This window comes from Cuculus canorus, chromosome 18 (genome assembly GCF_017976375.1).
Source record: "Cuculus canorus isolate bCucCan1 chromosome 18, bCucCan1.pri, whole genome shotgun sequence".
Taxonomy (NCBI): domain Eukaryota; kingdom Metazoa; phylum Chordata; class Aves; order Cuculiformes; family Cuculidae; genus Cuculus; species Cuculus canorus.
Window position 1 is genome coordinate 4325093 of NC_071418.1, and position 278399 is coordinate 4603491.

General features: G+C 41.5%; 3 protein-coding genes across 9 annotated transcripts; all 3 read left to right on the forward strand.

The window, feature by feature from the left end:
* The first annotated feature begins 5519 nt into the window (after positions 1–5519).
* Positions 5520–13141, forward strand: APOH (apolipoprotein H). 2 transcript variants are annotated; one of them, XM_009563991.2, is made up of 8 exons: positions 5520–5673; positions 7109–7285; positions 7873–7969; positions 9325–9401; positions 9977–10165; positions 10775–10954; positions 11428–11625; positions 12467–13141. In XM_009563991.2, the coding sequence occupies exons 1-8, from the start codon at positions 5556–5558 to the stop codon at positions 12535–12537; spliced, it is 1107 nt and encodes a 368-aa protein (XP_009562286.2). In that variant the 5' UTR covers positions 5520–5555; the 3' UTR covers positions 12538–13141. The 2 variants fall into 2 exon arrangements, with proteins under 2 accessions (XP_009562286.2, XP_053939691.1); XM_054083716.1 differs by lacking the exon at positions 7109–7285 and having other exon boundaries at positions 5523–5673.
* A 4651-nt stretch (positions 13142–17792) lies between these two features.
* Positions 17793–185159, forward strand: CEP112 (centrosomal protein 112). 3 transcript variants are annotated; one of them, XM_054082932.1, is made up of 28 exons: positions 17793–17899; positions 19554–19674; positions 20597–20787; positions 21466–21605; positions 27640–27733; positions 30066–30140; positions 33880–33921; positions 37039–37086; positions 37226–37303; positions 50400–50486; positions 52370–52469; positions 53667–53785; positions 55810–55953; positions 59086–59240; positions 59568–59697; positions 60693–60776; positions 61864–61923; positions 65437–65516; positions 81240–81375; positions 84647–84754; positions 97023–97205; positions 124763–124993; positions 141776–141838; positions 145876–146025; positions 167477–167566; positions 180665–180766; positions 183327–183391; positions 184727–185159. In XM_054082932.1, the coding sequence occupies exons 2-28, from the start codon at positions 19575–19577 to the stop codon at positions 184728–184730; spliced, it is 2859 nt and encodes a 952-aa protein (XP_053938907.1). In that variant the 5' UTR covers positions 17793–17899; positions 19554–19574; the 3' UTR covers positions 184731–185159. The 3 variants fall into 3 exon arrangements, with proteins under 3 accessions (XP_053938907.1, XP_053938908.1, XP_053938909.1); XM_054082933.1 differs by lacking the exon at positions 33880–33921; XM_054082934.1 differs by lacking the exon at positions 17793–17899 and having other exon boundaries at positions 19554–19669.
* A 29576-nt stretch (positions 185160–214735) lies between these two features.
* Positions 214736–240130, forward strand: AXIN2 (axin 2). 4 transcript variants are annotated; one of them, XM_054083554.1, is made up of 11 exons: positions 214736–214935; positions 215949–216878; positions 222794–222934; positions 228442–228544; positions 230442–230582; positions 230783–231279; positions 231419–231601; positions 231886–232104; positions 232695–232790; positions 233991–234158; positions 238307–240130. In XM_054083554.1, the coding sequence occupies exons 2-11, from the start codon at positions 216055–216057 to the stop codon at positions 238431–238433; spliced, it is 2499 nt and encodes an 832-aa protein (XP_053939529.1). In that variant the 5' UTR covers positions 214736–214935; positions 215949–216054; the 3' UTR covers positions 238434–240130. The 4 variants fall into 4 exon arrangements, with proteins under 4 accessions (XP_053939529.1, XP_053939532.1, XP_053939531.1 ...); XM_054083557.1 differs by having other exon boundaries at positions 231422–231601; XM_054083556.1 differs by lacking the exon at positions 214736–214935 and adding an exon at positions 215123–215175.
* Positions 240131–278399: the final 38269 nt, after the last annotated feature.

Genomic DNA, 278399 nt, shown 5'->3' on the forward strand with positions numbered 1-278399 from the left:
CCAATGTTTCATGAAATTTTCAGTTCCGAGGCGACATTTTTCGCTTTTCAGACTTGCCAGCCAACAGCAAAGCTGAGAAATTCCAGTTTTTGGAGTAAATTTTTAAGGATACCAGATTAAAAATACATAAGGAAAAAATTATAGTCAACTATTTGTGTTGATTAATAAAGACTTGGAAAAACCTTAACATTGTAATTTTGTTAGTTGCATATAAATTGAATCCAATCACATATAAAACGTTGATAAAGTCCCATGAAAAAAAGCCCCAAATGAAGCCAATGACAAGAGCCCACCTGACTTGTGAAGATTTTGGTTTAGAACACAAGTGGGATCAGTATCCGCCTTTTTATTACACTGTACAGGACTTGAATCACAAAGAAAGTAGATTTATTAAGCTGGAACACCCTGGAGTTCTGCCCAGAAAGAATTTAACAGATGAAAGCCATGGGCTTATAGAAATCATAGGATCTATTCAGATTGAAGCTGTTGATTTATTATGATACCAACGGACGCCTCCGACACGGCCAAAGAGCATCGATTCCAGGCTGCTCTTAGACACACGCACTTTTCAATGAAGTTTTTAATGTGGATGACTATACTAAACAGCTTCTTGATTATTGATCCTCTTATCTGTCATTTGGGAAAAGCAAAAAAACGGCAGTAAGTGAATCTGGTGGTAGCTGAGCTTTCTGATAGTACTATGGCCATGGGCCAAGGGAGGAACAGGGAACCTGAGAGCGTTCTCATTTACCCAGAGAAATCCTTTATTGGAAGGGATGGAGTCATCCTAGGATGACAACTAGCAAGGATTGCTCTGCTGGATCACAGGGTGGTAAAATGTTAATGACATTTTCGATGTGCTAAAAGTGTAAAGTGCATTCCTGCAGCACTGTTCTTTCCTCGGAGAACTTGCATCAGATCCTGACCAGGTCTGAGCTCTCTCCAGGCTGTAAACAAGATGACAACCTGAGGCACTGCACACACATATATAAATAAAAATCCAAGGCCAGTTGCTGCGCTAGAGGAAATTTGCAACATCTGGCTCAGAAAACCAGAAGAATAATGGTTAAAGCAATCTTGAAAACTTTGTTCCAAGCTTGATTGGAGAAGAGAAAGAGTTTGGCTCTGGCTTGGAAAACACCCTGTCTTTGCTGACCTCTCCCTTTCTTCCTTAAATGCATTCTCTGTAGCTTCCTTGAAAGGATCTATGTTTATACCCAGGGAAAAGGCAAAAAGGTGGAACAAGGCACAAAATGCAAGAAAGGCTGTGTCTCCGTACTGTGCTTTTATGTTGACATCTCAAAAATAGCCCCGTGGACATTTGAACTCTCATAGAGAATAATTGGCCCCCAAGGCTTCATAATTTAACATTCCTGGTGAAGTAATTCAACACAGGGTTTTTTAGACAGCGTTTTGATGAGTTTATCAGAGGAACAAACTGTTTCGCAATATTTGGGTCACAGTAGAACTGTGAGAGACATTCTCTGGATTTTCTGTGCAGGAAATGAGAAAGCGGAGAGGAGGAAGTAGATTTAAAATGCTCTCTGGTTTTGTACACTGTGAGTTTAATGTATGTGAGAACTGGAACCTCCTCGTGCATCTCAAGAGCATATAGCCTGCTGTCACCTGGAAAATTTGTCAGCGTCAGCTCTCTGACATCTCAGATTAATACAGGGTTGAGTGTTTTAATAGCAAACTTCCAGAAAACTGGTGGGTCCTTAAAGTGATTTAAAGGTCCAGGACTAAAATGATAACATCTCTCTAACTGGACAAAACCCATTCTTGAAACATCAATGGTAACTGCGACTGCAGTTCACCCCTGAAAGATGCTACTAAGTGAAAATAACCTTTTAAAAAGAATTATATAGATATTGTTCACTTCTTATGTCACCGAGACATTCTTTCAGGGCACTGTTACTGTCTGTCTACTTCCAACATCTCCAAACATATTAAATATAAATTTTAACTAGAAAATAATACACTGCAAATAGATCTTCTGGCTGGCTGAATATTTTGCCAATAATGAATACATACACCCAAACTACCTATACATTAAATATTAAATGCAACTGATAAACAGGAAGTCAGGTTGGTCTCAACTTGTCCAGAACTGAAAGCAATTACGTATTTTTAAGGATGAAAATGACTCAGTTTACCTTCTTACTTTTTATTTCTTATCTCTTCACTGCAATGGAGCACTCATTTTAATATTGGATGCATTGAGTAGAGGTGATAAAAATGTTTGTGCAGTGCATAAATGAACTTTGAACAAATATTAATAGAGCTATCTTGGCAACGTGAGGGGAATGGTTGGACCTGCGGCTTTAGCACCTGCTCCCACAGAGGAATACAAATCCACCCATCAGCACCTTCATCCTTCTGAGAGAGGAATGGGTGTATATGTGAAAACCCAGTGAGTGACACATGAAACAAAAGGAGCACTGCAAAGGAAACTGGCATCTGAATATCTTATCCTTGCAAGAAAAGGATGAGATCGTTGGTCCACATATAGTCCCAAAGACAGCTTTCATGCCAGAAAAAGTGCTTCAGCAAGCAGATGCGGGCACATAAGGGAGGATCGCATTCAGACCTCTTCAATATTCTACCTCAGGGGTCCTAATCAATACATTCCTGTTGATTTGAGAAACTTCTGCATCATGAATTGCCTGTGTCATGCATTTTCTGCTTGAAGAATAGTCACAAAATCTTGAGAATGGTGGGTAATGCAGACCCAACGCTCATTGTCCAGAAGGACAGGCTGCCAGGAAGCCTGTGGCAAGATCAGAGGTGTGACATATCCTACAACATCAGGAAAATAACAGCATCAACTAGAGAAGCAGACAGACAGATTAGAGGAAGACCATAAGGTCTGGCTCTTTAACTGGGGAACCGTTACTTTGTGTTGACCTTCAGTCTCTCTAGTTCTTGCAAACTGTCTGTATAATATCTCTAGGAGAGTTCAATTCCTGTCCGAAAGCCTTTGCCTGCCTTCTTATTATCTTGTGTCCTGATTATGACAATATCTTTTCCTATTGTCACGGCAGCTCCAGTTGACCCCTGATAACAATGAAGAATGCTGCCGCATAGACTGTTTTTCATCATCATTTTTCTTTCAGCATAACTCTATTTTTTTTCCCTCCTTCTCTCCCATATGACACATTTTCACCTTCACTTCTCAGGCCTTTGCTGCTTATTATCCTCTTCCTCTCTCATTTCTTACTGAAATCACTCTGATCAGCCAGTGATACCAGTCTCTGTCATCTAATTGCTATCTTTTCCAACACGCACTCTCCATCTTTGCTACGCTACCTTTCATGTTTTTTGCTGGGTAACAGCGCTTCTGCAAAGCCAGTTTGTTTACATCCCTCCTGCATATTCTCCCTTTCAGCTAGGCTAGCACAAAACCAGGTAACGATGAGACCGCTGTGATACTGATGCTCCATGCATCGTGCTCGCCGATATCACCTCCGGGTGTTCTCACACTGCTTTCTCTTTTTGCAGCTACCATTTCTTTCCTTAGAGTACTTGTACAATACTATTTGTAGTAGACACCATTCGTCTACCCTGTATTTATGTGGTCATTAATGCAACAAAGTTCTCCTTCATGATTAGGTTTACAGGAGCTATAATAATAAATACCACGTGATAAAGGAGTACGTAGGATTTGATGGAAAATCAGATGCGATATATAATCGCGTACTATCACCAAATACAGAAAAAAACAGGTTGATTTGCTCATGCTCGGCCAAGAGGAGCCCCTGCAGTAATTATCAGGTCTTCCCTAGTTATGGGAAAAGACAGTTATTCATAAAATACATTCTTAAATGTTTCTTATGGCAGAGAAGTAACTTTTCAAAAAGAACCGCAATATTGGCAGTTATTATGCAGCTCTGTGAAATGTGTACTTAAATATTCATTCCTCTTTCAGTTTCACATGCAATCATTCAGTTTTACTTTCAATTTTAAAAGCGGTAAAGTTATTACACACAAAACCTATGGAAAAATTAATGTGCACGTAATTTAAGCCCTTTTCCCCCCCTCTCTTTTTAAAGTCATATAGAAAACTTTTCAGTTCAAGCTTGTATCTGTATGGGATATGGTATAGCACACTCTGCCATCTGCTGAGCACGGCCAGAAATGCTCAGATGCTCAACTTCGAAATGGGTAAAATTGTGCCCATCTATTCCCGTGCTATTTTAAACACAGAAAAGAATGTAATCAAAATAGAAGGCAGATCTAAGGAAGGATTTAAACCAGGGGCAGAAAGTTAACTACAGCATCACAGTCTGTTGGGAAAGGAAAAGATACTTGTGAGATTTTTGTAGAGAAAGAGAAGAGGAAAAATCAGGCTGTGATAAACGGAAAAATAATCAGATGTAAATACAGAAAATGAAGTAAACTTTTTTCTGTTTATTTAGCAGTGGTACTTTGCCCTTTGGCACTGCATATGTGGTAAACATTTTGAGCAGGACATTCACAGCATTTTCTTTCTGAGAAGACTAGCGTGTTCCTAATTGTTGAACATTGTGGCTACAATTCGTCTTTTTAAATGCTAACAGAGAAAGTTTATAAAACAAAAATAAACAAACTATTTAAGATCACAGCATTACGAGTTTGACATAACCTAGCTTCTTGTTAGAGCTTCAAATGTCCCTCACTCCCCCTCACAGGCTGTGAGTCAGCAGGGAAGGAGGATACTTAGATTAGAAACACCAAACTGTGGAACAATGATCACACAAATGTTATTTTGGTTGCACTTCAGATGCTCCTGCAGTTAAAATCTGCTAAATTAGGAGAACTGCAGTGATCAGAACCTCAGCTGATAGCTGTGGAGTTTTGACTTGATGACCCCAAATCGCAGGGCCCAAACAAGTTTTTATAACACTCCAAAATGTGATTAAAGTTTGACCCCAGCTTGTCACAAAAAAGCAGAGCCCAGAATCGTTATTTCACTTTTCCTGCAGTGCCGGCAGTGTGAACCCTCTCTCTGCTGCTTTTAGTTATCTGGTAATTGAAAGGTGCTTATTGACAACAGGAATCCGATCAAATAGGCCCCTGAACCAGAGGTTTTGGGCCACATCATCATCCAGTGTAAATTGGCACGAGGTTGGTATCATCACTGGAGGTGTAGGACCATACCGGTGTCACTCCAGCACTAATCGTTTTGCCTTAAAAATATTGTACTCTAACTTTCAGGAGCCTTTGGTACATACAGACGTACACAGTGGAGTGATAAAAGCTTCTTAGTGACAGTTCTATTATTTGATCCAATAGCATATCCCAAACATCCTCATCCTCTAAAGATGCTGAGACGACAATGTTGTTTTTTCAAAAGCATCCCAACAGGAGATGCTCTGCAGAAACAACTGGAGAGGAGACGATTTCAGCAGCGATCGCTCTTTGAATTCCTGCATTATGTACAAATGCAACATGTGATGGTGGTTTCATCCTTTATTACAAGGAACACAAGGAACCTTTTATCTTCTGTTTACTGGGATGGGAATAAATACAAAGAGTTAATATGTAACCATCCTTTTGTGGATGTCTTTATTTTTATGGGAAGAAACACTGGACGGAGGGTCATTCGGAAAGCCCGTGGACTGGCAGCCATGTACTCCCTGGCACTGGTTGCGTGTGCGGTGGCTCTGAGCCACTGTGCTCTCGCAGCGAAAGGTAAGTGCCTTCAACTTTCAAAGGGCAATATTATCCTGAAATGCGAATGAGGGAAGCTGGAGAAAGCACCGGGATTTTACTCTTTAGACTATTCTGGTCAAATGTTTTGAAAGGGGAATTTTCTCTGAAAGCTATTTGCTCTCTTTTTCCTTTCCATCCCTTCCTCTGTCTCTTCCTACGGTCAGGTGAACTGCTATATACAAATGTATAAAATAGAGGAAAATAGAAAAAAGGATTGACAGAAGTCATGGAAACCAGGTTGCCTGCATGCCGGGGGGTAACTGCAAGTGCCAGGAATTAACCTTGCTCTGTCCCTCTGCCCAGCTCCCTGCTCATCTCGCTTTCCCCTCCGCCGCAGGGGCTGCCTGGCATGGCTCCTGCCTCGCTTTTCTCCTCCTTTCCCCCATGCCAAGGGCTCTGGGCACTGTTTCATACACCCTCTTCCCACTGTTTGCTATGCATTTCTACAGCACGAGCTTTGTGTTCCTCTGTTCTCTCCCCACAATCTCAGCAGGAACCTCTCTCCATGTCCTTCACAGGAGTGCAGTCTGCATCCTCCGTTTCTCCCTCACTGTTCCCCTCTCATTTCCACTCCCTGGGTAATGAGTTGTTCATGCTATCACCACGTTAAAGCCGCTTTGGAATCCAAAAGGTCTAATGTAATAGAGCATTTACCCCACTGGACAGAAAAACTGGGCAAACCAAAGACGAAGAAATATAATCTAAAAAAGAGATCATAGAATCACAGAATAGTTTGGGTTGGAAGGGACCTTAAAGATTATCCAGTTCCACTCCCCCTGCCATGGGCAGGGACACCTCCCACTGGACCAGGTTGCTCAAAAACCTCATCCGACCTGGCCTTGAACACCTCCAGGGATGGGGCAGCCACAGTGTCTCTGGGCAACCTGGGCCAGAGCTTCACCACTCTCATAGTGAAGAAATTCCTCCTTATGTCTAGGCTGAATCTGCCCCTCTCCGGTCTACAGCCATTGCCCCTTGTCCTATCATCTCATTTCAAGCCGACGTCACCAAATTAATTTGGATTAAGAGTTAAATGCGTTGGTTTGCTTCTAAGTCCTTCTCACCCTCTTTTGTCCAAAATAATTTATCACAATTGACTCATTTTGCAGAATACCTTCATCAATCCATTTTGAAGCAAAAGTAAATTTTAGTAAAAAAAAAGTGACACAAAACCTAAGAGAGGCCACTGAAAGAGCTGCTGAGGAGAAGAGGAAGAATACATCTTTTTTCTGGCTGACACTGATAGCAGCCATCAGTTGCCTCGTGAAGTTCCATACTTATAGATAGCAGATTTAGCTCCGTGCAGGAATATTCTATAGTCGATAGTGATACAGAAACCTGTGCTTCCAGCTGAGAAACGAAAGCCACTCCAACTTTCTGCCCAATATCTTGTCAAGTGTCTCCTCTCCTCCAGTCTGTCCCAGGCCACCAGAGGTGATGTTTGCCACAATTGATGTAAACAAAAGCGTGTATGACGTGGGTGAGGAAATAGAATATACCTGTAGGCCTGGGTTCATCCCCAACTCCGGGCAGAGGAAATACACCTGCCTCCCGACTGGCAAGTGGCCTATCAACACCCTGTTATGTCTACGTAAGTAAATCCTGCTCCTAGACCTGAAAAGGATGTGTTATAGTCCCTGCGACCAACCTGCTACATTTAAAACTATTTATTTATATTCTCTGATCATTCTTCCCTCACTTGGAAGACAACTGGGTGTGGGGGAGGCGAGCGGAATGCAACAAGGGAAGGATATTCCCATACATGTCCCACGCTTTCCCTTAAGCCTCTGATCTGGGATGGTGATGGAGATTGGGTCCGGACAAGGTGAACCTCGATCTCACTCAGTCCAGATGCGCTTATGCTCTAATGATGTATACAGCTTGATAACACCCGCGTTTATTGTACCCCTCATACTGTACCCCTCATTGCTCATTTTTCATCATTTCACTGCATAGAAGTTATTTTTCCCAGACAAATAAATGTTAAAAATTATTTAATCACAAAAAACCTTTGAAACTAGTACAGTTTGATAGACATTTAGACTGGCTAGAGTTATGAAATGTAGTACATGGGAATAAAGAACCATGAAAAACACTAGGAGGCCTTTATGATCAACTTGTTTCCATTATCCTAACCTCATGAAATAATAGTTTCCCTTTCTTATCTTTAATTAACAGCCCAGAGATGTCCCACTCCTGGACCCTTGCCACATGGAAAAATTGATTTTATAGACTTCCACTATCAGAGTTCTATAAGTTTTTCATGTGAACCAGGGTAAGCATTCCCTACCTCATGCTGTTAAATAAATAATCTAAACCACGGTGCTACATTCTAGCATCACCCGCTACCGTATTGCACACTAGAGAACTTAGAAAGCCACACATAGAAACCCACCTCCACGTCAGAGACTCAAAACAAAGAAGCAGATCTGGTGGTCCTCCTCTGTTCAGTCTTGGCTATAACACTCTGGAGCTTTCCTACTCCAAAGCAATGTCTTACAGACATGGAAACCATCAAAATAGCAGAGATTTTATGCAAAGATTTATTCCAGACTGCTTTCCTCTGGTTTTTAAATCCTCTTATTACATCATGAGATGAAATCCTGCAGTAGAGAGAAGATAATCTCCATCTAAGTTGTTATTCTATTGGGCTCTGGAGACTGAAAATTCTGTTTCTATGCCTTTCCGAGTTCAGTAAATGAAAACATGAGGTTAATCCTAATCTAGTCCCTGGAGAAACTGCACTTTCACTCAAGGCTACTTGCCAGTTTTAGAAATGAGAATACATTTAAAGAAAAATAATTATGGCAAACAGAGGGAAATATTTCATAGCAGTATGCGGTTCATTTTGTTTGGGTAACAAACAAACAAACAGTACTTACCTGGGAAAGTCATAAGTAAGACATAGCCTAGAATTTACTGAAGAGTATCAATAGCTTCAACTACCTCCTTATGCCACAAAACAGGAGCAAGATAATAAATAAACACCAAATGTAGCAATGGGACTTGCTTCAATTTTGCTGATTGTAATTTACTGGTTTTCAGCTGTGTGATACTGAAATGATAGGTACACAATGAATATTTCTTCAAAACTCAGAGTAAGTGTTAATAATATAAGCATAGAGGATGGGAGAGAAGCATTGAGAGAGCACATGGAAATTAAATTGAGCTATCTAGCATTAAAATAATGCACCTTAGTGACTTTAGTTAAGAATGCTGAGTTCTTTGCAACAGTTTGATCCTAATTAGCCCTAATTAGCTAAGAACTCCTCCCGAGAAACCAGAACATTTATATTAGCAATCACAGATTAATACTCACTGTTTATATATATTCACAGTATTAATCAGTTGTAGCAACTAATATATAAGATAGGATATGTAGTTGAAAAGACGAAACATGTTTTTGCATCATGCCTTTTGCCTCGATACATGCAATACCCAAACACCAACAATCTTTCATATTTGAATCTAAACTTCCTTTGAGGTCAGTAAGTGCTAGAACTAAAGAAGAACTTCAGAAGTGGATTCCCAAGTGTGTTTATGAGAAATAGTAACCTCTCTTGCAAAGAAGAACTTAATTCTTCTCTATGTTCATTAAGCTTTCAGATAACCAGGTCTGTTTGTTTTCAGTTACAACCTCGTTGGGGCAAGAACGAGTCAATGCATGGCAGACGGAAAGTGGAGTGGAACTTTTCCACAGTGTCAACGTATGTGTTTAAATACTAAAGAACTACTCTATCCTTATTCTTACTACAGAAAGATGCATTTAAGTTACTCTGAATTTTATACTCTTATTCGGAGGCCTCCAGTAATGCCATGCAAAAAATGGTTAAGAAAAATTGAGAAGCATATTGTATGTTTGATTTTAGGTGTGTGGATTCTAGTTTTAAAGAAATATAGTTTAAAGGTCTGTACAAAAGCCCAGGATCAGGGTTGCTACTTACAGCTGAACTCAAGATGTTATCCATTCAAATTCATTCTCCCTGTGCATATAAGAGAATATTGTTATGCCTTTGCGACTGTTAGATGTGGTTTTGCTATGACCTGTCCTTCATAAACAGTTTACTGAAAAACCACTATACTATATAATATTTCCTGAAGTGCGTAGAAAACCTAATTAATTACGTATTCTAGTGCTCCTGGGACTTTAATCCGAACTTTTTGTTTTGTTAGCCACACTTCCATGAAGATGGTGGGGGTTAATTTGGTTATAAGCATGTTGTTCCTGTAGGAATAATTTGATCTTTAAGCTTTAATTTCTATGAATGCTGCGCTTTTCTAGCGGTGACTTGTGCTCCTCCCTCACTTCCTGAATTTGGAGTCCTTTCTTACCGTCTCTCAAAACCTGGAAACATTTCAAGGTTCCTGGACACAATTACTTTTGAATGCGTACCCCCTCTTGCCCTCATCGGGAATGAGACAGCTACTTGCATGGCCGCTGGGAACTGGAGCAGCATCCCGGAGTGCAAGGGTAAGGAACTCAGTTTTATCAACACCTAAAAATATTGCCTAGAATTGTATCTATAAAACTATATGGATTGTATCTATAAAACTACATGAACAACCTTGCTAGTTCTGTTTCCAATTGTTATTGCAAGCATACAGTAGAATTGGCCTGAAAGTTAGACTCTTGATCGCCAACAAGATTGCGTGAAACATAGGACTGACAAAATATTTGCTGCAGGTAGAAAGGTTATACAAATAGAACCCACTAAACGTAGCTCAGAGGGGAGAATCAGAGCCTGGCCTCCACAGTGCAGTGAATATTTTATTCTGCTGTATGCTAGGATTAATCTAAGGAATAGACAACCTACCTTTAGCCCTAAGAACTTGATTGGTTTCAGGGAAACTATGCCACATTTAAGTAGGTTTTGGCAATAATCACAGATTGTAATAGATGTGTATTTAAAACAAGTAATATTTATTTACAGGGGTGGGTTGGTTTTTTTTTGGTAATAATCTTTCCTGTGCAAGAGGCTGAAATGAGCCACCCTGAAAGTTTTATGTATTTTTCAAAGTATATATTGTGTGTTTATAACCGCAACATTGATATAGCTTTGTTTTTATTTTTGTACCGCAGTTGTCACATGTCCAACTCCAACAGGAATAGAAAATGGATTCATAGAGTTTGCTGTTCGTAGAACGTATCACTATAATGAAAGCGTTAGCTTCGGCTGCCAGTCCAGCTATGTGATGGATGGACCTAAGCATTCCCGATGTGAAAAGAGTGGCAACTGGTCCACAAAGCCAACCTGTAAAGGTATACACACGATATCTGTTAGAAACTATGTCTCAAATTGAAAGACCACCACCCTGATTGTTAGTGAGCTATCTATCACACCTTTGTGTCCTCAGGAAAATCAAACAGTAATTTCAAGGTTTGGACAATCTAAGACCACTCCCACACTGAATGTTGCATAACATGGTGTATTTGAATTGACTTCAATAATTAGCCATGTAACTTTATTTTGCCTGTGTTTTCTCTTCTCTTCCTATTTAATATAATCAACAATTTTAGTTGGGCTGGATTTTTACTGGAAACTTTTGACCCTATACTCAGGGGTCTGACTTTCTTCAGTAATACCATCAGAAGTGCCATATACCTGTGGAAATCCTTATTTTTCATTCCCAAATGTCACTTGTACAGATTTCTGACAGGCTTTAATGTACCCACTTTTGAAAACAGAGTTCTAATTATCCTTACATGTCACTTATAGCTGGGTTGTTTTACAGGACCATGTAAAATACCAGTTAAGAAAGCTGTCGTATTATACAACGGCGAGAAGAAAAGAGTTCAGAATGACCTTAAGGAAGGCATTCAGCATGGTGAAACCGTATCCTTCTTCTGCAAGAATAAAGAAAAATCCTGTGCTTACACTGTAGCTGCTGCATGTGAGGATGGCAACCTTACTCTCCCCGCCTGTTTCAAAGGTACAAGCTGGGCTAACCATAAAATAGCGTCCGTTGGTGGAATAACAAATACATTGTTGTGGGGAGCAATGCCAGAATTCATCTTTGAGCCCTATTTGCTTGGCTAATCCATCTGCCTCATGCTAGAGTTATCGGGTATTCAGGAACGAATGGCTTGAGATACGGAGAGAATGCACAGCAAGAGTTTGCTCAGATACATCAGAGCGCTGATTTAATCCTGGTTCTGCTCTTAGGAGGCAGTATTTACAGCTGATCTAGCCCAAACAAAACACCATATGTAAAATATTCCAGGATTTCATGAATCCTTGGGTTGTCTACAGGGGTAAAGAGCCTGAACACTGCTGCAGCCATTCACTCACATTCTGGTGAATAATTCCCATGTGATGCTGACCGGTAACACATTGGTTCTGACTTTGGACCAAGTGTTAAAAAGCAGCTGACAGTTGTAGTAAGGAATTGATGCTGCAGGAGCTGGCTCACAGGCACACAGGTTTCTGGAATCAACAAACTAGATACTGAAGTTTGTTAGCAAGAGGAAGTGCTTTGAATTTGTTTTATCAACATTCCTTGCACTGAATATTCCTTGTCAGTTTTATTTTCATTTGTAAGTGAAGGAAAAAAATGCCTATGCATGATGAAGACATCTTTCCTCACTTTTCGGCTTGGCTTCTGATGGGTGTAGCTTAGCTTTCACCAAAACAGAAATTAAAGTAGTGTATTTCTTTTAGCGGCTTACTATGATGCAAAGATTGATTACTTTCCTAACCGGGTCCATGAGACACATTTGCAGCTATCACGTTTCAAGAATTTAATCTCAGTCTTAACTTCTTGTTTGCAACAGAACGTGGCTTTTTTTCAAGTCTTGTGAAGAAGGACCCGTCAGACATGAAACCATGTGAAGATGAAGCATGAATCAGAGAAGTAATGTAGTACTACTCTGCCTTACTGAGAGAAAACATTATCTACGAGAGGAAAACTTAGGTCCTGCAAGTATGAATTTCCAGGCCAACTCTGGGCTCACTCAGCTGTTTTCCCTACCACTATCCCTCTCAGCCTCTTCCACAAGCTATGACACATTATTTTAGCCAGTAACTTTCATCCTTTTTTCTCTGCCTTGTTCAGAACCCCTGCAATACTACTTCTCTTTCCATATTTCCAACATTTATGCAATTGCAAATTACTTTCTCAATAGAAGTCCCTTTACAATAAAGTAATTTTCATCCAAGTGTGTTCTCATTTAACGTTACCTAATCATCAATCAAATCCTTTAGCTCTTAACTGATTTATAGAGCATGGCCTTTCTCATTAATAATTAGCTGGGTTCTGATTCCATTACTGCTCCCCTGTGATAGGGAATGGACCTTTAATTATAGATAGAGGGTCATCAGCATAGGATTTTCCAGAATCTACGTAAGGAGAAAGACTGAGATTTCCAAATGCCTTTAGAAGCCAAGTATCAAACCATAGTTTAAACGTCAATAGCATGAAATAAAGCGTTATTTTACACTTCCAAAAACATGTGCTAAATTTAATAAAAGTATTTATGTTTTCAGCTTCACCTGAAACTTTTGTTTTAAACAACAGTTAATTTTTACCACTGTTTCAATATTATGCAATGTAACTGATTCCTTTTATTTAAAAAAAAAAAAAGGGTTGTGCACTATTGAGCAACAGTAATGATTTCTGGTCATTAAGTAGCTTTGAAGTAAACTATGCTTTTAATTTGATTTATGATAGAGGAAATTCACTGGTATGATCCAGTCCAGCAGGTTTTGTGCTTACGTCAGTACTTCCCATCAGAAAAAATAATTATAATTTCAACATACTAGAAAGTGATAGAGAAATATTTGTTGCATATTTATAATAAATTGTCCTGAGTCATATGTGGTTCCCTCTGAAGTCTAAAAGCCTTCTCTGTGATTAAAAGCAGAAATATGGCTACACACTAAGGAAGCTACTGTAGAACGTTTTAAAAGGACCATTTAGCATTAAGATCAAACTACTTGTAAGATGCTACAGCTACCATTAAAAAACACTGAACGTACTCTAATTATCTTTTTTAATGAATATTTTAATAGTATGACGGATATAATTAATTCTTATACTTCCTATTTTTTCAGGAGAGACCGAGGCAGCTGTTATTAAGTATTTAATACTTGATGCTCAGCAATTTTGTCCTGTAATGTAGAGACAGACAAGCAAACTCCCGCTAGCAACTGAAGAGGGTATTTTGTGCACACTGTGTTTTGGTTCCTGACATGTTTAGGTGGGATCCTTGGGTGACATTTGAGTTACAGGCTAAGATATTCATAACTACTTTTAACACATACATAGATCAGCTGGCAGGAAGCCATCTGCTCAGAAATCTAGCCTAAACGTTGTGTGGATATATCTTTGGGATCACGATGTTCAGGACAGCAGGTGAGATATCAAACAGAGTTTAATATTAACTTGTCTTTCATAGCAAATCGCTGTGAGGTTGGCGTAAGTAAAGTTAGCGTTCACCGCCGCAGTAATGCTACTTTGCCCTGAAATAATTTGTATTTTCCACAAAGACAGTTGCCCTAGGAACATCCAGATTTTTTCGAAGCAAATTTCCCCTGATCCCCATGCAGCAGGATGACAACTCCTCACGTCAGCTGGCCCTGCTTCCTAGCTGGATATGCAGTATTTGCATATCTTAAAGAATCACCCTTAGGAGCCAATGCTCATATGCTGAATTTATTATCTCGGCTCCTGAAGGAGAAACAAATCTGTGACCTGCTAAGTCTTTGAAGCAGTAAGGTGTTTGTGAATCACAACTTTTCAGACATTAAAGGTTTGCTTAGAAAGTCTGAAAAAGAACGTATTGCAACTAGAAGCGTTCCAAAGGCTGGTTGGAGTGAGAGAAACCTGTCTTCCTTTTTTTTTTTTAGATATTTAAAAGAATGCCTTAAGCTGTGCTCATGTTACTGGTGGCAACCTGCTGAGACAGTTAGAGACAAGAGAACATGGTGAAATGAGATGAAAAAAGACAAAAAAAAAATAGAAGAGTACTGAATATATTTTACTTAAGTATTTTACAATTCAAATTGGGAATTTTTTCTGTATTCTGGTAGTGATATGTGTGTTCTGCAATCATGTATCTATAGTGACTTCCTCCAGAGGGTCAGTGCACGGCAGTACTCATCATGCCCACGCTGCTGCTTTGGCTGGAGACCACACCTCAGTAATTTCTTGAATATCTTGTTTTTCTTTCTTGTTTTTGGGCAGAAGTTAGGCAAGTGTCAAATCAGCGCAAGTAGGCTTCAACCCCTCTGGCCACCATGCTCTGCTTGGTAATCAGACCCAGAAAGCAGATCAGTTCTCGCAGGAGATTTGTCCTGGAGTACTGCTTCCAATTTCATTGGTTCTGCTCCATCTCGTCTTCTTTTTCACAATAAACCAGCAAATTCAGATTTTTCAAAGTATTTTGTGACGAGCAAAAAGAGATGTGCTCAAATCTGGAGGCAATGTTCAGATACAGATCAATGAACAACATTAAAAAAAGTTGGCTTAGAAATTCCAACCCTTTTTAACTGCAAAAAGCAGATTTGCAAAGCCGGGCAGAAAGGCAAACCTCACTGTACCACCCGGCCAACATGCTGCCCTTCAAAAATCTGCCTGGAAAGAGTCATGTTGTTAAGTCCATTCCTCCTTCCACATTCTACTGACTGACAAACCCCTCATTTCCTGTGATCTGAACTTACTTGGGCAAATTGATTTCATAATAATTACAAAATCCCCATGACAAATCTGGGTATCTGAAGCACCGATCAGAGGTGGAAAGTTGGGCAAGTGCAGCTCTTTGAGCACGTCAACCACCCACTAGTCTTACTGTGTGGCAAGAACCTTCCACTACTTTAAAACAGATCAAAAGATGCCATATCTTCAAAAAATTTATTAAATGACAGTTATTATGAATTTGGAATTTAAAGATAATAAATAATCTTCGTAATCTACTCAGGAGAATCTGCCATGGATTAAATACCCCATCACTGATTTTTTCACTGCTTCTATGCAAATGCTGATTTAAGAACCTATGTGCAGTCTGGGTAGGCAACTAGTGTAGCTGTCATCGCTATCACCGAACGAGCCCTAACACAGAAACATTTCTGCGGAAGATTAGCTGAGAAATCAAAGAAAACAGCCAATTTTCTACCATATATCGAAGAAATTCTTGTTTGATCTGTATGTGCATGTGAATCAAGCTTAGAAGAGCTGAAGAGTTTACTCATTCAAGATAAAAGCATTTTAGATGCTATAAGCACAGCAAGGCCAATGACAGATTTTAGGGAAAGAGAAATAAATGAATCAAAGAGGTCAGATGTTTTATTTGGGATCATACATATGTGCAATCATCTCATTGATTCAGGAAGAGACTGAAGAGCTAAAAGGACTGGGAGATTTCTCTAATTCTTTTGGATTAATCAATGGTTTTATTGGCATGGCTGCAAAAAAACAAGTGTAACCTGTGTCTTTTGTGTAGAAATGTCAAAGCATGCACTTCTATATTTTTTTTATTCTACAATACCCCCTCAAATTCTCTGACCTTGGGATAGGACACAAACAACCCATGAAACATGAGCAATACTGAGCATATTTAATGTTTTACAGTGAACTCAAACCCACTCAAGGATATACTTGAACAAATTTTACTTATAAATACTCAGAAACTGTGGATAAAATTGGCTCTGCAATTATTCAGCCTGCACCTGCAACTTTGGTCTCATTTTATCCGCTCATGATTCCGCTGCCCGCTACGGAGCTACAAAAGCATTGCTCAGACTCAAGAGCTACTTTGGCTTTATCAGCCTTTAATTTCAGACCAGCAAATATTCATCACTAAGCTTTGAATGGAAGCATTGTTTTCCCAATTATTGATCATAATGAAGATATGTCTAATGAAGATATGTCTTCATATCTTCATTATGGTAAGTCTGTATCCAACCAGCAGCACATGAACCAAAGAAGCAGAGCCCAAACAACCCAGTTATCTCCTGCTTCTTCTGCACCCTCACTTTCCCAGTCCAGGCTCTCATGCAGTGCTGAAGCACCAGTCTGTCCTCTGCATAATGATGACCCAAGCCAACCTCACCGGGTTTCTGGCACGTCCCATGCCTCCCTTGGTGCTCTGCTGGGCCCTCTTGAGGTTCATAATGTGCATTCATGACTAAGAATGTAAATAGAATATTAGAATCTTAGAATACTTTGGGTTGGAAGGGACCTTAAAGATCATCTAGTTCCAACCCCCCTTATTATTTATATTATTTATAGTTATTAGTTAAGGAGCTCCCTGAGTTCAGGAGATCCCCAAGCTTGGTAGCTCCCCCTGCACCCCCCGAAACTCCCCCAGCTCAGCAGCTCCCTGTGCTCAGCTGCCCCCCGGGAGTTCAGCAGATCCCCAGCTCAGCTGCTCCCCAAGTTCAGCTGCTCCCCAGTCCAGCAGCTCCCCCCACATCCCTCACACTCTCGAAGCTCAGGAGGTCCCTGAGGTCAGGAGCTCCACCAGCTCAGCATCTCCCCTGCACCCCAGATCTCCCCCAGCTCCGCAGTTCCCCCACCCCCCAAAGCTCCTCGAGCTCAGCTTCTCCCCCAGCTCAGGAGCTCCCTGAGTTCAGCATCTCCCCCATCCTCCCAGAGAATTATAGAATCACCAGGTTGGAAAGGACCCACTGGATCATCGAGTCCAACCGTTCCTAACACTCCCTTAAACCATATCCCTCAGCACTTCATTGACCCATTCCTTAAACACCTCCAGGGAAGGTGACTCCCGCCCCTCCCTGAGCAGCTGTTCCAGTGCCCAGTGACACTTTCCATGAAAAATTTTTCCCTGATATCCAGCCTGACCCTTCCCTGGCGGAGCTTGAGGCCATTCCCCTTTGTCCTGTCCCCTGTCACTTGGGAGAAGAGCCCAGCTCCCTCCTCTCCACAACCTCCTTTCAGGCAGTTGTAGAGAGCAATCAGGCCTCCCCTCAGCCTCCTCTTCTCCAGGATAAACGAGCTCCTCCCCCTCAGCGCTCCCCTCAACCCAACCCCTCCCAACTCAGCACCCCCCGCCCCCTCCCCGCCCCCTCAGCCCCGCCCCCTCAGCCCCGCCCCCTCAACCCCGCCCCCTCAACCCCGCCCCCTCAACCCCGCCCCTCCCCTCCCGCGGAACCGGAAGCGCGGTGGGGGGCGGGGCCCGTTCGAACCGTTGGCCGCGGGGGGGCCCTTCCCCGGCCCGGCGGGGGCCGCGCTGCCCCGCTACAGCGAGGTACGGCCGGAGGGGAGCGGGGAGACGGGGGCAGGTCCGGGTGGGGAACGGAGAGGCGGTGCTGCGGGAAGGGCTGAGCTGGGTCAGGGCTCCAGAGTCACATACTGCTCTGACGGTGTGTGTTGGGTCTGGCAGTTGCAGCTCATCGCGCTGTTTGCTGTTTTCCCCTCCTTTCCCCCCCTCTTCTTTGAAAGAAACACTGATTCTAAGGAAGTGAGACAAACAGCTGCAGCCAGGTGTTCCAAACACGTTCATAGAAATCACAGGATGCTTTGAGTTGAAGGGACCTTAAAGATCATCCGGTTCCACCCTCTGCCATGGGCAGGGACACCTCCCACTGGATCAGGTTCCTCAAAAACCTCATCCAACCTGGCCTTGAACCCCTCCAGGGATGGGGCAGCCACAGCTTCTCTGGGCAACCTGGGCCAGGGCCTCACCACTCTTATAGCGAAGAAATTCCTCCTTATGTCCAGTCTAAATCTGCTCCTTTCCAGTTTATCCCCATTCCCCCGCATCCTATCCCCACAAGCCTTTGTGAACAGCCCCTCTCCAGCTTTCCTGTAGCCCCTTCAGGCACTGGAAGGTCACTATAAGATCTCGGAGCCTTCTCCTCTCCAGGCTGAACAACCCCAACTCTCTCAGCCTGTCATCGGGTGGAAGGTGATCATCCTTGTAGCCCTTCTCTAGATATGCTCCAACAGTCGTAATAGAAGCATGTCTTTGCACGGGAGGCTGAGAAGAGGTGCTGCAGGAAGGGCTGAGCTGTGTCAATGCTCCTTAGTTATAAATAAATCTGACAATATTTGTTGGTTTTGCCACTTCCAGCTCATCGCTCTGTTTACATTTTCCATATTTTTCCTCTTTGAAAACAAACAAACTAATTTTAAAGAAGGAAAACCCATGAATGTGGCTGTGGCAAATTCGTTCAGGTGTTTCATACAACTCATGCATAATCAAATAACTTTTTGTGTGTTGACTGTTTTCAAATCTAAACAAGCACATTCTTGCAGATTACATTGGGTATCAATTGTTTTCAAAGAATCACTCTTATTTGTCTTTATTTTAGCATAATAAACTATTTAGTTTCATTTTTTTTATAGTTGCCAAGCATGTCTTGGATGTACAGAGTTTAATGTATAGTGCTTTATTTGATCTTTTCTATTTCGTAGAATGGTGTGGGTTGGAAGGGACCTTAAAGCCCATCCAGTTCCACCCTCTGCCATGGGCAGGGACACCTCCCACTGGACCAGGTTGCTCCAAGCCCGATCCAACCTGGCATTGAGCACCTCCAGGGATGGGGCAGCCACCACTGTTCTGGGCAATCTGTTCCAGTACCTCCCCACCCTCACAGGAAAACATTTCTTCCTAAGATCTCATCTGAATCTCCCTCTTTCACCTGAAAACTATTACCCCTCATCCTATCCCTGCACTCCCTGATAAAAAGCCCCTCCCCAGCTTTCCTGTAGGCCCTTTTAAGTTCTGGAGGGCTGGTGTAAGGTCTCCTTAGAGCCTTCTCTTCTCTAGGCTGAACAATCCTGACTCAGCTATACCCAATGTGTAGTTGCTAAGAATGTCTTTGGATAGTCTAGGATGTACAGAGACTAATGTGTAGTGCTGTGTTTGATTTCTCTCTTCAATGTGGGCTATTTTGCAGGTTACATTGTGTTCTTTCAAAATGACCAGTGAAGAGGACGTATGGCAAAAACTAGATGATGAATTTGACCACTGTGTTGTGGATATGAAGCCTCATGTTCTAAAACTGCAGTATAGGTCAGGTAAATAAGGTAAAATGTGTGTATAGAGAAACACCAGTAACAAAAATCCAGGCAACTGGTAATTGTGTGCTTCCGTTGCTTTCTTTAACCAAGCACCTACTGTCTGATGTTACAAGGTGCTGTTTTGAGGTGAGGGTTGTATTATACAACCTCTAAAGTCGTTTTTTCTTAGCTACCTGTTGCTATTGTTTGAGACCATCTGTAACTTCTCTTTTTTTAGGCAATTAATTCAGTAGAGACTAAATGTTTCCAAGAGGCTTTGTTCTTGAGATTGTGCTTATAAAATTGCAAATATTTTTTAGAGATAAGATGCATTTTAAAGATATTAGGAGTATGTGGCAACGTAAGCATCAATTAATAAATGATACTTTATAAATCTAATGATTAGAACAAGCTGGTGACTGTTAAAGGCACGAACCTTACAAACTGAGGCCTTGCTTTGTAAACATTTGATCAAATGAGTAGCATTTTAATCATCTGGTAGCAAAGCTTGTGTAAACAGATTTTTAAAGTTAAGATTTATTGTGTATTTAAAGCATTAATGCTCATGGAAGCTGTGCGCTGTAGTTTGAGGCAGTTCTTGCAGTGAATTCAGAATTCCTTGTGACTCTGGTGTTCTGTATTTCATAGGGATTGGTTCTGAATGTGCTATTTTTAGAAGTTATGTAAAAATCTGGTAGACAGGAATTTGGAGGAAATATTTTTGGATGGCACAAATCTGAACTATTATTAAAGACTTTTTAGTCAGGTATTTAACCATTTTTTCCTTTGGTTTGATCATTTGGGGTTTTTTTTGTTTGTTTTGCTTGAAAGTTTTGGGTAGAAGGGAAATATCTACAAAACTGTGACCAGTAATGGCTTCTCTTATTTCTCTGTGTTTAATTTGCTCTGAAACATATGGGGGTTACATTTGTATTTTCAGAACGACAAAGATGTGCGCTCTGGATTAAAAAACTATGTGAGCCCTCAGGAGCAGGCACAGGAACAGCGGGAAGGAAGAATCGGAATCTACATGCAAAACTTCTGCTCCACATGCTAAAGCGAGGGGTGCTGGAAGGTCCTTTTACACATAAACCAGAACCAGGAACACTGAAACCTCTGCCTTCATACATGGTGAGTGTAACTACTCTGCCAGACAAATTTGCTTGAGTATATTCTGAAAATACTTCTAAGTCTTTGATTTGGCATAAATATGAAAAACAATTTTGAATGAATTGAGTTGAATTGCACGTGGCAAATAGGGATATTGGTGATGCATATCTTCAAACTGGTGTTGAAAAAAATCCTTCAGTGTGCAAAACCTTTTATGTGAACTGTTTCTTCTTCAAAATTTAGGTTCTAAGAAGGCTTATAAAAGTAGATGTTCTGAGAGAACAGGAAATTTTTGTCTAATTCTTTGAAAGGATGTAATAGAAGACCCTTGAGGCTATAGTTTGCCTTAATCAGGAGGCAGTCCTCATGAAAGGAAGAACATCCTTAAAGGAGGTGTCTTTGTTAGTTTCCCATTCTGGCTTTTGCTGCATGCTCCAACTGTTTAAATGTTGAAAGAAAAGACAAATATTTCACATAGAAACTGTTAAGCTTGCAGTTTGTTTTCTGAGGACCTGAATATATGTGTGTACCTCCTGCACTAAATTCCATGGGGTAATATTTGCACATTTCACTGACTTCATTGGGAAACCACTCTTTATACCTCACATATTGCTGCAAGAAGTGACACTAGAAGTGTAAAGAATATATTTGTGTAAGTATATTCTAGTGTTAATTTTGCATTTTTTTTTAAAATTATAGTCTATTTATTTTGATGAACCAAATTCAACAAGTGTTCGGAGTGAAAGCCCAGACTGCTTACCTGACTGGGTAATGGGAGAACTAGGAAATGGTGAATCTAAGCAAGAGGAATCATCTTTGTCAACTTCATTTACATATGGGTGAGACTTATGTATTTGTTTTATTCAGTGTTTGATTCATATTTAATTGAAATTTGATTTGATAGCTCGGTCTGTGTGTTTGAGTTCGTATGTACGCTTTTATTACGCTCCCTCATAGACTCATCTTGAAGACAGTGTTTGTATACAGAGACTCTGGTAATAGCTTTGAATTTTAAGATAACTTTTCTACTTTTTCTGTTATTACATTGCTTCGTTATGCCTTCTCTGGCTCTTGTAAGTCTTTTGTGTCCCCCTCCTCTATCTGTTTTTTCTTCCTCTTGTTCTCCTTCCCCTTTCCGTTACTGCATGGAAAATCAGTGGTACAAACTGACAGTTTAAGAAATGTAGCAGCAACTGAAGAGAGGGCCTTATGGAGATCTGAACTGGTGGTTACCTTGGAGTACTCAAGAATGTCTTTGCTAATGCAGAAGTAATCACGGTCCGTCCGCTTTTTTGCACTATTATCTCTTTGGGTTAATACTCTCTGTGGACTTGGTAATATCTTCTGCAGACTTCAAAAGCAGACAAGTCCCTGTTCTGATATTCTAAATATCTATCAAATGAGCTGGTACTCTGGTGATGCTTTTCAGACCTCAGATATGGTGGCAAAGCACAGTGGTCACAAGGGAAAAGAAAGAATTAATATAAAATTACTTAGCTAGCATGGATACATGTGGGCAGGTGGTAAGGAAGAAGTGATGTGGTGAAAAACTATATAAAGGCAGAAGGCTTTTGGGCCAAGTTTTTCTTCAAATGGATCAAAACAGTTGCTGGCCCTTGGAGTTGTTGTACATTTCTGTTTTCTGCATGCTGATGTATGGAAAGTGGACAGCGGTATTAACTAATGAAGCTGCGGTGGATTAATCTTTGCTATTTCTAGATAGCTGAAAATAAAAGGAGCATAAGGTAAGAGTGACAAAAAATGTGGGGAGAGTAAATGTATAATATTAAAAAAAAGTTCTAGTCTCAAGTCATAAACTGACAGGAGCTTTTATATCAAATAGTTCTTAATATTTTTTACTTGTTAGAGAACAGAAGCGTAAACAGGCTTACAGATCTTAGATTTAAAAGATGTTCTGTCCTTGTTGATCACAGTTTTTTTAAAGGAAATGGAATAGTGACTCCCTGCAGATAAACAAGTTGTGCTGTTCTGTGTCAAAGGAAGAAAAGTTACAGGCATACAAAGGAAGAGGGGTTTGGTCCATTTTTGCAAGTGTGTTAGTCCTTATTCACCTGTCTGTCTTGTTTTATCATGGCTTCTTTATGAAATAGCGAGTTTCCTTTGTTTCCCATAAGCTTCGTGAGTCTTGGATTACAGATGGTCTGACTGGACCAGCTATCCCTGGGTTAGCCTCATAAGTTTCAAATCAGAGCTGCTGTCTGTGGGATACTCTGCCATGTGGTTTTGTTCTCCTGTGTAGGGAGGAGTGTTTGTGGTGACTCTATCCTTGTCTGAACAGTCACTTTCTGAGTTTGATTTGAAATGTTTTGATTTATATCCTGCAGTCTACTACAAATACATCCGCTTTGCTAGTGACTAGCACTCCCTGTGCCTAGATCCTGTGTGTTTGTCATTAGGATAACACAAACATTGAAATATTGCTTATTTGCAGCTGTACAGCAGCGTCCTGAGTGTCTGCAGCAGCATCTTGCAATGGTAATCCATTGGACAGTCTCTTTTTGTACTTTTCCAGGAGCCAGTAAGCTTAAGTTGCTTCCTTAGTTCCAGTCAGCTGGATGTAAAGCTGTTTACAAAGCAGGTAAAGGGATAAAATGTATTGGGTTATTAAGGCTTGTTTCTCTGTCGGCTTAGAATGTTGCTGCAATATTGACGGTATGCCAAACTGGTCACCTGGACGCTGTTGAAAACTTTATGCTTTTCTGTCCTATTTTTGGGGAATCTTGGGTAAATTTTAGTTTAATCTACATTCTCTTCTTAAACATTTACTTTTGTTTCTGTTTATCAAGATCTGTGTTGCACTTTTTTGCAACAGTCCTGGACGGAATTGCCTCTTGTTTGCTTGTTTGAAGTTTAGTTAATGTTTAGACTTTCTAGAATCCTTGGTGGAAAAAGCACTTTTAGAGGCAGAGTATGAATATTATTTGAAACTCAGTAGACTTTGTAGATCCGGAAGTGTTTGCTTCTGTATGAAACTTCTGGGTTGGTTTCATAACATTCTGAATATGTGCTTAGGTTGTTTCAGAAGCCTAATGCTTTTTTTTATGGGTTCACTTATCTGTTTCATAAGTGATTATCATTAGCTGTTCTTTGTTTCAGGCACACTGATGTTTATGCTGTGTATCACAGTGCTGAGCCTTGCATTTTTGAACTTTTCAGCTGTGGTTTGGGTAGATGATGGATAGGACTCTGCAAGTTGCATCATATTGATATTGAGCAAGCTTTTCCTCTTGTGTATCCATTAACTATGTGCAATTATGAGACTTGTTTATGAAGTTGCTTTTAGGACTGATGCATCCTCTTTAAGTCCTGCAATGTTAAAACTGAAGGGGTCTTATGGTTGCTTACACTCAAATGCTCCAATATAAACCTGTAGTTTTGATAGTGGACTTGTGGCTTAAGAAACAAAGGTGGAAAAGGGAGAAATTGCTATCTGTGCATTACTTCTTTAGGCTTGATAATAGAATTGTTGGGAAGAGCAGTCCGAATCCTCTCCATTAGAAAAGTAAGGTTTGACATTATGGAAACAAGGAATCTATTATGCTTTAGAAATGCCTTCTGAGACCTCTCCTAAATCTGTCTTGAATACTGTTGTGCCAGCATGGATCTGATTGGATTGTTTTGGTCACTTGGAGCAGCACCATCTCAATAAAGTGTCGCTCTGAGCATAAGAAGCAATAAAGCAATATCATCAGCACAGCTCTCCCCTATTAGGCCCAGTCTAGGATATCAATATCTCTACCAGGCCATGTTTGCTGCACAAAAGTGCACCTAATTCCTCTCAATTCCTTACTTCTACTGTTAGCTGGAGTGTTAATTAAATAGGATCCTCTCTTTGCATCTGACTGGTGCTTGTCTCTGTTTTAGGAAGCCGGAGGTGTGGTTCTGCCTACTCTCTCCCTTGTATTCTTCATCATATTCCTTCTCTCTCTGCCACCTGCATAGTAGTGGAGTATTGGAAATCTGAGCCTTTTCCCATTCAGTGCCTGAATCCAAGATTCACCTTGGTCTGGAAAAGTGCCCTAGGATGTGAGTGGGGCATTAAGGCTTTATTTCATTTACTTTTTTGTCCTTTGGGACTGTGGCAATACCTACATTGGTGATCCGCAGGGGATTGCTGGGGATCTAGTGAGTTCTCGGGAGACCCGTATTACAGATTATTTCATGCCAGGAGAAGCAAGTAAACGTGATGGAATAAGTTAGTGATTTAAAGAAATCTGGAAGTGAGACTGAGCTAAATGGGTACGGCTCTGCTAATGGGTACTCACGCTGAAATGAAGCTGTCTGAGGAAATCTGAAGTTGTGTTGGCAGTTGGAAATGTTCATAGCTCTGTGGGTTACATAAGTTTCTCATTGCTATGAAGATTAATTTGCTAAATGTGTAAGTTATGCAGAGAGAAATCCTTAAGGTAAATGTTTCGGCTGTTAGGTTTTGTAGAAATAGCATATTTGATATTATTTGTGTCTATGTTAAGATATTGGCTATCTTCACTCTGTAATTACAGTTTTGAATGAGCTCTCAGTGCAAGTAAAGATGTAAAATATGTAATATTTCTGGCATCTGCAGTTTGTAGAGCGAGCCAGCAGATGGTGGTATTGTTACGTTAGACTTTACTCGGTGTGCGTTAGGAAATCTCTGTCCATAGGCATGTGATACATGTATTTGGAAGAAAATTTTGCATTCTAACCATGACTCAGTTCCTACAGACAGACACTTTCTCAGGGCAAAATAGATAGTGTCAGTGAGAAATGTTTGAGTCGTTTTTCAATGTTTATTTATCTCAAGAGTCTCTCCTTTAAAAGAAGCAAACAAATGGCAAAGTTCTTTTCATATTTATGTTTATCTTTCAGTACACACTTCTACCTGTGAAGATTTTGGCTTCTCTGTAAGACGCTGTTTATCTGGGTATATAAAAAGTAGATAGACAAACCTTACATGCAGACTAGGGTGTAAATAAGACTGAACCAGCTGGTTCTGGAAAGGTGCATCTTTATTTAGAGGCATGAGAGAATCAGTTTTAGGAACATGTAGTTTGGTTTGAACAGAAGCCTGGTCTTCTGACCCCATAGGAAAATTCTACTGTGTGTTTATAGATTATGCCTGAAAAACATTGTTATAGGTTAGCGTGTAGCTGTGCTGTACCAGGAGGAACCAGTGAGTTTCCCTTACTTTGTTCCTTGTAGGAAATCATTTACTAATCTCCTTTATTAGCAGCAAATTGCTTCCTTCTCCCAAGCTAGCTCACTGTTTTGGCTGAAGCAGGAGGTCACACGGCTGGTGTCCAGACTCCACACCTTCTCGGCTCACCTGCCGTGGGAGGAAAAAGAAATAATCTTGTGCTTTCTGGAGCCTGACTTGTGTTATCAGAGGGCTGGAAAACCTATGAATGGATAGTATGTACTTGATGTGAGCGAGGTCGTGGTTCCTACTTAATGGTCTCTTCAAATTCTGTTTATAGAATCAAGTAAAATAATTTTCTTTCCAGTTCTTCTTCAAAATAGCAAATATAGCACTAAGAATATATCTAAACTTTCCCCCATTTTGTCAATTAAAAAATATTAGTGGTAACTTTGATTTGAATATTTATTGATATTCCTTTAATGCCTTAACGATAGGGGCATAAGTTCTGTTTTCTCTCATTTTAAACAATTACAACTTTGTTGAATGGTTAGATTACCTGAGTATCATTCAGAAGTCCGATACAAGTGCAGATTTACTGGCAGGCAAAGTTTTTTTTTTCTCCTTTTCATGAAAGATACCAAGATTTCAATTGACAAAGTTAAGAAATGCGTGATTTGGAATGCTGGGGACAGACAGTCATTGTGTTAAGTTTCCTTTGATCTTTTTCACCTCTAAGACCTTGCTTATCTAAACTATTTACTGCTTTATAACTGTTGTTTTTGCATCTGTGCGTGTTGTTGGTATCTGTTGGTGCTGGAAGGGAAGGTGTGCTCCCAGGTGTTGTATTTCACTGGTTTCTGCCGTTTTGGTGACGGCTGGGGTGGTGTCGTGCACTTCATGAATTTGTCCGTGTTTGTCCTCTCGTAAGTGATTGCTTTACGTTTGTACATCCAACAGTTGTCTTTCTGTTCATAAACACTTAATTTGTCTCAGTGTCTTTTTGGCATAACTTACTAATTTGATGCCGGGTGAAAAGAATGAAAGGTATTTCAATGGTCTGACTTGATACTTTAATACAATATAGCTATTCTTAAGGTGAATGGGCTAACAGGAGTTTTTAGTTGCTTTAATACGTGTGGATTTGACATTGGAGTATATGCTGAAGGGTGTTTTGCTACTGTTTTGGATCTTTTGCTACATCAACCTATATAATAATAATAAACTCTAATCTATATATTTTTTTTTTTGGTCTTTCCAATGTGTTCTCCCCTGTAATGCAGCCAACCATCACTTCCATTCCTTTTTCTACGAGTTACTGGTCTTTATCCTATGCTGTCTCATATGTTTAACAATTTTGTTTCAAAAACATTCATGTGGATCCATTGGCTTAGATTTGTTCTAAAATCTGGGAGATGTTGGGTCACGTAGAAACTGAAAAATGCAAAGAGCACCTTTTAATATACTGTGACGTACATATCTCTGGTGTTTTTGTTGGTGTGGATTATGTTGGCTCTTTTTTTTTTAGTGGAACGCGGAAGGCTTTTGTTTGCCGTTAGCATGTCTGTAATAAGAGTTCTTTCTTTTTTTATTCTATTATGTTTGATCTTTGTCTTGACAATTATTTTCTGTTGTATATTTTAAAGGATTTTATTTTAAGATTAGCATTCTTTGTGTGCCATAAGATGCTGAAAATGAATTCTTCTCTTTCTGCTTTCTCTTTTTGTTAATAACAGGGAAACACTCAAGTACAATGAGAAGCCAGCATTAAGATCACATTCTGAGAGCCCTCACCGGACAAATGAAGATAACCTAGCCACACCGCTGTCTGTAAGATACTTCTCCTTTTTGTCATAAAACTTGCTCAAGTTTCAATGCATTATTTTTGCATGTTCCTGTAAAGCTGTTATTTCTAATTGCATGAGTTGTGATCCCTATGTACAAGTGCAGGCGTTTGGGAAGGAGTGGTAGGAAAGACTAAAGCTTATCAAAACCTGCCCTCCGCAAGTGCAGCGGTAAAGAATTTCTTGTAGTATGCTCTTAATTCATCCTAATGGTTGACCTCTGTTTAGTGTAGTGTGTTTAATGTCTGCTGCATTGTTTTTCCGAGGCTTGGCAAACCGACTGTATTGACATCATCCTGTATTTTGCAATAGCAGATTAAAGAAAGCTGCATAGATGTCTTTGGCTCTGTTTAATGATGGTTGACCTCTGAAAAAGCAAATCTTGGACAGTTCGTTTTATCAAACTTTCCACAACTCTCATTATGGCTGATGGAAGGACGCTAAACGGGCATCATGTAAAAACCCTTTTAGTCCAAAATATTTAATGATATTTTATATGCAATTGCAAGTATTTAAACTGAAAATGACTCCTGACAAATATGTTATCAACAAGTATACTGTTTTCTTTCATGAGTGTGTTCTGCAGCCTTGTGTCCAGTCTTTAGTACTGGAGAGGTCCATCTCCTAGCGTTCCTTCACCATTGCTGCTGCATCTGTAACAGTCATGAAACACTGAATTTGCTGTATGTATGTTGAAGGTCTGCCCAGACTTATTTTTTTGTTGTATTAGAGGAACAGGTTAGAAAAATGGCAGCTGTTGACACCTGAGCAATTGAGAGATCCTTCTTGCTCTTCTTTACTGGGCACAATGAAGAACTTATGAAGTGCAAGTGAGATAAACTGGAAGCTTGCTTCTGGGGTCTTTCTGCTATGCATTTGTAGTAGAGGACTAGCAAGGAGATGCTTATCAGGGCATGCTGCAAATGGTCTGTAGACAAAAATTGAATGTCTCTACTCCGGGCTCTGGCTGGTATGAATGTACTTCCGTGTGTATTGATTGTATATACACAAATGTATTTTTTTTTTAAAAGTACAATAACTAAAAATAAAAAAATAAAACCATATGCTGGGTTTACAAAATTTCTCCTTTGTTTTACTTGACATAAAGAAATATTTCTTGTGGAAGTCTTATTGTAAAGACAAAGATTTCCTTCAGTTGAAATCTGGATTTGGGGCTTTCAAGATTTTTTTTTCTTTGCTTTTTTTTTTTTTTAATTGTTGATGCTTTGGTTTCCAGGGCAGTGTTAGACAAAATCGCTGCACTTCGTTGTTCTTCAGCACCATATACTGAATTCTACTGTGATTACAGCATTAAAGGGCCTTTAAGTGAAATAATCCTCTCTTGCTTTGCCAAACAGTTTGATAACGTTTGGCTGGCTGGAACAAATAGTGTCTTGTTGCGTTGTCAGTGACGCACAGATGTTCTGGCATAGCTCAGGCCCAGGTAGAGGAACAGGGAGTCTTTACAGAAACATTAAAAACTGCCTCAACCAGGTGTTGATTGACTAAAGTCAAAGCTCTGTTTACTGAACCTTCCTAACGAATGAGCAGATTTGAGAGGCAGGCGCTTGCTTGCCAACACACAAATCCCTTGCTAACAAAACTTAATGAAACAAAGTAATTCATGCTTTAATGTTGTGTTTTTCTAAACAGTGTTATATCTCAGGTAAAGAAAATTTACTGTGCCTGTTCCTCTATTTGATACATTAAATACGATCTAGTTACTGTTATCCTACAGGAGAAACTTTCTTCTGAAACATAGCCTTGAGCAACAATTGCTGCAGTCCTTCCTGAATGCTGGAAATCCTTTCTGCCAAGAGGAGCCCTGGCCTGGAGCTGGGCAGCAGCTGCTCTGTCCTCTGCTCTGGCAGCTTTGCCCACTGCAAATATCCCTGCCTCGCTGCCCTTTCCTTTATTTTTTTTCTTTATTTGGAGGCTGATCAGGTGATCTCTGAATTCTGGATTAGCCCAACAAAAGGTACTGCAGAGATGGTTCATTTCCAGAACAAATTTGTTGCCTGAAAAATGGAGTATTTTGTTTTTTGTTTAGTAAACTCGCCCTTTGAAGGAAGCCCTTGCTTTGGAAATAAGTAAAAGAGAACAATATGAAAGAGAGGAGGCAGGCTAATTTGTCCTCGGTATTCCTTTTTTTTCGCGCAGTATCCTAATGGTAACAGAGCTGTGTCGGTCAAAGCTGTCAAAGGTACCATGATCCTAATGGGAAGTGCAGCGTAGGCATGGGCGAGTCAATGAGAAGCTTTTTTCTAGCCTATATCTGCCTGCACTTCTGATATATTGTCTGACTTTTTATGTTCCAGGGCCATTGTCATAAAAAACCCATTTCTTCAGATGACAGTGACATCGAAGCACGTCTCAACAGTTGGAATCTTGGGGTAAAATAAACACAGTACATTACTTATTTATTGACTTGCAGTCAAAACTCCGTACTAATATAGTCTGTACCGCTGGATTTAGTCAACAGAACTTTATGCAGGAATCGGTCTTTTAGAAATGAAGTGGTAGTTTGGAAGGGTTAATTATGAATACGTGTCATCTTGAGAAGAATGTGTTAATAATGCCTCATTTTAAGCAATAATAATAATAATAATAATCTGTTTTATATAGTTACTGATAAATCAGGCAAAATAATATACTATGGTCAAAACCAAGTGTCTTACTTGAGTAGAAATTCAGACTCTTTCTTAATAGCTCAATAGCATTATTTTGAATTTATGCTTGTATAAATGAAGAAGGTTTGGTTTTTTCTGTTTTTGGGGGGAAGAGGGCAGCTGAAGATAGGACGGATTAGAGCTGGTTTCTAATGAAATACTTCAGCTTTGTCTTTTTTAAAATAATGTGTTTTCATGTTGTCATTGTAATCCGTTACCAAATAATCCTTATTCTACTGTCAGCCCAGAGAGTTATGACAGCATTTAAAAATCTTGGCTGTTACACCCAATGTTTTGTGTTGATGGCTAAATTCTCTTCAGTAAAAACATAAATAAGAGAGAATGTTAACTTTTGTCCTTCTTGGTGTTTCTCTTGTGGTTTTGGTGCCTGTTAGCATTCTAAATGCCAATTGCTTGCACGCTTTCCTTTTGAGAGAGAAGGAAGCTTTGACCTTGATACAATCCAGGAGCTGCCTGACGGTCTCCTCCAAACTGAAGGTGGTGATTGGAAGAGAAGTTAGTCTGGCTGGGTGGTGTTGCTCCTTGGGGCACCTAGTCTTTTCTAGAGTAACGCAAGACCAATTTCTAGCACTTCCAGGCTTGGATAAATAAAATTTTCAGGAATTGTAGTTTTGTAAAGTGGGGAGAGTGGATCCTCAGAAAGGTTTTTCAACAGCAGCCAACTCCAGTTTGCAAAAGCGCTCTGCAGGTGTCTGAAACGTGCAAGCAGTCACTTGTAGATTTTGGATATCTGGTTATATAAATTCCTGGACTATATGAACAGATAATTGTAATACCTTGAGCTTCTAAAGCTGCTTCAAGGGGGAAACTTGCTCATGGCCATTTTACAAATTGTTCCAATTGATGCCGACAAAGAATTTCTTTATATCCAGCGTTTTTATATCAGTGTTGATCTGCCTGCTTGGTTATCTCTTTAATTTTATTTGGTTTTTTATTTCTTTTCCTGATTGAAATTCCAGTTTGCAATCATGTTGTGTTGATAATGGATGGTTATTAAACTATGATGATCCTCCACTGATACGGGACCTCTCTTGGATGAGTTGGCTACTGTGACACATAAATCAGTTTTTCAGGTCTCCTCTCCAGGGATGGTAATTAAACAAGGCGCTAGTGAGAGACTTTGGTTGCCTGATAAGACTTGTTGGGAGCTAACCTGACAAAGGGGATTTGAGGTTGTAAAGGAGAGGTCTGTGAGTGGTTGCTGTTGAACAGCGTTTCCCTGCTGTGGATCACAGCCTCTATTGAGCTCTTAAAGGGTGAGGAAAGTTTAAGTGAAGTTTCATATTGAAAGAAGAATATGTAATTATTAAAAATAATTTTAAAGAGTGCTTCCTAAATGATGACACCACTTCAGAAGCTGTGAGGTTTGAGCGTAAGTTGACTGCTAGTATTTGTAAGCACTTACGCTGCCCTAGGAGCATCTGGCTATCTTTTAATTGTGAGCCTTATTGCAGACCATTTGGGAAACTTTGATTTACAAGTGATCCCACCTCAGATGCAGAAGACCCTTGACCCAAAAGTATACTTTATTTTGGGAAATAATTTTTATTTCTCTAGTAAGCAGAGAGATCAAAGCTTTACACACTAATATGGAGGCTTTGGATATATTTGTTATTAGTAGCAATAACATTTCCTGCACTAGAAACAAGGCTGTTGCATTACTTTTGCTAATATTGATGCTTCTCATGAGTAATAAAAGAATTTTTCCATTTGCCTTGCAGCATTTCCGATTATCTCTATCAAACGTTTTATTTTTCAGGTTCTTTAGATTCTAGTTGTTATGGGTAAATGTTTAAAAAAAAAAGTGTTGAATTTTGATTAATTGGCTTTCATACATGGAATAGTAATATACGCTAATTTAAAATATTATAAAATGTGGTTTTATTAGCCTCTATTGACTTTATCTAAAAAGGTGATTGGATCCACGCCTTTAAGTTGCATTTGCAATGTAGAACAGAAGAAATCCTTTTGTATTGCTATTTGAAGGGGGAAGTTTCAGAGCCAAGAGCTGAGACAAACACAAGTAATCTTTAGTCATGATGTTACTTTGAACTTTCTTGGCAGTTCTTTTAGCTCTTTTAGCTGAGGGATTTTTATTATCCTTTATTTTATTAACAGCTGTCAATGAACTTGTCCATGTTGTTGCAGTATTGGTACACTTCCTAAACAGGACATCCTCACCTTTTCTTTAGTTATGTCTCAAAAAGTAATTAGATATTGTGAAATATATGTGGTGTCAGGAAAAGCTTGCTGGATAACAGAATTAAACTGGGTTTGGGTTTTTTTTCCCCTCTTATTTTTTCCTCTTGTAGCTGTTAAGCCTTTCAGATTATAGATGAACTGAGTGTTTGGATAGCAAAATTAACTTATGTAAAGGAACAACAATGGATTAGACCCTGTATTCGTACCTGATCTGCCTATATTTAATTTTCTTTTCATGATGCATCTGATACAGTTTAATTTTTCACTGAATTGTAGCCAATTTTAGATGTGACAAAGCAACTCTTTTAAATATCCCAGGAAATTCAACACTTCGTTTTAGGTAGAAAGCGTACAAAGAGGTTGTACCCTGGGGAGACAAAGGGTTTGTTTAATCAGGGAGAACATAATTTTTCATCATTGGAATTCAGCCAGGACAACAATTAACTCCTTAGCATTTACCAGAAGCGGTGTGGGATCTTCAGTATAAAGAACCTGGACACTCAGGTCTTGCCCAGAAGAATTTATCACGGGAAATGTTATTGCCCATTAAAAGTTTAAGACAACTTAGACCAAAGGACTTCTGTGGTCGGAGGCTTGCCTTGTGTTCTCCTTTCTTGGAGAAATTGTATTTAACACAGGGTTAAATTAATGGAAGCGTAAAGAATTCTTGGGTGGCTACAGCAACAGTGTATGTTATGCGTGTTTTGTGTACTTGGCTCACATCTGCCTCTGTCTTTCCAGTCTAGTTAAGCTCAGCCATTTCTGTACAAACCATTTGATTATCTCTTGTTTGGTTTCTTAGTCCGTCTGCTTACTATAAACATACCTACTGTATATGTTGTGGCGTTGGAGGGCAGAAACACTGTAAAAACTTTCCCACAGTGAACTCCAAGTGGTGTTGTGACTTCAAAAAATAAATTCAACTTCCATGCTGACAAACAATCTTCATGCGCTTTAATGTCCTTCCACTAAGACTGCAGAAGCAGCATTAAAGTGAACTTCCCTACAAATTATGATGTTAGATAAGAATGTCCTTACTCAAATTTCCTGGAGCTACTCAGCAGTTATTAATATTTCTGTAGGGAACATGCTGGCTGGCTGGGTTTGTTAGATTAAAGTAAGAACTCAGGGCAAGGTTCAGTTTAATTGTTTACCATTTCAAAATCTTAAGTGTTCTTAACTCTTTCATGTGTGTTTTTTCCATCGTTGTTTTGAAAACAATCGCGTTTTGTCTTTGAAGAAGCTTAAGGGGGAATGTGCAACCAGCCTGCTGATCAAAATGGTGGGTTTTTTTCCCTTGAATCTTAATATATACAACAAACCTTCTGACTCCTCTTGCTGAGCTGTAATAAGCTATGAAGATCAGTATAACTTGATAAACATCTTCCAAAGAACAAAATTTGACTTCAGAAGGGGTAGAAGGAAAGCATAACATGAACGTTGTCGTTGTTGTGGTACTTATTGTGTCAAGAGAGCAGGAATTTTGATATCAGTTCACTGATTCACTGCCCTTGCTTTTAGGGGAAACTATTTCAGCTTTGTTTACTTCTCCTACCAGTGCTTTGTTCACTGCTTGCATTGGTACCTTTAAAATTGTGTACTTCAGAAATGTTTGGTGTTGGCCATATAAAGTGTATAGAAATGGAAAATATTAAAATGAAAAATTATGGTTAATTTACCTCAAATTCAGTTTTGAAATCTGTGTCTTTATGCAGATTTCTGCTATACATTATTCAACTTGGAGAATGTTGTGGATGCCACATAAACTGGAAGCGTCCAAGGCCAGGTTCAATGAGGTTTTTGAGCAACTTGATCCGGTGGGGGGTGTCCCAGGGAAGTTGGAACTGGATGGGCTTTAAGATCTCTTCCAACCCAAACCATTCCATGATTCTGTAAATAAGTATATTTTCAAAAGGAGGAGTATTTCTGTTAAGTAATGGGGGATCTCCTACCGGAGATCTGATCATCCGAAGCCTTCCCAGCTCTGGTTTCTGAGGATTCAAGTACCGCAAGATGACTGTGCCAGTCCTCACAAATTGAAACATGATTTGTTGTCTGTTTGACTGCCCAATAGAACAGGAGAATCCGGAATCTCTCATACAAAGAAATTCAAAATGCCATTTTTGTTAAGAAGTGGTATTTACAAATTAAAGTTCAATTCTAGTTCAAATAAGGATATCTTTCATGATGACATTTATTTGGTTCGTACTCTTAGAAAAAGCATGTGATTTACTGTTCTTCTCATGGCAGTCCCTCAGTTTCATACATATGCATTTTGGTTTGTCTTTGACCTTTTGCTTATTATTTTTAAATTTGCATGTTTCTCATAAATACAAGCTTTTTTTTCTCTTTTTTTGGGGCATTCTTTATTGTGATATTCCTTCTTTAATGTGGTATAGTTTTGAGAACAAGAAGTTTTGCAGAAGACCAGCATGAAAAGAATGAAGGCTGAGACATTAAATGTTTACAGATCAGTTTAAGTGGATATAATCCACAACAAGTAACAAAGTGGGAACATTTAACTTCAAAGCACATATGGCCGCTGTTACAAAATCAAAAAATGCAAGGCTTAGGCTGTACAAAGTATTAGAGACACATTTTCCTTACTTCTCCTAAACAAGTAGGATATACCTTAGCTTTTTAGATTGGTTTTGAAATGAAGACTGTAAACAGCTTAATGTCACAGTCAGATAAAGTATTCAAATCAATTGTAAATATTTACAATAATTTTAGCTTTCAAAAAGCAAACGTTCAGAGTGATTTTCTTCATTCTGCATGAGCAAACGAGCTTTTGGAATATAATTAAACCTTTGAAATTCAGTTCTGCAGCCGTCACCTTCTCAAAATTCCACCAGATATTGGTGAAGGCTTTCAGAGTTCTGTGCTGCTTGGTTTTCTGGAGACCCGGGTCAGGGGTCTTCCTTGAACTTGTGGCAAGCTGCCTTCAGTCCGAGGTGTCTGCACAGGAGATGATTAGGTGTAGTAAAATTAGATATTTTTAGCTAGAAGATACTACTGCAAGTACAAATGTGTAGGACAAAGAAAATCCTAAATTTTCCTGGTTTAGAATTTCTGTACTTTTAATTTCTGTCTCTTGATTTCTTTTTTTCTCTGTTATGTGTCTGCTGTGGTTAATGCCCCATGATGTTCTCACTCCTGTTTTATTAAACTCATCGATAATAAAGAGATATAAGTTATTTGTTAAATTATTGTCCAGCTGTGGTATTTAAATGTTTGATGATACTGTTCATTGAATGCATATATTAAAAATGCTAATATCTACAGCTACTTCTTGGTGAAATATGACAACTTCTCAACAGTGCATAGAGATCCTACGTAACCTCTTTGGACAAGAAATAAATAATACTGCATTAAATTGAGATTTCAGAGGGATTAAACCTCTCTTTTGCTCGCAAATTCAACACACAAATTTATTTAATAATACTGGAGAAAGCACAAGCATTTGATGTATTTGCCATGCTCCACAGATCAATTTAATCTATTTTGAGGGGTGGGGTGGGGAGAATCTTACTGTTGTAAGATGTGTATTGCAATCACATTCGTATTCCAAATCTCACTGCCACATTTTACAAGATTATACCCTTGAAAGCTTTTCTTGGGTGTTATGCATTCCTTGTGATGTGGTGTTTGAGGCTCATCGTCTGAGAAAATTAAAAAGATCTAGCTGTCTGATAGAGGAAGTGGATTGTGAACGATGTTTTGTATTCAATTCTTAAAAACAGTGATTAGAAGAGCTGCTTTAATTATACACTGCAGTTAATGAATTATTTCCTTATGTTTTGTCTCTATGACTTACATATGTGGATATAGTTTCAATGCACTCAACTGTAGTTTTTCGAAAACACGAGATTAAAATCATTGTAATCTGTAAATTTATTCTAGCTTTGCACCAATTTAAATAAAAGTTTGTCCAACAAAGTTGGAAATTTTTTGTGCGAGTTATGTATTCAGCTACCGAATTCTTCTAAAAGATGCGTTTATACAACTAGAAGGGTTTGGGAAAAAGAAAGTGGAGTTTTGGACCTACTTGCACTAGGAAACACTTAAAATTTTAAAACTTGCCGAGTAGATCATGTCCAATAATCTACTCTGGCGGTTTTGTATTTCTGTAGCTTGTAGAGGATGGCAGTACATTATTGGGTCTTTGCGTTCCTGTGAGTGCTTCTCTTCACGATCCTCGAGAGGTGCTAAAAGGGAAGGAATTATGCATGGGAAAACTAATTTCTGCATTGCTTCTAGGTTACAGCCATGTATCTCGACTTGTTACTTGCAAACCTTTTTGAATATTTAGACAAATAAAAATATTTATTTTTTCTTTGCAAGAAATAATAAGACATTGCTGACATGATTACTTTTTCTCTAATATGTTGTTTTCCAGTTAGAAAATCCAAGGTATTTGCGGGAAAAACCGATGCCGTTGTCTTTGGTAGGTATTTGTATCCCCTTGATATTTTATGTGGGCAAACAAACATGCTCGATATGTTTCATTTCTTGTTAACATTCATTTTACTTGGAGTTACTGCTTTGAGTTTTAAGTTGTTTTTGAACTTTTTCTCATTCAATAGATGATACCCAAAACTTGTCTAGGAAAAAGTGGCACTTTTAGTGATGGACAGACACTGCTTCAAATGCATGAAAAAGAGGTAAGATTCTTTTTAGAAAGAAAAGATTACACCCAAATTGGTAAGTTAGGGCATTTTTTTTGTCTAATTGTGTATTCACAAAGAAGTTTATAGCAGAAAATCTCATGTATGAGAGTTTTTGCTGATGTGATAGGGCTGTTATTTAAATCCTTAATGTACTTCCCAATAACTTAAGGAATAAAAAAAAGACTTTTTGAACACATTTACTGTTGCACTGAAGGAACTTCTAGTGTAGAAGAGTTTGAATTCTAGGAATTTTCCAAACTACCTGTTAAGAGAAGCAATGGAACCCTTAGTTTAGTGAGGACTTTTGGTTGCTTTCTATAAAGCTTTAGAAATCTGCACATCTACAACTTATTTCTATTATGACCTACAGTATTTTTATATTTGCCTCATCTAGCTCTAATCTGCTTTTATTCATATGGTGGTTTGTGTTATTTCATTTGAATATTGTTAGTTGGTGAGGTTACTGTCAAAGCTTGCTTATTTAATACTATCTTACCATGTTATTTTGTTTTGAACAAGTACAAAAATAGTTTGGTGGCAATTTTCACCGTTTTCACAGTTTAAGGAAGTTGTATGCCTATGATATTTTTGTCATAAACTGCCCAGTTAATTTAAAACATCAGTCATGAGACTATGTTTAGCACATAGATATTTCAGATTCTTCTGAAGCCACGTAAGCATTGCATGTTTTCTGGAAAGCCAGTGAATCGGTGGTCTGGTGGACCAGACTTCAGGAAAGGAGATACAAAACATGAATAAAAATGGTTTTAGAATCCCCCAACGCTCTTCTCTTTGCCCTTCAAATTTGTGTTTTCAGCCATATGCTCTTGGAAAATCAAGGCATATGTATGCAGTTCCTTAGCTGTCTACGAGTACTTAGACCTACATAGGGCTCCAAAAATTTATGAGTTGGAAGGAGAGGGCTTCATCTGCAAACCATGAAATCATCCCTCGTTTTAGAACCATAGAATCACTAGGTTGGAAAAGACCTCTTAGATCATTGAGTCCAACCATTCCTATCTGCCACTAAACCATGTCCCTGAGCACCTCGTCCACCCATCGTGGTACGTGCTAAGGTCGCATGAATTGAAACTATCCTGAAGTTATTTCCAGGGACCCTTCGGAAGACGACTTTAACTGACGTACGGGGGAGAGGAGATGTGGGTTGCAGATACTTCCATGGTTAATAAAGTAACATATATGAAAGTCTGCTTTGATAGCTGGCAGGTTGAATTTGAGCCTTAAACAAGCACCTCGATTTGGCGGTTGTGCAATACGTGCGTCTTTCACTTTCTCTGCTCTAGTCTAATATTGACTGTTCTTTTGTATTGACAATAGTCAAACCACCATTGCCTCAGGGTGAGGGAAGGCAAGGTTTTATAAGATGTGAAAATAGGCCAAAAAATAAATAAATTAAAAGCACAATGTTGTCATTTAAATAATATTTTCAAATTAAATAAACAGCAATTCATGCCAAGTAGCTGCATAAAATACTCAGTGAATGCTTCTCTAGTTCAGTGGAAAAATTCTCTCAACCGCACAGTAAAAATCCGGGTACTCGACTGTGGGCTAGTTTTAACTGGAAGAGTTATAGACAGTATTTCACAATCACCATGTGTGTGCTATTAAGTAGAAAACTTAAATGTGTTTTCATCTTATTTTGTTTGTGAAGCTCAATTAAGAAGAAAGCCTTTTCATTTCTAGAATGTAAATTTATTAGCAGAAAAACTGTGCTCTACAGAAGAGATTTGGTAAACCTTTAACTGTTTTGAACCTCTTTGTAGTAGAACAGGAGAACATAAAATAGGATAACTGTGGTTTTTTGCTTTTAACCTTTAGACCTTTGTTCATAAACCATTCCTGCACCTGTTTTGACTCTGTAATGCTAAACACATGGTCAGTTTCAATGATAACCACATCACAGATTTAGGAAAATGTGAGTGTCATCAGGCAGTGGGTTTTAGTCATATTTTCCCCAAATACTTCTGAGATGGATTAAATCATTTGGGAAACTGTCATTACCAAAAAATCATGGCTTCAAACAAGGAAGATGCAACAAAACAGGAACAGAGCAGTTTTCAGCAGTGCAGCAGAACAGAACAGATGGCGTGCCTGGGTTATCTTGATAAACAGGGAAAAGCGTCCCTTTGAACTTCACCTTCAGCCATCCCAAGTGCCACCCAGAGCAGAAGAGGGAGGACAAAAAAGTTCTTATTTGCCATTTTTCGGAAGAATAGAACCACTACCACTGCTAAGATACGTTTGAAATTCTGCTTGAATTAAAAGACAAATTTAGCAATGTTAATAAATACAGTATTTCATAATTCTTTCTTGAACAACTAGTTTATCTGATGTATCCTTTAAAGGAGATCTGGCGTTTTTTAAACAAGTTTAATTTCTTTCTGTTTCATTTTGTCAGTCTTAGCATTTTTCTTAATTTCTTTCTGGTTTATTTCTGTAAGCAAATATATTTATTTATTTAGACTGGGCAAATGAAACCTAAGCAGATCTGAGGCAAGAACATTGGAAATATTTTTCTCTTTTCTTTTAAATTGAGAGTTTTAATTAACACCAGTTAATGTGTAGTGAGCTGTGTACCAACTCTTAAATAATTTGTTTTAGGCAAACTGGCAAGCTTGATTCCTTGTGCAATAACTGTATTATGAAGTTTCATCTATCTGGGTTAACAGAGAACATCGAGTGTTTCCAATATTTTTGTTGACTTTATCACTCTGCTCCTGTTGCTTTTCTGTTTAGATTTTTGGGAATCCAGGGATAATGTCTTTGGACACTGGAGCATCCTGGAGCAGTCCAGCAGAAATGGTTGTGTTTCCTGCCATCAATCGGAGCAGGGATTGGTTCAGGGCAACTGGAAGGAGGAGTGGTTTGGGGGAGGGCGATGGGTGTATCTTCAAGAGGATACAGAAAACCTGCGGGGTGATTTCAACCAATTTGTCGCGTGGAACAGGTCTGAGGGAGAGTACACACCCAGGGAAAAGGAGGAATTAGCTGGGTAGTGAAAAGACAGCTTAAGAGTGAAAAGACATTTTTCCCCTGAAAATATTTTTTCATGGAACTTGAGGAACCCAAGAAAAAGGAAGAGACACTTTTCTTTTTAATATGTTCAACAATTATATCTTTTAAGATGCATCCTTTTTAAAAGAGCTGTTTAGAACCATTATCTTCGTAATCATTATTTATTTTCCTCCCTTTTTCTTTATGAATGAGTGCTCCCATTTGTTGCATGGTGCAAATTTTGTTTATAAAGATTGTCAAGCCGTGTCTATGGTTTTACTGCAGAGAAAGTGTTGGGCTCTGGTGATATGTTTACATTAAGATAAAATCAGCATGCTGCAGTAGTGATGTTATAGTTAAATTTTGGTCTGGCTCACAGTGTTCTGAATTTAAGGTGTTGAAAGCAGCAGATTTACTGCGCTTCTTACTCAGCTGGCAGGATTCTAACTTGAAATGGAGAGAATTGCATAAGGGTTGTGATATAGATGTTCTCCAAAAAGGACATCCATAGGACGTAGAGGAAAGAATGCAGGAAGGAAAGTAAGCTGTGGAACTTGAGATGAGAGGGAGAGTGAATACAGTTGGTGTTATCATAGAGATGTGAGATTTTAGGAAAAAAAAAAAAAAACAAACAAAACCCCCAAAACCTCACAAAGATAAGAATATGTTAGAATGAGATAGTAATCAGTGAACATTGTCCTTTTGGTTTGTATTTCTTCCTCTTAATTGCTCTGTTCTATGGCAAAGTATTTAAATACATTAATTAAATGTTTAACGTAGGCCAAATTAAAAGCAATTTATAAAACTAATATGGAGACGGCATCCAAGCAAGACTATTGTAGTTAAACTGAGCTTTTACCAATGTAAAATTAACATTCTGGTTCTAGCTTTATCGTGGATTTGATACTTTTTCCTCATTGGAAACGAGTATTTTTGTTTGTATCTTCCAAGTATGATAACAAAATAAATCAGTATTGTTCTCTTGTGTATTATAGTAGATAATATGTGTGTGTGCCCACGCATGTATATATCTTGAGTTTAAATCTCCTTGGTAGAAGATATAGATACATTTGTGGATGGAATTGGGAGGGCTAAATGCAGCTCAAGGAACCTCCTTAGGCAGGAAATGGGGTTAGTGATCCGGTTTGTGCTTTTTAAGCTTAAAGGTATCTACAAATCATACGGGGAGAGGTTTTTTGATGGGCTTCCTGAAAGCATTTGAGATGCAAAGACGTCTGTGGGTAGGCCCAAAACTTGAATCTCTCAATAACTGGAGACTTCCTGTGTTGGGAATTTTTTTGCTTCCAATTCCTCTGTTCTTTACATCCACTTCTCTTCCTTTACAGTTCCCCTAATCTCATTATCCTCTTCATCCAGAACTGTCCAAGTCCTACGTCTGCTTATAAACTTCTTGCTGTTTTCCAGTGGGTAAAAATTGTTTGGTTTCGGTTGTGGTAAATATCCTTGTTAAAAAGTAGGAATGCTTGCTGGATTCTGTCCACATGACTGTGGCTCATGAGAGGACAAGAAAATGCAGAAAGGCAGATAAGACTCATTATTGCTTTCATCTTGATTTTTTTTTTTTTTTACTTTTCCATAATTTTTTTTTTAGTGACAATTTGGGTCTGAAAATACTGACTTATTCCTCTTAAAATTATTCCAAGCAGTGTGTATCACGCCTTTGAATATTCTGTGGTTCATTTGAATCCACAAACTCGATGTCTCGTTTGAATGCGATGCTTGATTTATATTGATAATTCAGTTGTAAACTGATTCTCACCCCAAGTTATCATTCTGAATAATAATCTGTTAGTTCATGTTGAAAAACACAGCAATCTTGACTTCTGTTAACATGGTTCCTGCCTGATTAATGTCCTGTTCCTAAGAACATAGGCAAGTTGTCCATTGCCTTCCGTGTGAGGAAATCGCATCCTTTCTTGCTTTGATAACTCTTCAGAATGTAATGTAATAAACCTCAAACCTTATTTTATTGTGAGACTGGTGTGAGACATAGTGTATGTCAAGATGAATGTGTCTTCATAAACTGGCTTGTGATTTATAATTCCTGATCCTAATTGGTCTGGTCATGGAGATAGACATGTACAGTTGGGGTTTTTGCAATAGTTTGTGAACTATGTCTTTAATTATTGCACATATGTGCTGGAGACATTGAGAAAGATCAAAGAGGTAGGTTAGCAATTCAAACTAGTGTTTTAACCAGTAGAATGTCCAGATGGTTGCCAAGCAGCTGGGAATTAATCTTTTGCTGCATGATTAATCTCTACCTCAAAGTGTCCCTCTTTAAAAGAAAAAAAAAAAGTTTGCATTTTTTTTTATTGCATTTATAGATCCTGGTTTTTAAGGGAGAAAAGATGTTCAGTAGGAAAAGTAGGTACTGTACGTTGTTCTTGTTACATGTTGCAGTTGTGAAATAAAGGCAGAATTACAGTTTACATGACTGAAATGAGTGTAAAAAGTTTAGCAGCTGCTGTAATACAACGTATTAAAGATAAGGACTAACACTGGGGAAAATAAGTAACCGATGTTGACTCAGAGTATATGGACTCATTTACTTCACTCGAGTTAGCACTGTGCAGAACTATATGAAATTTTCAAGTAGTAGCTACTGTTTTATTCAGATTTTACTAAATCTCTTTGGAATCAGTATGATATTGGAGCGTTCACAGGATCAGCTCGGTTCAGTTTTCAGTGTTTGCTCTCTTTTATGAAATCTAAGAAGTTTATTACCCTATTTAAGGTAAATATAAAGGGATAATAATCACTCCTTTCATGATTCCAAAACATATTTTGAATGGTTTTCATACTCATTGATGTTAGTCTCTGCAACAAGTGGCAGACATGGATATTAGGTTTGGGAGTGGGATGCTTGCCACTCCAAATTATGCTGTTAAGTAATATGATGTGCTGTAGTGCTAATATTCATGTTATGTTTATTAGCTATATAGACCATCCCTTAGAGTAAAAATATCATTTCCGAGTTATTACAGTTGTTGAGATACAAAGCTGTATCCTTTTTCCCTATTCCCACCGCCCCCAACTTGGAATTCTGTGAAAAATACATTGATCTCTTTAAGGAGACTATTGACGTTTACATATGAATGAGAACAACTGTCAATTCCATTATTTTTCTGTATACAGCAAATATGTAATAATGTTCAGTGTCATTTCAAAAGTCAGACTTTTCTTGCTGGGGAAAAGCTGGTGTGGTTTGATTTAGGACAAAGCCTTGCACTTCCAGTGTCTATAAAAACGAGACTATGTCACATTAATTTTTTACTCAATCCAATATGTAGTTTCTCTCTAAAGAGTTTTCTGTTATAACTGGAAGTAGGAGTTGTAGTGTCATTAACCAGTAAAGATACAAAGGAGGATAGATGCGTGGAGAGAAATGTAAATGTTTGTTAGGTCAAATAATAGAGTCCAGATTATAAACATAGGCTTTTGTGGAAGGACCTTTGAATCTGGGAAAAATGCCATGTTTGTAACGGGTCTTTCTACATTCTGATTTCTGGCTTGCACATATCACTTGCTTGATACTGCTTTTCTTTCAGTCTGTCTCTGGCTTGTTCAGACTGTAAGCTCTTTGCAACAGAGACTTCATGAGACATGTATTTCACCTTAAACATTGCACCAGACAAAAATATTGATGATATTCAATGCAGAACTTGGAGTGGATAATGATCTTGTGTTACACTTGGAGAATGAGCACAGACATCAGTGAAAAAAGACTCAGTGTTGATGTGAATCCCAGATGGAAAACCTGCTTCTATTGTCTGTAATGTTCCACTAGGAAAAATATTATTTATGACTTCCTGTAATTTATAGGATTTGCTCTTGAAGTCTGATAGAGTCTCGGAAGTTTTAATCAAATAAAACTAGCTAGAAAGCAAAAGTGCACACCGCCATCCCCAGCCCACGGCCCTCCTAGGACAGTTTGGGGAAATGTCTGCCTCTGAACCAGTGCGAAACAATGACCTTTGATACTTAAAAGAATCTCCTTTGCGTATCGTAAAAAAATCAAAGACTCAAAATAGTCCCCTTTACTTTATAGAATCTCATTTATCAAGGGAACCAAGCTGAACCTTGGGGTGATGGAGGAGGTACTGTTTCTGTACCCAGAACGCCTTTGGAAACCGTAACCTGTGAAGAAAAGCAAACTTCTCAATAATTCATTTTATTTTCTTTTTCTCAACAAAGTGTTCGTCTTTGTATCTTGCTTATTTGTTTGTAAGGACTTTTGGTAGGACTGCGAGCTTGTCTGTAGGCTTTTCTCCAGATTTTTAGCCTTCCTGGAATTTTGTGGTGAACAGTTAAGGTCATCCACATCAGGTCTGTCTTGTTTTTTGTTCAAATCTTGAGACTTTTTCACCTCTTGTCCCTCAAAAAGGTTTATTCTAAGTAGTTTAAGCGATCAACATAGGTTTGAGAGTGTTAGTTAACTCTTCCAGAAAATAACTTTTCAGCTTGCCTGTCTTTTAGACTTTGAGGAAACATTACTAAACTCTCCCGTACAATATGCTTCTCGGGTATCATCCGCACTTACAAGCAGAAACAGGTTTGACTTGTTTATAAGACCTGTGTCTGTAGTTGATATTTTCATCATGATGTGCACATTTCACTGTACTATAGACCCAGAATATCAAGGAGTCTTCTTTCCTAATGTGCTTTGCCTGTTCTAATTGCGAAGATTTTCCAGCTCTTGGCTGTTGTGGGAAGGGAATACGATCACCACATTCATCACCGTGTGAAAGATGAGGTGTATTTGTATGCATTTTACACCTTTTACCCTTCCCACTTTCTTTTCGTACTATAATGCATTTCTCTCTTTGTTAAAAACACTTGAGGGGTAGATGCAGATCTTCAAAATTGTTTGAGCGAGTAGGTAGAAGCTGCTTATTAAATATAAAATGTGATAATAATTTATGTATCGTGTCACAAGTGTACTGGTTACAGACATCTGAATGTAATGAAGCTGGAAATGAACAGTATTTTTTCCATGCACTGTAAACTTGGCGCAAGTTTTTCACCAGTTCACTTTTCAAAATGGAAGATTTGTTCCAATATGATTAGATATTAGATCTTATATTTTATGCAGAAGTTTCCTTTCAAATAAATGGCTACAGAGTATGAATTATTTCCCTTTTTTCTGATTTTTAGGTATTTGGCTGGTTATTCTGCCTCTGAAATTGCTCTAAATCTTAGAAGTATTAACACACCTCAAAGCTAATCTTAAAACGTTTTTGAGGATACAATATGAGATACAGAAATAATACAATTAAAACCATAGCCTGTTATTTATGATGTGAGATACACTATTCAAAATTACTTTTGTCCGAAGTCAGCACGTATAACGAATCTCAGTTGTTTCACAAGTACAGTATCTGCTGCCTATATAGTTTAAATCGCTGTGTAAATTATCAATATTTATTTTTTTTTTGGCCCTGGAAGTGAAAATTGAGTAAACTCTATTCAGTGGAAAGTTTTAGTTGATTGTTGTTTGTTTTTTTTTTTTAAGAAACCTTTTTCTTCCATGAAAATATCAAAGCTTCGCATTGTACACCGACTTCTTTTAGCAGCTGAATAACACCAAGACAAATAAGTTTTGTCATATATTGCAAGATACACAAGGCATTGTTCTACATTGTTAGTTCTTACTTTGAAGTTCTCATTTATTGTTGACATCCTTCTCCTCCTTCCTTGTTTCCTCCCTCCCTCCCCCATATATTTATAGACTTGGAAAAAAAAATCTGGCAAGCAACAAGTACTGTTTTTTCCGATATAAAAAAAAATATCTCTGGTGGATGTTAAACTTTCAAGATGCCACTTCTTGCCCAAGGGTGGTCCCTGTAATGAATTTGAACAGTGATCAGCAGCTCGATCTCTCATTAATATTGTTAGTCTGCTTATTGATTTAATTTTAAAACAGGTATTTGCGTATTTCGACGCAGTTTAGTAAATGGTGACAAGATGAATGTTTGTCTCCCGTCATGAAAAACTGAGATATCGCCTTTCCTTTTGCCAGAGATTTATGACAGTTTGCAGATTAGACTGCAAGTTTGACACTTATTATTTCCATTTTGATAGCACTTAACCTATGCTATGAAAATATAGAACAGTGATATGATGAAAACCTGCTCTCGGGTAACTATTTGCTGGGTTTGGTGGTGTTTTGTTGCTGTGGTTTTTTTTTTAAATTAGGAAGAAAGTGTGACTGGGGACATGAAAGCAGTTCTGTTGATTCCATCCTCCATGGCTTTAAATAACAGGGACAGCACAGATGTTTGACATCAGTAATGTTTACATGGCCTTAGGGTTTAATTGCCTCATACTCTTTGTAAGGAGAATAAACAATGACAGAAATCCGAAGGAATGATGTTCAGGCAACAGCAACGGCTGCATTTCATACATAGTTGCAAACTTCTCAACTATAGCTAAATATCTACGCTTGGGTTTTTTTGTCTGAGTGATAACACACCATAAATTTCATGTTCTCTGCTGCTAATAAAAGCTATTAAAACCGATGAGCATCAACACAGTTCATTGCTCCTACCAAGGTGAATGACTTTTCTCAGTTATCTTTATCTGTTTTCTCCAAAACTTATGAAGGTCTTTGATACTGTTGTAGGTTATTTTGTTTTTCATTATGTGTTTAATAAGTAAATTAAAGCTGAAGTGCAGAGGGCGCTTTATAGAAGAGCGGCACATGAACTTCCAAAGCACTATTCCCCAGGAAATTGAGGCAAACTTAGCAAATGAGCTTTGACGTTTGGTGACTACGGATACACCGTTGACGCAGTTTGGTATGGTTTTAATTTGAAAGATGCTTCTTTATTGAAATTAGTATTGAATAACATGTTTAAACTTTGTAACGGAAGGGGTGAAGTTTCACTCCCAGTTGTGATGAGTCCATTTGCTTCAACCTCAGCCTTAATGAGATCACTTTTTAAAGTGTGTTTACATGACTTAATTTTTTTTATCTACATATGCAGTGGGATTGGGAGTCTGTCTGATGCAAAGGGTGGATCCAAACACAGATTTATAAATGAAACCAGCACTCCAAGCTTTGCTCTAGGACACTGTTTTGTTTTCCTTATATTTTCTGGCTGTTCCATCAGTTTTTTCCACAGAAGAAATTGTAAATGTAGGGGTTTTAAACCAACATAGTTTTATTTTTACAGCAAATACTCAAATTAACACTTAAAGAAGTGGTGATGAAGATCTATGTGTGTCTTGAAACTATGAACCATTATGAAATTTATATTGTTGGAGATTTTTTAATTTAATTTTATGTTTTACGAGTTACTCATTACAAATGCACCCACCTGTCCTCTTAAGACTACCAGAAAACTCCACGTGCACATCAACTGTTGAATTTCAAACACTTTAATATGGTGCTCCTCCCATTTATTTATGTAGTAGATCCTGAAGGGCCAAAATTCTGTAAGTTGTGGGCAAAGCAGAAACGGCAAGAAAATGTCTCGGGTGCTGAAGCTTCAGAATTTCTTTATGTTTATAGAAGTTGAGGACCTTAAGTGCTTTGGAAGGTGTCACCCTTTCAGCCCTTAGCATGAGGAGTTGGTCTTTGGGATTTTTTTCAAATCAGAGATATTTTTTTTTAATTATAGTATTTAAAGAAAAATTAATTGGTTTTGTTGTTATAATGTTTACCCTCATTAAAAGCAGACTTTTGTGTCTTGGGCAGATACAGTTCTCAAATTTGTTTGGTTGCAACTCGGTCTCTTGAGCTGACGCTGCCAATCCTTTTTGGACAGTAATCCCAAAATCTGTGACATTTGAAGGGAAGTCTGTTCTTCTGGAAGTAGTGTAATGAATTAATGAACCAAAAGGGATGAGAACTAGTGCAAGAACGGTGTTAAGTGGAAGATTAATGATAAGGAATGGGAGCCAACTTCAAGTACAGGGATTTCTGCCGCCAACCTGTGGGAAAACAGCCATGTGGCTGAGAACAGTCACCGTCACTTGGAAATATATGTCCATGTTTAATACAGGACAAATTTTAGAGTTTGATTTATTTTTATGTTGTTTCATCCTACAGAATAATAAAATGTAGACCAGCTCTCAGCTGATGCAAACTGCCAAGGATTAATTTACATCAGCCGAGACATTCTCCCTTTACTAATGAGTTTTGAACGTAATGTGTTTGTGTCGATTTAATAGCTATGTGAGTGCAATAGCTGTACATCAGTGGTTCATAAGCTTTTAATGTAATTCAAGTCGATTGGAGTCTCTTTCATGTTTAGTTTTTAGTATTTGTGTTTTTACAAGGCCTTCATATTTATTTATGGAATGTTCACAAACTATCGGGGAGTGGATTACTCGGCTCTTTTTTAAAATCAGCACTTATTTATCACCCGCTATTTCGTCTATAATGTCAACTTTGTTGGAAGGATATATGCATATATTTCTTTTTCATATATACATATGCGTATATTTCATGAATATAACATGCATTTTTATTGTGATGCTTATTTTTGGATGATAAAAGAAATGTCTGACAGCTCAGAATGCCATCTATTTTCTCTGGATTAATTGTCAATCTAACTTTTTTTGCCCCGGTAATTTGCATAAGATTATGTACCTATTTAGTCTTGGGAGATATGTAGCCTCTTAATATGCAATGTAATAAGCAGGCATATACTTTGGGTATCATTGGTTGTGGGGCCTGGAAATTTAAAGAATTTGCTGCTCTGGCTTCTTCTATTTTCATTTCTTGAGTCTTCCATGTTTACTGCAAAGCATTTTAGAGTTGGCTGGGGTTTTTGTAGCTCACACTTTCAAGTCACAATAAAAAAAGACAAAGTAATCGTATAAAACAAATTAATTTTTAGTGTGCTTATTGATTTTATACATTAGATAAACATTCATGCTTGAATGAATACTTTTGATAAGTCAAAAGAATAAAAATAAAGGCAGAATGAATAATGCTTGTTGATTTCCGTAGATTTGGTCAGTTGTGAGTATTATAAGTGAGGTTGTTACTTGAGCAAAACAAAAATTCGAGACTTGAAGATAGCTGGATGGCGATGGAAGTCCAGCTCCAAGGTGGGTTAACCTCAGCACCAGGGGTTCTTGTGGCATCCAAAAGGCAAATATAGGTTTTCTGTTGGTCACAGCGCCTAAAGATGTCTTCTGGTGAGATGTTGGTACTTGCCTTCTTGTGATTTTGGTGTACCCTTTCTAAAGTGAGAGAGTTTGTTGGTATTTGTCACTCTGGGAAGCTTTTCCGTCCAGTTTGCATTCTGAACAGTAGAAATTATTAAATGTAGAAGTGGGGTTGCCTGAATCTGAACTTGAGGTGTCACTTTCCATTTCTGGGAAAGTCTGAGGAACACAAAATACTGATCATATTTGCAGAGCACTGAAGACAGTCCTTAATGGTATAGTGAAAATATGCCAGAAACTTGAAAATGAAAACTTAAGACTATAAGCAAGGCAATGCGCTATTGTGTCAGAGGAGTTCAAGTGCATTACTTTGAACAAACACGAGCAGAAGCAGGAAATGTATTTTAGCAATCGAATTCAGCAGTAATGTCCTTGATCCCATTATAAGTAAGCTTAAAAAGGAAATGTTTGTAATGTGAACTCTATGAATAATAGAAAACAAACAAAAATAAACATGCATCTGGGCTAAAGGACATTCTTTGTGTAAATGTAACACCTGCCTAAAGAATAGAAGCCAGTTTACCATACTTGGTATATTAACAGAAATATTAAAAGTTTAGTTCTTAAGTGTTTGTTTAAATAAAGGATGAAGGCTTTTTCTGGGCAGTAGCAGTTATTTTTATTGCCAACTCAAACATCTTGCAAATTCATTTTCTAAATAAATATTTTATGTTGAGATCTTTTGTAACTCTTATTAAATACGAAAGTACTGAGAAACTGAATATAGATTTTTTTTTAATAACAATTACTTGTTAGTGATTTCCCATTGCCTTCTCAAAGGCATCAATGAATATTTCAAAAGTTATGCAGAGGTCATTAGTATAATTTAATTTTCGTAAACTTTTATATCTTTTCTTTTTTCCTTTTAAAGCTGAACATAAAAATGAAAATAGTGGAAGGTAAATGTCATGAAGAAAAGCTTAAATTACAGCAGAAGCATGACAGTGTTATTCAAAAGGTAAGAAGCTTTCGTATTTCTTTTTCCCATGACAGTATATTAAACAAAATAATAAAGAATCTGATCATAATAGACAATTAGCAGTTGTTTTTTAAGGTAACATTAATTGCAATTGAGAAGAAGTTCAAGTAAGATTGTAGGTAACAGTTTGCATAAGCTGATAGGAATGCAGAGTATTCTATGGTAACATAAACTTCGGAAGGGAAAAAGGCTTGCAGAAAGCAGATGAAAATACAAGTGATTGGTTTGTTTGTTTGAACAAGAAAACCTCTTTTAGAAACCTAACGGCGTCTGTAAACTTGTGTGCTGATGAAATCATAAGCTCATGATTTTTATTTTAAAGACAAGACACTTGTATTATAGGAAAAAAACGAACAAACATACTTAATTTTTTATGGACAAAATGCAAAAAGTATCTGTAGGAAAATCCACGGGTGCATCCCTACTGTTCCTACTCGTGCAGCAGTAGAGCCCGTGGTCATGTCTCCATTTTGACACCGTATCTTAAAGCACGGGCTGTCAATAAACTTCGTTATTTGTGTTATTGCATTGTTAAAGCTTTTTTTTTGACTTAATTCTTCCCAGCAATAAAATGACACCAGATATACTTCCATTGGGTTAAGTTGGATTTGTCTTTATTGTGTTGTATAACACCACTTTTAGGAAGATTACAAAAAGACTGCCCGAGACCATAGCGTTACTTTTCATACCATGTTTTAAACATGTGGGTTAAAATCTGCGACGTCCTAAGTGCCTTTTGAAGCCCTCTGATCCCAGGAACTTAATGGGAATTAAATGCTCAGCGTCGGGATCGCGATGACTTATCCTTCTCTAAGCTTTGCATTACCGAGAACCTGTTTTGTTTCTTACTACTGAGTCACAGACTTGGAGGAAGTCAGTTGACACAACACCATGACACATCAAAGCTTCCTGAAAGGATGTTAATATTTGGTCAGGTGCATATTTGGCTCATCTGTTCTCAAAGTCTGCAAGCCGAAGTAGCTGGCAAAGCTGAGAGCCTAAAGGAAACAGCTTTGTGAGACTAAGAAATAGTTTAAATGCTTTCTCATCCCTTGAGTTGTCATCCTTTTCTAACTGATGTTAGAATTCTGTCTTTTGAAGTTGTTTAATAATGTTGGCTATTTTAGAGAAGGTTAAATAGTGTCGTATTAATCTTTAAAGGCACAAAACATTTAATGCAGATGGAGTAATATTGTTTTAAGATGAAAGCTTCTGTTTGATGAGAGATTTGGGGCACTGTTATAAAATTTCTGTGACTTTCATGTTTATCTTAAACACGAAGTTTAAATTAAAATACTATCTCAAAGGGTGCAAGTATTTGAACTTTATTTTTCCAAAATCAGCGTGTACAGAAACGTGAATGTAGTTTTACCTCATCTACTTGCTCTGCTCCAACCCATTGTTTCTTGGAATACATGTGAAGGATTTCTGTTGGTGAAGTGCAAAAGAGTGTAAAGAACTTCACCAATTATTTATTTCTTAAATCTGCTGAGAATTTTAGATGTTTTTAAGTAACATTAAGCAACGTAAATATGAAAAGACAAACAAAATGTTTCTATTTGCAATAGTAGCACCGTGAAACTTCTCCGAACTCAACAAAAGCAATGCTGAACCTGCCCAATTTTAAAAGAAAACAAACAACCCCCCCCCCAAAACATGCAACTCCTCTTTAATCTACTCTATTGCCTACATTTACCTAATCAATCTGCTGTTAATTACGTGGCAGTGCTAGCTGTGAAACTGGATTTAATTACTTCTTGAAGGCAGCTCCTTTGACAGAGATCAGTGCATTTTATTCTGGGCACTGGTTGTAGTTTTGTTGTTTTGGACTTTTGTTAAAGTATTGTGAATTCTCCCAACAGATTTTGGATAGAAAGAATGATGAAATAGAGGTATTGAAGTCCTCCTACAAAACCAAACAAAATGAAGCGGAGGAGACGATTAGAAAACTGGAGAAAAAAGGTGACTTTTATATCCACAGTTGTTGTTTTCTGCGTGGTGGTATTGTACTGCGTCTTTCTGGTGGCTGTAGCCCTATGTGTTCTTTCTAGATACAGATGTCTTTCCTCTTCATTTGCACGTCTTGCCCTAAATTTTCCTTTAGATTTTTAGAGGCTTGTCTGGTTGCCTTTGCTGTCCAGTTTCCAGACCAAATTTTCCAAGAGGCAGTGTGATCTTGTCATACTTAATATTTAACATATAACATATCTTGTTATAGTTAATACTTACAGGAGAGTAACCAAAAAAAGGTTTCTTTGATGATACCGAAGTATTTTGACCTTTTTGGAATCTCTAGCTCAAGTTTAACTTATTTTTACCTTCACTGCATTTTAATCAAACCGCGGTGTATTATTTATTTAGGACTGTTGTGGCAAGAGATTTCCAACATGAGCAGTAGTCTTGAGTATGTCCTAAATACAGAACTTATAATAGTTCTAATAATACAGAATATTATTAGAATACAGAACTTATAATAGTTCTATAATAGAAATACCGCAGTGTAAAATAACACACAAGTTTGGTAATCTACATACAGAAAGAGAGAGAGGTGCATGTGTATTATTTCCTTGGCAAAGTAAATTGTCTGGCAAGGGATCTGGGGCTTCCGTTGGTGTGCTGATGGTTGTGCTCACCTCTAGTGGGTTGTGGTCAAGCCATCGTGACTTGATAGTGAAAATCATCAGTCAGTTTTCAAAAGTGAATGTGTACCTGCTTAGTTTCCCACAAAATTTGTCAAGCTGTCAATTGTTCATGCTATCACTTGCAATTTAACTCGGGGAACTTAATTTTCTTGTCTATTTTGGGCATTCAACCTTCAAGGGAACCTTTTCTCCTAAGGATGCATGTAAAATCAGGTTAAAAATGCCTATTTTGTTTAGGTTATAGACAATTTTATTCATATATAATTTTCTCCGTGAGTAAGGGAAGCTCACTGTGAAATATTTTGTAAATAAAGTAGAGAGAACACCTTGAAATATTTTAGGGACACAGAATGTAAATGCTAAATTTTAAAGTGCATTAAGTATTTTTAAGAGCCAAAACCTATCAGAAAGCTGAGTCAATTGGAAGACTGATGTGGTCTGATCCAATCTGTTGCGAACACTGAAAAATCCCGAAGGTATCTCTTGAACAGTTGTTTATTTTCCCATTTTTTGACAGTTCAGACCCTTGTTCGTGAGGCACAAGTCGTCAGAGAAGCAAAAGAGAAGCAGATTATGGAGTTAAAGAAGATGTGTGAGCAAAGCACTGAATCTTTGAACAATGAGTGGGAGAAAAGGGTAATGAATAATGTTTGTTTTGCGAGACTCCTACAGTGCGTATGTGGGATAATACATTTTGTCACTTACAATACTATAATGAACATATTACTCTCAGTGATATTTTCTTACGCTGATTTTATTTTTTTCTGGGGTTATCTTTCAAGATTCTTTTTGCTGACGCTTGCGCCCACACACCCGCCCCAGCGGGTCACTGTTCCTGGGGTTCATCTGCCCCTCTTGCGAGCCTCTGGATGTCTTAGGGAAGTGTTTATTTCTGACCTGACATGGAATTTTAATCTCTGTAAACCTGCTGCTACCTGCTGCTATGGTGACGCCTTTGAACTCTTCTTTTTGCATTGGGTCATGAATTCTTCAATGTATTTTTATTTATTGTTAAATTCAAGACAGCAGCTACGCAGAGACAAGCATGTTTATTGCAAGACGGCTTCACCTTTGCCCAGATTATTGTCGGTATTTGTTTCGCTTACCCCTCTGAGGAGAGGGAGGGTCACAAGAAGGGCAAACCCACCTCCCTTCGTAGATGAAGTATGCTGTTTAATTTAAGTTTTTTTGCAGCCCTGCATCTGGAAGCGATGTTGGTTTTAATTCTTGTCTTGTAAGAGATAAATCATAAATCTTTTCCTTTGTGCTCATAGACCTTGAGGCTTCAGTGCTAGGTGGGTTGTTTGTGTTTTATAGAAGCGTTATTTTCAGCCTGAGGTCATCCCCCTATTTACAGTTACCTGGCAAGTGCTGCTTCTGCAGCTGTAACTATCATCAGTGATGCCAGCAGGCAAACAAGAAGGCAAATTAAAATGCCAACATTAATTTTAACTTAATGAAACTATAGAAATTAGATTATAGCATCTATCTTATAGAAAAACATGGATAGTAGGAAGTATGATGGAGATATTACGAAAGTTAATAGTACGATATTGTTATGACTGTATATGTTTCTTCCTTCTTTCTTCCTTCTTTATTTTTTTCTTTGAATAGATGCTGGGTGTTTGAATAAACGTTGCTGACAATAATGCAAATATTACCACAGCCTGTTGTACAGGACGTAGAGACACTCCCAGAATTTTGGGGTTTATTTATATTGTATGCATACGAGGATTAAGTAAATAAATTAATAATAACTAACTAACTAAATATATTTATTTATCCAGATTATTTTTAGAAGGATCTCAAATTCAGCAAATCTTCTGAACACCACGATATATGCATGAGACTTACTAAAATCATTTATTAGCATTTTTGGCTGAAAAATTTTACGTTCAGTTACTTCACAGTGTTGAAGTCTGCTAAATAATGATCCAGCTTCAGAGACACTGCCATGATTTTGCAGGTCTATATAAGAGAGAAAAATCTATACTCGTGCAAATCAATCAGATTTTAGCAGTGTGTTTAGAATGATGCTTTTAATTTGTTTTATTGCAGCTTTCTTCCTTAGCCATGAAATGGATTTGTTAGAAGCGTGAGAAGTATATAATAGCTGTTTTACAACCAATACACCATACAAATGGCATTATTCTTTATTATTGTATAGATAGAAAATTCAGATTTGAGGCTGCTTAACTAGAAAGGGAGGCCACTGGTGTTTGGAATATAAATCAAGGGTTAGTAATGGCACCAATAATCCTTTTATTAGACAAGTAGATACTCAAGATAAACTGGCAGTATAAGTATCTGCAGAGGATATTAGTGTTTCTCTAGTAGGAGTTCATTAATTTTGTGCAACAATCATTGGTGTTTAGTTTAAATACGTGAACAAATAGAATGGCTGAGAATGGCAAAAATATGTGTATAGTTTGGTATTCTGTACAGATAAGTTATGCCCTCTATACATTATTAGGTGACTTCTAAGTTGCGTCTTTTTAGAGTCACAGTAGACGTGTTTAGTGAGGCAATGATCTGATTTTGGTATAGAAGACAGAAATGTGGCCTGTGCTTCTCAGTTATTCTATTTATATGCTATCATAATACTTCCAAATGCTAGTTTTATATGTCGTTTATTATTTTGTAATATTTTTGTGATGCAGCTTCACAATGCTGTGGCTGAAATGGAAAAAGAGAAGTTTGATATTCGGAAGAAGCTCACAGAAGATATGCAGGAACTGTTTGAGGACACTAATGCTCGTCTTGGCAAAATGGAGGAAGATTATTTGGAACAGATAAAATCAACTGTACGTTTTTTGTGACAGCAGACGTCGCAATATTCAGATGTCATACATTAGTGCAAAAGTGTGCACAAATACGGTTGGGCTGAGAGAGTTGGGGTTGTTCAGCCTGGAGCAGAAAGGCTTGGAGGAGATCTTAGAGTGACCTTCCAGTACCTGAAGGGCGTACTGGAAAGCTGGGGAGGGGCTGTTTACAGGGGCTGTGGTGATAGGATGAGGGGGAATGAGTATAAACTGAAGAGGGGCAGATTTAGACTGGACATGAGGAAGAATTCCTTCGCTATGAGGGCGGTGAGGCCCTGGCCCAGGCTGCCCAGGGAAGCTGTGGCTGCCCCATCCCTGGAGGTGTTCCAGGCCAGGTTGGATGGGGCTTGGAGCAACCTGGTCCAGAGGGAGATGTCCCTGCCCATGGCAGGAGGTTGGAACTGGGTGATCTTTAAGGTCCCTTCCAACCCAAACCATTCTATGATTCTATGTTTTTGGTAGTGCAATGCAGTTGTTCTGTCTTGGTGGAGAGCAGTGTCCTGGCAGCCAGTCTGATCAAGGACTTCTTCCCTGGATGAAATCCATTGAAGTACGGCCCTTCAATGAATATTACACAGACATATATTTGTATTGATAAACTGTTTCTAGCATTTCTCTCTGGTTTTGATTCAAATTAGAACAACTTTTGTAGATTTGCAGACTATAAGACAGGATTTGTATAATACATCTCTTTTTATAGACACGTAATTTCTTCCATTTCCTCCATAAACCATCAAATGCTTCTGTTAGATTAAAGATAAAAAGAAAAGGATTTTAAAAATAATTATAGTATTATTTGAATGTATTTAATTTCTTTCCTAGAATAATTAGAAACATATAAGCAGGTGTAATTTGCATTTTGTGCCCCCTATGTAAATGATGTAAAAAGCCTCAAAATTAACAAGTATCAAGAAAGCATCCTTTACTTTTTATCAGTGTGAGGCATGAAGCAAATTGAATGAGTGAAAGGACAATGTCAAATAAAATTTATTCCTTTATTAATGACTGTTGAATTTGAAAATTAGCATTCAGATCATGTCATAGGTAACAGTAAATACAGAGAAAAATGGACACAGTCTGTCAGCAAGATTGAATTTAAGAACCATCAAAACTAGACAGATCTTGCTGAGCAGCTTCTGATTTAATAATTAAACAAGGTAGAGTTCAAGGGAGGGCTTAAGATGAAAGACTAGACTGTCACTGGAAATTAGTTTTCTTTTTTTCTCTCTCTCTTTCTTTCTCCTGTTTTTTGGTGTGTTTTTTTTTTTTGGTTGGTGTTTCAGAGTTTTCTTGTTCAGAGTTTTTCACACTGGCAGGAAGGCCATTGCTGTTGTTGAGTGAGATTGGCTGAGTGATTGAACTGATACCATGGAGCCCATAGGCACGGGTTTGTGCGTTGAGCAAATATCAACGTCCTGAGAGGTGAGGGGCAGGGAGGAAGGATGATATTTGCCGATGTTAAACACAAATCTTTTTTTTTTGTGTGCATTATCATTCTTTTTTTTAAAAACAAAAGAAAACAAACCAACTCTAAACACTGCCGTCCCCCAACCCATGCAGTGCAGCTGGCTTTTTTTGCCGGAAAACTTTGCTGTACTGTGTTCCTGAGAGATCTTAAGCCACTCAATGAAGTTTGATCGACCATTCTGGCTGCGTGCGGTCCTTGTGTTGCTGCAGGCTCATTGAACTGTGCCAGTTGGGACATGGACTTGGGATGGCAGATGGTTGCACTTCTATTTTATGTTAACAGAGGGTGAAAATGCTCATCTATTTCCCTCATCTTTAGGCTTTTGTTAAAATAAAAATAATCATGATGCATACATCCTGGAAGGACAGATGTGTCTTATTTTTTGACTCTGGCTTCTTGAGGGATTCTTCCCTCATTTCCTTGCATATTAACATAAATTTAGGGAAGAATGGGAAGTAGAGTAGTGTCGTGTTACCTGCCTCTGCTCATTTTTATATGTGTTTATATTAGGAGTTGAAGTTGTTGGGAAAAGATTGAACTTTTGATAGGTATTTTAAATTTCTTTTGAAGAAATCACTGTAATCAAGGAAATTATATGGAGAAGTGGATTAGGGAAAGGTTATACCAGCAGAGGAAAGTGCTCTCAGTCCTGATCTGGATTTGCCATATTCCGGTGCACAACACTTTCCTTCTCTATGCGCCTCCATTGCCAGTAATAAAATGGAGATGATACACTTCCCTTAGTAGATGACTGGTGAATTCTTTTGTTGATATTGGTAGATTGATTTGAAATACAACTACTTCATATTCACGCTGTTAGTGTAGCATTTGTATTATTACTGTTCCTCTTACATCCTCCAAATCCATAGCAAATATTACTGTAGCTTGTTTACATCCTTGGATGTAGTTTTTGCCGAAGTGCCACATAGAAGTCAGTTGTTTAAGATCTATGATTCTGTAGCAACCAAAGTGCGTTTCTCCTTGTTTTAGTTTAGAAATTTCACATATATATTATATATATATATGTGCGTGCGTGTATATGTGTGTATATATATGTGATGGTCATAAAAGTACTGGGAAGAATATTTCAACATGAGAAAGCTACGGATTTCGCTGTATGCTATATAGTTTAATATGTTTTCTAGCTGGCTTTTATAGCTGCTTCTCACCATAATAATTGGTAAAAAATTTTTAAATATATGTATAGGGGTTTTTTTTTCCCCCAAAATACTCTTTCCCATATGAAATTGCACATATTGCTAGTGATAAGCCACATGTTGGTTAATGGAAGGCCCAAAAATATTTTATATCCGTTATCATCTGTTACAGTTTTACATTGAAATATCAATGTTCTCTCCCATTTTAAAAGATTTGTGGTTTAGAAATCAGCTGCACATATTGTTTTGCTTAGGGGAGAAGACACATTACTTTGGCGGGGGTGGGGGACTGTAATAGATATCCATATTTTGAAGATTTATTTTTTTATACACAACATAGAATTTACTGTCATGATTGATGACAGCTTTGCTGTTGTAACTCTTGTGTCCCTGGACCACCAAAGAACCTTGTTGCTCTAGGCTACTGAATAACAACAGGAGGATACTCTAATTTACTCTGTTTTTCTCTACAATGATCTATTCTTTTAGAACCAGACGGTCAAAAAACTGGAGGCTCGTGTCCAGCAGTTGACTGTGGAAGCTGAAAACGGTAATTTACTGCGTCAAAAATTATCTCAAGAGAAGACCGATGCAGAACAACGTTACCAGGTGGTGTGTGCTGAACTTCAGGAAATGAAAGCAAGGTAATTAAATAGTAGTTGTCTTCTTTAAGTCTGAAGAATATGGAATTTCCCAAAGCAATTATTATTAGTTGGATTTCATGAGCTTAGTGAATGGTAGTTGGCGTTAGAAAATGGGCGTGAAGATGTATTAATTGGTGTAAAACTCCTTTCGGCACTGACCCAGTTGACCATCGTAGGCGGTCTGTTATCGTTCCGTTATTTATAAGCATTTCATTGTTACGATGAGCACGTGGTACAGACTTGCACACTCTGCAGAATTGATACTGAGCGGATAAGATGCCAAAATATGAAAGCAATTTCCATATTCTTTTTGCTCACTGCTTGTAGGCACAGCTCACTTCAGAAAGACAAGGACCGTGTTATACAGGAATACGAGGAGAACATTCAGCAACTACAAAGTAAATATGATGTTAATATAAATTTTATGAAGCAGGAACATGCTGCCTCTGCTGCTAAGGTATGCTTCCATGTATAATAGGCATTAAAATGTTGTTTATTTGTAAAATGGTCTCCATATAAATGTAATGTTTATGAATAAATCTAAGCAACTGTCCGGTTGCATAAGTTATATATGTGTGTGAGTTTAAAAAAGGTCATGATTTAATTTTTTTCTTCCCAAATTTGACTGAAAAATCATCTGAAGCTGGCTGATAATTCTGAGGGCGGATGTGTATATGTGCATACAAGTGGTTATTTCCATAGCTACGTCAGATAGGGTAAAATTAATATGCTGAATTCATTTGTGCTTCTGTAAAAATTCCAGATATCGGAGAACCTTAGCACAGTGAAAGACTTAATGTCTTCATGAGGCCTCTTCAGTGGGGGAAAATATTCTTTCCAGAAATAGTCTTGTAGGCCTCTTAATTTGGAGCATTGTGTTAAATATTTTTGTGTTTAAGAAATTATTTTAAAGATCTACAAGTGTGCGTTCCACCCAAAAATACAATAATTCTAATTTGCTTCTGTAAAAACACCTATCAGGGCAATACCCACCAATACGCATTGGTAGGTGTATATATAGTAGTATGTATATAATACAGTTTTCAAGTTGAATAATAGTGGAAAAGGCTCATGTTTAAAATACCATCTGCTAATCCTTAGAGCCGTGGGACAAAGGGGATCTTTCGTGTTTACTTACAGGAATTCGGGGAGCTTTGGTTGCACTACTCTGTTTAATGTACAAGATATTTTTCTTTCTGTCAATTATTAGTGCTAAGGGGGTTTTAGTATTAGTTTTTTTTTTTGTGGTTTTCTTCATATTTCTAAGTTCACCGAATGGACAGAAGTGACATTTCCAGAGCTATAAACTCATTTGGGTTTTTTTTTCTCAATTTAATGTTTTTTCCAGTTTCCAGGCACCTATGAGAAATAAATTAAAAAACACAAAATGTATCTATAGAGCTAATGAGGGATGCAACACAAAAATTCCTTTTTTCTCTTCAATCCTTACAGGCATCTGAGGTGATTGAAGAGTTACAGCACGATGTCTCTCTGTTAAAACAACAGTTACAAGATCAAAGGCAGCAACAGCTGAGGGTGAGCCCTGAATTTCTTACTCGGGAATGACCAGCCCTTTTTAATTTGTCCAGCAATTTAGAATCATAGAATAGTTTGGGTTGGAAGGGACCTTAAAGATCATCCAGTTTCAATCCCACCGGCTCAGGCTGCCCAAGGCTCGTCCAACCTGACCTTAAACACCTCCAGGGATGGGGCAGCCACAGCTTCCCTGGGCAACCTGGGCCAGTGTCTCACCAGCCTCCTGGTGAAGAAATTCCTCCTTACGTCCAGTCTAAATCTGCCCCTCTCTGTAGTTTATACCCATTCCCCCTCATCCTATCACTACAAGCTGTTGTAAACAGTCCCTCTCCAGCCTTCTTTTTGGATGTTTCGATAGCCATACTAAAGTCTACTTATCTATAATGTGCTTATTTATGTGTGTTTATTTACAGAAATATGCAAAGCATCACCTAATGCCTAAAGGTTGATTTAAATACTGTGACTGAAAAAGATATCACTTTATGGGTATAAGGAGAATTTTCATGGAAACTTTTTGGCTATTGATTTTAATTCACCTGTTAAAACAGTGTGAATTTGTATCAGTGGATTATAGCAAAGCGTGTCAAAGAATTACAAATGTCTTTTCTTTTTCCTTAACTGTAAACATTTTATAAGTTTCAGAATTGTTTTTATTTAACAATTCAGTTCAATATTCCGTCCTCCTATAGACATTTAAATGAATCCTTCCTATCTTGGTATGAATTCCACATCTGTATCATGTATCAACCCTGTCTGAGTTTTGGCATCTACTTTTCCTCCTATGTCTTTCATTTCACAGTTGATATAGTACAGAAAGGCATTTTAATAGCTCAGGAGAACAAGTTGCTGTTTCTCTTTAGAAAACATGAATCTTGACTTTTTTGGATAGTTTTATATGTGGATATTTTTACTGTTGGTTGAATTTTGGTTTGTGTCAAGGAACTTTTTAATGAAGATGTAGAGTGGATTTTTATTTTTTATGGGCTATTCTATATAACAGCAAATGTGCGTGTGTTTAATGACTGTTTTATGAAATGAAAGAACAATGTGATTTGTTTATTTAAAATACACATCTGTTCCTTTGCAGGATCAAGAATACAAGCTTCAACAGGAAAAACTTCACTTGGAGCGCGTATATGAAAAACAGGTAATGTTTTCATTTGCAACGTGAATCGTAGTGAGTTTGTTGTTTGGTTTGTTGTTTGCTAGTGCCTTCTGCTGACTTGATGTCGAATACTTTTCCATTCCAAGGTATGGTTTTGTCTGACCCTAGCCTACGTTAGTCGTCTTAGACAAACCACGGTTTTCATGAATGTCGGCCTCAAGAAAAACCTGGGATTGGAATACTGTTGCAAGTCAGCTGAAAATATATTAGCATAATTTGAATAGCTGCTGGCTATTAAAGTATAGAGGACATTGGCTTATTGCAATACATCACTTCTCTGCAAATAAATACAGATTCAGTGTGGCTGGTAGTGTTTCCAGATAGCAAATCCAAATGCCATCAATTGGCTCACATCTACCCTATTAAGCTTCACACTTCTGGTTGGTAATGCATCCATATTCCCTTTCTGTAGTGGTGTCTGTCCTGTGTGAATCCTGAATGAGGTCTGCAGATCAGTAGAGAGAATGCATCTTAGCTTTTATTTTTAAAAGATAACTTTACAGCAGTTTGGCTGTTGGTAAATTTTGATCTAACTGTATTTTCCAAATGAAATCATTGAGAAAGGAGGAGAAAAACATACGTGTAAACAATCCATGGATATAAATCCATGAAGTCATGTAGATTGGCCCATAAAACACTAAAACAAGCTTGCCTTCAAGTGAAGGAATCATCAGGTCTCTGGTGCAATCTGTTCGCTTAAGAACCTACCCATTATCTAATAATCTTTATTAGTCTACAGTGGCTGTTGCCTGCTAGCGTATTTAAACATCAAACAAATAATAGGTAGTAACCCTAAATGTCACTGTTTGATTAAATGTGCTTGTCTGCTGAATCAGGAACCAGTTAGGCTAAATGGTTTTACAAGCAAAGGAAACACCTGCTTTTTATAAATAATCTACTGCTTGTTTTCCAAACATTCAGCTGAGTGTAAGAACAGTGACAGATTATTCCTGAGAGCCATTCTCGAGCCAATTGTTAAATAAATATAATTTTCCCAGGTTTGGCAATACTTTCTTTACTCTCTGATAGACAGCTCATCGCTTTGGAAGCTCTTCCACAGCAACTACGTGTTCAGACTTCCGTGTAGTAAATACCTACATGGAACTGCTTACAGTAGAGCATCTTTAAATTTGTTTTTTTTAATTGGACTGGACTCTTATGCTTCTGACTATACACTTATTAAAACATCTTTTTCTTCATGGTAGGGGCTTAATAGCACGTAACATTGCGTATGATTGTAGGTAGCAGGTCCAGAGAGGTTATTCTCCCTCTGTACTCAGCACTGGTGAGACCGCACCTTGAATACTGTGTTCAGTTCTGGACCCCTCACCACAAGAAGGATGTTGAGGCTCTGGAGTGTGTCCAGAGAAGAGCAACGAAGCTGGTGAGGGGCTGGAGAACGTCTGACGAGGAGCGGCTGAGAGAGCTGGGGTTGTTTAGCCTGGAGAAGAGGAGACTGAGGGGAGACCTTATTACTCTCTACAACTACCTGAAAGGAGGTTGTGGAGAGGAGGGAGCTGGGCTCTTCTCCCAAGTGACAGGGGACAGGACAAGAGGGAATGGCCTGAAGCTCCGTCAGGGGAGGTTCAGGTTGGATATCAGAAAAAAATTCTTCACAGACAGAGTCATGGGGCACTGGAACAGCTGCCCAGGGAGGGGGTTGAGTCGCCTTCCCTGGAGGTGTTTAAGGAACGGGTGGATGAAGTGCGGAGGGACATGGTTTAGGGAGTGTTAGGAATGGTTGGACTCGATGGTCCAATGGGTCCTTTCCAACCTTGTGATTCTGTGATTCTGTGATTTCCTGTGCTCCCCATCCGATAAAGAAAATCATGCTTAGTCCATCGCATCACCATGTTGTTTCTTGAGCAGGCTAAAAACAAAACAAGCTCTTGTGCTTAACCTGCTTTTGGCAAAAAGTATTGTGAAAATCCATGGTTTGCACGATGCCTGGAGGACAGAAGCTCCCTCTCTTCATCCGAGAGTACCAGAGAAAGAATTCTTCATAAAAAAATGTCTAGTCCTGGTTAGGGAATTCAGGAAGTGGGAGTCAGGTTTCATTTAGTGTTATTTTGCACCTATATTGCTGTACAGGGAAAGAAGCGATTTCTCAGGTTGCTCAGATGTGTTCCTTGTGGGGTCTTGAAAGTGGCCGTATTCATTCAGCATTGAGTAAATACTAGCAGGATTTAAAGTCGTATTTCATATTTAAGTGGTGACTAAAATATAATGGGAAGATTACAAACATTTAGATGAGAATTCAAGGGCCTCAGCATTTTCTGTAACTGAGGATCTTCAGGATGTTTACACAAGAGGCCTATTTGTCTCACTTATGTGTAATATTGCCTGGTGTAACAGTAATCGCATGGAAGGCAAGATTTGCCTGGAAATGTGCATTTTGCTTGGGGAAATGGAAAGGAGGAGGGATGAGCAGCATGGCCAAGGAAAGGAAAATACAGAGAAGTGAGAGACCCCACGATGTTAGGCAGTGCTGATGCTCTGCTGTCTACAGAGGGCACGAGAAGCGGGTGTTTGTATGAGAAGATATTGAAGATGAGGACGTATGATAATGCTGGGCTTGGTAAGGGGTGATTGGGAAAAGACAGGTCGAGGAGGGGGGTGGCTTCTTCCTGCCGTGCAAGGATGCAGAGGCTTTTGGATTGCGCTGGGATGGATTTCTTGCCACACCCATTGGAGCGAGAGCTGACTTATTCTTCTGGCTTCACACTGTATTATAAGCAGCCTGTGGTCACAGTTTACTGTGGAATAATAACTATTAGGGAAGATGCTCTCTGGTTTTAGAGGCGACTGTGTGGGTTTTGTGGACTTATTATTGTACGATTCTACAAGACTGCCCTGCCCCTGCATTTCCAAATGGATGCAAAATCAAAGAATGAGAAGTTTTAGAGGGTGATTCAAGCACTCTGCTTTGATTTACCAGGTCAGGAGTTCATTCGCAGTAAACTGCTTTTCCTCAAAGTTTTACTTTTCGTTGGAGTATCTGCCCTCAGCTAGTCAATGTTTGAGTATTATTCTGAAGTAAGGTGACTTACTGTCATTATTTGGTGTTTTTACTGTTGTAAGAATTGATAAAAAGTATTTGATAAAAAGTAATTTGATTTGGGTATTTGCAAATTGATAAGTAGGAAGTTTGCACCATAGAGAATACACCACTAATTTACGTGGATTTCTATATGCTTTCCTGTGTTTATCTAAAGAAAACGTAGTTCCTTTTTATTTAATTACTGATATTTATTCTTTCTTGAGAATAATATTAATTTTGAGAAGAAACCCAGCCCTATTGACTGTATTCCCATGCTTGAAGTCTGTTAATCCTTATTCTTGCATTTTGTGTAATTTTAGAAATATATAGATGGTTGTCTACATCAGTGCCAAAGAAATATGCAAAATAAATAAATAGTTTCTATAATTTAAAATAACTTTTTTAAACTCCGATTGTTTTAGCTAAAATACTGTATTTTTTCATTCAAATGGTAGATTCTTGCTGTCCGGAATGATATAGATAAAGAAAGAGGGGATGCAGAAAAGAAAATACGCAAACTGGAGGAGTCTTTGAAGTAAGTGAATATGGAATAATTGTTGAATCACTCCCACTTTTTAGTCAAATTTATTTAATCCACTTATGCTTTGTCTCATCTGACTGCTTCCTGTAATTTGTCTGGGTTATCTTCCCATGGTAAAGCCACATTTTCAGGGTTCGAGTCAGCCATGAGAGTTAAAAAAACTAAAGGAAAATCCAGGCCACCCAAATTTGTTAGCTTTCATGTGATAGGAGTAAAACAGAATCGATGCTAGTGATGCTAGCTGGTCATGCCTTGTTGGATAAATTGGCTTCAATTTAGAATGGATACATAGTAGGCAAATATTCCAAACTAAAGCCTAATTGCTTTGGACTATTTTAGTGGAAGGGATCAATTTGAAAACTGTATTTATTTAAATTCTATTTTAACTTGATTTAGTATATATTTCTGATTTTAATATCTGTAAATTACAACTTTCATGTGGAATTTTCCCCTTAGATACTACACTTTTTTGTGTATACTTGATTTTTGAAATGTAGATGAGGTTTGGAGAAATGCTCTACAGCAAACAGAAAAGCTGTTTCATTATCTAACTTGTAACAGCTTTTTTGCTGACCGTGTACATTTAAAAATAATTGGGATGCAACCAGTTTGATTTTTTTTCTGCGCAGAGGAGTGGCTTAATATGTACAGCAAATGCACGTATGACAAGATCGACTCTTGTTATGCTGCTCCCATTTTTGATTATGGAAAATATTATTTCCATGTATGTTTATGCAATTTAAATTTAAAGTTATGGAGATAATTTCTGGGGAAAACAGATTATTCTGAAACAAACCAGAAGTTATTTGCTAGAACTGCTGGGTTAAATGTTACAATGCACGTTATCTGGGCTGATGAAGGCATTGTGAAGAGACTACTAGTCAATAAAAGTCTGTATTCCTTTATAATCTCTTAGGTATTTGGCATGAATAAAGACTATCTTAAATCACTACAGACATTAATAAAAACTCTAGCTATTAATCTTTATGCTATTATTTATATTTTAGGGAGATTGAATGTTTCTCAACTACATTTAATCTTCTAGTATTTTAATGTCTGATTCGTTGATAATGCAGTTTCATTAGTTGTCTTCGTGGCTTTCAAATAACATGTCATTTTGCACTTACTTATGTTATAAAATAAGTCAGGCTGTACAGCCCGATGGCTGCTCAGACGTTGTTCCCCACGTGGGTGCTCTCATCGCAGAGCAGACGGGGCAACGCTCGGCTCCAGGCGAGGGTTTGTGGATTCTGAACTTGCTTTTTAGTTAACGATGCTGCACCACGCAGCCCCTCTAGATAGTTGAGGAGGTCCTCATTTCCTTCAGTTATTCCCTCGCTCTAATTAAGCTTAGGTTTAATGTTTTGGTTAGAGTAGGGATTTAAAAGACTAAACTTTCAAGTACCCGGTTTCCTGATGGATGCTTGAGCGCCTACAGGTTAAGGTGGTGTTGCCAGAGGCCAGTCCCAACCTTGTGCTTTGTGTGAGTGGGTCCTTCGGCCAAACCTGAGGGTGGTTCAGCCTCTGGGGTCGAAGAGCCCTAGAGAATGCATGATGGGTTAACAGTGAGTCCAGACTGTTTCCCCTACACCAAGGATTCACACCTATTCCCGATATTCAAAGAATCTTCTAGTATAAGCTACTTCCACTCATATTGTATTTTTCCCAGGTTGCTTCCATGTCCTATGGCACTCTGTTATACTTTTTTTTTCTACTTGATTTTTTCATTGAAACTAGTGTAGCGATTTTATAATATTAATGATCTATCACTCTCCTCATCCTAAATGGAAGATCTTTTAATTTTGGAGGTGGCTTACTCTGCATGAATCCATACTACTGTTCTTTTGATTGTTTTATAGCAGTGATTTGAGATTAATTTTAAGATTGATAATGAAATTAGTAATGCTAATAAGGAATTATTTTGTAGTTGAATAGAAATAAAAATTAGCTTTTGTCCTTGTTTTGTCTGTTGGAGGAATCATCAGGGTAGACTTGTGCTCCTAAAGATTAAAAAATATTGTATTTACAGAAATACAGTGCCCTAGTGTAAACCTGGGGTATATTCTGCTCACCGGTTCTTTCATATTTCAGCTCCGGTACAAAACCTGTGTGTCTTCCATCTGTGCTTTTCTGACCACAGGTGTGTTGGTGCACACGACTGCTAAGCAGACTTGTGCTCAGTGTAGAGGGATTACTAATCCTGCAGGCTGGCTTTCTGCGAGCTAAACTGTTAACTTAGCACAAATGTTTCTGAACAGTATTAAGAGTTTACATGTATGCCCTTATATATGATATATACATAACTATTAAATAACAAGCAATAATATTTTTGTGCCAGAAATTGATGGCTCCCTTATGGCTTTTTTTTTTCCAGTGCTGCAAAAATTACTCTATTTAATTAATGTGAATTCTCAAGATCTCATGTCTTATGTGAAAATGCTTTATTTTATTGTATTTCTTCGACTGCTTGCAGAACTGAATTAATTACAAGCTAAGATAGACACAGTAAGCTTTGAGAAAACAATCTTGCCTTCCTGGAGATGGGTGAAAACATAGTTCACCATCTTCAATAGAAACGATGCCTTGTGGAATTGCAGCTCAGAACCCAGTAGGTGCAGCAATAATTCCTCATAAACTGCTTTGATCTGAATGCACTTTGATTCTGAAATGGCCACAGGTTTATATCTTGAGTAGCTGCAACCACATAGAAGGGGAAGTGGCAGGAATTTTAGTGGGTGTTTTTTATCATGATTCTTATTTTTCCAGTGGTGTGACAGCAAACGGTGCTACTGCAGTTTCAAACGTATCCACATAGATGCATAATGAAAGCGATTTGAGACATTGTGTGGAATAGTAAAATGCACGTTTCTAAAACTATTTTTCACTTCAAATAAATAGTGTTGCCAGAGTTTTAATACTGGATAGGGTTATGCGTAGTTTATTGAAGGTTTTTTTTTTCTTCTGAAGTTATGATTCTATGAAATATCTGTCAAAACCAAATCTTTTGCAAAAGAAATGCTCTAATACACGTGCCTGTTGGTGGTGACTTGTAGGCAGATACATTTTATATTTACTTTAGCAGTGCATTTCCTGATAGCAAAAGTAACTGTAGGAAGTGCTCCAAGGATTTTTCTAGAATGCTGTTTAAACTGCATTTATATAATAACTAATTACTCTTAAAAAGCTTCTGTGTAATTACTTTGTAACTACAGACAACCATCTGCTCAGTCATTGTGAAAATTGCACTAATTATTATGGTAGTAACTTCATGACACACCAGTGAGTGTGCATGTCCAATAAGGATTTTGGAGATATATGTTCCACTCACAATTTAAATATTCAGAATTTAATGTTGATATGGTAGTCATGGCAGTAAAAGCATTTTTATGACCCAAAGAAAGAGCAGAACAGCCATATGCGTTATGATATGTACTGCATCACTCTACAAGGTGTAACTGCCAGCTTGACCTACGGCAAGGAGGATATCGGGTGTACAGGCAAAAACATTTGTCTTGCAGCATTTAGTTTGATGTCCATTGATACGTTGTTAGTAATAATATATAAAGACTAAAGCTAAAACAGTAAAGAAGGGAAGATTTCATTGTATAAGTAAATAGTTATAGTCACAGGTTTTGAAGTGTCAATACAATGTATATTCAGGCCACCTCCAAATGTGGTTTGGTTTTTGCCACTTCCATCCTGGAGTCCATAATCCCTTTATGACTGCATAGAGGTATATGACTGCATATTTGTCTCTCTGGAGATGGAGATTTTGGACTAAGCTATAAACATACCAAAGAGCGGAGGCTGTTCTCATCTGTCACCTGCATGGAAGCGCAGACCACCTCGCTGCTGCTGATTTCTCAGGATAATGGTTATGATGGTTCTCTTATACTAGAAATAATTATGGGATCTGGTTTAATGCTTCCTGGTTTGAGTATCTCATAGGCAAATTAGTATTTCATTATGCTACCGAAATAGGGCTTTCCTGAGTTGTTATTCTTCTATCCTGCAGTGTGATTGAAGGAAACAAGTTTTTAAAAGTCGTATTAGGAGAAATGAACTGTTTCCTCTACAGGTGCAGGCATGGTAACTGCTCCAGGAATGTGTGCACACTCTCTACAGTTCAATGCTTCATAACATTCTTCCTCTCAGTCTTTGCTTTCTTTTTTTTAAAGCCTATGAAGCCAAATCTCAGCGCTTTGCAAGTGGTGATGATACAGAGCAAATGTTTAGCAGCTGGTTTATTGAAAGTCACTTAATAAAATTGTTTGCTTACATAAGAAACTAGCAACACCTCTTTTCTCTATTGCTTCTCTACCCCTCATCTGAACTTGTTTAAAACTCTTCTGGGGCAGAAAGAGGGGCTAAACTTTCCAGAAACCAACTAAGCTGCTCCTGTCTATGAACAGATTTGTATTTTTACAACAGATTCTGAAGTGCACGTACAGTGCTCACAGTATTTTGTGATTTGGTTTAGATTGGTTGAAAAGACTGAACTGTTTTGGTCTGCAGGGGCGTGTTATGACAGTGGTGTATGTAGATGCTCAGTAAAATGCAGAAATAAAAATGATTTACCTTTCTTTTCCCATACGTTCCCATACTTGTGTACATGCATGTGTTTTCTCTAGGTATCCTTGACATGAGAATCAAGGAGAAGTTTATTTCTCTTCAGGAATGGTGCCATGCAGGTTACTCACTGTAGACTTAAAAAGACTTATTTAATTGCTTTTTTGTTATTCCCAGTGTGATAGCTCTGCCAGTCCTTTATACCTGTGCTGCCGATGCCTGACTACCGTTTCTAGGGATTTTGTCAAGTGTAGTTCAGTGATACTGAGATATATCTTAAATTTCAGCTTTTGTGTGTAGTACAGTTATTACAAGCTTTTGTCTCGAAGAAAGCATCTGATAAAAATGCATTTTCACTTGTACTTACTAAAACAAGTTGGAAAAATGCTGTTTTGGGAAAGAAATAACAATGTTTTTTCATACAGTTATTCTTCTTGAAATCATCAGCGTTTCTCTACTCAAAGACCTTCTACTGTCACCTCTTAATGTGGTTTGCCATTCATTTGGTTATTCCCTCCTGAATCATCTGTTCTCTGTGTGGCTTCATCACAAAGCGAGTGGAGCAGTGGAGCTAGAGCTCTTCTCAGGCTTGTCCTGATGTTTTCAACTTAGTCCTGATAATTGTAGTGGCTTTTATATCACAGATACTCTAAAGGAGAAGCTAGCGTCAGCACATTCTGCAAGAATAAATCCAATTAAAATTATTCTGCACCTTCAGCTGGAATTCCTGACAAAAGGGATACCTGGTTTGTAGCTATGCGAATCATAGAATCATAGAATAGTTTGGGTTGGAAGGGACCTTAAAGATCATCCAGTTCCGACCCCCCCTGCCATGGGCAGAGGGACACCCCACTAGATCAGATCGCTCAAAGCCTCATCCAACCTGGCCTGGAACACCTCCAGGGATGGGGCAGCCACAGCTTCCCTGGGCAACCTGGGACAGGGCCTCATGACTCTCATGGTGAAAAAATTCTTCCTAATATCCAGTCTAAATCTGCCCCTCTCCAGTTTGTACCCATTCCCCCTCATCCTATCTGCACAAGCCTTTATGAACAGCCCTCCTCCAGCTTTCCTGTAGCCCCTTTCAGGTACTGGAAGGTCACTATGAGATCTCCTCTGAGCCTTCTCCTCTGCAGGCTGAACAACCCCAACTCTCTCAGCCTGTCTTCATAGGGAAGGTGCTCCAGCCTCCTGATCATCTTTGTAGCCTCCTCTGGGCCCATTCCCACAGCTCCATCTCTTCCTTAGGCTGAGGATTCCAGAACTGGACACAGTATTCCAGCTGAGGTCTCACAAGAGAGGAATAGAGGATCAAAATCCCTTCCCTTCCTGCTGGCCACGCTGCTTTTGATGCAGCCCAGGACACGGTTGGATTCTGGGCTGCGAGCGCACGTTGCCGGCTCATGTCGAGCTTCTCATTGACCAACACCCCAAGTCCTTCTCCTCAGGGCTGCTCTCCATCACATCATCCCCCATTGTGTACTGAAAATGGGGATTGCCCCGACCCAGGTGTAGGACCTTACACTTGGCCTTGTTGAACGCCATGAGGTTCTCACAGCCCCTCTTCTCCACTCTGTCCAGGTCCCTCTGGATGACATCCCATCCTTCCGGTGTGACAACTACACCGTCAGCTTGGTGTCATCTGCAAACTTGCTGAGGGTGCACTGAATCTCACTGTCAATATCATTGATAAAGATATTGAACAGCACCGGTCCCAGTACGGACCCTTGAGGGACACCTCAGTATATGTTCAGTATATTCCTGTCTCCTCTCAATTTTACCTCCCACGGGGCTTTGCTCTGGTTTGGCCTCTGATGCAGTGGAATGAGTTTGCATGATGCTGTTATCTTACTGCCCTCAATATTTTTTGTTGTTCTAAACTCCTTGCCCGCTGTTTCCTACCCTTCTCCTGTGGCGGTGAAATGGGGACAGGACAAAACCAGGAAGAGGGCAAGCAGGTCCCTTGCAGAACCTCTGTTCTAGGTTTCCCTGCAGTGATGGCTGTGTCGTGACTCTTCATTGTGTATGTTTTTTTGATATACAGAGAGAAGGCCTCGATTCGTTTGGTCTGAAAGGCTCTTTTTGATTTGTTCAGAATATGTAAAAATGTATCGAATTTTAGCACCAGAGGTTTTATATAAGGTTTTATTTGAAATTACCAATCTCTTGCAAAATTTCCGTGGTGTTTAGATAATTTTTCTTTTCTCTTTGTTATCATAAAAGGGACAATGTAAAAGAAATGAGGGTACATAAATCTAAGAAATAAATGGTACGCATAATGCTTCTGAGCTAATAAAGAGGGAAACAGATGAAGGCAAGGATGAATAAAAACGGGAAGACAGATGGCAGAAGGAGATAGACTACATAGCAGTGAATACAATTGCATAGTATTTTGCAGGTTACAGTTGCATAATTTTGCATTTGCTTTTATGTTGGATCCCAACACTTTAAAAGAAGTTAAATTTGGGCTTTCAAAATGCACAGAAATTCTGTTTTGAAAAACCTGTGAGGTACAGTGGATTTTGAGAAGTGAATGATACCAAACCCTTGGAGAACTTTATTTTTAATCAGCGTGCGCTTCAGAATGCTATTGCATGGGTTGTATTGTATGGACCTCCTGTAGTGGGGGACATCGTAATCGCCATTGCACACGTAAAAACACAACCACACGATAATCATCAATACAGTGATAAATAAATAAACAGTGATAAATAAATAAATGAAGTGATAGTTTTAACCACAACTTGATGTTTTTTCCTTTCTTGCTCCTCCCAGATTCCGAATAATTGTTTGTTGTTGCTAATGTTTTTAGTATAATTGCCTAAGTGTGGTTGTTTTCTTGTAGTTAATCTCAGTTTTCCTTGAAAAATAAGTATTTGTGTGTGGAGGAATTCTTGTAGAAATGGAAAAGCTATTACTATTTAAAGCCGGTAATAATTAAAGAAATATGAGAAGGCATTGTCTTTAATTCCAAATGTTGCAATAAAGAACACTGTTAAGAGTTTATACTTGTGTTCATTGTGTTCATCGTTCTCTTTAATTAAAACGTTTAGTGTTGTCGTGTTTCAACAGTTGCAATACGATGAAAAAAAGCAAACTTTAATTTAAAACCAATGAAAATGTTAAGTGGCCGAAGAGTTCGGATATAATTTTACTCTTTAAAACAGGGCTGTGTGTTTTTGGTAGTTTTTTTTCCTTTCTCCTCTAAGAATCAGTGGAAAAACAGCCAGCTGTTCTCCACTTGGTGCTCTGTTGGAGCATCTGAAACCTTTTAGAGCAAAACCAGTCAAAGTTTCCAGCATATTGTAAACATTCCTTTGCCTAGTGAACATGCTGACATAACCCTCGCTCTAGGGGGCATAGTGTAAAGTACGAACAGAGGTCCAAAAAATGTGGTAGCTTTATTTAATAGTCTCACTTAAAAGAAAAAAAAAAAATTAAAGTGTTCTATTAACTATTTACAACCTTTCATTTTCTCTCACCAGTTTCTCTGGAGACCTACTGGCAATAATGAAATATGTATTTAAAGGCAAGTTCCAGCTGTACGAAAAGTAACAGTTGATTTTTAATCCTTGTCTGTGGGACCGTTGTGTCCCTCAAGGTGGTTATACAGATGTTATATGACATCTTTTTAATGACATCAGCTATGAAAATGGTTCAATATAATAGATGAAATCCAATGAAATCCAAATGTTGCTTGTGAGATGAACAGCATCAGTGTATCATGCTATAGCACTTAGGTTGAATGAATATGCAGATAATTAATGTCAGAATTGTTTCCTTATTATTTCAGAAGGTTTCCCTTTCACATTAATGCATCTTTTAGATTCTGAAACTCTATTTCAAGTCTCTGTGGTGCCCAAAACTTTGAGGAAATGGGAAGAACCTCTAGCTGCCTAAAGAAAGTCTTACAGATGATTGAATTCAATCACTTTGTAATAATTCAGTTGCTTTGTAATAAGCATGGAATGTTTCAGGGTGTCAGCTTTTGGGGATTCACTTAAAATCTATCTACAAAAATAGCATAAGGAATAACTTTGTTCCTTTTGTTGTTGTTGCTAGATAATTGTGATCGCTAGACTTGAGTTATGCTTGATAATCTTAAGTTTACCTTTACTTTTTATGTACTTTGTACAACTTTCCTCCAGCTTCCCACAGCCAGCCTTCATTGAGGAATTAAAGTCAACATTTCAAACAGTACCTTTGTAGAGAAAAATAACGTGTAAATCCATGTCCATCTCTCTCCACCAGCCTCTTATAAGGAAGAAACCAATGAGCTCAGTGGGCACTCATCGTTCCTTGGTGTGTTGAGTTACTATATTGCCCATTACCACATGGATGTTATTATTCTGAATCTTAGACTGTAACAGTGTAATTATTTTAGCCATAAAAGTAGTTACCTTAAATATGCAGAATGACGGCGTGAAGGCAATATCCTTGTACCTCCTTGTACCGGTGAGTGATTTGGTACTGTTTGGATTGTTTATTTATTCAGAACTGACGTTTAGTGGTGGAGCCATTATTGTCCAAAAGTAAAAGAGAAACAGAATTGTTGGGAATTTTTTTTTTTTTTATTAAAGGCTTTTTGACCCAGGATGTTTTTATCAGCACATCTTTGAAATAATAACCCTAGCGTGATTTAAGCTGAAGTAATTAGTTAGATGTTTCATTTAGAATTCTGTGTCGGAAAAATTGGAGACAGTCTTAATACTGTTATTTCATCTTCGTTGTCTTTGATTTGCCGGGCTGTGTTGGCTCTGTCACTCCTAACACATCTTGGGTTGTTCTTTGTTAGTGTTAAGTGATTCTTCTTGCCTGGCTCTCCTCCGCTGCTCGAAGATCTCTCCCACAGTTTCTCCTTCAGATGGTTTATCTTATTCACCTTCCAGCTTTCTGTGCCACAGCACTGTTCTCTGATCCCTATCTTTTCCTTCTTTGCACTTCTTTGGGTATCTCATGACTCTATTTACTATGTGTGTTGCTGACTTTGTGGTCCACCTTTTAATTACAGTCTTGTCTCCTTTTATCTAAGCCATTATCTACACCTGTCTCTCTAATTCTCCTCTCCGTGCTCTCCTTGTTGAGGTTTAGCTGTCATCTCAGCCTGTAAAAGCCATGACAATTAATCTCTGTTTTAATCCTCCTTTCTCAATAACTGAGCCTCTCTGGCCTTTCATATATGTGGTGTATCTAAATCTTGGAGACAGTTTCTGCAGTGTTGAGCAAAATTATGACATTTTTCTTTCCAGCCACATTTACGACACTTGCTCAGCCTTTTAAGCCACTTCTCATTCATCATTTTGCAGTTGCTGTTTTTATTCTGTTTGCATAGCACCTAGCACAACAGTACCCTGTCATTATTATAATGAGAAATAGTTATAATAATTATTAGTGTGTTTAACCAATGTCTAGGTAATTTGCGAGCCATTAATTTTGAGTGTAATGCATTATTCTTATTTCACAGAAGTGTGATACTGCACACATGGAATATTATTTACTCTAAATTCATTAATGGCTTTAAGTAGTGGTTTAGTTTGTTAATGTTATCTCATGATTTATTTAAAACACAAGTATATAGTTTAAAATAATAATTGCGTTGTAAATATCATTCATTGTTATAGCTTACTTGAAGGAATGCAGACCAGCTTTTTGATGTTAACATCTCAAATTATGCAAACTGTAAACAATTTCTAAGTGGATTCATGCTTTTTCTCATGAAGACAAGCTCATCTTATACTTAAAATCAGGGAATGAAAGACTAAATTGTTCTTTACTTTATATTTTTGGCTTTATTTCTTTGAAATGATGAAACAAGTTCGAATGCTTTCTAACAACTTCGAAATATTAAAGTGCCCAGGGACAGGATAGGGATGATGTTTTGAAGGCAATAAATATTTCAGCTTCACATTTCAGTCTTTCTTCTTTGTTCCTTTGATCTGGCTTTGGTTTAGTTATCATTCCGCTTGAATGACTTCACACTGTCTTTCTTCCTCTCCACACCAAAAAGAAGTGTTCTGCACATATTCCATATGTTTGGGCGTTTGTGTTGTAGGAGAGCCTTCCTTGTTGCTCGTTCTTTGTTGGTAATAGCTGCCTCTACAGTGAGATACCCCAACCACAGCCAAGATGGGTGCATTTAGGTCCAATTTGTAATTTACACTGAAAGCTGCTACTTAATTATCACTATTTGTTAAAAATCGTAGAGTAGGAAAAGTGAAATTGCACGTTTCAGAGAATTAGTATTACTACTGAAGCGATTTTTCTTTAATACACTAAACCAACCCCCCTGTATTTCTACAAATACACGGTACTTCAGGCTTTAACACATTGTTCATGTAGTTGAAGTAGTCTGCATTCTGGAAATTAAGTTGGAGGGGCTGTTGCATGGAGTGTTTTGTAATGGTTTTTGCACCCAGCTGAAAAGTGATGCTGTGGATCTTGCATTTGGCTAAAAAAAAAATCACTAAAATACTGCGTTCCTGAGGAGACCTGCCGGTATCCAGGCACCTCCCTGCGAGAGTCAGCCAGAGATTGGGTTCGCTTATATTTCTGGATACAAAATCTTACTATATGTGTCAGTAGCTTATGCACAAAAGATGCTAAAGTAAATTTCCTAAACTCTGCTTTTGTGTGGAAAGATTATCTTTAAGGTCCCTTCCAACCCAAACTATTCTATGATTATGTATGTTTTGATGAAGGTTATGTTTTTGACTCTTTGTTATACCATCTATTATATTTTCTAGCAAGTTTTGTTCACCTTTGGGAGCATGTGTTTATATAGTTCTTTTATAATCTAAATGGACTATATAAATGGTGATAACTGATTTTGTTTCAACACAGAGTCGTAAAAAGAGTATGTTTTCCTTCTTGCGTCAATAAATAAAAAGGCAAGCTGTTTAGAAACAAGTCCAGCAATATCCTTCTTCCGGCAAGGGAATGGTTTGTAGTTTGGTGAGTGATGAAGCAATTTTCCCTCAGGAGTAGCAATATCTGGGGAGGAGGGGAAGGAATGGCCAAAGACTTGTTTCAGTACAGGAAATATTAATACATGGAATCAGCACATATATGGAATGTGGGATCATCAGGGTAATCGGCAGGAGGAGAGCCTGGCCTTTCGGAGTAGATCACCATTTGAAGATCTCTGCTGCATCAGTGTGACTGAAGGCTCAGCATTTACTCTTCTTTCCCCATACATCAGCCTTACAGAACAAGATTCGTTTTTATCTAAATGCAGAGTCCTGCTAATCTGTGATAGACAAGAGATGGAGCCTCTCTTTCGTGTGGAGTCCATCAGAATCTAAGTTTCAGAAGCTTATTCGCTGGCAAAATGTATCCTTACCCTCCAGTACTGTCAGGAAACAATGGTTTGTACACGAGCAGGTTTTCACTGCTGCCAACGGTATTTGAAAACACGGCAAAGAGTTTGTGTATTCTCAGATTGAAGCCTGATACCATTTTTATAAGAAACCGTCAGCATTTTCATTATCTGATTATTTGTCATATCACTTAAGAGCTCTCTAAACTGCGCATGCGGCACTTGTGTGCAGATTTACTGATGGAATGTGCAACTTGCTGTCCACACAAGTTGTCCACATGTAGCTCTTGGAGGTACACGTTTTGTACATGTGTAGGCTTATGTGCGGTTGAAAATGTTTTAGTTTGTTGAAAAGGCTGAGACCTAGACAAGTGCATCTGTTCTTGTTTGCTGTTGGTCAGCCCTTGCTTTCATACGGAGAATGGCGAGAAGCCTGGGAGCGAAAATACTGGTTCATACTATGTTTTCTGGGACATCTTAAGTTTATATAACCTCTTGTGTAAATCACTGGATTGCCCTGTATTTCATTAACTTGGCTTGCAATGCTGTAACATCTTACTCTGTTCAGTTGTTACCTCTTGGAAGACTTTTTATGAAGCAAGGAAAATAGTTATGATTAAGCATGAAGAGGAAGTATGTAAGATGTTTATATTTTCCATTTATCAGTACACTTCAGAGTGCTGCTTTCTGAAATTGCAATTCTGGACTTCATAGTCAACTCGCACTGAGATAGTTTGTGCTGTGTAAGATTACTAATTCTGTTCCCATATCCTTTATACGCTGAAACAAGAGGAATATGCTGGTTTTTAAATTGGGGCCAAAGAGTAAATTCACCCTGTTTTTATATTCAAGCCGGCTCAGCTTTAGGGGATTTAAATGATGTAATTGTATTGTATTCAGCCCCAGAACTAGACCAACTGAAAAAAATAATCTTCAAAGTGAATATTTTAGTGTTTCATGCAAGGCACATTGCTCAGTGCCTTGGGAAAAAAAAAAAGTAAAGCTTTTCTTATATTTGTGAACTGGGGTCCATTGTTGTACAGGTTTTCTAAGCTTCTGTACAAATCTTAACTGCACAAAAAGTAGAGAGCGCTAGCTCCCACATCCTTGAAAATTCCTGGTTATAATGAGATGTTGCATCTATTCATGGGATTAAGTCCTTAAAAGAAAGGAAGGTGCATAAAACCGCATTCCTAAAAGTTTACATCATAATATTTCAAAATCAAAATATATTCCTCAGGAAGAAGATACGAACTCATTAACAGCACAGGGACTGAGGCTTGTCCTTTTACCTTTGGAGTTGTTGCATTTCCATCTGACTGAAGTAAAAATGTTGTTCTGGTATCTCTTGACACCAGTACGTATGTGTTTGGATAAGATTTGAGTTTTGGTTTTGTTTCCAGCGTGGAGTAGAAGAGTTCAATGTATTTTGCAGGGAGGGACATTTGTTATCCAGGGCTTCTAGTGGAATTAGGGCTCTTTGGAAGAAGAAGTTGAGGCTTTTCCCCCCCTCAATGTTTCCTCCAAGGGAATAGTGCTCCACTGGTGAACTGTGCTGCTGCCCAGCTCTCATCTTCTCTTCAGGCTCTCTTGAGCCATACATAGGTCTTGGAAGACATCCTTTTACGTATTCTTTCCTGTGAACTGCCGGTACATTTTGTCGTGGGAGAGGGGAACAACGCGCTGACCATAATTCAGTATCAAACAACTGTTAGCATAAACGTTTCTCTATTCCGCAGCTTCCTTGTACATATGTTTCAGGGGGATAATTGAGCCAAATGCCTTTGCAGCTGGAGCTGGTGGATAACTAACTCATCAGACAGCTCACATGTTTTTTAGCGCTGGAGGCATCACTGATGTGCCCATTCTGAGCAAAGTCTGAGGATTTTTGTACTTGCAATTACGATCTTTTGGGTCTTCTGGAGAAGAAATTTAAATCCTAGATCTTTTTTGCTAGTTTAGTTTAGATGGGGGAGAAACTGTTGATTTTGCTGGTGGGTCTTTTGCTGTGTAATTTTCTTGTCTGATAAATAAATGGAGATCATGGTAACTTAGATTAATAGTCAGATATGCTTCCTCCTCAAAGGAATTTAGAAATGGAATTGCTGTGGCAGTGGCAATAAGCGTATCTGCGTGGGCGTGGTGGTTGCTTTCGAGCAAATTTGAAGAGAACTTGCACGCGCTCTTCTGTGAATGCAGAATGAAAACCCCTGAACAATTCTCCCCAAAACCATGCTGCAGGAGTTTGTTCTGTTTTGCTAGAGTTTCTGCTGGGTGAGGAAGTTTTTTTCCTTTTTTTTCTGTGAGTAAAATATTAATAAGAAGTCTCCTTAGGTTTCAGTTATTCCTTCAGCTGTAAGGAAGGTACCGAAGTCAAATATTTATTTTTCTAAATATGCATAATGGAAAAAAAACCTATGAAAGTAAACAATCACATACTTACTCAGGGCTTGTGGCATTTCTTTGATGTCTTTGCGGATAGAATCACCCTGCTCTCCTGCGCTGCAAACGGACACTTTGTGAAGATGTCGGATTATGTTCTTTGTCCCATTGTCAAAGTCTGGTATGAAAACCACAGAAGAGGATGTGAATGCCGTAACTTTGGGATTGGCAGCTTCCTGACCTTTATAAAAAGCTTGCTCGGTGCTGTAATAGCTAGTTCAGTGCTGGCAAGGTGACAGACTAGATGAATTAGCCGGTCTTTTCCGTCTCTTATGTGTCAGAGTCTTTGTTTTATATGGAAATAATTTCTGTCAAAATGGGAAATTCATCATGAGGTACTTCCTCTGCCTGTAAAATGAAAATGTCAACCACAGGTCTGTTTGAATGTGTCTTCTGTTACAAGCCACTGGTGGAGCCAGCTTTGTCCATTGATACCATTGTGTTCCCCTGGGTTTTAACATGAAGTCAGGCAACTCCGCTGACCTGCAGTAATAGAAACGTGTAATAGGAAGTTAACAACGCTATCTGATTGTCTCGTGTGAAGAATTACATCAAATTTTCTTAAATATTTAGAGGTTATCAGTTGTTCTGTGGGGTGTCAACATGGTGGATATGCCTCTTTTTTTAGGGAGGTATGTGTGTATATATATATGTGTGTGTGCATCTATATACACAAAATATTATACATGCATTGCTATTGATATGCTATATATATATATGACATATATATGATATATCTCAAGAAACCGCAGCCTATTTCTATACAAGTATCGACATTAACATGTCAAATAGCATAAGCTGTTACTATGAGATATCTTTGCATAAAGATTTAACATCTATCGTTACTTTAAAGGCTGAATAGATATTACGGCATTATGGGTTTCTAATAGATTAAGAAGGTACTGTGTGTCATGCATTATCCTGCTTTGCATTTTGATATGTCAAGCAGTGAATAATCCTGTATCTTGTCTAAGCAAAGATGGCACTGGGATAAATTTGTTTGTTTTTAATGGAAGAAGGCGATCGTGCTGGAAGGAATTAATTTGAATATTGGGGGGTAATGTCCTTTAAAAGGTGAGATTAATAAAAGGGGTTATACTTCAGGTAGAGAAGCATTCAAGTCAATGCAGGCTTTGAAGCTGGAGGTATTGTCGTAAGCGACAAACGCCGTGTTTAGGTGTGCGGAATTCAGTAAGAGAAAGCGAAAATAACTCCAGCCTTCTGTTCCCTTCTTCAAAGTATTGCTAAGGGAAGTTTGGCAGAAGCGGGGACAGGAAATTGAAATCTGAATACTATTTTAAACTGATCGGGTTAAAGGCCTCTCTTTTACACTAGCACACTTGTTCTTTTATTTGATACTTGAACTCTGAAAATTTTCTGTGACTTTCTAGGGAGAAGGAGGAGCAGCTGACTCGGGTGACAGAGGTACAGAGGCTGCAGGCCCAGCAGGCAGATGCTGCCCTGGAGGAGTTTAAGCGGCAGGTGGAGCTGAACTCAGAAAAAGTCTATGCTGAAATGAAACAGCAGGTGAGAAGGTCACAATGCCAGCCTTTCTGAAACTCTGTCTCAGTAGGATAGCATATTCTGATCTTATAATGCCAGAAACATGCTTCGCTTGAGAGTGCCACATCAAAATCTTTCTCAATGTAGTGTCTTTGCTAGCAAGTCAAAAAGGGATGTTAGCGGTTGTTTCATCTTTCTAACAAAGCCAGAATTGTCATTGTTATAAAGATATCTGCAGTTATGATACTGATTAGGGATTTTTCCGGAGTGAGAGTATAAAGTGTTAGTTTATACACCCCTATGGAACAACGTTTGTAATTTTCCACTTAAATCTGTGTCTCTTCCTACTCTTTTCGGAACAACTCTGTCTTCTGTTAATGAGGTCTCATAATCAATTTGAGCCTAAACAGAGGCAGAGCCATTGTGACTGCCGGCAGTCATGGGCAGAGGACAGAAAAATCCATTTTTCTGTCCGTAAAACTTAATAGCAGGAATTTATGTGAAAAGATTTTGATATCTTAAATTCCTTATGAAGAAAACTGTAGTTAAATGATTGCCTTTGGGATTTTACAAATGCCGCACGTTGAGTGAAATAAGGAATGAGCGACAGGTGATCAAAAAGAAGGGAAGGGAGTATTTCCTTGACGTGCTCCTGTGGTTGAAATCTCAATACATAACTGAAGCTTGTAGTTCTACCTGACCATATACTCAGTTTTCCAACCTCACCTATCATAACCAAACCTCAGTATTGACAGTAGGATTCTATGATCTTATATTGCAGTGGATTTCTAAGGATGCTGTCTCGTAACTTAACAAATTCCCTTTCTGTTCTTGTGAAGTTTTTATTTCTGAAAATCTTCAGCAAAAGTGAGAAATTAAGGAAGGCATTGCTGATATTTTTAAGACCCGTGCAGACAGCAAATAATAGGAAATAATTAAAAAATGAAAAAGCAAGAATAAACTTATAAAAGAAAGATTTGTTCTCCAAATTAGACCCATGAGAGCAATATGACAAATCTTGTCCAACATTTTCTGTACTGCGAGACCGTCCTTCAACCTCTTCATGATGACTTAAAATAATATCTTATTTCTGCTCCGAAAGGGATACAGTCTAATTTTAGAAGACTAATAATAGTTTCATTCACATTAAAAAAAACAATAGCAAACCAATCCAAAACAAAAAAAAAATATTCAGAAGAATTTGGAAACCTTAGTCGACTGTCATTTAAAAACTACTGCAAATTTCTTTTATAATATTGCTGTGTTCTGGGACATTTTGAAAATAAAAGCTGCTGTAATCTGGGAGTCAGCCACGGGGTTATTCTGTCCCTGCTTGCATAGAAATATAGAAATAGTAAATGATATTATACAATTGAGTGCTACTGTTCTGCAGTAACCAAGGTTCAAGGAAATACATCAAAGATACACTACTGAAGCTGTCTCCATAGCTTTGTCCTTTCTCATTCTTCTGCACACACATACTCTTCAGATAAATCACTCGTTAGATTGTAACATAGTGGAAAATTCTGGGGTTTTTTTGTGGTTAGATGGAATGTATTACTTATAAAGCAAAAACTGTAGTAGCTATAGCAACGCTGCTTTTAACTACACTAGAAATATTGGGCTTCTAAAACCTTTTGGTGTGTGTGGTAAAGTTAATTATGGGGAAAAGTAGAATAAGGTCTGGCATTTTCAGTTCTTGTAATCAATATTTTATTCATTAGTTTGGCTCTGTTTTTTTTTTTTACCATCTGCTTCCTATTTTGTCAAGCTTGTGATTATTAAGAGTCACCTGATGCTGATTGATGGACAAGTGGTACATTTTGAATTGTAAGATCTGCATTTTTTCTAATAATAACTAGCAAAAGGAGAAAAAATATATAGACTGTGTCACGGTGCTTTATATATAGTGTTTCTTGGGTTTGGCAACTAAGATCAAGAGCTCTCATTGTGCTTGTGGGAAATATATGAATGTGACCTAACGAGTACAGCACAAAAGCCAGGAGAGTTAAAGCATCTTTGCATATGTTTTTACTATTTCACGTTTCAGAATATTTTCTTTCTCTAAAAAAAGAATCAAACAAAAATCCTTTAATAAAGTAACAAAATCTTGTATTTTACTGGATTTTATTGAGCTGAGTAAAAGATGGCTATGAACGTGCACCTTGAGTAAGGTTGGAGGTGGAAGAAATGATTCCCAAATTATTCATTGGAGTCCCTTTCCTTAATAGCAGACAGTAGCAGTGAGGCTTAAGAACTACTGGAAGGATAACTTGTTCCTTTCTGTTCTATTTTTCCACTTGCTATCTGGCCAACAATACCTAGTCTTATATCTTTCTCTCTTGCAGCAGTGTTTTCCAATAAAATGTTTTCCCTCTCGGAGTGCTGCCTTTTCTCCTCTTTCCCTGGCTTAGAAGTGATGTCCAGGCCGATTGGCAAGGACATCTGTTGAAGATAGAGCACTCCCTCGGGCCAAACAGGATTTTGGCTTGTGGTTCAGGAATTCATGTGTTTCTTTTGGTAGATCAGATGGACTTGCGGCAGCACTGGTCCTCCTGACAGCTATGCCCCTTTTCTCCCTTTTTTTTAGGGAAGTGGTTTGTTGTCTGCTTGTGTTGGGACCTGGATCTAAAAGTCATCGATGAGTATGCACTGCAGCGTAGAACTGCATATATGAATATATATATATTCCCCTGAAAAAATGCCCGATGTACCACTAACAGTTGTGCTTTTGATACAAAAGCCTTTGTTAATTGGGTTGTGAAATTCCTTTCTTGATGCTGTGTGCTGGAATCTGTGGGACTCATTATTCATAAGCGATGACTATCTTCAAGAGGGCTTTACTTGCAGCCAAATAATTCTCTTTTAAGTTGTTTTACTGATTTAATGTAAACTCACTTTAAATGTGTACTTTGTGCACTGGCTCACACACGATTTTCCTTGAATTTCCACAGGCAATATATTTTTAAGTGAAATGTGTTTGAGTCTTAAATAAGTCTAGAAAAAATATTCATTTGATTTTGATGGGATGGTCTCCGCTGTCAAGTGAAAAACAGAACCAATACTTTCTAACTGGGGATTGGCCCAGTCTGTGTGATCACTATGTCTTTAAGTAACTGATAATCTGGTATTGACCAAATATTCACTTTCTCTCTGTACAAATAGTAGTATTATCATTTTCAGCAAGTTATATTCTTGTCTTTGTTGGTTTGCAAGCAACTGTAGAAACGCTGGAATGTTTCAAGCTGTACTTTTTTTTAAAACCATGAAATATTCCCTTTCTTTTACCATGTAGATGGAAAAGGTTGAAGCAGATCTAAGCAGATCAAAATCACTCCGGGAAAAGCAGTCCAAAGAATTCTCCTGGCAATTGGAAGATCTCAAGCAAAGATATGAGCAACAGGTCAGTTGGTTTCCTCCTTCAGGCGCAGGCGAGGAGGGACATCTTTTCATGCAAGTGTAGGTCAGGTCCTGTGGCAGACTTCATCCTGTTCTCACTGTGCGTCACTGTTCTTTGAATAAAGACAAATTTATAGGTGTGCAGAGTTTATGCGATGGGGGATGGAGGAGGAAGAGTCCACATAGAAAATATTTTTCTTTCCTCTTTGCCATCATTTGTACCTCTGACTCTTTCAAATTGTTTCCCAGGCTTACAGGTGGCAACACCTATTTTCATAATGGCCAGATGAAATTATTTCATGTGTTATCTGTTTTTCTTCTTGTCAAGAAACAGTGTTTTTTTTTCTTTTTATCATTTTTGACATGGGGAGTGTTCCTATGTGTGCTTGTTTTGGCCCACTGGCAGCGATTTCCTTTATTGTAATGTAATTTCAGGGTTGGGAAATATTCAGAGAACATTTGGGTGGGGACAAGAAAGTCGAGTTCAGTAGTGGTTGCGAAATGTAAAGGGAAAAAACAAAAATAGAAGCCGACTAATTATTGCATTATATAGAGAGCTGTGCAGCTGAAACAGCCCATCAAACACTTGTGTAAGGTGGTACTTTGTTATGAAACTGAAGTGGTGTCTGTTGGGTAACACCTGCTAAAGGATTAAAAAAAAAATTATAAGCAATGATACAATTAATCCATAAGCTTGAAGTTCTCTTATCACTGTTTTTACGTAGATATAAGTTGACATTCCCAGCAGGGAAATGTCATTTCATTTTTGTTTGTCTTCTGTGCGGGTAAGAGGATGAAATACTGCAGATGGCTTGTGATACACCACGTGTTCTGGTCTGTCTGGAAGGGGTTTTTTCAGCTAATTAAGGAACAGGATCACTTTAGTGGGTGTTGAGAGAGACCTTCACCTGTGCTTGGGAGTAACAATGGTGTGGTTTGTGCATGACTCTCAACTTTGATTTGAATTGAAGAGTTTGTTAGCTCGGATCAAAGTTTTTTCCTTATCCTCACTCCAAATTGTTGACATTACTAACTGTGTTGTCACCTGACAAGGAGTGAGAAGCTGTCCCATGTAATACATTCATCTCCACAGGCATTTTGTTTTACTGGGTGATATTATGATTTTTCTATCTAAAGGTTCAGGAATAGTCCAGGTTGCAGAGATACCACAGGCAGGGAGGGAGAGTTGTTTTGTGGGTTTTGTCTTGCAGATGACCTCTTTTGCAAAAGAAGAGTAAGAATTCTGCCTCTCTATTGTGATTTAGTGTCATCTCTGGAATAAAGGTTAGAAATCACAAATGCACTCACTGCTATGTAGTCGTGACACTAGATTTTCTTCAAATTATTTATTCAAGTGAAAGCCATTGCAATAATTGCTTGCATTAAAGGTGAGGAGGTTTGAGGCATCAGTCAAAGGACATACTGAAGGGAGAATGATGGGAAGTGTTGGGGTTACTTGGGTGTCCAACTTCTGGGAATTTTTGTGTTGAATCTTAAGTTCACTTTTTAGCAATGTGGTTGGTCCACTTTTCTCCTTACAGTTCTTGTAATTCGCGGTGCATCTTTGAAGTTTCAAGTAAGCATTTATTCAAGCATTTTCTTCCCACATTTAGGAACCTGATCTATGGAGATAAATACTAATCTGCAGTTTGTCAAATGTTATAACGTTCCTGTTCTTAACTACAAGTGGTAGTTTTTTTGCTTTCTTTCAGTAGACGTGGTTAGAGCTACCGAGCCATAGCTACAGTCTTGGCCAAATACTTGTGTGGCTTTGCACACCAAGGGAAAAGGATAATGCCTACTAAGTGCCATGGGGGGATTTTGGGATGTTGTTGTTGTTGGTGGTGGGTTTTTTAAATTTGTTTTCTTGTATCATCATGCCTATTATATTCAGACCTTCTAGAGACTGGATCAAAAACCTGGCAAAAGCAAGAAATGAATGCAATACTTCAAACTTTTCTGGTGAATCTTGTTTCCATCTGTGTTCCGTTGATATTGCAGTAACCATTAGTGAAAGCATTTTCCAACAAGAGAAGATATTTACTTCTTTACTTTTATTTTATTTTGGATAACTACTTTTTACTGTAAGAAAGAACAGCTAGGCTTTATGAAACATCACTGAAACCCAAGGAAAGGCTTTCAGTCTTAAACAGCCAAACAATGAGAGCCTTGGAAGACTTTTCAGAGGAATCCAGTTTATGCCTTTTTTTTTAAAGTTTATTTCTCTCCGTACTTCATTTGGAATGTTCTTTAAAAGCTTGCGAACAAGAGAAATATGTGACCCTTCCTGCAGATTGCAATGGGTTATCGTTGGAAACTACATTCTTTTTGTATTGTCATTTCTGCAATACAGAGCTCCTTCAGCCCAGCACAGAGCCATATGAGCTCAGTTCTTCCACTCTGAAAATTGCCTTTCAGTATTTTCAGCTTCTGTTTCTCTGTATTACTCTCCGTTTATGCTTCAGAACTCCTAAACCATTTTTTTGCCTTGCCTTGTTTTACTGCATATTTCTTTGGTTGTTACTTGGGGAGGAATTGACTGATTTAAATTGTTTAAATAGAGCAGTAAATTAGAATTGGTGGTGCGTTTCAGCCGGGCTCTAGCAGACTTCTACTTGGGAAATAGACACCCAATGAAAAAAACGGATACTTCAGCTGCAAGAGAAATGTGGTAATTGCTTTGAGATGTTCTGCCTCAAGTGTCTGAATGCAATTGTCAAATGGAATTTATACCAAATGGGAAGGAAAATTGACCTTCAGGTATATTTTGCATAGGTTGGCGTGGTGAGTGACAGAGGTAGCGCTGACAGCATACCAGGCGATTCAGTTGCCCATGAATTTAATCAAGTCGGTAATGAAGAACCAAACGAACTGATGTGTTATCCAGTTCTCCTGGTTGAGAAACGTCTTGGAAGTGTAGGAACTTGAGAGCTGGGTTTTTACCTCTGTGCATTATTGAATGGTTGTCTGTGCTTCACAGGGCTGTCCTTGAATTTTGATTCCAAAAGACATTGCTGATATGAACATGGGCTGTTGGTTGTGAGGCTGAGAGATTGCTCTGCCTACAGATGAGATAAACTGATATATTATATACTGAGATTTATCTGATGCTTATATCAATAAATAACCTGATATGTAGATTGATACATGTATATATTTATTTTCCCTGAAAAATAATTGGGGAAAAAACCATACAAACCCATGGCTAAACTTTTTGCTAAACTTTTCAAATGCATTTGAATCCATTAAGAAGGCAAAGAAGAAATTTTGGATCTTGCAATGTTTGGTTTCAGCTGTCACGTGTCGCTCCTGGTTCCAGCTTCATCTGATTCAGTGCCACTTTCTTTTGAAGTATCCACTGAGAACACTCTTAGAGAGAAACTAGTGGCTTTTTTTTTTTTTCTTTAAATATACTTTAGCTCAACTTTGTTCTACTTGCAGCTGTTAGATTTGAAAGTATATTTTGAAGAAAAAAAATAACTCCAGCAGCACCACAGTTCCTATCTGCTGGGAGCAGCTGCTTTCGGCACTTCAAAGCCAGTGGACACCACAGCGAAGGCCTCAGCCTTTCCTGCCTTTGAAATGATTGCAGTATCTATAGTTGGGCTTTATGGCACCGTCAGCACAAGAAAAAAGGTTGTTTGGTTTTTTGCACCCCCTCCCTTATTTTTCTTTTTCTTTTTTATCCCTACTTTCTCGTTACATCCGCCGTTCAGCTCAAAATACCTGGGAAGTCTCTCTGCTGAAATGATTTTCCACAAGCCCAAATGTTTGAAAGAGTATGTGCCCAGACTTCGCAGTAATGGATTTTAGGCAGGCAAATTCATCGGAAAAGTTACTGAATCTACTTTTTTTCCTGTATCTGTTGGGCATTTTCTGAAAGCGTGTCTCTTGGGGTGAGCTGTGGTACCACACGGAGCGCTCACGGTGATGCAGGGCTTCACGTAGGGATGGTTCGCAGTGGGATCGAGGATGCGCTCACTTTCGTTTCAAGCAGCTTTTCATATACTGTCATGAATGGAACACTTTTAGTGGACTTTGGGTGATCTTAATGTTTAAATGGCATTGGTTTCTCCTTTTTTATGAAAAAAATACAGTAACAGATCACTATGATCACATTTTTTTGCTATAAATAGGTGAAGTGCTATGACTAAGTGTAGAAAAAAAATGAGACACAAGATTAGTAAGAGAGCCAAAGTGTAGGAAATATCATTTTCCCAGCAGGGAAAACGTACTATGAAAATGCCAATGAATTATCTTCATAGCAGGATGGTGTTACTTGCTGAGTTATGGACACACTTTCTGAGGTTAGATGCCAACCTTAATGTATAAATAAATCTTTTGTTTTCTTTTGTCTTTTCTGTAATAGTGTTTATCTCATTTTAAAATAAGAATTATACATGCTTCCACAGCAAAGTGGAAAAGCTCTTACGTGATAGCTGAAGAATCTCCCCGTATCTCAGGAAATCCTTTCTTGGGACTTTCATTGTTGGGTTCTGCCTTCTGTAAAACTTGTGAAGGAATAATTAGAGTTGTCTTCTTGTCCTGTTTAGCCAAACAGGAAAGAAACAGGACGTCTTCAGAAGTCTTTTACTGGATATTTAACAAAATCACTTTGAAATCGTGTGGGAGATGAGAGAAATAATCTATGCTTTTAAGTCGGGATCAAGACAAAGATGTGGTTGGGCTTAAATATGCCTTTTTATATTAAAGAAAGAGAGGTAAAGAAGTGTAAAATCAGCTGGTTAAAAGTAAAATAAACATGGCTGTAATCTTACCTGCCAGCAGCAAGGACAAGTATCCAAGGTACTGCTGTTCTTATTTTAGCGGTGTGCAGAGCAGAGGAAAATATTATGAGGAGGAGAGGAAGAATGTTCTTTAGATCTTTCTGTATGTCTTTTCTCTTTTAACTCTCCTATGATGTTCATTTAAAGAAAAGACTGATGTTGTCTCAGGTTTAATACAGATTTTCTAATCACAACCATTGTTTTTGTATATAAGTGTATGTATTTAAAACAAAACTTTTTATTTAGTGCTGTCTTAATGGTAATATTCCAGGCACAATCTCCTGCTCAGTTGATTATAAATATTCTAATGTGTTATTTAGATTAACGATGAATGGCTGGGCATCTCCCCTGATAATTTTTAACCACTTAATTTTGTGCCAAGAGATTTCACCGATGTTTGGATTATCGAGGCTGAGATGATGTTCATTTGCCTTTGCTTAAAATTGTAGTGACAATTCCTTGAAATGCTGGCGGTGGGGTATTTTTCATTTGGGTGTGGTTTTTTTATTTCCCACTGAGAATTTCCATGTCCTCTCAGGGAAAAGGCTCCAGAACAGTTTGTGTAGGAAAGAGTGATATAAAGGCTGTGACCTTGTGTGAGAGAGGGGAACATACAGCGTAGGTAAGGAATAGAGTGAAAAATAGGAATGCAGCATTAAACCAAGAGGCGGCTTTGACCTAGAGATGGGACTCGGAAAAGAAGCTCCTCAGGGAAAGTAAGTAGTGGCTGTGAAAAGAATGTGGGAGTGGCTGTGAAAAGCCTGTACAAGGGAGCCTAAAGCTATTTAGGCTGAGAAACACCATGGATCAGGAGCACTGGAGAGACAGGTCCTGCAGAAGGGGTGATTTGGAGGGATGGCATGATGGGCTGAAGGGTCCATTGAGCACAAGTTGGCTCTCCAGGAGCCAGCGTTCCTTATTACCTCCTGCTTTAACCATGGCCACTCTGCCTTTCTAAGGTATGAAGCTGGGAGGGTAGATCCTGCTTCTACATGGGATGCATTGAGTTTCCAGTCCTATGGTGTTTATTTGGCATATTGCTTTCAGCTCAGTTGAACTTCCAGTTGGTGGTCGCGTCTTTGGAACTACTACAAACATCATCAGTCCTCTCATGAGACAGAATAACCATATGTTCACCTTAAACTCTGCCTCCAGTGTTGTGCTCAAGCCTTCAGACGCATTTATCTAGACGCATTAATAGAGATGACAAGCTTGACATTCAGCTTGCTTTGTCCCCGTATCTTTTCTCAGTTCCTGTCACCACGCTTATGTCCTAGCTTTTCTTCTGGTCTCATTCTTCCTTTTCTGTTTCTTCTAGCTTCTTTTTGACCACACTATTACCCAGTCGAGTGAAGAAAACATTTACAAAGATGTGCTTGAAATATGATATTCCTCGGACAGAGCAGTGTTCCAGGCATTTCTTAGCTGGACTTTAAACAGTCTGGTTATATTCAGAGGTTCATGATCCATTTTTAGTATGCTGCTTTAGTTAGAAGGACACAGTCTTTGTAAAAAGCTTTGTTCCTCTCCTCTTTGTCTATGGACTAAGGTAATTGAAATAAAGTCTATTCTTGCATGAAGGCCAAATAAGCACATTAGCAGAGGCTCTAAATTTTTCATGTCATCAGCAACAAGCTGCATAAATTTCATTTAATGAATTAATCTAGGATGCATAAGTGTTTCCTTTGAACCATCCTTACACATAGATGAATGCCATTTGCAGAGAATATCTAAGGAATAGTTTCTGCAATCAACTTTTCACTTTGTGATATAGGTAAAGCTCACAAACGGGGAAAGAAAATGAATTTAACCTCCAAGTAAAGAGTGGGTGGAAATCATCTTACTGTGCCATTGCTATTTACAGAATTGTTAACCAGGTGAGGTGGATGGGTATTTACACTGTCTTCAGGCATCTGACTTGTGTATGATTCAGAGTTAAAAGCCTGAGCTCCCTGTATAGTCAACAGAATCGACTTTGAGGGGGGAGGGAGAGGAGAGAATATTCTTGGACCATCAATTGGTGCCTGCAGTAAATAGCAAGTCAGGCTGTGAGTGCCTGTGAAGTTGGTTCTGGGTGTTCAAAGGAGGTCCTTGGATAAGCTCTGAGTCCCTAAACAAAGACTATGTACAGTAAATGCTGTACCAGCACCTGCTACAAACAGGCATTTGCGGTGACTTAAGGTATATTAATTTGAAAGAAATATTTCTGTTTGCAGACCATGTTGCCTTTAAAGGAACAGGACGGCTGGGGAGGGGACCGGGACCTCCTGACGTTCCTCAGGGCGCTAAGTATGATTTAATTACAAGGATGCAGCTTCATTTCCAATATGATGGTGATTTAAAAACAAATCTACTCACGGCAGGAGGATTGGGAAGATAGGAGGATTGAGGTGAAGTGTGTGCTGCCCATGCGTTAAAAACATCGCAATTCTGGAAGGGCTTTATAAGTAAAAGTTAACAGATTGGGTACATGATTTTATATACGTACTGAGACCGCTTGGGTATATTGTTGTAGCGGGGAGGATAAATCAAACTGTTGTCCAGAGTATTTGTGGCTGCCCCGTACCTGCAGGTGTTCAGCGCCAGGTTGGATGAAGCTTTGAGCAACCTCATCCAGGCGGAGGTGTCCCTGTCTATGGGACTTTGAGATCCCTTCCAGCCCAAACCATTCTATGATTCTAATAGATCAGCTTCTCTCTTTTAGAGAATTTCTTGCAATTCTTAGTTTGCAATTGAAGTACAGTTATTAGGGGTAGATTATAAAGTGAGGTATAACAGGAAGCACAGTCACGCCAATTAAGTTATTGCGGCCTGCAATGAAACAGAAAGTAAACCACATTTGCTATGCATATACATTATCCTATATGTATTTGCTGCTTCAGTGGTAATGTATGGCTCTGCACTGATGTATTTTTCACTGCCCTGTTTGCCCTCGCTTCGTTACAGCCCTTTTATCTTGGGAGCACTTTGTGTTCCAAATTATAGCAAAATCTTGAAAAAAATGTGTACTTTTAAAAATCCATTTAATTTATCTGCTGCAAAGTAGTTCTGGTATCTCCCTTGCCTTGCAGTGAAGATTCCTCTTTTCTGCCCAAAGTTATGCTAAGCCAGAGCCCAGCATGATTAATACTCGATCCTCCAGCCTGTTATATCAGATTACTTTTAGAAGCAGTGTATTTGCAGAGATGGGTAATCCCCATATCCTCATGAAACACGCACATTTATTTATAGGCTTAGGCGACAGAAAATGCTAGATTTTAGCAGAGTTGTAATTTGGGGATAGATGGTGTGTTTTGTGCTATGCTGGGCAAGCGTTAGGGCTGATTGTGAGCAAAGCAATGATAATGAAGACACCTGATTTACAGATGCTCTTAGATGCTTATAGAACTGCTGAAAACTAAGATGTGCTCTTTGCATGCTGGACAAGTGTTCAGTTCAGCTCTTTGCCATGCTCTGTGTAGAGTACTGGTGGCTTCTCCAGCCCTCAAAAGTTCAATCATGGCAAAACAGCACTAATAAAATCATCCTGCCATGCGGAGCTGTATTTTATATAGGTGTTGGTTACAATATTTCTGCAATTGTGGGTATAAATTTACATGAATTTTCATACTTTGGTGTCAAATATTTATTGTAGCAGCTACATTTTTCAAAGAGGTAGTGAGCTAACTAATTTCCTTTCCCTCCTTTGGGGACTATAAAAAGAATTTCAAAGGCATACTTGTTCTTGCGAACAAGTTGAAATTGTTCTCAAATTGAAAAGCCTAAACTTAGTGTGTGATGTAAAAGCAAAAACTGGATAGTAGAAGGTCTTGTCTATATTAGGGACTTTAAAAAGGTATTTGCTGACGTTGATTATATTACAAGTATTTGGCTTCTGAAAATATCTTCTGCAATCAGCAGGCTGTTTATTGTTCCTCAGATGTACAAACTGAACCGGTGCTAACAACAGCATGATTACGCTCTAAGTCTTTATTAGGTTGTCTCTTGTTTCAGCAGGTTGTTCTAAAGCACCTACTGATTTAGGTACCATTACATCTGGCTGCATTAGAATGCCATCGTTCAGCCGCAGCTGTGGCTGTCGGTGTCCTGCATAGGGTAGCGTGATCCACATCGCCAAATTTGTTTGGCATTCTGCGTGTATATGCGTATTTATACTAGTGAACAGCAAAAGATGGTCAGAATTCAAGGATGAATCTGTTTTTAGCTGTTTCTTAAGGATTTTGTCTTCTCTTTTCTCTCCTCTTCTATGCAAGAGAGAGTAAAGGTGGTTAAAATTCAGTTAAAAGCAGAAATTTAAAGATAAACAGTAATTCTGGTGATGGCATAGTGGATCAGCTGTTGGACGTTGCCTTGAGTATGGTTCTATTTTACTGGTACAGAAAGAACTGAAAAATGAAGAATTCGTGCAAAAGGGGGTCATCATTTAAAAATATTTATGTTATTTGGTAATAATAACGTTGCATGATAACAATAGCTCCATGGGGTCAGACAGGCCTGCTTGTTTTGGTGTCCAAGCCATGGCTGGAAATAGGAACAGATGTGCAGAGAAGAGAATAAAAGACTCTCATCCTCGGGAGGGCAAATTGAGGAAACGTCTAAAACACAGTGAATACAATCTCATTGTGGTAGTAATGTGGGCACTATTGTTTAATGGCTGTATCTTCTCAGTATCGCACCTAATGCCCATTGCAGATATCGTATTGCTTGTCTTTCTGAAACACTGAACGCCTAAATCTGTCTTCTAGACACTTAATGTACTGATTTTGAGCAGACTTTTTTATGTAATATGATGAAATGCTAAGCGTCCGGGGGTAGATACAGAAAGATCTCAACACGATACAGTTTTTAAAGGAGGTGGGTTTGTTTTATCTATCATAAAGGCGCTTTCTGCCTCAAAGAAAAGACAGAATCCATACTGATTGATGAAGAATTAATATAGTTTTGATGCAGCTTCCTGTGATGAAGTCGTCCTGTTGCTGCTGGAAAACAGCATGTGGGATTTTTTTTTCCTTTTGTTGGTATGCATTAATTCTTTTTCCTCTTAAAAAAAACCCAACCCAACAACAACAACACAAGAATGAGAGACGGAGGAGTGGAAGAGCAACTGTAGTGCTTGGCAGCAGTTCTGAGGAGAACAGGAGGTTCAGTGAGTGTTCACCAGTGCAGTCAAACAGCTCCTCAGTCACTTCACGTTATTTGTACGGTAGTGCATGGTTTGTTGCTTCCAAATGTGCGGTATGTGTTAATACTCATTAGAGAAGATGGGTTTTCTTGGTCTTTGAACTTGAAGGAAGAAAATGCTCTTGTCCCCATCCTTTCTTTCCTCTTCTGTCTTTCCAACTCTGCTCACTGCCAGAAGCCTCTAAAAAAGCAAACCAAAACCATCGTGGGGAGTGTTTTGTTTTAAGTGGTGAGGGTTTTTTTTATTCAACAGATTTGCCCTTTATGAAACACTTCCGCTCATGCTGCCATCTTTTCTCTTCCCACGCAGCAGACTGGGGGATGCCCCCTCCTGCCTACAGAAGGGCTGATCCCTTTGAACTCTTTCCACTTCTTAGATTCAAACCCGTTGCGTCTATAACATAAACGCTGCAAGTGAGGAGGCTACAAAATACTGTCATTACTATGGTTGGATAAAGGGGTGACGTACACGTGTGTTGTGTATCTGGTCCCCACTTCAGGCACACGTTCCCTGCCTGCTGCCCTTACTTGTCTTCAGTCAGAAAAGTGAAAACCTAAATAATTGAACTTTCCCTACACCAAACTAGACCTTGGTTGGCACAACCAGCTGAAAATCCAGTAATTAAGGGAAGAAAATGTTTGAAGAGCACCTCTCTTGTTGACGTGATTTTCAGTCGGGTCCGATTGGTGAAAATCCGCTGAGTGTTGTTTCCCGTAAGTCAGACAAAGCCTTTAGAGTTATTTTAGGGAGGAAGAATTCTTTGATTTAGGCACACAAGGACACTGCGAACATCTGAAAAGCTACCGGTTTTGTACACAAACCTTGGGCAAAAACCTGACTTAAAGAACTTTCTGTAAGGATCCCAGTACAGAGTCTGTGCGCCTCCTCGGGGGCTTAACTCCTTCAGGGTCCTCATATGTCTCTTAATGAGCTCTTTAGTGTTATTAAATAATGTAGATATGGTAAACCATAGCATATCGTGTCTGTTCTACTTGGTTCTTTTCCAGAACGATGCTCCCGGCCACAGCACGGATGACATATTTTACATTCAAACCCAGAATACGCTGATCTATAGTTTGAGAAAACGCCTTTTTTTAAACTTCCCTTCACATTTTAAACCCAAAAGCCGCACAAACAGCTAATATTCTTCCAGAATTGAATGCTACAGCTTTAAGATAAGGTGCCGGGGCGCTCTCGGCGCACACACAGCCGGCTCCTCCCGTTCGCTCTTCTTTCTTTTTTTTTTTCTCACGCTGAAAATCACCCACCATATTCATGATAAGAGCATTTTTTTTTCTTTTTTTTTTTCTTTTTTTTTTTTTTTTTGCTTCCCCCTCCCTTCTCCGAAATCCACCAAAACTGAAGAAAAATCCAACTGACTGTTCTTAGCAGCTGTGTGGCCCGGAGTTCAGTGGGGAAGCGGCTTCCTGCCGTCCCTATTCATCACCTGCTTCAAAGGCAGCGTGGCTGCTCCAGTGTGCAGGCCAGGTAGGGTGCCATTGTGCGCAGGCGGGGAGGATTAGTATCAAAGCTGCGGCAACCAGGCCCTTGGTCTCGGGCTGCCATTCAGTCTAGCGGGGAGAGGCTAAGGCTGGCCAAGGTCACAGCATCCAGTGTGGTGCGGACTGGGAAAGGATCCTGAGAATAGAGGGCTTCTTATGAAATCATGGTGCAAGCTTGCAGCACAGCAGGTGCCCTTCTGGAACACATACATCTGTTTATGTTGGGATAGCGTAGCTGACAACGGGATAATAGAGCTTTGTTTTTGATAATTTTCTTTCTTTTTATTATTATTATAAAAAAAAAAAAAAGACATATATCCAACAGCGTCGCGGAATATCGAAGGAAGAGCTTTCGCTTTGGAAATCATAAAGAATTCTTGAAAAGATTTAATTGCTGGGATGGGGGGGTTGCGTGTGTATACTTAAGCGAAGGGGCGAGCAGGCTGGCTATTAACCATTTAGGATCCTCGACCCTGCTGATGAGCAGCAGACGGGGATGGGGGGACCGTACACAGAATGCGACAATGCCATTTTTTTTTTTTTTTTCCTTCTTGTACGGTCCGACATTTGTACCAACAAATTGGTTAAGGATGCGCTGGATTTGCTCGGTTGTCTCCATTGTTGGAATTGTCTGGAGGAATTCTGTCACGCTAACGGTGGCTTTTTAAAAGGTGAGGTAATAGTGACGTAAAAATAAAATTGCCAACTTGATGAAATTAAGGGGAAAATTAAGCTGTAGACGAGTTGTCATGACGACAAGGATGTTCTGTTGATGAACTGTACTCCTCACTGTCCAATCAGATAGTGGAGCTGAAGCTGGAGCATGAACAGGAGAAGACGCACCTATTCCAGCAGCACAACGCAGAGAAGGACTGCCTGGTCCAAGACCATGAACGGGAAATTGAGAAACTGGAAAAACAGCTTCGCGCTGCCATGGCAGAGCACGAGAGTAAAACTCAAGAATGCAGGAAACGAGATGGGCAGGTAACGATCAGTAATGTTTGAAAGGCATACGCTTATTAGAAAATGCTAATAATTCGTGTTTCCTGTTTGCCAGCATTGTTGGTGATGCACGCTGTGTGAGCCTTTGCGAAACTGGCACATAAATGTGATTTTGTTTTTCTTTTTTCTTTTTTTTTTTCCGCTTTCCCCCCTCCCTTCCCACTGCTGAATAGGGCTTTAACTGCAAAAACCACAGGTAGCCAGATTAAAAATCCCATGGTGCGCTATAACTCGGCCTATTTATAATCTTGTCTCATTTTCTTTCATGATGGATTTGTTTAAGGAAAAAAAAGGTATCTGTTCTTCTCTCCCCCAGCTCTCACACCCACCCCTCCTTTTCTCCTTCCTGAGCAAATCTATATGAATTATATCTGCTTCATTCGTATGCTTTTTGTTGTTTGTTTTAAATCTCTGCAGGTAACTCACAAATGGCTTTATTTCATTTTGTTCATGTCCTTTGTTTCAGTTTTGTATTCTAGATTTGCATTGTGTGTTTGGCTATGAATGTCGGATATTTGATAAGACGATGTGGGTTTGGGGTTGCTCACCATCACGTTTATTTTCCTACACACACACACGCACCCCTCCCATCCTCCATCTCTGTGGTCACTGTTGGAAGCCATTTGGCAGAATAACCCCCAGCTGGGGTAGCATTTGACTCTTCAAACTTCTGGATGAAATGCGCACTGTCAGCATGGAAAATGATCTTTATGAGTTTTCAGTTCAAAAAGCATCTTATTGCATTTTTTCAATATATTTTGTAAGGATGACATGGTATATTTTCCTAAGAGCCTATATTAAAAAGGCCTGCGATGACAATATTTAAAATATTAAGGTGATTTAGTAGTTTAAAGAGTATTCAGAAAGAAGCTCTCCTAATCAGCATTAGAATTACTTATCGTGCATGGATTATTTTATACCAAAACTAGACGTTTTGGTAAGGCATCTTTAACGACATATGTTTTCCGCGCACCACCGCCTTCCCAATGAGATGTACGACTCTGACATTGAGGCGTTTTCACTTTACTTTCTTGTAGGCTAGTAGGCTGTGTCTTTTACTGGCATCTATAATGTAGCTTAGTGTAATTGAATATTTGATTTTTGAATTAACTTTTTTTATATTTGGACAACTCAGACTATCGAAATCTGGCTTCAGTAAGAGTATTGGAAACCAAACGGCTTGTTGCGGGAGGATGAGGGGTATTTTTCAGAGCCAGGGCTGATTTCTCCATTTCCACCATAATGGTTTTCCAAGGAAAACGAGAGTTACTTTTGTGAAAACGCTTGGGAAGAGCATATTCAGGTCGATTCTGAAAAATTAAATCTTCTCCTTTATTCTCCATTTTATTGTAAGAATGAACAAAGACTTAAATTCTTAAAGGGGTTGATTTTTATCTTTGCATTTTTTTCTTTGGCCCAAGAGAGGTGAATCTTAACTCTATAGCTATTTGTGAATGCCTTTTCAAAGTTGTATCATCCTCTCACCTGCATCCCTGATAACGGACAACGGCAAAGCTGTAGAAGTCAGGTTAAAAAGTGAATTACATTCTAGAATTACATAGAATTATTCTGTCTACACGCCAATGTTCATTACAATGATTGTATTGTTCTTTATAACTATGAATACAAAGTTAAAGGGACCATCTTAAGCATATTGAGAGAATCTAGGAGGTGTCTTATAAGTATATCTCTCTGTGTCGTTCTGTTGTGGGTCATTTCTGTCAAAGATTGGAGCCCAAACTTTGGTTGTGCTTTGTTTCCAGTGGGGAGTACTACAGGTGCTATGGAGAAAGCTGGAAATTATCACAGCTATTAGGAAAATCTAAATAGTCCACATAGCAAAAGCTTTGGCCTTTTTACAAGGCTTTCCTTTGTGGTTTGAATATCCCTGTACAGTCATTTGGACATTGCTGCCATGAGAATGACATGTAAATCAGGGGAGAAACTGCAGTTGCCTTTGAGTAGAAAAGCTGTTGTTTATTTAAATTCTAGTAAGGATCTATCAGCTTTCAAGGACGCGTATTTTTTCCATTTTGGAAAATAAGTCGTTCTTCATTCCTTCCTTCCATTCCTTTTTATTGGAATTCACTTTTGTCTGTGCAATGAGCTCAAGAGACGATACTGGTGTTTCTTAATGGCACATGTTTTCATAAAATTTTTTAATCTTTGGATATATTTACAAAAATGCGTGCTTTGGACATCTAATGTGGCTAACGGCCAATATCCTTTATAAAGTACTTGGCAGTCTATTAAAGATATCATAATGATTTGATGAGATTGCGTACACGTAGCTTTTTAAAAAACTGTTAATTTTGAACCAGGTTTGACCTTAGTCATTTTTAGGATTGCTTTATATTACAATGAAGGTGCAACGAAACAGGAGAAGAGGCCATTTTGCTTCGCTAAATGAAGAGTGGGTTTGCTGGGTATTTCACATAATTTAAATAATAACTAGTGTTAATCACATATGAGTAGCTTGATTTGAAGTACCTATTTGTTCAGCGTTTGGTGAATGATGTGAAAGCAGCGTTATTAAAGGTATGGACTGTTTATCTTTATTAAAACCTTGTCCATATGAAAGAGTAGTGAGTGTTTAAAATAGGTATTTCTTACTATGTGATTAAAATCAGCTATGACTGAGTACTGTGGAACAATTTATTATACTGTTACTAAAAGATTAATTTTTTTATTGCATAGCCAAGGTCTCCACTGTCGCATAGGTCTTCAGCTACTGTGAAGATAGTATACAAAATGGTTAGATTTTATTCAAGGATGAATACATTTATTGGTTTAATCAGAACTAAACTATACAAATAAAGATCTTAGTGCATCGCCAAACTTCAATTAAATATAAAATAGTGTTACTGCTTCTTTGAAATATAAATTTAATGCATTTTCAGAAAGGAACTTGATTTAAGTGAGTCACGTTTTGTATTGCTGATGAATTTATGGATAACAATTGCATTCCACTTTAGCTCTTGGATTTCTCCATTTCTGGGAGGCTTGCTTTGATTTTTTCACCTAGGGTTGTAATGCTTGGGGAGGAGTAAATTGACATGTAGGTCAATAAAAGTCAAAGCAGTACAAAGGCTTTTATACCATGCTGTGTTCTTGTAGTCTTTTAAATCCTATACGTTTTCTATGAACTGCCATAATATTGTTATTCTTTAAATGGCAGCTAATTATACAGGATTTTTTTTTCTAAAAAAAAAAAAAGAGGGATAGTTTTGAATTACTACTTCTGTTTAATTTATTTTTTTATGTCAGCTGGATTTTCTTTGGGAGAATTTTGAGCTTGGTTAATCATTTCTTCCCCGCTTCCCTAAATAATTTTGCTTTCTACATTAGTTCACAAAGCAGGGGACTCCTTGGATGATAGAGATCTTCCTTTTATTTTAATAAAACCAGCCTTGCTACTGAATTGGCGATTTTCTGAAGCGAGACTTCTGATTGCAGGGAATAATGCTTCTGCTTTTGTGAAATAAGATAGCAAGTTTAGGAAATTTTAATAAGCGATGGCAGAGGGACTGTGATGGCTGTGGTGCCAGCTGTACCCTTATATTTTCCCTTTTTACTACTAATGTTATTTTCTCTCCAGTATCTGACAGATACCCTCAACCAGCTCAAAGATTTTCATGTTCCAGCTGCTGTACAGAGTTGGATCGTTTTCATGCTTATTCTTTGACCATTGACCTTCGGGCAATAAGAAGGAAAAAATGTACCCCTGTAACTTCAAATACAGTGCTTTGCACTGCAGTGAGGGGAAAAAAAGTTTCCATGAGGAAACTGAATTCTCTTTCCAGGCTCTGTTGTGAGATAATTGGCAAATCTACTGTTTTCACCCATTTGTAATTGGGTCAAGAGCGGCTCAAACGCTGGGGCACATTGTGCCAGTATTTGTCACTGATGTCCTGGTAGTTAGTTTTAACGTATAATGTTTATACGCTCAGAAATGGAGCTGCTTTAAGAGAAGATCACTGGTGTTTGAGTGTCAGCGAATAATGAGCCATTATTAGTTGGGAAAGTAAAACCTTGAGCAGTTCTGAAGTCATGCAAACACACATACCGGGAATGGAGGTTGTTACAAAAGAAAGAGCAGCCTAAAGGTGGTGAGAAGACTTAATAAGGTATTGTCCCATGGCAGAAGTGTCTTTCCTTTTTCCTTTCTTGCTTTTTGCACTTCCTGAAATCCCCTTGGCCTTTACCTTCCCAGTTTGCTTTGCCTTCTTGTGAATCAGCGGCTCCTTCCCTGGTGCCCAGTGGATAGGGAACCCTTTCACTTCTTTTCTGGCTTCTCCTCATTGAAAATTTCCTTCTGTGCGCTTGTAAGCAGTGATCTTTCTGCAGCTGTTGTTTTGCACCTGGTTCTGTCTGAATTAATTCTGAGCTGCTCGAGCCTGTTGAGTTAACACTAAAAAAAAACCCAGTAATAATCATTATTTTCATTCCAATGATGATAGTTATTTTCGTTCCAGCAAATCCTTGGTATATATTTATAGTTCTGTGTAGATGATTACAGTGTCAAAGAAGTAGGGGGAACAGAAGAGGTTTACCTTCCCTCCGTGTAGTCTGTCTGAAGTGGTACGATACTGTATTGTCTGATGGAGAGCTTTGTCAACTGCTGACAAGAGAAAATACAAAAAAAAAAAAGAAATAGAAATATTATATACTTCTAATGGTAACTGCATAACCCAACACGTGCACGATTTCTGTCTGTGTGTAAAGATTGTGGTGGCAGTAACTTTTCAGTACTATACTCATACAGAGGGATTTTGGAAGCATTTGTTTCACAATAGACTTCTTAGACTTTGATCTGACAGAACCTATTGTTACTGTACAGATAAATCACTGATGAAGTCTTCTGCTTCATGGAATTGTTCTACTATCTCCAGTTTCCACAGGGTGATTCTTCTAGTATCAGGGGAAGCAGTTTACTTGATGGTGTCTGGAGGGTACCGATGTAGCCTGTGAAACATTCAGATGTTGAAGGTGCTGCTGAAGTCACTTCTGTGTATAATTTTGTGTAAATAAATTCTATGACTCATTTTTTCCTTGACTTATTTTTCTTCTCTTAATAGAAAAGTGCATTGTTTGCTCTGCAGGCTTTCTCTGCAGACAATCTAAATCATAGAGCTGCAATCTAAATATTTGTTTGTTATATTTGACTTGGAGAGGAGCTTTTGGGCTGACAGGCAGGCTTCTGTAGACAGGCAGCCGTTCCCTTTTAAGCCTTTCCTAAACAAAGGCTTTTGGCTATATTGCAGCATGTTTAATTTTACATTTATCAACCCGGGATAATGAACGTGACTGTTGATGTAAAATATTTAAAGTACCAAATATTTGTTGCGGCACTTGTGTTGTTTCCCTTGGTTGTTATTCACGGTTGGCTGGCTCAGGGCTGGGGTGGATCCCATTGATGGGGATTATCTACTGAAATCAAGGATCTGAAGATGGGTCCTATAGACATGGTCGAACCGGGCTGTAAACTGATAGTGTAGCTGTGAAGTTGAGTTCAGTGAGATGGCCAAATGCCCCAGGTTCCTCAAATACCATCCTCTATGGGGCACAGCTGGTTTTAACTGGGGTTGAGTACATGCAGAAGAGCTGGAGGAAGAATTTGGGCTCCAGCATAAACGTAATCATTGAGATTGGAGCAAAAAATGAGCTTTTACCCTAAAACTGAAGTGCACAGAGCTCAGTCTCAGGGACCCTTCCATCCATCGCCCACATCAGAGCGAGGGACTGGGCCTCCTGTGCACCTTTCCTTTCCCTGCTCGGATGAAGCCACCTTGTGACGTTTGCTGTTTTGTGTCAAGCACTCTGCTTCTGGTCCTCACTTCTAAGCTGCTGCTTCTGTTTGAGATGCCTTTCAAAAGCCTGTTGAACAAGCTATAAACATCTGCCACTTCCTTGCTTAATGGAACCATCAAAGCGTTCCCATGCTGTAGTGGGTGATCATCTATGATCTCTTCCACGTTCTTCCTTGACTCTGACTTTTTACAATAGGACTGAAATTAGGCAGCGAAGAATTCGGTGCAGGAGGTGTGACTTGACTTGCTTCTCTGTCCATTTGTACTTCGGGCTGTTCGGCATTTGCAATATTTACTAAAGACACTTTTGGAATCCATACACAATGGTGCTTAAATTATCATTCGCTGATTAAAAGTGTTAAGTTAGCTTAGGAGAGACCTGACATTTTGTGTTGTCTACAGACTATGTAAAAAAGAAAGCAGTTGCCATAGAAACTAGCTCATCACATAATACGAACTGAGATTCTGAGATGGGGTTCTCGTCAGAAAAATGGACTTTCTGTTTATATAATGTGAAATTGAATGGCTATAGTAGTTGTGGTTGCACTGTAATCATCATTTTATGTTATTTTTTTTTGTTTTAATGTTAAATATTGGCTGCTGAAAAGGTGGAGCATGTAAGTTCACTGGTGTAGGGGCAGGCTGTATATCATATGGCAGTAATTTTAGCTTATACCAGTACTCACTGTTAAGGAAAAAGGGATTATTTCCTGCATAGATGTTAATAAATATAGAATAATTTATCTGAGAAAAAGTGAGATCAATCTTGGCCATTGACAGGGCATACATTTATATATATATTTATGTATAAATATTTATATCAGCATAAAGGATCTTTATGCCAGTTTTTAACACATAAGACTGTGTGTTTTTAACACATAAGGTGTGACTGTGCATACAGGGTTTGTGTGTGATGGTTACAATGAATGATTGACACTAAAACAGACAATAAGCTATACATCGTGTGAAATTATTTTTAAGATTGACGTTATTAAAGGCATATCGATGTCAAGTGATCATGTACATTAGTAAACACTAAACAGGTGATGTTAACTGCAGCGTTTGAGATGGTGTAACAATTTTGAAGCAAAGAGGCAAAAATACTGTGTTGCTCTGCAGAAATGGTCACCTTACAATATAAGCCCTTGATTTTGAAGTAAAAGGAGCATGTGCTTTCTGTTTCAAGTTCAGTGTATGGCACAGACAGGCAAAAGTTGGTTATTGATATTACTGCCAAGTGTAAAGGGCTAAATCTTTTCTTTTGAATGTAGTTTCTGTGATATCAGGTTGCTCCGGGTATTACAAATGAACTTGTCTTCTGTACAGAGAAGGGGGGGTACTTACTCATAACATGCTTTATTAATGTTTTTTAGTTCTTTTGAAAATTGCTTTTTAGTATTATCTTATAATTTGCTTGAGAGCATTGTTGAATAGAAAGAAGTTGACTTGTCTTAGTCCATAAGAACAAGTACAGCAATTTGCAAGGCAACAGTGGTGTCTACTTCAGACATTCCACTGAATGGCTGAAGGGACATCCTCTAGTGGGAGATCAGGATTCATACTGAGGTTTTTTTTCCCACAGCATCATAGAATAATTTGAGTTGGAAGGACCTCTGGAGGCCATCGTGTCCAACCTCCTGCTCAAAGCAGGTCTAACTTCAAAATTACATCATGTTGCTCGAGGCCAAGTCCAGCTGAGTTTTGAAAATCTGCAACGATGGAGATTGCACAACCTCCCTGACCCACCTACTCCACTACCTTACTGATCCATTGTGAAATTCCTTTTCCTTTATATCCGGTTGAAATGTGTTTTGTTACAACTTGGATCTGTAGCTTCTCTTGTCTTTTCGTTGCCCCCTTCAAGAAAAATCTGCCCCTCTCTTCTCCGCAGTTCATCTTTACACTTGGCTGAAGACAGCAATTAGATACTTCCTCGGCCTTCCACTCTCCAGGCTGAATAAACAGAGTGGTGAACTTCCTGAAGGTCCTAGTGCCCCATTCCCAGGTCCTTGTGAATGTCAGCCCTGCTCTTCAGCATAATGACCGCTTTGCCCCAAAGAGATGCCATCCACAGTATTGTGCAGGGTTTGTTCTGTCCCATCATCCCAGTCTTTGATAGAGATGTTAAGCCTTATCAGCACCATTTGACATTTGAGAAATGCCACTTGTAACTGGTTGCCTGTTGACTCTTACTTTTCACACTCAGTGGTCCGGGGAGTTCTCCACTCGCTTTGGAGTACAGCCGTCCAGTCTATGTCTCTTCTCTTTGACTATGCAGATGCTGTACGAGTCTGTACCAAAAGCTTTGCTAAACTCAAGGTAAAAGACATTTATGTTTCTCTCTTTTCCCCAAGTCATTTCATTGTAGTAGACGATCAGCTTGGTCAGGCATGGTTTACCCTTGCTGTGTCTGGATTGGGTGTTCCCAGTGGCACTTTTATTCCTCATGTGCCTGGAAATTAATTTTGTGGAGTTTAACAGCATAATTTTTCCAGGGATGCAGGTTAGGATATCCTGTCTTTGCCTACCTACAAAGGTGCTGCCTATTGCAAATTAAGTAGTTAATACTTTGGACTGTGCTTTTTCTTTTGTCCCTTATCTAGAGAAAGATTATCCAAAATCAATTCAGTCTCTCTTCCTTAGGTCAGCAGATGTTAATTCCATTCACTCACTGCCGCTGTAAATCAAGTTTTGAACAGTAGTCTAGATGTTAAATGATTTATCTGATAGGAGAGATTTTACGATCCATTCAGTTCCTCAATTGAAAGGTATTATAAATACCAAATGAGAGAATGAAACACTAGACAAGAAATAATGACAATCTTTAGTTTGGAATGTTAACGCCACTTGTTTTGGCAGCATTACTGGTCTTAAAACAATAGGATCCATATGGATGCTAATTTTCCCAATTTTGAGTAATAAATACAACCTCTTTATGGTTTAAGTAATGATATTACTCAATACCACTGCAGGGTCCGGTAGACTGTTCCATGATGAGGTAATAAATAGCAATTTTAGAGAGCTGATTATTTGTATTTTTCTTTTATGTGGTTTGTGATGGGGGAAGAAGAAATCACAAAGCCTTGCCCTCTCCTGTAGCTGACATACTTTGGCTGAAGATATGTCGGCTGAGAAATATGAGACCATCCATAAAGCTCCACACGCTCCCACATTAAAGTGTTATAGAGAAACCTTCAAGTGGAAAATCAGTAACAAATTGCAGCTGAGATGCTTGTGGCACACTGCACTGTCCCGGGAGCCCTACCACTGCTCTGCTTATTCCTCCATATATTGCTTTAGTCAGGAAGAAAAATGGAAGACTTCTCTGGTTTTACTCTATTTCATAGACGGGAGCAATGAGAGGAAAAACCCCCAAGCCCTGTGATGGGTTATCTGCGGATCTGATGATGAGGTTACTGGCATAGGCACCGGGCTGAATGCTTCACTGTTAAACATCTTTGCAGCTGTTAGCCCACTGGCCCAACCCCAGTGTCTGTAGCAACTCTTCGAAGTCTCCGTTTCTGCCTCACATGTTAGGAATTTGCTAACCCATCAGCTGGAGGGGTAGCCAAGTGCTCTGCACTCTTTCAGCTCTGCTTCTTGCACCAGTGCTGCTCTCGGAGACAGTTTGCGATCCACCCCTTTTAAGACGCTCAATCTCCTTCTCCACCGAAGCACTGACTCTCAACACACCGTGTGTTTTATAGTTTGAGTTTTGTCTTCTCCTGATTTCAAGCAGTGAGTAATAAATACGTGCCAGTGAAGGTCTCCTGACCAGGCTCCATGGGACATGCAAAGCAAAGAAATGGGGCAACGCGGTGCAATGCAAAGACGTGTTGGACCTGGGTGATGGACCCTGTTGGTCACTGGCTGCGTGCTCTCCTTAACCCCATTGTGAGCCATCTCCTCCTGCAGCTCAGAGGAGACCATCACCTGCCTCCTGTGCTGAACCAGAGTCTGCATTTGGCCCTTGGGCAGGACCAGCTGCCCTGGCAGGGCCTTGGAGGGCCCACGCAGTCTTTTGTATTGCTCCGCGTTTCCCATCCTCATTCATTATCTCCTTGTCATTTCTGCTGCCATTTTGTGTTTCTGTTTTCACTCAAACCCTGATAAGAACAGGAATTTTAGATTCTGCATTTGGGGAAAGTCCAGATAAAGCTTCATATGTTCTCAGTGTAGGCTACGAACAATTGTTAGATGTGTATGTTCAAGCTAACAGAACTGTATGTGCCCTTTTGCAAGATCCCTGGTTTTTTTTCTTCTTGGAAACCTACCTTTCCCCCCCCCTATTTTTTTTCTTTTTAGAAATAAATTAGAAAGAAAACACATTATTTAAAATACAGTATTTTCAATATGAAGTCAGACAGCAGAGCTATTCTTTGGTCCAGTCACCTTTGAAGAAGTGATTGTCACCTTACTTAAATACTGTTTCTTCGTTTGAAAGAGTGGCACAGACTCTGACAGTGATTTAAGGTCTTTAGTGTTGATTTCATGTGAAAAAATATTTTTCACAGTATGACTTTAAAGTAGACTTTTTTCCCCCAATTACTCTACATGTTGGCAGCAAATTAGCTTTGAGAGGATATTGTGCACACATCATAGTTCTCTGTTGATGTAGTGGGGAGTCATTTTTGGATCTTTAGCTCCGTCAGGCCAATGACTGACGTTGTTCATGTCTTCCATTTCTGTAGATTTGAAAGACTTTCTTTTGACAGGGAAGGTGATGTGGGGAAAAAAAAAAAAAAGAATCCAAAGTACAAGAAATGATTGGCAAAGTGATATTATCATCAAATGTTCAAAGGCTTTGCAAATTGAAGCTTATTAGGCTGACATTTTGTCTTCTATTCTGCACTAATTGGAATCATGCCTGTGTGCATGATGTGGAAGGTGCTTAATATCTGAGTGTTTATCATGACAAAATGACAGAAATCGATGTCAAAGATGCCGTAGATTTCTGTTTAATGGAGAAAACAATCTATTTCAAACTACAATTACATATCTCACGGTAATTTGTATTCATACGTATAAAAGACCTCCTGGAATATTGCAAATAAGAAAGCTTTGGGCTTGGCCCCTAAAATATTGGCCTGATTGTGAATATTCCCTTTTCAGGTTTTAAAGTTGTTCTTCGGAGTTTATAAAAAACAACACTGATGTAGTTTAAAAAATATAAGGACAAAAAGCCCTGACACACTGTTTTGACTCAAAACAGATCAGAAAATCCCAGGAAGAGTGAACTCCGTCTTTCGTCCGGGTGATACAATTCTTCTGAAGTTGTCTCTGACAGCTTGAATTCCTTTGTAGTCTGTGCTTTCTGCTGTATTGGCATCCGTAAAATGAATTTGGAAAAGAGAAATAGTGAGGAAAATGATGTTAGAAAGGCAGCCACTGCAAACGCAGAGGATGCAGGAATATTTGGAAGTAGCTGCATGTTCTCCTGCTGTATTTGGTGTCATTAGGGATTTCGGAGTTGGAGGTGCCTGCCCCTGTCGAGGGCATGTGTGTGCTGTCTGAGATGACTAACACACTGGTCATGTGCTTACATCTTCATCTTGAACGTTATTAAACTGAATACAGATCTTCAATTAACCCCCTACTATAGTGTAGAATTAGTATTCATTCGGCAGTCAATGGAAACAACTAGCTGTTAGCCGAGACCCTTGCCTGAATTACTGTCTTGAATTAAATACAGATTGATCATTGCAAAGCGATATATGAAAAAACCCAAGCAAATTAATGCAGTCTGGATGCTCATAGGAATTACCGGTCATTATGCGACTGATACAGCTGCCTGTGCGTTACTGTCAACTCTGGCGATCCTGTAACTAATGAGATGTTGACAAGCAGTAGTTTAGGGGCTGATTGTAATTATTTGTGTTGCTGGGGTCTCTGAGTCTATGTTGTGTTGGTGGAAATATAAAACAACAGGCAATTCCTGCGTCGGTAAGCTCATAACATAAATGTGCTCGTGGGATATTAGAAATGGGTGCAGCGAGCAGAAGGTTCAGGTCACATGATAAAAAGTGAAGTTTATCAGTAGGTTGATGTGGTTTGAGCAAGAAAGTAGAAGAGACAGCACGTGAGCTGCTTCCCTCAAGTGACTCTACTAATGACATAGGAAAAATGCCTTTCCGTGATTGTCTGTAGCGTTAAGAGACGTCTAAAGCATACTGAATACCTGCCACGTCTGCAGATGCTGCTATTATCAAATGTTTTATGTGACTGAATAGGGAAGGAAAGGTCTTTGACTGTAGGTGGGAGCTGAAAATGTGAAGAATGTTTTAGTTTGTTCAAAGTTTGAGGGCCCTTCTAATGATTTACATGTTTATGTAAATGCTATATTTAATAACAGCTAACTGGAAGCCTTTTGAACTATGTATTAGATTGATTTCCTTGTAGGAAAGTAAATATAAAGAATAATTTGTTATTGTAACTTTTGATCGGTTGGATACTGTTGTTGGGGAGCAGAGCGGGAGAGAATGGAACAGGACCCAAGCTGTCAAGATACCCTTGGTAATGTTAGAGAGAAAATACTAGTTTTCCAGCCAAAGTCAGTAACCGGGCAAGAGGGAGAGGCTGTGTGTGTGTTTGTATGTATGCACGTATGAGTGTGTCTGTGTGATTGCCCTCTAATGGATGGACTCTGAATGGCTCAGCTTATATGGAGTTCTGTAGAGAAACATTACCTTCGGGATGACTGATGTTCCGCCTTTTAGGAGAATCTTGTAATGTTTATTACTAAGTCCGACACATCTTTTGTAAAGAGCATTCCTTTATCTTGTAAAATTAATTTGAAATTCTGTAGGAAGTCCTACAGTTTAGAGAAGCACCTTTTCTTTGTTCTCTGAAGGTTTTTATTTCAGCTAAATTATAACTGCTTAAAAATTGCTATTTTATTTTCCTGTTTTTACCGTAGTGCTAAAATAATAACTGAATATGAACAGAAAGTACCATATCTCTTTACAACAGCCTTTGGAGAGCAGTAGATGGGCAGAACTCACTCCCCTTTATTCCATGCAGAGTGTGCCCCTGTCTTGTAACGCTCCTACTGAGACCCTCATGGAACCAGGATCCCCCAAGCTCCAGAGGTGTGGTTGGAAGAGGGAGTTAACTCTTCCCCCTTCATGTGTCTCCAGTTGACACCCTGGCTGTAGTGGATGTTCCCTGTGGCCACTTCCACCTTCTCCTGCAGGGCAGCTTCCTGGCTGCTTGCTTGTGCAGTTTGTTTTCTAGCATTAAGTGGCAAAAGCGTGTAATGTAATTAATGTTCATTGATCAAGATTTCAAGTCTTCATGAGATACTTTATGAAGCCAGGCATTCTAGTGATGTGCGGTAGATTAAGCTGTTTAAATAAAACTACCCCTGAAGGTGACTCTAGAATAACCTGAGACGAAAGGCTGCAGGTTAGTTGGAAATTGGATTTACAATTACTTGCACTGAAAGTAGACCACTTCTACATGTTCTTTATAGTAGAATCCTAGTATAGTCCTATTTTTTCCTAGGAAAACTCTGTTTTTGTTCAATAAATGTCTTTGGGTTAGAATTACATTTCAGAATTACATTTCCTTCTCTGCAGCCATAGATCTTTCCTTTTCAAATTTTCCAGCGTTTGCTTTTGCAGTTGGATCACTAAACAGTACGTTGAATGCATAAGAGAACAGATGTTTCTAACAGCTTTGTTCATCTCAAGTTGTAGATGTGTGTGATTTCAGAGTATCTAACAGTTAACGTCCTCCCTTCGAGGAGGTTCGTGGTGGTGGTGGTAGGAAGCACAGTCATTGCAGAGAGGTTCCTGATGCATACGGGTTGCAACAAGCCAAATATTCATACTTATGAAATCACACCAATGTCATGGGGAGACCAACAACTGATTTCACAAAGCTCTGCTAAGGTGCCTCCAATCTTTCTGGGGAGGGGCAGATTTAGACTGGACATTAGGAGGAATTTCTTCACCATGAGAGTGGTGAGGCCCTGGCCCAGGTTGCCCAGGGAAGCTGTGGCTGCCCCATCCCTGGAGGTGTCCAAGGCCAGGCTGGATGGACCTTGGGCAGCCTGAGCCAGTGGGATATCCCTGCCCATGGCGGGGGAGTTGGAGCTGGATGATCTTCAAGGTCCCTTCCAACCTGAACCGTTCTCTGATTCTCTGTATGTTAAGGTTTAGCTGAATTCATGGTATTTCTATCTAAGATCTGATTAACAAGGGAAATCTAGGTTGGAAGAGCAGAAAGAACAGTACATTAATCAAATTCCCTTGTAATGACTGTGAGTGATTTTCATGAGTGATTCCTCTAAGGTGTGATACAAGGCAGGCAAACTGTACTGACTTTTCACATCCTTCCGTAGAGCTGGGGTGCTGCCCTATGCTCTGCCTGCTCAGCTTGGCAGGGGCACTTTCACAGAAGACTACAGGAGTCACCTGAGAGCTTACTTCTGGGAGCAAGAAGGAATTCTTCTTGGGTTTTGTGCTACTAGCTTTTCCATTCATGATGAAAATAGAAAAAAATTGTGTATGTTAACAAAGAAGTGAAGGATATTGCAGGAGCATTTTCTCAGCCCAAGATGGAGCATTTATCTGCTTTTATAAATATTGGTGTTTTTCTTCTTAGCAATATGTTTCTTGTTTTTTTTTTTTTTTTCCTTAGAAAAGTTAATTTCCACTTACAATGCATTGACAGCCATTGTTTGTGTTGTTTAGCATCAATCGAGGAATCTTTCTAAATGTTATTTTGATTTGATGACTTTGTTCGGCAGTGAATTATGAAAGCTCTGATTGTTTAGTGCACAAGGAGACTACAATACGTTACTGGGTCACATGCTCGCTTAATGCATATGCATATTGTGGTGGCAGTAGTAATAGCACCATTAAAGAACAAAAGGTAGCAACACATAGTAGCTCTGTATCTGGCCAATCCCCTCGAATTACCATAAATATTTGAGCAATCTGAATAGTTTTGGACTCTGTAGTAAAGCTTTCCTGTTCTTATCTGGCACTGAAGGAATTTGGAATAAAGTATTCATTTAACCAAGTACAAAAATATGTATGCTATGCAGTTATAATCATGTGTCATTAATCAGAAAATACTGCAGAAACTCTGACAAATTAAAAACACAAGGATGTATCTGCAAGGGCTTTTTCAGTCATTAAAAAGCTGCTTCACCTCTCAGGCAAACTATTTAATGGCAACTTCTTGCTCAGTGTACTGACATCTTCAAAGGCTCTGACATCTGTCGGCCTTTGAACTACCATTAAAAAATATTATCCCATTTCCATTCTTTTATGCCCATTTTTTTAATTATAGCCCTTCTTTCAAGTTAGGAACATGGTTGGTTTAAATGATGCTGTCCTTTCGTTTTCAGCCACCCAGCTGCGGTTTGAATAAATTGATGTAGAATCAAAGGCGGGACTTTAAAGGGAAAAGGTTTGATGGACTTGGACTCCGAACCAGATGAGGTTTTATGATGAAAAGGGTTTAATCCCAGCACAGGCATCGCTTCTATCAGTCGAGCAGTACAAAGCGATTCATATATATAGGTTCACGAGAAATGATCTATTTTTTTTTTTATTTTTTTTTTTTTTTAAACAGCACAGATCTCTTCAGGACTTGCAAATGTGGCATTAGCTAATATTCAGAGAGCTGATTTCCTTTCATCCACCAGAAGCTTATGATTATAGTACAGTTCTCGAATTGGAAATGAGAGCTGCAACACAGATTTAAAGCTATGCTGTCTGATTTGTATTCAATATACATGTCACTGCGGGACGAGCTAGTCTGGGCCGAGCTGGTTCAATAAAGGCAAAAACAGTTCCAGCATCTGAAATTCTGGGGGGAGGTACCAATTAATTCTTACCTGCTCTACCTGAGTATTGTGTCGGGTGCTTAGTAGATTACTATCGTTTCGAAAGCTGTGCAAACGAACCCTTGTGATAGCATTTCTTTGGCATCTTTTGCATCAGAAGCTGCGGCGTTAATCAGTAATGGCTTCTAACGTAGTCGTTTATGTGAAGAGAATGTTTGTGTTTCTGTGCGTGAGTTTCAAGGAGGTGTAGCAGAGACAGCCTCGCTGTTCTTTTACGGCAGTAACCTTCGTTAATGTGGCAATTAGGCCTGCACATGGAGAAAACCGAAACCTCTGTCTCAACAAATGCATCAGATGCCGTTTGTGATAAATCCCACCCCATGGTATAAGCTCTGGAATAGTTCCCTGATCTTAGTGATTCACGTGAGGAGAAATGTGCTGTGTAGTCATGACTTCTTCCTTTTACATTCTCGCATTGTGTCCTTCGAAACAGTGATGCTTTCCAGAAAAGTAAAAGCAGTAGATTTCAAAAGTCTGCAGATTATACCCTCTTAAGAGGTTGTGCTTCGTTGTGGTACAGAAAGGAGTCTGTACTTTGGGGCTTTGCCTCCAGCCAACACTTTCTCCTTCAAGCCCTCCCCACACCCATTGTTCCCTGCCAGATTATTCAATTTAGGAGTAATGTATCGTCCCTGATCTCTTAATGCAATTTTTAAGGTTGTTTTGTGTTTTTTTGGAAGGGGGGAGTGGGTAGTAAATATAAACATGGACCTGTATAAATGTATATATTCAATGGGTTATTTTAATACTAGTGTTTCATCGAATTTACATGTTTATTATGCGTTTAGATTTTTACATTTACAATATATATTCATATTTATTCAAAGTACAGTAGATCCAAAACAGTTGCATAAATAAGTGGGAAAAAATTCCTGCCCCGGGATGCAGTGGCCTATTTGGCATTCAGGAAATGAAAGTGGCATCAACTGAATTCAAGGACAAACTGAGGATAAAAAGGACAGAGATCAATGTAAAGGTGCCAGAGGAGGATACTCTCAATTCCAAGAAAAGAAATGTTATGCACACAGTTTTCATTTATTTTGTACAGATCATCCTGTGATTGATCTTGTCTTTCTGAACTGGTATCTGTGGAGCATGGTGCTTCCAAAAGGTCTCTGAACTCAGAGGAGCCACTGTCAAGATGATGGGAATAGTGCAGCCAGCACTTGAGGATGAAGGTGCTGAGAGGGAGACTAGAAATTGTCAGCTGTATGCGTGTGACAATATATTTCATCTGATGCCTTTGACTCAAACCTAACACCTAGGTTGGAGTAAAGACTTCCTTCTCTGGGATTTTTATCCTCAGCTGGAGTGACATTTATCTATTTGATATACAGATCGACACTACAGATATTGAACTAGAATGTGTTTTTTCTAATTAGGAGTTGATTTCAAAAAAGGAGAAAGTCAAATTTTGCACGTGTGTGTGTGTAATTCTGCATCTTATTTGCGGAGGCAACTAAGGAACAGATAAGAATTTGCCACAACTTATTGATTACAGAAATACTGCGACCATTGTTACTGTCTTGCAGAAATGAGGGTTCTTTTGAAAGTTAGAAGCTGATTATTTCTTTAAAAATCTAAACCTGCCCAAGTGACAGTTTTTATATCTGAAACTGCTTGATTTCACAATTTCTGCCCACACATATCGTCATTCATGAGGCTGAGAATGAGGACTTCATGCTTGGTTAAAGACTGTCATCTTCAATATAGCAGCATGACATCAGTAAATGAGAGAGTTTCCTGGTGTATTAGGTTCTTCAGAAGAGCAGAATAGTACACACGCGCTGGTGAATTTAAGTCATCGGCCCAGAAAATAACAGCGTTGGGTTCCTTGACTTCCTGTGATTATGCTGGAGTTCCATAAAAGTCTTATCTTTCTCACGTTGACTAATAGTCAGGGCAGAGCTTGGACAGCAGCATCAACTTCAACTCTTCCTCCAGCCCCTCAACTTGGCTGTTGAGGAGTCACGGCAGACAACTGAATGGCAGTTAGTCTCCAAAGTTTGCCTTTCTGCTAGTATTAACTTAAGAAGTTATAGATAAGAGGTATCTTATGTATGAACAGCTTATTACTTTTCCTTTCTATCTGCATCTTGTCTTATGTTTGTCCCATCAAGTTTTGCGACTGATGCTATTTCTGGTACAGTCGCCGTAAAGCCCTTATGGGATGTGTAGGGTAAAACTACTGGAATAATCAAATGATGTATGTGTTACGAGCAGTGATTTAAACAAATACAGTCGAAAGAGAAGTGTGTGGTGCTTTTCTGGTTGCGTTTTTTGGGGGAGGTGGGGTTGGTTTAGGTTTTTTTACTTACAGTGAAGTCTTTTTATTAGTTAACAGAGCAAAGACATTCCTCTCAGACAATACAACCTGCACCTCTTCTGAGGACCAATTAGGAGCCCTAATATGTTTAATTTTGCTGCCTCATAGAAATGAACGCCTCTAGTAATCCTTAATTCTGTCATACATCATGTCTGCATTTAAATCAGAATTACATGTTGTTAATGCTTTGGAATTTAATACGTGGAAAATTTAAATGCAAATGTTTTTTAAAAGCTTTGACTTAGCGGGTGCTCAGATTGACGGGTGGTTCTTCACAGTCCTCTGTGGGCATCTTTAGCCCCATTTCTGGGTTTCACCGCGGGGAAGTCCTGTCCTTCCTTAAATATCAGTGGCTTTTCTTCACATGCAGGACAAACTTTGCCCCAATTATATGTCAGGACTGAATATGTCTTTAACATTTCATCTGAAAGGAATATTTTCCTTTCACATCCTGAAATACTGAAAATAAAGCTGTGCCTTTTTTCACAAAGGAAAACATGGAAGACTAAACACGTGTTTTGTGTAATTTTCATCAATCATTGTTTAGGGCTGGGTTGTTATGGTTTGTATGATGCAGCAGACGTGGTATTAGATACAGATTTTTATTTTTTTATTGTTCTTTTTAGCCACTGTATTTTATCTATATTCTGCTTTTTTTTTTTTTTAGGAGATCGCTACATTAAGCAGGTATTTATGACTGATTTTTTATTTATTTTTTTGGCATCTCCATCATATTTAATTTAGATTAATGCAGTTATGCAGATTTCTAGGTGCCCAGTTGAATGTCTCCATTAAATTTCATAGGAGAAAGACACAAAGAAATGGGTCTTCCAACTAGTCTTTTCCAAGTAGGTCTCTTAGTAGTCTTATTTAAATCATTTTGTTTTTACAAAGAGAAATACAAATGCAAATGTTTCTTTCATCAGGTAAAAAGAAAGGAGAAAGAAAGCTGGATGTTTTAATTTGTGTCTCGCTGATCTATTTCAAAGCAAATACAGTAAATCTAGTAATAAGAAGCTGTTCTGGATCTGTCTTCCAGGCAAGAGGGCCAAGTCTTTTCCAGGTCTTAGAAGTGTTAAATGGGAAATTTATTTATATTTGTCTCAATTTCGACTTGGTAAGTAATCCTTCCTCTCACCAGCACACCGTACGGTTCAGTTACACCTATAGGCTCGAGGTTCTTCCATTTGACTAAAAAGCATTTTATTAGGAAGGCAGTGACAATAACCAATCTGTATGAGGTTCTGCTTTCTAGCTGCTTACTAAATTAGAATCAAATGGACTTATGTAAATTAAGAAATCCAAATAAGCTCTGTTAATTTGAAGCTCTTTGTGGAGCTGTTCAAATGGATGTCTGATTTTCTTTCTTCCCCCCCTTTTTTTATATAAAAGCCCAGTAGTTAAGTGCCTTTTACATTAACCGGGATTTAGGCAGCTAACTGGATTCTGGAACATTCCAGATCGATTTCAGTGCACTCCTTTTGGAAAAAAAAAGATCAAAATTTGTGTTTTGCTTAATACCGTGTCACAGCAGAGCTGGAGAATTTGTTACCCCTTTCTCGCATGTAGTCACAGATGTAGAAACAAGAATGTTATTGATGTTTTCAATGGAGCTTTTTCTACTGGGATTTTGATACCTGTCCTGTGTATTTCTTTTCAGCATTCAGAAATATATGGCAAAGTTACTGAACAGTTTGCGGTTTAGATTACCTGTGGAAATGTCACCTAAACTTTTTCTCTATAGGAAAGACATAGATAAACTCTTTTCATTAATTTTACTGAAAATGGAGTTAAACAGAAGGTAACTTTTCTTTATTGCTCCTCATGAGTCAACACTTCCATCATGTTTCAGGAGAATGTCTGAGCTGTAGGACAAGAGTAGACAAGACACAGCAAGTGCATTACTAAGAAATAAAATTCAAAGGGCGCTGGATTTTTTTGAGCGCTATGTGAAGTGCAGAGGGAAAAATGAAGTTGACCATGCTTTGAATGTGGAGAAGAAAGTGATATTTAGCCTCCAGCAGCACTGTACAGGTGGAGTGGTGTTAAACCTGCTCATACCCCTGACTAACACCCCAGTAGATAGAAAATAAACCAGGTTAGTAGGAATGTGCTTTTATTAATCATAAATGTTAGAGACATTTTTCAGAGCAAACACAGTTCTGAAGCAGACCAAGTAAAGAATCTTATAAAGGAGGTTTGACGTTTAAAAGCAGCTTAATGCTGTTAAAATTAATAGAATAAATATGTAAGTTAGCAGCTCAACACCTCGCTTTACAAGTCCTGGTGGATATTTTCAAGAGAGATGTCAGAGGTATAGTTGCAAAGGTGAGAAAAGCTGGGATTGTGCTGAGATGGAGTTGATACACCTTTGCATGAGCCCTGGAATGGGGGGATACAGATTTTACACCTCCAAACAGGAAAGGTTTTATTGTTGGTTCTATGGTTGTCATCTGCACTGCTTCTGCGTTAAGTTTTTCTTGACACTGAACATTCATCTGTGTGAGTTTGGAGAACTGCCACTCTTCGTATGTGGTGCAGATTACGAGCCCAACTTTGCTTTGTGCAACAGTTTTCCTACAAAAGAATGTCTACATTTGATATTATACAGCCTGATTTATAAAATGTGGACATTGATTTATGAATGTATTCATAGCTCCGTCCCATCACTGAAATATAGTTATAAATAGGATAAGGATGTCTTCTAGTCAGCAACTTGGGCAACAACACTAATGTTATGGAAAGATGTTTTTTTTCCCCTCAAGAATGAGAACACCTAAATATCCATTTCATTATATATTTATGTAGTATTTTGTGCATCTCTTTGAGTACCAGAGTTTTAGCCTTTCTAATGCTTTAGCATTTCCTCGGAGTACTAGACTAGCGATCGGGACTGCTGTGTTGGTACCAGCAGAGCTCTTGTACTTCCATGATGTCCACTGTAAGAGCTCCGTGCTTTTTGGGACATTCACTCACTACTCTTAAGAGATGAGACCAACCTGTTGGGCATTAAACTGTTGTTCATTTTCACTTCGTTTCGCACCATTTCATTTATCTGTTCCTTTAATTACCATATTTATGGCCCTCTGTGTTCTTACCCAAAAGGCATTTAAACGTGCTGGTGTAATAGATTGTGCTGTGAAAGTTAAATAGCTGTTTATTACTTATCCTTGTTAATTTGTGCTCTGCCACATCATTACCCGTGTGATAATGTGCATGACGTTTGTGGAAGTAGTTTTCTTTGCAAATCAAATCTGTCTTTTTAAGGATTCGTAATATTGTCAAATTGGTGATTTTACAAGTCACAAGAAAAATTGGATAATAAATTCTTAAGATATTTTAATTGAAATTGCTATAGCGTGGAAGATGTTTTCATTGTAGCCGGTTAAAATGGAGACTATTGAGTTAATTACAAAGCTTTATTTAGATGACATTAAAAACACGAGTTCCTAAATTCCAATGACTTCCTAATTAAAAATGCTTTTAAAGTATCAGTTTAGATTTGATATCTCTTCCGATTTAGATTGTAGCTTAGACAAAAAGATTGCTTTTTTCAGCACTTTTCTGTGCCCTTTGGATCACTGTGGTATCACAAAGGAGCCACAAATGTAGCTGCCAGCTGGCTGAACTGGGCAGTTGAAATTCAGCGGGCATGGAGCGAAGCAAAGAGACCGGCGTGTCTGGCTCAGTGGGATGCTTTGTGAACAGGTCGGTGAGCCCTTGGGTCTGTGCCTGGCCCTGCACTTGGTTGCCTAACGTTTTTATCTGTTAAGAGTAGAAATCATGGGTCTGGTTCCCTAAAACAAGACTTGAGATCAAGTCTAAGACCAATTGATGTGATTTGCTGAAACTGCGATATTTAGGCTCGTTAATATAAACGAATTTTGTTTTAAACACAAATCAACTTTACACATCTTTGAAGTTCCCAGAGCTATACTTTTTTCGAAGCTTAAAGCTATGAACAAGTAATATTTGTTTACTTTTTAGCATTCTTTTATGTTAGATGTATTGCTTGTTTTTGTGATGGTAGAGATATTTCTCTTATCTGTCTCTCAGCACTTTATAAAGCTTTGTTTATTAATAAGAAAGCTCAAGTAGTTCAGATCCCACTTTCAACAGATAATCCCTTCTAAGGTATTTTACACTAAATATGTCACCGATTCCTGTGTGATGGGGCTGGGATACTTCATCCACTTCTTCTGGGATGTTGCGTTAATCATGGGTAAAAAGAGAGTCATTGTCACCACTGAATCACTGGGTGTTTTTTCTTTGTTCCTTACTTTTCTTTTACTACTTCATCATCAAAGTGAGATTTGTTATTACTACAGACTTCCCTTGACTGGCCTGATCTCCTTTCAAAACTAATCCCCTACCCAATAACAAATATTGTGTGCCTCATCCGTCCCTGTCACATCATGCCAGCAAAACAAGACCCAAAGAAACAAATCTCCCTTTCAGAAGGATTCAGCCCATGGTCTCACAGAACACACTGTGCACTGATTTTAATGCTCTTCTAGGTGAGAATATTTTGAGAAGATGTTGGTGCACACAGAGGCGGAAGCTGCACACAGGTCGTTCAAACAGGGCTGTTCCTTATGGGCTAATATTTTAGTTTATTATCCTAGAAAGGATCATTGTGATCATGTAACCTGACAGTTCGTGTTTGGGTGAAGTCCATGGAACTGCTCAGAGGTTTTGGGGAGTTTGTTAAAATGCTAAATGCGAGCAAAATGGGACACAGTAAAATGAGCCCAATGCAGTCTTCTGCAACTGAAGCCAAATTAACCTAAGGTGGAAAACTTTTGAAACTCGGCTTCAAGAGTGCTTGTGATCCTCTTCAGAAATGCAGTAAGGGATACTTCTTTTGCAGCAATCTGAGCACACTCGGCAATGAAGAGCAACGAAGGGTTATTGCAACTTCATCTGCTGGGAGGTGTTGGTCACTTACTGTAAAAACTGCTGAAGCAACACCTAAATGACTCTAGAGCTGAGCCTCAGGGAGTAAGTTAAGAATACATTTGATCATAACTCTGCATTGCCTTCTTTTTGTGAATTTTAAATGCCCCCAACACTATTTCAAGCTAAATCTGGTGATGGGGTGGATGTGGTTTGGTGTTTAACACATTGAGAGGGAGACAGTGAAGTCCGTGTATTCCATCACTGTGAGTATAAAAGATGTGGTCATGCTCCAGCCTCTTCCTTAGAAACTGATCCAAGTAAATGCTTCAAGCGGTTGAAGCAGGACCTCTTGAAAAATAAAGGCCTTTTTTTTTTGTTTTAATTAGAGTGTAGTCATTCAGTCCATTTCTCATCCCTGTTGCAGAGTTTCAGACACCAGCAACAGATTTTAATTTAAACTTTTTGCCAGTTTTATATTTTCTTATGCAATTTACTTTTCAAAATTAAGAGCACATGTTTTCCTTCCAAATAACATGCAGAACATTTATTGGCATTTTAAATAGGCCAAAGTGAGCGAGCAACCTTCTTTTTTTTCTTTCAAGTCTATTTTTTCCCTACAGGCAAATTGCTGTGGGCTTATGACCCACCCTTTTTATGACACTATTTCAGCACAGATATTCTTAGTTAGAATTCTAAGTTATTCCTTTGAAACAGAAATAGAAATCACCATCTCAGCTAGCAGTTTCTTCAGCTATGGAATTGTCACACGTGCATACACGTACATACAAGGATGCCATATAAATTCACATGAAATCTCCACCCTGTCACACAGTTTACTTTGCATATTTGCATTTTTGTTCCATTTGGGATACTCTGTAAGCTCGTGGTTTCTTTCTGTTTGTTTTTCTTTATGTGAATTAATAGTCATTGTACAAAATGCTTTCTTGTCTGGGGCATGCTTCTATGGCACAGAATCACTGTGAACTTCTACATTCTTCCACAAAAGATGTACCTCTCTCTTATTTCGCTTACTCATACCCATACAACTGAAATAAAGACTATAACATTGTGATTGGAAAAAAAAAGGCAGCGAGTAGCAGTAAAATTTTGCATGTATTTATATACTGTGAAGTCTTTAATTCTTATGTTTAAGCTTTATGTTTAGCACAAGAATAATTCGTTCTGTCAAATGTTTAAGATGAGTATCTCTCTCAGTAGCTTTTGTACCCAAGGTATTGTTTGGAGCATGCGTGCACTTCGGTAGGTACAATTCACAAACAGAGATTTGAGCAGCTGTATTTCCTTTCACTGAACAGCTAAGAAAAGATTTTAAGAAACCAATGCTGAGTAAAGAGAGTTCAGTTTCTAAACAAGCCAAGGAAGCATCCTGCCTTCAGATCTCGGGCACGAGAAGTGAGATTTTGTAATTACATCATTTATTTTTCCACAGAATTGTGAAGCAAAGGCAGTTGCTCTTAAGTTTTATATTTCATGTGTTTTTCACAACTGAGAACTATGTCATCTTGGTTTGTTGGGTGTTTTTTCCCTAGTAGTACTAATTTGCCTACATTTAAGTCTTATAATAGTTTATTAAACCTGGCATGTGGGATAGCAGAATCTTAGTGATGGGAAGTTTGGGGTTCATTTCCTTTAGCAGTTGGAATATATCCGTGTCACACAAGGTTGTCTTATGCAGCGAGTTGTTCGGTTGTAAGCTGCTTGTGCCGGTGACTTTGTTAATGGAGAAAAATAATCTGGCTGTGAGAACTAGACTTATTTTAAAGTAATTGACAAGAACTATGTCTGTGATCCCCAATATAAGCTTTTTCCAGTCACTTTGGGGAGATTAGATGTCTCTTAACATCATCTTACCAGCAGTGAAGTTGCTCCAAAAGGGCTCCTTTAATCACATTAGTTTTGCTGCCATCACCCCGTCTTCAGATTCTTTCTTCTTCCCTAATAGAACCAAATCTGCTTTTGCCATCTATTAGGTCTAACATTAATGCTCCTTTGCATATTAATTACTGTTACTTTACCTATAACATTCAGCCCACTCTCTCTTGGCTCCCCAGTTATGAATCGGAAGGCTTGGAACTGTTACTATTTCCATGTGGGTGTTGAATACTGTTGAATATTGTGGTATTTGTTTTTTCTAATGGCTTTGTATAAGAATTATTGAATGAAGTAAAGCAGAAAGATGTAATGGTTGAGTCAAGAATTCACCCAATTTTGGCTTGTAACGTGATTTATGAATTAAGCTTTCCTATATTAGAAGAAGTTAGCCCTGACTCCTTATCCTAAATATTTCATCAGACTTTCCAGGAAACTTCTGAGCAACGTAATATCTTTGTTTCATTTACGTGGGGGGAAATAATGTATGAGGAAGTTTTCCGTTCTAGGGAGGAGGGGAGGGAGAAAGTGAGAAAGAGGGATGTGTTAGTGGAGGGGGAATGAGCTCTCAAAAAGAACGGTGTCAGATTAAAACACAGTTGTTACTAATCCAGGGGGGAGTCGCATCAGAACAACTATTAAAAAACCCAAGTACTGCCCTGTGTGTCAGTTTAGAACTCGGACCATGTCGTTCTATAGAAATTGTAGCTCTATAGCATTTCTTTGGTTAAGTAAAAGACAGTCAGACCAACAGTTTGTTATCATCTGGAGGTGAAATGATTTCCGAAAAGAATTATAGAAGTGTACTGTAGATTATAGTTATATACTAAAATGAACTTTACATTTTAGTATGTGTAATTATATACTAAAACGAACTTTACATCTTTAGCCTATATACAGATCTAAAAATATTAAACATGTAGAGGAAAAGATCAAAAAAGGAAGGAAAGGATCTAGTGCAGATTACAGTATACGAAACATATGTTTGAGATAATGCCTATAAAGCTCAAGTATGTGGCCTGCGTTATACTTCTGTATTCAAATGATGTGTTCATTCCATCTCTATGCATCCACACACAAAATTTTACCTTTGACATAGTGGGAAATAATGCCGATGACTGATTAAGAAAGCATGAAAGCAAAAGTCAGTCTTGTGGTAAGTTTCTGAGAGGGTTAATATTATTTAATATGTGTTACGGCTGTGGTAGTTGAAGGACACAACTGAAAATTTGAGGGGAAATGACATGTTTTTTATTACACCCTATAGTTCAAATGGTTTGGAAGAACAGGCAAACTTTCAAGCCTCACTTTTTCTCTCTCAGATCACAGCACTTACAATGATTTGTCTTGGGACGTTAATGTACAAAGCACTGTATCTGATAGTCATTTGTTTCCCAACTTTGGTCAGAAATGAGTGGTTCTTTTTCAAAGATTTGTTGTAGTGTGGTTCTCAGCGACTGCGGAGAGGTGGTTTAGCTGAATAGAGACAGTATATTGAGAATGTCTGAGGAAGAAAGTAGCAGTTGGCGAGAGAGATCAGGTCAGGGCTCTAGGAGCAGTAACTGATGTTCCAGAGCAATGGGATCTTTAAATATGCAGTAATTCATCAGATTTTTATTAGGAAATCATTAATATACTTGAGCTGAGTCACCTACATCTGTTCGGTAGAACATCAATTTCTCATTTCAATTTTATCACATCCCCTGTCAAAGTATTTCAGGGAGCTACGCAGTTGCTTGTGAACCAGAGAGGGAAAAAGGCGGCGGGGGGGGGGGGAAATACTGTGTGAGTTTTTTAGGGAAAACGCTCATTATCAGAATTATATTTATGAATGAAAACATACACGTGCTTGCAATGTCACAGATTGCAGTTAGCTGTAAGGACAATGTTGCACGTCCCAGGTATGATGCTCCTGTATTTCATTTAAGAAGCTACAGAGAAAAGCAGTTAGGAAGTAACTAATGAGAGTTTTATATGCAAGTGTACATCTAAAGTAATAAGCATATACTCTACTCCTACTGTACAGTAGCAATATATATTGTGTGTATTTTAATATTACTGCATAGAACTTCATTCCTTACCCTTTCATGTTGTCCAACGGCAGGTGGGCAGCACGATGACTCCCTGCAGCCCCTGTTTCTGCTGCACAAATTTGCTCCTGAGGACTGACAGATAATCTGTGATCGCATAAAAGGGAGTTGTGGATGCTGAAGTCTGTATCGTGCATTTTGAAGGACGTGTATCTTATCTATACTGTTTGCAGAGTCTTAAGGGTTCTCTGCACTGGCTCGTGTCATCCTCTCTTGGCGTTCTCTGGTTCCCTCAGCCGGAGGAGGACATTCTTTGGTACATCCTGGTACACATTAGTGCATTATGATGAAACACAGCGTAGAATCTGTAGCAGTGATTGATAACACACTGCTATCTCATTAGAAGGTGGCAGGTCATTTCTCAAGGATAAAAAAAAAGGCGGCGTGAACGTTATCCCTCGTGACTATGTGCCACAAACTACATTTCTTCACCTGTGGGTGAAGAAAACCCATAGATTAACCCCTTTTCCAAAAAGGAGATAATCTTGCTCCATCTGTGCTTTGGCCAGTGGGGAGCTGTATTTATCTGTGTATACTCAGAGAGGGAGAAGGGGAATAAAACAGGCCAAGAAAAGGAATAGAGAATCATTTGAGTCTCCTGTCCCTAACAGCCTGTCTGAGAAAATCAAGTGGTTTGTAAGGTTTTTATTTTTACTTTATTTCAGGTGATTTGTGATATGGAGAACCAAATCCACAGCCTGAGGGAAGAGCTGATTCAGGTAAACACTCAACGGACGCAGCAGCTGCTGGAGCTGAAACATCAATGGGAAGAGGAGAAGCAGAGGGCGGCTCAAGACCATGAGACGGTGCTGAAGAAGATAAAGATGGAGGCAGAAAAAAAGATACTCGACCTCAAGAAGGTCCATGCGGCAGAAACAGACAAGGCCTTGGACAAGGTAAGAGGTTTGCATCGGGCTGCTTCTCATGATGTGCAAAAGGGGAGCAATCACCCCAAAAGCCAGATCAGCAAAGTTTCACTGAGGAAAAACATTTAGGGGTCACTTGAGTTGAAAAACCAGACGTATGCTGTAGATCTGACATCGGATGCCACAATCAGGCCACGAGTATGGAAAGTTTTGTGGTTCTATAATGAAAGACTTCTCTCTGAACACAAGTGGCAGTGGTCGCTGCTGTGGCTGTTGACCCCGAGAGCGGTGCTGGGGCAGCACCTTCCGGCCGTGCTGAGCACGGAACAGGGGTGATGGTGCTGTGCTTGGGAACTGGAGGGACTTTAAAAGTCCGTATGATTTCAAAGCCAGCCAAGGACTAGGCTAATCACTTTTCCTCTGCTGGAATAGATAGAGTAGAAAAGGCAGCTCTATCTAACCAAGCTTTTTCTCCCTTAAAAAGAGGGAAAGTTCTTAAGGAGGAAAAAGTTCAGGCTAAAACTGCAAGGAAATTGGGTCTAGCTGCTAACAATGGCTGGTCTACTTTTGCCCGCGTGCATTGGCTAAGCAAGTACTGTGTGAAAGGCTTGAAAATAGAAATTAATGTTTGATACATCAAGGCTTCCCTCCCCGTTGTGTTCAGAGGGGTCACTGACTGTTCATCAGTGCTTGCTGAGCATCCCCTTGTACCAGCGCCTTGAATTCAAGTATTTCGCCACCTTAGGGGTGATATGAGCTAAAACATGTGAGTTTTATTTCAAAAGCTGGACTAAAAAAAAAAGCCTACTTAATATTTATGGTAGACAATGTGTATGTGTAAGCAGATAGTTGTTGAAGTATCTTTTATATGCGTTAATGTAATAAATCATACATTTTATTGCGAAGTGATGTACAGTGGCACAAATTAACAATCTGCATATACTGTTTGAACGGCCTTTGTGAAAGTGACATTTCATTTACCTGCGTCAGGTTCTTGGTCTGTAATTTTAAACAGCATTTGGAGGATTATGTTGGAAATCAGCCAGCCCAAAGCCATTAAAATGGCTGTGATCAACAATTCAGAATCTTTTCTGAATGTAAGGAAAGCTCTGCTTGGCATAATTATTTAAAGCCAAGGTCACAGAAAGTATTTAAACCTTTGAAATTCATCATTAAAGGATTAATTTTAACTCAGGAAGACATTGTCATTTTTGCTTAAAAATGGAATTTGAATCTCAATTCTTTTCTTTCTTTGATCTTTTTTTACATGTGTGGTATAGCAAAAGAAAAGTTAACTTCTTTACATCCTCAATTTAAAGTTACAAATAATCCTTCATAAGGCAATATCTTTAATAGTCTTGAATTGTCATTTCTGTCAGCAATACTATTTTTTTAATTTGTTGGATTTTTTCTATTTTTCAAAAAAAATGTTAATTTTAAGCTATATTAACTGCTATTGATTTTTTTTTTTCTTATTTAACCTACTTCCCTATTTTTACCTCGAATCGAAAGAGCACATGTTGAGTAAAGGATATGAGGGGAAGAAAGAAAAGTATCTTTGTTAGAAACTCTTTCACAGACATATGAAAATGCCTTGTGTTGCCTTCAAATCTCCCTTTACCATTCTGCTTCATTTCTGTCTTCCAAAGGTAGAGGTGTGGAAATCAACCACGAAATCCAAAAGTCAAAGCCGCTTAAAGGGCAAACTCCATTAAAACTCAGAAGTTACAATTTCAGCTAACTTAGTTCAAATCTTGATCCTATTAAAGTCCACAAAACTTCGATGAAGGGGATTTTATCCAAAGGAGAAAGAAAAAGTGCATCTTAATTGCAGCGCGAGTCTTGAAACTTTGTTACCTTGACATTTAGGACAATAGGGGCGAAAAAAAATTGTTCTCTGATTTTACTTTTTTCTGCCAATTCTGTAATGATTGCTTAAAAATCCAAGGGGAAACTGAATTTACCATTTAGGCTTGGAACATGCAACCGTCTGGATTTTCTGAAGATCAGTGCGTTCCCGAGGGAAGGATCTCATTCCTCTCTGGGCTGTTGTGTGAGAAATACTCGTTTCTGTGTGGATTGCTTTGTGTGATTGTGCACTGTTGTTCACGTGAACGTGATGGAATACAAAATAAATGGCTAAAACTTAAATGGAAAGAAAAACTGAGGTAAAAAATGGGTAGAAGGAGATATAGGATTCATATTGTGTTGCCCTTCCCATGGGGAGGAGGCAACAAAATGTGGTAGAGGGAGGGGCAGAGACAGGGAAACAGTTCTAATTACAAGCGCACTGGACGCTTACATAGTTGTTTTTGTAGACAACTTTTCAGTGTTCAGGGACACATCATTTATTAAGGTCTTCAGTTTTCTGTGGCTTAAAAATCTCAACTTTGAAGACAGTGCATTGTTTGTTATAACATTTTAGTTCATTCATTTTGTTAGTAATTACAGCGTACGATGCCAGAAAGTTGCTCAATAGACGTAGTACGATATTGTTTTCGAACCTGTGATTCTAAAAGCAAATAACTTTTGACAGTTATTGCATCTCCCGGTCAGTAGGGAATGATAAGTGGGAAAATATTGAACAGGTTGCCAAATGGCGCTGTTTAACCTGCACTGTAGCAAAAATAAACATGATATCTGTTGTGGAAATGGGGAAGGCTGTAATTTTCTGATGACTTTCCCTGTTGCAGGTATTATTTTCAATTAAGCACCACTTTCTTGTGCAGTGAGCTATAGCTGACCTAAATATACACATTATGAGTAGCGGTGAACACGTGGACAAGGTGGGCACCTCTGCGACTTCTCCATGCTGAGTGCTGAGCCCTGAGAGCACCGGAGAAGCCAGCAAGGGCTCTACCTGAACCCGGGTCCTTCTTGCCAGCCGGGCACGTGGAAGCAGAGCTGAGGTGATGCAGGAGCAGTCGGTGTGTGTTGGGCTGATGGGGTGCAGAGGGAGCTGCTTTGCTGGGGCAGTGCAGCCATTTGTCTTCACCTTGCATTTTGCTGGATCAATTGGATGCTGCAGCCCAACTGCGTTATCATCTTATTGCTAATTGTTAAGGCTTAACATGGTGGTTATAGTAGAACACAAAACCACCTCATCAGATAAGAATAACACATTTCAGTGTTGTTAAGGTCAGAAGGCCGTGCTGGACATAAATCAGACTAGAATTCAAGATGATAGCGTGAAGAATTGGAAGCAGGACTTATCATGTTCTTAGGACTCCAATACTTTCATAGTATCTATTATCTGCCTCTAACATAAAAATGATTTGAGAATATCTCCAAATTATTCATTTTCTATTAGTTAAAGAATCTGAAATATGGTTTCAGAACATTTGCATTCAATCACAGGAATCTGATTTACTTTTGAGGTAGAGATTTAATTTATTGCATTTCATTATATCGAGTGATCATTGCATTTTCTGATGCAATGGTAACTTTATATTCTTTTTATTTGAAGTCACATCTTCTTAGGATGAAATGAAACGTAAACTGTTTAAGAAATAAACATTTTAGAAAATCCAGAATAATGTGGTTAGGCTCCACTAACGACTAATTTCAGCGGGAGGACAGGTGTGTTGTAGGTTGCATCAGCAGCACTTGCGGCACAAGCACTAATCAGCCAGGTGTAACGGACTGTACAAAGCCTATGAGCATTTTCAAGTTTGCCAGGAATTACTAAAAGCAAGAGACAAACTGCATTTCTAAGTGTGTGCAGATGTGAAGCTTGGCGAATGCAACTGTTTGTAACGTTCAGCTGTGGTATTTTCTTGGAAAAGAAAATGAGCGTTCGGAAAGCATGACCCAAGCAGATCAGTAGACATGCTAACAATGCTCAAAGGAAGCAACCTTGGAACTGAAAATATCTCATAAAAAAGCTCTCTTTGAGCAGCGCACATGAGTAAATTGGAGTGGGAGAAAAAGGGTTTTTTTTTCCCTCTTTAAATAATTTTCAACATTTAGCTTTTTATTGGCTTCTCTTCTATATTTAAATAGATGTTTTGACTCATCTTGTTAAATCTTTATGCAGGTTCCAGGAACATCTAATTCAAAAAGAAAAAGTGAAAAACAGTGCTGCTTTTCTTGTGGAGAAGTAATTTACATTGTTGTGTATTGACTCTACTGAATGGACATGATATTTGATTACAGGATGAAGCTGCAATAAAAAATAAAAGGTGGGGGAGTGTTAGTTTAGTTTCTGGACAGCATTTTTTCTGATTTCAGTACAGTTTCAGCTCATCTCTGGAGAGATGAGACTCCAAGATTGCATGCAACCTGGCCAAAGCCGTGCAAATCATTCTTTTAGGCTTTAATGATGTAGCAGTTAGTTGTACTCTGAGATTTTTGTTATTTTAAAGAAAAATAGACATTTACAATATTTTCTAGTCTATACCTGTTCCAATCACTCCACCTATGTCTGATGGGAAACCCACTTTAAAATATCCAGGAAATTCAATGCTAGGGTTAAAATTTAAGAAAACTTAAATCAGTTCAAAGTATTGGATTTGCTATAAGCGACCACTTCCCTAATTAACTACTTTATATATTATTAATGTTATGATAAAATGTTTTTGTAATGGGGCTTTTTAAAAAATCTGCAGTGTCCTATAATTAGATACTTCATTTTTTAACAACTTCTACTTGTCTATAGTTTGCAGATAAGGGACGGATATTGTGTCTCTGAGAGCGTTTCAGTCCTTCCTTTATCATCAGGCTTTGTGACGTTGGATTAATTATCTAGCAAGGACAGTCCTAGTGTGCAGTCCAGTTGGACATGCTCCTTGAGCGTACTTTCATACCACAAAAGCAGGAATATCTTTAATTCACAATATCTGTTCTGGCACTGTCGTCAGTACTTGTACAGATGATGTCATACTGTTCAGCACTGGCAAAGAAACAGGAGATGAAGGGAAAGAGCGTGACATCTTCAGAGATTAAAGAGATACTCTATTACAAATATTGAGTTTCCCCTAAGCGGTTGAGTTACTTCTGCTCACAGAGAATGAGCACTGCGTGCTTTCCGTTAGCTTACGTTGTTGAATGCTGTCTCTCCAGATCTGTTCTTTGCCAACTCTACATTTCATTACCTACCAAAAATCGTTCTACCTTTGTGTCTAAGACCTTCTGGGAACTGGACCATCTCTGCAGCAGTTCTGTAGGTTCCTGCTTAGACATCTTAGCATAATGGAGGCTTTGATCTGGGTGACACCTTTCACTTCATTAACTTGAACAGTAATAGCCACAGTATAGATGGCTTCGTTTATGTGAGCAGTCCGATGAACTATTTTCACAGTCATTGTAGCAATACGCTGGTTATTTACTTTGGGGCAAATAGGTCAACCATAAAATGTGGACGTATTCTTCCTGAGTATAATGATATCATTAAATTGGTATCTAATTATCATGTAGATGTGTGTTTTTCTCCTTGCTGAATGCATTCAGGATCTCAACCAGTTGTATATGTGCCCTTTTTTTAGGCTAAAATTTTTGAATGTTTGTTTCAGTGTCATGTAGATTCTCTGCTCTTTTAGCTACAAATAATCTAAAGAGATTCTAATTCTTACCGAGAAGAGTTGGATATTTCCAGAGTCTCTTATTTTTTTCATTATAATCCAGCAACTGCTGTCTATGATATTATCTCTGTGTTCTAGAATAGTAATAGTTTTGTTGGTTTTGTGTTGTAGAGTCTGTGCGCATTTACTTATATTTGGTTTTTTGAACATTCCAAACACACTGTTAGTGATTCACCAACCAATATTGTTGGAAATGAGCACAGTACTTTGGCTTTGTTGCAGAAAATCTGCCAAAAGCCTAAGAAATCAAGAAAAAAGAAATGTTTCAAAAGGAGAAATGATCCAAAGTTAATATACGTTTAGCACAAGAAATGCAGATTATTTAATCTGTCTCTCTAGTACCTTTACAGCAAGTCTTGCCATAAAATTTTGCTCATGGATGAGGAGAGAAAACCCTTTTCCTCTCTAGGGTGTCCCCTTTTGCACTGCTCCTCCTTATTCCTCCAAGGAAAGAGAAAGATGATAGTGGACCAGGAAACATGGTCACAGGAATTGCCTCATCCCTTAAGGGAGCCATTTGGAAGAGTCTTCAATCAACAGCGCCAAACATGAAGAAAAATATGGTAGAACAATCTCAGGGATATTTCACTCAAATGAGTCTAAACAGAATTTATGGCCTCTCCCTACAGGAGATATTTCAAAGCAATAGTCTCAGTTTTTCAGACAGTTATTCTGCTTCCTTTAAAAAGAAAAAACCCACAAAAAAAAACCCCAAACCCTCAGAAAAGCAGACCAGAAACCAGATAAGATTTCTGCCCATCAGTTGTATTTATAAACCTGATTCCAGAGGTAACCAAGAGTAGTCGGTATAACTGTCACTGTGGGGGGAAAAAACATGAGCATTAGGTTTACTTTTTAACGTCTTCATTAATGTTTGGAGAGGAGATCAAGCACCACATTCTTTGCATTCACAAATAACACCATAGGGTTAAAAATTAAAGCGGCTGATGCAATACTGTTAAGAAATGAGAACCAGACAAGAAGAAGCATAATTGAGCTAACTGATAAATTATGACAAAGTACAGAATTAGAAAGATAGCTTTCAACAGGGCAAAGATTGATTTAATTAAAATTAGAGCTCTGTCATGGGTCCTGTCTTTCAGTGCACTTTATTCACTCCCTATCATATCAGTTATAGTTAGAGAGTTGTTTGAGAAGTTTGCAGAAGTTTTTAACCAGCTGGTATTAATCTACGGTGCCTATCTAAGAAGTATTCACAGGTGGGGGGTTTTGTCTTCTCTGTCTCCTCTTTCTTTTCAAGTCTGTGTCCAAACACCATTTCTAGTTGTGCCTCAGAAGGGCACTCTCTGCTTCTTCTCAATTCTTTAACTTCAAGGTTGTAGCTTTTGGTGTATATTGAGAAAATCAAGACTCGCAAAATCATGAAGACGGTGGATAAACTGAATGCTGAATTATTTACTGCCCAAGAACTTGGGCGTAGTTGCTGGAAACTAAGAGGAGATTGATTTAGAACTGGTGAAAGCAGGTCCTTCTCTAAACAGCGAGCTGCTTGAATTGATTTCCGTGGAAGCTGCGAAGGCAGATATTATCAGCAGGTTCAAAAGAGGATTAAATGGTTTGATGAGCAGCGTGTTCGTAACCAATCACTAATGGGAATAAGCAGGGATTTGACTTCTAACTTCCCCAACGCGGTAGTTTTGGGTGCTGGGGAATACAAGGGGACACATTTATGCAATCTCTGCAAGCAGCATCTGGAGAGGACAGTGGGCTCGGTGGCCCATGAGCCTGACCCTGGAGGATATACCTCGTGTTTTCAGTGCAACTGTTTCCATCCTTTTCCTTCTCTGGCTTTTCCAATGGCAAGGGGACTGTTCTAATTATTTTCAGTAGCTTCCCGAGCCATTCTCCACTACTCAAACAAACCGTAACACACTAACTTTATCTTGTAATGCACAATTGCTTATTATTTTAGGTTTATTGAATATTTTTTAAAGCCCAATTGAATCATTACCTCACTCTCTCCTTTTTCTACGTGCCTTGGAGAAGGCTGATGGTATGTAGTTACATTTTTCTGTAATTTACCACTTTTACTTATCTTTACATCCCAGAGTACATTATAATATTAGGAAAAACACTGATTTTCTCCAGTACAGTAGCTGACTGTAATGTGAGATGATTGTTTTTTTTCTTTTAACAACTCAGCCAATTTATTCTTAGATTCTTTCAGAATGATTGGATGAATACCATCTGGTCTGGGTGCCTCATTGGGGCTGAGAGACAGATCCTGCAACCAGTGCCCTGGGATTTGATCCGGACACCCGCAGCGATCACTGCTGATTTCACTGGCGCTTGTTAATGGGTTTGTTTATGCAAACAATGGTAATTGGTGTTTGTTACCTTGAATTAGTGAATGCGAAGTGGAAATTTCTCCTACATCCCATGGCATGAGCTCCACATTCTTACTTTTCTTGAAAGTTTCTGGGGTAATGCGTCATCTACACAAAGACTTTCTCAGGTCCCCCAGGCCAGAAAAGAAGCTGCCCCACAGAACCTACCCATGACATCCCTGCTTAGGTCAGTATTTGGAGATGATTAGTTATTAGGAAGAAATTTGTTATTGTGAGGATGGTGAGGCCCTGGCCCAGGTTGCCCAGAGCAGTTGTGGCTGCCCCATCCCTGGAGGTGTTCAAGGCCAGGTTGGATGGGGCTTTGAACCACCTGATCCAGTGGGAGGTGTCCCTGCCCATGGCAGGGGGATTGGAACTGGATGGGCTTTATTGTCCCTTCCTACCAAAACAATTGTATGATTTAGGTTTTTCACTATTAGAAAAAATGCTCAGTTATAAAGACCAGCCTAATAGAAAACAGCTTTATTGCGTATTTAAATTCTGTCACAATTTGAAGACATTGGTTACACTTATTTGCTCTTTCTTCATGTCTTTGTAATAGAGAAAAGCTGCAGGTGGCTTTCCCCTCCCCCTTCTTTTTTTGAGGGGAAGGGCTGTTTGGGAAATAGGAAAGGGGTAAAGTGATGTTATTAATCCTTCAGAGTCTTTAATGCGAAGGAACAAAAGTATTCCAAAATGACTCGCTTCCAGCTGCAGAACATGTCACGGAGTAAAACCCACCTTCATTAAATGGGTGAGAAAGAATTCTAATTGTTTTGAAGTTCTTCTGATCAGCCTGCATGTGCTTCATTGTAATGTGATACTAAAGTGCCTCAATTATGATTTGTATATTTTGGTGCCAGAAAGTTTTTTTTCTTATGCTAAATTATTAAGTTCTGTCAGCTGCTGGGCTGTCGTATAGAGATACAGTAAATCACATTATATTTTGTCATGGATTACACAGAGCAATAAATTTGGGAGCAGAGATCAAAGTAGTTTCACAATCGCATCTGAGTGTAGGGGGGTGTTTAACTTGTAGAAAATCTGATTTAGGTGAAACTGTTGCAGTTCATGTGTGAATTTGAAATGAATTTGGGTGTTTGCTTGAAAATGAATAAGGAGCAAATCCCCAAAAGACTTCTCCTGTATTTAGTTGAGAGGAGTTAATTCTGACCTACAGCTGCTGGATGGCAAATGGATAAATAATTAAACATTGGGAATGTTAAGAGTCTCGCAATGTCTTATTTATGTTTTTAATTGCTTTCACGGTTGAGCAATATATTCCATTCTCTTTTCATTGCGACTCTGCTGGACTTGCGCGTAGTTAGTCGTTGGCGCGGTAATGCTTTCTGGCTCCGTGAAGTTGTCGTGCTTTTTGGGAAGCTTTGTTGTATTTAAAATGACAAAAAGTAATCCAGCATAATCTTGCTAAGGAACACTGATTGCTTCAGATCATAGATTTGTTAGGGGGATTTTGTCGTATTTTCAGTGTTTGTCTTTCCAACTGCAGAAGCTTAACTTTTGTTGGGCTCTCATCTAATGATGTAACTTAGTAATACTGAGTTAACTTAGTAATGCAGAGTCTGTCCTTTTGTTTCCAGTTTTCCTTCTATTTAATAAAAAAAGTTCTATCTCAACATTATACAAACGTAGGGGTTTTTGTTCTAGTCATTATCTGCTTAACACTTGCTTGTTATTGCCACAAAATTCAGCTTAAAACAACATTGGAGAATCTAAAAAAAAATAAAAATCATATTCTTATCCCCTTGTAGTCCTTTCAGGACCCTTGTGGTCTCTCCTTGGCAAAAATCAAGGTATATAAACTTAGCTAGTATATAGTGATAAAGTGCACGAGTCTCAAATCTCTGATTTCTCGAAACGTTGTGTATTGTTAAGCTTATGTGATGTAGGCTTTTATGGAGTCAAATCATGGATCAGTGTCACATCTTAGTACTGTTACCTTTTTTTTTTTTGTGGAAGAACTTAGCTTTGGCTTGCATCTTCAAAGATGTTTAGCAGCCTATCCCTTCGAGGTTTTACTGGGTGTCAGCTGTCTGGGTACCAAAACCATCTGGGGCTGAGTGATACCAGCTATTCTGTAAACTTCTTTATGTTCGAGTGGGAGAGAGAGACAGAGTGCACATGACCAAGCGAGGTGCCTGTGTAGCAGAGGTGCCCAGTGTTTCTGATGAATAACGGCAGCTTGTAAAAGCTCAAATAATTCCTCTTGGGTCCAGGTTTTATTTGTTAAGGCTCTGAAAAAGAAAATGCCCTCGCTTTTGATGTAATGCCTTAAACCCACTTTAAATAACCCTCTTAATTCAGTTGGACGGAACAGAAGAACAACAGAAATATTAAAAATCATGATCTAGGAATGTCTTTGGGCTGTACCGGGTTTTGGTACGTAGCTGGGGGAAAACTAGGCTTCACTACCTTAATGAGGAGAGCATTGCAGTCGCAACATCTTCACTAGGTTCATCTCATTTGGATGCTGAGCAAAAGAAGGAATATATATATATAAATATATATATATATATATATATATAACGGAATAACGGAAAAGCCTATAACGGAAAAGCCACCTGCATCCCAACTTTCTGGCAAAATGTCACAGTCCTCTTCAGATTAAACTACAGTTCACTCTCTGTCCTTTAAATGCAGTGCCATCTACTATAAAGTACATTTAAGTTATTGAACCATTTTATGTGGCAAACCAAGACTACTAATCTAGTTTTAAAACCTTGTGTTGTATACAAGACCTGTATATAAGGCCAAATCGTGCAGCTGGTTTTAAATAAGGTTCCCAACTCACTGCAGTACTGAGTAGAAGTCAGTGACCCTGGGAAACATTTAGGTGCCTAGTAAATCCATTTAGATGAAGCTAGTAATTGCGTACCAGTAGAGGATGGATACGTACCAGTAGAGGATGAATACGTACCAGTAGAGGATGGATATGTACCAGTAGAGGATGAATACATACCAGTAGAGGATGAATATGTACCGGTAGATGAGAACTTTTGAATCAGACACTATGCAGGTGGAGTCTCGCAGAAGAATTTTTGGGAGAGTTAAACGTCTGTATTTAATTTCTTTACTTAATTTCAGGATGGTTAGAAATATACTGTTGGTTTAAATGAAAGGATTGGAAATCGGTCTTTTCCTAAGGCATAAATCACATGAGTATTTTTTCAGGAGGCCCCCATTAAGCGCAGAATTGCAATGCACCGCGGAAGGGCAATTCTCCATACAGGTAGAGTGTCAAATTCATTTCTAGTCATTCTTGGTTTTTTTCCCAATGAAAAGTATTTAGCACATGAATGAGAGGTGGTTTTTTTTTTTCCTAAAGATATATGTTTAAAGAAAAAAAGGAAAAGATTTGTAGACGTAGAAAAGTGGAATGTAAAATAGAATATTAATAGGATTTGTGGGTATGACAGATTGGGATTTCTATCATTCATTTTCAAACCCCTTGAAGTCATTTGGAACTTGACTAATTATTCTGTTAACATCATTTTGGATCTTGAACTACTTTTAATGGTCTTTTGGGTGGCTCAAATTACATATTTGAACTGGTATAGTAGTTTCACTGTTACAAGGAGATTTGGCTTTCCATTCGTTAACTGACTGTTGGGGAGAACAGTAGAAAGAACAAGAGGATCGGTGTAGAAAGTCACCCATTTTCAGTACTAGGGACACAAGGGGAAAATACACGTTCCACACTTTGAGGTTGAAATTAAATTTTTATGTACAATCAGATGAACTTGAAAGGTGATCTGTTAATCTCTGAAGTTTAACTAGATACTGTACAGAGTGTTTTAACATACTTAATAACAAAAATTGCTACAGTTAGCCATTCTGAAGGTCATTTTCTTTTGACATCTGTCAAATTACGCAATCTTGAATTTTGGTACAAAGCATAATGCTGTCAAAACTTAAATAGAAATATTCCAGAATGTGGAGTGGTGTGTTGTTTTTTAAGGTAAATGGGCCCCATTTACATTAGTTCTTTGATGTTAAATTCTTTGCTGCACATCAGAGAACAGTAGCTTCTTCCCTGGAGCAAGTTTTCTTTCTTCTCCTTCCCCCACCCTTTGATTTTTTTCTGTATTTTTTTCCCCCTTTTTTTTTTCTTTCAGTTTGCTTACTCTTTTATCTAACTAATTATGGAGGATCAGCGTCTGTATGGCCATCATTTAGCTAGCTGCAGGCATTTTGAAAAATGATTATTTCATAGCTAGTACCCCAAAAAGATTTCTTCAATCTGCTTTTCTGTGAGTGAATATGGGTGTGTATATATAACCCTCTAGTTTGAGAGTTCTGTTGGGGTGTTGTTAGTTTATGTAATGAGGAGATCGAAATCAAATTGAAGCACTACTGAATCAATCACAAAACTGTAATTCATATCGAGATAAACAGGATTTCACTATCTGTCCTTTACTCTTCCAGATCTAACTACATTTGGGTTGAAGGAGATAGTTTTCCTATTAATCTTGTAGCATCATGAAATCTGAATTTTCCATCTGAAAATCACCATTCCGAAACTGAAAGATCTGCGCAGATTTGTACTCTTCCAAAAAATTCCTAACAGCTGCGTTTTTGATGAGCACTCAAGATGTCCTAAACGCCTTCATGGATGTTGGTGGAAGATGAACTTGTCCATGTGCCTGCCAACCCCACGGGGCAGCCAGAGCTCTACTGTGGGCTCTGGAGGTGGCTCTACTGGTGCACAGCCCCGGGGCTATTTAGGGCATGCATTCCATCCAGTGGATCTAGAACTAAAAGCCTCCTCTAAGACACCTGAAGGGGCTACAAGAGACCTGGGGAGGGGCTGTTCACAAAGGCTTGGGGTGGTAGGACGAGGGGCAATGGGTATAAACTGGAGAGGGGCAGATTTAGACTGGACATAAGGAGGAATTTCTTCACCATGAGAGTGGTGAGGCCCTGGCCCAGGTTGCCCAGGGAGGTTGTGTCTGCCCCATCCCTGGAGGTGTTCAAGGCCAGGTTGGATGGGCCTTGGAGCAGCCTGAGCCGGTGGGAGGTGTCCCTGCCCATGGCAGGGGGGTTGGAACTGGATGATCTTCCAACCCAAACTATTCTATGATCTTACACATCATATAAAAACTTTGTAATTAACGTAGGGCATTTTATACTTTTGCGGTGTGGCTTTATTGTAGATCCTTTGCTCTTTTATTCTTAGTAATGCTGTTCTGTTCCATGAAAGGCAAAAATGAAAATCAGACTGCGTTGGAATAGCATCCATTAATTCGGATACCACATCTATAGTGCTAATACAGGTTTTAATTGTTACGTGAAATGTTTTGTTGAAGTTAGTGCAGTTTTACTCAGCAACCACAATATGATACTTTAAGGCTTGTTATAGAATTATAGTTGGCTTTTAAAACCAATTAACCATAACAAGGACATAATCTTTTTAATGCAAAAGTCCTCACTCTGTAATATGAAATAACTGCATGTAAAATTGTCATAATCAGATAATTTTAGCTAAAATATGTATTAACTGTGTGAAACTAAGCAGGAGTTAATTTTTGAATCAGTGGGATTCCTCTATGGCTTATCCAATTTAAACCTTTTTATTATAAAAATGGATATTACAATTGATATTTCTGACAAGTTTTTGCCAAGTGTGAATTTCAACAGCTACTTCTCACGCACCGAAAACTAGTTTAAGACCATTAACTGTATTTGCAGCGCTGCCCATTGCTATAAAAAGAGTTAGACTTTAATGAATACTGGCTGACCTTCCAAATGTTCGCCTTCCAGTTGGATTCTTATTCATTATGTTTCTGACATAGCATGTAACCTGAAAGCATGGGAATGCCCTTAAAATAATACAGAAGTAGCTTCTGCTTCATCCAATGCATGAGCCGAGCAGCCTGTTGTAAAAGAAAGAGCCCAGGAAAGCACTGCTTGTGTACTCCCTGCCATTTCTAACTTCCTCGTTTGTCAAGACAGATGTGATGTAAATCCTCCGCAATGTTCCCCATATGCAGCTCTGTGTATTTACTTTGCAGCAAGACTTTTCTTATGAAAAAAAAAGAATAAGTAAAAAGATGTGCTTTTTTGTCTAGCGGTGCTAGATGTGTCCCGGGGGAGTTGGTTTATGCCTCCCCAGGCTGCAAAGCATCAGCCTGTAGTCAAGAGGTATTAAATTAGTTTAGTTGCAGGCTTTAAAAAGGGAAAAGTTTTATATATCTGCAGTAAAAGAAGATGGAAAAAGAGTGTTCCTGTGCATCACCATGGATTAGAACTTTTCAGCTCACCAGTGTGCTATAACTTGTAGAAACTGCCTTCTGCAGAGCTCAGCTGGTGCTACCTGTGCAGCTTGTGGTGATGCAAGACCTGGCCTATGGACTCAGGTGATGTCCATAGTTTTTAGTGCTACGGAGTCAAGATAGCCAGTTTTAGACAGCTCAGACCAGCCTGAATGTGGTTTTGCCATCTCCAGTTGAAGTTTTGGGTAACTCGTTACTTCTGAAAAATCAGACCCCCCAAATAATGTTTGGGACTGCAAGCAAGTACAAGAATTTGTCGTTTGTTGATGACTGGGAGACAACTTATGAATGTTTTGCTAATTGGAATTTGTTCAAGCCATTATAAAATAAGATGTTGTAATTGCCTTTAAATAAACTGGTAGGATGTACTGTCTTTGCCCTCAGTTATGAACACAACATTGAAATTCAGCATCTCTTTCTTTGGCATCGCCTCTGTCATGTCTATCAGAGGTCATCCTGGTTCTACACAGTGTGAACAAACAAGTTCTAATTTGTTTATGGAAGTTATGGGTGGCGTTTTATTATTTATTAGGATTTCTCTTATGGATTCCGGAGGTTATAAAGCTCCTTCTATGAAAGATGAAGACTTTTACCCCAGGCGAGCTGAGCGAGAGCAGCTGTAATGTGATCTTTGCAGTGCCCTGCGACGGGTACCTCTCCCTTTCTGGGAGTAACAGTCATTTATACTGTCATTTACTTTTTTCCCTAAAGATAAACTGTTTCAGTGACTTTATGATATGCAATGGTGGTAAATCGTAATCTGAAACTGGATGACAATACAGTGGAAAGAGTGTTAACGTGGGTCAGCCTGAGTGCAAAGAGAAACACAGCATGCTTAGAGCTGTCTGGCACAACTTCTTGGATGTGACTGCTCGCTCTCTCTATTTATGCAGTCCCTCAATGTGCCCTTACAGTCTTTGTGGCACACTTTAAATGGTAAATGTCGAAAAAGTGGAATTTAGTTTGTATGGTGCTCCAGACTTCTTCTAGATATTGTTTTAAACCAATATTTAGTGCCATGATCTGTATTTATACCAAAAAACCCAACCAAAACGTGTTCTCCAAAAATTATGCACACATTTGGTAATTGGGTTTTATTAACTTTTTTAGTAAATTTCTTAGCGTCAACAAACAGATGAAATGGAGACCTCCATAGGTTTCATAATCTTGGAGTTTGAAGGGATTCGAGATCTTAAATTGCAGCATCCTGTAAACTTTAAGATTATTTTTAACTGGCTGTAATATACTTATATTAAGCTGCAGCACACGTAACTGCCTGGATTGTATGAGATGATTTGAGCCCTATCATGCTTGGTGGTGGTTTGCAAACACTCTCTGCAACTTTAAGCTCCTAAATTTATAGTCCAGTAAAATCAATCAAAACTATTTGCTCGACTGAAATCCCTGGTGTTTGCACAACTGGAGTCTTGCAACCGGGCTCAGAGGTTTTGGGGGGCCCCTGTGGCTTCTGTGGTCCCCCAAGAGAGGCGCTGGCACGCAGGCAGCTGGAGGAGCGTGTGTTTGTGCGCTGGATGCTGTGCCGTAAAACTAAGGACGACAGATCAAAGATTTGAACACGAGGTCAGATAGATTTTGAAAACTTAATCAGCTTAAATTTGCCTCAGAACTCGGCTTCGTGATATTCTGTCCCCCTAAGAAAATATTTTCCTTAGACACCTGTCCTCAGATTTGAGAGCCAAGAACACAAGAGTGCTTTGCAGTTCATCCGAGGACAGTGTTTTGAGGACGGTCTATCAATATAATAATGTGATGTTCAGCAAAAATATGCCAAAACAAATCAGAATTTTGTCCTGGAGTTAAATTGGAAATATTTTTTTGAGCCATCGTTACAATTGAGTTATTTCTGAAATTGAAATATTTGAGGAAAGAAATGTAAGAGCTCGTTTTCCCCAGAATTATAGAAATATTTGCTTATTGGATTCCGCTATGGCAAAGCAGCTTTGTTTTTCAGTTTGTTTGATTCTCTATCTTTGAATTGTGAAAAATAATGCTAGGAGAAGGAAAGAGCTGTCCGTCAACCATCTCCTGGTTGATTTAGCTGCATGTTGTGGTCGATATTCAGAGTAATCACCACCTTTAAATAGGAAGGGACATGCAGTGAGACAAAAGGCAGTTGCAGACACCAAGCTGAGCCATGAAGTCACGTCCTCCATGTCGTGTTGTATCCTTGCAGCCCGTGCCTGGCACTTTCTCCTTTCCTTTTCCCTTCGTTCAGAAATGAAGTCACTCGGATAAACTCAAGCGTGCTGCCTCCCTCCTCCTGCCACACACACACACTCGCACTCTTTTTTTTTTTTCTTTCCTAAATCTGCAGAAGTCTTTATGTTTTTCTAATAATTGGCAGCAGAGGTACAATTTCTCCCCTCTTTTAAGTGATGAATAGTTGGCCCAAGATCAAAGGCAAGCCCTTGCGGTTTTTTGGCTGCCACAAAAGGGCGTTGGAGTTGGCGCGGGTCCCAGCCGCTCAGCGATAGGCATGTGGATGAGGTGCCAAGCAGAGGGGTCGGTGGCAAAGTGTCTGTACACGTTCTTCATCTGAGCTAATCTGGCTGCCTTTTGTGTGTATTTCAGGCAAACAGCCGGCTGAAACAGGCTGAGAAGGAGTACAGTCAGAAGCTGGCTACATCCTCACAGGTAGGTTGTAAGAAGGCAGGAACCTTGTGTGAATCCATTTGGTTTGGAAAGTTGATGAAAAGTGTAATTACTTCTGTCTTTACGTGTAGCTCTTGACGATCAGGAGAAGCCATGACCAATTCCCAAATCAAACATCCAGTGTCTTTCTTGCAGATTTTCTCCTTTCGAAAACCACAGAGCTTTAAGCTGACTTGAAAAAAATGCGTGGGTTTCTTTGAGTTCTAAATTTCAACTTTTTCATCTACTTTTTCCTCTCCTGAGGGCCCAAGAGGACTGAATCCTCCCTCAGTCAGTGAGAGGGGAAAGTGAGGGGTCCTCGTCAACCAGCCCATCTTGTAAAACCGGGAGCAGTTGCACCACTGGGACGTGCACTGCGTGTCACAAGGTGGTGATTTCCTGCACAGCCGGTGGCAGAACCGCAGTCCCAACTGTCCCATCCTGATGATTCCCATTGCTCCTACCTAGTTCCATGGTTTTGCCCACAATAACACTCTGAAGAATGTCAGTGTCCTGAAAGCAAACTGGTTTTGACTTGAGTTCTTCAGAGTAGTCTTTGGAACATGGAAAATTAAAACGTGTTGAATTTACATACACATTTAAATATTCTAAAACAAGATGTTTTTTAAATATTTCAGCTTTCAGTTTGATTGACGGGTAGTACTGAAGTGTGAAAAATGATGGAGATGCAACCAGAAGTTAAGCTTTTAATAATAAGAAAATTGCCACGAGGATTTATGTGGAGGTGTCATTCCTCTCATTCCTCTCAGCCCCAGCAGAATACCTGCCTTTTACTTGCAAAGTGTGTTTTCCTCAGTGGTGATAATAGTCTAATAATACTCTTCTCAAATCAATCGAAACACTACAAAGAATGGTTTAGAAGCCTCCAAACTGGGCAGAGATGATCAGTGAGACAATGACAAGAAGTTGCAAACTTTATTATGAGCACTGTAAAATATTTAAATGCTCCTGATTTCAGCTTTTTAGCTACCTTTGAGTCTCGTTATCTGTAAACCTTGGCCAAAATTTGACTTTAGTTATTTCAATGAAACTTCATTGGAATATCATTTTTTTTCACCACAGTTTTTGTGACTATATTTAATTGGAATCATTGTTAAATGTATTTTTACATTATATTTCTGAAACCTAATGCGTATTTTCTGCACATTTCTTTGCGTACAGAGAGGCTGTAGGTTCTCCATCCTTGGAGATACTCAAAACCAGACTGGACGTGATTCTGAGCAACCAGCTCTGGGGGACCTTGCTTTTGGCTGGTCCCTTCCACCCTCACCAGGTCCATGATTCTATGATAAATCAGAGAGAATGCTCTTCTAAATGCCTTTGTAGTAATTTGTTGAGAGCCTTATTTATGAAAAAAAAAGAAACAACAGAAAAGAATCCATATTTATTTTTTTTAATCTTGCTATCTGAACCTGAACAGCAGAAAATTGCTAAAGCTTAAACAGTAACATTTAATGCACTCCAGGCCTTAAGGAAGAGCTTCCTTTCATTGCTAACTTTGTTTTATCTTTTATTGTTGTCATTTTTATGCTATTGTCATGCCCCAGTGAGTGCAATCAAGCCTCAGCCTCTCTATCCAAGACGCAGTTTACTGTCAATACTAAAATGGGTCTTGATCCCTCCCTTGAAGACAGGTGGAATAACTTCAATATTTCTGAATTTTTAAACAAGGAGTGAGGGAAATTGCTTTAATTGTTACAGTGGGAACACCTAGGCAGCGTACGGCAAGGTAATAACTCTTTAACTGAACTGTCACAATAAATTTTGTCAGATTGAAATTTATTGGCCTGTGGAATAGTGCTAAAATGGAAAAATTTGGAGGCATGGTTTTTTTTAATGCTAGGCTTTGCTGTAGCTAACACGCTGTTCTCTTTACTGGAACGAGTTGGACCCAGTGACCAGAACGGCCCTTCTTCTGCGCTTTCTGTGGTAGCCACAACACATACATCTCATGTCAGGGCTATTTGGCACAATAAAGGAGTTTCACTGTGATGTCTGAATTTCCTGACTTTTATGGGTTTGAATTGAATCCCTAAAATTACTTGAACACAGGTTTTTTTCATAGTTGGTATTAATGATAGGTCAATTGCAGCTTTTCTTGTGGTCATGTTGCTGACAACATCTGTCTAATCTTACTCTCTGTGGCCTCTTGGAACATTCGCTTTTAACACCCACACGGAGAAGATATTTCAAGACATTTCCTCTGAAGTTTATACAAAGTAAACAGATTATTTTTTTTTTCTCTGAAAAGTACTGCACAAAGCAGATCTTTCTCCATCAATTCATGCAGAAATTTCCTTGCATGCATTTCTGAATTCCTATGCTAGTCCAGGGTCTTAACCCAGTAAAAGCTTTAAATCGCATTTTCGTGTTGTGTTAGAGGGTTTGTTATTCTGTTTACTTCTTTAAAAGTGACAAAATGGAACGTACACAAAGCAATAAGGTTTGCATGGCTTCAATTTATTGTGACAATTTATACTATCCATCGCTTTCTTCTGCTTTCTCACTGCACGCGTTACACACCTTGCAAAGCCAAATTTGTCCAAATTGTGTGTCCTATAAATAATCTGCAGAACCAGCGATACCGCTTAACTCTGCATGAAGAGCTACAGCTATCCAGATAATGCCTAAACTTTGGCTCATTGATCTCTTTAAGAGCAAAGAGCCTTTTGATCAGCCTATAGAATTGTTAAGGTAGGAAAAGACCTCTAAGATCATCAAGTTCAACCATCAACACAACCCACCGTGCCTACGAAACCCTGTCAAAAAGTGCCACATCTACATGTTTTTTGAACAATTCCAGGGATTTGAGACTCCACTCCTTCCCTGGGAGTTGCAGTGTTTCACCACTCTTTTGGTAAAGAAATTTTTTCTAATATTCAATCTAAACCTCCCCTGGTGCAACTTGAGGCCATTTCCTCTTGTCCTGTCGCTTGTTACTTGGGAGAATATTATATTTTTTAACCTGTATTTGTTTTTAGAAAAGAAATACAGAAATATTCAGGTATGTTTTACTCATAATCTTTATTATTCTCTGGGGTTTTCAGGTAGTAAACCAGATAAATAAATTCACAGTAGAGTTTTCATCAGTCATTTTCCCTTTCCCCAGTGATTCTAGGACTTTCAGTTGTAGAATATTTCTTACTATGTCAGTCCTATCCTGTTAGTATTTCTATAAAAGCTTAGAATAGTTAAATTTCTCTCCCAGTGAGGAGGCCTCGCAAGCACACAAGTCTGAGCACTCTGGTAGCCTCTCCGTGATTTGCCCGCGTGCTGAAATGCTTTCAGAATTAGGCTGTATTATGCCGTTACAGCAGCTTAACCTTAAGCCTGGATATGTACATTAAAGTCAGTGACTCTCCCATATGTTAAAGTGCTTTGCTGGGTGATGACTTACATGACAGCATAAAATTCTGTAAATAGGCTCAGATTTAGTTATGAGTTTCCACAGTGATAAAAAAAGTACATTTCAACGAATCGTGAGTGCATATGTAAAAGGTCTCATTTAAGGATCCTGGACATTGCATCAAGTCCCAACTGCACTGCTAAGCGGAATATGCTCCTTTCAGCAGCTCAGAAATTTCATTATCGAATTGAAATTTCAGTCTAGTATTTAAGTTTGGGTTTTATTCTTCTTTGCAGTATCAAGCTATAAAATATCTTTCTAGGAAACTAACCCCACCATCACTATGTAAATTTGCAGGACTCGTTTCAGTGCAGTAGAAGACTGGAAACATGCTCTATTTTGAAGATCATAGATGTAGTTTGCTCTCATGAGTAAATATTTTGGGATGTCATAGTGGAAAAGGCTTCCAAATATTTTGTGTTTGGCAATTTTTGTCATTTGAACCTTACTATATTCCTTTTTCTCTGTGTGGAATGTCGCGCTTGCTAGTGTGTCATATGGTAATTCAAAATAGTTAGGGTTTGCCAATGCCATGCTTGTACCGAGCATAAAGACATGCAAAATACATGCCTTTTACTGAAGAGAGATTTTAGCATGCTGTTTTCTTTTTTAGATCATAGCTGAACTTAAGACAACCATTTCCTCTCTGACAGAGGAGAATAGACAGCAGCGGCTTGCCGCGGAGCAGCAGCTTCAGGAAGTTGTACAAAAGTTTGACGATAAGACGCACCAGCTGATTACAGATAATGACAGAGCAATCAAGGTAACCTGGGCATTTTAGTCACTGATGCTACTGGCTGTTTGAGTGTAATTAAACGTTCTGCAGTAGGCAGATGAGTACAGGTATCATTCCTGTTCACAGAGCACTCACTAATTCCATTCACTGGACCATGACTTTGATGCAGCTGATGACTCAGGCTCTCTTTCCTCTAGCTGATCATACGCGTTGGGGTTTTGGCGAGTCTAATCCATCCATGTCAGTAAAATACTTGCAACTTTCCTGTTCTCTTTCTTTTAGTGTTGACTCAGATTTTATATACGTATTTTCATCACTAAGTTGCATCGAGTAGAAAGAATTCGACTGTTGATAGCAACAGTTTCTGGGATTAATGATGACAGTTGGTATGAAAGCCTTTTCCATGTAAATCTGTGTTCGGCTATTATAACCTTAATTTTAATGTTACCTCACAATATAATCAAACACATAAAAACCACGTAAAGGGAATTCTGCACACGTTCTCTGTGAAGTGTCCCAGAGAGTTTTTAGCACTGATACTGCAAAGATGTTTTGTAAGAATTGGTCAGCTTGGGGAGGAAATTGCAGGAGCTGTTATGCTTGGAGATGTGGAACTTTTAGTGTCATTAATATTGTACTTTGAAACCAATCGTCTTTTGAAACCTCTGATTTAATGGAAATTTACTGAAAGCTAAATACCCAAACAGAAAATTCTTAGGAAGGTAAACAACTGTGTTGTGTGTGTGCTTCTAAAAGCAGAAAGAGGTAGTTTTATTATTCCGTCACTTAGTATTTTTAAGACCCACACATATTCTAGACAAGCATATGCAGAAATGCGTTGCTTTTTATTAGCCTGGGGCAAAAAAAATTGGTTTTGTTGAAAGATGAATCCTAGATGTCTTGGAGATGGGGAACAACGTTTAACCAAGGGCAAGCTGAAGACCTTGAGGGATGATTAAATAAACATTTCAAAGACAAAGCAATTCTTAATATAGTACAAGCCTTTGAGAAGACTTAATATAATCCAAGCTATTGAAGACTATCGTTAAAAGCTGGGCATTTGCTAAATATAACATTGATTTAAACTAACATGGAAGAACAGATTGCAATTTCCTTTATATGGTATTGGGTGACTTCCTGTAAGACCTTCCAATTATTTTTTCCTTTCAAAGAGAGAAATGCATTTTTACGGAAACAAACTGGCGCTCAGAGAAGTTTTGGATTTAGTCAGTAAAGTGATATCCAGATGTGGATGCCATAATACATATTTTTGATGTTAATTCAAATTCCTGACTCTCTTTGCTAGTTAAAGATTTCAAAGTTGTTATTATTTCATAATTGTATCGATCTCCTTAGTATTATTAATTTTTTAAAGAGTATCATAAACATAAGTGAAAAGGAATAAGTGAAACCTTTAAGAACATTTCACTTCTTTTGGTGACCTATAAACCCCAATCTGAACAGCCATGTTTGGCTTCATATGGCCTCCCTTGGGTCAATTTGAGACAAATGTTTCAAGTACTCAACATTCCGCTTTACACTGTGTTCTGTCTGGCCGATGGGCAAGTCCAAGGTCATGTCATCAGTCATAAAATCCGGTTAAAATTTTGGCTCATCACCTTCCTTTCTTGTAGCTTGTAAGATAACCACTTTGGATGCCATCACATGGCAATATCTAACAACAAAGAGCTGAGCAGCGGTAGTCTGACAAGGCGTTGAACAACGGAGCATCTCCTGTTGCTGCTTTTGTGCTGCTGTTGACTTTGAGCCTGTTGGGATTACGACAGCGTTGGCACAGAGCGCAGTCCTGAAAGCACAGCTTGGCGTTCAGTGCCACGTAGATATCTTTGCTTTGAACTTACCAGGACTTGTGTTCTTTGGAGCAGAGTACAAGGACACTGCAATTAGCTTGGCATGGGGCAAATCCAACTCACCTGGTCTCTGTGCCATGCCTCTTCTCTAATGGGCTTAAACTTCAAAGATCGAAAACCATTGGTTTAGACCATAGGATTAGTTGAGAGCACAATTATATTAATGCCCTGCAGATGCTCGGAAAAGCTGCTTGAATTGCCATGCCTGTTAACCCATTTGTGATGTTTTAGATGGGGATTTCAGAAGACACCCTCCAGTAAGGTTTTGGGTGTTGAACTCCTGAGAAGGTCTCCGCAGGAGCTACGCTGGTCACTGAAGTGTAGCGTAAACTTATTAAGGCTAAATTTAACCTAGCTTTCTTGCAGCCCAATAGCAATCTAGCCACAACAACCCCGAGCTCAAGAACAGTCAAACGGTCAGAGCATTTACCTAACTTTTCTGCTGCTTTTGGCAGTGGTTACTGGCTGGACTCAGCGCTAGCATAAAGTAGATTGCATTGTAGGGATACCTTGAGGTTATTTATGAAATCCCAGCCTTAGTGATTTTTATGAAATCCTTTTGGATCCTGGAATTGGAAGTGCAAAACAGTTCCTGGGATTGGAACCGCAAAACATGTTCAAAGCATTTTAATGTTGAAGTTGATGGCCAAGTGGGGACTCCACATCAAAAAGTAGATTCTGGAAAAGAAATAGATGATGGAGCACATGCAGTGACAAACCCACAACAGAAAAGAGAGAAAATGAGGCTTTTTTGCCAAAGGAACCACATTTGTTGTTTGACTCATATTACAGATTCTAGGATTCTGTTATAGCCCCTGAATTAACACCGAAATTTCATTAGCAAAACATAGTTTGAAGATGACATATTTCAACACTCTGTTTGTCAGCTAGCTTATGATCAGATTAATTCTGTTAATAAATAAGACTTAAAAGATTTCTAGGAAAGAATGTCATATAGTGATGTTCCCCATTCTGTGAAAAATTTTGAAACAGTTGGTTTTCTTTGTTATGTTTAAAAAAGTTGAGAGGGAGAAAAAAATCAAAAGCCGTATTTTATAGCCAGAGCAGAACAAAGGAGAAAGCTTCTGGTTTTAAGCTGTCTGGGCCTATGTGGGCATTGAGTATTCTCAACATCATCACGTATTTGTTAGATGCTGTCGTATCTCGGAACAAAAAGGTGATTTTCTGTATGCAAAGGTTGGACTGAAGGTTTTATCAACACAGTGAAATTTCTCAATGCAAGTAGAACAGAATATTTGCTCTGCTGTGGTGTTCACTCCCTGTGTTGGATACTCTTATTTCCTTTTATTCTGGAGTACCGTTTCCACAGGAGGGGTGGGTTTACACTGATCTTGCGCTATTTCGGCATGTGATGCCGGCAAATTGCCCCATGAAGGGAGTGCGTGATCTCTTGGGCTTGCTGCTCGTCCAGCCCACCCTGCTGCACCAGGGTGGAACGCTTGGTCCATTTGCATAACCGCCCCTTCCCTTTCATGTGTGATTCCTATTAAAAGTAAAACAAATTATTTTAAACCTTGAGATGTTTTAAAACATTCAGAACATTTCTTTAAGGGCACCTGATAGCTTTGTTTCCAGAAAGTAGTTGTCAAAATATACTGATGGTGTTTACAAACATCTCCAGAATGCAGTGTATCAGAAAAACTGTGTTCTTAAAAATGTTGTGAACAAACTAATATTGCGTTTAGTTATGTTTCGTTACCAACCATGATTATTAGCAAATTCCACTTGTAATTACAACTAATATTTTGTATTTAGCGAAAACGCATGGCAGAGCTATGGGAACATAAACAGAGTGACTATAGTCCTGTGGAAGTATTCAGTCTGTTGTCCTCAAAATACCTTTAGAATTCCACCGTTGTACTCTGCAATAGCTGGGTTTGCTAAGAGATAAATAATTCTTACTTGTTAGTTTAAAAGTCCTGAGCAAAGCTAACTCTCAGTGGTTTAAATGTCCTTATTAGTCCTTATAAAGGGAGAAGCGGCATCGGAGATTGTACAGCATGGATTGACCTGATCTAGAGTAGAGAGAAGAAGCAGTTTTGATCCTGCCTTACGCACAAGACACTGGAGGGTAGAACCTTGACTTGGTCGAAAGGTTTGGGGCAAAGATGGAAATTAACTCTGGACTCTAAGTGCTGGATCTGTGTGTCGGTGCATCAGCTCTTCTGTGAGAGCAGTTTAAGGAAGAAAAGCACACAGAGCTGTGTGGTTGGAGTGACGCTGGAAGCGATGTTGCCCCCTGTTTAAGCCATATCTTAGAAGTCCACTTGCCGTCTCATCAAACCCTTTTGAGGGAGCTGGGCCCGTTCAGTTCTTTACCTTTTTGTTAAGGCTGCTGACAAGTTTCCAAGCCATGGCAAAAAAAAAAACAAGGAGGAAAAATTTACATATTCAGCCTTTTCTTTGTATTTGCAGCAAAAACACACTAATGACTGGTTGTTCAGTAGGCTGTGACAGTGTGTAACTGATAGCACTGAGGGTATTAATTAGGAAAAAAAAACCCTGAAAGCTTAGCGTAAGCTAAAAATGAATATCTAAAACTTAGGATAAAGTGAAGACAACAAAAACTCCTTGGAATAATGTATAAGTGAGTCTTAACTTGCTGTCTTCTCCAGCATCGTTGATGCAGTAGGGTTAGCGGTTATAATGTAGACTACTGTTGAATAGCTTTGTGATAAACTTTTGTGAAGAAGACGCACATTATTTATAAGCTTTTTTAATTTATTTTATTGTCTTTTTATGTTAACGTCTTTTTTATTTTAACTTTGCCAAACATGGAGGGGTTTTTTTAGTTAAAAGTGCCTGTAAAAAGGAGGCTGGCATTCCACTGGTGAAGCTGACTCTGACTCGTGTCATATAAGACATCTGGTCAGAACGTGTGTTACTGTTTGTGATGGTTTGATGGCCACAGCCATGCCAAATTCTGTCAGTCATTAAAGATCTTCAGAGACATGTATGTCACAATTTCTCCAGAGAGAGCTCAAATCCATCTAATTGCTTTTGTGGCTAAACATTACCACGATAAACCAGTTGGAATGGTGAAATTAAGAGTTGTTAGGGACCATCTTAATGTTAAATATACAGAGTCATTTTTCATAGATCTCTGTTTCTTTGTCGCTGACTTTAGCCTATAATAATAACTAATAACTCTACAGTGTCTTTTATTAGCAGGGAATTACAAGGCACCAACATTTGTACCTTAGCATTGTAAAGCAGGCATTAAAATTTACCAGGCAAATAACATTATCTTGCTCGTAATTTCCTATATTCTGTTTGATCAGCACAGGCACCTGTTTTTCACAATCTTTGTTTATATGCATACAAGTTTCACCCAAATTCCATCTGTTAGAGAAATGAGGGTTTAGCCCCAAGCTTTTCAACTGTCGCTCGTGCTCCATCTCTTGATTCCCTTACGCGGTTATCTTTAAAGGCTATATTGACACGTTCATTATAAATGAAAATAAAACCAATTTTCATGTTAAAGTTAGATAATTATTGGTCACAACTGAGATTCTGATTTCAAAAGTCCTCTCTCCTTTTCAAAATCATATCTCTTTTTCAGTTGCCGCAGAAATTATTTCGTTGTCTGAAGCGTAGTACCTTCTCAGAATTACAGGGCTTCTGATGTTTGGCCAATCAGGCAATCTGAGTGGCTGAGCATCTGTAAGTACTTTATAATAGCTTTGACATGCTTTGTGAGACAAAGAATTGAGTCATCTTTTTTTTTCCTGCAGCAAGCTCTGCGCTCTGGCATTTTTCTTGACTTTTCATGTCTCAACACATTGAAGAACTTACCATGGCCAACAGCAAAATCATACTTCAAAGTTTTAAAAAAGACTAGAACTAGTGCTTGCATCGGCCTCTGAACTGCAGTCCAGTTTTATCCAACGGGTTTAAAAATTTGTGTTTTCACTCTTTCCTGTGTTACCGTTGTTGTCCTCGGTGTTTTGCCTTCCCTCCAGAAGGGCCTTTGCTGCCTGAAATCCTTTTTATTCTTTTTTAGCCCTAGAAGGGATGCCACCTTACATCTGCCAGCCACCAAATTATGGAATTAAAGATTCCATAAATGCGTAACAAAACATGAAGTCTTATCTAGTGAAGCTGTTGGGCTCTTTGGATGAGTTGTGCTACAGTAATTTTGCACTCGAGAAATGGCAAAAAAGGAATTCAAAACACGACATAAAATTCACTGCTTTTAACTGACAAGATAGGAGTGATAACACTGAGTGGGGTCCGGGATGATTAGAAAGGTGCAGAGAAAATGCTCTTATTAGTGTTGGGTAGTGCTGACGTAGGCCCACGCAGCTAATAAAGAAGGGCTGACAATGCTTATAACTATGATACAAGAAAATGAAAATTAGCTTTTTGAAGGCTGCTGTGATGGTTACAGTTTACTGTTGCATTTCAAACACGTTGTCTTCTCCAAAGAGCACAGAGACTTTTATGTGCAGGAGAAAGTGGTGCTTAGAAAGATAGAGTTGGGGAGATACCCTCAAGTTAGGAGGCAGACTGCCTGGGAGGAAGAACCTGTGCTCCAAAGTCTGGGATTAGAGAGGGGGAAAAAAAACCAAATAAAGATAAAAACAAGTGTCTAATGTCCTCCAAACACAGGGCATCTGTAAAACAGCCTGCGCGTAGGGCTGTGTAGACTTTCCAAGGGCTGCTCTTTGTTCCAGTTCCAGTGAGTTCCTGGAACACAGCCTCTTTCCCTGATCCTGGAACAGCCTTGACTGCAGGGCTTCTCCAGCCATGTAGGTGGAAACACAATATGTGTGAACTCTATATTCAACCAACAAAAGATTGCTGGAGAAAAAGGACATCTTCAAAGGAAATCTTCTGTAGTCCACAAACATTTATTACTCGGTAGTAAAGATTTTTAAAGCCTGGCACGGTAACACAAGTTGTAGGGTTTGGCAAATAGAGATTTGGGGACGTGGACCTGCTCTACTTATCAACGTGTATTTCCCTTAGATATCTTATGGTGTGGCTGATCCCAGGGGTGAACAGAAATAGCACCAGATTCCATGGGCTGATTCCAGCATGCCTACACAATTTCCAATATTTGTGCAAACTTTTTTTTTTCGCAAAACTATGCTCTAATATAAGTTGCTTTTGTGTTTTTTACTAATTGTAGTGCTGGCTGCTCCAGGGATGTCAGCAGGAGAGAGTCACCGAGGATTTCAGCTTCACGCAGTAAAATACTCTTGCCAAAATTCATGTTGACTTTAGAAATCTTCAGATTCCATTTAGAATTTTCTGCTGGCTCTCCAGCTTTACATGTAACTGAAACTCAAGCAGATCAAATATCAGAGTATTTTTTAAGACATGACTGGCGACTGCTTTTGAATGGCAGATCACAGTGAAATAGAAATATCTTTGTTAAACTTACCATTTTCATAATAGTTGGGCTTTTCTTAAGCGTAACGAGAGAAACCTGGTGAATTCGATACTTGTACAGGGCTATTTACCAATATTGAAAGGCAGAGTAGCAGTAGAATCGAGTGGTCCATAGCATTCTGTATTTATTTTCTATAGAAAATAAATAGAAATAGAATAAATAGGAATAGAAAACCACTCTATAGAGTGGGTTTTTTTCCATGCAAAATTAAAATACCTATTGTTTCCTTAGCATTAAAGGATTAGTTACAAAGAACTGCTAAAGGAAAGCAGCCAAAGCTGCCATATTTCTTCCCCTTTCTTGAATCAGTGAAGTTAAGAATAAAGGAACTTTCCAAGTTATAGTACTGTACTTGAAAAGGAAAAAAGTATGCGGCGACTTTTATCTGTGTATTCAGTAGATCAGATGGCAAACTCACCCAGACAGCCTAGCAGGGGAGCAGCTTCTGCTTTTCTCAGTAAGCCCTGAGTGCTGGGAAGCAGCACCAAGCACGACTTCAAAAGATACAAACACGCATGGAGTATAAAGTTTCATTTTTTTCAAAACATCTGTCTAATTAGCACAAATTTTATGTTTGTGAGTTCTAGCTCTGACTTTCTCACAGTTTCGTACTCAGCAGAAGTGGCTTTTTCATCTCTCAAATTTGTGTAGGAGATTAAACTTAGAAATACTGTCACCAAACCTGACCCTTCAGATCCTTGATATAAACCTATCCTGTTTCCTTCTAGCATCAATCGCCCCATTGTGCCCAGCTAGAAAATGGGAGGTGTAGCTGTTAGCCAAATTTTTTCTAGAAGTACAAGATGATTTTAATTGAATGTTATTATCAACCAGTTCTTGTGGTTTGACATGGATTCAAAATTAAGCAGTTCATCTCCTTAAAGAATGCGTAGGCACTCGTATAATAACCTCAGTAAGTTTTCGGATGCCTCCATCCTAAGGGAAATTGGTTTGACTTGCCCTTCAGTGGAAATTTGATGTACTATTGGCAGTCAAATTAGCACTGGAGTCCACGAACAGAATGAAATTCTATCCCTTTATATTGTATTTTCCTCCTTTTCCCATTAAAATTTGTATCCTAAACACTTAAATTGAGGCCCGGTTCACCTTGTGGCCTTGCAGTTCAAGGAAACCATCTCCATGTCTTCATATAGAACGTGTGTATAGAAGAAGGTGAAAACCTAAGTGTTATTTAAAATATGCATTATTCTTTGAGCCCTTTGAACGTGGATTCTGTACTTCATGTGCATCCTCCATCTTGCACTGGAGTTTGGGATGCCTTCCCTAGGAATGGTTTGTCGTTGCTGATTCATGCGCTGTGTACGCTCTGATTCTCTTCGTTTATGAACAGGATTTGATATGGTAAGTATTTTATTTGTTTACCCTTGAAAACATGCTTGAAGAAGACTAGAGCTGAAGCTTATAGAGAACCTCAAGGCCAAAGCTTTTTCTTAAGGTCTTTCTTCTGTGCAGCCATCAATAGTTTTGTATCTTTGGCCTCTTCAGAAAGCTTGAGGTCCTCAATCAAGAAGGCTATTTCAGGGAGCAAAAGGAATTTGCCTGTTTTCTTCTTCAGGGATCTGTCTGTGAAACTTATTCTCAGGAAACGGAAGTGAGTGTTGCCTACAGGATAAAATTTAGGACTCTAAAGGGGCTTCTTGGCAATGTCCCCTTCAAAACTGCCACATAACAGAGGACTGGAAGAGCAGTAAAGCAGAGATTAGTCAAGCACAACAAAAGCCTTGCTGCTCTGACACAACTGCTTTTTAACTTCTGTTACTAAAACTGTCTCTTCTTATTTTTAGTTCAAACTTTCACAGCACTGAAGTCAGTATCTTCAATTAAGTCAACATGTTAATAATTGTGAAGGCAAATCCTTCAGCAGTAGTGCATATTGATGTATGAATCTAATGCCTGGTATCTGCAGTAGTGGTGGAGATACCTTTTGGAACTGCCTTCACCAGCTTGGCCAACCACCCAGGAGACTCAAAATTTGTATTTCTAATGTTGAATATGTCTCCTGCATTTGGCACCTCAAAAGAAATATATCCTCAGTGAAAACCCCAGATTGCCAATTAAGAAGAATTCATTAAGATCTGCTGAAGTTCAAAGCAAAACGGCCAGTTCCTCGCAGGTCAGGGCAGCTCTTTTAATGGTTCCTGCTTTGCCTCCAGCAGCAGCTCATCTCATGAACCTGCTTATTTTTCTGCCAATACTGTTGGCAGGTGAATAGAGTCACATCAGATCACCTCACGAATATTTTTATGCTGGAAACCTTTGCTCTGAGTATGCCGCTTTCCTGGCCCAGCGTGGCATGAGATCATGGGTTTCAAACCCGCCCGTGTCGGCCTTAGAAGACAAAACATGCAATGCTCTGTTCACTTCCTTTTTTGAGGTCTGCCATGAAGCCGGAGCTGAGTTTTGCAACCGAGTTTGCTCCCTAGCAGTTCAAAACGTTGCAAAGGAATAACGCCAGCTGTGTGGGGAGGAAGGAGAGCATCCCTTGATCATTTGTGAAACAAAAGCAAATGAATGCAAGTCCTAGGGACCAGTTCTGGAGAAAACAAAACAATCCTTTTTTTTCCGGGAAATAATTAGTTAGGACATGTCAGCACGCAGCTTCACCCAGATGTACTGTGGTTTAGGAAAGCACAGCAGTCGCACTCTGGCCAAATGGGCAGCAGTGCTAGTCCAGAACTTATCCGGGCTCCTGAGAGTCCCCGTCTCAGCAGTGCACTGTTTGAATTTCAATAGGAGGTTGCGCTAACTGTCTGTATTGGGCTGTCGAAAAGATGGTAAATCCTGAATTGCTGCAAGGTTTTCCTTTGTATTTTCTGATTGCTCAGGGACTGCCATCGGTACCCGCATGTGGTACCATGGTCCAGCTTGGCCCTTCCCTTCCTGTTGGTAGTGTGACCACCTTCTCACTCAGCATCATCACTAGGATCTAACCTGGAGGAGACCTGGGAAAAAGATGTGCTTATCCAGGGTGGGATGATGCCTGCAGGGCAAGTATCCAATCCATCGCATGCATGCTAGGAGCCCCAGGCGCTCTCCCTGCTGCTGCTTTCTTCCAAGTTTGTTATGTAAGAGAGGGTGAAAGTACAAACAAGAGAAAACTAAACATGAAAAGTGAGTTTGTTTGCTTACTGAGAAGCTTGGGAGTGGCAGGATGAAACTGTATGAATAAAAATTCAGACTACCAAATGTTACATACCTGCAGAGACCAAGCCAGAACTCTGTATACAGCTTGAAGGGGAAATCTAAAATGTATATTGGCCCTCTCTGGCTTTGGAAGAAACATTGCTTTGCTGATATGGCTATATCTAAATTCCGTATATGTTTGTTCCAAATATTACCACCATTCACATCGTTTACAGTTTTGCTCTTGTAATTCATAGAATCATAGAGTGGTTTGCGTTGGCAGGGACCTTAAAGATCATCCAATTCCAACCCCCCTGCCAATTCAACAAGGTAAAATAGCAATTACTGAAGGCTATGTAACAGTTTGAATCATATCAGTGGATTTTAGTTGTCTGCATACCTGGAAAAACCTTAAGCTTAAGTTCTCTTAAGCTCCAAGGGACAACTCATACCTAATGTATTGTTTGCTTCCTCCTAACAGAATAATGCATCACTTCTATTTACATTGGTGTAAATCCAAAAAAGCAAGTAGGACACAGGAAAATGTGAAGTGATCGTCTGTATTTGTCTACCTAAAATATTCTGTACTGGTATTCTGGAGGTCTCAAATGGAAGGGAAAACTTCTGAAGAAGCTGAAATAGATCTTACTCATGTCTAATTTTGAAAAAAAAATAAATATGAACTTAAAGGATTTTAGAAATGTTTAGAACCATTGGCATTATGACAGCAAGTATCTCTGTCATAACATCATATGATTAACTAGATCAGAAACATTCTGGGATGTTCTGATCAGTTATGTTAATTCGTCTTTAAAAAATATAAAGCCAATGCTCTATAAAGTAGATACTTGAAAAACAGTTTTCGTTTTCCTCAGGCTAGGGAGATTAGAGTTTCATAATCTGTTTGACCAGCTGCAGAGGACGTTCTTTTTCATTTTTTCTTTTTAAGTAAATGAGCTTCATCTCAACGTGATTAAAAAAAAAAAAATCAAGCTTCAAAAATGCTCGGTTTTCACACATACTTTTAAATAGGAGCAATTGCATTATCGTGTCTCATTGCAAATGTAATTGGGTTGGAGGTCGTTAAAGACTTTGAATAAAAGAATTTCCAAGTTTCCAAGTCTGCATCCTTCCCTGTCAAGAATCATCCCATTTTTGGCTTACAGACATAATTTTAGAAGATATTACTTTGCTGCCTCTCACATCTTACATGGAGTGAGTGTGCAGGCACTGTTGAGTCAAGCTCGCTCTTGTTCAGTTCAAAAAGCAGCGGTTTGCTTTGCAAGTTAATAGTGTTGATTAAGGTTACTTTGAAAGGTATAAAGACATCATTAGATTTCTTTTTGTGTGTGTGTTGCTAAGAGAATGGGCATTATTTTGTGCAATGGAAGAATTCCAGCAATATCGGGTAGTCTGCTAGTCCATTGCACAAAATAAACAATTTTTCTTTTGTTCTTCCTGGGAATCAAGTTAGCCTATTGATTAGAAATATCTGAGTCCTTTCATATTTACTTTTTAAAAGAGCATAGCAAAGTAAGATGCTTTGTAAAGGCAGTTAGGAATGTTTATATTTCTACGTCTTCATACATCTGTGACAAGGAATGTATTTTAAGGAGATATTTGTAGAGCATTGGGGGTCTAACTGGAACCTCTGGTCCATCTCCAGGTGTAAAGTTTCCGAACACCCACTTAAAGTGGCAGTTTGGTGATAAACTTAGTTGGGAATGAAGCCACCGGCGGTGAGAAGATTGCCTTGTTCAGCAAGTGGTTGATAAATATGCTCTATCGTGAGTCAGGCATTCTCGAAATCATTGTAAGAAATTCTGCTCGAACCCCTGATGTTTGTTTTTGCAAAGCTGTTGGTAGGAATACAGCAAGCAGCAAAACTAGATGTTTTACTAGTTAATTCATATTCACAATAGCAGTTTTTTACCATCCATTGACGTGACGTTTTAGACGTTCTTATGACATAGCATCAAAAATTCAAGAAGTTGTCTGAAAATGTTGAAGCCGACATCAGGTCTTCACAGGAAACCTGCTTCGAGAATGGCAGACTCCTTGCCGTTTCCTTTGATTGCGAAGTGTTTAATAAAAAGCAAATTAGGAAATGAAAATTGTCTCGCGGATCAATCAGGCGCAGCAGTTCTGCCTGTTGAGCGTTACCTGTCAGACATTAACCTGATTGGGGATGTTTTATTTTGTATAATAGTCTCAAAATCAGACTGAAAGGTTGACTTAAAAAGTACCTGATGTATTTTGTGTGTGCTCTGAGGCTGATAACAAACTCTGCAGTTCAAGTTTTAATAACTAGGGGGGAGCTAAGAAACTTCAAAAGGTTTGTGATAAATGTTTTTGACAATGCGTCAGCTGAACATTAGGCAGAATCTTGGTAAATCCTCTCATAAGTGGTTTAAAATGGAGTTCTGAACTTTTCCTTCCTAAGTGCATGCATAAGATGTCATGGTATCTTTGGGTTTTAAAGATGCGTTTTATCTGGTGTATGTGAACCATTGGTGTTTCTGTCTACACTTCTGAGAGTGAAAGGGGGAAAAAGTTCAGCAGTTTTCTCCTTTCAGCAATCTCTGCCCCTGCTCTTGACCATGAAAACTCATGGAAAAAAAGAAAAGCCAGTTTTAAAGCACGCTGACAAAATACTCCAAGTAAATATTATAGAAAATGTTCTGAACTGACAAGCTTTCCAAATGGCTTCATCATGACAACCCTAAAATGTTCTGGTTATAGACAAAGCAGTGCTGGCACATGGCAACCGTTCGTTGAGTTTTGTGGTTCATCGAGAAAAGCAGATAAAAGCAACTTTATTACTGCTCTCTGGACACTGCCACCCTCCCCCTCTCCTTTCACCTGAGCCGCTGAAAACAAAGTGAAAACAATTCCTTCCTTGGCTCCCCCTGAAAAAAAAAATGCTTAACTTTACAATTTATACTGCTGTTTTCTTTGAATTTTTATCTTTGCAGGGCTTGATCTGCCTTGTGACGTCCTTTGTGTTTCAAAACAATTGAGTTTATAGTGCCATGCAGTGAAGCTCTGACACAGCAAAATGCTTAGGCTCTTGCCTAATTTTAAACCTATGAATAGTTCTGCTGATGTCCTCAAGGTGTTTTAGGGATACCGGGCTAAAGACTTCACAGAACAGTGGTCTGAAAACTTTGGTTGGCTCAACTAGAGACTTACAGAAAATCGCTAATGTTTTTATAGGAGCAAAGCAGGAAAAAGTATGCACGTTGACAATCCTAACAGCCCTCAGGGAATCTCCAAAGGACAGCGATCCAGATGAAGTCTGATGTGAAATAGGGTTAAAGGACTATTCAGGAGCTAATGCTGATGATCCACTCAAGAGCCAAAGTCTATAATATCCTGCCAATCAGTCTCTTGCCTATGAATTGAGAAAAATGAAAGTAGTGTAGCATTAGAGCCTACCACACTGGAAAAATGTTTGCATATATGTTTCTTTTATGATAAATGACCTACTTTAAAATTTTTTCACTAGTACTAGAGAGGCATAATTTCGTTCCTACAGTCCTCTTCCTTCCTGAACCTCTTTCTTTCTTCCCACACTCCCTCGAGGGAAGAAATCATTACACTTCTCAACGGCATCTCCTACTGGCAAATGTCAGACCAGTGCAAAAAGGAGCTGCTTGATGTGCCTGAGTGAGCAAAGCCAACAGCTCAGGTAATTTTGCCAGATCTCCACTTCCATTTGAGATGTCAGCAAAACGTGCCAGGCTTCCAAATGGACTCAGTACATGGGAGTTCACGTTATTTCAAGTGGGAGTTTGTAGAATCATTGAATCGTAGAATGGTTTGGGTTGGAAGGGACCTTAAAGCTCATCCAGTTCCAACCCCTCTGCCATGGGCAGGGACACCTCCCACCAGATAAGGTTGCTCAAAGCCTCATCCAACCTGGCCTTGCACACCACCAGGGATGCAGCATCTACAACTTCTCTGGGCAACCTGGGCCAGGGCCTCCCCACCCTCACAGTGACAAATTTCTTCCTAGTATCTCATCTAAATCTCCCCTTTTTCAGCTTAAAACCATTCTCCTTCATTCTACCCTTGCCCTCCTTGATACAAAACCGCTCCCCAGCTTTCCTGTAGCCCCCTTTAAATACTGGAAGGAGCTGATTAATTCTGAGCCTTTGGAAAGTACCTCTTTTATCTGATTCCTGACCAAAAAAACCTTTATTTCTTAATGATAGCAGAAAATGGTCAGCCTTCTCTTTCAGGGATGTGTTTAGAAGGGTATTATCATTTGCATTTTCATTTCATGTTGTAGTTCATGTTCCCTATTTATGAAATAGTGTTTAATGGTTAAAGTCATATGTGAGGCAGGAGAATTCCCAGATCTGCAGTTCTGTCGTCGCGCAGTCGGACACTGCATGGATGGATCTTTGAGTTCTTCTCTTTCCCCCAACCCATGTGCAGTTGGTAGCAACTTCAGCCAGGTAAGGAGTTTGAACTGACGGTAAAACACTAGGAGTTCAGTGGAAGGAAAGTGTTGAAGACATGTAAAATATCTCTTAAGATGATTTGATTTCTGTTCCCGAGGAGCAACTAAGCATAACTTTTCTGTACAGTCATAATAGTAATTGTAATATAACCTATTGGCTGGAAGAATAATTTGTGTTATTAAACACCGTAGCTATTTTAAGTATAAAATGATAGAGAGTTGTTCTTTCCTGTTGCAGTAATGTTGGCCCCCGTATATAAGTTGTAGAAAACCTTGTTTGCAAAAACAAAGCTATTGTTTTAACAAAAACCACAGAATTTTTGCCTTTCATATTGAGTCAGTAGCATAATGAGTAGTGGAGCAATAGTTCAACATCAAAGGAGATTTCTTGGATATATAGTGCATTGCAACAACACTGAAAAAGTTCCCACCAGAAAGGAATTTTGCCATATGTGAACAGCAAACATATGTATTAGGTTAAAACCAGAAGATTTCCTTTACTTTACACCAAAAACAAGAGAGAACTTAAGAACAGAGGTTTTCAAACAGTTGTGCGCTGGAATGCAGCACAGAGAGTGAGCAGTGTCCGACGTTCAGAGCGGTGTCAGTTGACAAAAGCTCTATGAAAACCCGAAAAGCATTGAGGATGCACCAACAATTTGGCTCAAACATCGATATTTCATTTTTTTAAAGAAATACACTTATTTTTCTCCATCTCATGGCGTAGTGATCTTCATAGATATATTTTCCCAATTTATTTATAGTTGTAATAAACTCAGACAAATTTACTTATCTCCATGAAATATTTTAGCAAAAATAATGTTTACTTTAAAAATTCTGAGCTTATTTTTGATGGAGTTCTTGGCCTGCTTTCTTTGAATAAGAGTTGCGTTTGACTCCGTAGGATGTGAGACCACCTAATACAAAGGAGAAGCTTTTGCCCAAAGAGCCCATACTTACAGCTTCGTGCAGAGAGATAAAGGTACTCGAGACTGAGTGTTTCTATCACCACATTTTAAAGCTTTTGCATATGTATTTCTGGAACAAAATTTGCTTTAATTTTTGTTAACATTCACATGGATTTTCTTTAAAGTTCCAGAGCTAGTTTTTCTTCTCATGAACAAGGAGAGAAAACACATCAATGGATATAATTTGAATTTAGAAGGCATTTAAAGAGGGGCCTGTATTCAGAATTATTGTTGGCACATGTTTTGAGGATATGAAGTGGAAGCCTTCTGCTGTGGGCATTAGTAAGGAGATAATTAAAACTGTAGTAGGTAATTATGGTAGCTTTTATTACTGCATCTTTCATTAACTAATTATATTAATTTGGTAATGTTTGAAAAAGTCTTTGAAGATGAAAAGTGCTAACTATTACTACCTCTCATTGTAGTATTACTCTGCACTGGTCATAAGGATTGAAGTCTTTTCTTGATACAGATGCACATCCATGTGTGCAGAGTCGCCGGTACAGCCAGTAAGAATTAGAGACGTGCATCTAAAAAAGGTTCTGTCATTAACTGGCATGGTCTGATCAGGATCAGCAGTGACTTTCCTGCTAACATTTTTTCTTTCAGAGGGAGAATACATTGGAGTTTTAACATTTTTTAGAAGTTTTTTCGTCTCTTGTAAAGCGTCACATATTTATTCAACCCTCAGTACCAGACAGATAAAATCATCCTGATCCCAGCCTTGCCCTTGATGTGATGGGAGCAGGAATCAAGCCCCGTCTTCTCTCGGGAACACACCAAAAGCAGGAAATCATTTCAGGCTGGAGAAGCAAAACATCGCACCTTCGTAAATGCAGTATCTTCCCAGTGATAATCAATACCAAGTAATTAAAACTAATAATGGTTTCTGTTTATGTAATTCTTTCAGAACTTAATTTTCTCTCAGGGAATCCAACACTTCTTTTTTTTAAATATCCCGTGGTTAAAGGATAATCAAATCAGTTTTCATATATTAAAGACTAAATCCTTCATATATTCCCATTTCATACTTGTTCGTGTGATTCTTAGAACTCTTTCTTTTACCAGCTTTTAGTTGATTTAGATTAAGCCCTGTAACTAATGCCAAAAATTTATTCCTGCCTTGAAAAGGGGTTTTGTAATGCTGGCATCATACCTTTTGTCTCTCTATGGCTCCTTGTCAAAACTATAGGCTTTACAAGTTGGGTTTTTTGCAAAAAAAAAAAAATAAAACCCCTCTCTTGCAGCTTCCTTCTGGCACCCCGAAGTCGGGCTGAATTTCCCCGGTCATCACCCCAACGTCCCTGTGAGCTGCACAGGCCAAACTCCACACTAACTCCACACGCGCTACTCTGTTGTCTCCAAAGCGCTCCAAATTACGATGAGCAGAGTTAGGTTTGAAATGAACTTCATTAAACGTTTTGCTGGTGATGATCCATCCCCAATAGAATAATAAGAAAAGAAGAGCCTACCCAGAAATGCAGTTCCAATGTTCCTTTTTCCTTCCGTGTCAGCCAGTACCCAAACGTTTCACATCTCGTGGGGACAATGATGGACTCGTCCACAAGCTCCACTTGAGGTCCCAAGATCTGACTGTAATATTTCAGTCGCATATTCTCTCTTTACTTTTCTCTTCCATCCCTCTTGTGTCTCTCAATGTTGCATGCGACCGGAACATTTACAATATGATTTTTATTTTAGGATCCTTTCCATTTTTATAAATAAATCAAATGAATGTTCCTTTTATATAGCTGCAATTCACCCACACTATTGCAGTGGAGCTTATTATCTCATTTACATTTTTAAGTGCTTTTCAAAGTGTAGGATATCTGGGCTGGAAAGCAAAACATTTCATTCCTTTGTTCTCAGGCCAACACAAAGCATTTCCAAGGTCAGGTATGGTGTAGACTTTCAACAGCAAACATGTTTACATGGCATTTGAAAGCCGGTTTAACTGAAAAAGAAAAAAAAAATACTGTCTTTATAACCGTGATGTAAGTCAACTTACCAAGGCTGAGAGACAGGAATTAATTCTGTACCTGGAAAAATTTAACTAAATAAGTTAGGCTTTGTTTTCCATTCAGAGAAAAAAGCCTCTGACACTTTAAAATTGGCCTGTTTTTAAGTTTTTTTTGAAAAAAAAAGTTATTAAGCATAAGCTCTATTGCTCTTTTTGGTAAAATCTGTCACTTTGAAGCTGTAGAATAAAACTGCGTTTCTAAACAAAGCCAAACCCGCTGTTTAATTTTACAGAAGAGATGTTCTGTGGTGTACCTGGGTAAGTTCTCTACTTTTAAGAGTATTCTACGTAACAAATGCTTCTCTATTAGATACAGTGAAAGATTTGCGGGTACCAGGTGGCTATCGGCATGCAGGCTCTGGCCGCTCCACCTGAAGCTTTTTTGACAATAGAGAGAATTTTCAGTGTGATCTTCAAAAAGGCGCATTATTCATGGCATCCGTCACGATTCTTCCTAGAAAATTAAAATCACGGGCGACAAACTTGCTTACTTCTAATTCCAATCTTCAGAGCTAATCGTATGCAGGAATCTACAGCAACCATAAGATTTTGATGTTACTTCTTTTTTTTGACATGACTTTGATCAAATACTGATCTTTTGGGTTTACTTTTTTGTCCTTGTGCTGATAAGAAAGCTGAAATACCCAAATGTACATTAATTACTCATGGAGCATCCTTTATAAACAAAACTTTGTTCTACAGAGTGATTGGTAGGAGAGCTGGTGCACAACACGGCAATACTCTAAAATGATTAAATTGGGTGTATTCATGATTTATCAGAGGAGTTCATCTTTTTTTCTGCCCTCCCAATACAAAACGTACTGACAACCAGTTCTGATGTGATTGGAAAGGCCTTGTAAACTCATACAGTATATTTTGGGTTTGATAATCGATGAATGCATAACTAAAAGACTTAACCCTTTTAACTTAAGTTTGCTGTGCTTATATGCTATAGTAAAAATCTTACTTCTAAATTGTAGTTACTTAAGACATTGTCTGCTCTCAAAATGAAACAAAATATGTGTGCTCCTCCTTGGCAAACACTCATCTAGAGTAGGTGGACCTAATGAAGACTGTGCGTCATCTGAATTTCTCAGATTAAATTACTTTAAGATGCAGTGGAAACCCTCACATTAAAAGAGCCTCTCCTATGCTCTGCAAAATTAGTTTTTCTGTTGTAAATAAGAAAAGTAAAAATAGTGAAATTAAGGAAGGAAACAGAAGTGCTCCTCTCCTTTGGCACCACATAGTTTGTGTCTTTACCAGGAATGATATGAGATCCTGTTCTGTATTCAGTACTTGCAGATTTTTGTGATGGAATATGATATGAATCTGTTCTCTGACAAATATGTGTGTATATACACATACCTATTCGTACATATGCGTGCTATCCCTTAACTGTCTTCAAAGTCCTGTAAGAGAGTGAAATGTGCTCTTGAGCGCAAGGAGGGAGTCTGGGTAGGACGGCTGATATGTAACGAGGTTTCCTCCCTCCTTATTTTTCACCATGCCAAGCTACTTGGACTGTATAAGCTGATCATGTGGAAATAGCAGGAGAAGATGGGTCATACTTTGTAGTTTATCCAAAACGTGCTCTGTGAATGTTCCTGAAAGTCATCCTGTACTGGTTATGTCTGGATCTATTGGAATTATGCCAGCTCTTTTGTCAAATTAATTGGGTCTTTGGTGATCTTTGTGATACGTGGAACAGCCCCGCTCCTTATTCTACTTCTGTGTTGTATGACCTGATGGTTTTATTTTTTAAGTCAAAGTATTCTTGTTTATGTTTTACCTTACAAAATTGGAGATACAAAAAGAAAACAAAAAGCCTACAATTCACACATATATTTCATTATATTAATGCAAATTCCTGGTGCGGCAAGACTTGTTGAGTATTGAAGACCGGTTATGCATTCAAAGCCTGGATTTCAACGTTTCTCAGAAGCGGTGATAGCATAAAAGTCCCTGGGCAGATTTGAAGTTCATGTTTGGGTCTGGTTAAATTTTTTGGCATCAGAACATGTAATAGTCTTATAGCTAAAGACTTTAAAGTTAATGCCTGGCATCACTTCAAAACAATGTGCAAGATCTATCATAAGTAGTCCTCTTATCTTATCTCAATAGCAATTTTATCCTGTAAATGATTTGAGAGTACAGTGTTTCAGTGCTGTGGAAAAGAGCAAGGGGTTTTGGGGTTTTTTTTTTCTGTTAAATCTTTGTACTGTGAGTACAATTAATGATCCTGGTTTATGTATGGATATTCTACTTGCAGAAAGCAAATGTTAACCATCTCGCATGTTCTGCAAAGCACACTAAGAGCCTCTTATGGACTTGCCGGTCTCTCCTCTCTGCACGCTCTGCAGAAGGTCTGTGCAGCTCAGCTTCTTAAAAAGCAACACTGGAGGCACCTTCAGTGTCGTTTATAGCGTATCTTCAGGCTGAGTCCCTTCCCAGGTCCTGACTCTGCACCACGCTTTTCAGCTGATGGGTAGCAATGCCCTGATTTCCTGGCATACAAAAGATAACTCAAAATATTCCCTTTCTGCTGCCACAGCCGCCTCTGTGTTGATGTCAATCTAAGATCCACATTGTGCACTTTGCTTCAAGTCAGCACTTGCTGTTAACAATGCCTTTATTCAAGCTGACAACATAACTAAGCTTTTAGTAAATGTGTAAGTAAATGTTAAGTGTGTATTCAAACGTTCAACAATGACGAGGAAACTTGAAAAAAAAAATCTTTGAAACTTGGTATTGTTTGCTCGGTGTGTATCTGTTAGAAATAACATAGACTATCAGTTCCTTGGGGCACGACTGTTCTTTTGTTAAGCATAGAACCAAAAGATCAAGGCTCTGAGGAACTGCCGTAGTAAAAATAAATATATAAGAAGAACAATAATGACAAAATAAGTTTGTCAATGCATTTTAGGAGCTTAGTTTAGAGGTGATTAATTCTGAACTAAATAAAGGCTGGGTAGCTGTGGTAAAATGACATGATAATAATATTCCTTTTATTTATTGCCTTTTATACTTCATTTGTAGATCACAGGCTAGACTTTACTATGGGGCGGGAGGGGAGCCCCTGGTCTTGGTGAGCATCCTGTTTCAATAATATGGAATACATTTTCACTGCAAATTCCAGGCATGGTTTTCCAGAGAGAGGGTTATTCTTGCTTAAAGGAGAAGTTATTGGTGCGCTGCAAAAGTGTTCCTAGGAAGCACAGGTTGTACGGAAGGACGATAACAAATATCTGAGATGTTTGCATATTGCAAATCAAAGTGCAGTTGTTGCAATTGCAACATTTCCGTTTCCCTTTCAATCTTTGAGGGTATTTATTACATTTTTAATATCAATATTTGTAGCCTTTAACAAGATAGAACTACACCCTACCTGTCCAGAATGATTTTACTCCATAAAGGTGGTTAAACTGGGTCCGTCACATCTTAGCAGCTATCATGCGTGGCTGGAAACAACTGTAGCTGAAGAGCTTCACTGACACTGTACTGCTTTCCTAATCAGCTCGCTGAAGGACGTTATAAGTTTTTCTGCCATCTCTTACGTGTGTTTTGCATCCGTTGGTATTGTTTCAGGCCTTACAAGATGAAGTGGAAATGTACCACAGTCAGGTGCGAGCTGCAGAGAAGAAGCTGCAACAAAAGGAGTTGGAAACCCATGAGCAGGTACTGACTGTCCCTCCAAGTCCTCTTCCCTTGGGCAAGGAGGGTCAATGTTTAAAAACAGTATCTTGCTTCAGAGCAAAAGCACGTATTTTCCTGCAAAATTTTCAGCTAGCTTTCTTTTCTGTTTTTTTGGCAATGAAAGAGAATTAAACTGTCGAACCCTACAGGCAAATGCTTATCTCATGCTCTCTGTTTTGAGTTGGTATTTCAACTATTCTAGACTTTAAATTATGTAGTTATTTTGAACTGACTATACTGTTTTAATAGAGGTTTCTGACTCTTTTCTTAACCTATTTAATGGCTTTTGTGAAGAGAATGATAATTGGACAATAAGTGATCTAAAAATAATCTTTGTTCCTGATCTTATGCATTCATTGTCCTACCATGTTGTCTGTAAACAGTTCCATATGACCAATAGTGCTAAAATTATTCTGGACACTTTCAGTGAAATCAGAGACTTCAAGCAAAATAGTGTAAGTAGTTTCCAGACTACATTGAAACAGAAAGTCACTGATCTGCATTCAAAGCGGATTAAATTGAAATATTTAGGAAAATGTACAGGTGGTGGATATCTGAATCATGTAACAATTTACAGATTTCTAATAAAAATCAGTTTTTGCAGCATTTGAGAACTTTATGTGTTGCTGACTAAACAGTATCCATAAGATATATCCTGTATAAAGCATTTCTAAATCTATACGGTGTTTTATGCAATTCTGTTTGAGACAATATTTGGTAAAAGCAGGAAGCAAGTCAACAGTCTTGTCTCCGCCGTCCGTCTGTTGGGACTTTCTGAAGAATCTGGAGCCATTGAAGAAGTTTTTATTTAGGTGGCTTTGCTCTATTTTGCAGACAAACATTTTAAAAGTCGTCAGTGTGCCTCCTCTGTGACAGGCTGATCCATTAGTTATGCTTATCTCTCCAGAAGGAAAATGCAAAAATGACAGCTCTGATATCTTTCCAGCTACCTGATATCTTGGCCAGGCTACCTGTAAACATGTTCGTCAAGCGTTAACTGTAGCTAACAACTCGTCAACAGTAAGTTGAAGTATTTAAGTCAGTAACTTGGAACTTGCTTTCTGCTTTTACCAAATATTGTCTCGATCGGAATTGCATAAAACACCAAAATTTGTGCTGGCGCTGTTACAAAGGCCACTTTTCAGAGCCTTTACATGTCTAGAAATAAGGAGGAGACAGGGTTAAACAGCTTCTGGGTTTCATTAAAAGGAAAAATCTTGTGTTTTGATTCTATAACAACAACAAACAAATGAATGAGACATGAAAAAACATTTTGTTGTGCTTTTAATTAAAAATAAAAAGCTGTTTCTCATTACGGCTTGTTGGGTGGTATCTTAGTGCTCCATGTTTGTCTTTTTCAGTGCAACGTCCTTATAACTCTTCAGTCTGTACGAGTGACAGATCCACAAAGCTCAACTCTTTGTTACAATAACCTTCTGGTGATCGCACAGAGTTAACCTTTCTTTATTATAATTATCTAGAGAGACAGAGACAAACTATCCTATAAATGAGGGGGACGAAATATGTTAGAAAGACTCTGATGGCAAGCGCTGAGCTGTCTAGAGGCAAGTGTGGCACTGAAGCTGAAGACGAGTTGTTATTTTTATGGAGCTTTTTCTTTACAGTACTTCATGTTCTTGTATGAACTTGTGTTTACTCCTGTTTACTTTTTCGATCCTCTTTACAGTGTGAGTAGATGCCATCACACTCTATCAGTGTTTCATCAGCGGTGCAGCATGGCAACGTTATTTGACTGATGTGTTCCAATGCAGATGAACGCATGTATGTCAAAAGAGCCTGGGAACTTCTCCCACTTTAATTAACCTAAATAATTTTATCTTTTCCATAAAGGTTGTCCTGTCTCTGCTAAGTGTGGTTTTCTAATGGTCTGTGTGTTCAGTAACGCTACAATTCGAGATCAGAGTCTCAGAACTGTTCAGTCTTTCTTCATGTCAAAATGCTGGGTGTTTCCTTCAAAAATTAGATATCCACCATCTTAAGACAAATGTAATTGTATTCCTGGAAAGTGGTGAACTAGCAGTAAATAAGGGTAACTCACACTTAATACACTGTTTTTTATATATAGGTTTTGTGATATATAGTCCCAAGACAGTGAAACGAGTCTGGAAAAGTTCCTAGGAAATTTGGGTGCTTCCAGACTTTTTCCTTGCAAAGCAATGCTGAAGTTTTGTATATCTCAGTGCTGTGTAACTCTGGGAACCAGCTTCCCGTCAACAAATCCTATCTAGGTTATGTCCCTCTATCACATACTCTTGTCGTGCATCACTTGATTGACTCTGATATGTGCCTCTACCTGACGTACAGCAAGATTTCTGATAGAAAGGTCTTTCCTTCTACTAAAAACGTTTCTCTTTCTTGAGTCATATGGCTTTATGCAGTTGTCAGCCATAGTTTAAAAATCTCAATTGGACTTTACATCCTATGAATGTGTAAATAAAAATGATGCACATCACTTAGAGCTGAATTGTGTGCCATAATGAATCCAGGAATTTAAGCACGTGCAACTCATTTTGCTGAATCGAGGCCTGTGTAAAAGTTAACGGTGGTGATCTTCTTGTTTTATTACCTAGATTTCTTTAGGATACCTCATTTCATTTCAGATTCCTTTTTGTAAGGGTAATCGTGACAACTCAGTATACTAAAAAGCTCCAAGAATATCTCTTTCAAGAGTTATATGCAAGGGTTTTTTTCAGAGTAATAACCCTATTCCTTTCATTCCTTGTTTTTAACTATAGGAGTTAAAAACTATAATGTTTTTAACTATAGGAGTGGATTGAGTATGATGTAAAATTTCTAATTGGGAATAATAGAGGGGAAAAATGTTCCTGGTGTTCACAAAGAACTAAAAGTAATGACACTATGGATACTCAAACCATAGGAATACTTCTCCAAGCAGTCAATTCACAAATAGAGTCTTAGAGGAGAGAGGTTCTCTGAAGACAGAAAATCAATTATGTTCAATTCATTAATATTACTAAGGAAATAAAGGAGAATACCAATGTAGATTTCCATCCCTTTAATTTCCTTTTTCTCAAGTAGATTATAGAAAAGGGAGAAAGGAGTTATCTGAGTAAGGATGTTGTAGAAGTATTGGGAAAAAAATGGAACAGCTTAGTTTGTTAAGTGCATTTCACTCATGTTCATATGAAAACAGGAGCGATAATTGTAAAGAGCTATGATTCAAAAGCGTTCAGTGAGTTTTTGTTTTTAATGTTTATTATTCTGACTTCCTGGATTTTTTTTATGACTGCTGGATATTTACCACATTCAGCCTAACTTACTGTTTCCATGCCAACTAAATATATTTGTTCTCAGATGAATGCTGCGATGTGTCATTCTGAAATTTGAGTTGCTGTGTAGCGCTGAGAACTTCTACCATTTGCCACACCTTCTCCTTGATGGGAGTAGTGCTACTGCCTGCAAATTTGTGGAGCTGTGAGCAGAGAATCAGGGAGACACAGATGAGTGATGTATGCCTATGCATGCCAAGTAGTTCTTGGGCCACCAACGATGGCTGGAAGACTTGCTGTTCTATCAGCCCTTTAGTTTAGGGCCATTGGTCCATATTTCTTTTCAGATTCATTTTTAAAGGTATCACAGAGTTGGAAATGTAATCTGATAAATTCACTGAACGTCTTTGCTCTCACTTTCATCATCCTGCTCTGCTATCTATGCTCTGGAAATATCACGTGGAAGCAGTGGAGTTTCCTGTATCTGGAAGCTGGGGAACCACTACAAACCTATCTTCTCTCCTCTTACAGGACTTCTAGCTCAGGTGCCCTGGATAAATGTGGAAGCCAGGCAGTGCTTCTGGGGCCCCTGCCTTGGATTTCCAGACTTTCTCAAAGAGTTGTCTTTCTCAGGACACGTTAGTGACATCTAAAATCATGCTAATGAGCTCTGGGTTAGGTATTTAAAAATAAACGTGTGCTTTGTGGCCAGCCGCAGGTGAGGGGGGGGTTTGGTAGCCTTTGTCTTGCAGAGCCAGTGAGCACTTTGGAAACAGAAAGAGTCAGCCCACTGGAGAGAAATTCTGCCATTTGCTCTGGTTGCTTCAAACCACGTCACTGAAACGTTTCCGGAATTTTCCCCCAGAGATCCATTTCTAGTCCCATAGAAAGGGGGAGCTTCGTCTAGGTTTGAATAATCTTAACCACAGAAGTGATGCACAGAGAGCAGCCCTTGCACGGCCACGGTTAATTCCTTGGGCAGACTCAGCACCCCCTGGTGTAAGGGGGAAGAAAGTGAGAATCAGAAAGACCTTTCCACCGTGACTTTCAAGAACAGCAGCACCAAACACTCTCATATTAAAATAGTTCCTGCAGTTTCTGTATGCGATCAGCAGGAACTGGAGAGGCTGTGTCTGAAGAGCATTTGTTCTGCAGTTCCACTATGCTGAGGAGGGGCGTCTTTTCCTCTTTGCCCATTCCCTTCAGTCCATCCATTGCTCTGCTGACACTCCAAGCACTGGAGTCAGGACGCTACTGCGTACTCCGGCTGGTTTCTCCCATAAAGCATTTCATATATGTATGCATGTTGTGAAAAATGGAGATGAACAGTTGGGGTCCGTAGTTCCCCACTGGCTGGCACCTGAAAATCCACCAGTTCAATGTCTGCAGACAGCACAACAGAAGACTTCTAACTACTTCTGGTGGAGAAATTTCAGCTTTATAATCATAGAATCATGGAATCATAGAATCATAGAATAGTTTGGGTTGGAAGGGACCTTAAAGATCACCCAGTTCCAACCCCCCTGCCATGGACAGAGGGACATCCCACTGGCTTAGGCTGCCCAAGGCCCATCCAACCTGGCCTGGAACACCCCCAGGGATGGGGCAGCCACAACTTTTCTGTGCCGGGGTCTCACCACTCTCATGGTGAAGAAATTCTTCCTAATGTCCAGTCTAAATCTGCTCCTCTCCAGTTTATCCCAGCTCCCCCTGGTCCTGTCACCACAAACCTTTATGAACAGCCCCTCTCCAGCTTTCCTGTAGCCCCTTCAGGTACTGGAAAGTCGCTCTAAGGTCTCCTGGGAGCCTTCTCTTCTCCAGGCAAGAGAAGACATTTAAAACATTTTTCTTGAAAGAAGATGTTGGAGAAACACAGACAAGCAGTGAAGAATCTGATCATGCTGGTCAGGCTGGTTGGCATTTGCTAACTGAGGCATTTTGTAGTATGTTGTTCTCTTTTCAGACTTCCCGATAGAGGCTGTTGGGGAAGAATCAGACTGATTCTGGTTTTCTCTCTTTAGACGACCTTTTGTGGATATAGGTACCCCTGTATGTGTATGGCAATGTTGATGAAGGTACCCTAAAATGATTACTGATGTTCTTTGGAGCCTAATTCTACCACTTTTACGTTGGTTAGTGTCTACCATACGTGCAATTCCTTTGATATATTCATTAATCACTTTGGTACAGAAGCGACTCTCAATTTTTAAATAAGACCAAGATTGTTAGAATAAATCATAACTTTGCATTTGATGTATTTTATATTTTGTATAGCATTTTCTTTAGTGGCCTGCTATGAAAGGAATGCAGAATTAAACAGAATATACTAAGTTATACTGTATAGCATGAAGTTTCAGATTAGCAGAAGGGGATAGAAGCTGAGATTCAAGCACGGAAAAACAGATTTGCAGGTGGGATTTGAAAGGAGCTGGAAATCAATGGAGTTGAAAGTTCCCAGGAGCTCCATATGGCAGGAGCTGCGGGAGAGAAGGCTCTCGCCAACTGTGCAACTGTCAAAGGGAAAAGAGGTAGATGATGATGATGATGATGATGATGTACGTGTGAAAGTCAATGATCAAATGTTACCTTTGGTAATCAGACACAACTGGAAAATACACAAATACATACCTACTTTCTAGAACAGAATGAATTATTGGAGCAAAGTGGCCAGCTGGAGAAAGACAGTAAAACAGAAACTACAGAACAAATAGTTAAAAGGAAAAAAGAGAATTTTTACCAGATATGAATGGAAGCATATGTGGGCATGCAGGAATTAGAGAGTATTTTAAAATGTCAGTTTTCTAGCTCTTCGTCTTAATAGTAGTGAATGAGAAAAAGATCTTCCTTTTCAGAGAGCAGCGCATCATTTTAGAGTGTCTGTGCTTTGCTTGCACATTATCAATTAAGGGAATTTTGTTCTTTCAGAAGTGTTTAAAGTTGGACTGCAAGGGACTATGCAGGGAATTAAAAAATGGAAGGAATGTCAGTGCAGGGAGGAGCCAATCGGATGACAGAAAGGAAGAACAGAGACACCTCATCTTCAGAGCAGGCTCTCAGCAATGGGCACTCCATTGCTGAACTGTCATATTCATTTTTTCTAAGTGATGAGGTGCCTGGATGGAGCTAAACAGCGCTGGAAAAGGCCAGCTTTATGCTGATCTTTAACATCATTAAATTCCAAAGTATTACTTTGTTTGCGATTTAATCAGCAGCAAATGCCATCGCTCAGACGTCCACTTGGGATGCGCAGCAGTGTCTTTCTCCCACACTACCCATCCTCACCCATGGCCAAAGCTGGACAGACTGCTACCAACTGTGATGGGTTGTGAACCTGGCAGCTTGTTTTCCAGTTGAGATGCTGATTAGATTTTTGCTCTTGAAAGAGAGGAAATAGTGAGAGTAAAAGTAGCTTCTGATTATTTATCTTCGGAGATCTGCTTGTTCACACAGTTGGTGTGAAAATATTGAGCCTAATCCCGCAAGCTGCTGAACTTTGTCAGCTTTTGCTGTCGTTGGTGAGCGCTCAGCAGCTCCGCGTATCAGACACTGAAACCTTGACTTGCTGAACCAACCCCAGCATGGAAAGGATTATATAGAAGGTAACACATGCTGGAATGTAAAACTGAAATACATAAATACATTCCAGTGATGGTGTCAAAGATGCTTATAGCTTTATTTCAAACTGTATTATCTTCGTAGTGTATTAGGGATTGACAGAGCCAGAAATGGGCACCATGTGTTCTCAGCTTTGGCCCAGCAGCGCTGGTTAGTGGCTGAGGTGGCTTTGGTGGCTTCGGTTTTGATCCTCCGGGGCAGGGGATGTGAGCCAGGTGTGAGCCCCGTGGAAGGGAGGACTGCTCTGGGTGCAATTACAACCTCGCTGGCCAAGGGAAGGGTGGCATAGACAATAGCCGAAGGAAATAGTGCTTGCGGACAAAGATGGCATCAATGATGAGTCATTTGGAAGAAGGGGAAATGAAGTCTAAGATCCTTCAAATCTCATCTGGGACAGTAGCGAAGCCCTGGGGAGGGGGAGGTGGAGAGAAGAGCGTGAATTTTCTAGCTACAGCATTCCTGGTTGTTCCGTGGTGTTGAAAGTGAAAGCTTTTATTCCTCTCCAACTTATCCCAAGAATGCCGTTCTTGCCATATTGCAGCCCACTGGCGTTTCTTTTAAAGAAGCTTTGCTGCCGTCCCTTCCTTTGCGGCTGTGATTTATATAGACTCGTGTTGCTTAACTACAAACAGGGTTTTCCAGGTGGGAGACCTTGGTTAAGAAAAGAAAGAGATGGAAATACAAGCCACCAAAGTAATAAGGCCTCTTGGATGCGGGTTGGGAAAAGAAATGACTTGGAGCAGAAAGCTCAGTGTGCAGCGAGCAGCTCAGCGTAACTGGAGGTCCCTGTGGGTTAGTAAAACAACAAGGCAAAAATGTTTTGGATGCTCGGATGGTTTAGTAGCTGAAGACAGAAAACCAAAGAGGATAGCTATGCCACCAATTTATATTTTATTGAAACTGTCAGGACACAGGAGGTTCTCCAGGAGTGTTTTCTCAGTGGAGAACAACATGGTGTATGCTTGACAGAATAACTCGCTCAGCTGATCTTGCTCGGTTGCTGTTTTCAACTGAGCCAAATTCATGAAATTTATAGCGTTCATTAATTTTCTTAAGAACTTGAGAACATTTGTATCAAATTGCATTCTATTTCTCTGAATCTGGAAGAACCATATTTCAACATACGTTTAACGGTAAGAATAGTAATTCCCACTGCCTGAAATAAGAGAGGATGTGGGCTAAAAAGCAGTGGATACTCATATTTGATTATATTGTGAAAAAACAAATGTTCAGGCCTTGTTCTTCATTGGAAAAAAGATACATTGTTTGACTCTTCATTAGGAAAAAATGTTGGAGAAGGTTTCAAGCTCCAATTAAATGTTCTCTTATGACAGAACACTGAGATTTAGGAAATCTCAGATTTTGGTAGGTTTTGGTTCTTACTTATTAACATTGCCCAGCATCCTCAAGGGCAGACGATGGAGGAAGGGGCCCATATAGACTTATAGCAATTTTGTGGGAGCAGAGTTTTGCTCACTTAGTATTTAGGAATGCTGAGAAGCAGAGGAGGAGTCACTGCAATTAGGGAGGATATAAACAAGCTGAGATTAATCATTACTTTAACATTGGGGTTGTTTGGGTTTTTATTGATTGGGATTTTTTTTAATGGGGATGGCATTGTAGTAATTTGTCCTTCGCTCACCCTTTTCAAAGTGCTTTCAGAAAATTACTTCAATAATCACATCACCTGAATGGAGTTGACCTATGCAATATTATTATTATCCTCATTTAGAAGGATGAGAGTTCAGCCTGAGATTAAATGATTTGCCTAAGGCTGAAGGAGTTATATTTACCTTTTTGGTACCCTCGCCTGCCTTCAGATTTATTACAGCAGCTCTTTCACATCTTCATTCAGAGGTGTGTATTGCAGAACTGATGCTTTACCTTTTTAAAGAGATTTCTCTTTTTAATAGCATTGTAACGTATTATTGTTTAATGCAGGAAAGGATTTGAGAAAGACGGGAAATTACTTTTCTCATCTCACTCCCCCTGAAAGGCGGAAAAAATTTGATAATAATTAAATTATCCTAATTATGCCTTTTGGTCACTATCCTAGTATTTCCTGGCACACGTAGAATTATTATCGTTCACAAATATTACTAACAGGCAGAAACTAAGATACTAAAAAAACCCACAACACCGTAGTTAAGTGAATTGCCTTTTGATTCTTATCTGACATAATCAAAATGTTAACTTCATGCGCTTCGAGACAAGATTTATTTTTTTAAAGGAACTTGAGCAACTCTTCTGCAGTCCCTTGGTTTTTGTTGGCAATGTATACTGCACAGTTTCTTTGCATTTTCCTCGGTTCGAATCAAGTGATTTACAATTGGGAGATCTGGAGAATGTTGCAATTGGTTTGTTTCTTTAATTTATTTGGGTTTTTGCATGTAAATGCAGCATCACAGACCTCTTGGCAGTAAGAAGAGGAGAGTTGGCTTTCAGGAACCTGAATAAGATACGGCCTGGTTGTGGCTGCATAGCAAAGCATAGAAGAGAAGCAAAATTTCCTCTGCAGGCTATTCTTAGCCCATGGACTAAAATGCATCTGGTCATCTTGAAGATGCTGTGTTTCTCTTGGCTGTGCTTGAGTTGTTTCTTTCAAAAAGGAGAGAGAGAGACTACAGCACAGCTTGGTGTCAGTGGGTCTTGTTCCCGATCAGTCCTGTTCTCGCTTCTGCTTCTAACGTAGCCCCACGAAAGTCCTTGGAATGCTTTTGGAAATAATGAGTACTTGAAAAACGAATTGAAGACCCCCTGAATTAGTAAAATTGAAACTTGCGTTACGCTGCTGAAGAGCGTTGGGCCAGGCCTGGCTGTTTGGTTTGGAAAGCTCAGGTTTGGATATTTCTCTTCTGGGCATCAAAACCAGCTTTGATCTCTTTTGAGAATGGTCAGTACCCAACTGGGACAAGATGTCGTGGTAGGCTGTGAAATTATAACTTCCCTGCTTTCTGCATCACTTTGTAAAACTGTGTGTCTCTTTTTTTTCTCTAATTTATCGTGTGACTGAGCCTACGCGAGCCATGTGTGGCAACTTCAGCTTTCAGTTCTTTCTACTGACACCAAAGATGATTGATGGTAAAACTTTAAACCTCATATGTTAGCCACCAACCTGAATAAACAAAGCCCAACGTGGCAGCTTAATATTAAAAGCTATAAAACCTTCCTGGGGGTTCATGGATTAAATCAACTCACCAAAATGAATTTTCAGGAAAAAAAAAACCCTTTCCCAGGACTGAAGAAAAATGAACACAACAGTAAATGAAATAGAGCTATCCTTATCCTGCAGACTAAAGCCCTCCTGAGGGCTGAAGAATTGCAATTTTAAACATCTCTCAAGAGTGCAAGAGGAGACACAGTATTTGTGGATCCTAGGGAGGCAGCTTGAGGCTATAAAAGAACAAAAAAGCCTTTAAGGCACCATCAAAAAAATAAAAAAAATCCCTGCAGACATAGCTTTCATTGGTCAAAAATAGGTGTTAAAAAATAAAAACCTTCCCCCATTGAAATTAGTATACATCAGCCCACTATGTGTTATTTTTTAGTTGTAAGAAGCGATTCAGTTTTTTTGCCATGCACTATTTTAATCTCTTGGGTCAATAAACCTTGATAGTAGCTTCAGCCAAAAATATCAGCATGTTGTTTATCATAATATGACAGGAAACAGCTGGGATCTTATTTTCATCTTATTGTGATGCAATTATCAGTGAGCACAGTTGAAAGTAACATACTTTGTCTTAGCAAACAAACAAATTGCGGTTGTATCACAAAGAACAGTTTTCACTGCAGAAAAAAAAATGCGTCTTCTCTCTGAAACAGAGTAAGAAATCAGCCCCAAGCAATATTTCAACTACCAGGTCTTGTTTCTCATTTTCTTTCTCCATTTTCAGCCGACCCAGTAATATATATCCATAGTTTAAAACATTGTACGTGTTTCTTCCTCATTTTCCAAGAAGCACCTAAGTCAAAAGGCAATAATTCCTTTGCTCCTTTGCAGAGTTAATAGCAAAAGTTAACAGCGTTGTGAAAACACGTATTAGAGGACGCTTGCAGATTAAATTATTCAAACCAGTGACCTGGTTGAAAAACGACTATTGCACAATTAGAATGTTATTATTTCACTCACAGAGCTGTATTAAAATTTTTGTTGCATCTACTTACAATGAAAGTTTCTTGACTTTCCTCTAGGAAAAATGATAATGAGGGGTTCTCGCTGTGTGCTTGGCACCTGAGGAAGCTGATGCGAGTCCTAGATGTTCTGTAGGTGTAGTGAGTTATATCGGGATCCAGGCTCAGCTCCTGACATCTGCGTCGCCTGAATGTGAGTCAGGTCCCTGCGATGGAGTTCCTTTGTTGGTTGGCTCACCCCAACGTATTGGCAAGGTGATCGATCATGCAGATCCTCTTAATTGTGAAATATATCTTTATTATTCAACATTCAGGAAATAAAAGCATTTTTCTGTTCTAGCTGCCTATTTCTGCTCCCGTTTCACCAAGAACAAATGTAACACGTTGAATCAACTGAAATATATGTTTCTGCTCTATCAAGGTCCCCACCCAAACGAGCTGTTGGCTCAGAAAATATTTATGCTGGCAAAGCACCTATGCATAACTTTGTAAGCTTTTATAGGAGCAGTAGCATAAATTTATCAGTGTAACTTTCAAAAACATAAATTTTGATCGCTGGCTTATATACAAGCAGGGTTCAAACAAGGTTTCCCGTCTCACCATTTTTTATTCTTTAGATTTGCATAGTGGCATCATTTACTCGCAGCTCACAAGGAAAGCCTCTAATTGCTTATTTGCATAGAGATTTGGAGATTTCTTCTGCGAGTTGGAATGACTCATAGACTGCATTTTTCCTAAAGGTTCTTCAGATTGTTTTATTCCTTTTGTATTGATAATTGTGTTATGCATAACCCATATTTTGGCATGACCTGTTTTTTTCTGAAAGATGGTAACTGGCAGATCTTACGGTGAACTTTGTGTTCAGGTCTCACATGTTTAAGCATGTGCTCTCCTTGCAAGCTGGGAGCTGGAACTCATAACTCACAGCTTCTTCAGATCTAAGACTGAGGTTTTGATTTGTGGTCGCAAGGGTAGATTTAAGCAATTTGGTAACTAAAACAAAATTAGCACAAAATGGCGTTGGTGAGTAAATCATTGCAAAGAAAAGATTTGATTTGCAAGTTTAAAGATATTTTACGAGTTAATCTGATATTGAATCCCTTTTATCCTTTATTTACATATTCAGCTGCTAATCCAGAAAAACACCGAAGTACTTGCTTAATTTGAATTAAGCGGTTAGTGTTATTGGAAGTTAAGTACAGATGTGAGGCCTTGATTCAGGCAAGTAATGAAGTGTTTGAGCGGTCCTGTGCAGCTCAATGGATAGAGCTCAACCAGACTCTCTTTGCTTTTCTTGAATTAAGATTCAGCAAATACAGCCCCGCCGAGAGATACAAAGCACAATCCTTCCAGCTGATCTGTCTTCATGTAACATTGCTTTGTAACTGTACTCTTTACTCGGCATCTGTTGAATAAGATTACAGACTAAACTGCCCTCCTTTAGAAGTAATAATTCTGTTGTGAACATCTGATCTCATAATGTCTAAGAACCTACTTGGTGGAAGTTCCATAGCGTCAATGAAGTTGAAGGTGACACAAAGTGCAATGAAAAAGAGTTACGTGGTACATTAAAAAAAAAAAAAAAGGCCTTAAATGCATCTAAAAGTTGAGAAATTTTGTGAAAAAAACCCTCTTGGGAAACAGTAATTCACCTTGTCTAATGGAATAAGGGGAAAATATCACTCTACTGACTTCATTCAGATCACACCAAAGACAAAAAGAAAAGTTCTCGCTACCAATTTGCAAAGTGTGTCTGTATAAATGCTCTGTTGAGACACATTTTGGAATTATTAGTGCTTCTTCAGACGATATCCCAACAAATGCTTTACTGTTTCCCTCTCAGTATTTTTTCCTCCTGTTTGTATATTCTTTGTTCTTACATTTTCTTTTTGTGTTTCTTCTGCTTTTTTACTTCTTTTGCTCTTTACAGGTCATTGCTGGTCTTTCTTCTCTCCTTCCCTTTCCCTTGATAGCACGATTCTAAGTTTACTTAGACTCCAAACTGATCAAAAGAAGAAAAAAGTAGCTCTCCAGCTTCCAAGAGTAGCCATCTATATATAAATTTCTTTCTGTTCTGTTACAGATGACCCAAATACAACAAGAATATGAAGCCATACTCAAAGGTCGCGTGCCTGAATCTGTGAGACAAGAATATGAAGACACCATTGCATCTTTAAAATCTCAGGTACTTTATTATTATTCATCTTCAACATTTTTAACTGGATAAAAAAGTTATCTAGACAAGAATCCATCTAAACTTTGGACAAAAATACTGAATAAACCAAATTATGGCAGCACTCACATGCTTCTCACTCGGTTGTTTTTCAGAAGGCTTTTCTCCTCCAGCTTCCTCACCTTGAGAGCTGCCATATTGTATCCTTTGATCCCAGATTTTGCTTCAGTTGGCAGTTGGAAGTAGAAATTCAGCTGTATTCAGTATTAGGATTTCTTTCTCCACCTTTCAAATATAGCACAAAGAATCACAGAATTGTTTAGGTTGGAAAAGACCTTTAAAATCAAGTCCAACCATAAACTTCACACTGCCAAGTTCACCGCTAAACAGTTGTCTCTCACCTTCCTTACGCTGTTTCTCCTGAAGGGATCGTTTAAAGGACCTTTGTAAAGGGTGCAGAAGAGAATGAGAAATCATTTTGTTTTCTTTCCACCCTATATAATTTATATAATTGCTTTATATAATATTTTTTTTTATTTCTTTCAGGATATTATTTCAAAGAAGCATGTGTTATTTCTATATTTTCCTATTTGAAAAAGCTATAATAGTTGTCTGTAATGCTTCATCTATAATATTGCAAAACACTTGCTCATCTACAATAATGCAGAAACAATATTATTGGTATGAAATAGACTCTTAAATTTGCTATGAGAAATATCAAAATGTCATTGTAAATAGGGAACTGCTGATGAATTGAGTGTTTCTTTTACGTGATTCCCACAGAAGATATTTGATGCTTTCCTATTCGGTGTATTAGGAGCTGGAAGGAAACAAAATGCCATCATTGCCTAAACTCACATGAGGAAGGATAAATAGCAATAAAGAGATGTGATTGTAGATATGGAATAATGGTGATCAAAGAAAACAATGACAGGGCTCTCGTTTAGCCCAGTGCGGGACTGTCCATTTAAAGGTGTTGGGGAGGACTGGGATCTATCCTGTGCTGAACGGAGGAAATGAGAGAAAAACGGAGCAGTGCTGATGGCTCAGAGCTGCCCATGAACTCTGGGAAGAGCAAAAGCCCTGAGGACACAGCATACAGATTTAGGCTTGATACCAGCACGTGCCTTATAGCAATTTTCAGGACCGTTTTTCAAGGAATTATAGATCTACAAACTCTCAATTTCTCTTTCCTATGCAATCTGTGTCTATGGAGATGGTTGCTAATTTGATGTATTTGCATGTACCCCCCTTTTTTTCCTCTACAATGCATAGGATTTATTCTGTAGTGCAGAGAGACACTTTCCACCATTTATTTTTTTTTGTGGCCAAGTGTGCCTTTAATAGAAGTAGGAAACTTTCTTAGGAGGAAACTTTCTTAGGAGGAAACTTTCTTAGGAGGAAACTTTCATATTCCTCTGTGCTAGTGGTGACACAACTTCAACCCTATGATTGTAAACACTCTGCTTACGTGTTAGAGGATTCCTGGTGGAAGGGATGCTCTTTCTCATATAAATAGTTGAGGGAAATAAAGAGTTAAGGATCTACCGGGGAAATCTATTTATAAATAGTTGAGGGAAATAAAGAGTTAAGGATCTACTGGGGAAATCTATTTCCAGTTGATAGTAAAAAGCTATTTTTAAATCGTGGTTGACTCTTAGCGCTGTCTGGTGGGAAGCGTTACTCCAGAGCTAATAGAAGAATACCAGACCTTTTAATGAGTTACAACAGAGTAGAATCTGATATCCACCTGCAGGGCTTCTGTAAGCAACAGCAGCAGCGTTTCAAAGGAGTAAAAGTAACTACACACACTAAAACCTGGGTGCTCTCCCAGAACTACATAGCTGCTGGCTGGATTTCCAGCGGTACGCTGTCGTCGCAGAGCCCTCGATAAGCAGAGCTCTTTCTGAAGCGCAGGTGTCCTGCTCTTTGAAAATTGTTGAAATTCCTGTTTGAAAACATCAGACAAGAAGGGCAGTGGAATCTCTGCACCTGTCAGGATTATTTATTGTTGGAGGAGGATGAAGAGGACAGGCTGGGTAAAAGCATCAAGCAGTGATAAAAATAAACAACAACAACAAAAAAGGAAAATATTTAGGGGCTTGGGCAAAGTTTTCTAAAAACATTGCTAAGTATAAAGTACGCTGCCCGATTTTTCTGCTTTCGGTGAGTCATCCAAAAGTGGCCACAGTGTATTAATGAACGTCAATTTTTATACGCTTTAAAAACGGGTGAGTACCTTCATCAGAAAAGCAGAAGTGCAGGGATTAGAGCGCATCGTATGGGAGTTGAGAGCAGAAGTGGAGCTCCCAAACCCTTGCATATCCCATATGGTCCCACTAGCTGAGTTTAAAAACTGGTTTGACTCTGTTCCTAAAGGAGCAGAGAGTGTGCAGCTGGAGCAGGGCCAGGGAAGCCACGCTACCAATCTCCTATCAAGTATTAATTTAAGGATGCAGCTCAAGTGTTACTCCTTTTATTTAGGCGTGAAAAAAAACACCCTTTATGAAATGAGTGTAAATTTATTAATTAGAATCGTGTGCACCATTTTCATGTCGGATGTATTTTACAGGTAAATATTCTGGAGAGAAGAGCTTCTGTCCTCCAGGAAGAGGTGGACGTCTGCCACGCCAGAAGGTATGTGATTATCTTTGATCAATTTGTACCATTTCACACCTGTGGATCCCAGTTATTGAAGTTTTACGACATAATTAAAACACTCAAATATGGTTAGTTTTAAAAGATCCTTATTTTCAGTAAACAAGCGTCTGAGACTTTTCCCAGTGCTTAGTCAGTACTCTTCGAGCAAGATTAGAGAACGTGCAGGTGCATTACAAGTCTGGGCTTTGCCTCGACGTTCATGATGAGGCAGTGGCTCAGCGCACAGCTGCAGCTCTACGATGATGCCACCTCCTTTTGAGCTCCTTTTAAGATAGAAAACAATGATGCAATGCATAATATTATAGATCACATCTTCAAAGTACCGGATCTTCATGAGCCTGAGCTTTTTTTCAGGCGTTTACACCCTCCAATATAAATTATGGCAAGTGCTGCAGCAATAAAAAGCCTTGCTGTGCCTTTAGAGTAGGTGATTCACATGGAGAGGTGAGTAAAAGGAAACCTCCTAGGAAAAAGCCACTCCATCTTTTTTATAGTTGTGGATTTTGATGATCCTCACGCATCTCACATGAGGGTTTCGGCAAATAAGAATGCATGATTTTAAAAATACTGTAAAAATCTGTAGGATATTTTATCATTTGTAAAAATATTAGCAGCGTGAAAGTTGTCTGAAAATATTAATGCGCACATTTTTGCTGTCTAAAGCTAATTGAGATCAAAAATGTCATAATTGGTAATAAGTCCGGTGTAGGTAACTTTGTTAGATAAATATAAAGCTGTAATGTAGTCTCTGGACTCTCCCCCAAAGCAGCTGTAGCAGTAACAAGGGATGCATTTTGTCTCAAACTTATTCTGTCCTGAAGTGAGGAGAATAGTTATTTGAATAGATGAATAATCACGGATGTTTAGGTCAGGCTAAGGGTGGAAGGAGCCCCATCCATGTCGGATGGAAGGGGCAGGGACAGAGCCAGCACAGCGCAGAGCAGCCTCTCCCTGCCACAGCGTTTGATCGCACACTTGGAGAACCTTTTGTGTTCAGGGATATTTTCTTCGCACCCAGAACTTTCTTCCAAGACTACATTCACACTAAATCCAGTGTTAGCGTGTACCTCACCCTCATTCACTGAACTACTGCTTTTTTTGCTGCTTTAATGCACACGCGTGCCTGTGGCTGCGGGTGTGATGTGGCTCCTCGACAGCGCACTCCCTGCGTGCCCCCGAACACCCAGCACAGCTGCGGTCACGGCTGTATCCAGGCCTGCTGCCAACCGGACCCAGCCCTGCCTTCTGCCTGTTATGTTTTTATTGTAAGAAGAATAAGAGATAGCTAATGAGAATCTCTTTCGTTTTCAGGTAGCTGCTGGAGCTGTTGGATGTCTTCGATTGCCAAATGGACTGCTTTGAATAGGTTTGAAGATTTGGCTCTTGTAAATTAAAATGCAAACATCAGTGGCTCTTTTGTTAACACATGAAATGCAAGGAAGTTCATGAAAACACATCCATTGCTCGTGCCAGCACATTTTCAGTTGTACCTTCCTTCCATTTTTTTTTTGATCATTATCTTATTACAGACTTCTGTGTGTTTGACTGTGCTGAGCTTGCTTACCAAGTCAGTAGAGTTTCCTCTACTAATATTTTTGTTATTACTTCCTAGCACCATTCTTTTCACTTTTATACATGAAGGAAATCCCATTTTCTATTATTATTGTCCAAGATATTTTAACATATTTTAACATTGGTTTGTGTCCATGTGTTTACATAATATTAAAATATTATTATTTTGTAATGTTTTGTTTTGACATTATTGTCCTGCTTGGGCATCTCACTCAGCTACGTAGCCACAGTGCATATGAGAGTTTGGTATGGCTTTGTGACCTAGGAAAATATTTTATGGAATATACATTTTTTTTCAAGGAAAAAAACTTGTAGCAAGAATGAAAACTCTGCGATGACAAATGCAGCCACCGTTGCCAGTTAATAGCGTATAAACCTATGGCTGAGGTTGCATACGCCGGTTGCAGGAAAGTCCTTTGTCATTTACTGATAACACAGTTATGGGATGTTGTTGCAAAAGAGTCATTACTGATAACGGCCTTGACTCTGCATGAGTGTACGCAGGCTGGATGATCCTGGCAAATCCAAGCAGATTCCTGAGGGTTTGCAAGGATGAGTTTTGAGCTGCAGTGGAAAGCTGAAGGATCCAGAGAGGGAGTCTGGTAGCTGGCTCTGCCTCCCAGGCAAAGGAAGGTTTCCTTATCTCTTGGCCATCCCTGAGCCAGACTATACATTAGTACATTCATAATCTGTACGTTTAGATACGCCGAATATGGGAATAGCTTTTTTTTTTAACTAGGCACCATCCTGCCGGCAGCGTTCGTATCAAGGCATAGTTAATGGTGTGAGTGACAAGAAATTCCTGTCTTCCAAGTCCAGCTGTGGCACTGGCAGCAGCAGCAAGACCCTCCGTACCGCTGCTGACAGGGACTGTCACCTCTCCTCCCTCACCCCAGTGGCACCAGTGCTTGCGTGCCACGCTCTGGGCACAATTCAGAGGGTCCTGACTGCTCGAGTGCCTGAAACTGGATGCGGCTATCCCACAGCATCCCAGCTCTCCAGCTGCGCTCTTATCTCCGCCTGGCACGGAGATCAATGAGCAGAGGCTTTGGCAGGCTGGGCTCCATCCACCCCCACCTCCCGGCGAGCGCCTGCCAAAACCAGGCTCCAGCTTTGCCGGGTGCTTTGCCGATTGTCAGTCTGGTTGGGGCCTGGGCAGGTTCTCCGCCTTTCCTGAATCAACGAGTGGTTCTTCTAATTATAGATAAGGGGTTGTCATGGCTGTGATAAGCCAGAAGGTGCTGCGGCAGGTGCCACAAAGCCTCACCTGGGGCAACGGTGAGTTTTATTAGGAGGAATTTGTTAGGATGCATTTAGTTAATTGTGGGCAGTAAAATGACATGTATTTACTCAGAGAGGTGCACGGCAGCGATGGTTGGGCTCATCAGGAAAAGAGCTGCAGGCTGTGCGAGCTGGGATTTACCTGCTGGATATTATCCTGTGTCCAAGCAGCAAATATTAGGACAGTGAAATTTCTCTTCTGATGCGTGAAAGAAATGAGGCATCTTTGATTCTGGTGTTCCGCTTGCGTTCATGTGTGATATATGGGGGGCTACAGTGCTACTGAAGGCGGTAAGGAGGGGTTCATCCACAAAAAAACATGGATCCTCTTCCAACTAGTTGAATTCAGGCCTCAATTTCCTTCTTTTTGATGGAAGCTGGTATTGATGATGAAAGAGCAGCTTGAGAAAATTAGATCTTGGTCAACTGGGAGTTCTAAACCTCTGGGAGACTCTTTCCATCATCAAATACTGGGCGAGGACCATTTTGAAGGGCTTATAAACCTAATAAGAACTTAAATTCATGGTTGGTTGGAGTTCTCTTGTAGTTGTTGTTAAGATTTCTTTGATTATTTTTGTAACAAGTAGGAGGTAGAGTCCGAATTGCAGGATTAGAAATGGTTTTGTATGTATGACTTGCTCTATACCACTCTTTTCACCCACTAGATCACGAATTGCCAGCTGCCAGCAGTTGGCTTCATTGCCCATAAAACAAGCTCTGGTGAAACCACCTTGAGTATGCTTAGAGCTTTATTTGTACTTTCCATTTGTTTAATTTTAACTGATTTTTGCTGTGGGAGAGAAGATTGCTTCACTCTATAGCAAGAAAAAAAGCATCATAAAGTTTTTCACCAGTATCAAGGGAGGTGACCTTTATCAAGGTGACACTTTACTTCGGTACCGCTCATAGTTCTTGTGTTACACGTAACAAATAGGCTCATTTCTGGTGCAGCTGGAAGAAAAGGGATACAACCTCCCTCCTTCTCCCAACCCTCTGCTTTCTTCTGCAACAGAGCTTTAATTGTGCTGCTGACAGCAGATACTCCTGGTGCTGCCCAAGTCTCTGCCGACGGTGCTTTCAAACCGAGACGTGATTTTGCTGCACAGAAGGAGATTTTAAGGTGACTAGAAGAAAATATTTGCAAACACTAGATTATTTTACAGTCTTTTATTGAATTTTCTGAAAAACATGCACAGCTTTGATTCCAAGGATGAGCAGCCTTCATCGAGAACGGCTATGGGACCTGATTTATATTTTTAATTATCTCAGTCCACTGCGAGTCCTTCCCAAATCACAAAGTGTACTGGAGGCACCGCACTACTAAATTATACTTGGTCTCGTTCTGAGGGTACAAAGGCAAAGTAAGACGTCAGATATCGTATGAAAAAGTTTCAGAACACAAGGTCATTTTAATTCAGACTTTTTTTTTTTTTTCCAAGGAACTATCTTTTCTAAGCTTTGATATTTTGTTCGGAAAGGTCATTTCTTTTAGGCTTTTGTCATTAAAGAAGACTTGTTCTTTAAAGTGTGCTATCAAAGAGTGCAGAAATTGCAAGTTACTGAAACTAAAAATGCATGGTCAATTTTAAGTCTGCCAACTAAAGCCCACTTAAAATTAGATGTGCTCTGGTACTGGTGGCTTCTTTGATAAAGCCAGTGGAAGACAAGCAGTTGGTCAATTCAAACCAAAAAAAAGAAATGGAGATAATTAAATAAAACTTTCCCTCCCTAAATTAGAAATTAATTTTTTTTTTCTTTTTTTTGTGAAAAAGCATTGGAGGAACAGAATAAGGATCTGATCCTGCAAAAATGTGAGAGAGCAACGTGTGCGTGCTGCATTCGGGAGCAGTTTGTAACACTTTTATGTAGCAGTTATGCTGCTTTCTTTTGTGTTACCTGACATGTATAATAGTGTAAATAAGTCAATAGTGTAAATAAGTCAAAATATCACCATTTGCTGCCATGAGGTGATCTCTCTTTCCCTGACAGACAACATGGTAACACAAAACAGTGGAGCCCTCATGTCACGCCCCTGCTTTGCAGTCTCAAATCCTGATCTCTGCTGATCCAGCCTTTATCCCATGAACCTGAAATTGGTTACTGGCTGTTAATCGCTGCGCTTGCTTCAAGGCCTCGTTGGGACAAGAGGCATTTTCTTGCCTTATGGTTCTCCTAATGCTGATGGTAGCAAAGGTGAACTTAATTTTGATGTTAACTCAAATATATCCAATATTCAAGGTAGTGTTTTTGGAAGAGCCTTGGGAAGCTGAGCACAGAGCGTACCTTTACACGAGGAGGATTTAGAGCTGCAATCTCCTTTGGGCAGCTCTCTAAACCAATTTTATCTGCAAAGCTGGGTCTCAACAGCTGGTTTTGTCTCTGGTGCTGCATACACATCTAGCTCAGCGGAAAGGGAGATGTGTGTCAGCACACGTATCAGACTCAGTCTCAATACTTAGGACTGAAAATAAGGAAAAGTGTGTTTGTAAAATGAGCAAAGTAAAGGAACACCTTTATCTCAGCTGGACAGTTAAGTTATAACACAAAACTTCCAACTTCATCTATTCACCAGATGTATACTTTAGGAATCTCATTCTTCTCCGGTTTGAAGCTTGATATCAAACTTAGGAACAGGCAGATTTGGCCATCAGTTCAAAAGAAGGTTGTGGTTCTGTCTTGTCCGAGCTAAACTAATGCTGAAGTTAACTTCGTCCAGTTTTGCCCAAAGAAAGGCTTCAGGAAACTTATTAAAAGAATCCATGAGAAATCTGTCGCTCAAAGTGATCCTGAGCTGAAACCGAGGACTGTACAATGCCACTCTTGTCTCCTCACTTATGCACCTCCTGGAGGATGCGAGACACGTTTAATGAGACTTAGTTGACAGTCTGTGAGCCAAGAGGTAACATCTACCCCATGACACACAGTACTGATGCAGTTGTTGGCCAGCTGGTTTCCTTCCCGCTGAACTCCACCATTCGTTGTAGCACAGGCGCAGCCATTTAACGCGGCACTGAAGATGCGGCTGGTCAATCTAGGGAGTTTGTCTGCGATGGCCTGTGGATTCACAGTTGACCATTCTTCTTCCAGAGGAAGCATTTTTAGAAGGGGATTCCTCAGAAATGGATCTTTCTCTTTAAATTCAGAACCTACCTAAACCTCAGTAAGTCTTTATACAGTCAGATTCTCATTCTGCATCTAAGGGAGGTGGAAAAACAGACCTAAGAAGGCTAATGGCTCCATATGGATTTCATGAACAGTCAGAGCCTGGATGTTTGCAAGGCTGTGTTTAATTGTGCTCAGGAATGATGTTACGTCTTCTTTGACTTATCGACACTTGCTTGTCATCTTCTTGTTTGCTCATTGCTGTTGGATGAGGTCATTGGCTGACTAATTTCAGTATAGATTTGAATCTAGAATGAAATCTCTGATTTCAATCAGCTCTTTCTCCCCTCTCTTTTGTCTTCCTTGGGCTACAGTAGATGAAACATCACTTATGCCAGGTTCCTGCTGGAGGAGAGCGCAGTGAAGCAGTGATGGGATGGGGAATCGGCACTGGGAGGCCAGAAGCTGCTCCTGGCTGTGCTGTACACCGTTGCTGTGGCATGGCAACTCCTGTAGCTCACTGTCTCATAGAAGAAGTGATGGAGAAGCTGCAGAGCAGGCAGGGTTAGCTAGAGGCAACAGGCAGATTGCAAAGCTAGCCATGGTCCCACCACCTACTTTGCCTCTTTCTGTAGGTTTTAAGTGATGCACCAAAAGCAACAGTCTCCATTTTCTCCCCTGACTTCATAATAGAGACCCAATTTTGCCACGGTATTTGCTATCCTCATATTTAAAGTTTCCTGTCTTTACAGCCATGAAGCCGGGCCTAATCCAAACCCCTTAAACTCAAGAAGCAAATTTCAGGAGACCGCAGCTGGCTTTAGACCAAGCCCCCTGTGTTCACTCTGGAGGATCACCTCTGCTCCTGACATCTCCCGTGGAGGGTACAGCAAGCAGGGGAATTCACTGCTGCTCCACTCAGGAAATCCTGGGAGCCGTGGGATTGAGCTGGTGTGGGTTTGGGAGACTTGGAGTTGCTCCTTTGGCTTCTTCTCTCTTGGCACCACGTGCATTGAGTGTTTTTGTAAGGTGTGGTGGCCACATGTAGGAGATGGACATGTCCTTCTGCTGGAAGCAGACACAGAAACGCATGTACTCGTTTTGCTGCCCTGGGCATGGCTGGAAGGACAACCCTTTGTGGCTGCACCTCAGCAAGTGCAAAGCAGTAAGGACCTACCACATGAAATTGTGAACAATGAGCCCTCTGGGCTGTTGTCTGCACGTCTGGCTGGTTGGTCCATCTCCTGGGGCTTTAGCCACGCAACCAACCCAAGCTCACCTTCCTGTCGCTGAAGCACTTAGCATCACTCCTGAGTAAGGAGCAGCTGAACCCATGGCTTCCCATCCAGAGCCGATTTCAGTCTCCTGGAAGTTTCTCTTAGAGTTTAAAGGGTTTGAACGAGGCCCATCTTCCTCACTGTGAAGGCAGCAAAAGTTCAAACAAGAGGATAGCAAACGCGGATCCCCCGCTTCTGCAGGGGAGCATCTCCTGCCAACCCTGTTCCCACAACTCAAGGTTTCCTCCCAATGCGGATGGTGGCCCTGGTGATCCTTCAGTGCCTTTTTTCAGCCCTTGGCTGTGGTTCCTCCTGCCTGTGTTATGGGTGCCATAAACCACTGGGCTGCTAGGCGACAGTTTGAAATATAAATACTGGGTGTAGTAAAAAAGTAATCAGGCACCTGCAGACAAGCTCTGGTTACAGCCGTGGGGTCCAGCTGCCACCCCACACCCTGCTCCAACAACAGGGCCACAGCTTTTTGTGGATCATGGACAAAAAGGAGCAGGACAAAGCAGCCAATTCCCAGCTGGGCACTTCTCACCTAAAACTTCGGCCCTAATTCAATAAAGCACATGTGCAAACACTTAAGCTTAAGCCTGCACTTAAGTCCAAGCCCATCCCCACGCTTGGATGTGCTGATGAATAGGGATCCTCTAAGGAATTCAGCCCTACAGCCAGGTTTGGTGATTAGCCCCTGCTAATACCTGAGCTGGTTTATACTCCCAAGCATCCTCTTCAAAGCGGAGGTAGTCCTTCTCCAAAGAGCAGTACTGCACGTGTCTCTGCCTTGTTCCTGTCTGAAGAATCCTTCAGCACTCCGTGAGCTGCGCGTGGAGCTCTCTGTGTCAGCAGCTCTAGGTTTGTGGCTGGGTGATTGTAGGAAGGCTCATCTGAACATCTCATCTGCAAAGGACAACTGAAGGTCATCCCCTGCAGTAAGTTGGTGGGGGTTTCATACCTGTAGAAGGACCTTGCCATCTGGGTTGGGTTTGTGCCGCAGGAGTACTTTATAATACGTTGTTGGAATCAAGTTATTTTATAATGTGTTTTTGGAATCAAGTTATTTAACCTTTCTGGTGGAGCTAAGAGCTGGGGACTATTTTCTTTCATGTATTTCTGGTGGGGGCTGATCCTTTCCCTCCAGGCAAAGCTTGACCATATTTTAAGACTGATGCAGGAGCTTTGTTCTCAGGAGTGAGCCCCCACCGTTGTGACAAGCAGTACTAAGTTGGCCCGCGACGCTGAGCCTCGCGCAGGATCCAGCCTGCTCGTGACTTGGCTTGATGCCACCTTGACAGATGGGCCCTGAGCATCCAGAGATGCGTGTGAGCGTTGGGGGCTGGACCGCCCCGGGTCCCCCGCAGGGAATGCCTCTGCTGGGACTGTGGGTGAGCCCTCCCCAATTCATCGCTCTGCCTCACTTTTATCTTTGAAGAGGCAGACAAGTGTTTTGCTCGGGTTGAGCTTCTGCAATGTGCATATGGGTTTTGAAAATTATGGCTGTTTTATCCAACCTGTAGAAGAATGGGATGGGAAGTGCTTGGGGAGGACGGACTGATTGTCCTTCACCTCCAAAGGCTATTGTTACAGAAGATGCTGGGTTTGAGATAGTCATCGTCAGGTACGCAGTCATTGCGAGGAAGAGGGTGAAAAATTCTGAGCTTAAACTGAAATATTATTTGGAAATTCCCGCGGCTGCTAGGAGCTTTAGAGTTGATACATGCAGACCTCTGGATCCATAGACCTTTGGGTCTCTTTTATATCACCTGACAGCAATTTCCAGGTGAATGTACACACAATCATGTGGGTCCTCAGCTGTGAAATAGCTGCATGGGCACTTAGAAATGTGTCTTTAGATCTAAAGACCAAAAGGGACCCAGGAATGGCCTAGGGATGCCATGCCTAAAAGTTGTCTGAATTAACGTTCTGCTTCAAATTCAGTGGGTCTGGCTGAAGTGGAACATCTCTAGTAGAGAACTACTACCCAAATATTGTCTCAATACTCTTCTACATCCTTACTGACTGTGATCAGATCTTCTCTGATTAAGCCTTTCTAAGCAGAACACAGCAAGTTCCCTCAATCTCACAGCAGATTGTAATTTCCTATTTTTTAGTTATCACTGTGTTTCTTCTCTGCAACCTGCTGTAGGTGACCCTGCTTTGGCAGGGGGGTCGGACTGGATGATCTCCAAGGGGCTCTTCCAACCACAACCATTCTGTGATTCTCTGAAATCCAATGAAAAATAATTGCAATTCAGTTAAATAGTACATTATTAAATAGGCCGGTATTAATTACAATGCATTCTTTTAAATCTTTATTTATTGAGCATCAGTCTCTTATCCCCTTTGGAATTAGACTCGGGGTTTAGGTTAATAATAACATGGAACATCACACGTGTCTTTAAATAAAGCTGGGGAGGGGCTCTTTATCAGGGAGCGCAGTGATATGACGAAGGGTAACAGTTTTAAGCTGAAAGAGGGGAGATTTAAATGAGATATTATGAAGAAATACTTTCCTGTGTGAGTGGGGAGCCCCTGGCCCCGGCTGCCCGGAGAAGTTGTGGCTGCCCCATCCCTGGAGGTGTTCAAGGCCAGGTTGGATGAGGCTTTGAGCAGCCTGAGGTGTCTCTGCCCATGGCAGGGGGTTGGAAATGGATGGGCTTTGAGGTCCCTTCCAACCCAAACTGTTCTATGATTCTGTATTGACACAACAGAGCTGTCTTCTGTGGTGCCCCAGACCTCCCTCTCCAAGCGGGATGATTCCCAGCGTGGCTGTGTCTGGCCAAGCTGCGAGACTGACTTCTGAAACAGCCTTCGGCAGCTTTGCTGATAGTCATGCTTTACTGTAAGATGAGTAATATATTCTTATGTTAACTTTTGCAGCAGAACAGTTTCATCTCCGTTCTAACAGCTTATCTGGCTCTTTTCCAAATACATAACATTTCTGATTTTTCACCGTTAGTCTTTCATTTTGAGGTAATAGTGGACACATCACGCAAATCATCTTTCATTGTAACAATTTCTTAAAAATAACTGTCCTTTGAACTGTCTTCAGTTCTTCAAGTTAGGGATTTTACCTGTCCTTGTTCTTAAATTGTAATTTCTTCCCTGAATTTGGTGTGGATTGGTTACCTTCTCTTAATTTTACTTTTTGCTGTTTGCACTCCTTCTTTGCCCACTTCACTTGCCTACAATACTGTTCCATCATTATAAAACCACATTATATATTGTACACTGGTTTGGTCGAGCTAAAACTATTTTCAGGGGTTGCAATTTTCAGTCACAGTTTTTTGACAGAAGTTCCTTTTCAGCTGTCTTTTCAGGGTAGTGAACAGCAATGCTGTAAAACGCATCTCTCGCAAGTGCAGCCGCCGAGCTGCATGGCACGGGCACAAAAGATTGGGCTTGGGAGAACAACAGGGAAAATACAGTAGAGGAAACATCTCCCTCACTTGCCTGTGGGATGGTGATTTCTTCCAGTGTTTGGGTGAAGGCTGTGGTTAAAGCATCGCTAAAATTACCCTCCATTGAGTCCTGGGACTCCCTGGAGGCTCCTGGTGATGTTTGTACCCTGGAGATCGCAGCCTTTGCCCTTGTGCGTGGCCGGCTTTGTAGCAGGGAGCCCTTCCAGGGCGTGTTATTTACTGAGCAGGTGGGTTCAAGCCTTTCCCCTCCCCAGCGTGCATTTGAAGCTGTGTTTTGATGCTTGCCTTGATTTGAATGCCCTAAGGGCTCTTTGATTGAGACTCTTCACAACCTAATGTTTTCCAAGAAACCCAAACACCCTTCGTAATTAATGACGTGCAATTATGGATGGTTTTATTTGTATCCTGACCCGTCACCTGGGCTGTTTGTCATGTTGGAAGACCAGAGAGGAGATGGGGCTTGGGGGTGGGTCGGGATCCTCCTCTGGGGATGGGACTTCTCGGGGGCTACAGCTGAGCTCCAGGAAGGGATGGAGCAGGGAGAGGAGGTGTCTCTCCACAGCGAAATTCACACTTTACATCCGCAGTCATCGTTGATTTTAACCTTTTCTTGCCCATGGAGAGATGAGGACTGCATCCTAGTGAGACCTCTCTTCAAGCACTCGGCATCTCTTACTGTTCCTCTCAAGCAGAGAGGTACCAGGGCTTACGGTAAGCAGCTGTAGCTCCAGAGGGAAAGTGTTGACGAGACAGAGCATTACAGGGAGGACATAACAGCTGATGTATTTACAGCTACGCTGCTTCCTCAATGTTCCTAAGGCGCAGATGAAAGTAAAACTGGCAGCCGCTCCACGCAATGCAAATTGTGTGCTGCTGCAGCGGCGGCCCCGTGGAGGTATGCCATGTTTAACCGTGGTTATGCAAGACACCGCTGCCAAACCATGTTTTCCTCCGTATGTGGCTTGACAGAACATTGTGTTTAACCTCAGACTAGATGGGATAAAACACAGTTCTCTGTCAGGACTACAAATCCGTACTTCTGTCTGCACCTAAATTCTATCCTTCCCTCCTGACTGTGGTTATTTCCGTCGTATAGACAGGTGGGACGTTTTCAAGGGGACACAGAAGCCTAAAATCTTGATCTTTTTCATCTGAATTAGGTTTCTAACTCAAGTGGCAGCTTTGAGTTTATGCACCTAAGCCATTTAAACACTTTCTAAAGTGCTTTCCCGTCCCTGAAGCAGAGCCCTTGCAGCGGTTTGCTCATCGGCTTGGTCCAGATCTCCTCGTGCTCAGATATTGCCCCCACTCAAAGCAGACTCTGTTTGCTAACAAGTGTCACATATGTGTTCAAAACGTTTTCTAGAGCCCTGCACATGGGTTAATGTGTAACAGGGCTCTCAGCTCAGCATCTCTGAAAGATGTCCAAGGCAAACCCATCCCCAGCCCATGGCTTTCCCATATGGAGAAGGAGAACCCAGCTCCATCCCGTGCGGTCCATGTATGGAAAAGCTCGAGCGCTGATGGTCTGTAGTGCAGCTCCCCGATATAATGGTGTAATAATTAACAACAGCCTCTGTGGTTATATGGCACCTTCCATCCGAGAGTCTCACGACACTTTACAAGCCTGTTACCCTCAGACGTGTGATGCTGGGTTCAAGAGCCCCATCTTGATAGATGATCTCCTCGGGGCGGATTTGTGGCATGGAAGATTTGTTGCTCGTGCTTTGACGCGTCTGTTTGAGAAATCAGATCCGTGTTTCCGCTAGGTGCCAAGAGGCAGGAGCTGTTGAGAGGACTGCTGCAGAGCTCACACTGCCTGGACCAAAGCTTGAGCGGTGCTTTGTCGGCGTCTCTTTATTGTTGACTCTAAATCTGGCCCCGCTCAGCTGCAGGAAAGAGCTTGCGATAGATAACGCTATCTGTGCTCTCGCCCTGATGAATAATTAGCCGTTGGTACATGGAGCCAAGCGTGATGCCACCTTCTGGGTGCAGCCTTCTTGAGGTGGTTTGATTTTGGGGCTCCTCCAGGACAGCGCAGAGCAACCCCTTAGCATCCTAACGAGCCCCCTAATGAGCTTTGTTCGGGGCCTGCAAGCACAGCTGCTGTAGGGACAGCTGGGAGACGCACGGAGCTCCTGGGCCCTCCATATGGATGCTCTTGACCTCTGAGGCCTCCAAAACTCCATGTGGCTGCTGAGGACACTGGAAAAGGTCAACCCCCTCTCTACATCTCCAACAAAAGGAGGGTTTTGGTAGATGTGGCCAGGACCAAGCAGTGAAGGGGTCTTGGAGGGAGCTGTAGGCAGGAAGAAGCCCTGGTTTTCAAGGGGGTGTGGATTTGCAGCGTGGCAAAATTCACTTGTAAACTCAGGTTGGAAAAACCACGTTTGCAGCCCTCTCTGGGTGCCCAGTAAATGGAGTCAGATGGGTCAAATGGGGCTGGGATCCAGCCGCCGCCATCCCGGCAAAAGGCTCTTGCAGCTCGCCCGGGCGCAGGGTGACTTTGAACCCCCTCCCCATCCCCAGCAGCTTTGTTATCAGTGCTATTGTGGGGCCGGCGGAGCCAATCCGCTCCAGCCCCGATTCAAAGTCCAGGTGCCAACCAACTTGAACTCTCCAGCATCCCCGCCGTGAAGCAATTATTCCCTCAGACTCATTCATTGTTCTCATTACACCATAAATTGTGAATGAATTAAACATGCACTTACCACTATGCACCACAGCTGTCAAGGAAAATAACACACAAATATCGCGTGGGGCTGGATCCTGCTCCCACTCCTCTCCCAGGAAGGTTTGCTGCTCGCAGGGAAGGAGGCGGCAGCAGCCAAGCTCGCTGGAGCTGCTATTTTCTTTATGGTGAGGCCAAAACTCTGTTCTCACTTAGAGCAGCGCAGGGCAGGACTATCTCCGTTGGATTTTGTGTTTCAATTGTGTTCTTTTTCCTTCTGGTCACGTTTATATCACTGTTGTGCAGTGGGCAGTCTCACTCCTGAGCTTTCCGAGGTCTCACTGTGACCGTATCTTACTTAAGGCACAACCCCTTGGGGCAGTAACTCCTGCCCGTGGGTGTAAGAGGACAAATCAGGTTATCAATTTGTGCTGATAGGGACGCAAACCCAATAGAAGCCACTGGTGCCCTCAGCCAGAGCTCCCCCAGCCCCACCACAGGGGTGCTGAGCTCCTGCCCTGAGCATCCCAGCCTGCGCCGGGGGATTTTATTGTACGTGACCGATAGCTGGCAAGGGAAACTGTAAAAGAAAAGTAATTCAGAGCACCCAGCTTCGTCTTACAGCGCTATATTCATGTATGTACTTTCCCAACAAGAAGCATGGGCTTTTACTTATTTATTTTCTAATCTCTGCTCCATGTCCATAGAGCTCGGGAACAATCTCCTAGCGTGTCGGCAGATAAATTCCCCGATTGTCCCTGCTCCAAAGAGGGGACGTGGAACTTGCGGCTACCTTGGGGTACAATGTCGGGATTCACCAGACAGGATTACAGAAGGGGCTTTTCTTCTAAGAGCGGGAGCTGGAAGTTTGTCTGCATTTCTTCTCTTGCACCGCATCTCCAAGGAGGTTTTCACTTTCTAAAAAGGATGTTACCCACTGAGCTATTCATAGTAGTTAAATGAGAAAAGGGGTTAATAAAATACATGCTAGAAAAAAGAAAATAAGATTAGAAGGACTGATGTTTTGGCTGTGAGGCCTTCTGTGGGCTGTGGAGAGAGAGGGGGGAAAAAAGGAACAAGATTATTATTTTCTTTTCTCTAGCTCAAAGAACTTCATGGCCAGAATAGCACCACTAATCCAATTTTCTTTCTAACAAGTATTTTATCAACACCTCTTTCTTTTTCCCCTCTCTGTTCTCCTTCCCCGAGTCTTTACACTGACATACGATTAGTCGTATTAAAATTAAAGTTTCGGCTACGTGGTGGCTGCTCTGCAGAAGCTTTAGTTGGATTCGCAGGAGCTGGAAACCCCTGAGACTCTGCACATCTGCCCGTGCACACGCAGTCGTTGCACTTCTGGGCACCTGGTTTTTCTTGCCAACCACAGAAAAGTATCTTTTACAGCCGTTCAGTGCCGTTTGGCAGAGGATCAGATAGCAGCTCCACTGAAAGCAAACAGCCGCCTTTCCGAGGGAGTAAATATTTCGCAACGTGTTACTCCAGTGTTATTTATTATGAACATATTTTCCCTTTTATCCAGGGATTTGCCAACTCTTTGGAGCCACAAAACCTCGCCGTGGCCTCACAAAGGGTGGCTGCACCTCTCCTACCTCCCTGCCATTGCAGGGGGAACCCAGTGAGGTTGCACCCAGCGCCGTCTCCCCGCTGGGAGAGGAGCCTGGGATCACCCCGTGTTCTTTTACAGACGAGGGACACCTGAGATGAGAGTTTTGGTTTAAGCAGTGAGCCATGTATCAGATTTAAGGACAAGTAGGACCATTATGTCCCAGTACACACGTGGCACAGCGTCCCGGGGGGGAGGGCAGAGGTGCTTTTGGGGTTATATATTAGAGGAATGGGTTAAAAACAGGGAGGAGAGTTGTTCTCTCTTGTTACCTGCCTCCTCTCTTAAACCTGGTGGAGGGAGAAAAGGGGAGAGATTGTGTAGTGCTGGAGGAGGAGTGGGTGGGGGAACCATCAAGGTGAGACCAGGAGAGGACAATTTATCTTGGGTGGGGCAGAAAATGAATTAAAGCCTTAAAAGAACCTGATTGATCTTCATTAGCCCGTGACTCCTGTCTGGCTGTGGGAAACTGCTGCTACACTGAGTCCACTTTCATGGCAGTATGATGGGACTGGGATGGTGAGGGGTCCTGCAGCTCCAGGCACTTCTCCTCTGGATACACCACTGTTTGGTGGGCACCTTTTCTTCCTTCTCTTATGGATTAAGGAAGCTGGTCCCCTCGTCTGCAAGGTTTGCTTGGGTCTGGAGGACAACTCAATATAGAGCTTGTCCACCTGCAAGTGCAGCAGTAGCAGCTCTCAGGGGTTCAAGCACCAGTGCAGCCTCTGCCTGGGTCGGTCACAGTCCTTCAGGAGGAAAAAAAAGCCCTGTGCGTTTATCAGGGGGTTGGTGCAAAAGCAATGGTGTGTGCTCAGCCACTGCGCTGCGCAGCCTGTACAGCAAAGCGATCTTCTCTAGGGTATTTGACTCCCTTCTTCAATGTAATAAGCTAAAAAGCAAATCAATAAATTAAGTAATAATCATAATGCAAGAGGGTATGTTACTGCAGCCAGCCCCATCCTGCGAGACGGGGCTTTGTGAGATAAATCCGTGCTCCCCACAGCTGGATTGCAGCAGCTGAGGAGGCTCCCCAAGCGCAGGGCTGTGCCCTGGCTCTCTCCGGGCAGGCTGGCTAGCAAAAGCAGTATTACAAAAGCAATGAGAACTTGAAAGTGTTTCTTTCTTCCTTCATTACCTTCTTACATTACCTCCTCTTGCCTGAGTATCCAGGTGCTGATAACTGGCCAAACACCAGAGCAGCTGGAGTTGGAGCAAGTGGCTCAACCCCAGCCTCGGGATTTCTTCTTCGCCAGGAATTAGTGGGGGCAGGAGCCTTGGTCCTCCTGGGCTCTACGCACGAAGGGCTCTGGAGGCAGAGGAGCAATGACCCACAGGGGCTCTGGTGTATGACAAAGCCATCTTTAGGGTGTTCCTATTTGTTTCTAATCCTTCTTGGCACTTGTCCTCACTAGAAAATTAGACCATGTTGGAACATGACTTTGCTTCACCATATTAATTACTAGGATGATTAAGATAGGTCAGCAGTTAAGCGTAGACGGGCACGGTCATGCTCAAGGTAACGTCAGATGATGGGAGTTAATCCTGCTATTCCAATAAGATTCACTCGGGACCAGGTGGCATAATTAGGACCAACCGAATTTTTTTTAGTCAAATTTGGATTTTCATGGGAAATTAAATTTTCTGCAAACAGAGAGGAGTTCCTAATAAATACTTTTCTTCTTTCGCATCGCAAAGCTGAAACTCCAGCGCTCATTTCCACTAAAGCTGTTGGAATTCCTTCTGACTCCCTTAGTAAATTCTGATTTGCAGCAGCAATCTGTAGTAGATGTCATTGCACGAGATGCCCGACACTGCCATTCCCCAGCCACGTGCGTGCTCCCCTGCTCCCCCACACTCTCCTTTTCCAAGCACAAAGCCCAGCCTTTAGTGGGAGAGACAGTCTGGGTCTATAAAAAAGCACAGAGCATGAGACGTGGAGACCACAGCTCCATGTTGTATTGCACTTAAAAAACCCCTGGCTGCTTGGTTGCAGTATAGCGTTTATCAGGGTTGTTTTAGAAGTCAGTTAGGTTTTCTTCAGGGAACCCTTCCTGCTACTCTTTCTCAACTGGTCGAGTGCACAAAGCCCAGCAGGACCCTGTTTAACCAGCAATGGTCTGCCTGACCCAGGCTGCAGCAGCACGAGCATCCTCCTAGGGCACATGGACAGCCAGCCATGCCCTCCCTTGCTCCACGATGCTCGATGATCCACATCTCGGATCTTGGAGGTTTCCTCAACCCAGACGTGGCATTTGATGTCCCTGGCGGGTGTCACTTCTTTCACCAGAGCTCCTGGTCTGGAGCCGTGGTGCCACGAGCCTGCTCCACGGCCGCCTCTCGCAGAGCGAGGCTCCTGTGGGTGCACTCCTTGGCATCCCGTGGAGGCTGTCATTAGCATTTCTCAATCAGCGCTTTCTCGTTAGTGACTGGGGCCAGTGGGAGCTTTGAATGAAGGTGGAGCCAAGCCAGAAAAACCTCCTCTCCTGAAAAATTGTAATGAAAGCAATAATGGTTGGGTCCTTGAACAATGCCTGCATATGACAATTGTTCTCTGGAGGCTACCTTAATTACGAAACAGTGTTCTCGGCCTCAGGCTTCATGGACTTGGTGCCTTTACTTTGTCTTGAGCAATATTTTATTGCTATTGTCCTCAACCTGTTTTATATTAAGTTCAGAGTATCTGGAAGTTATATGAAATATAGGTTTGTTTTCTATTCTAGTTGCACAAATTTCTTTTATTGTTTGGGGGTTTTTATCAGGATCTGAAAGCCTAAAGCTGGGATTATCTAAAGGATTATAGGAGAATTAGGCACCCAAAGCCAATTGATTTTTCACTGAATTAGCCAAGTGCGTTTGGAAGGCTGGAGACTTTGGTCTCAACTTATGGTTTCAGGTCCACCTTGTACCTTCTCGGTAAAAAAGCCTCAGCACCTCTCCAGGTGGCCTTAAAAAAGGTGCCAAAGCAGGAGCAGTCAGTAAAAACTGCAGGTACGAGGAGGTAGACGTGGCCCTGAGACATTAAACTGCCTTTGAAAAATCTCCTTCTGACTCCCTTAGGCTCTTTTGAAAACGCCACTCTAAGTTACCATCAATTTTGATAATTAAGCACTGATTTAATTTTAGAGTAACAATAATTGTCAACATTTTCCAACCCAAGCACCTTAAATTAGACACGCAGATCCAACCGTTGGCACTGGATCAAAGCGAAGCGGTGCGATTTTTTTCGGAGATGCTGAGCACTCGCCGCTCTCGCTCGACGGTGTGGTAGGTTGTGCTCAGGACTTCAGAAAACCAGGCCATTTAGGCTTGATCCCCTGCCAAAGTCGGTGTGCTCAACATGCGTTTCAACACCTTGCTTTAGGCACCTTGGATTAAAAAAAATATATATAGAAAAGAATCGGCTGGGAGTATTACACCAATTTTCCCCTGACGGAGTGAAAGCGAAGGTTGGCTGCCTTTCCATGGGGAAAGTGCTCGGTTGCAAGCTGGAGTCCACACGGGGTGTGACAAGGGATGTCATCGGTGTCCTCGCAGGGAGCAGGCGAGACCAGGACAGCAGCCAGGCTAATTCCCCGATCCCTCTCCCCTAGGCCTGCCTTCCTCCAAGAAGGGATTCCTGTGTCCTGCAGTGGCTTTGTGGTGGGTTTGGGGTGGGTGAGGACCTTATAGGGGCCAGTGGGATGCAGGTGGCTGAGATGATAAGAAGGAGATGGAGCTGTTAGAGCGGGTCCAGAGGAGGCTACAAGGATGATCGGAGGGTTGGAGCACCTTCCGTAGGAGGACAGGCTGAGAGAGTTGGGCTTGTTCAGCCTGGAGAAAAGAAGGCTCTGAGGAGACCTTATCCTGACCTACATCTCCTGGTGCCAACGCTTGGCCCAGGGACCGCTTGCTTTGGGGTGGGGGGATAATGCTGGGGGCCAGGGAGAGCAGCGAGACCCCAGGGCAGGGGACCCATCCCATCCCATCCCTGCTGGGTGAGGTGCCATGGTGGACATCAAAGCCGCGATTAAGCCAATACTTTAATCGTATCTCAGTGCCTCATAACTCGTCCAGTGCCTTTGATGAGGGCTTCACCTCTCTGTGCTCTCCCCAATCCCAGCCCCACCCTGAATTAGTGCTTTTGCTTTATTTTTAGCAGTGATTTGGAAATTGCTGGGGCTCTTTCTTTCATTCCCCCCCCCCTTTTTTTTTTTTTTCCTCTTTTTCCTTCTTTCCCTTTTATTTTTCAAGGCTCCTGTCCAGCTCAGTGTCCCTCTCAAACCCCCAGCCAGCCGTTAAGGGAACATTCACACCTATTTTCCTTGCCTTGTCTCCCCCTTTATTCTTATGAAGCTCTCATTGATTATTGCCCTTAAATTCCTCAGTCCGGTCATAGATAAAAGGATAACCACTTCAAAGCAAAGTGTTAAGAGTTTAACCTCGAGCTAAAAGAGTGGACAACAAGGTAATTGAGGGTAATAACTGATCACAGACCTACTTTCAAAGGCACATGCAAGCCTCACTTTCAGATGGCTTTAATTTTATTAACATTTGTAGCAGCTCTAGATGCTTTTGAATCATTACGAACTTCAAAGCTTGAGGTAACACTCCAAATGGAGAACCTGACACCAGGTTTTCTGTTCAGACCCACATCATATTGATAGGCTCTGTTGCAAGCATGTAACATCTCTTCTCAAACTATAAAAACCTAGATGAAAAAAATATTGCCAATAGAGAAGATCAAAGCCTGAACCTCCCTTTGAATGAGCCCAACGAAGTCAAAACAGAAAACAACATGGAAAAAAAAATGTATCTATATTGTTCCAACTATCTTTATCCATATTTAAACTTGTCTGCTGAGGTGGATGGATAATTCTGCCTGAGTTTTAGCAAACTATTTGGCTAATCATCTGTTTTTCTTTGGGCGTTTGGAGGTGGCCCTTTTGCTGTCCATGTATGAGGCATTTAAACCTAAGAATTTGGGAACAGCATATAAAGGAACGGCCCAGACTCAGCTGGGAGGGGAGCCACATAAGGTAAACTTAAAAAATACACTTATAAACTGAAAACACATGAACTAAAATAAAAATGATAAAAGCACACAGGAGTCTTCCACCTCCAACCCTTGATAGTTGTAGAAAAAGAAGTCATCTGTAGATGCTGAGCTGGTTTATAGCTGAATGAGTCTCATCCTCCTGTGTCAGCAGAATAGTTTGGGTTGGAAAAGACCTTAAAGATCACCTAATTCCAACCCCCCTGCTGCTGTGCCTTGCCCCAGTGCAACCATTCCTGGTCCATACAGTGAATCAACCTGAGGAATTGATCCAGGGTATAAATAGCCTTTTTTCTTTGTCTATTTTTTTTGTGCGGGGGAGGGTTATTTTTAACTGGGTGAGTTCCCTGAGCTAACGCATGAAGCATCCACTATGATGGGGGTGGCCCAGGGGGCTGTCCAAGCTGTCCAAAAAGACATCCTGGCTCCCCTCTGCGGAAAGGCTGCTGCCACTTCAGGCTGGCCTCAAGGCTCCATGCAACTCCAAGTAGTCTGGGAGAACCTCCCCAGCTGCTTCAGCCCCCCCCGTAAGGTCATCAGAAGAAAAATGACTTGGATTGGGTTTTGGTTTTGTCTTTTTTTTCTTTTTTTTCTTACTGGTTGTAGTGGTGTAGTGCAGGTTTGATACTGGTGTAATCCTTCCCTCCTGCTTTGCGTCGGTGTAAGAGCAGAGTGAAGCGTTAGGGAGGTTATTATTCTTTACTGCGCTCCAGGACAAAGGGCTGGGTTTGAGTTGAGGATATTTCACAGGGTCTCAGCTGCTGAACTGGGCTGTTCCAGAGGTCCCCCCCACCACAACCCAACCTTGCTCAAAACACTCCAACCGCTCCAGCTTGGAAGTGCAGAGTCAAACCCTCAGCAGCTCGGAAACACGGTGGCTTTACTAAAACTGTTGAAGGTGATAGCTTGATGCTGATTAACCCCAGGTACCTGGCCCACAGGTTTTTGTCATTTTTACGTGCAGCCACGCATGACAGATCAACATTTCCAGTGTTGTCTGGTGTCAGGTGTATCACATAAGAGTCTCATTATCTGTGTTCACTTCAATAGCAGATGTGAACGTGTATAAGCTTGTAGCAACTGCATACTTTTAAATGTATTAAATAACTTGGATTTTAGCCTGCATTGATATTACATTCTTTATGAACTGAAATCAATTTAATATAAGCTGTTCTCTCTGTTCTCATGTTAGGTATGTGCCTGTGTAATGAAATGACAATGGTATATTGGTTAAAGCTATGGAATTTATGTTATTGTCCAAAGTTATGGTTAGAATAATAAGCAGTTATTTCAGCATTTCTGTTGTGCTTTTAATGAGTCTATTATCAGTTGAACAGACCGGATAAATGGGACCCAGCACTAAACCATATGTTAAATGCCCAAGGCAAGCCCTTGCCTTGCAGACCTGGCTCTGTACAAAATGTGCTCAGAAATCGCTGCCAGTTTGTTTCTGCCTCTGCCCGCTGGAGCTGCTGCCCATGCCATGCTATCCCAAGTATGGGCAGCCCACCAGTACATCTTCCACGCTTGGCAGGAGCGTGGAGCAGGAGGTGCCCCATTTTCCTGAGAGATGACTGTCACCCCCAATTCACTGCAGTGGGAGAGACATATCAGGGCAGTGGTCTCGTTGGATTTAACCAACCAGACATGCGAATGGGGATCATGGTCACCTCCACTGTTGCAAAACTCTCTTTCCATAATGCCATTTCCAAGCAAAAACCATTCACTCATGATTAAGACCATAGAACTGCTCTCCTTTCAGCTTACAAGGGGTGTGTGGGGAAGCTCTCATTCACGTTAATGGGAGTTAAGTGCACAGAGGTAAATAGACCCATAAATATATTGATAACAAAACCCTTTGAATGGGGTATTTTTCATCGATTTGAAGTACTGCAGCAGTGTCATTGTCCTCTACCCTCACAACTTGACTCCGCATTAGCTATGGAGGGATTTCAGCTTTTACTGCTTTCAGGAGAGCTTCCCCCAGGTGGAAATGTTCCCATTACAACACAAACTCATCTCAAAAAGAAGCAGCTGGGTCTTACAAGGTGACAGCAACCTTCTGCTCCCCTCGATGCTTCCTGCCATGGCCACCATTCCCTATCAGGGACTCCCGCTGCGTCATCGTTAATGAACCGATCTGCATATTTTATTAGAAGATCTCAGAGTGGAACATGGGACACACGGGAGGGAACGTGCTGGCCTTTTGCAGTGTAATAATAGTGAGCTAGGAACTGCGTCAGTCCCCTGAGGACCCTCCTGGGGATGAGCTTCAGTCCCTAGAGGACCTCATGAACTGGAAGGGCTCTTGAAGGAATAGGAGGACCAAGGGGAATGGTCATCCTGCCAAATGCAAATGCTATGGGAAAGGAGGGAGGGAGTTGTCAGCGGTGATGTGAAAGGGCCAGGAATATGCTCCTAAGATAAGAGTTAGCTTTGTTTTCAACGGAAAAAAAAACCAACTTCCTTAATTTCAGCCGTGTTGGGAGGAGAGGGAGAAGCTCAGAACCTGGTTTCAGTGGAGACTACAGAAATAGGATGAGGTCTGATAGCACTTCAGTTTCTCCTGAATTTCACTGATGCAATGAGGTTCTCAGTGCCCTCAGTTTCTTACAGGGAGAAGGGATACTGGGTAAGTGATTTCCAGGCTTCTGCAAAAGGAATAGAAAGCATAACTAGAAAAAGGAGAAAAGATTAAAGTAATATTTTGAGGGTCTTTTCCATAACATGATGATTTCTGCTGAAAAGAAAGTAATTAATGACTTCAAGAACCTTATGTCGAAATAGCTATGTTTTGGATTTGGTCTGGAGAGGGGTTGACCTCCTACGTACTGAGCTTCCCCTACATTTAATGAAAAGGGGAAACAAAGATGCCAATATAAATTGTTTAACCTTTCTTGAACGGATTACAATGGAAGTTCCCACAGTGGAAGGAAACACATTTTCATATAATCAATAGGGGAATATAGTCAATAGTTTGGTTCTAGTCCTAGAAAATTATATCAAGAATCGTGTAAGTGCTCCTAATGTGAAGGGGCAGGTTTGACGGCTACTCGGTTGCTGATTTGAGCAAAAGTTTACATGAAATGCAACCTTTAGGGCTTTTGCTTTGGTTCAAGGCAATGAGGTAGAGCTTGGTACTCAGCCTGTCTCAATCAACCTGCCGAGGGGAGCTTTCATGAAGGAGGAACCTGCCTTCTGGTTCCTCCCTGGTTACTGTCCCCTCTGTCTGGCAGATACTGGAGAGATTCTTCTCGGTGGTGCTCCCATCATCAATGGGCTCAGAGATGGGACTCGGCTGTGCAACTCTTTATGCACAGTAAACTCCAGGGATTTGGGGGCCACGTCTGGACCTGAGGACCTGGCAGACAATATGAGGATGAGGCTTTTTCCATGCAAAGTGTCTTTCTTCCAAGTCTGTATGTCCCACCTGGAAATACAGGCATCCTTAGAAAAAAAAGACTGTCTCTTTTGCGGCCTCAGTTCAGCTTGTGAGAGAGACACACGATTCAGCTCCTGACAGTGCCGCGAGGGCTGGAGTCTCATACCCTTCACTATCCCCTGACGCTGAGAATTGAACCGACAGGCAGAAACAAACCAAAACAGCTCTAATTTTAGGGTACTCAGCTTTGACAGCGCACCTAGAAATAACTGTGCATAAAGGGGTTTGGTTATTTTTTTTCCCTGGAGGTGAAGAGTTTTATTTGACTTTGTGATCCAAAAGTTTTCCGCTAGTCAGGAAAGCCTATTCGCTCCTAACCGTTGTCTCTCCTCCTGCTTTTTCCATTACCGTCATCCTTTAAGGGCTGTGTGGATCGGGTTATTCGGGGTGCTGCTCTATGGGTGGGATGCCCAGTAGCAGGCAGAGGCCAAACCACGCTGCGCCAGGCGAGCCAGCACCCTGCTGCCTAGGAAGGGTTAAATTTCATGCCGCAGCTGCAAAGCCCAATTTCTTTATTTCCTGTTAATGACATTATTGCCTACATAAAACCATTGAAACATGTTTCTTTCATTTGTTTAATTTCAAATTCTGAGCACACTAGCTGGAAACTATGTTTAATAGTTAAACTCAAAACATTTGGATTTCCTTTCCTCGCTGAGATTTGCAGGGAGTACACTTCATACTTAGTTGAGTTTTTAAGTAACCGTTTTTACACAGCAATAGAAGCCAGCCAGAAAACAAAAAGGATTATATTGCAAAATCAAATCACATCAGTTCAGGCTAGTAACACACCATATATTTCGCTTCCTCCGCAGTCGTGCCAAGATACCATCAGCTCATAGTCGTTACCAAGCTGGCCGTGTTCTCTTCCAGGAGCGTCCAGCCTTTGCAGAATGAGAGCCAGCACACCCCGCTTGCTCCGTGCACGCAGAAGGACTTCCCTGAGCATGCATGGAAAAAATGTGCCTGTTTCCATGAAAAAATAGGATGGAATCTACTTCCAGGCCTTGCTAGAACTGCTGCTCCCATCACTTCCCCATGTTTCTCCTACGTCCTCCTGCTGAACCTCACGTGCCAGGTTCTTGGTGCCAAGTGCTCTCTGGGCAAGGGCGAAGCGGCAGCGCAGAGTAGGAAGGAGGAGTGCATGTGTAGGTGGGTCTGAACCACATAACATCTGAAGGGAAGTTCTGAAATCTGAACACATGAAGATCCAAGTTGCCAGAGACACCTTATCCGTTGATACTTTTAGCAAACTGCCACAAACTCTGCAAGGAGCAGAGGGGATTTAGCCCTCTCAGGGTGATGGACACCTACAAGCAGTTGCTGTGTAAAGCTTGACTGCTCGCGTGATAGTGTCTAAAAGTCACTTCATAAGCACTCATAGGATTAATGCATAGAGAACTCCAATGGAAAATGGGCTTTAAAACCACTTTAGATTCAGATTCTCCTTGGCACGTGTATGTGAAACAAATCCAGAATCAATATCGTGCCTAGCAGAAGCAGTGAGTAAAGATGGAGCAAGGAGGGATGTGGCCCTGAACAGACTTTAAGAAGTTTCCGCCCAGGCCTGACAAGAGGACCACACTCAGTGCTTCTCCCATGGCATCATAGGTATATCCCCAGCCACAGCAGTGCTCAATTTTCCATCCAAAAAATCCATGTTTGACTAAAATATTTTAGTAGGACTTCAATGTTAACTTCAAGGATGAAATGTGGGCTCCGTATTGCCTGCAAAGAGCTCCATACTCCACCTGTGGTTATTGCACCCTTCACTCCCATCCCAGCGGCACGCGTCCGGGCGAGCAGCTGCCCATCAGAGGTGTCGTAGACCTGGTAGCCTACTGATTACTTAAACAAAAAGCTAGTAGGGAAAAGCGATATCTCATTTGTGCATAATGAGGAAGAGGTTGTGGAAAAAAATAAGTTGTGGAAAGTTGGTCATTAATATCTTCATTTGCCTTTTTTTGCCCCCACCCTCTTTTCAATCACTATTCCATGCAGGTGAAGGAAGCAGTTCAGAAATGTTAATAGATAGCAAAGTGCTTATGTGTTTTATCAGCTCTCATAGAACGGTTAATGCTGATACGGTTCCCCTTTTAAGCCTAAAAAATCTGGCCAAGCGTGTGCAGATAGCGGGGAGTGCGCTGAACAAAACATCAAGGAAAAAAGTCTGTAGGGGGGAATGGAAATGTTAAAAGGATTATAGGAAAAGAAAATGTATCAGACTTATCTGGCAATACTCGCTAACAAAAGTATGTCGGTTTATGAAATGAACTTCAAATCCCATAAAACTAATTGTGTGTTTTCTTGTCTTATTTTTTAGTATCTCTGGCAGTGCTTTTTTTCCCCACTGCAAAAGCGTGTCTTCATGCGGATAATGCTCTGTGCTTGCAGTATATGGAGAGATTACACAGCTGATCGGTTTTATACCTCTTAAACTAATGATGTTAAACTAGTTTATGAAAAAAAAACAAAAAAAGAAGGAAGAATAACTTCAAAGGTTCACATGTGGGTTGCAAACCTCTCATGTCTTCTATATACAGGGCCTTCCTCTTATTTTGATCAAGACTGTTCCCGGCACTTCTGTTGAAATACTTGCAAGCCTTTGATCTTGTTATCAACATGACCACCAGTGAGAGCTCCGCCGCTTGCTGAGCGTATGACAGAGCGGATGACGTCAGTCACCGTCTCTGACTAACACCGCTTTTGGGTTTAGATCGTACTGTCGCACGGGTCCTCCTTGGACCACTTTATAACAGAGGACTCTTCCTGCTGGAATAATGATGTATATCCCAAGACCTCAGCCCACCATGGCTATGCGTTTCGCCAAGGTGGGAAGAGGAGATATCGCTGCTTGTTCTCCTCTTCTCCCGGAGAAGGGGAGGCATAGGAATGGAGTGGGGAGCAGGAAGGGGAGAGGTTGTGGAGGCTGGGGGTGGATTTGGCCCCAGGAGGGTGCATGGAGAGGAGGGAGCTCAACATGCTTGTTTTATCTTTCCTCCACATCTTTGTGATCTTAGTCTAGTTTTAGCAGAGGAAGCACCTTTGAGGTGTATTAGTACAATCGGTGTCAGGGCAGCAGCAGCGGACTCTGGCCGGAGTGGCGAGGGTTGGACGGGGTTTGGCTGGCATCTCTTGGCTTCATCAGTGCTTTGGAGGTGTCCACAAGGAAGGCACATCCCAACCCTAAGAGTCTCCCTGTATGCAGTACAGGACACTGACTTTGACCTCTTGTACAGGACTTGTGGGTAATGAAAAGTGTCATGTAAACGAGAAGAGAGGCATGGAGCCAGACTGGTTGGGTGCAGTTAGGGCAGGATGGGGTGTTGTGTTATAACCCCAGAGAACATGGACTGGCATATCTGTCAGCACTGTGCAAGAGTGATGTCTTAGACCAGCATTTGAGTCTTTAGTGCCTTCCCACTGGTGTTTTCTTTCCCACTTTTTTTTCCTACCAACTCTGAAAAAGCTCTCACGAAAAATAATAATAAAAAAAAGAAATTAATTTCTTTATTATGTAGCTTTCCTGTGAACTGACTCTTTTCATCTAAAATTATTCCTTTTTGGTGCCAGAATCTGACTTCAAGCTTCTTTGTGCTGCCTGTGAACGTGGTGTACAGCAGCAGCCAGTGAGGACAGGATGCGTTTGGCCTTCACAACGGCACCATGAGGGCATTAGCATGGCTGGGTGATGCTACTTTACACAGCTTCTGGCAGGCATTTGCTCACACATTTACTGAATTTTTATCTAAAATGCAGAAAGGCTGACAAATAAAATACAAATAGTTAATTTTCCTTCTCTTCAGCCTGGGAATTCAGATTCAAGTTTAGACTGGAAAAATCAGAAAGAAATTCAAAGATACTCCGCTTTCTTGATGACTGCAGCTGCTACCTGAACACAGAGATTCCCTGTAGATCCGCGAACAAGGACTTCCAGAAACTGATAAAGATGAAGAAAACTCTGGAAGACCTTCTTGTACCTGCCACCGCCTGCCTAGTTCATCAGCTTACTTTCAAATCTCAGGCACTACGTGACTCTTCGCTGTTGGCAGGAGGAGAAAATAGACTCCCTGACTGGACATGCAGAAAATGAATGGGGCCACCGCAGCTTTGGGGAGGACAAACCGCTCCACGGGCGCTTCCACACAAAGCCGTGTCCTCAGGGGCTGTCCCTCCTCTGATATTATTCCCAAAGCATCCCTTTTTGGTGACTGTCATAAAAAGGATGGTGGGCTAGATAGGTCTTTGGGTGGGCTGCTCTTACGCACACGCAATCCCAAACGGTGCAGTAAATTAAGTACCTGACTGAGTTACCCAACTGCTTAGTGCGCTCCCAGGGCATCGGTGCACAGTGGTATTATTGCACAATTCAATTTTTATGAAATATAATGAATGATACTTAATGAGACTTTCTTCCAAAGTGGAAAAGTCCAAGGTTTTTCAGGCTCCACTATAAAAACTTAATTTTCTGTGCTGCAGTAGTAAATGGGACTCGGAGAGTTTTTTGTGCCAACATCGTTTCAAAGCAAGTTCAATATGCGAGTAGGAGGAGGTGATCAATCATCTTCTGGTGGTTGGAGGTCCTGGGCTGGAGGTGTCCTCGCTGTCACCATCATACTTGGCATCATCAGCAAAAAAAACCCTATTAGTAATTCTAATAATTCATAAGTGCTTGTTGTGCCTAGAAATGGCTTTTACTGCTCAGCTTGTGGGTTTGGCAGAAAGTTTGCTTTCCAGTGGTAGCCATTCCCAGGCCTGAAAAATATGGAATTGGGCAGCAACAACAAATTCACGGACATGTTATTTCAGAGTATTAGACCAGCTGTCCAGCCCAGGCACCTAACAATGCGCATGGTTAGCTCCTTGCTGCTCTTCGTGTCTCTCCGATGGGTTCAGCCATCCTGGAGCTGATGAAATTGCGGTGTCAAAGGATGACACGTCCAGGGCCACCGCGACTCTTGGCCTTTTTGGTGTTTTCTTGTCATCCTGGTGGAGACAGTGGTCTCCCAGAGGAGAGGAAAGAACAGGAAGCTCTTGAGCATGGAGTGGAGTCAAGCACCGTGTTTAGCGATGTTGCAAACCAGTTGCTTTTCCAATGGTGCATAAAGAAAAGGCAAATTAGATGGGAAGGGAAAGGCATGAGTTTATGGCCACAGCCCTGGTGTCTGTCCTCCCATTTAGGGTCACGTTGAGCCCTTGGAGCCAGAGTGCGGCAGCTCCTGGGGGGTCCTATGTGTGTCATCATTCCCTTGGGGTTTCATTGTTGGGTCCCTCCTTGCTGCAGAGAGGTGGGATGTTGGCAGGACAGGAGGGAGCTGCGTGAGGCTGATGAGGAGGAACCTCGGTGGTGGGAGTGGGGTCTGTCTCGGCTCCGTTCCTTGCGGCTGTGGGTGTTCGTGCTGGCTGGCAGGGGCCAGAGATGGGCTGGGGGGATAGGGCGGTGCGTGCGCCCCCGCAGGGATGATGGTCTGAGGATGGGCTGCGTTTTTGCCATTATGTTTCTTGGGAGATGCCATAAACAATGTTGAAACGCACTAAAACTGGAAGGTGCCATTTTTTTGGCCACGTACATAGCCTGCCCTCTCCTGCCCAGCTACCATCACCTTCCCGGCCCAACGCACAGGCTCAGCAGCTGAGGGGAAGCAGCTTCATTTTCCAAAGCTTTTTCCTAGAACAAGGGGGATCACAGGGTGCTGAGCCCAGCTGCAAGCCCGGGTGCAGGGAGACGTGGGTCTCCTTAGGCAGTGGTGCCCATGGTGATCCCCGCGTGGAAGTGCTTGCAAGAGAAGGGCTTGATCCCAGAGTCTTTGCTCAGGGATATGGTAGAGAGAATCCACTTAGGACCTCCGGAAGAACTTGCAATCTAGGAACTGATAAAAATAAAGCAGAGCTTGACTTCAAAAGCTCAGCCTGCTGTGACGTTACCCTCATCGCACTCCACCACCGGGTTTTGAGCGCATGACGCTTGGGCGCATTTGCTGCGCTCTGGAAAGATGGAAACGGAGCTGTAGGGCCAAAAGGGGTGATGAGGAGACGCAGAGCAGAGTCACGGTGGGCTACCCCGGCTAGGAACCACCGAGCCCCACATCCATTGAGGCAGGGCAGGGAGGAGGCGCCTGGGGTCTGGGGGTGGCAGGTTTGGGGGCCAATCCCTAATTAAAACCTTTTGTGTGAAGTTTAAAAGAAAAAAACTCTCCATTTCATGTCTGTTTAATATTTAACAGATGGAGGGGGGGAAAGCTACGAAACACAACTGCAGCCAGGGTTCTGCTGGTGCGCCAGTTCTATCGCAATCAGATATTGTTTAATTAGGATGCAGAGCTGAATGTGCCTTCGGAGTATTTATTTAAAATAAAAAATACAGGGGGACTCATCCCGTTTTTTTGCCTGAGACGGAAACTTTTCCCAAAGTTTTCATGCCTGGGAGTGTGCTTCTACACTGCAGTCCCTGGGCTGGCCGGGGGGAGAGGCAGCGAGGTGGATGGAATGGGACGGAATGGGATAGAACGGGACAGGATGGGACAGAACAGGGCAGAATGGGGTAGAACGGGACAGAATGGAGAAGAATGGGGAAGAATGGGACAGAACGGGGCAGAATGGGGAAGAACAGAGTGGAATGGGACAGAATAGGGTGGAATGGGACAGAATGGGATAGAATGGGACAGGATGGGACAGAACAGGGCAGGATGGGGCAGAACGGGACAGAACGGGAGGGAATGGGGAAGAATGGGACAGAACGGGGCAGAATGGGGAAGAACAGAGTGGAATGGGACAGAATAGGGTGGAATGGGACAGAACGGGGAAGAATGGGGTGGAATGGGATGGAACGGGACAGAACAGGGTGGAATGGGATGCAGTGGGGTGGAATGGGACAGAATGGGGAAGAATGGGATGAAATAGTACAGAACAGGGTGGAATGGAATGGAACGAGTCGGAATGGGACATAACAGGGTGGAATGCAGGGGAATAGGACAGCATGAGTTGGAATGGGATGGAACGGGTAAGAATGGTACAGAACAAGGTGGAATGGGATGGAACGGGTTGGAATGGGACAGAACAGGCTGGAATGCGGGGGAACAGGACAGTATGAGTTGCAATGGGATGGAATGGGTTGGAATAGGACAGAACAGGGTGGAATGGGATGGAACGGGTTGGAATGGGACAGAACAGGCTGGAATGGGATGGAATGGGTCAGAGTAGGACAGAAGGGGTGGAATGCGGGGGAATAGGACAGCATGAGTTGGAATGGGATGGAACGGGTTGGAATGGGACAGAACAGGCTGGAATGTGGGGGAACAGCACAGCATGAGTTGGAATGGCATGGAACGGGTCAGAATTGGGCGGAACGGGGCGGAACGGGACAGAACGGGGCGGAGCGGGGCGGCGGCGCCTTTAAAGGGGGGGGGGGAGGAGCGGCGGCTGCCGATCGCTTCCCTTTGATAAGGTCCTGGCAACTCCGTAGCCGCACCGGGATACCGCGAGGAGAGGGCCAATAAAATCAAATCAAATCAAAATAAAATAATAAATCCTTTCCTCCCCTCCCTTAATATAATTATTCCGTTTTCCTGGCGAACGGTGAAACCGGGCCCTTCTTCTCCCGTCTTTGACCCTTTCCGCACCTCGCACGGGGGTGGGGGGCTCGGGGGGGGCTCGGAGTGCTTTTTCTCCTCGATTTTTACCCGGCTGATATTTTAGAGAGGGTTATTTTTCGCGGGTTGGTGCATTCGAGCGCTGGGGCTGCGCTATCGCCCTTGCAGGACCGCGCTGCGCTTTGCAGGGCAGGGAGAGCCCGGGGGGGGGGGGGGGGGGGGGGAACAGGGGAGGCGCCGCCGCTTTTGTATTTAAAATAAATAAAATAAATAACCAGGGGAGGGAGAAGAGGAGGAGGAGAGGGAGGCGCGGAGCAGCAGCAAAGCGGGCTTCTTCCCCTCGCAGCTTTCCCCCCCCCCCCCCTTCCTCCCTCCCTCTCCCGATGCTCTCCGACGCGGTTGCACCGCCGGGGAGAGGAGGAGGAGGAGGAGGAAGGACAGACAGACGGACGGACAGCGGGGGGAGCGGGGCCGCGGGTTCGCAGCGAGCTCGGGTTCCGCGGTGAGTGGCAACTTCAGGGGCAGCGGCTGCGCTCCTGCAAAACCCCTCTTTTTTTTTTTTTCTTCTTTCCCCCTCCCCAAATACACCTTTTTTTTTTTTTTTTAATCTATTTTTAGGGATTTTTTTTTTTTCCCCCGGGGGGGGCGCGGTTGTTGCAAAGGGTTCGGAGGATCCAAGTCGCTCCGGACTTTTCCTCCAGCTCCCACCTCTCCTCCAGCTCCGTCGCCATTTCTGGAGCAGGTTTTTATTTTTTTTTTTTTTTGGTTTTTTTTTTTTTGATGATGATGATGAGGAGGATTATTTCGCAGGCAGGGCAGCCGCCCCCCCCCTTCCTCCCCCAGCCCCCCCCCCCGCTCCTCCCTCCCCCTCCTCCCCGCGCCCATTCGGTGCCTCCGGGGGGGACCGCAGGGGCTCCCCGCGCTCGGGATGCGCCGCTGCGCGCAGGTACGGCCGCCGCTCCTCACACCCCCCCCCACCTTCCCGAGAGCTTTTTTTTGGGGGGGGGGTGTCCTTTGCTCCGTCTTCTCCTCGGATCCCCCCCAAAAAGCTGTTTGTTTTTTTTTTTGGGGGGGGGGATATAAGGGCGGGGGGGGGGGGGGCTCGCAGCGGAGCGGTCCCCACGGAGCGCAACGTGCGAAGAGGACGGGGTGTGGGTGCGGATGGTAACAGATGCAAAGCAGAGCGCCCCCTGAGAGATTGGGGGGGGGTGGTGGTCGGGCTGTGCCCCCCCCCACCCCGTGCTCCCCTCCCAACCCACCCCGCTTAAAGCTCGCCGATAGCCGCGCTGGAGCCGCGCTGCCCCTTCTTTTCTCCTCCCTTCTCCTCCCTCCCTTCCCCCCCCCCCCCCTTTTTTTTTTTTGACTGTGAAGAGTTGAAAAGCCTGTTTACTTTTTGTCTTTGATGTTGGGAGGATCTGGTTTTGATTAGATCAATACTCCTTTTTTCTCTTCCACCCCCCCCCCTTCCCCATCCCCACCTCCTCCTCCCCTTTTTTTTTTTTTTTCCCTTTGCAGAGAGGAGGCTCAGAGGATCCCCTGCTGACTCCAGGCAGAGGAAGGCAGAGGCTCAGGCAGCTCCTGGAAGCACTGGGAGCCCCTCTCCCCATCGGGCTCCGGAGCCATGAGCAGCGCTGTGGTCCTCGCCCACCTCCCAGACCCCAGCAGCAGCTTCAGAGAAGACGCTCCTCGACCTCCCGTCCCGGGAGAAGAAGGAGAAACACCATGTCCTCAACTCGCCAGCTCGTTTCTTCCCAAAAGCCAAAGCTTCAAGGCCATGCCGGTGCCTCCTGCCCCGCGGAGGAATGAGAACGGACTCGGGGAACCAGAAGGCAGCGCATCCCCAGACTCCCCTCTGGCCAGATGGACCAAATCCTTGCATTCCTTGTTGGGAGATCAAGATGGTGCCTATCTTTTTCGGACCTTCCTGGAAAGGGAAAAATGTGTGGATACCTTAGACTTTTGGTTTGCCTGCAATGGCTTCAGGCAGATGGACCTTAAGGATACCAAAACTTTAAGAGTAGCCAAAGCTATCTACAAAAGGTACATCGAGAACAACAGCATCGTTTCCAAGCAGCTCAAGCCCGCTACCAAGACCTACATAAGGGATAGCATCAAGAAGCAGCAGATAGATTCTATCATGTTTGATCAGGCGCAGACTGAGATTCAGACTGTGATGGAGGAAAATGCTTACCAGATGTTTTTAACTTCTGATATATACCTCGAATACGTAAGGAGTGGAGGAGAGAATCCCGCGTACATGAACAGCAATGGACTGGGGAGCTTAAAAGTTGTCTGTGGCTATCTCCCGACCTTGAATGAAGAAGAGGAATGGAGCTATGCAGACTTTAAAAGCAAACTCTTGCCTTCGGTGGTTGGACTATCCAGCAAGACGTTGAGGGTTACGGCCAATGTCAGAGCTACGGAGACGATGGAGAACGGGTACAGGTAAGGGAACCTCTGGAAAATGTGCTTTGTTTTTAACTTTGAGGAGTTTGAGCGTGGTTTTTCGGAAGCGTGCCGGGGAGCTAGTGAGGAGATGATGGGAGACTGGGATCAGGGATGCTTCCCTGCACCTCCAAACTCTGGAATTTGGAGGGTGTTGGCTGGGTTTGGGTTTTTTTTTTCCCGCTGTGCAGAGGAAAACAAGATACTGTGTTCTTAAGCCCTATTGGCTCTCGCAGTTCTCTTATAGATCAAAAACTTCATAGCAACTATGTCCTCCGGACATACGTTAATTATTGGTTCAGCTTTCAAACCTATTAAGAGCTGTAGTAGAGTGGATCATATAGACGCATGAATAATGTAACCTACTAGTTCCCCAACTCCTCCATCAACCAGTGTTTTAACTATGTTGGTTATGTGGGAAGCAATTGTGTGGTCATGGAGGAGGAAATGTATGCACGTATTACATCAAACTCTGCAACTCGCACAAAATCTGCTTTTATTTTGACCGTGTGTGACCTACAGCTTCTCCCGTCGTGTTGGGTGTTGGTGTCATGTCAAATCCATTTAGGGTGGCTTTGAGCCAATGCATACAGGGGGATACTTAAAATTGAGTGCTTAAGGTAGTGGTGGCATTCCAGGTGTAGAGTAATAGTAGGTCTTTGGTGCTGTCCTGGAGATCTTTGGTGCTCTCCTGTTGGCCGTGTGCTCAAAGTTAAGCTCATTAAAATGTGGTTGTGTCTAATGGCAGCTCCCGAGGGTGCGGAGAGTGTGGTGTGGTGGCAGGGTCTTCATGTGCCCCTACCTTGGGATTGCGTCTGCGTTGCTGAACCCTTCTCTTTTGTTGGAAATGTTGATGGCACCGCGGTGTGAGGGTGAAGAAAGTCAGAGCCATCTCCAAGTGAAGGGGGGGATGGGAAAGAGAGGCTCTGATGAGCAAATGATGAGTTGTATAATCCTCTGAAAATGTATTCTTTCCTCTTCCCCACCCTTGCCATAAATGTGGATTGTTGAATCAGGGCTGAGAGGAGAGGGCTCCACTGGCAGATGTGCGCTCTCCTCTGCTGGCCCAGGAGGTTGGGCATTGGGATGGTGAGTGTTTGACATCTCCTTTACAGGAATTTTGAGAGCGTGTCTGATTCACGGACATCAAAGGGCATTGGGCTTCTCCTGGGGAGGCTTTGCTGGAGCTCGCCCTCCTCTCATGGAGAGCTTCCAGCTGTGCTGGGCATTCCGGTGCCCAGCCTTTGGGAGCTGGGAGGGTCTGCTCTTGCCTGCAAGGATGCTGCAAAGCCAGGGGCCTCTTTGGTCCTTTCCCGTTGGCCCTCCCTGCCAGCAGAGGGGTGATGGAGAGATGATGGAGGGTGATGGGCGTGGGTGCAGACAGGAGGGATGTGTTCTGTCCTGGCATGGTGGCCTCTGGTCCTCTCCTGCTGGGGGGCTGTGGGAGGGGGCACTTGCTGGCAGCTGGTCTTTGGAGGACTGGGGTTTTGGGATCCTCATCTCCTGCTGAATGTTACTGTCTGAGCATCTGCTGTTCTCCAGAACTTGGTTTGAACTGCTGCCCTTCGCTTGCTTTCCAGGAGGGGGATGTTTGATGCTTTTATCTCTCAGCCTTTGTTGGTATTCAGTGCTGGAAGGGCTTGGCTGTAATGTTCTACCAGAGCTGCAGGCCCTGCTGAAAACCTACATGTGCCTTGTCCAGGAGAGCTCTCACAGAATGGTGGCTGCTTGCCTGATTAGTGCTGGTTTCCACCCCACCACCCCCCCTTTTTCTTTTTTCCCTTTTCTTTTTTTTTTGTCCGGGGATTAATGCTGCTTGCTCCTCACATGTCAGATCTACCCTCCTAGGACATTAGGTGGTTCATTTTGCTTTGATCACCTTCTGTTGAATTTCCAGGAGCTTTTGCTCTCCATGGGGCCAAGAGATCTCAATGCAGAGTGAGGGAGGTCAAGCTGAGATGCTTCTCAATTCCTCCCTGAGCTATCCGTTTGTGAAGCCACTTGTGCGTGCATGTGCTAGAAGCTGATGAGCATATGGATGGGTTATCTCTCATCACTCAGCGTTTAGGATTGCGTTTAGGATTGGAACTGAAGCTTGCACAAAGTCTCTCTTGGTGAGTGGCCAAACCACACCTCCCTCCTCGTGTGTGTGATGGAATTAAAGAATTTCTGCTCAGCGCGTTATGGTTTTGAAGGGCTGTGCAGGCTCTTGCCATTCGCTTCGGTGGGTTTCAGTGCGAGTATACCAGCGAAAGCCGGGAACGCTGGGCTTGAGCACACCTGATGGCACGAGCAGAGCAGTCTCGGGCCAGTATTTGGACAGGAGACCACCTGGAAATCCCAGGGCATGGAGTCACGGCCAAAACCACGGCAAACCGGAGACCACAGAAACCGTGCAAGTTGAAAGACTTTGGCCCCGGGATCAGTGATGGACAGGAACAGGAGAAGTCAAGTGAAAACAGCGTTTGTGCCTGGCTGCAGAGCAGGGATACGCACGCGAACTGCTGGTCTTATATTTGGAGCTCTAATACAGGGAATATTTGAAATGTAGAACCTCCCTCTTGTCCTTCAAAGCGACTCCCCTCCCCTGTAGGTTGTGCTGTGGTTAAAACTGGCCTCCCTGCACTGGACCTGGCCCCATGCTCCAGGAATTCCAGCTATTATTTATACGCGCTTCTAAATTTATCACGCACGGGTTTGTGTACACAGAGAGTACTTCTTCCTTTGCAGTGCCGCCGCGGAGCGTGGTGGTGTTCAGTCCAAGGTGGACTCATCTGCCTCCCATTAAGCTCTAACATCAGTGGGACTGGCCTTGCTTTGGGAAGGCTGGGGCTTGCGGATGGCCTTCTGCCGGCTCCCAGTGCTCCCTGGCCTTTGAAAGGACCCACGGGTGGAGCTCCTTGTGTGTGTGAAGTTATTGGAACCAAGTTTGGCTTCAATTATCAAAGCAAATGATGCCATTGTAAAGCTATGCTTGAAACAGTGTTCTACAATTAGAGCATGGAAGTTGTGATTAGCATAGTTTTGTCAAAATATACTTCTTTTTTTTTTTTTTTTCCAGGTTTGTGCATGTGTGGTTTTTGTTTTTCAACCCGTGATGTTTGTCCCAAGGAAATACTTAATGCGGTTCAGTTTTGCCTCGAAATGCTCCTTGTTGATTTTCTCCTCTCTCTGTATCAATCCGTGGTTTGAACTACCGGAGTGCTTTTATTTCAAAGACGTGGATTTTGACAGTAAAAAAACCCCATACTCTGAAACCGTACCCACATAACAGGGGCTACAACCAAGAGCCCCTGAAATTTTCGTGGCATTATAATACCTCTGATATGCCCCTTGCCTAACATAGCACATAGAGAGTTACACGCTGTGTGTCATCGCATCAAGATAAGAATAGGCTGAGAAACATCAGACATTCTCCTTGAAGCTCCAGAGCAACTGCTACCTGACAGCTGAAAACACTTTGCATATTGAGTTTGGAGCTGGGGTGGGTGTTTGTGTGTGCGCAGCATCTGTGGCAGGAGACCACCGCTTTCCGCTGGAATTTAAAACCCTTGCAGGCAACTTGATGCATCTGGGTGCAATTACTGTAGTGAGGTGGTCAGATTTTTTGGGAGGAAAAAAAAAGAAATTAAACAGAGCGAAACAGCCCCTTTTGGTTTGTCTTAAAGGATGTGGGGGTTTCTGTTGGGGCGGTGTTGGAGTGTAGGGGTTGACTTTAAAGGTACATCAATTTTATTGTCCCTGAGGTGTTGGTAGGTGAGTTGGTGTTGCGGTCCAGTACCAATGGGGGAGATGAGTTTGTTCTGGCCACTTTCTCTAATTATATCTTTCCAAACACTCTTTGGACACGCCTCCTCTTCCTGTGCTGCATTCATAGGGACCCGCTGCCTCCGCCCCCACCTCAGCCTCTCCAGCAATCCTGTCTGCTGGAAGAACATGGCAAAACAGCCCTTCTGGGTGCAACCAGGGATAACACAGATACCTCCTAGCAAGGTGGAGGTCCTGTGCTGGGGACCACCCTGCACCCGAGCCTTGTGGAGCATCTTGCATCCCTGGGCTGCGTGGTCTTTGCATCCGCTCTCAAGACCTTGAGATGGTTTCGAACGGAATAGTTTTAAGAGCTGCATCCCTTACAGTGTACCCAGAAGCCCACCAGGGACCTGGGGACGGTCACTTGGGGCTGCCCATCCCCCTGAATTAGAGTAGGAGACTCTACAGTTTTTAGAGGAACTTTTTTTGTAGTAGTAGTAGGATAGCTTTACTTTCACCCACATGTGGAATTAATTTGTCTTTGAAGATTTAACTTCTTTCCTGTGGCATTCCTTACTATCTCTTTTTTTTTTTCTTCTTCTTCTTCCCAGATATATATTTTTTAACATCTTGATCTCTCCCCATCAGAAATGCCTTGGCCTCCTCCAGAAAGGAATGCAGCCCCGGCTGAGCTGAATACCTGCCTGCAGCCAGCCCCGCGCCTCTCATACCAGAGAGGCCCATCTTCCCCATCATGCTTCCCCCTCCTTTTCCCCTCCTCTTTTTATATATATATATATATATTTATTTATTTATTTATTTTTTCTTAAGCCTTTGTGGAGGCTGATGCTTTGGTGCTGGCGGAGCAGGAATGCTCTGCAGCGAGGGTGCCTGGTTGGTTGTGAGGGATGGAGAGCGGGGTGGTGGGAGGACATTGCTGCTCGCTTAAACCCAGCTGGTCCCCTCAGACCCCCGTGGGGGCAGGGAGGTGGTAAACCCATTAAAAAAAACCTGCTGAGCCTGCTGGCACATTCCTTAGGCCCCCAAGTCCTGAGTAAGTGGCCCTAATTATTAAAATCAGCAGTCCTTATCAGATGACAAGGTCTTTTGCTTTGATATACAAAGACAGAAGCTTAACAACCCCATCTTTCACTGGAAGAGGAACAAAATGTGCACCTTAACACGGGGCTTTCAAACCTCCCTGCATAATCCCCTTATCGCCTGCTGGAGATATGTATATTGATCCTGGCTGGGAAGTTGGAGTAATGGGAGGTAGCGGGCAAGGGGATGCCCAGATCCCCCTCGCCGTGACCCTGCCATGGTGACCCCGCCACGCTCCCGTCACAGCTCATGTCACTGCCCATGAATTTTTCATGCGTCCGCTCTTGGATACTCAACTCAGGCACCCGGGTTGGGCTTTACGTTTTCTTCTCCAGGTGAAGCTGAGGGTGTTGGTTCCAGTAACTCCATTAATACAACCCGCCATCCGTGTCCTTACATCCCGCATCCTTCTCCTCCTCACTTCCTTCTGCATACAAACCCTCAAGTTGAACGAGTAATAGGTTCTCCTGAAAAAACATGCCTGTGTGTTGCATGTTCTTGTAAGGCCAGGAAGGTGGCACCTACCTTTGCAAGGTTTCAGCCTTCTCCATGCCTCCTGACGCGTGGTGGTCCTGCTCCAGGAGTTTCAGGCAACGCAGACACTAACTGGTATTCCCACAGGGGCCCTAACTCCTGTCTTCAGAGTAGATTTAAGCATTTATTAGCTGGTGCCTCAGTGGCTTTCAGTGAGACTTGAGCTATGAATTCCTTGATGTTTTGCCAGCTGATACCAACAGCAAAACTCCTGCTAACCTCACCAGGGCAGCATCAAGCTTTAAGGACCAAGTTTTTGAAGGTATCAAAGCACCTAAAGGTGCTTCCTAGGATTTTCTAGAGTGTTCTTCCAATGTCAAAAGCAACATCTTTAAAGTTGGACTTGGTGTGTTTAAGCAGAGTGCGTCCTCATTGCTGCTGGCCTGAGTAGTGCATGGTTTGTTGCTTCTGGAGAGATTGAGCAGCCAGTGTGCGTGGTTCCCATAAGGCGAGTGCTACCATGAAACTTGTGTGTTTTCCTCTAGCCCGAAACTGGTTGGTAACTAGATCCCTGTTCTGCTTGTCCCTAGGTCCTTCAAGAGGAACGATCCCGTTAACCCATACCATGTGAATTCTGGCTATGTATTTGCCCCAGCAACCAGCGCGAACGATAGTGAAATCTCTAGTGATGCCCTGACGGACGACTCTATGTCAATGACGGACAGCAGCGTGTAAGTATCTTGTGTTGATCGGGTCCTTTTGGGATGCATCATCTGTGTGTCCGCTGTTCTGATGCACCATAGGGGCATATGGGAGTGATGGGTCCAACGTTGTCACCTTGCTTCTGCTGCTGTTGATTAGGAACTGCCAAAACTGAGGTGTGCGCCCAAAGTGAGAGGTGTAGCAGGGCATGGTAGCCTTGCTCTTTATGTGGTCACTGGACATATTGGATGGAGTAAAATGATGAATCCCTCTATTGGCGTTTTGCAGCCGCAGTTGAGTAAAAGTGTTTTGCCCTATGCTAATGGTGCAGGCCAACTAACCCAAAGAGAGTATCTCCCTGAGCCTTTGTCCTAAGACCAGGCTTCCTTAACTAGTTATCAGTAATCAAAGAGGAGATTACTTCCTGTGGGAAGTACTTTCTGTAATTAAGGTTTGTCATTAATGTCAGAACGTACATTAGTAGGGCCAGTGACCTGAAGGGGCATATAGCTGCTCATGTAGTGTGACTGGGGCAGCCTTCAAAGAGCCATTTGAAAGGAGCTACATGGATCAGGTCTGGGTTTTTCAGAAGCATGGAGATGAGAGATGATGCTGTGGCTAAGTGCAGGAATTGCAGGATCTGTCTTTACCTTCTGACTCTTCTGAGAAATAAGAAGCAAGTCGTTTGACCGTTCTTCTTCAGTTTGCTTTCCCCAGCAGAAGAGAAATGGTGCTTTTGTGTCTGGGGGGTAGAGGAGACAGTAGGACTGACTTAGAGCTCCCAGGAATCATTTTCTTCAGCCGGGCAGAAGGCAGATGCTGCTGTTTGTATTTTATGATCTTCACTTAAGTACAAGCGCTCTAGAAAAGCCCACCTGTAAACAGTGCGCTGCATTCTTGGCCATAGGTGAAACTTCTTTAGTGTTTCTGTCAGAGGTTTCTGGTGATAACAGTGCGCTCCTCAGAGGGGTTTGCCTGCTGGATTTTTAAAGTCAACAGTGCTTGCGTGATGATGCACAACAGTAAACAGGATTTACCAAAAATCCTTGATGCGTAAACAAAAGCTTTTTTCATTTTTTTTTTTTTTAATGCACATGTGTGTTTTGAACTGATATTACGGAAAAAAATAAGTTTGTTGTCCCACCAGATTCCCTTATTGAACAATATTGGCATTAAATAAAAGAGCTGAATCATAGGGTGACTTCTTTATTTCTTCTTACTGGCTCTGGTTGTATGTGATCATGTGTCAACAGAGCATTCATTGGGTTAGTCATTTCTGGACCAGTGTAGGGTCACTTGGGATTCACAGGGCTAGGATTATACCCTCTCTTCACAGCAATGCCAATTGTAGGCCTTATACAGATGAGAGCACTGAGTGAGAAATAAAGTGCATGGTGGATGAAAGGCTTAACTGAATCGCTTTCAGCCCATTGTTAGTCCAGGGGAGCTTAGCGGGGATGAGAGGGCAGCAGCCCGCTTTGAAATTTGCTTGAACAAGTGAATAGGAGCTCCCCATAAAGCAGCGCTTGAAAGGAGCCTGCCTGTTTTTTCCTGCCATAACAATAGCCTGCACAGGCTGTGAGAGTTTGGGGAAGCTTGGCTGATTAAACTGCCCACAGCTCCAGGTTTTGGGGGGCAGCACGGAGGGCTGGGGGGGAGCGGGATGGCAGAGGCTGGAGGAATCCATCCCCTGGGCATCCCTGGAACCATCTGCGGGGCTGGGAGCAGGCGGGTGTGTTGGGATGTTGGGTGGGTTTGGGAGTGGTGGGAGAGGTAAATTGGCAGTTTTGGAGTCTGGGCGTAAAGTTAAGGGTGACGTAAAACTTCGTTTGGGGAGGCGAAGGGCTGCTGCCAAGGCTGCAGTAAAACATTGGGGATTTGCTGCCTCTCCTGGCACCAGGCTCTGCCGGTGGCTGAAGATGCTGTGAGTGTGTTTGGGGCACAAACCCTCTGTGCTTTCACAGGCTGAGCCCGGGTGCTCTTCTGCCTGTGAGGTTTTACCCCCGTTAACGGAAAACCCAGGTTTATTCTTGTTTCGTCAGGGCGAATGCAAATTAGTTCTTTTGGCTGATATTGGTATCAACTGAGGAGGAAAAACTTGTTCTGGAAATGTCTGTCAGACAGCAGCAAAGTGAAGGGTTTTTTTTTTGAAAAGAAATCTGAATCTGAACTGTACTGGAATTAGGAGAGGTCTCCAAATAATGCTCAATCTGCTTTTTTTTTCTAATTGTAGATGCCAGAGATCAGTCTGTATGTTTTGTAATAGCCACAAAGCATCATGCAAATTTATATTTCCATTTCTTGATTGGGGGAGGAGAGGAAAAGGGGATTTTTTTTTTTTTTTTATTTGCTTATATCTTATTTATGGATTTACTTTGGACACAGGGGAATGCTGCTGAGCAAACTTCAAATATTACCTTATCTTACAAACCAGGCTTTTGATGTTGGCAAGATCAGAGGCTTGTTTCAGAGCCGTTGCCAAATGAAGATGGGAGTGAATGCATATGCGCATGAGTCTGATATTTCAAAGCAGCAGTAAAACTACATTCAGGTTAGGTCAGGCACATCTGAGTCAAAAGGCTAAGATAATTGGCTCAGCTTAAATGGCAGCTGACTGGGTAGAAGACTTCAAACTAGTGTTTCCCCCAGAAACAGATTGGCTAAGCCCCAGCCTGGTTAGCTGAAATGTTTATAATTAAACTCTACTATTTGGTGCCTAAACTCTGTAGCTCTTCAGCCCACAGCTTTTAGTAGCCAAGAAAGTGAGTGCAAATGTTTGCTGCTGGAGCAAGGGGAGAGGTAGCGCTTGGAGGAGCTGGGATGAACCTTGTCCTGCCCTGAAACCCCTGGCCAAGCTCAGCCTTTTTGTTTCAAAGGCGCTTTCTCCTGGTCTGAGTTGTGTGTGTGTGTTGTTTCAGCATCAGGGCTCCTTCCACCCCCCATATCTCTTGCTGTACAGAGCCTGGCTCCAGCTCCATCCATCTGTCCCCGCTGTAGTCAGAGACCACCCGTTGGTCACCCCTTCAACCCTGGTGTTGTCCATGTTCCCTCTGTTTGATATGGAAAGCCTAGGTTTAGACAGCACTCATCAAAGGGACTGTGCAAGCCACTCCCCGTTCCCCAGGCTGGCTTTCCTAAGCTGCTCCACAGCCTTCCCATCCCAGTGAAATACCTCTTTTATTTATTTTTTTTTTAATTCTGCCTGTTGTCACAGGTTGTAGAACTGTCTGACAGGGCAGGGCTGTAGAAGCGGAGGGGAGGAGGTTTGATGCGGGGCTGTCCGCTGCACCTGGAGGGAGGGAGCAGCCTCTGTGCCAACATGAACAAGGGTGAATCTTAAATAAAGCGAGGAGCAGCGCTCTTGGGCCAGCACTGCTTTTCCTTCTCCTTTTTGAGCCACTCTGCTTGGGAATGGTGCAAATCTCTGCTCAGTAGTCTGTCCCAGGACTGTCGCTTTGGGCAGAAATGGTTCCCCCTAAGCTGGGAGCTTGGGGACATCCCACAAGGAGAGTTGCTCGCGGCTTGGTGGCCACAGCAGAGGGGCTGGGGATGGCATTTCACGCATGCAGACCTGGAGAGAAGTGGGGAGCGCAGGAAGGCTGCTGGGCTCCCTGCTCTCCCTTGATCATGTCCTTAGGTGCCTCCTGTTGAATGCATAGACCTTCAGCTCCTTCCTTGCTCTTCCCCATCTGGCCTCTTGTGCTGCCATTTATAGAGGACACCTCCTCTTTAATTGAATATGTTAACGGGATTAGTCTGTGTGCATATATGCATGTAATATGCTCATGCTGGCATTTTTACTTACCTTTAAAATGCCTATTTTACTGGTAACTCTCCTTATTAAAGGGCTTTCCTAGGAGACCCTCACCTCAGTAAGCCTCAGTTATCAAATGCTTCCCTGAAGGTATAGATGACATAGTTTTCACCTTAAATTTACTTTTTTCCCCATCTTCTCCCAAAGCTAAGGCATGTCATGTGCCCCAAGCCCTGCTGCCCCGTGGTTTCGTGGAGCAGAAATGCTTAGTGGCCGTCAGTGACCATGGCTGGCTGCAACGGCCGGCATGTGGCCGGCATCTACTGGGCTGCTTCCCTGGAAAGCACTCCAGAGCCATGTGGTGTGCGATGGGGACATTAGGACAATTAGCTCATTTCACTTGTAACGTTCCATTCATTCATGGACTAGTCTGGAGAAGGTTTAGTTTCATCTTGTGGCATCAAGGGCTTCTTCTGCAGTCCCAACGTGCTTTATTTTATTATCAAGATTTTTCCAAGTATTTTAAGGTGAAACGGTTCTGGTCTTTCACTCTGGGTTTTACAGCTTAATCTTGCTTATTAAAACAATTTAATGGCAACTTAATGCTTTGGCCAAGACCTTCACAAAGGCCTGCGATGGCGTGCTTCAAACTTTGAGCACGGAGCTATGGCATCTAATCGTCCTTCTCAGGAGAAGGGGTCTGGCGCCTCTGGGAGAACATTCTCTTGCACCTTGTCTCTGGCTGCGTGTCCAAAACATGTCAGTGAGTGCCCACCACCGCTATGGCCGTGGGAGGTGTCACATGAGATGCTGTGCCATGTTGACTTCTCTGGCAGCAGCACAGGGCCACTGTTGTCTACTCAGCCACCGCCGCTCCTCCTTAGGCAGGAGCTATTTTCTCCACTCAGGAGATGAGTCAGGTGTGGGGGCAGGTGGATGAAAGGGATGGGTCCAGAGATCAAGGTTATTCAGCCAGTCTGAGGGAAGGGGTGGAATTAGACATTCAGGATCTCCAGGCATGCTCTTCCGGCTGTCCCCGCTGTCTGTAGAACACCCTTTAATCCTAACTGAGGTAACCTTTTGCATGGCCAGATGAAAACACCTCGCGTTGCTTTGAGCGAGCTGTGCAGGGGGCTGTTCCCACCGGTGCTTCTTGCCTGGTCTCTCCTCATGGCTTGCTGACCATGAGCCAATGTGGCTGAGGGGAGCAATGTTGTGCCTGGAGGGTATGGCCTGTGCCCGGCCAGCCTCAGGGCAGGAGAAACATCTCAGATCTTAAGTAGGACTGGAGATGAGGAGCAGCTTTTTGATGGCCATCTGTCTTCAGCCTCTTCCTTCTTTCCACGGAGCCAGCACCCTACAGGGTGTTTCACAGCTTGAGGAAAGCTTGTGGTCTCAAAGGGTGTAATTCAGTGGTGAAAAAGCAACAAAAATAAAGGGCAGAAGCAGAACCTTAGGGTTGGAAGAGCCTTTCTGTAAGAATTCTCAAAAGCAAAGCTAATGGGATCTTTGGGCGTTTTCCCGTGGAGAATTGTCTTCAGGTTGCTTTTCAGCTTTTACTTCTTTACTGCACATCTCTGTAGAAGGTGGCACAGGCCCTTCCCAGGCCACCAGATGATGTTTGAGGCTTCTCCTGGCTTCGGGTGTGATGTCTGGAGGGCTCAGAACCTCTAGGAACATGGCCTGTGGGGTGCCTGGGTGGGTTCCAGAGGTGGTGGAGAAGCACCTCGGTTAGAGCATGGGCAGAGCCCCAGCTGACAGTGACTTCTCTTCCATGTGCAGAGATGGGATCCCCCCCTACAGAATTGGGAGCAAGAAGCAGCTGCAGCGTGAGATGCATCGAAGTGTCAAGGCCAACGGTCAAGTTTCTCTACCTCATTTTCCGGTAAGTTGAGGTGGCAGCTGCAGGGTTTGGGTTGGCTGTGGAAAATGCTGGCACTGGGAATGGGCACATATGATGGGAAGGGAGCACGGGAAGAGAGCGTTTCCATCCCTACGTGATGCCAGACACGAGATGCTGCTCGGTGTGGTCAGGAGCCATGCGCAATCAGCATCTTTGCAAGAACTTTCTTGTGTACAGTGACATTTTGGTCCTTTTGGTGAAAGCCAGCTGCTAACTAGGGCTTTTCAGTGGCACTGGATTTGTCCTCTTGGTCTGACTCCAAGCGGAGATGCTTCAGTTGGGTCTAGTGAGACTTGGCTGTGGCCACCACCCCGACACCTCTGCCGATGCTGAGCTGGGGGTTGGCCTCATGTGCACCACCGGCAGCCTTCAAAAGCACATGGTCTGTAAGCTGGCGAGAAGCAGGATCTCCCAGAAGAGAGACATGTGCAGCAGCTCTGTGCCTTACTTCGAGGGCATCTGATTTGCGGCGTTGCCAAGCTCTCAGAAATTAACTCGCTGACTTGCTAATTCAGTTGACTCGCAGACTCCCCATTCCTGCAGTGAATAAACTGTTTACACAGACAAGTATAAACTTATCTTGTCTTGAGATTAATAGGCTAAAAATCCTCTTTCTGCTCTCTTAAGCAGCAAGAAATCATAGATGATATTTCTGGTGGTGGGGGGGGTGGTTTATGTGGTTTTTCTTTTTGTTTTGGTTTTTTTTTTTTCCTCCTTCCTCCATAAAGAAAGTTCTATAGCCTGAGCTTGTAAATTAGATTATTTTGTCCCAGGGCGTGCAAATCGACTTTCTCTGTAAGGCAGTGCTTTGATCAGGGACTGAATAGAGCCAGCTTGTGTAAGAGTGACAATTTCCAGCAGAGTGGCCTTTTTCTACCCTCACATCATTTCTGGAGCTAAGTGGTTGCCGGAGAGAGGCCCCACCTCATCTGGTGGGTAGTATGTGAAAGAGTTGGCAGTTCAGCTTTCTGCTTTCGGTGGGGGGGAGAGAGAGAGAGGGAGAGGTGGTGAGGAATGGGGTGCGTGGGGGTGGCAGGAGGGAGGGCAGAGTCGGGTGGGTGGTTTCTTTTTCCTCTTTTTTTTTTCTTTTTCCCTTTTCCTGCCATGTTTGCTTCTTTTGGCAGAAATTCGCATTTTGCCTTTTTATATTCTGCACTTGATTTGGAGATGTTCCCTTTTTCCCTTGATAGATCTGCTTGAGGCAGCCAAGCTCAGCAGTGTAGCACTGCTAGCCTGCAGCAGCTTTCTTCATTTTCTGTACAAAGAGATGGAGGGGGGGGGGGAAGAGATCTAGGACACTGTTGAGACAACACTACCTCAAAGGTGCCCAGTGTGTAGCCAGGAAATAAATTACCAGCACTTCTCTGATCTGCAACCGTTTGACTTCTTTTTTTTTTTTTTTTTCTTTTTTTTTTTTTCTTCTCCTTTCCCTTTTTCTCCATCTTATTTTTTTTAATTTCCAACTCCTTTCTGTTTATACTCACTTTATTCCTTGAGTTAAAGTCTCTCCCTCCCACCTCAGAGGTTTTTAGATTTTTTTTTTTTTTTTTTTTTTTGATGTTTGACAACAGTCTTTGAAGATTTTCTACTTCAGAGTAGCTACTGATGGGCTGGTTGTACTACAGAGAGAACAAGCGGGGTTCCTCAGAGTGCGACCAACTGCTTCTGCCGAAGGCAAACGCTGGTGGGGAGGATGTCACTCCATGAGGCCACAGCACTAGCTCATAAAAATCCAGAGCAGACCATGCCTAGTTGCGGTCGTCTTTTCATCCAAACATGGAGACACAACAAGCATAGCGGGGCCGGCGATGCCGCTTCGGCTAAGCGCCCGCGCCGCCCGCTAAACATGCCTTGTGCCTTCTGTCCCCGCTCCTTGTAGAGGACCCACCGTCTTCCCAAGGAGATGACCCCAGTGGAGCCAGCTGCCTTCGCCGCGGAGCTCATTTCCCGTCTGGAGAAGCTGAAGCAGGAGCAAGAAACCATGGACAGTCTGGAGGAGAGGCTGCAGCAAATCAAGGAGGTAGGAGGATTAACCCTCCCGGGGCCAGGTTGGGTGTCCCGATCAGCTGGGGGGGTTGGGAGGGGGCCGTATCCTGCCCGTGGGAAGCAATGTGTTTTGATCACACTGCAGTTCCCGAGCCCATGGGGGCACAGCTTGGCACATGCCTCACCCGCTCCCTGTCCTCTTACGTTTGTTTCTCGCCATCGCTTGGCTGGCAGGATGAGGAGAAGGAGGGCTCAGAGCTCCCCGCCAGCCTGCAAAGCAGTCGGGAGATGACGAACCCCCAGCATCCGCAGCACCCGCTCTCGCTCCTGCCCTCTGGCAGCTACGAGGAGGACCCTCAGGCCATCCTGGACGAGCATCTCTCCCGCGTGCTGAAGACCCCCGGCTGCCAGTCGCCTGGCATGGGCCGACACAGCCCCCGCGCCTGCTCCCCTGACCGCCTGCCCATGGGCAAGCTGCAGCCCGGCGTGGCCTCGCCAGCAACGTGCGCCCTGGTGGGGAAGGGATTCATCACCAAGCAGACCACCAAGCACGTCCACCACCACTACATCCACCACCACACCATGCCCAAGACGAAGGAGCAGATTGAAGCGGAGGCAGCTCAGCGGGTGCAGTGCTGCTGCCCGGCCGGCAGCGACTACTACTGCTACCCCAAGTGCAAAGGCCACCCGAAAAGCACGGACCCCCCTCTCCCTCCGCTGGAGCCCTTCGGGTAAGTCACCAGCATCTCTCTCCATTGCACCCACCCCAAAGCATCACCCCGTCATCCCCCTGCAGGAGGGCTGATCGGGGCAGCCCCAACAGCAGCGCAGGGGGGTAACGGTGGGCTACTGTCCTCTTCTCGCCATCAGCAGGACAGGGATGCTTCCGAAGAGGCCGGGCAGAGGAGTGGAGAGCGTCGCCCTGCCGGCTGGTGACGGGGGGCTGCCTGGTCCCGGCGGGGTGCAGCTACCGGGGGGTGAGGCGGACCGGGCACAGAACGTCTGGCAGTGGATGTTGGAGAGCGAGAGACAAAATAAGCACAAGCCCCATAGGTAAATATGCAGCTGTCTACAGCAATATCGCTCCCGGTAAATATTTATATATTACATGGGCTGTCTATTTTTACAATCGCTAAAAACAAATGAGACTCTTTGCTCCTCCGGTTTAATATAAAAGCTGTTCCGCAGAACCAGAAAAACCACAAAAATGTCATGTTTTTGGCAATAAACCTCCTTTCATGTTATGACAGACTTTTGAGAGGGAGCGAGCAGAATAGGAGCTGCTATTAAAGTCATATTTTCCAGCTTTTCTAACCCGACTTCTTCCCCTCCCCAAGCACACAAAGCACAAAGAAGGCCTACAGCTCCGACTTCGCCAAGGGGCCCCCCAGCCGCCACCACTCATGGGGGACCGGCAGCCACCCGCGTGGGGCGCAGCCCGCCCACCCCTTCATCCAGGACCCCGCCATGCCCCCTCTCACCCCACCCAACACCCTGGCACAGCTGGAAGAAGCGTGTCGCCGGCTCGCCGAGGTCTCCAAGCCGCAGAAACAACGGTAACGACAGTGGGAGGGATGGTCCTGGTGCCACGGTGGGTTTGGGAAACGGCGAGGGTAGGAGAGGTTCACCGGGTGCTCGTCTTCAGCCAATGCTTGGGTGATGGTGGGCAGGGCAGCGGGTGAACGTGGATGGTTTCCTCCCTGCCTAGGTAGAGGGTCAGCTGTAGGGCTGGGCTGCGGGGATGCGTGACGGCACAACTTGGCCAAGCCCCAACGATGAGCCTCCTTATTCCAACCCCACCCTACCCCTGCGCAAATAGTTTGAATCCTAGACTATTACTTCCACTCTTTTGATGGCTGTAATTTGCCCATTTTTTCCTCTGGGATGGACTCCAGCTACATACCAAGTGGAGAATTGGACTGGTTATCGTTCGTGTGGGTATGGAAGGATAAATTAGCCCACAGCATTTTTAATTCTTCCTTTGATTGTTTACAATATGTGAGGGTTGATATAAAGAGCAAACTTAATGACCCGCAGGAGACTTCAATTTAGGAGATTGTATTTTAAGTTTTTTTTCTTAAAAGTTGTTTTTTTTCCTCTTTTTTTCCCCCTTCCTCCCCACTTGCCCTCCCCCTCTCCACTTCAGATGTTCAACCTCAAATCAGCAGAGGGATCGAAACCACTCCGCTGCCATTCCGGGGGGAAACACCCCTTTCTGCAATGCAAGTCTAATGACAGAAGAGTGAGTATCGCACGAGCAGAATAGGATTGGGAAATATATATATATATATATATATGTCATAATTATATTTTCATTAAATGGATTGCACTTTGAAAAAAGAGAGGAAATTCTTATATCTGAAATGCTGTCTTTCAAACGCTCTTCTGAGAGAAAGAACAAAACATTTTCAAATCTTGTCTCTGGCTCTTTTTAACTTGCATTCCTGTAAAGTGGACAAAGATTGGATTAGTCTAATTACAGGATGGTTCTTTTAACAAGAAATCTGCTACAGAGAGGTCTAAAATGGCCTAAATAATTAAAGTTTTCTTTCTTACCCTCTTCATCTTAAGCAATGAGTAATGTTTGAAGTCCAGACTGAGCCACCTGACTAGAGCCTTTCATTTTTAATTGGTTGACCTTAAGTCCACCAGCTGTCTTTGCTAGCAGCTTTTTTTCTGAAGCCACTCTACAAAGACTTAGAACAAATTAGGAAGACTAAATTACTGCGGACTAACACTTTGTGACCTTTTGACATGCCAAGTGTACATTGCCTCAGAAGCAGTTGTAGGTTTGGCTGCATGGCATTCACTACAGCGTTGCCATTTTGCTGGGTAATATTGTTTTAATTATTCTTTAAGAAGGCTCCCTTGGTTCAAATGACAAAATCCAGTTAATTTCATCCTCACTGGGGAAAATAAGATTACCTTTGTACTTCAGGTGAGGAATCTGGCGGTGGTTTTGCTTTGTTGGCTGTTGGTGGTTTTGTGCAGGAGAAAGAAACTTGGCAGATGCTTTGTATGAAGGCAGATGAAACGAGTTTTAAAGTCAGAGGTGTACAGTTCTGGGGCGTCCTAGGTAGAGGTTAGCCCATGGCGAGCCCTACACAACGCTCATCTGCTGTGGTGCTTCCAGCGACCATCCAACCTCCATCTCTTAATTGTCCCATCCATAAAATAGGATGAGGTCTCTGCTGCCCACGGCTCGGTGCTTTGTGATGCCGCAGTTCCCACCATCATAGCGGGCAGGAGCAAAAAAGGGCTGTGCAAACGCAGCATGACAAACGCATGGCGAGTACAGGAATATCTGACTTTTTGGGTCACACCCAGGATATTTCTGACCAGGGTTATGTGTGGCAGAAACACCACTGGGTCGAGTGTGGGGAAATGGTTTGTTCTCCAATGGAAAAAATAGAGGGGTTTATGTGTGTTTTCTCTTTTTCAGTCACAAAGAGCCAAAGAAACTGCCAGTTGTTCACACCTCTCAGTCGAGTGAGTTGGTTGTCACCTATTTTTTTTGCGGAGAAGAAATTCCCTACAGGAGGATGTTAAAGGCCCAGAGCCTGACACTCGGGCACTTTAAAGAACAGCTGAGCAAAAAGGGAAATTACAGGTAAGAATATCTTTTTTTGTTTATTCTTTAATACAGTCTAGTAACTCAAAACACTCAGCAGGTGTTTTGTGTGTCTGCCCACAACGACACATTTACCTCGCTTCTTTTTCTCCTCCCACTCAAACCAAGAGTGACTTGGAGATGGAGAAAAGGGCCCTGAGCTGCAGCTTGGCTGGGGGGCTGCCTCCTCTCCATCTCCTTCCCCAGCCTCCTCCCCCAGTTGCATTGCATAAGGATGCAGGCTGGCAGGCTTTGTGCTCCAACCCTTGTCCAAAAAGTTTGAATACCAGGAAAAGTTGGGATGGCCTTGTGGTGAAGGCACGGAGTGGTGGTGGGGTTTGGTTTCCAAACTGGGGCCGGCATTCATCTCGGTGCTGGCATCCTGCTTTGCCTACTCATTTATTTATTTTTTTTTTATTTTTAATTGTTTTTTTTTTTTCATTGGTGTGGCTCTAAAGGCAGTCAGTGAAAGCTCAGGATGTCTCATCTCAGTGGACGTGTAGTTGAGACACAGCGAGTTCACTTTTCTCTTCATTAGGGAAAAAACCTCTGCCCTGCAGGGAAGGCTCTGCCAGCGATACCAAGTTCCTCCTCAGAAACACCAACAAACCCTGCCTGTCTGGTTTCCAGGGCCCAGCTCCCAGTTTAACCAGTTTGCTACTTCCCTTACTCTCCTAGTTCTCATGGTAGTAGCTTCACATTGGCTGTTTCTGCTGTACTTTCCCAGTAGATCTTGGCACCAGTGGCCACTTCTCCTGCAGGATGAGCAGGAGAAGATCCATCTTCTAAGTTTTGAATTTGCGCTCAGTTTGATGCTTCTTCAAAGAGACGGACGGCTTGCCCTGTAACTGGCAGCCTCTGATTTAACCTCCAGATGGTAATTTAGGTTTGGTACAAGGACTTTCCAGTTGGTGCTCCATCCCTGGCACCTTCGGAAAGGCCACCTCTGCAGATCCCAAGGGTGCTCTCAGGCTGCGAGATGCTGAGCTGGGCTAGATGGCCATTGCACAGTGAGGCTGGCACTGAAATATTGCCAATTTTCCCCAAAACCATCTTTGCAGCCCGCCCAGCTGCCATCAGATGGCAGCAACCTGCAAGTACACCCAAGCTGGACAACCTCCAGGCGAGGTTCCAGGGCTTCTAGCACCGTTGGGCCATTTTCCAGCCCCTAAAGCCTCTCCTGCTGTGCTCCTCCTGTGGCTGATGCAGCCTCTTGCCCTGCTTGCAAACTAATTTCCCTGACCTTACCGCTGGTCTGGTGCTGCTCTAGTGACTGTAGTCATCATCACCCCCAAAAAATAACACTTTGGTGTTTGTTTATTCATTTTCTGTGACATTTTCTGTGTGATGCCTAAGTGCGGGAATAGGCTCCTAAAATCTCTGTGGCCCAAAAGTCCCTCCAGGTGCAATTATTTGTGCCTTGTCAGACTGTAATTACTTTGGAAAATGTTTTTAAGTGACTGACAAGGATGAAACAACGTTTTGCTTAGATCTCACCCCTTTACACCTGGGTAAAGACAATACAGAAATTTATAAAAGGAACTTGGGTATGTGCCCAGTATTTTATCTTGCACAGACACAAGGTGAAACTAATTACACAAATGTGTGTACCTCCAGGGAATCATTTTGATCTAAGCTTTGACTTTTGGCTGGACTTTGAGTGAAACTGCGGGTGACCTTCAGGGAAGAGGTCCGCAGTGCCCGGAGTAGCGTGTGTTACGGGGAGGCACTAACTAGGCTGCTTTGGTCACATCTGGCATTGATTTCTTTTTAAGGCACATTTAATAAGCACGTCTTTGAAGCCGTTGCCTTTCATTTAATGCACAAAGACATGCAGAAATGCTCTGCTCTCCAAATTCTTTATTGATTGGATCAGTTTGCGAGGCGGGTACCTCGGGCTCCCGCGATGCCAGAGCCGAGCGGCCGGCCCTGCCGTGGGGCAGCCGCCGGGAAATCGCCGCTTTGCTTTCCTTCCCCGTGCCTGAAAAAAAAAAAAAAAAAAAAAAGAAAAAGAGAAGGAATTAAGCAGTGATTTAATACTGATGGCGTTAACAAAAAACAAACATACACGCACAAAAAAACTGGGTGGTGTCGGGTAATCTGAAGATGGCAGCGGTTCAAAACAGAGCTGTAACGCCAGGCCTGCTCGCCTCGATTGGTGCCAGATGTCCCAAAAAATACAGAAAAAAATAAAATAAAAAAAAAAGAGCAAAGCTTGCCACATAAAATATGGTTCAATGGAAAGCCCGTTTCTGAGCAAATAAGAGCAGAGCGACTTGTTTGAAGATGTTGTGGGGGAGGATTTATTTTATTTTTTTTTCGCTTTGCCTCCTCTTTTCCTTTTTTCCCCTCCTTTTTTCTCTGTGAAATGAGGTTGTAATTATGTAAAAGGTCACAGCTTGTTTTCTCAAATAAAAATTTGGTAAACACAGCCAGTGCTTGGGCTTGGGGAGGAAGTTATTGGGAAGAGCCGCTGTTATCTGGAGAGGGGTGAAGAAGGGGAAAGGGAAGAGAAAGTTCTTTGTAATTCATTCAAACTTTCCTTGGGTTTTCTTGGTTTTGTTTCAAGGCTGCTGGCCTGGGGAATTGTGGCCTTGACCTGCAGCGTGGAAGCTGGTGGGAACTGGGCCATTGACTTCTAGCAGGGCAGGTTCTGAAGGACTTAAGTTTTTCCTTGCTGAGCCATTAAAGATGCAACATGTGCCAGTTCAGCTTGGAATGACTTTACAAAAATAAACCCTAACCATACCTTGACTAAATGGTGCTGGTTTCATCTCTTTGACGAAAAAGCCAGCTTTTTTCCCCCCCCATCTACCAAAATAATTTTAACGTGTCATAAAAATAAATAGATTTGCAAGCTGTTGTTACTGAGTGTCTTAAAAATGTGTAATGGAGCAGTCACTAAAAGAAGAATCAAAATGAATTCTAAGACCTTAGAATCCCATAGCACTTTCAGTTTTGATAGTAAAAGTGAGCTTAATTTGATCTTTCCCATCCTGAAAGAATAATAAATGCAACCTCTTTCCCCCTGACAAACATCTGCAACCCCAGTTGTCTGGAAACTACAGAGGAGGGCTTAATTTTTTTTTGGTAATCCATCTGATGAAGGTTTTTCCATCCCCGATGAGATGGCAAAGCACTTTTCCAAGGGAGCGGGCATGTCCGAGGAGGTGTGCGGTGGCAGACGGACAGGCTCCCTAAATGCTACCCCTCTGAATGGAAGCCCTTCATTTGTGCATATGCAATTAAGCAGCCTTAGAAGGAAGAAAGCTCCAAACAGGATAAAAGGAACCTTTAATCAAGAAGCTGAACGGTCTAATTCAGGATAATAGAGGGGTCCTTACTGTTTGACACAGGAGGGGTGGGGGGACTTTTTGTCTCTGGGTTCGTTGGCTTCATGATCTAACGACCCGGAGCAAAAGAGCAGGAATGCAGGACACTGCTACTTGACCTCCCCGTGTCACGTCCCGCAGGCTGGACCAGGGCTGGAAGCATCAGGAAGCAAATACAGGAGTTTCTGTCACTTAAAATGGATAGTGAATTAAGCGTTGCGTTGTTTCGAATGTGGGGCTCCCGGGGTTTTTTTTCAGTAGGAGTACTGTAGAGTTTCAGCTTTTGCATTGCAGGAAGCTGGGATGGTTTCTTTTCATCCATCCGTATGCCTAAAAAGCCTCTCCTTTTAATAACAGTTGCTAATTTTAATGTTGGGCTTCAGCTTTGAAACAAGAAAACACATGAAAGAAAGAAGGTGGGGAGAGAGGGGAACTTTAAGAATGCTTTGCTTTGAAATTGCATTTATTTATTTTTTAAATAAGATATTTGACCAGAAATCACTGCGCTTTCTAATTTTCTTTATGGTGAGAATATCCACTGCCAACGCATATAATTTACTCACTGTGGAAGCTGTTGTCACTGCTGAGGAGTGCGCACAGCTCTGCTCCCTCCGTCCCATCGCCGTCCCTGCAGCCTGAGGGATGCTTTCGTGTTGCTGGACTTGAGCAGCCCTGAGGCTTTCCTGGCCATGCTGGACGCTGCAGGAGCATCCTAGGAGGGAAAGATTGGAAATGTTGTGGTTAAAAGAACTGCCAAAGCATCCTTTGCTTTACCTTTTGATTTTTTTAACTGTGTTTTAATTCTCCTTACCACAGATACTACTTCAAAAAAGCAAGCGACGAGTTTGACTGCGGTGCGGTGTTTGAAGAGATTTGGGAAGACGAAACCATCCTGCCAATGTACGAAGGAAGGATTCTTGGGAAAGTAGAGAGAATCGATTGATGGCATCTGCATTTCTTAAGAAAAAGTTAAGCTAGAAAGAAATCTTTGGACACACAACAGTAGTGATGACAAGGAAAAAACAAACTGAAGGAAAGTTTTGAACCAATGAAGAAAAAAGTGAAGTCTATGAAGACTTTGCTGAATTAGCCTTAGAGGAAAAAAAAAATGGCATTTATTATTCATGAGTTGGGTACTGAGATGATAAAAACCCTGAACTATTTATTAAAAGCATGACCACTGTTGGCTATTGGAGATGCAGACCGTGTTTGAGAGACTTCCATACATAATATATGATTTCCCGGGGATCTGAAATCTATGGACTAAGAGAAACTCTGTATAGCTTACCTTAACAGTAATCCTTATTGATATTTATTGAACAGTCTGTTTTCCCTTAAGTCCAGTTTTTGGATATGCTGCTTTAACAATGGAGAAGAGAGGGGCTGGGAAGTGGGGTGATGGGAGGAAGGATTATTTTATTTTTTTATATTGTTCCCACTATCTGAAATTTAGGAGGTTGGCTATGAGTCCTATTCGTGAGGGTTTTTTGAAGGGGGGGGAGGGAAGGAGTGATGTTGTGCCCAGTATTTCTCCAAGTGAAGATAAAACTTTTCTAAAGAAATAATAATAGTAATAATAATAAAAGCCGAAATAAAAATCCAGTCCTGCCATTCATCTAGAGACCGGTGCATTTTAATCTATGCTGCTCTAATTTGAAATAAAGGTCTTAAGCGTTAAATATGGTAGATGCAATAGAACAACAGCAACTTGTTATTTTGTCCATGGATTTCTGGTGTGAGGTTTTTGCTTTGCTGCTGTCAGCGGTGAGGGTAACCTGCGCTGGCCGGTGCCTCCGAGGTTGAGGCATGGTAGAGCAAAACCCAAGCCTGGGAGAGCTGTAGAAAAAGCCATCCGGGTGCCGTTTCCATACGTAGCACACCAAAAGGACGTGTTGCAAAAGCCAGGTTAAGAACCCGTATGTATTCCACGTAGCTCGCTAATTTTGTTTAGCCATCCTACTTCAATGTTAGCACAACTCGTATTTAAACGACATGTAACTACGGTGGGGCATGTTTTCAGATCGGTGTGGAGCGCGTGATGCGTTGCGTGGTGGGTTTTGGTTGGGTTGTGGGGTAGGTTTGGTTTGTTTTTCAGCCTTACCTTCGCAACACCCGTGTGAGGCTGTGGGTGGTGTGGGCGAAGGCTTTCCACAACCCTTAGCAGAGCTCCGAGTGTGTGTATGTGTGTGTGTGTGTGTGTTGGGACAGAATGACCCTTTCCTGAGAAAGACCTTGCATTTCTACAGTTGGGTTTTGTGTTGATTAAGTTAATCTGTGCATTCTGTTTGCCATTGCTACTTTCTGGAAGTCTGTATATATTGTAGAAAATGTATGGTGAAAATATTAATACACTATCTCTAGTGTTTTTAAAATTTAATCAGTACAGTACCTGTGCCTGCATGGTGTTACGAGACCATGCGTCGCCCTATATTCAGGGTTCAAGCTTTCCCTTGTTTGTTTAAGGGGTTTATGTATAAATATATTTTATGCCTTTTATTACAAGTCCTGTACTCATGACTTTTGCCATGGCATTTTGTTCTACTTATACTGTAAATTATGCGTTATAAAGAGTTTCATTTAAAAAAAAAAATAACTTGGTACAATAATTATTGTAATTAAGAGATGTAGCCTTTATTAAAATTTTATATTTTTCAAATTAATATTGTCTGACTTTTTTTTTTTTTCACCTTTAATGCCTTAAAAAATTATTCCTGCTGCGAAGCGGTCGCGGTGCAGATAGGCAAGGCGAAGGCTGGCGCTGTGCTTCAGTGCGATGATTAAATCACTTACAGCTCGTTCAGGTAAGGATGCTCATCTCCCTGATGGGGAGAGACAGGGCTGATGGAGGAGTGGGGACCGTCTCTTGCTGCTAATGAAGCCTGGGTGTGGTGTGCAAAGGGATGTGCTGGTCCCGGAGCTCTCAGATAAGGCCACGGTACATCAGAGGCCACATGGTTGACCGTTGGGTGATGGAGGGTGGTCACAGCCTTTTTCGGGTGCGATGGAGGCAGGGCTGTTCCTGGCTCCCTCAAACCCCGCTTCACCTGCCCAAGCAAAACCCAGCTTTGCAGAGTCCAGGGTGATGTGTTCTCCTTGACCGAGAGGAGCTGGGGAGGTTCAACAGGAGTGGCTGAGCAGGACGAACGCCAGGGAGCTCTTACCCACGTGCCTTCCCTCTCACTGGTGTTTATGGTACAAACCCTGTTTTATAGCTGAACGAGCTTAATTTGTTCCTGAGGGAAGCTGCCCATACCAGGGATGGATTTGTCTCCCAGCTGTCGCCCAGACCTTCCCCGGCTCAAGCAAGTAACCCTGGGAAAGCAATTGTGGAAAGGCTTTTGGTCTGTCCTGTTGGTAACCAAAGCCGGCCTCTTTTCTTTTGCTAGACCAATGGCACCGGCTTAAGGGGCTTTTTCTCCCCTCTCTCCACCCTATTTTTTCTATGAGGTTTTAAATTATCTGGGTTATTTTGTGTGTATGAGAAGACTTCATTTAATACATCAGTAAAACTTCTATCAAAGGGCTCAACTTCACACCGAGTACACAGAGCTCAGGACTGAATCCTGCGGTTCAAGGGAGCTGCAGGCAGTTTTACACATTTAAATGGATGGTGCCTTGTTTTAAAAAAACCATCTGAAGTTCATGGGGTTCATCTTAATTGATAAGCTGGACATAACGGATGGGTGTAGGGAGACTTCAACAACATAAGGGAAGAAAGGTATATTTTTTTTTTCCCCCTCTCTCTCATTTTTTTAGTCTACCATCAAAGGTTGGGAACTTAGCACTACATCGTAGTATTATTTTTCTTCTGCTATTAAAATGAATCACACTGTGCCTAATTCTTCTTGGGAAGATGAATGTGTTTGAGGCAGCTTGAAGCCATTCAGCGCCTCACAAGCCTTTGCATCTTTCTATCAATGTTCCAAAATACTCACCTCTGTTTTTTGGATGTCTGTAGAAACAAAATATAAAATGGCTTCAAATACATGGCAGGCTGTTTAGCGGAGATGAAAGGGTATTTGAATAGTCTTTTAAAAATGAATGAAAAGTGAATACTCTCTTCTATTTCAATTATAAGTGGGACATGGAGCTCGTTAGACGCCACCTTAATATGTGACACTGAAAATGTTCACCTACCTTCAGCGTTTCAGAAACATTTTGTTTTTTAGCTTGTCTTGGGGTAAAGATTGTGATTACAAGACTGGCTTGTCAGCTGCTAAATGGGAGAGGCAGCGTGGGAAAGTTCTACTGTTAACAGCTTAAAAAGTGTAGCATCCAACCAATTTTATTTTTTTTAAGTGGTACAGAAGGTGGGGAGGGAGCAAGAACCTTATTTTGATCCAAGTGGTTCTTTTAGTTTAGCTTATCGGGTTGAACGCATTCTACGTAAACTCCTGTTGAAAAGAAACCAGCTGCCTTGCAGCATTATGATACCTGCCAAAATATCCCAGGTGAGGGTCTTCCCAGAGGAAGTCAAAAGACCTTCCAGTCAAGAGACCCAAAATACCATGGTTCGGATCTTTCCTGAGGAGGGATATTAATAGCAAGAGCCCTGCTCTGCAAAAGCAAACCCAAGCAGGGCTTGAGTGCTGAAGGAAGGATGGAGTAAGCAAGACCTAACTGCTCTACACGCTTAAATCACACTCATTCTTAACACTCAGGGCATTTTTCATCTTCAAAGCATGCTGGAAACATTCATTAAGCCCCACGACACCCACGGAGGTAGGTGAACCTGCCCGCGTTAGACCGTAGCGTGGTGGATAATTGGTAATGCGGACGGGGCAAGTGGCAGCCGGGCGAGCTTCAAAGCTGAGTGTCTGCTCTGCAGGTTGGGTCATGGTCCAACAAAAACACCAGCCCTGGTTACTGCACAATTAAAACGCGTTGACGGACCTTTAACGGTCCTTGGGAGCGTTTGGGCCGCAGAGACCGGAGGGAGTAGTGGACTGGGAATGGTGGTTATGCATTGCCTAGAGGCTTTTTAGGTAGAAAAAAAACCCTGACTTTCCTGAGTGTTTTGCAGCTGGGATTTGTTCGAGGCATGTGGAGATGAGCAATGGTCTTGCTTAGTCCCACATAAAAGGCTGGAAGTGGTGCGGAGTGGGGCTGGGTGGAGGAGGGGGCAGCCGCGGGGTCACTTCTCTCTGAAATGAGTGGGGACAAGGACCCTGGAAATGTGCTGTTTTCTTCCCTTGGCAAAAAAACAGGCTGCATTTGGATGCAAAATGCATCCCAGCCCTTGCTCGCAGGCCTCTCCCCTGGCCCCGTGCTAACGGGTAGGTCACAGCAGATACGAGTGACAGATTTTGTTCTTCTCTCTCCAGCCTGAATGTTTGACATTGCAATGCTCAAAGGGTGCAAAACGTCTGAGTCAGTGTCCAAAAAACGCATGACGCTGCCCCCAAAATCATCAGCTTAGAATAAAACAAAATTAAAAGCATATTACCAACCCCCTCAAGTCATGATTTCCACCTCTGATTTTTCAATTCCAGGCGTTCGGTGTGGGAGCAGAAGGCAATTAGGGTGTCAGCACAGAGGGTGCTGACTCACGCACGCTGGCACGTCCTCACGAGGCGGTGGGGAGAGGTTTGTGCCTCGGGAAGAGGTGCCCCAGCCCTGTGGCAGGGCAGATGTACCTCCTCCAGACATGAACCCACACCCACTGGTGGTATCAGCTGGTAAAACCAACTCAAATCTCCGAAATTCCCAGCAGCTCCCCTGGGAGCAAGGGGTGGAGGAGGGATGCTGACCGCCTCCCGCAGCATTGAGTACTGGAGGCAGTGGGGACAGGGACCAGGGAGCAAGAATTTGGGCTTCCTTTCTCCAAAGGAGACCTGCCATCATCCTGCAGCTCCTGTGCACCATCAGAGTGTCCTGAGGCTCCCGTCCTTCACACACCACACCGCTTATAGCATTCCGAGGCCCATCAACCCTGTTCGTAACCTTCCGGTGCTTTTCTGCATTTCTCAGATTGTAGAACAAAGACCCCAAAACAGTGACACGATCCCCTCTCCCTCCATCGACACAACACGTAGTCTATAATCTATCTTTACTTTCAATGGCACCAGTATTGATGTACCATGAAAACTCATTTTCACAGGTGATGGAATCAGCGGCACTGCTGGTTCCCCCCCTGTCTTTCCCAGCTCTCCTGGAGGCTGCTTTCTCCTTTCCACTTAGGGATTTTATTCCCTCTAAACCCATGAGTCAGCCGTGCTCCAGCTGGGCTGGAGCATCTGCAGGTTCTCACCCTGCTTGGCTTGTATTGGCAATTTTATTCCCTTCCTCTTTCACCTTCCATTAACCTCATGTTCCTCAAACACCTCCATCCACTACTTCGCTGCAGTAGCAACCTCAGATTAATTAAAAAGGAGGAAAGAAAGGAACACTCAGTCTTTCAACAAGGTTCCTATCCCATTGCTTTCAAATGCTCTCTCTTAATCACAGAGCCCAGAAAACACCCACACAGAGGCTGGAGAATTACTTAAGGCAAATCATCTTCCTTCCCCTTCTGAAAAAAAGATCAGACTACTTCTGGATGGTGAAAGCGGCGCTGGGTCGAGTCCTTGCCATTCTTCCCAGTAACATCCCTGATTCCTGCCCGCAGCCTTGCCCGGGCTCCTCGCGCAGCTCTGCACACACTCCTTTCCCCTTCGCCTTCATTAGCATGTTACTAATCATAATGAAGAGTCACAAACTGATTTTTTCCTAACATATAAACCATGGCGTGCCATATGCTTTAGCCTCTCTTTTAGATTAAATGAGGGTTGTGATGCGTTTAATCTTCAGGGAGCACTGAACCTATGTAGCAAGAGAGGAGGCTAATTTTGGACATCAGATCTAGGTGACAGCATAATTTCAGACAACTTTGGCTGACCTCCCTGGGCAATGCCCTTCATCTCTTTCTTGAGAAAGTCTATTTTTAGGGAAGAAAGCCCATTAATTCTTGCCTCCCGTAATTCAGCGCTTCACTTGATAAGATTTGACAGGTAGATCTCTTTTTTTATTATTATTTTTATTTTTTAAAGAAAACAGAAGGAGCCTCTGGGAGTTCTGGCTTTCAACGTTTGTCTTGCAGGAGTCTGGAACATTTCTGAACCCTACAGTTCTTCTGCTTTGAAAGAACTGCCTCGTCATTCCTAATACACATCGCCAGAGCTGCCTCCTCATCTGCAGTCGCAGCACTCCCGACTCCCCGCTCCCGCTCCCACTGGCACAGCAGCTCTCCTTGCCTTCCCCTTCTTCTCGTGTTCTGCTGCGCCAGCTCAAAGCAAACTCTCATCTCCCCCAAATACTTCAAAAGTCAAAGGATAAATGGGATGCATGGCCAAGATGCTCCTACTTTGGTTCTTCCCTTTCCCTTTGCTTCCAGAGCTGCCTCCCAGAGAAGAACCACAGCCTTGGCATCGTCCTCGTGAGGGAATCCACTTGATCCCTCAAGGTCTCATCCAGCCCTAGGATATGAACAGCAAGGAGTCCAGCGAAAACTCTCCACCCCTCAAAAGCATTTGCAGGTGGCTGCAACAGCCTGGCAGAGCTCGGAGCAAAAGGTTGGTGACTTTTCCAAAGCTCTCGTTTCCCCAAATCCTTACATCTCTAAAGGTTTCTTATAGCTCTACGAACAAAATATCCTTTCCACGTGATGCAGAGCAAGCTGCTGACCCAAGTGTCTCTCCTCTACAGGTACAAACGTTAAAGGATTACATGGCAGTTGAGGGTTTTTTGCCTTCAGAGACCACCTCCCACCCACCCCAGCAGGATGGGGGCGAAAGGCAGGGCTTGGGGACCAGGCACCACTCCCGGAACAGATGCAGTAAAACCAGCTGATACCCGAAGATGACTCAGGAGTAACAAGGGGGCAGCTGAGGGAGTGTTTAGGTGGGGATCAGTATGGCTACGGAGGGGTTAAATCCTGCCCCTTGTTGTTGCTATGCAAAAAAGTAGGCAAAGCACTGAGTTTTGCATTGAGATTCAAATGCCCAGATCAAAGCAGAGCTCCAGGAAGGAAAGGCCAATTTAGGTTGGAACCAGAGAAAACTTTCTCAGCTAACTTCTGGGAAGTGAAACAACCAGGTTTCAGAAAGCTTCCGTCAAAAGGGTACCTTGAAGGGAGACGAGTATCCGCAGGAGCAAAGCAGGTGGCCCTTTCCCTCTCCTCTCATCTAGGGAGTTATTATTGGATAGCAAATCACAACACACCCCATTACAATACCCTCCCTGCTCTTTTGAAGCTGTCACCAAAATGCCCTTGCTCTTCCTCAGCCTTCCAGAAAAGGATGAGCTTGAGTCCTGCCAACCACAGCCCAGCGCTGGTGTTCCCGTGCCATCCGGCGCGGGTGGCGTTCGCATCCCAGCGCTCCCAAGAGCTGCTGCCTTGCATGGAGCCAAAAGCTCAAGGCCTTCAGAGACAGCTCGTGTCCAAATTGGGCTTCATGGCCTTTTGGGATGGCCTCTGGCCCGTAATTCAACATTTGATGAAGTAGCCAAAGCACTATTTCCAACTTTTTCTTCCTTACTCTTTATTCCAAAGCAAACAAACAAATGAGAGAAAAAAAAAAAGAAAAAAAAAAAGAAGTTTGAGAGCTTAACTTTGCTAATTTATGACTATCTGCTCTCTCCTCTTTCCTTTGGGAATCGCTGCCCTGACCTTGGGTAAGCCGGGAAGAGGAGGGCGAGCTCTTACCTTGCCTGCGTGACAGGTTGCCAAAGTAGGGAGAAAGTGTCTACTCACTTATTCTAGTAGCATATAGTGCTTTTGTGTTTCAAGGCTTTGTAGATTTGCAATGCCTTTAAAAACCCTTGCAACTGTCCAACATGGGGTGTTTAATTACCAGGTAAAAGAATTTTTTTTTTAGACTCCATTTAATTATTTGATTGCACAGTAACCAAAGAGTGTAAGAGGGCTGTAGCCAGAAGGCACTTCAAAGCAATGCCTTGATGTTTCTTAGTGGGCATTAATGGTTTCTGAAGGCAGGAGATTGTTTAAAAAAAAATATTAAAACCCTCCTCATGATCCCGCCAGCAATCTCAAAAAAATGCATAAACACTGGAATCCTCTGCCAGGGAGGAAAAAAAGAGTTCAAAGGGATCTGAGAGTTTTCATGTAAAGTTTAGAGTTTAAGGCGTGACTGTTGGCTACGGAGCCCCACTGTTTGAACTCTTGTTTATTAAAAACAGTTTCCCAGCATTTCACAGGGTTCAGAAAGACAACAGTAAAGTGCAGCCTTTTCCAAAGCGCAGTGTTTAAAGGCTCCATTGATTTCTACCTATACGTTTTATCTTTTCTCTTCTTTTTTTTGATCAAATGCTGAAGTTTAGCACAATATCCAAGAGAAGGCTGAGCTGGGTCTGTGGAGAAGAGAACCACTCTGGAATAAGAGTTTGACTTTAGTTTTTAAAGTACTTTTTAACAGTTCACTCCAGATTCTTCAGTGCCCCAGAAGGCTGGATGACAGCAGCAGCAGCGTTAGGAAATGACAACTTGGCTGGCCCCAAACTCCGACTGCCTTTTTGATATTATCGCCAACCCTCCAGCCTTTATCTGAGCCTGAGCTCTCAATCAACGTCCAGCTTAACAATCAGCCACTGGGAAAAGAAGTCTTCTTTTTTTTTTGCCTCCCCCCTCAGGGTGGGAGATAATCTTTCAGCCTGTCTTGTCTGGGCACGCATCTCATTTTTGATGAGCCCACCACCACACCAAGAGGGGTCTCATTCTTTTCTGTGCTTACACATCTCTCTTTTCCTATGGCTTCAGCCAGCCTCATTTGCTGGAAAAATCCTACTTTTTAAAGTTAAGGGTTTTCTTTTATTTTTTAACCAACAACCAAGTGCAAGGGAATCTGCAGCATCCTGCAGCTTCATCCTGTTGTCCGTGCCTGGGTAAGAGGTGGGCTTTGATGGGGGCAGCAGCTGGACCTGCTGCAGGGTTAACAGTGAGCTGCAGCGATTCCTGCAAGAGCAAGGCCAGGAGCAGAGACACGCACTGAAGCACTGGGAAAATCCTGTGCTGTCCTGGGAAAAAAAGCTTACAGCTGAGTGTTTTAGCAATTTCTTAAGTCTAACTGGAGAGATCTGAAGATAACGCAGCTCAGAGCCGCCCTGGCTTTGCCTTTATCAAGAGAGACTCTCATCCACCCAGTGCAGGTCTGGAAGTATTGCCAGAAGACATTATAAAAGGCACATTAGGAGCAGAGCTAAAGTAAACAGAAAACAAAACAAACAGAAACATCTGCCTGAGCAGGTAGCTTGAGAATAAAGTCCTTATTAAAGCTGCTCTCCAGGCTGAATCCTCAACTCTAAGTCACCGGGGCGCTGCCAGGTGACACCGGCTGAGGTTCTAATGCAGGAGAGAGAGGGCTAATAATAGCGTCGTGTCAAAGCCTGGCTTTGCCTTGCACAAACACAGCAGAGGAAAGGGAAAATAGGATGTGCAGGAAACAAGCAGGGTATTGTTTGACTCTCTGCGCTTGGTCCTGCCAGCCTCCTCGGCAAATGTGGCTGGGAGTTAATGAGAGAGCAGCGATGCTCCAGAGAACCTCTCCACGCTTGGAGGGCTGCAGGCGGGATGGGGGAGGATGGAGAGAGGATTTCTAGTATTCCTTCGAGGGAAATGGGTGTGTGCAAAGGAGTGGGACGGGTTGAGGTGAGATCAGACCCTGGGCGTTTAAATCACACTCAGGATTTTCAACCAGAGGAGTCGTGTTTAAACCTGAGACAAGAAGCATTGTCCTCTTGAATAAGGAGACACTTGCCACGAGGGACTGCATGTGAAAATCATAGAATCACCAGGTTGGAAAGGACCCACTGGATCATCGAGCCCAACCATTCCTAACACTCCCTTAAACCATGTCCCTAAGCACTTCATCCACCCGTTCCTTAAACACCTCCAGGGAAGGTGACTCGACCACCTCCATGTCTCACGTGATTGATAGTTTTGAGATAAACTCAAATTTAAAATGCAACGGGAAAAGAATCGGAATGAAAAAAACCCACAAAAAAAGTCCAAAGAGGAAGGAACACCAAATTTCTTCCCTTAAGCAGCCGATGGCAGAATGCTGCTTCGAAGATGCTCCTGCCTTGCTGGGACTGACCGCCAAGCGCAGTGACAGCAGAGCTGAGGTTATTCTCCTGCCATCCTCGCTCACAGTAAAAAAATCCTCCTTCCAAACTCCAGGGATTGACGGAAAATATGAACTTAATTTTGGGTTCTGTTTTCCTTAAATCGGCACAGTTCCAGTAAAATCAGATTAAAATGCCTCCAGTTCCTGATGTTTGGGGATATTTAAAGTCAGATCAAAGCACTTTTAACCAGTTCTTTTGGTAGCACATTTGATGAGAAACACAGGTGCACTAATATATGAAGCTCGCAGCCGGGCTGATTTAAATGCTGCCTTGCAATTCTGCTTCTGATCCCCTTAAATATCAGCTGGGGGCAGGGGGAAGGAATGGATGGGCGATCTTTTAATAGAAGACTACTTTTTTTTTTTCCCCTTTTTCTTTCTGGATACTATCTGAGCTGCTTCACTTTCTGCATGAAAACTTTAACTTGCCTTTTATTTTCCTTTAATAACTACAAGGAGTAAAAAGACTGTCAAACACCAGAGAGCCATAGAGAGGTGGAAAGTAAAGTGATTTACAGGCCATAATCTTTCAAGTGCAAGATGTTGCCCCGCACTTGAAAGGAACCAAGCACAAACTCCACATCTCACGCACAGAGCCCAAGCACAGAGACCTGAAGGTCTAACCCTGACCTGCAGATGATTTTTTTACTCTTTTCTTGCACGCAGACAGAATCAGCTCATTCTGGTGGCACTGTGGGGTGGAATCCCTCTGTGTGGGTCTGGGCAGGAGAGGAGCAGGAGTCACAATGGGCTCAGCCCCTCACCTGCACTCCCAAGTGGATGAGCAATGCTCTCCAGATCCCACAGAGCTTCACAAGGGAGTTTTCCAGGGATTTCCGTGGAGGCATTTGGCCAGGAATTTTTGGGTTTGGAGATTAGAAAGCAAAACCAAACCCAACTGTACTCAGCGGACGGGAAGGGGTTTTAGATAAGTCTCTGCAGAGTTAACCCAACCCCAAGCGGTGCTGGTGGTGAATGGGGCAGGGGGCAAAGCAGAGCTGTTGGAGGGGCACGGATCCTCCCTTTGGTGCTTTGGGTATCAGCATTTTCATGGATTTTGAGATGCCACATTTTGGCAGAAGGCTTGGTGCCCTTGCATCTTTCTTGTCCTGCCTCCATACAATACCTTCTCCATTCAAAACAGACCCCGTTACCCCAAAACGAAGGCGGGTTAAATTTAACGGTTTGACAACACCAATTAAAAGTTGTTGCTGTTATACTTCAAAAAAAAAATGAGTGCATTTCTTACAAAGGGTTCAGCTTCGTTTGTTGACAAACGACGTGACCCCAGCAATTCATCCCCAGTGGGACAGGATGGGAAGTACTATAGGATTTTCTCTGCTGGGAGCTTTCAAGTTTTATTGTGTGCAATTAAAATGCAGATGAATAACATAGTAAAATAATAAAACGCTCGTCATAAAGTGCCCCACTGAAACAAAACTGTCAAAACACAAGAGGGGAAAAAAAAAAAACCAATGAAAGAATAAACATTACTTCCTCTAAAAAAATCATGAAAGTTTAAACAAACTCATTGTTATCAGGTGATAGCAAAGTCAGCGGTTTAGTTACAACTTCCCACCGGCTCCTTTACAGCTCCTCGAGAAGGCGGTTGGGGCTCATGGTCCCCCATAGCCCTGTGTCCCCTATAGTCCTGCAGAAGATGGGCTGCCAGGTCCCCACCGCCACTTTGCCCTGGGACACCTCAACCCTCGCACCACCGCTGCCCTCACCTACATATGAAGGTGACACTTCTGAGAAGAAGCACAGAGGCACCATCCTGCCCCAAATCTCGAGCCTGCTGGCTTTTGCTAGTATCTCATTACTAATTGCTAGTATCTCAAATACTAATTGCTTTTGCTAGTATCTCGTTACAAATGATATTCAGATTTGTGAATTTTTGTCCCCTTTGCAGCAAAATTGCATGAAAAATGCAGTTGGAACCTTACCGGCACTGCGTGATTGCTGCCTTTGTGTAAGATAAATTGTTCTAATCAAGGTACTGTCAAGTTATTAAATAAGAGGCATAAAAAAAAGATGGGTTTAGACTGTCAATTCAAGCGCTGGGATGTCACAAACCACCAGATTTGTGATTCTCAGTTAAATATATGCACAGAGGAGAATAAAGTCATGACACTGCGGTGATACAGCCAGGGCTGGATGTGGCCATGGGGTGGGTGGTGTAATGAGCAGCGTACAGTGGGGCCACACTCCTACCAGCATCACTGCCCGACCCCTGCCCTCCCACCCAGCAAACCTAGCTGTCATTCCCCCTAAACTCAACCCGGACTCTTCCACGAACCAGCGTCACCCTGTGCTTTAATGCACTGAAAAACCCTAATGATAAAAAAAAGTGATGTTTCTCCTGCGATAAAATAATGTGGATGAACAGCGAATAAGGCCAATAATAGACACAAAAAATAAACAAGATGCACAGCCTGAAAAGCAAAGAGGAAATCAGATCCTAAAGCTGAGCGGCAGCAGCTGCTTTGCAGTGCTCTCCTGGTGGCTTTGAGCTTTACAGCGGAGCACTGCTCCAAGAAATCCAGGCAACCCAAGGTGCAATTTGATTACATAGCTCCACTTTGCATTCCAGGTAGCTGATCTAGAAGCGAAGTAAAGAAAAACACTGAATTGAAAAAAACTAGAAGGGGATACGCCGCTGGGAGGTAGAAGTTTACTCCAGCCTGGGTTTGTACACTGCCAGTAGATGCTGTGGAATATTTTGGGTGGGAGTTGGAGGTTAGGTGATCATCACTACTAGATGATCTTTGCATTAGCTTCATCTCCAGGGCTCCCCTGGTGCAGCTTATCAGAACAGGTCCCAATTCTGCACATAATTAACCATTAATGCTGAGACACGGGCAGCAATTGGCAGGGTCATGGCTTTGCACTAAACCCCAGGACAGTGGGGTCGCTTCTCTGTCTCATACAGCATTAAGGGAACTGGAAACAGACTATGAGCAATGACATGGTTACAACGAACGGCTGAGTCAAGGGCACCAGGACACCCCATAACATCCCCAAGGACAGCAGGACACCCCATTATGCCCTTTGGTCAACGCAGCTGGTTTGCAACCCTTTATTTTCTATGGCACATCAGCCGCTGTCACCTGCAGTTCCCAAACTCCTGAGGCAGCTCTCCAGATTTACACCACTTGAGAATTTGTTCCATTTGGAGCATTTCAGAGCAGCTCCCATGTTCCTCAGTGGCTCCTGCACTTATGGTTGTGATTTTTCCCCTCTTTCATATGGTCACTGAACTCCCGTTATCTCCCTGAATTAATATTAATGCCTTCCTTTAAGCTTCTCCTTTAGCTCTCATTCCTTCCGACAACTTTTTGATGATTTTCATTCTCCCCGACTCCTTTCTTCTCCTGTCCTCACGCTACTTGTCTGCCTCTAATCCACAGCATTTCCCTGAGATAGCATCAGTGGCACTTGCTTTGTGGGTGACCTGCACGGGCAGTGTGCGGGGGACATAACGTGGCAAGTTTGGATGATGCCCTCAGGATTTTGAGTGGGATGAGGGGTTGGGAGTGATGCAGGGACAAAACAGGACCCATGTCAGAGCACCCATCTCAGGTGCAAGCAGCAGATCTGAAGCCACTTGGCTGAGTCTCTATCTGCCCAGGCGTTGCCCCTAAGCAGCTAAACAGGGGGAGATTAAGTCACTTGACAGATAACCAGAGTGTCAGGTCTTGTTTTTAACACGGAAGATGTGATGCTTCACTTTACAGTTGAAGGAAGGAGGAGGGTGTCTTTTACTGGCATTTCTTAATTGGTGAGATAAGTACCAAAAGCCAAACACAGACCATTCTACACGGTGGCTGTCAAGATATCGGGGTTTGAAAGCAAAGATCACTCAAGAGAAAGGGCGGGAGGAGCCCCTGATGATGAGTCCAGCTTTCCGCCAAGACCTTCCCCTGCTGTCATATCTCATTGTACTGTTTCTTCCATCATCTTTGGGTCCAAGGGCAAGAAAGCCACTCATGGACACCTTCTCATGGCAGCTTTTCTAGACTTTTAGTATGTGAAGATAAACCCAAGCGTATGTTTCTCGAGGGTGGTTGAGATGAAGAACCACAGCTGCTACTTTTGCACAGCACAAGGATTAGGAGCTGTTGCCACAGGAGGAGACACCGAGTGATGGAATTTGCTCTCTTTCTCTCTGTCCCTCCCAACTACTGCAAAAGTATTACAATCAGAAGAGGAAATCATCTTAAGCGAGTTGTTCCTCCCCGTAATGAAGTCTGTAGAGACCTTACCGGTACTGGAGGTTCTCTGTGTTTCACCCACACCGTCTGCATTTCTCAGCAGCCCCAGAGTTACTTGGAGACAGATGCTGTGGTGGGGCCTGACCTGCTCCTGAGTCCAGCCCTTCCCATTTCCCCAAAACGCGCTCGTCCCATAAACCCCTCACACAGACTCTCACAGAGAGCAGCTGGTACCCAAATCCCAGCGGGCACCCAGGATGGGGATCCCTGCGGGCTCCCTCGGCACTGTAAATCCAGCTCGTGTTAGGCACTGCCAAGCTCTCGAGTGACCAAGCTCAGCTCTGACTTTTGTCCAAGATGACACAGAAAGAGATTATTATTGTTTTTTAAAAGCATTGAGTAATACCCAATCATGTGCAAGTCGGGACTTTTGCAAAACGCTGCCTTGTGCCAACTTTCTGGGATGGAAACTGGGGATGCTGACACTTTTGGTCCTAATTTACACGGCTTAGCAATGCTTTTAGCCCTCCATCCCTGCCCGAACTGCTCAGCCTTTCACCTTGCCTCCTGCCAAGGACTCTACGCAGATGCTGCTCCGTGAAAATGCCAAAACAAGGACCACATGAACAGGCTCTGGGAAGATTTCCAGACACAACTCCTCTCTCCTTGCACAGCCCAAGAGAGAGAAGACAATGCCCATCCAGGTTACTGCATTAGTCTAAATCCATCCTTTCATCACTCTAAAGCATTTGCTTAAGGCAGAGGCTTCTCTGGGGTCCAGGATCTCCTTCTTGCATTTTATGAGTTTTTTTCCTAATTACGGAATCTCTTTCAATCTAGACCTCCTTTGATCATGGCTGGCCCCAGAGAGAAGTCGTCTTGTCTGGATCAACTGAGAAAAGAAAGAAATGATAGGCAGAAGTGACCTGACCGGGATGACTAGGAAAAAAATATGCTGCAAAGCAAAGATTTGAACGCAAGCTTTTCACGGCCATAGCTTTAGAGAAACCACCAGACAAACCTTCCTCCCAGCTTGAGATCAATCCCTACATCCTTCCAGGTGAACACATTTCAAATGAGAACTAGAGGTGAGCGATTAGTTAAGGCTTTCTGCATCTATCCAGTACAGGCAGGATGAAAACAGATAATTTCTGCTGCAATGTAAGCATCCAAAGGGAATTTCTGAGCCAGGATGTGTTACTGGTGTGGGAGAAAGTCAACCAGTGCAGAGGGGACCTCAATAATTCAGCTGACGGATCACAAAGGGCTTCCTATAAAACTTGGTTAAATGAGATTTCTTCAGAAAAAAGGTATTTTCAGTGCCATTCTGATTATTTGCCCTCTGTTGTCTTCCATAAAGGATACTGTGAAGTTAATGATCCAGCCGTGGAATTTTAAATAGCTGCTTCATGACTAACAACATGTGCTCCGGATCAGCTCGAGCCTGTATTTACATATTTCCCATGATAAGTCAACATATGGTTCTTGTTTGTAATGTGGAGTTGCTCTCTTCATATTATTACCATTTTTTTGCTTTCTTTTCACAATTACGGGGGAAAAATATTTTCTTATAATTATTGTTAGAAAAAACACTCTACAAATAAGAAGCTATTAGGGTAACTAGAAGCCTGCTAATTGCTTTATTTTGATTCCCACTTGATCCTGAGCTGGTTTGTCGCGCAGGGGCTCGGGGCTGCGTTCATGGGGCGCTGTTGGATGGACAAGGTCAGCCCTCTCCCCATCACACCACGGGTCGGGGTTTCACAACCCTTCCTGACAGCTTGGCATTGGCACTCTTCAGGAATCTTGTGCTAATGGTTTGATTTTCTCTGGTTTTGACTTTGCAGTTTTAAGTATGTAGTTAATTTGTACAATTGTTGGGTGGGGTTTTTCCCCCCTCTTCCCCCTCTCTTTCCCTCCCCACATCAAAGCATTGGTTAGTGGCTGGATATGAACAACCTAACTGCTCTCATGGCATGGCTGGAATCGCAGGAATTGGTGTTTTCCAATTGCCTGTGTCATTTTCCCCATGCTCTTCTCCCTGGACTACCCTCTAATGATTCAAGTCCTGAGGCTTCAGCTATTTCCTTTGGGAGATTATTCCACATGGAAATAGGCTCTAACCATGAAGAATTTTTTCCTTCAACCCAGTCACAAAGATTATTTCCTCTATTTAATCTTATTACTCCCACTTGAACCAGGCTAAATAATTCCCATCCTGCCTGGGTATTTACACCCCTCTCATACTTGCAGACAGACACCGTATCCCACCCTTAGTCATCATTTTGCCCAGCTAAACATATGTAACTCTTTTAATCCTTCCTCATAAATCAGTGCAGCCCTTTCATCGTTTTTATTGCTTTTCTCTGAATCATGTCCAATTTGTTGACATTGTTCTTCTCCTTAGGTGCTCGAAGGATGGATATTCCAGGTGAAATTTCACTGGTCACACATTACAATGTTCATTAACACAACCTTCCTCTCCAACAACCCGCACACAGTTCACAGGACTGAGGATTGATGCTGCAACCTCTACTGATAGGAAAAAGGACCCATTGATCTCACGTGGGATAATGAATAAGCGATCCCAGGATCAAGCCTGTGCAAACCTCAGTTATAACCTCCCTGAGGAGGTCTGATGCTCATTTCACCCCACAGAAGTCACATGCGTGACAACTGTCGGAGGGTGAGATTCTGCAGATGGGGCTACATTAGGGGATGGATTTTGCTCAGTAATAGTCAATCCTCCGGAGAGGCTGAGCAGGAATTTGCCCCCACCCTCCTAAACCCTGCTAGGGGCAGGTCAAGGTGCTGCAAACTTGCATAAGGTCAACCTCATCCCATCAATCCCATCCTCTGGCAAGTCCTGCACTGCTGCAAGGGAGACAGCAAGTGCAGAGGTGCCACCACGTTAGAGCCCACAGCTGCGCGCAGGGCACTGAGGAATAACCAGTGTTCTCATAAAAATACACCGTAAACTCAGTGCAAAGCAAAGCGTACATTCTCTCCTGTGCCACGGATGGAGAGCCGAGGGGCTCAGCTGCTTAAATCAGGGAGCGACTGTGGTATTTAGGGGCCAAATAACAGGAGAGACAAACCCCGCGCGGATTCAGTGTGAACCAGGGGAGATGGGCTGACACATGGGTCACTCCAGATTCACACTGGTTTCACAGAACTTAGTAATTAGTTTGTTCAAAGCCTGAGTCTCCTCTGGAAGAAATTATTAGAGCAGCTCAAACCCCTCTGAGATCCGTACGATGTTTAATGTTATTTATAGGTTACTTGTATTCCATTAACAGCAAGTTTGGGGTTTGGCACGGAGAATCTCCTGCGGGACAAAGGCTTCCCATGGGTGAGGGAAGGCAACCCAAGAGCCTCTGCTTTATTGCACTTCCCTGGCTACGCAGCTGGCATCCCAGCTCTCTTCTCCTGCTGCTCCCTGGCTGTGGCTCCTGGTGGGACTGGCTGGGGGTGGCTTTGTCCCCCTTCAACCTGCAGATCTTGAAGGCGCAGAGCGGTGGGTGCCTGCTCCCTGGCTCCAATCACCCCAACCCCAGCCTCACACACCCATCACTCTTGGGGCATTTCATGCCTCTTTCCCCCTAAAAGCTGCTGTATGGGGAGGAAAGGACTTGTGCAGAGGGTGGGCAAAGCGCCCTCCACTCCAGTGGTACTTTGCTCTGCACTTGGCCCTTAACAGCCGGCGCATCTGAAGGCAAACTCAGTCACTGCTTCTTTTACTGAGGGTTGGGGACATGCTGAAAGGAGGTGGTGCGTGTGTGAAACCAGAGAAGAGGGGAAAACCAGTTCACACCCAGTGGCTTTTTTAAGAGTCCATGCTAGGTTTGACATGAAAACCTAATTTGCTGATCACAGCTTTGTATGGGGCTCAGGCAGAGGAGCATCGTCGAGTAGTCCAATCCTTCCGATGCCCTACCAGGAGGTGGGATCTGCCTGTTTTATGGTCCTGTTACCCTTCACCCCCTCTGATGAGGACCCTCACCCAGTGCCCTTCACGCTACAAAGCCCTAAAGCTTTCTGCTGTAAAGCTATCCACCTTCAGTACAAAGTTAATTCCCTTTGGAAATTCCACCTTTGTACCTTCAGTACAAAGTTAATTCCCTTTGGTTCCCAGTGATGACACCATTCATAACAAATAGTCCACGATAATAAATACCTCAGTGAGATCAAAAGATCCTTAAACAGCCTTAATAAAAATAAAATCAGAGTAGTGCAATTTGGTTCTGTTCTTCACTTTTCTTCTCTCCTCTTTGCGGAAGGTGACAGCCACGTAACTTTTACATTTCAAAGATCCACATCTCATTGTACGCAGAGAGGCAGGCTGAGCGCTTTGTGTTTTCCATAGTTTTGTCCAGCGGTATCCCACTAGCCAATCTCCTGCCAATGGAAAGGGATTTCTCCCTTTGCCTGCTGACAGCATTTTCGCTTTGAAAGCGAGAGTTGACTGCTTCTTAATTAGTGCTGCCATGAGCTGGTCACTGAGGGTTGGGAGTCTGGCGAAGGAGCTCAGCTATTCACTCCTGCCTGCAGCTGCCGCATCCTGGGGATGCGAATCCACCACAGCCACGGCTTCCACTGCCGGCAGCTCCTGGGGATTCTCCTAATGGCCCGATTTAAACCATGAAACACGTCTCAGAAGCCTTGCAAATAAACGCGGCGCACTTTATAAAAAGCACAGAGATTGATATGTTCTAAAAGAGTTTCCTTTCAGCCCCCAGGTACCCCAAGGTGCTTTACAAAATAACGTTCGGGGCCCGCCAGCTCGGATTGTGCAGTTGCGATTCTGCTCGTAAAGCCGCTTGCAAAAATACTGCTCAACCACGAGAAGAAAATCATTACCCTCTGAAGAATGTACCTCACCTGCTTGCAGAGGAACTGGTGAAATCGCTATTACTAGTGTTTTTCTTGATTACAATAGCACCTAAAGAAAGTCCCGGGTCAGGTCCGTTGCGGTGTGCTACACAAACCTGAGCAAGTGATGGGACCATAAAATGCATCACCTCCAGCCCAGTGCTCCATCAATGTCCCGTTTCACCCATAAAGTACAATAAAAGCGTTTCCACCAGCCTTACACCTTTCACCACTGGACAAGTAACACACCTAAAGCTTTATCAAATTAGTTTGTTTGGAGTACATTTTTTGCTCAAACAGTATTTTACCTTGAAACTACTAGCAGTAAATAAAGATAAAGACTTTTTGACCAGACTACATTGCAGTCAGCATCTCTCCATCTCCCGTAGTGCAGGTTCTCATCTGACTGCTGGGCTTATGAGCACACATATTTTCCTTTGTGTGTTGGTTTGAATCCACACAAAATACAGGATAAGTTTCCTTTGAAGAAAGTGGGAAAGCAGAATGGCAACAAGCCTGGGTCGGTATTGAGTTACTTTCTGTAATTCATATTTTCTTCTAATGAGAGGCTTGCAAGAAAGATATTCCTCCGATTGCTCTTCAAGTCAAACAGGTATAACAACAAGTACATCAGACAGGTGCATGTAATCTAGAGATGGCTTTGAACCAGCTCCCAGGATACGAGCACTCCTGAAATTTAAAGGTATTTAGATCCAAATCTGGATCTGTGCTTTGTGGTTGACCATTTATCCCACTCCCTCACCACATTATGTATATATGTTTTTTGGTTTCTTTCCAATGATGACCCAGATCAAAACAAAAAGATGTTAACGACTTTCAACTTCAAGGCAATTGTTGGCATCTCAGTTTTCTGACTTAGATCTGTAAAAATGAGAGGACTTACACAAATGTGCTTGGCATGTGATTTCCAGCATTGCCCTGAAAAATATTACTCCATTTTGCAGACGAGCCCAGCTCAAAACAGTTAGAAAATGAAATGAAATGCAGGAATACAGTAGGAATACATCTAGTAGATGCATCAACTTGTGTGATCCCTGTGCCAGAGCACTTGATCAAATCCCTTTGTTTTTGTGCTGGGATCAGCACAGCAACTTCCTAGTGCTTGAGATTTCTTCCAATACAAGAGCAGAGGCGAGGCGAGGTTTCTGAACAGCTACAGGATTCAGAATTTTGTCGATACCTTCCTGAGAAAATCAGTTTCAATTAATTGATCAAGAGGTTTTCAGGCCAGGAGGTAATAGAGATAGAAATTTCAGGCCAAAGCACCTCTCCAAACACAATCCAATAACCTGTAGATCTCAGACAAGAACAATTCTTTCAACCTTTTGATGGCATTTCAAATTTATTACTCTATAGAGTGATGGCAGATACTTTGAGAAGGTTCTGCCTGTATAGCTACACCTGCCTGCATTACCTACATCATGGCTTTCTGCTCTTTGGCTGAATAAACTTGCAAATACCCTGCTCTGAACATTTGTATGAATTAAGACAATTTGTTCCCATGAATTCATCTCGGATGCAACTTTGAAGTTTTCCTTTTGTGAGCATCAGGGTCATTAAGAGTCATTCGTTGCAGGGATTGCTGGAAAGGAGTCGGGGTTCAGAGGAGTAAGGACAGCCAAAGAGTCAAGGTGTAATTTGTAAACCTGATAATCAGCTTAGAAGAAAGCATCCCACAGGGTTTTGTGGCATCCCTTGTGATGTTTCCACAGTGGTTATGCGTTACAAGAGCGGACAATGAGATCTCTACAATCTTTTAGGTCCTCAATCTCTACAACAGGCTTTAAAAATACAAGAACTTTCATCGATTTTCTCTCTCAATAAGAGATGCACCTATGAAACTAGAAGCTAAACTTGGCCCTCGAGCTAAATCTGGTGGCTCTTGCAACATGGAAAGCCTCGGCTGTGCTAACAGGGGAAAAAAAAAACCATTTCTTGGAAGAGGAACTTTTCCTTCTTTTGAAGTCAGAATGGATTTGCAAGGGTCTTATGTGATGAGGGGACAGTTTTAAGTAGAGGGGATATGTGTATAATTTTAACCATGTAAATAGTCCTTTGCAGCCTGGGAATCTTCAGACTTTTCAAAGCTTTAAGAAGTTGGCAGTGCATACTTGTTAAAATCAGTTTAACCACTTGCCAAGAGCTTTAAAGAAAGACGACACCTATTTTGCATGAATAGTAATATTGCTCTGATGAATTTAGTTATACTAATGGGAGAGCTTAAAGAATATGCTCCTGCCCATGATGGGTTTTTTAAGGCAAATAATAAGGTTCTGGAGGGTGTAACCTAAAATAGACATTTCATAAAAGATTCATCCTTGAACAAAAATGTCATAAAAGCATGAAATGAAAAATAGACGACAATCAGAATTCTTCTTGAAGTACTTTGTAGTAATTATTTTAAAAAATCCTCACAAAAGGCTCTTTTCAATTGCAGAATAGCAAGTGAGGTCTGTATGGTTCAAGGCCAAATAATTTCTGCGAGGGAAAAAAAACAGCTTCAGTTCTTCAGTTCTGATGTAAGGTATTTTAAATGGGCACGAGCTTCAATTATTGCTTTCTTTTCCCCAGCTTCTGTGGGATGTGAATTGCCCACAGATAACCCCCGGCTCTGCAAAGCGATGACCGACGTCATTTGCAGCTTTAATTCTCCCTGATTCCACAGTGACACTGAGTATCACAGCCTTCAGATAAGGGTCAGGGGGGTTGTGGCAACACATATGGGGCTGGACACCCCTCTTTGTCAGTCCCCAGCTGGACCAGACATGCTGGTGGGTAAAACAGGATAAAGCCTGCTCCTGACAGAGTAGACCATGCTGGACCTTTTCCTCTCTCCTGCATCCTGCTTGGACCTCACAGACCCTACAACCAGCTCTTTGCTCTTCCAGCGGGTTGCTGGAGGGTGAGAAGTGGCCATTGAGCAGGGGAAGTGCTACACTTCAGACCTTGCACTCCTCATTGCTGCAAGAAGGATGCCATGAAAGCAGCAATTCCCCAGCTCTGGAAAGAGGTGCCCTGAACAGAAAGATGGGACCAGCAGAGATGCTTAAGAGCCAAGCGTGGATTGCTCGAGACCATGATAGTATCTAACAGTTGTTATCAGATGAGCATCTAATGACAGCACTACCAATGCAATCTTTAGATATCACCTTGAATTACTGCCGTGGTGGAAGCATATCACCACCATCACGGTGAAAGATCTGCTGTGAATGTAGACATTTTCATATGACAGAGTTGCACTTTTAAGTCATTCAAACTGTAAATTTGAATGTCTGGAAATTGTCAGCAAGTGGAGAATCAGCCAGGATTTAACCCATATCAAATAAATACTACCGATTCATACCAACATGAGGCATATGTGCACTGTTTTCCTACCTCAGGTCTTAGTGGTGGCTCAAGAGGAAGGTGGTGGGAGTGGTATGTGTATGAGAAAACCCTCAAGTAGCTCCAAAAGCCTAACTGTCATCTGTGCCTACTGTACTTCCCCTTGGAAGCAGCTCAGTTTCTGCCTGCTTGAGTTTTTTTGTAGCGATGCCCAAGCAGCACAAATGGGTGAGAATCAGTTAGAAGCCCACTGGCACGTTTGTGAGCTCCTACCGCTGCCCCAACACCCAAGGTCCTGCTTTGCAAGGAATGACAATGAAGGGCAGAGTGAGCCAGGCTTGGCTGCCAACATCTCCCACCCATCCTTCCCCATCACCCAGGGCTATTTCATGCTGTCTGAGCTCACCTTCCTTTCATCTATTTTCTTTTCCCATGTCTCGTGCAGAAAAGACATTTCCCAAGATGCCAAAACCCAGCCTTGCTCTGCTGGCAGATGCTGGAGGAGACCTCTGCACCGCAGGGAACGAGCATGGACGTCAAGTCCAGATCCTCAGCAGGGAAGGACCGCTTGCGCATCCATGGGGTGATTGGGTCCCATCCTGAAGCACCCGTGCCTCTACTGGGAGCCAAGATGTGCAGCAAGCGGCTGCTCCCCTCCAATTGAGGGGGTCACTCAGCAGTGCAGGATCAGTCTTTGGAGAGAAGAGGAGCAAGCAGAGCAAGGCAAAGGGTTGATATTGCTTATTGTATGTACAACTGTTGGTGTTTAATGTATGCAGCTTCACTCCAAGGCTACACTGCCCCTGCCTTGCCCAGACGAGCCAGACTTACTCCCCAGCATCCCCGGAGTACGGGTGACAGGGGCATCATTCTTCGCTCGAACAATAGCTAGTTGTTCACAGCTCGATACTAGGCTGGTAAAACTCGGAGTTTTCAAGTGTGTTTGAGTTGGGGCTTAGCTAAACAAAACTCATTTTCTAAGGCAGGCCGAGGGATTCTCACAAGCCGTGTGCCTCTACAGCCCAGCTCAGTCTAGCTCCCTTCCATCATTTCCCCCAGCACCCTTTACCCTCTCTTTTCTTGTTTATGCTGTCCACCCCTTTGACAAGTCTAATTTTGAACTGAAAATCCTCCTGGTCTTTTTAAACCTAGGGCTGACCCACGTTTAAGACTGTGGTGTTTGAAGCAGAACCTTTTCCCCACCAGAAGATTTTAATTTTAAGCTAACTGCTACACTTTGTTTCCAAATGCTTTATTTAAAATTGCTTCAATGTGTGGCTTTCCAAAAAATTATTTTCCTTTTTCTGAGGGTTTTTCTGGCTTTGGATTTTTCCCTCCTGATTTTTCTTTGACTTTTCTTTCTTCTTTCCCAAGGAAACACTATCCCCTGAACCAGATCTCCTGCAAAAACGCCTCTGGACTTTCCCGCAGATGCGTAACCTCTCTGCCTCAGTTTACATAGGTGTAAAAACCCAGGGAACATCATTTCCCTGCCTCAAAGAAGTATGGTGAAACTTAATTAAACTACCTAATGCCTACAAAGGTATCCCATATCCTCAGGTGGGCAATCTACATGGAAAACGCACTTCTAAGAGAGTGCTATAAGCCCTTCAAGACGAAGATATAACAACAGGAGATCACAAGGACTTGGCTACGCTCCTCCTCCTCCTCCAGCAACAGCGCAGTCTGTGCATCTGTTTTCCCTGAGGGACTCAGCAGAGGGAGAGCACCAAGGGGATGCTTTCTGGCAGGGGACATGGGACCCAGTAGTCGTCCACCACTGCATGCAAGGTTTGGTGAGTTCCTGGGCTGGTGCTGGGGGGCACAAACAGCTTGTGTGGCACATGCCGGCTCTCCCCTTTCTCCTGAGCTCCTTTAAAGGCCTTGGAAATGAATGAAATGCAACACTCCTGTGACACAACAGTAAGAGGAGAAGCGCTTACAACGAGGGAGGAGTGAAAGCAGCAAAGTGCTCAACCTGGACTTAACACAGCTCCTGTCCTGGGGCAGCCGGGGAAGCCGTGAGGTGGTGCAAGTCCTGGAAAGGGACCGGGGACCGCACTGGAGGCTGAACCCCATGAGCCTCCAGGGATGAAGAAGTGACCCAACCAGCCTCTGCCAGCAGGCACGGCCATGCCATTGGTACAAGCCTTGCCTGGAGGCTGTGCGGCACCTACAACTCCGTGCACTCGAGCACCCATGGGGAGCTACCACACCAGCTCTGGCTCCAGGGCACAGCAGCTGCGGTGTTACCAGTGTCTCAGCCTGCACTGAGCACCACCACAGAGGTTACTATGATGTAGAGCAAGCTGGGGTGCAACACAGAGCTGCACACACGCACACTGCTGGGGTTTTAAGGGTTTAGTCCATTGCAATGGGTTTTATTTGAGAAGCCTGTTGTGTCTCGCTTCCTGGCTCTCTGACCTGTTGGGTACCACTGCCCACCTTCTCCTCCTGATGCATCAGGTAACTCTTCCCAGGGGAAGTTAACTACATTAATATGCATAAACACAGCTGAAAAGCAAAAAAAAATACAAAAATAAAGGTTACACTTTCTGAGAGACATACCCACCACTCTCCCTAAGCAAACCTGTGCTGCCTACATGACCAACACAAGCCCAGGAGTCCTTGTGAGTACAAGGAAATGCATATTTCATTACAATGGCATTCCAGCCACCTACAACAAAAATAATTAATGACAGCTTAATGGCCCAAACAGGTTTGTTTTGTATTCTTTTTAAGCATATGAATAGATTAAACTTTATTCCCGGTGAAAAGGAAAAGCTATAGATCATTTTGAGCTGGAACAAATTGATATTATACCATTAATTCTTATTCATTTATCTAAGTCAGTAATTTCTGAATGACCAAAATAACCTTAGCGAGTGCTGTATTTTTGCTCAGTGTTTTCAGAAACTCTGTTCTACATTCTTTAGGCAGAAGAAAACACTATTTTCGGTTTAAACGTTTCACAAGGTGCTAGTGGAAAAGGAAGATAAACGAATCCCAGGTGACAGGAACTGTCTGCAGCCATCGCCATGCATCACTACCAGCATCCACCGGTACCTGCAGGAACCCTATTCCTAAACAGCTGGATCTGTGGCAAGATTGGTTGGGATGCCACAGGGTGAAAAGTGTTGTAGGGGCAAAACATCCTATTTACAGTTAGATGGGAATATTGCACGAGCTGCGTGTAATAGTGCATTCCTCTATCAAAGGAGAACGTTACTCAGAGAGAGGACTTGCTGTGGCTGTTAACATCCATGGGTGTGAGCGCATTTTCTGGCATTGTTAAGCCAGAAGTTGTGAATCCCACTTTAGGCAAAGCTCAGCTGTCTGCCTCGTGCAAGACCAGGACACCACCGAGGAGCACATTCCAGCCAGTTGCCCATCCTGAGCCATCTGCTTGCAAACTCACACATCTTTGATGCTGCTGAGCTCGCCCTGGTTCAGAGGGACTCGCTCTGTGCTCCCTGGCAAGCATCATGCTGCAGGGTCATGGTACCAAGGAACTGCCTGTTCCTCTCCGATACAGTGCTGCCTCCAACTAGGATTAGAGATAAAATCAAAAACATTGCGCAAGCGGTTGGAGACTGACCAAAACGAGCGCAGGACTAGGAGCAGCCCTGTGTCCATCCACCCTTTGTGCTTTCTTCCCTCTCCCAGCCAAGTGCCCACCATGAACCAGCAAGGATGCTACGCAGCAAAGCCAGACAGTGCAAGCCGTTGAAGGAAAAGCAGCAGGACCACTGCCACATCTAAGCACTTAGGAAACCATTGCCATATAAAAAGAATTGCTTTGTAAAAAGGCTGAAGGAGTTCAATTTGTTTCCTGGGTTCAGAAACCTCAAGTTTCCCATGCTGGGTCTTTGCCACAACACTTCCCGCTGTCCTTGAGTGACAGCAAAACCCTTTCAGCCACCTTTGCTGGCTTTTCAGGAGAAGCATGAAAAAGCTTTCCCTATATCCGTTGGTCACTGCTGTTTTCTTTCTTAATTTCTCAGTCCATCTCATGATTTAAACAAGATCTGGGCCATCTGTATAGAAGAGTTTGGGAAATCCCTAAATCTCTGTGCCAGGTGAGCGTATCCCCAGTGATTTGGGATCCTGGGTAATTAGAAATATCTGAGCTGCACTAGTTATTGTTATGTGGCGCAGGTTTATTGCTGAGCATTGCTACAATATTTATGAAGTGGTTTGCATTCCTGTGCTAGACTGACACATTTTGAGAAGTCATAAACAAATCATCTTTTCAAGTGGAATTTAAAGCTGTTTTGCAGCATTGTGTTCTTTAACAGCCCCATCACTTTTAAGGCAGAGACGTTCAAAGTTCAGGTCCTGCAAGTGCACTTACTAGTCTGTTACCACCACTAGCTCCAGCGTTACTCAGCTGGAGAACAGGTCTAGATTCCATCTCACCACTGGTATCACATCCATCCAGACTGTTCACAAGCTCTAGTTTTAAACTAGGCTGTATTTCTGGCTGGTTCTATTTGGGAAGGGGTTTTGGGACCTTATTTCCCTGAAGGCTACAAACATCTTACATTTCTCCCTACATTTGCAAAGTGAATTCGTGCAAAGACAGCCAGGGCACATGTGTCTTGGATAAGGAGCGCTCTTTGGGCGCATCCTAACCTCTTCCTATAATTCTCACACTGCCTGCTCTTTTAATGTGCATTTTCCTCTGTTTGCTGCTCTGCCCATAATTAATAGAATCACAGAATAATTTGGGTTCGAAGGGACCTTAAAGATCATCCAGTTTCACCCCCTGCCATGAGCAGGAACACCTCCCACTGGATGAGGTTGCTCCAAGCCCCACCCAACCTGGCCTTGAACACCTCCAGGGATGGGGCAGCCACAGCTTCCCTGGGCAACCTGGGCCAGGGTCTCACCACTCTCATCATGAGGAAATCTCTCCTTTTGTCCAGTCTTAATCTGCCCCTCTCCAGTTTATACCCATTGCCCCTCGTCCTATCACTACAAGCCTTTGTAAACAGTCCCTTCCCAGCTTTCTCGTAGGCCCCTTTCCTCTCTTCCCTTCGGTTCTTACTGAGCAGGATGCAGACCTGGTTGGTGATGCTTTGTTGGTTTTCAACCATCTCCAAAACTGGACATAAGAAACACGAGTCCAGGCTCAAGCACCATTGAGCAATCTCGGTGCACGGCTCCAAATAAAATATGAGTCTCACTGGAAAGTTAAAGCTAGCAAGAAGCTTTTAAAGACATTTAAAAAGTAAAATGCAAACTTCAAACGGTCAACATGAGGATAAAATTTTAAAGTAACCGTTTAAATTGCCAAACCTTAGCATACGATACTATTCATCGCCTTCCATTGGCTACCTTCCGCACATCACCAATCGTGCTAATGGCTATCCTGTTATTAACCATGGATTTCATGGTCATTAACTTGAGTTCAGCAAGCCACAGTTGACTTTATTAGGCATGACTTTGATAATCACCATTTTAATTGCACAAGCTCTCCTCTGTGCTCACCCTGAACGCAAGCTATTTTTAAGTAGAAACAACATTTTCCTTTCTATTGGGCAGCTCAGTATGCCGTCACGTGGGGCATTTTGCCAGCAAAGCAACTAAATAAAATAATTCAGGGTAAGAGCTTACCCATTCCTGGGCTGCTTTGAGGTACGAGCCATACCTGATAAACAACTCTGCAGAAGTGACACTGCAAGAACCACCTTCTGCTCAAGGTTTCATTAAGAAGACTAATGGAAAAGGAAGGAGATTGGGTGCTTGGTCAACAGAGCAAGGACCAGGAGCAAACGCTATGCTGGCATTGCTACAGCATAAACTGTCCTGCTGCAAATTCCATGTGAATAAGTGACCTCATAGCAAAAGAGACCCCCTCATCACTTTACCCTCATTTTTTGCCTGCAGGGGATATGGTCAAACTTGGTTTGGATATCAAAGTTACAAAACAAACAAAAAAACCCCACCTGTAACTCCAAAATTTAAACAAACCAACCAAGACATCCCTCAAAAAAAACAGAAAAAAAAAAAATTAGTTTGGAAAGTTCATTATTTCCTACCACCCTGTGACCAACACGGAATATGATTTTTGTGAAACTTCAAAATTTGAACTGTAAGAAAAAGTGGATCAATACCCACCACACTGGATTCTCTACCAAGCTAGGCTGTATGACCGGCACGGACAAATTCATTTCTGCATGAACTGCACTAAAGCGCATTCACATCCTCAGGGCATGCAAATGTGAGGTTATCACGCTGCAGCTGACACAAGCCCTGATACAACCCTCAGCTCTCAAGAAGAAAAAAAAAAGTCTACCAACAACTGAAGCTCAGTCTTCTCAGGTCAACAGATCTTTCCACAGGCACAGGAAGTCTTCAGGGATGTACTACAGGACCGCAGCCTTAGATCTCCCTCTCAATCACAGATGTATCCATTCTGCATTTTATAGAGACCCTTCCTAATAACTTTTATTGCACACTTTAAAAAGGATAATATAGCCTGTGATAAATAACTGTGTTTTCTCTACATTCAAGAATGGCTTTAACTTGCAGCTTATACTTAGTAATGAATGTCAGAGCACACGTTAATAAAAAATTAAATCATCATAGCGTGGTGTCAGGATATAGACTTTTGTAACCTAATGCTGTTAAGTTTTCATGTCATGTGGACTGTAATATACAGTAGCAAGAAAGAGGCATTCCTATTCCCTTTAGACCGTACAGATGTTCTGTGCTCCCAGAGAACGTTCTAAAGAGAGAGGTATGCTCTTAGTATGTATCTATTATAACATTATTAGCCACACTTCTAATTAATCCTTAAGAATTCCAGGCATTTTTCATTTCATAGCAAAGGAAAGGGGGGGAAAAAAAAAAAGGTGCCTTAACAACTATTTGCGTCGTAGAGTTTATAAATGAGCCCATCACCCTATACCAGAACTGCTATAATTTTATCGGAATGAAAACCATTCTCTTTGATCTCCTCCAGTTCTTAAATCCAGCAGTTGTGTATTCAAACATCAATGGAAATGTGGTTTCAAGCTTCCTCTTTCATTATCTTTCTCAAAGATAAAAAAGAGCAAAAGAAAAAAAAGTTCTGAGCTTTAGAGATGAGGCAATATTTTTACAGTAATTTCTTTATCTGATTTCATCCTGTTTACAGAAGCTGCTGTTTGGAAGGGTTCTTCCCCCCCCCCTCCATTTTCGAGATGGCTTTTCTTTAAATAAACGTATATTAAAAAATAGAACAGACAACACAGTCAGCTTCCTGCTTGGTCTTTATTGTAAAGGAGATAAGGTTGCTAAATGTTACGCTATCTGACTTTGGTTCAGTGCGTGACCTACACGGATCAAGATGGAGATTTAATGATTAAACTTAACTCCTTTATCTTCAGCGAAAGCAGAGAGGAAAGAGCACCCAAACAAACTACTTATGTTCTGGCCTGATAGAATTACGGTTCAACACAATAATTAACTATCTGACACATTCCTGCGAGGCTGCAGATGTCATTAATGGCTCCAAAATGCCCCTCTCTGTTGTCATAACCCAGAGCTCTTCTCAGCAGCCAAAACAATCACGTACTCTAAAGAGGATCATGGTTGGCCAAACTGATTTCATCTCTTCTCAGCTGATTCATACAGACCACAAGTGTGTTTCATGGTTCATATACCACTGATAGACAAATTCAGGAGCAAATTCAATTAAAACAGAACAGGTTCTTGATCTACCAAACACACACATTTTAGTCTCTTCTGTTCAAGGCCGCATTTCCCCGCTAGGTTCTTTACAGCTCTTGAAACATATCTTGATCTCTCACACCCCAATAAAACAGCTCATTTTGCTGACTGTATCCTGCATCCCTGGACAAACTAGGAGAAGACACAGCCCTCTAGGTAGTTTGCAGGCTGCTCCTCTTGCAAACTATTGATCCCACTGCAAGCAGATCCTAAAAATCTTGAATTAATTTGCAAACACAAACTTCAAAAGGTCGGGCACCTTACTTTCGAAGTAAAAACTACACACGTTCACGCATGCAACCCTTGTGCAAACTCAAGAAAGAGAGTGGCAATGCATCCAAAAAACCCAAGCAAACTTCAAGTCCAACCTGAGTCCACCATAGGGCCTCTTAAGCTTTCTAAGCATGAAGATCAAACTGTGGACACTGGCAGTGGTTTTGATATTTTGCATGAAAGCCACATGACATACAGCAAGTTTAATGAAGTTTGTTCTTAGCATTATTTCAAACCTCCAGGGCTGCTGTCACCCACGTGGATCAAAACACCAGGGTTGATTTGCATCAGCTCCCACTGGAAACAAAAACCAGCAGCCATCAGCCTCTACAACATCCAGAAAAGCAGCAAGCTCCCTGTACCTCCAATACCAAAAAGATGAGGACTACATCAAAGGCAGAATTCGCTCTCCACCTTGGAGAACCAAAGTTCATTAAAGGAAAGAGCAAAATTTAGGATCTTACCTTCCAAAAAATCCCCACGGAGCTGCAAGACCAGCTGTCTCAGGTGCCAGAGGAGTTTCCCTGCCAGGAGTCCCAAGGCAGCCCCAGCAGCACTCGTTACCTGCCCAGCTGGGAGCATTTATCTTAATTAACAAACCCACATGGAGCTGAGAGAAACATTTCTGCCCCCTCCTCCACCCAAAGCGTTAGCATAAAAACCTGGCTGTCCCTAGTCAGAAGAGGTTGATCAGTATTAAGAAGTTTGTAGGAAAACTGGTTTTGCTCTTCCTTCTTGTCTGTGCTGGAGTGGGGTGGGAAGAGCGCTTGTCCCCATGCTATGCTGCTGGGTTGCTCTTCCATTTTCTGATAAGCAGCTTTGATGAAGACTGAAGTCAATTTTATCAGTTCCCAGAGCTCTTTTTTTCCCATCTTTAGTGGCCTTCTTACGTTCCCCACCTCTCTGACCACGTAGCAGTGTAACATCCCAAGTATTTAACTAGGAAATCTAATGACTACTTAATCCTATAGATCACTCCGTGCTAAAAGTGCTGGAAGGAAGCAGCCTGCAAACATGATGCTTGCCCCTCGCCAAGGGAGAGGAATTTCATCCTGGAATGCCACGAATGCTCTCATAGCCCGAAACTGAGCTGCTTCCAGAAGATACTCTTTACTGCGAGGAGAGACGTTGCAGAGGCAGCTCTTAGTCAGCTCTCCAGTTACGTTGCGTTGGACTCTTCATTGCCTGGTATTAGATCATTGTCTTTCTTGCTAAAACTGGAAAGATTGTAGCTTTAGATTCCTACAGACAACCATCACAGCTTGATATTTAGTGCTAAGGCATCAATTAGCTAGTGATGGGAAACCATAGTTTGGTATTAAAAAGAAGGGAGAACACTCACTGATTGATTCTATTGCTCCCACATCTTTCTAGAGAAGTGCGGGAAAAGAAGACCTAGGGGACCAGCCTGGATGGAGAGATGCTGTAATGAGCTAAAGCTTCCCTGGGCTGAGGGATGGGAAATGAAGAAGAAGTCCAAATCAAAGCTCAAGGACTAGTTTCAGAGTCATGTCATACAATCGTTTGGTCGGAAAAGACCTTTGAGATCATGGAGTCCAACTGTCCCCGTCCACTACTAAACCATATCCCTGAGCACTTCATCTACCTGTCTTTTAAATGTCTCCGAGGATGGTGACTCAACCCCCCCTCCCTGGGCAGCCCATTCCAGTGCCCGGTATGTGGAGGAGCTAATGTGAACTACCCTAATATTTGCGGATATTTGGTCTCAAAGCCAATTCCGTTTCTCAACTTTGTTATGTAGCTTCTTAAAAATTGAAGCATGAGGCATTTGGAGGGGGAGAACCAGAAGAACGTAGATTTTTCCAGCCTTGTGGAAAGAAAATCAGAAATGTTTCCACGCTGCCATGGAACCATGCTGCTTGTCACACTGATAGATTGGGGATGTTGCATGAAATAAAATAGAAAACAATTAAACAGCACGTGATTCCAGGAGGGGGTAGATTTGCTTTGCAGGATTTGCATCAACATTTTCTTTGGCTTCAATCCAGGCAGCTCAGCACCCCTTTGAGTCACTTAAACAAACCCAACTTTGAAAGCAAAACTCTGTCAGAACTTCTGAGTTTCACCCAGCTTCGCGTTCACACCAGGGGAATGGTAAATCGCACGCGAGGTGGTCGCAAGGGCCACAAATCTTCTCTGATGGTCTCTGCTCCTCACACACATGAAAAAAATTCATAGCAATCTTCATGTGGTTTTTAAGCTTTGTGACGAAGATTCAACACAGCCCCGTGCAAACTAATGCCAAGCTTTCTGAATGGGGTTGTAACGGAGCAATAAAGCTCAGATCCACCTTCAATTCTTTGCTAAGTTTAGAAGCGATGGTCAGATTGAAGGTTTTATTCAGCGCGTTCCAGAAGAAGGGTGCAGGGGGACCTAATGTTGGGTCCAGATGTGCCCCCCTTTCCCTGACGCTGAGCAGTCGATGGATTATCCGGCACTTGACTTCAGACTCTCCAGTGACAGACGTTTTGGTGCACAGACAATAAGCAACCTGGTGCCTATTAAAAACCAGGTATAGGTTGATTCCAGCAGATAGTTATGAAAGGTTTGCAAGTGCAGAGCAAACATTTTGTTCTATGAAGTTCAGAGCAAGCTGCTGGCTGACCCTAATAACAATATTTGGGGCTTTGTGAGTACTTTATTTCGAGCTTTTTTTTGCAATTAACCTCAGCCCTAAAAGTCTTTCTGTTTTGATGAGGTTATTTTCATATGGTGGAAGTTGAAAGGGGGCTGTGACAGCTACGCATATGTATTATAATCACATTCAAGCCATTTGTGTTCTTCATCTGTTTAATGTCATCTGCACTGCCAAAGTAGCTAAGCTCCTTCAGGGCAAAACTGCGTAATGGGAACTGACTTTCCTGATTTACTGTCTCTGTATGCAGCTATGTAAGTGAGGCATTGCTGGATCGGGCTGAGCTCTTCCAGCCTTATTACTCAATTACCGTTACTTTTACAACTGGATGTTAACCTTATGATAACCGTTAGCTGTTGTCAGTTGTTGCGTGTATACAACAGTCTCTGTATCTGTTTAGACCGAAATAAATTGGAATTTGGTTCTGAATTAAAATACAGGCTTGGATTTACTCAGCACTTTGGAAGAGTTATAGGGCCATAAGCAATAAGGTTTAACCTGGTAAGTAATTACGGTGAGGAAGAGTTTGGGTGGAGGCAGGTCTTTCCTTGCTGTTGGACTCAGATCCTCTCTTGGGATGCGGAGAGAGACACAGCTCTCACACCGCTGTTGCTCCAGCCTAAAGTTCTCAAGCCTGGATCCCTTTCACACATATGCCATCAAGCTGTGAATGTGGAGCCTCCTGGAAAAGATGTGTGGAGGGGTGTGTGAAGGGGGAGTTTGCATCATGTCTTCTACTTTAGACTTTTTCATTTGTCAATTAATAAACAAATGTTAAAATTCTGCCTCCTGAAGTGCCCATGTCTCAAAGTCCCAAGTGAGGGACAACAAAAAATACGAGATAACGGAGTTGGTGCCTTGTGAGAGATGGGTCTCTTCCTGCCTTCCTGCTTCACGAAGCCATCCGGAAACTTACTTCATCCTGAAGATGCTTGGAGGAAAAAACGCTCTGGAGCGGGAAGGGGGAAAGCTTAATTTCACCCCTTGGCCTGTGCCAAAGAGCTGCCCTCCCCCCATCAGCAGCGCGAGCTCCTTTCTCTTCACCTCTGTGTTCCCCTCTGTAAGGGGGCATTGATGATATTCTGTTGTACTTCAAAACCTGTCACAAAAATTCTTTTATTAGGTCCTTCTAATTTTAATTCAGGTTCTCTGAGCACAGACTAACATTTAATGACCTAGAACTGTAATTAAAGACATTACTTTGACACACCAGTAAACACAGGTTATAGCATTCTCCCAGAGAGGCTCTCGGGGTGTTTGCTTAATGCTTTCGACTATAGTTGTTAATATGACAGATTGATAAGACTTTTGGCAGCTTCTGTTTAGGTTGGGATGTTCTGGTACTTGGCAAATGCTCCAGAGATGCTTGGAAGAGGCAGCCTGCACAGGAAGCAGTGTTACTCAGTCAAAACCATATCCCAGGGCATTGCATCAAATTAAAATGACTTTTTTCTTCTCTCTCTAAGAGGGAGTTTTTCCTCCTTCACCTCCCTGTGTGAAAGTGGATGTATGAGCAATGATCGGCAATGGGAAAGGAAATGCAGAGAAACCACACTATGATTTACTGGAGCTTTAGCAAAATATTATCATTCTTAATGTTTGTCGGCATGTGGCAATTTTCTTTGAACCAGGGATGGTTTAAATTCCTTCTTGCTTTGAAGACTTGATTTTCTCCCATAAAGATTATGGAGACTGTCTTGGATAATTTTAGGACTTAGGCACACTATTTGCTGAGCTCAAGCATGTTTTGCATCGTGTATATTTTATTTGCCACCTGCCAGCTAGTGTCTGCATGTTCCCAAAGTCTGGAGGTCACGGCCAAATCTTGAACAGAGTCATTTGCTACAGCCCACACCCCGTGCTGGATGTGCACAGCCTGAGCTCCTGGCACGCATGCAGACATAGCTCAGCGCCACTTGTTAAATAGCATTTCCAGCATGGTCCCAGACTCGTACACAGTGACACTCGCAAGTAACTTTGTGGCGATTCACATGCCAGACCCACGCACGCGTGACAAGGTGTCTGTGGATGATGCGGAACCCCTCCAAGCTCAGTGAGGCAAGGTCAGTAGGCAAGGAATGGATGAAGCTAAAGAAATATCTCATTTACTCTGAATACAGCTCGTCCAGGACTTTGCCCACTCTGGTTTAGCCAATGCAGAATGGACAAGAACTATTTGGAGGTGGTATGAGAAATCTCTATGGCCCAGCCCTGGGGACTGCTAGTAAGTAGAAGATGGAGGATGTGAAGAAAGCATGCCAGGGTAAAACATACAGCTCTTTGGTTAGAACCAGAGCAGCACGGAATCATGGAACGGTTTGGGTTGGAAAGGACTTTAAAGATCATCCAGTTCCAACCTCTCTGCTATGGGCAGGGACGCCTTCCGCTGGATCTGGTTGCTCCAAGCCCCATCCAACCGGGCCTTGAACACTTCCAGGGATGGGGCAGCCACCACTGCTCTGGGCAACCTGGGCCAGGGCCTCACCTCCCTCACAGTAAAAAGTTTATTCCTAATGTCTAATCTAATTCTCCCCTCTTTCAGCTTAAAACCGTTACCCCTTGTCCTCTCCCTGCACTCCCTAGTAAAGAGTCCCTCCCCAGCTTTCCTGGAGCCCCTTTTCAGTATTGGAAGCTGCTCTAAGGTCTCCCTGGAATCTTCTCCAGGCTGAACAACCCCAACTCTCTTAGCCTGTCCTCACAGAGGGGCTCCAGATCAGAGGTGTTCCAGCCCTCTGCTCATTTTAGGAGAGGAACAGATTGATAAAGACCAATAGATGAAACCTGGGGTAGAAAAATTCAAAATAATGCCTTTAGACATAGCACTGTAGATTATTACTGAACGACTACCCAGGTTGGATGGGGTCTTGGGCAGTGTGATCCAGTGGGATGAACCTGCCCATGGTAGGGGGTTTGGAACTAGATGATCTTTAAGGTTCCTTCCAACTCTAACTATTCTATGATTCTATGATTCTATGACTGTTGTGCCTGTGTTTGTATCTGCAGGCAGTTAAGTAGAAAGAGATTCTTTCCTTGCACACATTCCCTCTTCCTGAGTTTGCTTCCTTGGGTAGAAGAGTGCCCAGAAAGAAACTGTCATAGCTGCTGAGTTAAACTGCCAAGGAGTGGTGAAGTGTCTAGCTCCAATGTCTTCAATCAAGACCAGTTTCCTTCTTTGAAGATATGCTTTTGCCAAGTACGAGTTGTGCCTCAGTCAGACACCAGTTATTGGACTTGATACGGATGAAATCTAATGGCCCATGAAATAAAGGTCAGCAGAAAAAGGATTATTGAATGGCTTCTTCTGGCTTCAAGTATGTGAATCTGCAAAAGGTTGGCAACTCGTACCCACCGTCATGGTGTTTTTCATGGTATCCTTTGATAACAGGATTAGGAAGTACCAATATTAGTTCAAAAAAGCTGCTGAAAAGTCTCTGACATTTGGTCATTACCAGCCTTCATTCGCTATTGATTGGTGTCTGCAGCGGAGTCGGTAATCCAGCCAGGGAGGGATCCACGGCAGCTGCAGATACATCGAAGATCGATACGGAGTCTGGCCGAAGGGATGCTGCTTGGCACCACTCTCTCTTGGTGCTCGTGATGGGACCCTAATGTTTGCTGTGGGTGTTTTAATAAGCTAGTCCTGTATTTTGGTTTTTAGCAGATTATTCTACCAAACTGTTTGGCAGCATTGTCATTTCTCAAAACAGAAGAGTCACCATTTCGCTTCTCCTGAAATATTTACTTTTGGAAGTGACTGCCCTGCATAGAACAGAGTTCCTGAGACATGAATATTTCGTGAGACCAGTTTGGGGCGATTACTTACGGCTGAGCTTTCATGGCCAATAACTAGATTTTTGTGTCTATCAGCACTTCTTCCATAATTTAAAATTTACTTGAAAAGAAAAAAGAAGTAAACCGAATCTGTATGGGTACAACCAAGGTCTTGTGCTCTTACAAATGCCATGATAAAAGTACGTTGGTTCATAAGAATACTTTGAAATATTTAAGAGAGCATCAGCAGGAAATATATACACATATATATGTATAGAACTAGCACTTCGTGAAGTGTGTGGGAAGGAGAACATTTGGGAGTCAGCACATTTCTTACCAACCGTATTAAGTGCACCCAAGGGTGAATTTTTATTTATTTGAATTTTTCTTTAGAACAACCCCCTATGGTGCTTTGAATTTCTGGACATGAAAAATAACAACAGGCTTTACAAACATATAACTCACAAAACCGCCACTGATGCGAAGAAGGCGCTGAGCCTGCCCAGTCCCTGCTTGAGCAGCTGCTGCTGCCCTGCCAGCCCCTTCCTCCGGCCACGGCGGGGGGAAAGCTGGTCCCAAAGAGCGGAGATCTCTCCTCAAAACCATCAGACCAGCTAAGACCTGGTGGCTGGGACAGCTGGAGGCTTTTCCTGCTGTTTCCAGGAGCCAACTCCCCGTACCACCCTATGGTCCACTCCCAAGAAGAGATATTTAAGTCTGAATTTTCGAGGCAAGAGTTCACATTTAAAGGGAAGTATCGCCTGTGTGGGAAAATCAGTTTGAGACGTCCGTGGGCTCGAGTGGTGTAGAAAGCTTTGACAAAATATTTGAACTGCATTTAGTTCCTTGCATACGCCAGTCTTGCCAGAAACAATTTTGATAAAGCTCTTATTTGGAGAAATTTCTTATCTCCCTCTTCGCTTCCCAAATGGAATGTTTAATAAACCGGGAATATGAAAGACTACACTGGCATCCCAAGGAAGGGCTCTCCCTTGCTATGAGAGGATAGCTTATCTCAGTCTCTCCTGTTAGGATTACTCCACTTCCAGAAATCATCAGATAGTCATCTTTTTTCAGGAACTGGAATCAGATCTGGCCTGAAAGTGCCATCAAGGAATGAGTCACAGAACAAGAGGGGAAAGAGCTCCAGGTTTTGTCCCAGGACAAGGCAGCCAAATTGCAATTTTCTGTCTTTCTTGGTTGCTACGGATCGTGCCAGTGGAGCTTCTCCTGGTGGCCAAGGATGAGAATTGTCACAAAAACAGACAGTTGGGCATCTTCTACCTTGCCTCAGCAACAAGCCAAGATCAAGCTACTATTCTTTCCCCCTCTGCCTCTCACTTTCAGGGTGTTTTGCCTTCACATTAACTAGTCAATGGCCTGATCTTGGCCAGGTTTGTCCACCCTCCTTGTGTCATGTTTGGGGTGGGAGCTCCTCCCTCGGCATCACAGTCCACCGCGAGCTTGCAGCAGTGACCCTGAGATTTTCCTGACCCTTGCTGCATTTGCTTATTTCCTTCTCAGATCTCTTTCTATTGCTTTTCAAATTAAGGTGCACAGGAAACCAGAGCAGTTTCTGATCTCTCCTCCACCTAAAAAATTAGAACATCAAAACCAGTTTTACCAGCAATAAACGAAGCTACTTTGAAAAGAGAGGCAAAGGGATCTATCTGGAGTCAGTAAGACATTGTTAGGATCTCTTTGATCGGGAGCCTTAAATGAAAATTATCAAATGGCGCTTTAAAACATACACCCTTTTGTTTGATTAGCCTGCTGCAGATAACCTTTATTAAACCTGATCTAAAATTACAGCCATGCACTGGTGGTTCTTTGATGCCTTGGCTGTTTCATTTCCTGTTTATACTATGATACACGTTGCACTAGGAGATAAAGCACTTCTGAAGGATATTAAGACATGAAAGTCCCTTGGCTATTTGCTGGCACTGTTTTGATGTTTTCTTGCTCTCTAGAAATTAGCATATCCTTTTCAAAGACTGCCTCTGATGAGAGTAATCCTTTGCCATGATGTATTTGCTAAAAGTCATAAATGATAGTATATTGTGTAAAGAAATGACACATAAAAGGGACGATGCTAGATTATTGATAATGAGGCAACTTGTGCAACTCTGCTTTTGGCTTTTATAAAACACATTTTTGACACCATAAATACATCGAGCTTATATTAATGAGGATTTAATACTTCTGAGATTTTAGAAACTTGCTTAGAACAACTTTTCAAAAGAAGGTTTTTTTGGGAAGTTTAATGTTTTCACTAATTTCGATAAGATAGTCTGTTAAGCACGTTTTGCTGTCTTCGTAATGAGGAATGATGGAAAGGTTTTTAGCATGGCTTTGCCAGAATTAAACCGTGCAGGAATATTTATTTTATTAATTTGTATAGTGTCTATTGCCATAGAAACAAGGTAACTTAATTATAGAAGTTTGCAACAAAATGTTACCCTTCAGAAAAAAAAAGAACCTTGACACACATAAAAGCAAAGCAAGGATCTGATAGCTGAAGGTGTAAATAAGTATTGCTCCATTGAAGCTTTGAAGTGACATTGATTTACATCACCAAAAGATCCGTCGCCTGTTGTCACTAACAAATGACCTGAGCATTTTCACAGAAGAGAAAGCCACGCCTGGATGACCTAGAAAATAAGGACGGTGTGTTGGGATGATAGTGGGACAAGGAAGAACACGAAGGGCTTGGAGATCTTAACCAGCCTCTTTCCAAAGGCGCTTTTCCAGGGCTTTTCAAAGCACCTTGGATGACGCAGTCTAAGTCAGACTATAACAATTCTGCAACTGGACGAAGATTGTCATAACGTTTACTGAGTTCCAGTTGCACAAACAGTCTTCCACCACTCTCTCTGGCTGGATGAGCGATAGCACGAGAAGACCTGGGCTCTGAGGCAGGTGGTGAGGCAGGCACGGTG

What these genes read in the sequence shown, in the direction of transcription:
- APOH (XM_009563991.2), top strand. Translation starts at nt 5,556, where the DNA reads ATGGGAAGAAACACTGGACGGAGGGTCATTCGGAAAGCCCGTGGACTG. An exon ending in AACTTTTCCACAGTGTCAAC is followed by an intron (nt 9,402 to 9,976) that starts GTATGTGTTTAA and finishes GCGCTTTTCTAG; the next exon opens with CGGTGACTTGTGCTCCTCCC. An exon ending in CACAAAGCCAACCTGTAAAG is followed by an intron (nt 10,955 to 11,427) that starts GTATACACACGA and finishes GTTGTTTTACAG; the next exon opens with GACCATGTAAAATACCAGTT.
- CEP112 (XM_054082932.1), top strand. Translation starts at nt 19,575, where the DNA reads ATGACCAGTGAAGAGGACGTATGGCAAAAACTAGATGATGAATTTGAC. An exon ending in ACCTAGCCACACCGCTGTCT is followed by an intron (nt 27,734 to 30,065) that starts GTAAGATACTTC and finishes TTTATGTTCCAG; the next exon opens with GGCCATTGTCATAAAAAACC. An exon ending in TTCAAATGCATGAAAAAGAG is followed by an intron (nt 37,304 to 50,399) that starts GTAAGATTCTTT and finishes TTCCTTTTAAAG; the next exon opens with CTGAACATAAAAATGAAAAT.
- AXIN2 (XM_054083554.1), top strand. Translation starts at nt 216,055, where the DNA reads ATGAGCAGCGCTGTGGTCCTCGCCCACCTCCCAGACCCCAGCAGCAGC. An exon ending in TCAATGACGGACAGCAGCGT is followed by an intron (nt 222,935 to 228,441) that starts GTAAGTATCTTG and finishes TTCCATGTGCAG; the next exon opens with AGATGGGATCCCCCCCTACA. An exon ending in GGCTGCAGCAAATCAAGGAG is followed by an intron (nt 230,583 to 230,782) that starts GTAGGAGGATTA and finishes CTTGGCTGGCAG; the next exon opens with GATGAGGAGAAGGAGGGCTC.